This window comes from Microtus pennsylvanicus, chromosome 11 (genome assembly GCF_037038515.1).
Source record: "Microtus pennsylvanicus isolate mMicPen1 chromosome 11, mMicPen1.hap1, whole genome shotgun sequence".
NCBI classification, from domain to species: Eukaryota; Metazoa; Chordata; class Mammalia; order Rodentia; family Cricetidae; genus Microtus; species Microtus pennsylvanicus.
In genome coordinates this window covers 24435846-24715832 of record NC_134589.1, presented here as the reverse complement: position 1 = coordinate 24715832, position 279987 = coordinate 24435846, and the positions used below count along the sequence as shown (strand labels likewise).

At 51.2% G+C, this 279987-nt stretch overlaps 10 protein-coding genes, 3 non-coding genes and 1 pseudogene across 31 annotated transcripts; 4 read left to right on the top strand and 10 right to left on the bottom strand.

Annotated features, from left to right (window-relative positions):
* Window positions 1-1848: 1848 nt before the first annotated feature.
* Srcin1 (SRC kinase signaling inhibitor 1) lies at window positions 1849-66203 on the bottom strand. Of its 15 annotated transcripts, none has more exons than XM_075990901.1 (22): window positions 64798-65060; window positions 57925-57987; window positions 43846-44147; window positions 40962-41060; window positions 34523-34546; window positions 30686-30881; window positions 29952-30150; window positions 29429-29522; window positions 28093-28967; window positions 27428-27520; window positions 27127-27170; window positions 26653-26840; window positions 25433-25608; window positions 18654-18784; window positions 18394-18541; window positions 17889-18135; window positions 17224-17458; window positions 15441-15595; window positions 15038-15190; window positions 14288-14410; window positions 10577-10723; window positions 1849-5214 (listed from the first exon to the last, which is right to left on the bottom strand). In XM_075990901.1, exons 1-22 carry the CDS (start codon window positions 64919-64921, stop codon window positions 5080-5082), a joined length of 3951 nt encoding a protein of 1316 aa, XP_075847016.1. In that variant the 5' UTR covers window positions 64922-65060; the 3' UTR covers window positions 1849-5079. The 15 variants fall into 15 exon arrangements, 14 of the variants coding, with proteins under 14 accessions (XP_075847016.1, XP_075847022.1, XP_075847019.1 ...); XM_075990905.1 differs by having other exon boundaries at window positions 5072-5487; XR_012912295.1 differs by lacking the exons at window positions 1849-5214; window positions 10577-10723 and adding exons at window positions 11956-12088; window positions 13025-13194.
* Window positions 40230-40310, top strand: LOC142832106 (small nucleolar RNA U3; annotated as a pseudogene).
* Window positions 66204-111880: 45677 nt separating the features above from the next.
* On the bottom strand, window positions 111881-114211 carry Epop (elongin BC and polycomb repressive complex 2 associated protein). The gene has a single exon (XM_075990893.1). The coding sequence runs from the start codon at window positions 113764-113766 to the stop codon at window positions 112645-112647; it is 1122 nt and encodes a 373-aa protein (XP_075847008.1). The 5' UTR covers window positions 113767-114211; the 3' UTR covers window positions 111881-112644.
* A 35078-nt stretch (window positions 114212-149289) lies between these two features.
* Window positions 149290-172263, top strand: Mllt6 (MLLT6, PHD finger containing). 3 transcript variants are annotated; one of them, XM_075990888.1, is made up of 20 exons: window positions 149290-149853; window positions 151067-151146; window positions 151562-151616; window positions 151791-151900; window positions 152894-152997; window positions 153375-153468; window positions 155569-155790; window positions 156325-156423; window positions 158349-158568; window positions 159318-159932; window positions 160314-160495; window positions 160627-160735; window positions 161786-161852; window positions 161979-162124; window positions 162731-162928; window positions 163017-163105; window positions 164138-164487; window positions 164820-164910; window positions 167187-167543; window positions 168251-172263. In XM_075990888.1, the coding sequence occupies exons 1-20, from the start codon at window positions 149745-149747 to the stop codon at window positions 168290-168292; spliced, it is 3339 nt and encodes a 1112-aa protein (XP_075847003.1). In that variant the 5' UTR covers window positions 149290-149744; the 3' UTR covers window positions 168293-172263. The 3 variants fall into 3 exon arrangements, with proteins under 3 accessions (XP_075847003.1, XP_075847005.1, XP_075847004.1); XM_075990889.1 differs by having other exon boundaries at window positions 149291-149853; window positions 158349-158484; XM_075990890.1 differs by lacking the exon at window positions 164138-164487.
* A 511-nt stretch (window positions 172264-172774) lies between these two features.
* Window positions 172775-175483, top strand: Cisd3 (CDGSH iron sulfur domain 3). The gene is made up of 3 exons (XM_075990887.1): window positions 172775-173040; window positions 173328-173447; window positions 175104-175483. Exons 1-3 carry the CDS (start codon window positions 172927-172929, stop codon window positions 175281-175283), a joined length of 414 nt encoding a protein of 137 aa, XP_075847002.1. The 5' UTR covers window positions 172775-172926; the 3' UTR covers window positions 175284-175483.
* A 161-nt stretch (window positions 175484-175644) lies between these two features.
* On the bottom strand, window positions 175645-186428 carry Pcgf2 (polycomb group ring finger 2). 2 transcript variants are annotated; one of them, XM_075990885.1, is made up of 10 exons: window positions 186229-186428; window positions 180516-180669; window positions 179947-180043; window positions 179714-179769; window positions 179582-179632; window positions 179242-179350; window positions 179074-179128; window positions 178899-178994; window positions 177803-177883; window positions 175645-177210 (listed from the first exon to the last, which is right to left on the bottom strand). In XM_075990885.1, exons 2-10 carry the CDS (start codon window positions 180625-180627, stop codon window positions 176839-176841), a joined length of 1029 nt encoding a protein of 342 aa, XP_075847000.1. In that variant the 5' UTR covers window positions 180628-180669; window positions 186229-186428; the 3' UTR covers window positions 175645-176838. The 2 variants fall into 2 exon arrangements, with proteins under 2 accessions (XP_075847000.1, XP_075847001.1); XM_075990886.1 differs by lacking the exon at window positions 186229-186428 and adding an exon at window positions 185897-185919 and having other exon boundaries at window positions 176694-177210.
* Window positions 186429-189366: 2938 nt separating this feature from the next.
* Trnan-guu (transfer RNA asparagine (anticodon GUU)) lies at window positions 189367-189440 on the bottom strand. Its single transcript has one exon. It is a non-coding gene; the product is annotated as a tRNA-Asn (tRNA).
* Window positions 189441-190309: 869 nt separating this feature from the next.
* Psmb3 (proteasome 20S subunit beta 3) lies at window positions 190310-198976 on the top strand. The gene is made up of 6 exons (XM_075990883.1): window positions 190310-190418; window positions 190682-190866; window positions 193895-194002; window positions 197231-197408; window positions 197867-197961; window positions 198859-198976. The coding sequence occupies exons 1-6, from the start codon at window positions 190416-190418 to the stop codon at window positions 198905-198907; spliced, it is 618 nt and encodes a 205-aa protein (XP_075846998.1). The 5' UTR covers window positions 190310-190415; the 3' UTR covers window positions 198908-198976.
* A 1274-nt stretch (window positions 198977-200250) lies between these two features.
* Pip4k2b (phosphatidylinositol-5-phosphate 4-kinase type 2 beta) lies at window positions 200251-229928 on the bottom strand. The gene is made up of 10 exons (XM_075990882.1): window positions 229595-229928; window positions 217438-217535; window positions 214996-215092; window positions 212217-212369; window positions 209926-210072; window positions 208559-208597; window positions 207995-208108; window positions 206209-206473; window positions 205704-205807; window positions 200251-203988 (listed from the first exon to the last, which is right to left on the bottom strand). The coding sequence occupies exons 1-10, from the start codon at window positions 229751-229753 to the stop codon at window positions 203908-203910; spliced, it is 1257 nt and encodes a 418-aa protein (XP_075846997.1). The 5' UTR covers window positions 229754-229928; the 3' UTR covers window positions 200251-203907.
* Window positions 229929-230760: 832 nt separating this feature from the next.
* Window positions 230761-253248, bottom strand: Cwc25 (CWC25 spliceosome associated protein). 2 transcript variants are annotated; one of them, XR_012912294.1, is made up of 11 exons: window positions 253091-253248; window positions 249559-249731; window positions 243323-243559; window positions 240902-240971; window positions 239387-239514; window positions 238642-238705; window positions 236970-237172; window positions 235577-235666; window positions 233179-233340; window positions 231561-232714; window positions 230761-231228 (listed from the first exon to the last, which is right to left on the bottom strand). XR_012912294.1 is itself a non-coding variant. In XM_075990891.1 (10 exons), the coding sequence occupies exons 1-10, from the start codon at window positions 253106-253108 to the stop codon at window positions 232600-232602; spliced, it is 1260 nt and encodes a 419-aa protein (XP_075847006.1). In that variant the 5' UTR covers window positions 253109-253248; the 3' UTR covers window positions 230761-232599. The 2 variants fall into 2 exon arrangements, 1 of the variants encoding a protein (XP_075847006.1); XM_075990891.1 differs by having other exon boundaries at window positions 230761-232714.
* Window positions 253249-255193: 1945 nt separating this feature from the next.
* Trnac-gca (transfer RNA cysteine (anticodon GCA)) lies at window positions 255194-255265 on the bottom strand. Its single transcript has one exon. It is a non-coding gene; the product is annotated as a tRNA-Cys (tRNA).
* Window positions 255266-257339: 2074 nt separating this feature from the next.
* Window positions 257340-261863, bottom strand: Spmap1 (sperm microtubule associated protein 1). Its single transcript, XM_075942247.1, has 3 exons — window positions 261657-261863; window positions 258372-258471; window positions 257340-257581 (listed from the first exon to the last, which is right to left on the bottom strand). The coding sequence occupies exons 1-3, from the start codon at window positions 261861-261863 to the stop codon at window positions 257421-257423; spliced, it is 468 nt and encodes a 155-aa protein (XP_075798362.1). The 3' UTR covers window positions 257340-257420.
* A 4028-nt stretch (window positions 261864-265891) lies between these two features.
* Window positions 265892-269500, bottom strand: Rpl23 (ribosomal protein L23). The gene is made up of 5 exons (XM_075990881.1): window positions 269364-269500; window positions 268806-268889; window positions 268351-268479; window positions 266134-266247; window positions 265892-266028 (listed from the first exon to the last, which is right to left on the bottom strand). Exons 1-5 carry the CDS (start codon window positions 269374-269376, stop codon window positions 265946-265948), a joined length of 423 nt encoding a protein of 140 aa, XP_075846996.1. The 5' UTR covers window positions 269377-269500; the 3' UTR covers window positions 265892-265945.
* On the bottom strand, window positions 268639-268773 carry LOC142832054 (small nucleolar RNA SNORA21). Its single transcript, XR_012907145.1, has one exon. It is a non-coding gene; the product is annotated as a small nucleolar RNA SNORA21 (small nucleolar RNA).
* Window positions 269501-279987: the final 10487 nt, after the last annotated feature.

The window sequence follows — 279987 nt, the reverse complement described above, 5'->3', positions numbered from 1 at the left end:
CCCATTCCCAGCCCCACTCCCCTCTTTGTCACTGCTCTTGTTTTGTTTTGGGTTGATTTTTGAAGACCTCACCATATAACCCTGGCAGTCTGGAATTTGCTGTGTGTACCAGGCTGGCCTCGAACTCACGGAGATCCACCTTTATTGAAAGTGATTCACTTTTTAAAGTGTTGTGGGTCTATGCTCATTCACACATATACAGAGGCCAGAAGTAGGTGTCTTTTGTTCTCTAACCTCTTTTTTGAGGCAGGGTCTCTCACTGGATCTAGAATTCACCTCTTGGATAAGGTGGCTGGCCAGTGAGCTCAGAGGATGTCCCCAGCACCCCCTGAGGTCACAGGCCCGAACCACTATGCCTGGCTTTTATGTGGGTGGCGGGAATTCAAACTCAAACCTTCATGTACAGCAGACACTTCACCTATGAGCCGGCTCCCCTCCTCTCCCACTCCTCACACTTAAGGTCTCCGAATCAGGGGACCTCAGGGCCTGGTGGTCCTTGGCAGCTCTACATTGCTCACTGTCACCATAGTTACATGGCTGTGCCTTTGTTCCGTTGCTTGCTGTCAGCCAGTTTGTAGGTGCATGCCTGTGTGCTGGCTGGCTCTCCTGCCAGAGGCTTAGCTTTTAGTCCTGGGAGCACCTAGGCACAGCAGCCAGGGCAATAGGGAAGTCATTTGGGGTGAGGGAGTGCCCGGCACAATCTCTGACAAGCAGGTGATGGCTCTATTTGCTCTCCATTTTAAATTGCCAGTGGAAGGAGAGGGGGATGGGGGAGGTTGTTTGGCCTCTTGTTCTCCAGGAATGTGAAGGGGAATCACAATGAGACCTGCTGACATCCTAAGACAGGGACAGCCTCTACATAGAATGAGGTCTGGCTGCGTTGGCGTCTGAGGTCTTCTGGGGGCACCGGCAAGAGGTGACTCATGAAGCAGTGTTTCCCTAAACAGTGAGCGGTTTCTCAATTCTGGCCTGTTAGTGGGCCTTAGAGGAGAATGACGCTAATGGCTCCCAAAGCGGCTGCAGGTTTGTAGCCTCAGGACCCTGCCACCTCATGGGATGGAGGTAACTGGGCTGATAGAAAAGATCTGGTAACTCTGGGCCTTGGCAAGCAGAATATGGGGACACCTCTAAGACAGGCCATGCAGGAACCGTGGCAAGACCTTCGGATTCTAATACCTGAAAACCCTGAGCAGGGCATTTTGCCCATTCTCTGAGCACTGTGGGTAGCAGGTACATTTCATTGCGTCTCGGGTGTTTCAGGTGTGGGTTCCTGTTAGTGCCAGAGTCTGTCCACCTCCAAGCGCTGCTGTTGGGGCTAGTGGAGCAGAATTCAAATTGTGAGTTTACAGATCGCGAGTTCTGGACTTGGGAAGGATGCCTGGTATTTCTGTGCTGGCTCTGCCACTGACAGGTACTGTCACTTCACTGGTGGCCGTGAGGACTAGATGGAGCCTCTCCTGTGTCAGCAGGTGAGTGGGGTTAGCAGGGTGTGATGTCTCCCAGCACACAGGAGGCAAGAAATAGAGATCTCTGAGTTCAAGGTTATCCTGGTCTGCAGAACCAGTTCCAGGACAGTTAGGACTATGTAGAGAAATCCTACCTTGAAAGTCCAAATAAACAAAGAACTAGTGGGTTTCCTCTTCCGTATCCCAGGGGTATCAGGAATCATGTGTCCTAGGTAGTGTCAGCCCTATGACTCCTGTCCTGTCCGTCCTTTCTCTGCGCCATGGCTGATGCGGGGCATGCTGGTTTCAGCGGTCCCCACCCCTCTGCTAGTCACCCCAATTCTTTCCAGGCCCCTGAAGATGAAGAAGAGAAATAACGAGGCAGAAGCCCAGAGGAAGAAGATCCAGGAGAGAAAAAAAGAAACAAGTTTTATTAAAGCCCCAACACTCGGCTAGAAAAACCAGAAGGGAAGGGAAGAAAGCAGGGAGGCAGGGGAGAAAGAAGGACATTAAAAAAGAGACAGAAAACACAGCAACCCTTTCCATTTAGAAATTGCCAAGTTACACTGACAGGTCACAGAATGTCCACAGAAGCCATCACTGCTACACCGACACAGGCCCTACGGGGTGGATGGGTGGGTGTGGAGCCAGGCAGGCCTTGGGGACCCCACTTGGGGTCCCACTAAAGCCTTGGCCCTGAGGCCCCTGGGGAAACAGTATATTGTGGAAGGGGCCAGAGAGAACCCCCCATGCGGGTAACACAGCACAGTGGGAAGGGGTGAGGGAACCGGGTACAGGGTCCCCCAATGTGGCAGTAATACAGCACAGCGGGCAGGGGTGAGGGGACCGGGTACAGGGTCCCCCAATGTGGCAGTTTCTCTTGTCAAGCACACACTGAAGGACAGAGCGGCGAGGCGCATGCAGCTGAGGGGGGCATTGACGTGCTGTGGGCTTTGAGAAGGTGCGGGGAGGGAGGCCTCAGGAGGGGAGCCGGGCGAGTGGTGCAGGATGATGGAGCACACACGTGCACACGCACACTGACACACACAGAGGCCCTCTCACACGCCTGCCTGCACCGGAACACAGCCACACCCACAGCTCATGTTATCTCTGTCCATCCGTATACAGTCCTCACGTGAATAGCCAGGCATGTCTGTCACACATTACGCCTTCCTCCCAAGGTTCCTGTCACACAGTCATGCTGATGCCCAGGCAGGTTGTGCTCACAAACATGTACACAGCTTCACACATACAATATAAGATTTTGCCTATGTACACACAATCCACGCATGTGCACAGGCAGAAGTTCTGTAGGCTCGTGCCCATGTGCACACACACAGGCCGCACACAATCCCATACAAATGCCTCCCAGCACACACATGCGCGGGAACCAAAGCGAAGAACTATGTAAATCCCGCGGGCCCTGCCTGAGAGCCCGGGCAGCCCTGTATGGATGGTCACGTGTCCCAGCTCCCCCTCCCTCCACAAAGGACACTCAACTCAGGACAATGACGGAGGGGTGCACACTCAGGTCACAGGGCTGAGGGGGTGTGGGGGCAAGCAAAGAGCAGCAAGCAAAGAGAAATGGAGTGGAGGGGCCTCTTCCCCTCCCCTCCCAAGCCAGGGGTCTCTGTACAGCCAAATCAAACCAAACTGCTTCACCGACTACAGAAGCCAGGCCACACGCCTGTCCCCAGGTCCCTCCCCTGCCAGACAGCAGCCAGGGAGAGTGCTCTGTGGTTTTCTTTTTTTTTTCTTTTTTAAATATTTATATATATTTATATTACGTATATTATATATATATAATATGTAAATATATTTTTAAAACAATATAAAATGTTAAGACACTTCACTTAAATGTAAAGAGTTGCTTGCAATTAAAAGTAATTGCATCATTGTGAGGTCCCTTTTTTTCCCCCCTATTTTCTAGGGTTTTTTTGTTTGTTTTCTTTTTTGTGTTTTTTTTGTTTTTTTTTTTTTAATTTTATTTTTGTCTTTTTTTTCTGGGAGGGATTTTTTTTTCTTCTTCTTTTGTTATTTTTCAAAAAGGCTTGCTTGCCTTGGTACAAAAATGATCAAAGCTAGAAAACAAGGTGAACCAACAAAACAAAAGCAGAAATTAAAAAAGAAGAAAAGAAACAGAACCCAGTTTTCCCTCCCTCCCCAAACTCAACAGCTGCCACTGGCCTCCCCTGCCAGGCTCCAGGGTCTTGGGGCTCCATCCCTTCAACAGTTCCTACCTGTGCTTACCAGGTGATGAGTCTCAAGACCACACCTCTGTGCTTACTCTACTTGTGCTCCAAAGGGAGCCCCCTCCAGCCTTCTTTCTTGCTCTGGCCCTTCTGTGCCTGCTGGGGACCAGGCCAGGACCAACCAGCCTCTCCCTTTGCCTCCAGGGCCCACCCAAAAGCCAGTCTGCCCTACAAGGTATCCAAAGACTGGAATACTAGCTGGTGGCTCTGCCTTGGGGACCCTCAAACACCTCACAGTGGTCACCAGATCCCCATAGGCAAATCACATCTCACCCCTTCCCTGAAAACCCTCAAATCATAAAGGCTGGCTGAAGGTCATGTTGCCCCCAGCTAAGGGTCAACTTTACTGCACCCACCCCCCCTTCTCCCTGTTTCCCTCACAACCAGACCCTACCCACCCTCCAAACATGTCTAGGCCCTTCCACCTTGCCCACCCCCCACCCATAAAATAAGTTAATGGCATTTAAAGTGCTAAATTAGGAAACTAAAATTTACCAAGTGCCCTGCTCAGGGTTGCCCTCTCCCAAGGCAGAGCCCCAGGGGCAGACCGAACACAGGAGCAACCAACCAGAACGGGGGGAGGCACCCACCAGAACAGGGGGCTCCCACCAGAACAGGGGGCTCCCACCAGAACGGGGGGGCGCCTCTGTCCTTAACTAGCACCAGCCAGACACTGAGCAACAGTGAGCCAGCTCTTCCCCTTGCACCAAGTGTTCCCCCCTCCCCCGCCTTGGCCTCTTCTCTGGCAATCCCATCCAGCAGGCCTGCCTACAGGCCCACCCTGGTTCAAGAGGAAGCCACAGGCCAGCAGCAGAGGTGTGTTTCTTCGAAGGCTGGACAGGCAGTGGGGCATCTCCCAGGCCAGGGTCTGTCTCCCTGGTCCGTCGTCCAGTCTGATGCTGGGTCTGTCCATGTCCATTAGTTCCTCCAGGAAGGAACCCAGTAACGAACGGGAGGGGGGGTCTCCACTGCAACAAGTCTCCGTGGCTCAGAGTTGGTTCCAAGTGTTCTTGGGAAGTTAGGGGAGGTGGGGACGTTGGATGGACTTGGGAGGAAGAGGGTGAAAGAGCAGAGGGAGAGAAGATGACAGGAAGTAGGCCGAGGGGGTCCCCCTCCCCGTTAGGGAACAGGAAGTCAAGGAAAATCGGTGTGTTTGGTTTTTAGTTTTCTCTTTTGCTCTTTAAAAAGAAAAAAGATCATTAAAAGAGAATCACTTAAAAAACCAAAAACACCGAGAGGGGATGAGAGAGCTGAGGGCCACGGCCCCAAAACCCTTCAGGGGTGAGAGTTGGGAGGGTGGAGTGGGCATGAAAGGAAGTGGGGGACAATGGCAGGAGGGAGGGAGGGAGGGAGGGGCAGGCCAGGTGGTGGTGTGAGGGCTTCTAGAAGGAGATGGAAGAATTCCTTGCCCCAAAGGAAGTCAATACGGGGATGGAGGTTCTGGAACCAGAGGGCTTTTCTGAGACTGGGCTCGAGGTCTCATTCGACCCGCTCATTTCTTTAGATGGTTTAGTGGCCTGGAACAAAAACAGGGGTCAGGGATCAGAGAGAGCGAAGGAGAGCCTCCATGCTGGCTCCTGGCTGAAGTGTTGAAAAATGGAAAAATCCCACAAGTCCAGGAGAAAATGAACTGCGAAAGTGAGAAACGAGAGGGGATATCTGGAGAGTGGTCCTCTGAACTGGGGGACAGGGTGAGGAAGTGTCTGGGGGGCAGAAAGAAGGGTGAGGGAGGCATGGGGTTGGGTCAAAGGCCCGGAAACCAGAGTAGGGGTGGCTTCAGTTCATGGTTACTGAGAGGAAAGACAGAAGACAGAGGAGATGCCAGAGAAACCCAGGCAGAGGGGACGAGGGACGGGAGGGTGGGGAAGGGAGGGAAAAGAAGTAAAAGGTTAGCAGCGACAGGGGTGCATCTGAAGCCAGCAGATGGGGGTCAGTAGCTCAGCCCAGCTCAGGTGCCACCTCCGGCCTGGGTGGGAGGCCCCTGGTGTAAGCAGGAGTGAGCTAGCCCCACCTGGAAACTCCGAGGAGGCATCCTGCCCCTCCCCTGCCAGCCCAGAATCTCCACTGTAGCCCTCCCTGTCCGCGGGCCCCAGCTCTGAGTGGTCCTAACAGTAGCTGGAGACCAGGCTATGCTCCCAGGCTCACTCTCCCAGTTGGAAGGCCCTGCCTGCACGTGCGCACACACACACACACACACCCTCCTTGCTTCTATATTGATCTTGTCCTTTGGAGTCATGGTCTCTCAAGTAGGGTTTAAGAGCCACCTGCATCATCTCCAAAGGACAATCCATGGCATGTGTCGCAAATGCAGATTCCTAGGGCCCTTTCCTTCCAGAATCATATCCACTTTGGGGTGGGAATGTGCATTTTGAGCTGAGTGAGGGTGTCACACACCGGACTGCTGGAACCCTGTGACTGAATCCAATGACTCACCTGGAATTTAGCTACCAGGCCTTGGAAAAAAAAAAAAAAGCCAGGTGCTAGTAGCTGTACACGCCTTTAATCCCAGAACTCAGGAGGCAGAGCAGGCAGATCTCTGTAAATTTGAGCTAGCCTGGGCTACAGAGCTAGTTCCAGGATAGTCAAGGCTACGCAAAGAAACCAAGTCTCGAGGGGAAAAAAAAGCAAAAAACAACAAAACAAGGCTAAGGTGAGAACTTAGCAAATTCCAACCCAGTCTGGGCTACATAGTAAGACCATCACAACAAACCAAACCGGTGACAAAAGCCACTATAAAGAAAGAATGAAGAGGATCGTGTGGCACACTCCAGCGACCTGCCTGAGGCTCCCCTAAAGACCTCTGGAGCCACCCAGCTGCTAGGAAGGCTCTCCCAAGTACCCTGGGATGGAATGCTACCATCTTCAATAAGCCTGCCTATGCAGAGGAAGGCAGGAGGTCTCCACATTGCTGGCAACTGTGTTCTCCTCTGCAGGCGTACAAGTGGCTCACCAGTGACTCATACAGGCTTTACCAAAGTGTCAGCTGGTAGCCAAGGCTTCCCTTCCCTTTTGGGAGAATCAAAGCAAGCTGCGGATTCAGCAGTGGATCCTCTACTGTGGCCCTCACCATCAGGCAGGGTCCTACCCCCACGGCATTCTTTGTCCATTGCTGCAGGCCAGGTGTGATCGGGCCCTCCTGGGCCTTGGAACAAACTCAAAACAGGCACCTAAGGGCTCTCTGCCAATTGCCTTGGGCTGGGTTCTGCTCCGCCCCCGCTTCTGCCTTCCTGTCGCCCACTTAAAGTTATAACTCGGAGCTGGAGAGGCAGCTCAGTGGCTAAGAGTACTTCTGCTCCTGCGGAGGACCTGAGGGCAGGGAACTCAGCGCCCCCTGTAACTCTAGCCTGAGGGGTTCTAACGCCCTTTTCTGGCATCTATGAGTTTCTGCACACCAGTGGCTCCCACGTACGTACCAACTGACTCAGGCTCACACACGTGCACATAATAAAAAATTAAGCCAGGTGGCCGTGGTGCACACCTTTAATCCCAACACTTGGGAAGCAGAGGCTCTCTAGACCAGGCTGGCCTCGAACTTACAGCGATCCACCTGCCTCTGCCTCCCAAGGGCTGGGGTTAAAGGTGTGCGCCACCACTGCCGGGCTGCATTCACACATTTATGGGGATGTCTCTTCAGGACCTCCTCATGGAGACCATCTGGGATTTCACGTTTGGTGGAGTTCTCAAGAGCCAGCTTCCATCTGGGGATACACTGGCTGAACTCCATCCAAGATCCACCAAAGCAAAGGGAACAGGTTGCTTGGCAACTCTATGCTGCTCGGAGTCACCCTGTCTCTGAGGGTTTCCGTCACATCCATGGCACCTGCCAATGGTCTCCTGTGAGCTGGGTTTATTTTTAAGATTTATTATTTCTATTTTACGTGTATGTATGTTTTGCCTGCATGTATGGTTGTGTACCATATCCGTTCCTGGTGCCCATGGAGTTCAGCAGAGGGCACCAGATCCCCTGCAACTGGAGCTACAGATTGTCATAAGCCACTATGTGGGCGCTGGGAATTGAACCTGGGTCCTCAGTGAGAGTAGCGATTGCTCCTAACCACTGAGTCATCTCTCCAGCCCCTCACTACACCCACAGGTCTAGATTTTGTTAAAAGAAGCAGAACCTCTGTGAGGAGACAGAAGCCTAAGAGAGATTCAGCTTTCCTCTGAGAGAAGCGGGACACTTCTGGACCCGGGGTCCATGGCAGCGCCCTCCCCTGCTAGACCACACTGCACCAGATTCTCAGGCTACTCTAGGACACCTGTCCCTTCAGGCTCGGATTCAGAGTCCCCTACGGGGCTGGATCAAGCTGGAGCCACACGTCCTGCTGGCCTCCTTAGCCAGGTCATTCTGGTGCTGCCCAGGGACTAAAGGAACTGCCTCCTCTCTCCCCCTAGGGTGCTCACAGCTCCGGTTAGTACTAGTCCCTGGTCTTTGTTCCCTCAGCTCTCTGGTGGTGTCTTCACGTGAGCCACTAAAAGAGAGAGTAAGTGGCTGGCCTACAGGAAGTGTCCACGGCTTCGCATCTATTCCAAGCCCTGGATTCCTCAGCTCCGGGAATCCAGTTCCCATCCCACCCACTTTAGGTCCTATGCACAGCACGCAAGGGCTTTTCCGGCCACCTCGGTGCCTCTGTCACGCCTGTTGCCATGCATGGCTCTCTCAGAATTTCCCCTCTGCCTCGGTGTCCCTGGTCCCCACCACTTCGATTCTCTTCATCTCATCAACATGGGAGCTCTGAGGTCAGGCTTAGTGCCACAGGCCTGTCATCCCATCTACTCAGGATGCTGAGGCAGAATCCACAGCTCAGGGTCATGCCTGGGATGCTGAGTGAGACCTTGTCTTAGTGATCCAGGCGGCCGGAGCATGTGCGCAGCATGCTGGAGCAGAGCCTATCGGAGGACCAGCTGTGAGGACAGGGCAGCAGTGAAGGGATTCAGCCTGGGTTTGAGGACACCGACTTTAAACAGCATTGTGTGTAAGCTATCATCAAATACGCACTCTAGATAGTCCTCACAGGTCTTAAAGAACCGATGAGAGGAGACAGTCGCAGACGACCTTAGAAGATGATGAATTAGGCAGAGACATGGTCTGGTTTGGTTTTCTAATTTTTCTTTTCCTACAGTACTGGGGGCTCAAACCTGGGGTCTCCCTGCCAGTAGGCGGGCAATCCTCTGCTAAGCCAAACCTCCCATCTCTGCTTCTTTACTGCTGCATTTAAAAATCTTCCTAAGGAACATCTATTGCTTTGCCAGAAAGCAATGTTTTGAAAGAGCAGACCTGAGCACAACACGAGTGGAGTGACAGGAACAGCTGGCAGCAGGGTGGGACAGAGGCCCATGCTTGGGTGGGGAGGGGCAGGAAGGGACCAGTGGCGTCCAGCAGCTGTGGGGTTTGGGAGCTAGGCAGTGGCTCTGAGGGGACAACTGGGGAAGACACGTGTTGGAGAGATGTGTCACTAGACAATGGAGGAGCTGGAGACACAGACGGAGAAGGGGTGGAGGGGAGGCACCCACCGCAGTGGCCCAGGCAGGCAAAGTAAAGCAGGAGCCAGGGATAGGACAATGACCTGGCTGTGACATCTGTCACCTCATTGGCCGTCGGGGCTGATTTAGCTGATCTGTCTGGCTAGGTGGGTGTCCCTCCTTCCTCACAGCTCCATATTTCTCCCTCCCAAGCCTGCGGGGTTGGTCCAAGAGGACAACCTTCTCCAGTAGCTTTTCCTCCATAGAAGAGCATCCTTGGGCCAAGGGCATACAAGCAGATGTACTCTCCAGTTCAAACCTTCCAACAAGCTTTCAAGGTTTACAAAGGAACCAGGGAGGGCTGTCGGGAGAGCTGGGGTGGCAAATACCAACCCAGGTAGAGTCTACAGTGGCACAGATATGGGGGATGTCTAGACAGCCACATAACCTGGGGTAGTGAGAGAGAGAAAGCCTGCGTGGCCCTTGGCGGCCTTGCCCCACCCTATGGAGAGGTCTAGGGAAGCCTGTTTTCCTAGGAGGCAGCAGGTAGATAAGGGTTTGTGTACCAGGGTTATCTGGGGCTATGGTGGGTGGGCTTTAAGGTAGCTAGGTCAGTCTTGGTTCTAACGCTATTTGCTGTGCAGGTCTTTCTTCTGCTATAGGCTGAACCTCGCAGCCAGCCTTGGCCATCTCTAACCTTCTACTTCTGAGCCTAGGGTCTCCATCTGCACAGAATGAGGCCCTCCTGCGGCCTCACACTGGCCTGGCACACAAGAGGCACGCAGGAGAGATTCTAAACTGAGCACGTGCCCCGAAGGGCTCTCTAGAGCTACATCCAGGGCCTCCTCCTCTTTCTGACCAGGCGGACCACACAAGCAGGCTCCAGGGTCACAAGCACCAAGGGCAAAGTCTGTCAACTCCAAACCTACAAAGGGAACCCCAAGGGGTTGTTGCACCTGCAGGATTCCTACCACACCTCATCTGCCCTTCCAAAGGTCAGCTGAGCCCACCAACCTGTGACTCAAACGCGGGTACAAAAGCATCTTCCTTCTGAGCTGAGGGTGGAATGAAAGGTGCTGAGCAGGAGAGAGCCATGCACAGGGGCAAAGACGGGCAGGAGGGTAAGATGGCTGCCATATGGGCTGGCTTTAGAAGTGACCCAGCCACTGAGGAAGGGCAGGCACTGCACAGGCAGGGAGTGAGGCTCCTCTGTCCTTGGGCAGGAAACAGGCTGTGAACTCAGAGACTCACGTCTATACCAGATCCAAAGCACCAGGGCTGCAAGGAGGAACAAGATGGAGGGCATCGACAGGGAGGGACCCACAGTAACTGAAACCATCACTGGAACAGGAGCACATAGCAGAGGCTTGGTGTATGACCCCCCAGGGGCCTGGGTGTCCCGGATCCCATCCTCACCTGCTGCTGGGCCTGGATCCTCATGTACTCCGCCCTTTGCTTGCTGTGCTTGCCTTTGTCGGGGCTGCCTGCTGGGCCCTGGGTTGCCTTCAGCCGAGAGGCTCCTGGAGTCACAACCTTCATGGGTGGCACGGTGCCACCACCACTCTGTGGAAAGAGAGAGAGGGCTGAGGTGGGACCATTCTGCATGGAACCCTAAGCACTGGGTGAAGGCTCTGGGGTTAGGACCTCCTCAGGGAGACCCTTGGATGCCTGGAGACCCCTCGCTAACTCCCCATAAGCACCCAAGACTTAAGTCCCTCTGAGCCCAGGTTCAAGGCCTCCCTGGAGGAGATGATCAGGCTAGTCAGAGCTCATATGTGACTTTCCTGAGTGTCCCAGAGGAAGCCACTTTTACAGGGAGGGCCCCAGTACCACTCAATTCCCAGCCAACACCTTCCTGTTCCCAGGAGACAGTTGGAATTGGGGGTCTCTAATAAGAGAGCATCCCCAGGTCCGCACCACGCCTAGAGCAGAAGGCAAGAGGTGAGATTTCACCCCATAGATGGGCACATCTGGCCCCATGACCCTCCCCCGTATAACAGCCCTTCCCAGAGAGACTCTGGGGACCCAGAGGCGCACGATCAGTGAAGTGACAGCGACAGAAAGAGTCAGAGACAGGAGGGGGAGAAAGGGGTGGAGAAGAGGAGAAAGCTTTATTCCCTGGTTCACAGAGAGCAGGCAGGGCCAGAGCCCTCCTGATTCATGCCCAAACAGCAGAGCTGAGTCCTGGGTGAGCCGGCTTCCCGGCCGCCCCTGGCTCTGCCCATAGGCCCTGGCCTGGAAACAGGGCTCCCAGAGGGAGGTAGGCTGAAACAAAGACAGTGGGGGTGATGGAGGCGGCCGAGCTTCTGTGGCTCCACTCTCTCCACTCTGCAGGCCCAGAGACTGGATGGAGCAGGAAGGCGGCAGGAAAGAAGGGGAGGCAGCCACCTGAGGGGATGAGGGTGGGGACTGGGGGATGCTTGGACACGGCATAGTGGTGTTGGCGCCCATCTCGCTCAGGGTGGCTTCTAGCTCCTGGAGCGTCTCCTCCAGACTGTCCATACGCAGTGGGGTAGCATCCTGTACTGGGTGGCCTGAGCCGACGGCCTGTTGTCCCCTACTACAAGCTTGACTGTCACATTCAGAGTTTTGAGGGGTCTCCTCTGAGTGGGTCTCAGCAGGCTGTGTCTCATCTAGCGATGGTCCCCAAGGACAGAGAACTCCGGCTTCTGCATTGTCTGGGCTCCATAGAATTGTCGGTTCCTTTCTGGACAGTGAGCTGCTCCAGAGTACCTCAGCAGCTAGTCCCAGCAAGGCCTGTGGGCCATGGCAAGCCCTTCTGCTGCTGACCAAGGTCCGGGGTCTTGGTGTGGGGACTGTCCTGGGGCCCAGTTCCTCTAAGCTGCTCTCTGGCAGAGAGGGAGAGCCGGAAGTGCATTCTGTCAAGATGATCTGAGGGATACAGAGAACCCTGGGACCTGAGGCAGCCTGGGGGGGACAGAAGACGAGAAGAATTGTGATCCCTGCAGACTGAATTTTGAGCTGGGGTGCGCTCACTTCCTTCCTCTCCCAGATGGGGAAACTGAGTCGGGGAAAGATCTGATCGTGTCACCCAATAAACTGAGCCTTGAGTGCAGGTGTCTTTCTATCCCGCATAGCCCGTGGACTCCTGCTTCCTGGTGTCAATGCCAGCTGCAGAAGCATGGGGGGGTGTGCCTTTCCCATCACCCCAGTAAACTTGGGAGCAAATCTCAGGCTTCGTCCCACACGCGATGGGATAGTGACATGGGTGTGCAGCAAATTAAATGAGTCCATGAGGACATCCTACTAGTGCCTGGCATCATTTGAGCAAATACAAGCTACTGGCTAAATTGACCCAAACAACCGAGACCTTCCTCAGCATGAGCAGAGAGTGGACGCTGGCCTCCACTTCAAGGTTCGGTCCATCTTCCTTATCTTGAGCTCTGCACTAACACCCATGAGGCCCAACCCCAGGGGAGGAGCTTGGCCATGGCCAGTTCCTTGGTCTCACACACCAGGCAATGCTTCAGTTAGGCACCTGTTTCTGCGTGAGCTCCTTGGCTATGGTTCTGGACTAGACCCAGGGGCCTGAGGGACCCTGTGAACCTGAGTGAATTCTGCCCTAACTCTAAGTACCAGCCCATGTCAGGCACTATGGCCTATGTCTTCATCTTCAATGCTTTCTGTAACCCATGAAATGACTGTCACTCTCCCTGTCCCCGCTTCACAGGTCAGGAGCACTACGACTCACACCTTGTCCAATCCTCGGCAAGTTAATGGTAGAGCCAGGATTTGAACTCAGATAGCCTAGGTTCAAGTCCAGTGTTCTTTTCACTAAACACGCTGTGAGGAGACCCCTCCTACCCCTCCCAAGACAACCCACCCAGCCCTGCCACTGCTTACCTGAAAATAGGGTGCACACAGGGAAGGCAGAGAGGGCCCCCCCTGTTCATCAGGCTCCTCTGCCTGACGGCGCCTCAGGATGCAGACAGACAGGCAGCCAGGGAAGGGGGCTTGCCTGCTGGGTCCCCTCATGACTGAGTCCCAGAACCAGAAAGGGACAGAGCTGGGTGCTGAGGATAAAACCAGTCAGGAAGTGGTCCTCTCACACTGCTCACTCCCTGAGGACTCAAGGGACAGACTCCAGACAGCACTGTCCACCTTCTGATCCCTGTCTGCACCCCTGACAGAAAGTCAAAGGCCACCAGGCCTCAAGTCAAGCCCCAATGCTGGTGGCGGCCATCATGAACCCCACTGTGGGCTGGGAAAAACCACACAAGGAAGGGAAGGGTGTGAGCGCAGGAAGTTGAGGACAGAGGTCCTCTTACCCCAACTTGACTGGACAGAGAAAGACCTCCCCAGACCTTTCTCCACACTCCTACTGGAGCACAGTTCCTGGGGTGCAGACAGCAGCTCCACCCCCACAATCCCAAGAGGAAATAAGGTGCAGTGGGAAAGCAGCGAGGGAGGAAGTTTAGAAGGAGAACTGGAAGAGAAAACCAGCAGCCAAGGAAGGCCATGGGCTTCTCTCATCCTAAGTCCCCTGACCAAGGCGGCAAGAATGGCCATGGGGCAGGGAGAGGCTTAGGGGAGCCATCCCCCTCTCCATTCTGTCCTGACCCTCCCCGCCCCCGCTCCCACCCCAGTGCAAGGCATAGATTTCAGTGGGAGAAGCACGTGCCTTCCCTGGCATGGGCAGCAGAGCAGGGCATAAGGAAGGGACCAGGCGAGGTATCAGGACAAGGTCAGATCGAGTTGGACTCTAAGTCACTTCCTGAACAAGATCCAAATTCCAATCTTGGTCTCAGGACAACTCACAGGCTTTGGACCCAGCCTTAACTCAGGCTGTAAATGGGAACAAGGCATCTGAGAGCCAGAGAGAATCAGGTCTGCAGAGAGTTCAAGGGTCACACCGGACACCCAGGCTGCAGTATCCCAGGGAGACCCCCCCTGGGAAGCCTCGGGGAGGGACAAGTTGTGCGGTTGCGCGCTGCCCTTGGCGTGTGCGGGAGCATGAGTCCACGGGCGTGAAGCTGGGGCAGTGGCAGAGAGGCTGGTGTGCATGGCGTGTTAGCGGGTTAGCGTGAGAGGTGCGGAAAAGGAAGCTGTGGAGGAACAGGCAGAGAGAGCCGTGAGAGGTGCAGGGAGGCCTGAGAGGCCTGTTACCTTCCATGGGGAGCTCAGAGCTGAGCCCCCAGGGGACCCCAGGTCCTGGGGGGACAGCAAGGTGGGGATCGGCTGGCGACGGGGCGTAGGGGGAAGGGAAGATACTGAACTTCTTTCAAAGACCTGGGGAGCAGAAGGCAGGGGCAGGTTTGGAGGATGGAACCCCAGTGAGGACCCAGGCGCTGGCTGAGTACCTAGGCACCTATGGAGGGTGGCCCAGGATGCTAAGGGCTCTGGCACCTCACCATGGCCACTGACCCACTGGGCCTCTACTCTCAGGCCTCCACAGGGCCCTGACAGTCAGGAACTCTGGCATAGGGCAAAGATTTCCTATAGGTCCTATAAGCGGTGACTTGTAGTAATGCTAGGCCCTTTGGCACGAGGGTCTCCAAGATTCTGTGCCCAGAACACTAAGGCACGAAGGGTTTTGGAGCATGAGCTGTCCTCAAGATTGCTTGGGTAGGGTCTCAGTAAGCTCGGAATATCTAGGTCTGGGACAGAGTGTAGTGGGTCTTTGGGTCCTGGGGGGGGGGAAGGGAGAGGAATCTGAGAGAGTATAATGTAAACTCAGACCTACCAGGAGGAACTTTAGACTGTCTCCTTCCATTTCCCAGCGGAGAAGAAACGGAAGCTAAGCAGATTGGGTCCTAGGGCTGGCACTCTCCTGCCTGCCCAGGACCTGCTGCCCAGCCCTGAGGAAGGCTTGGCAAGGAACTGAGCCTGGCTGAGGCCTCGTTCAGTCTGACCCACCTCCAGCTCAGCGATGATGCGCTCCTCATCGTCCTCATCCTTGATGGCAGAGGCCATGATGGGTGGCGTGGAAGCAGGGCGGGCCACCTCAGACACGGCCCGGCGGAGCTTCACCTGGGGCTTCTGGACCTCCAGCTCCTCGGACTCAGCCTTCTGTAAAGCCCCCACATCTTATCAAGCCTAGGTCCTTCCCTCCCTCCAGCAGGGGCTCGCCACACCCACCACCAACCACCAGTTTCCTGGCAGGAAGACCCACCCCGTCCCTGCCAGAGCTTGCTGTGGGATTAGAACAACACACAGCCCTAGAATCCAAGCTAGATGTCAGGTTGGGTTGTTCTGCCTGACTGCCATCCTCTCAAGCTTCCCCTTAAGGTACCCCTGAACCCCACCAATTGGGGTGTACCTTGATGAAGGCTGAGTCTTTCTTGCTGGTGACCACCACCTCTCCGGTGCGTGTGGTGGTCAGGCCGTGGGAGGAAGGGAAACTCCGGCGGGGAGGGGGTGGCGGGGGCGACTTGGAGGGCTTCTCTGTGCGGTATCTGGGCACCGTGAGCTCATCTGCAAGCAGTGGGGACCTGGGGTCAGGGACCCGCCACAACAGTGTGCACAGTCACGTTCCTCCAGGAACGACCGAGAGGGCAGATCAGGGGAGAGGAAGGCAGGACCCCTCTCTTTCCACTTTCCTGTGCCTGTCACCAGCTCACCCAGCCCCACCTCCTCCAATGGCACTCAGCTGCTCAGAGTTGTCAGGGAGCCAGGAACACTGTGGCACCTTGGCACTGAGTTGCTGACCCAGCATGGACATCCCGACACCACCAGAAGCCCAAGGCCACACACTCAAGCCTGGGACTTTTGTGCCACTTTGAGCCGCCTCGTGGCCACAGCTGTCCCTCAGCCCTACCAGACTCAGCTTCATCCTTTCTCTGAGGAGCTTGGTCCCCGCTCACCATCCCCCTTCCTCCAGCCTGGTTTCCATGGCAACCCACTAAAAGGTCACTCAAACCATAACACCCTTGCCTTTCATTCTCCCGGGGCTCTCCACCAACCCAAATAGTCTGAGTTCTTAGCCCAGCACCTTCCACAAGCTCTCAGCCTTGCTCTGCATTAGGGCCCAGCTCTGGACCCTGCTCCAACCCGGCAGCATCCCCCCCTGCACTTGTCATTCTGCCCCCTGAAGGTGCACTCACCGTGGGGGATGTGCCTGCTCATTCCTAGGACTGGACGGTTCCAGGCCGGCTCAGGAGCAGCACTTAGCCCCTTTGTGCTAGGGATGCATTAAATGTGGCCCGGGACAGATTACGTAACCATTTGGAGTCTGTCCTCTTTGTAAGGAGGGGATGACTGTGTCTGCCTTCTTCAACTGCTGCACCCAGAAGGCCTCGGGTAGTCAGTGCCCAACAAATGTCACAATCTGTCACACCATTAAATCCTAAGCACAGTCTGCAGAGATGGCTCAGAGGCTAAAGGCGCCTGCTGTACAAACCTGCTGACCTGAATTTATCCCATAATCCCACAGTGGAAGAAAAACATTAATTCCCACAAGTGGTCCCCTGACATGTATGCACTTCACACACACACACATACACACACAAATAATAAGATAATTAAAAATCTTTTAAATAAAAAAAAATCTGAGGCTGGAGAAATGAGTCAGTGATTAAGAGCACTGGCTGCTCTCCAAGACCAGGCTTGATTCCCAGCACCCACATTCCCAGCACCCACGTGATGGCTCAAAGCCATCTGAAACTCCCATTCTAGGGGATCCAACGCTCTCGGGCCTCCTCAGGCACCAGGCACACACGTGATGCCCAGATATACATACAGGCAAAATACCCATACACATAAAAACAGAAAAATAAATTCTGAGCTCCCTGAAGCACCTTTCCCAGTCAGGGTCTTGGAAGAAATGCATGAACCAACGATGACCATGCCTCTCCTTCAGGTGCCCCCCCACCATCCTGCAGGCATGGGGTGTCAGGGCCCTGGCATACAGGTCAGCACTGCACTGTCCTCAGAGCGGGGAGAAAATTGGATGGACTCCAGCTCACCCTGTCCTTCTGTATCCCGGTCCCCCCAGTGATCGCTAATAGCTAGCACCCCATTCTCTGGCAGCCCAGCTACCATGACTCATTACCAGTGCATCCCCTACATGTCAAGCTCTGAGGATGGGCCTTACATCCCCATACCTGAACCTCTTCTCCCACTGGGCTCTGTCCGGGGGGCTGCCTTCTGACCATGGGGCGCCTTGGGGGGCTTGTGGTCTGGGGTGGGGGTGGGTCCTGGGTGGGCTTTGCTGGCACAGTCCAGGTCCGGGATGGCCTTGAGCAGCTCAGCCTGTGTCTCCTCCAGCAGCCGGTTGATGTCCTTGGCACTGTACTGGGTTAGAGCTGCCCGCTTCTCTTCCCAGTCTCTCTCCGCAGCCTTGAAAAAGGAAGCAGAGCTGGTGTCAGGGCTCCTGCCCATGACCCCCTGAGCTCTGCCCATCAGCCCTTCCCCAGGCCACATGAGCTAAGAACAAGAACTTCACGGAGATTTAGCCCCTCCTACTGGGTGTTAAACATTGTCCCTGTAGCTTAGAGAGATCACTTTTAATAAATACATTATTAGGTCTATTTCTGGACATTCTATTCTGTTTCATTGACTACCCAGTCTGTGTTTATACAAGCAGCATATCGCTTTAATCATTATCACTTTATAGTATACTTTCTGTCGAGATGGGTAAATGTCACCAATATTATGCTTTTCAGACTCCTGGTCCTCCTCCTAAAGGGCCATGTGTCCCTTCAGTGCCTGCCACTCCAGGTGACAGCAAGAATGTGAGCCTAGTTTGTACCCCGCCCTGGTCCATCACCTCAACAGACACTGCTTTGTCCGCGCTTCTCTTGCCGGGAGCATCCAGGCCTTTGGTGGGGTTACTGCTCTTTGGGGTAAGAGGGGCTCCTTCGGCAGGCCCACTCAGCTCATGGAGATTCAGCGGAGGGCTGGGGGGTGGTATTTCAAAGTCCAAGCCTTTGCTGAAGTCTGTTTCAGCTGCCACTTTCTTGGGAGACTGGTTCAGGAGATTGTTGGGGGGTGGCCACACACCCTCATCCACTTGCCTAGGGTTGGGAGAGTTAGAAGCAGCTAGTGAGAGATGGTAGCCCCTGGAGGGGAACCTACAGATGTGAGGGGGGCAAGCCTAGGAAGGCATGTGAGGAAAAGCCAGGCATTTGCACACAGGGGTCACAGGTCGGAGTTGAAGAGATCTAACTGGTACAGAGTAACCTCTGAGGAGTCAGAATAAGGGCCAGGTGTTCCCATGGGTTTGGGCCTCGTGTGTAACCCCACGGGAAGTTAAAGACAAAGGAGAGAATGACCTGCGGATCTGGGCCAGCGTGTCAGTGACCCCCCGGCAGCGCTTGAGAAGTCCATCAAGGCGCTGAGGTTCCTCCTTCAGGAACTTCACTGCTTCCACCTCTACCCGCAGCACGACGCGCATCTTACTCTGCAGGCCTGGGAAATGAGCTGAGAGGGCAGGAGGAGTAAGCTGGCTGGGGAGGAGCACCCAGGCGTTGGCACACTGCGGGGGAGCACAGCAAGGAAGCCCTCGGGGTCACCTTTGCCAAGGCAGGCTCACCCTTGAGCTCTGTTAGCGTCTCCCCAAGCTGCTTCAGCACCAGCGCCTTCTCTTCCAGTTCAGGACCGGGTACCAGCCGGTGGTTATGGGTCACATCCCTCTGGATCTTCTCCACTGACTTCTCTAGGTCACTGCAGGCACAGAGAGACCCTTCTCAGCCCCTCTGGCCCCAGCCTAGCCCCCTGAAATTGAGCAGCTGGAAAGAAATTGTGCCACCAATCAGATCAAAATTAAAAGCTATAGCCAGGTGTAGTGGCTTACCCCTGCCATCCCAGAACGTGGAAGGCTGAGGTGGGAGGACTGTGGAAAGTTTGAGGCCAGCCTGGGCTACATAGTAAGACCTTGATGCAAACAAAACAAAGCATTAAAAAAAATCACAAAACCAAAGCCCCACTAGGCTACATGCCCAAGTGAAGTCGGCAACGCTAGCTCTCAAAGATGAGGCTTTCACACGGTTCTTTACGAGGTACCACGGCCTCCACACAAGCACTGATCTACAGTAACATCACCTCTCTCCCTAACTCTTCCACAGAAGCAGTGGAGAAGACGGTGGCCCCAGCAAACCTTACGTAGCCTCCAGGCAGGAGTACCCATCTGAGGACACAGTCATGAGCATTATCTTTTGCCAAATGACCCTGCCCCAGAGCCTTTCACCTCAAGGTCAAAACTGCCTCAGGTTTTCAGTCCGTTCATCGGAAACATTTACGATCCCACATATTCCTAAAACGCAAACCAGGAGCTGAGCATAGCGGCACAAACGTGCGATCCCGGCATCTGGGAGGCCTCCTAGCTTTGGCGGCTGGGGACAGGATCACAAGTTTAAGGACAGCCTGGGTTCAATACAAACCAGGGAACCAAAATCCCAACCAAAGCAAACCAAGTCTTACAAGTCTTCACCCTGTGTGTAAGTTCTTATGTTCTTTTTTTAAATTTTTATTTATTTATTTATTGGTTTTTCGAGACAGGGTTTCTGTGTGTATAGCCCTGGCTGTCCTGAAATCACCTATGTATAACAAGCTGGCCTCAAGCTCATAAAGATCTGCCTGCCTCTGTCTCCCAAGTGCTGGGATTAAAGGTGTGCGCCACCACTGCCCAGTTGTGTTAAGTTTTTAATATGTGGGTGGGAGGGAGGCCAAGGAGATGGCCCAGTGGGTAAGGTGCTTGCTTACGCAGGCATGAGGACCTGAGTTCAGATCCCCAGCACCCACCTAAAAGATGAGCACAAGAATGAGCACCTTTAACCCCAGCCTTGGGTGAGGAGGGGGCAGAGACAGACCAGTTCTGGGGGCTCACTGGTCGGTTCCAGGGTCCGTGAGAGACCCTGCCTCCAAAGCTAAGGTGGAGAGGTGGAGAGATGCTCCAGCAGTTAGTGAGCAATTGTTGCTATTGCAGGGGACCTGGGTTCAGTTCCCAGCAGCCACATGGTGGTCCAGAAGCCTAACTCCAGTTGCAGGGGATCCAGTGCCCTCTTCTGACCTCCCTGAGCACCAGACATGGACACGGTGCACACATACATACACATATATTTATATATGCAAGCAAACATATGCACAAGATAAAATACATAGATTTTTTAAAGTGGAAAGTGATAAAGACACCTGATATCAACCTCACATCCAGTGTGCACCCACAGACACAAGTGTACCCACAGTTACACATCTATACCACATAATCTATATATAATAGATAAAAATGAAACCCATCATCCTGAGGCTAAACCCCAACCTTAGCTCTACAGTCATCAACATCTGACTCTTGCCCCTTCGCTGCTTTCCCAGCAGAAGGCTCTGGCACAATCACCTAATATCCCTGGGCTCTCTGGGCTTCAATCTTCTCACTCAAAAGAGGAGTATGAGCCAGGAGGTAGTGGTGGCATACGCCTTTAACCCTAGCACTTGGGAGTCAGAAACAGGAGGATTTCTGTGAGTTTGAGGCCAGCCTGGTCTACAGAGTGAGTTCCAGGACAGCCATGACTGTTTCACAGAGAAACCCATTCTTGAAAAAACAAAAAGGAAAAAGACAAAAGACAAAAAAAGAAAAAAGGTAGAGAGGCTGGTGAGTTGGCTCAGCAAGAAAGCACACTTGATGCCAAGGCGGAGGACCTGGCTTCCATCCCCAGGACCCATATGGTAGAGGAATCAAACTATCCAACTGACTGGACACATGCTCTGGGGTCCTCACACATACACATGCAATAAATAAATAAATGTAATTTTTGACAACGTATCAAAAGTTCTAAGTTCCTGGCTGGCCTAGAACTCACCATGTAGACTCATGTGATCCTCCTGGATGGAAAGTACCACTATACCCAGCTTAGAGAAAAAAAAATTAAAGAAGTGGGCACGCTAGGAGTGTCTCCTTGGGACTACTACAAGTACTATAAGAGCCACACCCTTGCTTCTCTCTCTGCATCACTACTTTCCTTGCTTGCTTCTGCTTAGATCATTCGGAATTTTTCCCAGTTCCTTATTGGCACTGCCCTCTCTGGCCCTTAGAATAAATACTCCCAGCCTAGAGTATCCCATTTACCTGTACACACATTTCCATGCTAATTTCATCTCAAGTCTCAAAAAGAAATCCTTTCCCCGTCTCCCCGCTTAGGGTTGGGAGTCTTCTCCCAAACCCCTGAGGCTCCTCTTTGCTGGCTTGTGAACTTTCTGTGCTACCAGCTCAAAGCAGGCACAAAGTGACGTTTCCCAGTTTCATCTGCGTTCCCAGCACCCAGTCGGTGCCTGGTTTGGAGCACATACATGATCAATAACTGTGAAATCGGGGCTGGAGTTTTGAGCACACAGTGCTCTTTTGTTTGGTTTTCGAGACAGGGTTTCTCTATGTAGCTTTGGAGCCTGTCCTGAAACTCTCTCCTTAAACCAGGCTGGTCTTGAACTCAGCCTTCTGAGTGCTGAGATTAAAGGTGAGCACCACCACCGCCTGGCAACACACAGTGCTCTTGCAGAGGACCCGAGTCGGATTCCCGGCATCTATCTCTGGCCTCTGTGAGAACCAGGACACATGTGCAAATACCCACATGCAGGCACAAATATTATACACAATTTTTTTAAAATAACTTTTTTAAAAATTAAATATTTTTTAATTGCAGGATGAAGAAGTGAGAGGAAGAACTGCTACGGGTAGGTGCGCCTTCTCAGCCCTGGATGGGGGTCGGTGGCATCCCTCACCCACATGTAGGACTTTCTAGCTGTTCCTGTCAAGTCCCACCTGTTGGATTTCAACTCAACAATGCAGGTGTAAACGACTTGAATCTGCTCTACCATCTGATGTGTCTGCTCTCGGTCGAAGTTCACTGTCATCAACCAAACTCATCAGCATACCTCAGCTACCCTATCCAAAAGAAGACGAAATGAGACCAGGGCAGAGCCAAGGGCAAAATCCCAAGATTCAGCACCGCTGGTCAGAGAACCACTTTGCATTGAGCACTGTCTTATGGAGGAGGGTCATCTTTCTATCTGTTGCTTTCATTGGCTAATTAATAAAGAAACTGGTTGGCCTTTAATAGGACAGAAAATTAGGTAGGCGGAGTAAACAAAACAGAATGCTGGGAGAAAGAAGCTGAGTCAGGCTGTTGCCATGATTCTCCCACTCCAGACAGACACAGGTTAAGATCTTTCCTGGCAAGCCACCTTGTGGTGTTACACAGATTATTAAAAATGGGTTAGATCAATATGTAAGAGCTAGCCAATAAGAGGCTGGAACTAATGGGCCAAGCAGTGTTTAAAAGAATACAGTTTCCGTGTAATTATTTCAAGTATAAAGCTATCCGTGCGGGTAGCCGGGTGGCGGGACGCAGCCCCGGGCTGCTCATACAACAACTGTCTGTTCAACTGGTGCCACGTCAGCCCTGTATATTCATTTCCTCATTTTAACCTTAAAACAGGTCCCGGAGGGAGGAATATTTCTTCCAGTTAGCACATGGGCAAACAGTGGTTCAAAGACTAAACTACATTTCCCAGCTTCCCTTGCAATTAGAAGTGGACATCCAACTGAGGCCTATCCCTTGAAATAGGGATGGAAAGGCACATGCCGTCTCTAGATCTAGTCCATAAAGACATTCTGTGCAAGCTCCCTCCACATCCTTTCCCCTTCCAGTTGGTTATGAAGACCATGATCTGGGTGATTCTGGAAGGCACGTGCGGAACATGGCAGAAATGCCACCAGCCCGAATCCCTGACAGACTGCATATGGGAGGGCAACTTTCTAACCTACCTAGTGTTTTCTCAAAAAGACCTGTCCATCATTTTCTTTTAGAGAGATGTATTTATTGAGCTTTAGGTGTGTAAGTATTCTGCCTGGCGTATGTGTACTGTGTGAAGGCCTGGTGCCCACATAGGCCAGAAGCACACATCAGAACCTTCAGAACTGGAGTTACAGATGGCTGTGAGCCACCATGTGGGTGCTGGGAACTGAATATGGTCATTATTATTATTATTATTATTATTATTACAAGTGTTCTTAACCCCTGAGTCATCTCTCCAGCCCCCTTAAGCAGGTTTTTGAGATAGGATCCCAACGCATCCCAGGCTGGCTGAAAATAAGTAGCTGAGGATGACCTAGACCTCACAACGCTTTTGCCTCAACCTCCTGAGTACTAGGATTACAGGCTTACACTGCCACACCCAGTTTAGCGTCTTTTACTTTAGAGCCATTGAATAATCTGGGAGCTTGTTGTGGCAGCTGCCTTAAATAAATAAGGAGCCCTAATTGAGGTTTGGCCTCCCAAAAGCAGGGTGGCAGAAGCTCTGAAAGGAACTAGTTCAAGGTCACACAACTGTTCTATGGTGTAGCACTGTCTACTCATGGGGGACTTCAGCCATTGGCTCTGATGAGTCTCTCTTCCAAACTGAATGATGTCACCTACATACCTGCTGTCCCACCCCACCCGCATCTACCACATAGGAAAAACCAGCCCTTTCCCACAACCAGCGATGGGTCAGCAGACAGACTTGGAAGCCAATAGGCTTCAGTCAATGGGGGCGATGTCCAGAGAGAGCCCAAGCCTCTGGCTAGACAGACAGGTGAGTGAGCCCAGCAGGAATGAAACCAAAACCCGGCTTCAGCTGCCCGTGGGACGCCAGAAAAGAGGAAGGAACAAAGGGAAATGAACATGAGAGAAAGACAGAGACAGAGAGAGAGAGAGCGCGCGCACAGGCGAGTACACAGGGGCTGTGGGCTACTGTGGGGCAGCTAGGACAGGAGGCAGGGGACGGTCTTGCAGGACCCAGTCCCTGCCTCACTCAAAAGAGGCAAGTGCCAGGCTGGAGAATTCCGCTGGCAGCTCCCGGGTTCTCTATAGTGAGCACTCTGAGTGATGGGTGTGATCAGACATAGAGGGTGGGGGTTCTCAGTGCTCGCAGAGAACTGAGGCCCCCAGGAAAGCAGGGACCATACACTCATGAGGAGCAGGGCATAAATCGGTCCTTTTATCTCTCTTGCCTCAGTGCTTTGATGGTTCCCTTAATTTCCCTTTAATGTCTCGGTCTAACTCCTTTTGAAAATCCTGGCCCAGCTCCTCTATGCAGAACGGGAAGAGACAAGGATGGGACAGGGAAGTGAGGAAACAGGATCCCTGGACAGCAGCTGGGCTGCTTGAGAACTGGCCAGGGCGTCACTGTCACCTACCTGGACATGATGGAGGGTTAGGGTTGCTGCTGATGGTTTATTTAGATGTGAGATGCCCCTTCCTGCATCTCAGATGCATGATGTCACAGCACTACTGGGCTCCTTGCCTTAAACATTGCTAAAATGCAGACCAGGCTTGCACGGGCCCTCAGGCTGAGCTGTGACCTCCTCAGAGAACCCCTGGTGAGGGGTCCAAATATGACTTAGTAGGGTAGCACTTTCCAACAGCTCTCTTGGCACCCTGGTATCAAGCCCCTTAGTATGAAGCAAGCCCTTAACTGTTTTAGAAAGAACTGGGAGGGGGGGGATACAAAAAAACATAAAAAACCAAAACCTTAGTACTGATGAGGACGCTTAAGCAGAGAGAGGGTAGCAGCTACCTTGCCCCTTGATTCTGGAATTGTCTCTGGATCCCCCTGCTGCCTCGTGTCACTAAAAGGGACCACAAGAAGGGGTGGGGCCTTTGCCTCAGCCCAAATATCTCAGGAGAAAAAGCTGCGGTGGACGGCGGCGCTGCTTCCTGAATGGACACAGGAAAAACAGCAGCATCTCCCATCACAGGTGCCAGACAAAGGAATTGTGGCCAGACAGCCATTTGCTAAATCTGGAGCAGACTGTCTCTGTTAACCCTTCTGTGTCTCAGCGCTCTGAGCGGGTTGTTCTCTGTTGTGCCTCCTTTAAGAGTACCAGAGGCCGGCATCACTATGCTCAGAAGGGGAGCGGCCTTTCCTTGACTCTTGGTCTCAGGGATCAGCGTGGCAAAGGGTCAGCAACACCTCACCTGAGCCGCTGACAACACCCCTGACCTTCTTGCTCAACCCGAGGGTGAAGTTGCATAGGTCACAAGGGGAGCGGGCAGAGGACAGAGGGAAACAGACAACTGGCTGCAGGCCACAGGAAGCAACAACATGGCAGAGGCAGGCACCAAGCCAGAAAAAAAATCAGGAATTATGCCAGATGGCCAAAGGTTTGTGGGTCATGGAGAAATCAGGCCACAGAGGAGGGTGAAATCAGACTTCAGAACAGCCAACGTCATCTATGTATGATTCTGAAGTAAAGGGGATGCGCCTCCCATGCAAATCAGGCTGGGTCACCCCGGCCGCCACCCCCCACCACCTCTGCGCGCAGGGGCCCAGCCTCACTTGAGCTGCTGAGTAATGAGCTCCTCGTCATTGAGGTAGCGCAACCGCTCCTCCTCCACCAGGGTGCGCTGCCGCTGCAGCGGGTCCTCCTGCCGCCGCGCCGCCTCCGACACACGCATGCTCAACTCCGCCTCGGTGCGCTTCAGCAACGCGCGTACTGATTCCTGGTTCTGGAGCTGCAGGAGCAAGGATGTCCGCGTGGGCAAGAATGCACGCTGGACCGGGTCGAGGGAGGATGCATGTTGCTGGGGAAGGGTGGGCAGAGGGCAGCCCCGTGCAAGCAAAACTCCACAGAAGACTGGGTTGCTGGGTGAGCGGCTGCAAAGGCGTGGCAAAACAGACGCAGGGGTCAAGGACTGAGTTGGAGAGAACCTGTCCAGGAGATCCTGACCGAGGGTGATAGGGCTCATAGAGAGGGCAAAGTTATTATGGGTTTCGCCCAAGTTACAGCGGCGTGGCTGTGGCTGTGGCTGTGAGCAGCAGGGAAGGATGGGACAGCTGAGAACCTAGACCAAGATTACATTCTGGAGGGACAGGGGAACAAGATGAGAATTTATGTGGCCAAGGGGTAACACTAGGTAGGGCCTTGACGTCAGTGTGACTGTGCATTTATGTCCTCAAGTAGCCCTGAGTGGACAGGACCTGGGGTGAAGGACCCAAACTCCGTGGTTGATAGGGTCTGCCACTGTGGCTAAGCCTACAAGATAAAGGTCCCAGTTCCGAGCCCAAATGACGTGGGTGGGTGAGATCTTACCCGTGGCCCAGATGGCAGCTCTCTGCCTCCCCCCTTCAGCCTGTCTCTGCTCATTAGCCTCACCTGACAAGCCCTGAGCCCCTCTTGAGGAGCCGGCACAGTGATGCCAGGCTCCTGACAGGTGGGACCATCTGCCAGGCAGGGCAGGACAGCCACTCCAGGTTCAGGAAGAGAGAGCTGAGGGGATTTGGGGAATATGGATGCGGGGCCTGATGGAGCTGGGACAGCCTCAAGGGATGGTGAAGGGAGGAGGGGTGGCTAAGGCTCAGGGAGGGAGGAGACTGGGGGTCAATAAAGGGTCAGGGCTTGGTGAGAGGAGCAAGGTTTAATGACAGAAAGGGAAGAGGAGAAAGGGTCCGAAGAAAGACTACTGAACACGAAGGACTCCACTCCGCCAGAATTGGATGGTGAGGAAAAATGGGGCAGAGCTTGGGGAGAGGTAAGTGGGGGGGGGCGCGCTCGGTACCTGGAGCTTGCGCAACTGCTGAAGCTGGCCACGCAGGTCACTAGCGCTGTTCTGTAGGCCCCGCAAATGCAGCTGCATCTGCAGCCGGCTGACAGCAGTGGGCTGCCCTGCAGGGGTGCTGCTGGCCGAGGGTGGGGGAGGGCCCGACACTGGAGTGGCCCCGCTGCTCCGACTACCCGATCCGCACGCTGCCAAGAGGGACCAGAAGGATGAGTGATACGGAAAGAGGAACAAACGGTGAGGGGAAGAAGCCATCCTCTCCACTCACACCCCACACCCAGCCAGAGAGACACACGGTTATGACCGTCTACCCTGAGGTGGCAAGTCCTAGCAGGAGCCATGTGCCTGGGCAAAGATGATGACTCGTTTATCGGCAGAAAGCCCCATAATGTAGCTACTAGGAGAGCTGGCAGCCCAGCTTCAAGGTTAGGAAACTAATCCTAAAACTCTGAGAGGAAGAGAAGGGTCACTCACGTGCTGAGGGGGTGGCTGCTCCATTGGAGCCTTCAATCTTCTCACTGTGGCGGAAAGAAAAGAAAACGGTTGTGGGAGCTTGGGCTGGCCTCAGACCATCCAAGCTGAATGGGACCTTAAATGTCAGCTCAGCTCCCTGCTCTTAGGATAGAGCCACAGCGAAGGAAAGGGAGTCGCTTGGAGCCACACAGCAGACACAGGCAGAGCTGAGTCCTGAGCTTCTGATTTAGCTCACGGTGGCGGGGCTCATCGCTGCCTCAAGCCCCGGTCCTGATAGTGATATTGAGAGAGGGCCTCTCACCTTGGGGTCTCGGGCTCTGAGCCTCGCAGGAGGGCGCTCTGCACCAGCCCTGTGAGGCTAGCGATCTGCTTCTCCATGGCCTCCATGCGTTCCCTGGGGAGGAAGGTGGATCTGAGCAAGTGCTCCCATGAGTTTGTGGTCCCTCCTGCTCACCCCAGTCTAAGATTAGCAGCCAAAGGACAAACAGCTCATCTTTCCTTAGCTGCCACACAGAACAAGGACCCAAGTCAAGGCTCAAACTCCTAATTCTCCACTGACTCTCTACTACTGCTCCCACAAGGCACTCTGATGCAGGAGGATTGCTGCGAGTTTTAGTAGCCTGGGCTACATAGCAAGACCCTGTCTCAAGAACACAAAACATAAACACAAAATGCCCAACTCCTCCCTATCCCGAGCCTGCTCCAGCAGATTTCAGCGGGGTCCTTGCTGGACAGCTCTCACTGCTGTTGGGGCACTAAAAGGGCTGAATCAGCACCTTCCTTTTACCTCCGGGTAAAATGGGGAATGAATACAAAGTCGGGTCTCTGTTCCAGTCATCACTTGAGGCTTCACCCAACCATCCAGTGTCTTCCCTGCCACACTGAAGATACTCTGGCCCTCCCCTGTGACCTAAACCTGGAGAGAACCGGCCATCCTCTGCAGTGCCTCCTTCTATGTCCCCTCACCTGGTCTCTGTGTCCTTGGCTGGCACCGGCGGCCCGAATCCTACTAGAGAGCGCTCCCCAGGTCCAGGGAAAAGCTCGGAAGGTGGTGCTCCGGCCGTTGAGGCGCTCCCAGTGCTGCGGGCCTTGCCTCCGGGACTCTCGGCAAAGACCGACGAGGAGCCTGAGTCTTTGCGGAAGGACTGGCGCACGGGCGAGCCACGGCTGGGCGGCCCCGAGTAGGGGCTGTGCGGGGGCGGGGGTCCCCCAGAGGGTGCCGACACGTCGGCCAGCTTCTGCGGGGACGAAGGCGGCAGGCGGAAGCCGTAACCATCGCCGTAGAGAGGGCCGCCAGCGCCTGCCTTATACAGCGAGTCCTCCAGGTCGGACTGCAGGGCGGCGGCAGAGTAGGTGCTGAGCGAGCGCACCGAGCCCCTCTTGTACAAGCCACCTGCGCCCGGGTATGCGAACGGGTCCCCCGCCGCAGCGGCCAGGCTCAGGCGGCCCTCGTGCAGAAGCCCGTAGGGATCTGCATAGAGGCCCTCGCCCTTCACCAGCACCATGCCGCCCGCTTTGCCTGCCAGGTCCTCGTCCGGCTTCACGTCGCGCCGCTCCAGGATGGCGCTGGGGCTGGGGCTCACGCCCTGGCTGGTCGGGGCACCTCCCAGTCGCTCAGCCGCGTGGTGCACCGGACTGCCGGCATAAGAGGGCGGGCGGCCCCCAGCATAGGAAAGGCGTGAGCGCGAGGGTGAGCCCGACGGCAGGCCGGACGGCAGGCCTGACGGCAGACCGGATGGGAGCCCTGGAGGTGGCGAGCTAGATGCTAGGTGCGATGCTGGCGACAGGTTGTTGAGGCGGCGCGTGGGCGACGACTCCCGCGACGCGTACACCATCTCTCTCTGCGCAGAAAACAGCCCAAAAAGCCCACGGAGCTGGTCACAAAGAGGCCTTCCTTCCCCTTGTTTGAGGAGCCAGCACCTCACCTCTCCCCCAACCAGGCTTAGAAAACCCCCCCTGTCCTGTCTCCTTCTGCATCCTGGGCCCCTCAGTACTCCCAGCATAGGGGTAAGTAAACAAGCAGATGGAAAGACATCAGAAAAGCAACCCTCAGCCCATCATTGATGGGGACCAGGAAGGAGAAGAGAAAGGGAAGTGGCCGAAAGGGACTTACAGTATCTAAAGGCCCTTTAGAAAAATCTTGAGTGGACTGTGGGGAAGGTAGCAGGTGAGCAGATGGCACTTCCATAACCTCACAACTCACCCTGCCTCAGCCTCTAAGTTCCCATCTCCTAAACCGGCCTAGTTCTGCCTAGATTCCACCTGTGCAATCTCACCAGTGCCCTGTGTCTCCCAGACATACCCGCAGGTCCCCGTTAGTGAGGTGTGAGCCAGGAAAAGCAGCATACAGTGGCTCCTTCCTGTAGATCTTAATAATACTGCGGTCCTGGATATCCCTGTCAGGGAGAGAGGCAGTGGGTCACCGTGTGCTCCCCCTAGCTGTGCACAATGAGGAGACCAGCAGCAGCTACTTCAGGCAGACAAGAGGTTCCTGACATCCAGCCCTTCCCCTTTCCTAAGCCCGGTGCTCAGTGACTCCTTGATATGTCTGCCACCAGCAAGCAGGCATGAGTATGCCACACACACACACACACACACACACACACACACACACACACACACGGGAGGGGAGTCCGCTTCCATAGCTTCCTGCCAGTGGGAATCCACAAATCTGAATGATTTAACAGAGAGGGCGGGGCACTAGGATTTGGTGGGGGAGGCAAAGGATGAAGAGAGGGTGCCTAATGATCTAAGGAACGATCTAAGAGGTCCAGCACTCTTCAGAGAAGTGGGGAAGTCTACCCAACCCCTGGGGCCGCGCCCACCGGACGTCCTCCAGCTCGTAGAAGATGTTCCGAGCTTCGTCTTTGATGAGGATGGCGGTGTTGGGCGACTTAAGCATGCCCATGGTGAGCTTCTGCGGGAACATGTGCGCGATGAGTGCGTGTAGCGTGTCCAGACTGCTGACCTCATGCGTGATGTGTACGCGTCGGGTCTCCTCCCCGAATTGCAGGAACAGGACCCCTGCGAAGGAGAGGCCGCCCTCACGGTCACTGCCTCTGTCAGCCGGCTTCGCGCCAGGGGAGTGCGGTGAGCCCTCGGGAGCGGCGTCAGTCCCACAGCGGCAAGGTCTGAGGCCGGAGGCTGCCCCCGAGTGCAAGTGCACCCATGCGCTCCTCATTCCGCCGGTTTGCGGCCCACCACTCCAAAAACCCACCGGACCCCAGGCAGCTGGAGTCTGGACGTGGAAGGGGGCTGGGGGAAGGAGCTGGTGGAGCAGAAACTGAAAGAAAGTCGGGAAAGTTGGAGAGGCTGGCGAGAACGCCGGGATGAAAAAAAAAAGCCTAGTAGAAATAGAAAAGGGCTGGATAGAGAGGATGCTGACAGAATTTAAGGGCCAGCAGGGTATGCTAAGGTCAAGCAGAGAAGAAAGAGCTAGAACTTCGAGGAGGCGTCTGCTGCTAGAGGAGGGAGTGGCAGGAGATGGAGTAGCGAAGGGCGGGATAAGCCGGAGGGAGGAGCTGTGGCGGGACCTGAAGGCAAGCAGGCTGGGCAGTACCTGGTGAGCGCAGCTTGGTCTGGCTGGCAGAGCGGGAGAGAGGCAAGCTCTGTCGGAAGCGGTTCATCCTGCTGAAGCCCAGGGGCAGCTCGGCCTCGGACATGGTCTCCAGCGACTCAGCCGAGGCGTAGGACAGCTTGGCTGCCTGGTCTGCCAGCCCTGGCTGGGCTCCCTGAGTATGGCGCGAGCTGCGGGTCTGCAGGGGCGGGGCAGGGCGAGAGGCACCAAGCATGAGCCCCCACCCCCATCCCTTGCTCTGCCACAACCTCCATCTGGGCCACAGAGCTCCCCGGCCAGCCAGCAACACACACACATTCAGAGGTGGGTCTCCTGGGTTCTAGACTCGCTGGGCAGCTGCAGAAAGATCCCTCCACTCTCGAAGGTCTTGGCTTCCCTGGGACACCCGTAGGTAGGCAGTGGGCAAGAGACTCAGGCACCCTGGGATGCTATACAAGAAACCATCTGAGTTGGACCCATGGGCACGCCTGCTATTTTAAGCTTCCAATGAGCAACAACACGAATTTGTCACCGAGGTGAGCAGCAGAATTGTTGGGCAAATTGGAGCATTAGTTCCAGACGTTAATTAAACGGCGGGTGCGTGGGCGGTGGATTGTCTTCATGGAGTCCGGGAGGGGCTTGGGGGGGCAGGGAGAAAGCAAAGAGATTGAGGGACCCCAGGCTTTCTGCACTGGGAGGTGTCCATGCCAGGATTCTTGACTTAGAGGATTTTGTCCCTGGGGAGTCTCCCAAAGCCTTGAGTCAACTGAACCACAATTTAAAGTAAACACACAGTATACATGCAAAGCCAGGTGTGACACACAAGTGTACTGTGTGGGCTCCGCCCCTCCCTGGGATACGAACACTGTCACAGGCTGGTTGGCCTCCCCTAGCCATGAGTATTACAGCCCTTTCCCTGTGGCTACAGCTGAGGTGAGGAAGGGTGTCACAGAAAATCCCTAGGTTCAAGTCCCAGTTCCCCTCCCCCGAGATAAAGGCCTAGGAGGTGGAGTTCAGTGGGAAGGATGCCACGAGATGGGCCTGACTCCAATCTCCTGGAAGGTGGTGTCTCTCCTTATTTCAGTTGTCTTTCTAGAAATTACTTTTGGCTGTCACCCAGGGCCACAACCTCTGCCATTCAGCCCTAGTTCCCACACTAAACCCAGCTACTATATAGACGCTGGATGGTTTAAATCATTATTATTTTTCTGAGACAGACTCTCAGTACGTAGCCCTGGCTACCTAGAGCTGGTTAAGTAGACAAGGCCTGCTTGGGAGATCTCAGACTTCAGAGCCTAGGCTTCGATTCTAGGCTGGCCAACAGTGAGAGCCCCTCCCACCTTCGTCCCCAGAGAAACCACTGCAGCGGCAACCTATTCAGAAGTCAGGGAGTCTGAACCAAGCCGGTGGGCATGGGGTTGCCAGGCAACTGAAAGGTCAGTGGTTGCCAGACTGGGGTCGATGAGAAGCTTCAGAATGCAGCAGCTGGCAGAGATGAAGAATAGGAGTGGCCACTGGGTCAGAGTGGGGTCACAAATGAGATGTCTGGAAAAGGATGAAGTGGACAGCGCGGAGAGGACAGGATCCTGGGGATGGCTGGCCACAAACATAGGAACTCTAGGGGAAAAAAGATAGCCACACCCCTTCCTCTGCCTGCTCCTGCCTCCACTCTAGCACCATGGGCACCTTTCCATTCTTTCTACCTTTAAAGAAAACCCTAGGCCGGGCAGTGGTGGCACTCAGGAGGCAGAGGCAAGTGGATCTCTGTGAGTTCGAGGCCAGCCTGGTCTACAGAGTGAGTTCCAGGACAGCCAAGGCTGTTACACAAAGAAACTTGGGGGGAAGGATCTCTAAGAAGAAGAAAAGTCTATTAACACTTCTTTCTGCTCCCTGGACCAAAGCAGAGAAAATGAAACATCTAGAAGCCACTAGCAGGCATGTCCAATTTTTGACATGCTGTCTACCAAATTCACAGTTAGGAACTGAACAAAAGTTACAAAAAAAATCACAAAATAAATCTTATGTTTTAAGTAAGCTCATGAGCTTGTGTTTGATCACACTGACAGTCACATATGAGCTGCTGGTCACAGTTTAGATGTTCTGACTAAGGGAGATGGCAAGAGAAGGAAACAGGAATTCAAAGAGAACTCGAATACAGGATGGGGCTGCCGAGGGAGGCAGTGAACTCAGCGATTGTGCCTGTTCCACCGAAGAAGCTAATGAAGCCTTGCCAGACAGGAGGCAGGGCGAGGACAGTCACACCGAGATCTTGGGGCTCCCAGCAGCTCTCCACAGACTTGGGCAGGAGCACCTGGGAGCTTTCACCAAACTCTTTCCAGGATTCACAGTGGAAACCCAGGGCTCACGACGGCCTATGATAGCCCAAGGCGACTGTAGCATCCAGAGGCTGGAATCCAGTCAGCATCCACCACTCCAATGCTGATGAAGTCAGCTACCAGGGAAAACTTGCTAACTGGACAAACTGCCTCGGACACGCATTCTTCGCATCTCTCCAATCTTTCAGCAATCCCGAGTCAGCCCTGATGGTACATGCCTGTAATCCAGCACTTTAGGAGGCTGAGGCAAGAGAATCACAAATTCAAGGCCTGCCTGAGCTACATAGGTAGCCTGGACAACTTAGTGACACCCTGTCTCAAAATAAAAGGTAAAAAAAGGGTTAGGGTACTGGGTATGGCGGCGCACACCTTTAAATATAGCACTCAGGAGGCAGAGGCAGGTGGTGCTTTGTGAGTTTGAGGCCAGCCTGGCCTACACAGCCTGTTCCAGGCCAGTCAGCGAGACTTGGTCTCAAGAGGAAGCAAGACAAACAAAAACAATACCCCCCAAAGAGTTGCATGCTCAAGGGCCTGGGTTTAATCCCCACTAGTAGAGTGGGGGAACCCCTCTATGATGAAGACAGTGTTCACTCTCCAAAGGAGAAAGCACGGCCCAGAAGACTGTAAGTTCCTGCTGGGTCAGTAAGCTAACTAACAGCAAGCTAGAATCCACCACCAGGCCAGACCCTCAGGCCCATGCATTAACCCTCCCCTTTCTCCTGCCCCTGACAGGCAGATACAGGATCCCATAATACTGATTCAAAGGCTTTTAGAAAAAAAAAAAAGAAGTTTGCACACCGGCCACCTGGTGAATCTGGGTTACAGCTACCCTGATACCCTTTCCTAAGGTCTGAGGCTCCAGGGACTGCAGATCCTACACAATAAACCACAGCAGAACTTCCCTCATCCAGCCCTGGGTATGGGGGTCAAGGAAGAAGGAGGGAGTGCCTGAGGGTGCTCCCCCAGGGGCACCATGGTATCCTGGGAGTGGGGAGAAAGTACTCTAGTTCTCTAAAATAAAATTGTTCAGAGGAGGTGAGAAGGCACCCATCCCCCAGGCCTTGCCCCTAAGATGAACAAAGTTAAGGGTATAGGGCAAGTGTGTTGCCTTGTCCTGATATGATGGGGAGTAAAAACAGGCAGGCATGAGGCCTTCCTTTGAGGAACAAGGTGAGTTTAGGGTCCAGGGCCCACTATGACTCGGGAACCCTTCTCCTCCTAAAACACCCCTAGCGGGCTGGGAGAGCTGAGAACTTGAGCATCTCCCGCCCAAACCTCCAGCAGAGATGGCAAAACTCCCACTCTGGATCCACAAGCCCCCGGCAGACAAACTCAGACTCTTCCCCCAAGCAGCAGCCATAGCCGGCAGCCCCAGGCCCACCGCCCACAGAGGAGGGGGCCCCTGCAGATGCACACCCCAGAGCAAAGCATTGTGCAAGGCAGAGGTGGGGAGGGGAGGACAGGACATGCAGTTGTCACAGAAGCAGAAGCATCGCGCACTGACCTTGAAACTCCAGTAGTTTGGTTGCTGATGGGAATAAGAGAAGAGATGGTTACGAGGGGGCTGTCAGGGAAGTGGAACAGGACAGGACAGAGACTCTCAGTACACAATCCTGGGTCATGGGCCTCCACCCTCTGGGGAGCAGACAGTAGGCAATGCCTGTGCCTCTCAATTATCTCACGAGGCTAGAACATTCTGGTTCACCAAGGAGGGGCAGGTTCCAGGTCTGCTGGCAGGGGAGCAGGATAGAACGTTCCCGATGTTTCAAGTGTCTTTCTAGCCATAGTAATCGACCTCGGAGAGAGCTGCAGGTAAGGGAAAGCGCGGATGGCTATGAGATGGTCAAAGATTTCAGGGACGGCAGTGACCAGTCTGGGCTGTGGGACCAGAGAGAGGCCAGGTCAAATGTCCCAGAAAAGATGGCATTCCAGCGTGGTCGGGAAAGTGAAGAGCTAGAGATGGGAGAAAGGTGTGCTGAGCAGACCTACACAGGCCTAAGTAGGTGCCCTGGAGCAGGCAGGAGGGCTGGGAAGACGCAGATGAGGCTAGACACTGAGCAGTCTTCAATGGCATTACAGCTACAGATCAAAGTACAGGAAACCTAGGAATGAAATCGCGAAAAGGGAATGGGACCCCAGTAGGGCTAAGGGCAGAGAGGAGATGGTGGTGGCTGGGACCAAGGCCAGGGTAGGCAGGCCTGTGTGCCAGGATGTGCAAGGATTGTGGAGAAAAGTGGACCACTGCCAGGGGCTTCTGGCACTAGGCAGTGGATGGAAGCCTGGGCAGCACTTGGAGCTACAGAAACAGTGGAAAAGAATTGTAAGGGGGCCCCAAGGCTCCTCCTCACTCGCAGTAACCCTGGGTTGCCCTGCCCTCCCTAGAGACCAGAAGGTCCTTCCAGATGGTTACCAACAAGGAAAGGACAGCCCTGAGGGCGGGCTGGTTCTTGGCAAAGCTGAGGGTACCCTGCTGACCGGTGCCAGCCTCAGCAGGAGGACAGAGGCAGCAGATGGCCTGGTCCCAGGGTGCTTGGCACACGCAGACAAGATTCCCCAGGCCTCAGAGCCAATGGCAGAGGAGGGTTCCTGCTGGGAAGACACCATGCTGTGGTGCCCTGTGCCCCCTAGATGTGTTGGGGGCATAAGGGCTGAGACGGGGCTAAGGACGGCTACTGCTGGGTACATATTTTATAGTGACAGCTCTTTGGGGGGGTGATGCCAGCCTGGATCTGGAATAAAGTTCATCGGCTGCCACCCTACACAATCCCGATCCACAATCCACAATCCTGCCTGGTCCACAATCCTGATCTCTCTCCCAAATTACTGCCTGCAAAAGATGAAAAGTAGCCACATTTCAGGCAAGGAAAGGGGATCACCAAGGTTGTATGGACACAGGGCACCCCTGAGGTGGCAAGGGATGGGGCATGGTTTAAAGACTTGAGCCACAGCTTCTGCGACCTTGGCTAGAAAGGGAAGCATGGAGAGAGGACTCGTAGACGTCAGAGGTAGGCTGAGGACTTGGAAAGGTTTGTGCTGAAAGTCATGTCTGCAGACCAGCAATGACAGACGGCTCTGCAGAGAAAGCCTCACGCTTGGTACCCACCCCACAGTGGGCACTCAGCATCCACAGCTCCCTGTAACATGCACGTTGTTCCTGCGGTGAGCTGGTAGACTCAGACACATCCTTGGGTAGACAAGGATGTCACAAACACACCCAGAACAACAAACACGCCCACTAAGGTGTACAGCATTAGGGGAAGCCATGAGAAATGGCCCCCAGGAACAAAGAGTAACTCGAAGACATCCACACAGAGACCATCCAATTCAGATCCATATGTTCTCCCAAGGACCCCAGCTAGCACTGTGCTCAGTCAAAGACATGAAGGGTGGTAAGACCAATCACACCCCCCTCAGCACGCCACAGAGCCACAGAGGCAAGGACACCCATTCACACAAATACACAAACACTAGCAACAGAAATATACACAAAATAGTCCACAAGGGTCAGCAAGATGGCTCAGTGAGTGAAGGTGCTTGCTGCCAAGTCTGAAGATCTGAGTTTGATACCCGGAGTCCACGTGGTGGAATGAGAAAACCAACTCCCCCATGCTGTCCTCTGACTTCCAGACACACATACCATAGTAAGTGCATGTCCCCAACACACGCACGCTAAATAAATGTAATTTTTAAAAATCAGAGCAATGTATGAAACACACAGAACTCAGAGAAAATGTTCTTTCTCTGCTCCCCTCTACCTGCTGGGTCAGGACATTTGTGGCACCTTTAGCCAGTTTCCAATAGCTAGGATGGCACTATCATCGATTGTCGGGGAGTTTCCTGAACCAAGAGTGATAAAAGCTGTCCCATCCCTAATTCTGTCACCAATCTCAGCACAAGGAACTCAGGGTACCTGGTGCAGATGACTGAGACCCACTTGATGGATAGGCAAGACCTGGCTATACCCGCACTGGCCAGGCCTCACTGTGGGCTCCAAGCCTGTACAGACCCATCAGGCAGGACCTGAAAGGCTTGGGAGATAACAGGGTGGTGGTATCAGTGTCTGGGAAAGATCATCCTAGCTCTGGGAAGGGCACGGATGGGAGAGAAGCTATGCTTGTGTTTGGGGGCCGTGCAGGGGGACACTGTCATCTGGCCCTCTAACTTGCAGCTCTGAGTGTCATAGCCTTCTAAAGCAAGTCCTGCCTCCTTCCTTGGTCCTCTCTTCAAATGCAGAAAAGGGATCCTTTAAGCTGGCCCAGCAGGACCCAGGTACATGGTCTCCCAGCAACTCTCTGTCCTGGGAGAGGAAAATTGCAGTGGGAAGAAGCCCCTGGGGAGATGGGCCATCATCCACACTTGCTTCCAGGCATTAACCCATGGGACCGTCCCTGATGACAGAGTGCAGAGGCTCCTCTGTTGTGCAAGAGGGACACCCGGGTCCCTTCCCTGACCTCTTCCTAGTTGTAGATTCCTCAGCTGGTGTCCAACACGGTACCTGGTAGGGTAGCAATGCCCTCAACAAATCTGTAATGATGAATAACTGCCAATCAAACAAACCAAGCAAGGCCAGCAGGGAGCAGGTAGTTCTAAAGACTAGGCTTGGTCCCGCTCCCTCCAATCCTGGCCCTGGCTGCTCTGAGCCTTTTTCCTGAGAATGACAGGGGTCTAAAAAAAACCCTGAAAGAGCATGGCGGTGCAGGCCTTTAATCCCAGCACAGAGGCAGGTGGATCTCTGGGAGTTAGAGGCCAGCCTAGTCTACCTGGAGAGCTCCAAGGCAGCCAGAGCTACATATTAATAGAGAGACCCTGCCTCAAAATAAATAAATAAATATTAAAAGGCAGGGACAGCAGGGACCCGGGGTCCCTCTTCTCTTCACTCAATAAAAACCTCACCAAAGCCAACACATCTCTAAGTACAGGGAGAACAGCTTTCCCAGAACTCAGTGAGCTGAGCAGGAGAGCTACTAGCAGGACCTGCTGCTGGTGGTGAGGGCTTGCGGGAGCTGGGGCAAAAACAGAAGTCAACCATCCCTCAGGACCAAGCTTTCAGTCATGGGGAACTTCCCCCAGGGAGCCCAGAAGTGGAGGAAACAGCTTTTTCCCTCTAGAGCTGAGGAGTTAACCCGGCACTCTTCACCTCTCCGGTACTTAGTCTTGGTTTCTTCCCCTAGCGGGCCCTCCTCCTCCTCCCACTCCAGCCAACCCTGGAGGGGCGAGAGATCCCGTTGGGACCTTACCTCAGTTTCTTTCCCTTCCCCTGGGCAGGCGTCCTGGGGTAGGGCAGGTGTCCGCATGACTCCTCCTTGACCTCAGGCCCCAAGGGAGCATCTTCCAGAGGGGAAGGCAACCCACGACTCGCACACCCTTCCTTAATCTCCAGACTGGCGCACACACCCACCTCTCAACTCCTGTGAACCCAAGTCCACGGAGACGCCAGCTCCCAGCCTAGGGCTACGCCACCGGCCACGGTGGCTGCCAGCCTTCAACCGCCAAGCCGCACACGGCCCTCCCCTAGGGGTTTGCAGCGATACTAGCGGCTCAGAGCCCTGCGGAGGCTGAGTGCGCGAGGAGGGGGTGCGTTGCGAGAGCCGCACGGCGCCCTGGGCCGGGGCGCACCCGGGGAAGGTCATGACTTTCCGCGATTGGGGGAGGGGGCGCCTGCCGCATTTGGGGGCGGGGGGCCGACCCACGTGGAAGGCACCTGCTGCGGTGGGGAAAGGGAGGGGGCGTTTCTCCGAGATCGGGAACCCGCTGCAGCCGCACTCCCCGCACCCCTAGACCAGTTCTCCAAATCGTGGATCGGGACTCGATCTCCAGGTCCCCGCCCCCTCTCCCACCGAACCCTACGCGGCTACTGAGTCCCCACCGCCGCTCACCCTTACCTGCGGCTACAGGTGCACGCGCGGAGCCTGGTCCCGCGTCGGGCGGGGGAGGGAGAACCGCCCGCTACTCCCACCCGCGCAGGCTCTCCCCTCCCCCGGCCGCCTCTGCAGCCGCCGCCGGTGCCCTTTGCTGCAGTGGGAGAGCTGCAGCCACCGAACGGGCCCGGGCCCCGGTCGCCCCGGTAACCGAGACTCCACCTGGCGCCGCGCGTTGCGCTGCCGTGCGCATCCCCCCTCGGCCCCCTCCCGCGGCGCGGCCCCGCCGGCGCAGCCACGCCGAAGAGAAGAGGCTGGTGGCTACGTCGCCGCGGTCACCCGATACGCCGGCCCGCCGCCCGGGACTCGGGTTGCAGCAGGAGGGAGGGAGGTTAGACAGCCTAGTGAAAGAGCGGGAGGGGGGAGGGGAGGGGCTGTGGCTTGGTCTAACCTTTGGTCCCTTCCCAGGATCCTCTTCACTGTACCCATCCCCAAAGGTCTTAGTTACCCCCACCTTCCGGGCCCTTAGCCTCCTCTCTGCCGCCGCCCTTTTGCCCCTTTAATCCTTCCATGACTTAATTCCCGACTGAATCGGGGAGGCCTAAGATGCCTACGCTTCCTTTTTGGCCTCTGATCCTGCCTTGCTGTGTGTGATTCTGGTCCTTTGCTGGGTGTCTCTGTGCTTTACAAAAAAATGAAGCTCAGACTTCTCCCTGGTGGGGAGGAATGTGATGAGCTCTATCCAAAGATGACAAGACGCTGTGCGTATTGTGGAGCCCTAGGACGAAGGTCCCCTACAAACTCTCCTTTCTTCCCTCGGAGCAGAATTCCAGACAGGCAGACAGACCTGAACTTCACCACGGGGCACAACTCAGCCCACTCTAATCCAGCCTCGTTCCTGCCGTCCACCTTATCCCTATCCCACACTCGACCTAAGGGACCTGAGGCACCAAGGACCTGCCTGTCCGTCCTGTGCCTGTCTGCAGTCCATCACCGTGATTGTCCCAACCTCTGTCTGTGGTCTCCCCCACACACTGCCACTCGGCACACCTCTCTATCACCTATCATCATCCAACCTTGATAACAGGTACGCCCCCCGCTCCCTTGTTCCCCAAATGCAGACAAAATGAGGCTTAGAGCTGGGAAGGAAGTGGCTCCATACCCTGAGAATGATGTCCAGTGTGCTGAGCTGTTACTAAACACGTTCCTTCAGTCCAGGTGCCCCAGCTCTAGATTCTCATGGCATCCTTGTCTGTCACAATACCCTTTCATTTCATCTTCCTTGGGAAAGCCAAGCTTTGGCCCACTCTGGTGCATGAAGAACCAGACCTCTTCCATCCAACGACCTGGCAGAAGACTATACTTTCAGGGATCATTTCTATAGTTCGTTACTAGAGAAGTTTCTCTGACTGTGTAGAGCACCCAACGACCTGGCAGCTCCTGCCCTCCTCCTACCTACACCATAACCAGCAAGTCCAAAATCCCTGGCTCCAGGTACGGCTTGGACTCCTGATCCCTGCCCCCACGTCTGTTATTTCTCCCCCTGGCAATGCCCAGGCCTGAGCTGGGAGCATATGCTAAAATCTATCCTCCTATCAGGGAAAATGAGGCTCGGTGAGGAATGGGGAAACAGGCTCAGAAGCAATGGCTAGACCCCTAGTTTTTTTAAAAATTATATGAAGGGTGAGAGAAAGACACCACACAGAACTTCCTGGTGGTCAGAAGGGGGGGCAGGCTCTACTCGGAACAGAAGAGTCGGGCACAGAAAGGGCAATAAGATGAGAATAATAAGAGGTTCCTAAAAGCCCAAGAACAAGAGTAGGTCCTCTTGTTTAAAGGAGAGAAACAACTGTTTGTTTGTTTTTAAAGCATAACTATCCCTCAAAAGGGATAGGTTTGAGGAGGCAATGGTAAGAAATCAGTCAGGGGAGATGCGAATACGGGGCATGGAAGTTTCCTGATAATGGAGGGTTCATACATAGAAGGGGTGCGAAATAAAAATTATCAATGTCCCCCCCTACAAAAAAAAGGGTCTCCCCAAAGCCAAGCTCCGCCATGGATTTTGGAGGGAGATGGCTGGCTCACCTGGGCAGGCTGGCCAGCCCCGGAGGGGGTGGAATCGCCGTGGAGGTGGGAACAGAGGGAGCTGAGGAGGCACACAGGGTCCACGGTCCAGCCGCCGACCTGTGTGTGTGAAGCAAGGGGACACCCCATTAGGGGGAGCGGGCAGGAGCCGCTGGGGTGGGACAGTATGGGATGGATGCTCCCAGGGCAAGCCCTGGCACAGGGAAGAGGGCCAGAGTCATGGAGGTGGACTCTTCACAGCAGCTGGTACTCTATCAAGGGCCCCAAGTTTATCTGCATGTCTGTCTGTCTTTCCTCTGACAGAACAGGCTTTCGCCACTTGATAGAATCCTGATTTCCAATTCCCAAAGCCTCCCTGCACAATCCTTGAACATCTGCCTTCTCTCCTTCCCAAGGAGGTCATCTCGGACCTCACAATGATGGGATCAGTGGACAGGAGTGACCTCACTCCTGTTGTCTGTGCCATCTCTGGACCCCAGGCCACCAGACTTGACTCCTCTGAGACTGTTTCCTCCTGCCTCTGGTCCTCTGGCTCCTGACACTTCTCTCCAAAGGTTCGCCCAGCTCCACACCATTGCTGTACCATGCTATGGTACTTTGTTCAATTGAAAGGGCCTTGGGTCCTGCCACTGAGCCTCTAAGGGGGCAGATGAGGGCAGGACAGATGAAAGGCATGAACCTGAACATGACTGAGCTTCCATTCACTCCAGAAGTATTTGCTAATTACTTGCTGAGTGTTCACCAGCCTCCACCTACCAATGCACATGAATGTTCCATGCCAGACTCGGTACCTCTTGAAGCTTTTCCTGCTACACCTCCCAGAAAGGTGTGTAACTAGGGTGCCCAGTTCCTCACCATGCCTGGGCTCCAAACCATTGAAAATGGACGCTATTTCTTCTTACCTCTGCCCAGACCCACCAAGACTTCTGAAGCATTGGCACCGTTTGTCCCACAGCCCATCTCTGACCATCGTATACTGCGTTAATGCCCTTTCATGCCCCACTCCCATTTCTGTCTCCGTCTTGACTGCTCTCAGGTCTCCTGAAGCCGGTGCTTTGGAGTACAGAAATGTATGTAAGGGATCCAGCTGGCATCCTAGGAAGCTCCCTCCCAACTTCCCACCCCACCCCTATGATTCTCACTCATTTCTGTTTCTTTCCCAGAGACCGACATCTATTTCCCTGTCAGTCAAGAGTTCAATTTCAGTTTTTTGAGACAGGGTTTCATGTAGCCCAGGCTGGTAGCTGAGGATGGCCTTGAACTTGATTATCTTGCCTCCCCATCTAGAATGATGGGATTACAGGCACGCAGCAACCAAGACAGACAGTTTGTGCAGTGCTGGGAATCAAACCCACAGCCTCCTGCTACCAGGCTGGCCCTTAGCTGTGTTCTTTTCTGTCATTCCCTTATGGCTCCAGACAACCAACAACCCTTACCTAGTCGCCCCTGCCCCTCTGTCCAAACTCCCCTTTCCTTTACTTCCTCCTTCCCTGCTCAAGCCTCCCGACCCCCAGAGTCAATAACTGTACATAACAAATATAACTCTCCTGTAATCTGCTGGCCCACCCCACTCTGGTACCACATGTCCCCCTGAACCCACCCCTAGTCTTCTGTACCACCCAGAAGGACTTATGCTCCAAATCGACTCAGGTTCATGTGCTTCTCCAGCACCCTGCAGATATAGCATTCTCTACCTCTCTTCAAACCCTTAGCTTTGCTAGGCTTCACACAGGTGCCGCCTCCTCCAGGTTGCCTTCCCATAAGGCCTTGAAACTGACATCCCTCATCCTAAGCCCCCTCCCAACTGACCAGGATCCTCACACAATGTTTTATCTTCTCTTTCCCCCAGCTAAGGGGGTCAGGGCCCTACATGAGTCTAAAACCCCTCCTGATCCTCACCAACCTGAATCCTGCTCCCAGGGGGACTCTGGAGTCTAGAAAATGCAAAAGCCAGACTGAACTAGACAGAATGTATGGGGGACAAGCAAGGTCCCCAAAACATGACAGTGTGCCCTTGATCTCTGTGATAAGGGGGCATGTCCCTCCTCTGATCCCTAGTCACACTGAGTAGCACCTGAAAAAGGAACTGTGGCCCAACACTCCTCAGTGTGACTGAAGGACACTGGTGAGTGGACCCCTGTGCACCTTCTCCCAGAGGGGACAATGCCGGGATTCCCAGAGATGGGACACAGCAGCCATAATGGCCCCCTTGCCAATGCAGGCCTAGACATAGAACGCTAGTCCTGAGAGAAGGAATTCAGAGCGAAGCTAGTGCTTGGGTGGAGAGGGACATGAAGGAGTCCAGGCTGGGGAAGGCTGAGAGGAGAAGCCACCCGTGCAGGTCCTGGGCCAGAGGCAGAGGCCCAGCCTCTCCCTAAGCCTTTGGGGGTGCAGGAGAGAGCCAAGGCACACACAGGCTTCGGGCTCAGTCACACGGCCAGTCTGTGTTCTCAAAGGAAGTAGTATCCCCAGTTCTGAGTTCTGTTCAGGTTAGGACTGGGGAGGGGTTAGAGCCAGCCTTCAGAAGCCCCCAAGCCTGAGAGAGGTGTCATGGCCAAGCATTTCAACTGTCCCATGGGTCCAGGCCCAGTGCCCTCAGCACCAAAAGCGTCCCTTCTCTTCTTCAGAATCATCCCTTTGGCCTCCAAGACACACACCTTCCAGCCCTTCTTCCCACATCCTGCCCAAACCCATTCTCCAATGTGTCAAGCAGATGGCAGGGACCTGGAGACTAAGCCCCACTTCTTTCTCCCCCAGGCTCCAGGAAAGACCAAAGAGGACCACAGCCCAGGGAACAATACTCCCCAACTCCAGGCTGACAGCTCTGCCCAGCCATAAAATACTGGGTGATCACCTAGAGATCCCAGCCCCTGCTCACACTCACCTGCTCCCGCATCCTGTCCTGCTGACCTCGCAGGGCCAGGGCATGCTGGGGGTACTTGCTCTTCAGATGGTCCATGAACGCATCTCGCTTGCGGTCAGCATCCGCCTTCTGGAGCCCGCTGAGCGCCTCCAGGCTCTGGGCAGCAATCACCGTGTGCCTCCGCTCGGAGGTGTGCACCAGCCCCACATTGGAGAAGCGCCGGCCCCCGCTGCCTCCGCTGCCCCCACCCCCCAGGGTCCGGTATTCCCGAGGGTACTCGGCATCGTCGGCAGACAGCATGGGGGGGCTGCTCCGCTCCGGATCTGCGAGAGGGGGAGAGGATCTAAGGTCACCAGAATGTCATGCCGAGGGGGCTGCCCATCTCTACAGGGATCCCTGTAGGGCAGGGCAGGGCCTGACGAGGGCAGAGAGACCTTTGGGAGAGGAAAGGGGGCAGAGAGTATACGAGGTGAACCTAGAATTCCAAGTTAGGGGTGAGGAGCAGGTCCTGGATGCAGGTTGCTCGTTGGTGGGCTTTGGAGCAGGCAGGGGAAGTTGATGGACGTGGGGACAGGGAGAGGGGAGAGGTATTGGAGGGGTCCTGATCACTTCTTTAACTACATACTCGGTCCCCTTCCTAAAGACAGGGAAATGAGCCATACTGTGGTCTAGAACACTCTTTAAGGAGAGGCTGGGGCTATGAGTGCCTTCCTCAGACCTGCACATCAGGGCTGTATCCTCCGGCTGGGGCTATCTAGGACAGGGACCAAGGAATTAGGAGGGTGGGGTGAGGGCAAAGGTCAGTCACAGGGCTCCTTCCCAAGGATGGATAGAGGCCCAGAATCTGGGGCAGAGAGACTCCCTTTCCCTCCCTCCCTACCCAGAGACAGACAGATGGACAGACAGTAAAGGCTGAGCACAGAGAAGACAGAGAGATGGACTAGGACAAACTTAAGAGAAGCAGGCAGACAAAACAGGTCAGCTCCCCGCTCCCCTCTCTGTTCGAGCTCTCCTCCCAACATTTATGCAAGTTCTAGGCCCAGAAATGACGCACAGGGGACAACAGACAAACAGAAGTGGGCGGGGGAGGCCGGGGGTTGAGGTCTCCACACTCTTAACCCCCTCCCAAGTTCCCTCAGCCTCCTTTTCCTGCCTGGCACTGCTTCCCCCCACTCTTACCCCCAAGGAAAGCAGGCCCTGCTGGGTATCCACATCAGTCGTGTTCCAGACAAGGAATACAGAGTTGCCTGCCTGCCGTGTCCCCCAGAAGTTACCCCATTGAGAGCCAGCAGTCTCCATACCTCCCACCTAAGCCTTCCAGTCCATGGAGTGGCAACCCCTAAGCATGACCTCAGCAGGACTGGAGCGTCAGGCCCCACCAGCTAGGCTTGCACTCACGTGAGCAACTGTCCCACTACCGAGAACTTCTGGAAGAACAGACTGGGGAAAAAGAAGATAAGGGGCCGGGCGGTGGCGGCGCACACCTTTAATCCCAGCACTCAGGAGGCAGAGGCAGGCGGATCTCTGTGAGTTCGAGGCCAGCCTGGTCTACAAGAGCTAGTTCCAGGACAGGCACGAAAGCTACAGAGAAACCCTGTCTCGAAAAACTAAAAATTAAAAAAAAAAGATAAGGTTAAGGTTGGGGATCCTGGGGCTCAGCCAGGTTCACGAAAGCCACTTTCCTTCCACACAATGTTAATCAGACCTGCTGCCGGGCCACACCAGGTACCTGACATCCAACCACAGGAGGAAAGGAGAGGCCGAGCCACATTTCAAGACTAGCTAGCTCAGTGCCAACACACATATGCACACGCATGCACACACACATACAGAACCTCCCACCACCACCAACATATGGACACTACACCCACCAACACACACAGAAAGGGGGTTGGGGGGAGCCACCCTAACACATATAACACACTCTTCCAGGCTGAGGCCCTGGCATGTGCAACTGGGGTTCTAGCTCCAGACAACCCAGCCTCTCTCACTAAACCACAAGGACAACAGCTCCCATAGGCACTTAAGTCATCGGCTTAGAAGGACGCCCACCATTGCCATGGCTCTCAAGACTCCTGTCTGGTAGGTATTATTGTGGTCCCCATTTCAGAGAGACCCAGTGACAGGTCTAAAGCTACGGGGAGTAGTAGAGGCCTGGTGTGACCCCAATGTGACTAGGTTTGCACTGTCACACCTCCCGGGACAGATGATACCGTGTACTAAGCAGAGCGAACGCTGATCACACAACACATCTGTCTTGACGGTCTGGTCCCATCCCCCACAAAGCTCAGGGTCTGAGTCACCACCTCCGACCTCCCAGGCACCCTTTAGTCATGACAGTTACTCTCCTTTGTGAGGCTCCCCAAGTGAGGTCCAAACACACAGAGATGACTTTGAAGACATTACACCTATATCTATCTATATACGTGTGTCTGTATGTATATATTAATTTGGGGGGGCAGCCCATATATGGCGGTTCTGTTGAACTTGTCCATATTGAGTTTCATGGTCTAAGTTGATGAGGAGGACTGATCAGGTCTCTTCCTCAAGAGGGCACCAGATCTCATTACAGATGGTTGTGAGCCACCATGTGGTTGCTGGGAATTGAACTCAGGACCTTTGGAAGAGCAGGCAGTACTCTTAACCACTGAGCCATCTCTCCAGCCCCACATAGACACATAGCTGATTTACTTAACTATTTTGTGTCTTGATATATAACTCAGGCTGGTCTCAATCTATGATCATTCTGCCTCAACTGGAGCTGAGTGTTTTATACTTTATTGATTATACTTTTATTTTCATAAGAATTAGAAAAAAATCTGAGAGAGGGGGCCAAATCGCTGGTTTTATAGCTCTTGTTCCTGGGGTGGTAATGAGATAAGCTTCCTCTTAAGTGTATACAGTCAAATTCAAAGTGAAGCTGTGTTCACAGAAGCAATATTAAATTGATACAAGGCAAACAGCTCCCTGATAACAGAAGAAACTGGGAAAGAAGTCTGCTGACTGAGTAAGGCTAAGCATACAGAGGCCGTCTTCCTGACAGCGTCGGACCCTGTGGCGAGCCAGGGTGACCAGTGAGTGAGGCCAGGCAGGATGGCCTGGGGAATATGGGGAAGCAGGCTGAGCACTCTGTAAGTGTAGACCCCCACCTCCCTCCTTCCTTCACTCACCCTTACTGACACCTAGAAGGCCACACCCTACTGAGGACAGGAGGGAAGACCTCCACAGCTAGGGCACTGGGCACTTCGGAGTCCTCCGTCTGTCCATGAGTGTTTTGCCTGGCCTTGTTGCTAGCCCTAACTCTGGACCCAGACCACCTCTTCTCCTGCCCCCTCTGCCCCAGAGGGCTCTGGACACACATGGACTTCACTCTGTCTCCAGAAGCTCTCCCCCCACCCCTGCTCCCCACACCAGCCCTCCTTCCTCACTGCTGGGAAGACATCAGCATTTCTGATATGGGGGAGACAGTGTACTAGCCCAAGGCAGATGATGACCATGGGGAACACTAGGAGCTACCCAATTCTCCCAGGATGGTGATGGCAGGAAGGAGGAAGGGCTGGGATCTGAAAGGCTGTGGGATCTGTTTAAGGACTTCGGAGGCTTTGCTCAGAGAGTGAAGTAACCCAGGACCTGATGTCCGACTGGGTATATAAGGAACGTCTTTTTACAGGGCCTGGTGGAGCAGGGAGGGCCAACCTGGACTGAAGAGGGAGCCAGTTCAGGAATGATCAAAGGAGAATCATTTATATTCATTCATCCTCTTTTTCTATGTCTATTCCCCTCCCCCACCCCAACAGAGTTCCATATAACCGAAGCTGGTCTCAAACTCCCTATGTAGCCAAGGGTAGCCTCGATCCTCTCTTCTTGCTTCTGAGTGCTGGAATTACAGAAATGAGCCACCATGCCTGATTTAAGCAGAGCTGGAGATCAAGACCAGGACTTCATGCATGCTCGGCAAGCACTCTACCAACTAAGCTGCATCCCAGCACCTCGATCTTTTAGAGCCAGGGCACCGGAAGTTAGACTATGGCCAAGCCACCTTCCCTTGGGTTGAATCAGCTTCTCCCCCAATCATTCATACATTTAGCCAAGCAGGCCCTCCCCTGATGAGTCAGGGGTCTAATTTGTAAACCGGGGGTGTTACCCTCAAAACCCTGCCCCACAGGGGAGAAAGTGACAACGTTGGAGAAAGCGTATCATTTCCAGTGGGAGACATTCCTGGAGGGGGATTACTGTTCTCCCCATTCTCTCTGAGCCAATCCCAGCCACCAGCACAGCCTCCAAGCTGCCCTGACTCTCTCTCCGGACTGCACAGTTTAAGAGAAAAAGCCAGGGTTATTGATGAGTCCAGTACGCTGGCATCAGGCTCCAGGCCCAGTGACCAAATCAATGCTACTCAGGGATCTGGCTGCGGTTAGGTGGTTAGGCGGGGAGGAATACGGGGCGGGGGGATGGAGGAGACAGCAGCAGAGGCCGGGAATTCAGTAAGTGGGGGAGGGAGGTTGGGGTGCTGGGGGAGGGGTGTGGCACTAGAAAAGCCAGAGAGCCAAAGAAGGGGTACAGGGTCTCCCTTCTTTCTGAGGCACCTATATGTAAAAAGCCAACTATGATTTTTTTTCCTTCCCCTTTTGGCTTTTTTTGAGACACAGTCTCCACATTTATCCTGAAATTCGCTGTGTAGCCCAGGCCTCAAATTCAAAGTCTTGCCTCTGCCACCTGCACAAGTACTGGATTACAGGCATGCACAGACACGCCGAGCTCTAAGATTCTTTTTTTTTTAATATTTATTTATTTATTATGTTCTAATGGGAAAGTCGAGGCAACTGGGTAGATGCCAGAGAGTTACAAAATGGAGCATCAGGACGGGAGACGTAGAAAAGGGCTCTGTCACTTCACTCAGCTCAGCCTGGGCAAAGGGAAGGGGAAGGTGGTCCCACTGGGGAGATGGAAAGCAGTGGGCGCCCCCCAGTGGCCGGCTGTGATAGAGAGCAGGTGCTTCATAGAAACATTGTTACTTGTTCAGCAGCTTCCAGACCCTTCCCCCAGCTTATTTATGGGCCTGATTTATTTTTACCCTCCACTGCATTCTTTCTCATGAGATCACTGTAGCTCATCAGAAGACTGAAGATCCCAGCATCTCAATGACATCCTCTCCTAAGTCATCACTCTCGGCCCCACCTGGCTTCTTTACCCTGGATGTCACCATCTACTCTGTCCCCTGCCTGTCGCTGGGCAGCGCTGGAACATGACATCATCCTCAGAAGAGATGGGGAGGGAGAAAACGGAGGGGAGATCAGAGCTGCTGTGACAGAAAGTGACAGGAAAGGACTCTCAGACACAGCCAGCTCCTTTGGCACGGACACCAAGAGGCTAGGCAAGATGACTCTCTAGGAAGAGGGGGCTGTCACAGGTGTTCCCAATCCACGGTCTGGACAGAGGCAGGGGCCTGAAGGAAAAGGGGCTGTAGCAGAAGGAGGGGGACTAGACACTGTCAGTGGACAGCAAGTCACACCAGCAGTCGGGGCGATGGGGGAAGGTGACAGATTTCAGGAGAGGAAGAGGGCCTGCTTCAGACGCCACAGGACCCTGCTCAGGAGCACACACGCGAGTGCAGGCAACAGAGCTCCTGGTGTCCCCTCTACAGACAGAGTAAGAGGCACCCAAGTCACCCAGGGGCAGCCTTGAGGCGCTGCCGTGGTTAATACTGCCTGACAGCTCCATCCCACTGACACCGGCTTCAGTCTGAAAGCATGATGCGCTCAAAGGCTAGAGGCCAGAGGACAAAGGTCAGAGGCCAGATCTGCTTCTTAAATGCCAAGACTCTAGGAGCTATGCCTGTCCCTGTTCACCCAGGGGAGGCCAATGCTGTGGCCCCCGGGGTGCCCTGCCCCTCACCCTGCTTATCTATCTGTGGGTCCTTGGAGCAGAAGCCCATCTGCCTCTGTTTTCTAGAACCAGCTTTTCCGCCCCATACCACAGCCACCAAAGTCATTTTCCAGGCAATTGCCTTTCTGTAAACATTCCTGTGTAATATCCCCCTAAATTGCTAATGCCCAGCGCCCTGTTGGGTCTCCTGTCACTCCAACAAGAGCCTCAGAGATGCGGGTGGGGAGGAAGGACGGCTGGAGGGGAGAGGAAGCAAGCCTGAGAGAGGTTGAGACACTTGAGCTCCCAGCCAGCTCCCAGCCAGGGACCTCCGTGCCTGCACCCTGCAACTCTCCAAGCTCTGCAGCCCAACTCCACTCTCTAGAAGTCAGGCCATCCTGGCAGAACCTCATCCGGGCCAGAGGGAGGACAAGGAAGAAGGAGGAGGGCGTCCCGTGAGAGGGAGATCTGGGGGGGGAAGGAGCTGGAAACACGAGGGAGGTGGTTGACAATTTAGACGTCACCACTGGGTTCCCAGGGAAGGCTGGCTTTGATCTGGACCTGGGAAGACAGAGGGAGGGGCCGGGCAGAACTCAAGGTGGACTCAGCTTCTGGGACTCCCTAGCTACGGACATGAGGTGGGCAAGGCAAGAGCGTGTCTGCTGATGATACAGCCAGGGCTCCCCTACCCGACTCAGTGATCTACAGAGCCATAGTGGAGAGCTTCGGACCAGTCTCGCCTCCTGGGAATACAAGGGCCTGGAAGGTGGAGTGACTAAGGATGGTGTATCTCTCCGGGGATAAGAGACAGGAAGGAGACTGTCACCTGTGCCCCTGTGTTCTCTTCCATTCCCAGGAAGCTGGGCATCCAGAATCAAGGGGGACAAGAGCTGAAAGAGCCCTTGGAGAAGCCAGGAGGAGAGAGGATTGGTGCTGGCCCTGCCAGTCACAGCCTCACACAGGCAGAAAAACACAAACCAATTTGCACAGATTTAAAACCCACTGAAGGCCACTTAGTTGGTTAAACGAGTTGGAATCTAATTAAAGGACCTCCTCAGGGCTGGGGAGGGACAGCTTACCTGCCTAGGAGGAGCAGTGGGGCTGGGTCTGCGCTTTCCCCAGCTCCCTGTGGAGTTTCTGTTGCTTTCCACAGGATCATTCAACCACCTCAGCTAGCTAGCTGTCTGGGTCCTCCTCATGAGCCCAGTAGGAACAGCCCTGCCCCCTTAGTCTGAGCACAGCATGATGCTAGCCCACCCTAGCCTCCTCTGGACCCCAGCCTCCAGCGGAGCATTATTCGCTAGGGCCAGGACACAGCCTTCCTCTGACATTATAGTTTTATCTACCCTATAGGGTGGGGCCTCCTCACGGCACTGAGGGCCTCTTCAGGGTGGGGCCTTGTCTCCACCCTTAAATAAGATTTTCTTCCAGCAGGCGTGGTCCTTGCACACACACCAAATGGTCCTGAAGGGTACCCCAGGACTGACTATCACCAGACAGCGCTGAGGACCCGGGAAGAGCCAGTCAGACCTGGCACACACAAGTCTACTGACTCTCCTAGACCAGCACAGGTGGGTCAGTAACCCTGGTAGGCTGTGACCCCTCTCAGCTCCTACCTCCTAGACGGGGAGACCTGAAACCCACGGTAATGATGCCCTCCTGCTGACCCCATCAGTGTCCAAAGAAACCCCATGGTGCTCTTACTTCAGCCAAATGTTTTTCACAGAAAGGAACCGAAAGCCTGGAGACCAAACCTGACCAATCACAAAGAGGCCAGGGGCCAAGACAGAAGCACAACCCAAGTGTGCTGGGCTTCCATGCCTCTTCCCAAAAAGCAGCTCCCAGGAGAGTCCCTCTCCAGAGGCATAAAAGCTTACCACCAATTCAGATCATAACACAGAAGTGCTCAGGCCCAAAGACACAGCCAGGGGTCACGGCCCAGCCTAACCCCAGGTCCCCAGGCCAGCCTGGGAGGGGGTCCACCTACAGAGTTCAAGGTTGTCTCACTACAACCTTACCACACATTCAGACATTTCCAAATGAGCCACAAAATCAAAACCTCAAACACGCAGCCCTCCCTCTGGTCCCTGCTCCTCCCTCCCACACACAGCAGGCAAAGCTGTGGCTTTACCAAAAAATCACTGAGTCTGCAGCTAACACAGCTCCGCTCAAACCCAGTTCTGCCAATAACTAGTTTTACGACCTTGAGGAGGTCAGGCAGCTCTGCAGGCCTCAGTCCTCTCATTTGTTCCAAAAAAAAAAGCTGATCACGGACAGGTGCGGACAGGTGCTCCTCGAGCTGCTGGCGGCCACGACTTAGGTCCCCTGGGTGAGCAGAGGCCAGTTGTTCATCCACCCCTAGCCTCACTGCCTCTCACTAGCTGTCAGCTGGGGCTGTGTGTGTGTGTGTGTGTGTGTGTGTGTGTGTGTGTGTGTGTGTGTGTGTTTCACTTCCAATGCTTCCAATGAAGCCTTGCCTAATTGGCATTCCTGGAAAAGGGGAGGTGGACATGCAGGAAGGAGCAGTCACCCTCCATCTGAAGCGGGGACTGGAAAGGCTGGAACAGCCCTGGCGTGGGCCCACACAGAACAGTGTTAACAAGCTTCTGCCTGCATAGCATCACCGCCGCTCATGCGCCCAAGGAAGATGTCCTGTTGACTTCACAGAGGAAAGCAGCAATGGGGGGAGGGGAGCGAGGCGGGGAGGAAGAGGGAGTCATCAAGCTTCCCCACTTAGAGACTGCCAGAATCCCCTTTCCTCCAGCATACCTACTGGGACCACTGCAGGCATAAACAGAGGCACAGAGACAGCCACTACAAGGCAGAGAGAGACCTCAGACTATTCTACACCAGGTGTCTATCTTGGGCCTCGATGCTGGACAGCAGACCTTGCTTTCTCAGACCCCAGACCCCTCAGTGGCCTCCTCAGGGACACCATTCTTCTGGGGATGTCCCTGTCACAGTCTCGGCACCGAGCCTCAGCCATCACTGTGAGCACACACATCCTGGGTCACCTGGTCCCCCACCCCAGCTTCTGTCCAGCCCCAACAGCTTTGTGTCACAGTCCACGGGCACTGCCAGGCAAAGGGACAAGGAGCCCTAGCCAGGTTGTAGCCATATACAGCACCTGAGCCCGAATCCCCAGAGAGACAGTGCTACCTCTGGGTCGGAGCAGTGCAGCTCAGCTTGAGACGCTAGCTTGATGGCTGGCTACCTGTGTTTGTAATCATTTTACTCAGAGAGGCAGAGACAGGACGATCGGGCATTCCAAGTCATCTCTGGCCACATCAGTGTGCAAGGCCAGCCTGGGGTACATGGCACCCTATCTCAAAACACAAGCCAAGGCAATGGGGGCTGTCATGGAGACACCAACCAGTACCCCCCTCCCTTTGCCTCCCCAAGTGTCTGGTCTGTTTGGAACTAACAAAATAAACCCCCAGTCAACCTCAAGGCTGCTGACTCTGGTGATAACGGATGATCCAGCACCAATGCTGAGGTTGTTACCTGGGGTCCTGCTTCTGTGCTGCAGGGACTTGGCCTCTCCTTGGGGGGTACAGGTGAGGCTCCTATCAGCTGACATGGCCCCAGGCCTCCAGTCCAGAGTAGGTCCCTGCCCCCCATTTCTATCCATAGGACACAAGGTTAGTGTCCTGAGAGGTATGGAGGAAGAGGCCACAGGAGCCAGGGTTGAAAGGGCTCAGGAAAACAAGCCTGATTACATGACGCTAGGGGAAAAGTTCTCTCTGCTGTCTAACCTGAATCCTCCACCAGAACAGGCAGGAAGGAGGAGGCAAGCCCTTGTTTGTGCCCTGGTATCTGCTAAAGGCTGGGGTCTTCCTTCTGCTTCCATCTACCCAGGGTAAAGAGGGCGAAACCCTGGGCTGGGGCGGGACTCATTCCTAGTACATTTGGAAGACACTGGGTTCCACCCCAGCACTAACTACTAAAAGAAAAATGTTGGGCCCGATGGTGAAGGCCTGCAACCCCAGCTACTCAGGAGGCTGACATAGGAGAATCACAAGTCCTGGCCTGCCTGGGCCACAGAGAGAGTTCAAGGCCAGCCTGAGTTAACTTTCAATGCTGTCTCAAACAACAAAGCGAGCAAACAAGGCTGGAGATACAGCTGAGTGGCAGAGCACAAAGCCCTGGGCTCCATCTTGGGTACCAGAAAGGGAGGGAGGGAGAGGGGGGAGGAAGAAGGGAAGAAATGGGAAACAGGGAGGAAGGGAGGGAGGAAAAAGAGAAGGAGGGAAGAAAAGAGAGAGGTTGAAGCGAGCCAGTGGGCTTCCTGGAAAACAGGAATGCAGCCTGGAGCAGGGCCTGTCCCGATGTCGCCTTGGGCACCACACTTCAAAGGGCATTTGCAGCTATGACTCATTTCCCGCTCAAAGGAGCCTTGTGAGGCCGCGCTCAAGCTGAGCACAGGTCAAGAGACTGGAAGCCTGGGAAGAGTGACTTAGCCCAAGACGGGCATGGAGGAGTGGAGGCACCTGTTCCTAGAAGCAGGATTCCCACCCTCCTTAGTCCACATCTGTTCCCACCACCCTCTGACTAGAGGTCTGGTCTCCAGGGCTGGAGCAGGGGATGGGCATAAGAGGACAGACAGGAAGACAGCAGCCTGCAGACGGGCTGAGCAAGCGAGGAGGAGTGTTTCTAAGCCCCCTCTTTTCAACCTGATAGACTCAGAGTCCTCCCCCACCAGGTCCCAGGCTGTGACAGACAGCCTTCCCTGCTCACCAGCCCTGCAGCCAGAGTCTGGATGCCTCCAGGAATGGAGACCTCGCTAGAGCAAAGGTGCCCATCATCACGTGGACTCCTCCTCCTGAAAGTAAGGAGAGAGCCCAGACTCTCACAGGGCCCAGGAAAGGGTTACGACCTCTCCTTTTGGGGGTGAGGGAGGCTGCTACACCAATATCTTCCTTGCTGGTACAGATCCTCCCTGGATGGTCTGGCTTCCAGTGGCCTTGACAGAGCAACGCCCCCGGTGTCACTATCCTTCCTAGCTGCTGTCCTTCAGAAGTGCTCTAGGGTCCAGACAAGGTCTTAGGGATGTACCCAGTGACCTCCTTCTGCCTACACTTCAAAAACGCTTGCCCCCTGAGGCTACCCAGGACAGAAGCAGTCCAGCTAGGTATCCAGTGCCTCACCTCCCTGCCGCCCCCTCTGGGGTATCACACTGCCTCATCTTGAGCTTCAGGAGCCCCTCACTCTCCCTGCATGCTCCTCCCAGCCATCCATCTGCCTCAGGGCTCAGCCTGGTGGTTATGTGCAGGGGCCCCCAGCTCTGAACTCCACTGCTCCTCACAGCCCAGCATGGTGGAGCCAAGGTGCACACGGCATGTACTCCGTCTACATGTGGGTCTCTGGTGAGTGGCCTGGGACCCCAGCAACCCTGTCCAGATGCCCAGTCACCTTGAGGAGTGGGAAACCACAAACTACCGGACATCTGATGGACATGAACCACACAGCACCTCCTCCTTCTGGCCCGTTTCCCTCTCTGGGTGCTGCTCCTGTCCGGCTGCCCAGGACCCCAGGGCTCCCAAGGGCTCCCAGGGCTCGGCTCCCTGCCCCCAGCCACTTCCCGCACCGTGCCCGCATCTGATGCCCGTGCTCGCATCTGATGCCCATGCTCACGCGGTGGCTAATTCTGGAGTCTCATCAGACGGTAATTATGGGGGAATGAGCAGCACTGTCATCTCGGCGCTCGGCACCTGTCACCACTCCGCCATCATGGGCTGCTGGGATGGGACAGAAGCAGAGGGGGAGGGAGGTCTGAAGAGGGGCCCCCGCCTGCCCACAGGTGATCAGTACATGTTCCCGGGGTGGTCACCCTGATGTTCGGGCATCCTGGCCTGGCAAAGGTCACAGAAGGAGTCTGCGCATGCCCTGTTCCATACATCCTGGCACCTCCAAACTGCCTGGCACACAACAGGCCTGTGCTGACTGTGGACATGATCATATATACACCAGATACAGTTCTAGAAGAGGAGCCACAGAAGACCTAGTGTATAGAACAGAAAGCCATGCCTGGCAGAACTGGGAACACCTCAGTCAGGACACAGTGAAGATGCGGCAGAGGATGAGAGAGGGGAACCTCACAGTGGGTTCTCAGGAGCCAGGACTAACAAGGAATGCCTCTTGCATTCCAGTGAGTGGACAGACTCCCCTACTGCCCCAGCAACATGAGGGATGGATGCTAGACTCAAGGCAGGCTTTGGGAGGAAGGCAGGCGGTGAGAAGGGGCAGGGTTGGAACTCGGGTCATCTGTCTGATCCTGGGCATGTTGCATGATTTCCTGTCGTATCTGCTTTGCCCCACACACAAAAATGACAGCATCTTCAGCACCACTCTGGGGACAGCAGAAAAGTAGGTAAACCATGGGACAACCATAGTAAAGACCTTAAGCCTTCTCATCTCTCACAACGTCCCCAAAACCACCACCACCAGAAGCTAATGGCCTCACCACACCAGCCATACCGTGGGAAAATGCACCCTGCATTCCACTGCCTTACCCTCAGAGCCCCTGGAACACACAGATCTACCTGAAAACAGCGACATAGGCACTGAGCCCTCGCTGGGTGCCCGGGCTCCCACCCAACAGCAGTTCAAACAATGCCCCCATCCATTCCAAAATCCATCCACACCTTCCGCTCAGAACAACGCAAGATGGGGGCTGCCACATCTTTCCATGAATGCATAAAGTAGTCTCAGGAAGTAGTGGGCCCCTCCATCGCTGGGGGCATTCCAAAAGCAGATAGGCAAAAAAAAGAAGGCCTTGGCCCCTCTGCCAGAGCAGGCCTCCTCCCACAGGCCCCCTGAGATCTATCTGTCAGGGGTCTAGGGAGGACCCGGACTTCTCAGGAGGGTATGCCAGCTCCTCCCCACCTTCCCGGGTAGGAGCTAAGGCTGGGGAGGGCAGGAGCATGGCTGCTCTTTTAGGAAAACGGTAATTTTAATTAAGAGGCAGACAAACGAGCGCTCCGCAGATTGTCTCAGAGCAAAGTTATTAAAAAGCCATCAAGGCGGTGGAGGCAGCCACAGCGGTGAGGAGTGCCGCCTCCCCCCCCCCCATGCCTGCCTGGACGCGGATGGGGGGTGGAGGACACAGAGTCACTGACAAGATGGGCTCCACAGCCCCTCGGCTCTGGAGTAGGTGGGCAGTACCACACAGCACCTAGGCATAGCCAGCCCAGCCCTGGGCATGAGGCAGGAAGAGAAGCCACCTCCAGAGCACCCTGCTCAGGCAGGAGCCCACGGGTCAGTGCTTGTCCCTCTTCACAGCCTGTCACATGCGCATTCTCACCGTAACTCAGAACAATGAGGCTCAGAGAGGGAAAGGGGTTCGTCCTAGGCCACACAGCTGCAAGGGCTTAAATGGGGATTTAAACACAGGCCGTCCTGACTCAGTGGTCTGAGCCGCTAGCCCTGAGCACAGAAGGAGGGTGGAGGGCTGTCCTAGTCCAGGTTCCAAAAGGCCTTAGCAGTGGCCTGGATGGTACTGCTCCCAGCCTCCAGGGAATTGGAGTCTGAGTCCCTGCTTGATGGGGTGACAGCATGGGTCTCAGGACACTCTACAGAGAGGGACAGGACAGTACAAAGGGGTTTCCAGCATTAGCAGGCCGAGCCAAGAAGATGTCAGTGAATAAGATACCACCTCACTGGGGTGGCGGATGGATGCCACTGTTGGAGGCTAGACCGCTGCTAGGTTACATGGCCCCTGCCCAGAGATGCTGAGGGAGATGTCTCTGTCATAGAGATGCTGTGAGCCCCACCACTCAACACCGCTCCCTAAGGCAGCCATGACCAGGCAGGGTGGCAAGGCGTGGCCCGGCTGGGTCTCCCTCTGGAGCCTGCACTGGCTCAGTGACTCTTCAGAGTGAAGTGGATACCAAGGAACAAGGGACTGAAAAACCATGTCCTGAGGTCACCTGACCCAGTTCCCACCACTACCCCGCCCCCAACAGAGCCTCTGGGGCCTCAGGTCTTGGCAGAGGTGGCCTGCCTCTAGCCCATGCCCAGCCCACACAGACACACACCTACATACATGCCTGCGTGCTCACACAGGCACACTCACATGCACGCGTGCACACAGACACATATTTGCCAGGCAAGACGCCCTCCCCTCACGGGGATCTGCCGTCCCCTCCCCCTGACATGTGCCTGGCCCCCTGGGCGCGGCCCTCCCAGTGGCAGCGGAGGGTGCTGACTAGGTGGGCTCCCTCCTGGCTTACTAACCTGGAGACTTTAAACAGAGGGAACAGAGTCCTGCCGGCTTCCCTCCCGCCGCTCGCTGGAGCCCTGGGTGAGGGACAGGAAAGGAGGAAACCAGTGAATGAGCTGAACGAGCTAGGGGCAGGAGGGTTGGGCCAGGGGCGGGGTGCAGCAAGACAGGGCTGTAGGAGCTGTCCCTTTAGAGGTCACCAGGGTGTGAGGGGCTCCCCTCGGGGTAGAGACCAGGGATTGTAGGAAGGGCAGGCAATAAAAGGACAAAGACATCACTTGGGGACAGACAGGAGGACAGACAGCAACAACACGGAAAACATGGGGTCCCCAGATTTGGCCCCCCCCCGTCAGACAGACAGCCCTGGTCCTCTTTCTGGGACTAGGGAGCAGACGCTTGGCTTGGGTGCCCATTTAAGACCCCAAATGCAGCACCCATGGGGGCCCAACAACTCCCCCTATCCGGGTCTCCCACTTTGGGCAGGAATGGTGTCAAGGTCAGAGGGCTAGATCACTGCTCACTGCCCTTCCCCCAGCTCCAAGGACCCTTTCTCAATCTGGCAACCTCATCCCTGATTCCACTCCCAGCCGTGAATGTCCTGTGGTCTCCAACAGAGGACACGGGCATTACACAGCCTACAGGTGTTCACACACAAATGCAAACCTTGCTTGGCCACGCAGTGAAAAGCTCCGGTCCTATTTCTGCTGGAGGCCCCTTTGCAGGGTCTCCACATCTCCTCTCATACCCTTCTCTTTCTACACAGAACTTCCTAAATCTATCCTACCCCACGCTAACAGATACCACCTCTTTTTTGCCACGGGGTCTGAGGTACAAATCCCCTTCCTGCCTGGAGACGGTGCATCTGGGCACAGCCCTTGCTTGGCTAGCCTGGGTACATCCACACTCACTGCACGCACTCTCTGAGCCCCCTGCCAATCTCCCGGTTCCAATTTTCCCACCGATTACCCGACGCACGGACGCCCCGGGGAGAAACAGCTGCTGTGCCCAGATGTGGGCAGACTACTGAGAAAGAAAGCAAGAATGCACCACTGATCCGGCACCCCAGGGTGCCTTGGATGGTGGGTGTGAGAGGGGCAGGCTGACTGCTTTGGGGGTAAAGCAGGACTCAACAACCCAGTCTCCACACAGTGTGAGTGGTCCAGGATGACCTTGAACTCTGAGCCACCTTCACTGGTGCTGGAATTACAACTCTGCTTGCACCCCATCTCCAGCCCCTTCTCACCACCCTTCCCAGAGTCCTGCCCCCTGCACCGGCTGAAGCACTGGGTCTCAGTGCTACAGGAAAGTGAAGCCATGTCCCCGGTGAGTGTCCCCAGAGCTGCTCCTGGACCACCTCCCATCCAACCTCCCCTTGCACCAGTATTTGGGAAGTTCTCCCTGAAGTCTAACTGTGGTCCATTACATGCTCCAGTAGATTTTTTTTCCCCACATTCTTCCTGCCTCGTCCTAGGGCAGGTGACTGGCCCCAGGCTGTCAGGTGGGTGACAAGGTTTCACCGTGGGTGACTTTAATGCTCCTGGAGCCCCTTTCCTGAATCTCCCCATACAGCTATAGTAAGCAGGGGAGCCCCTCAGAGGTCCCTTTCTGTTTAACACACCAGGAGGCCTAGGCTCCTAAGGACCAGGTCTGGGGTTGGCAGTGAGGGTCTATGTCTGCCAAGGGCTGTTATGAGCCCTGGACACCTTCTTGGGGAGCTTAATTCTCCTCAAGGAGGAAGCGGCTTGTATCTGGGTCGCTGCAGGGACACCCAGCCCTTGGCCATTATCAGGAGACTGAAGTAGGGGAGCATAGGACAAGGATATGTTACCCTCTCTCAGGCCATGTACAAACACCTCTGGCTGGGGCCTCACTGTGGACCAAGTCTAAGGCTTACTGAGTTCTGGGGGTCCCCAGCGATGAGACCCCAAGGAACACAATTTCTCTCCTGGCTTGGGATATTCCACCCTGGGCCTTGCAGGCAGCCGAGCCTGCTGACCACAGATCTCAGAAAACCTGGGAGCAGTGACTGAGGCCGGCCACCTGCTGGACCCACAGCATGAAGGAAAACAAGGGCTGGATTCTGGTTTCTCAATAGAACAGAGTGCAGCACTGGCCGGGCTTCCAGCCCCTCATCCATCCCCGAGGCTGGAGGATAGATGCAGGCAAGGTGTGTGTCAGTCATGGAGTAAGCCACCAGCGTGTGCATATGTGTGGGTCCAAATATCTTGGCCTTGCGCCATTTCCTCTGGCTCAGCTGAAGCTGGGAGGTATTCCTCCCGCCCTTCATGTGACAAAGCATTTCTTATCTCAGGGGACAGGAGGTGGGGAGAACCTTAGACAACTGACAGGGAGCTTAAAAACCTCTATTTCCAACTTCTTTACTGATATCAAGGACACTGAGGATCAGAGAGGGCAATATAGTTGCCAAGGTCTCACAGCAACAGAGGAGACGCCAGTCTAAGTTTGTTCTTTAGGGAACAAAAGGGACTCCTTATTGCTTCCTTTGTTCCACACCTCAGGACCCCTCGGTCACACGCAAGAGTTACCTTCTGGGAGAGGGTGCCATGCTGACCACTGGGGGGAACTTCTGCTCCCACACTGCCGACCCTTCCTCATAGACTGGGAAGTGCTTCTCTCTATCTGACCTCCGTTCTTCCTGCTCCAAGCTGTCCATGCAGGGAGAAGGAGAAGGGAGCAGAGCAGACGTGCAGCCTCCACACCCTGCCAGCACTGAGGACCATACCAGGGCAGGGTGTCCTGGCAGTTGGCCCTACGCCCGGTTTGTACATGGCGGAAGAATGGCTGATGTAGCGACGTGACTACAGAAAAAACTTCTAGGAATTGCCCAACCATGTCCTCCCCAAAGCCCAGCCTCGGGCGGCAGTCTCTGCCCCTCCCCAGAACCCCGGTTTGCTTCTCCCAAGCCGGGCACTGCGCTGGGCCTTTTCGTCTATTCTCTCTATTTCATAGTAGAAACTAACTTTGCCCTCGGTATCTGTGCTTCCCTGAAGCTAAGTCTAACCTTGTTCTCACTTGCTGCATTTCCTCTGTGCCAGTCCCTGGGGACGGAGTTCATGTCTGTCCCTTCCTTCAGAAGCTGCCATCGTGACTCAATGGCCTCGTACTATCTCTTCTAGGCCACCAGCCTTTATCCCAGCCTCGCCCTAGGTAACAGGGGACATGCATTTGGAAGGAGCCACAGCAGGACTAGGGACCAGGGTCCAGGGCGCTGCCCTGTGCCAGGTATGGAAGGCACATGGGTGGCAAGGAGGCCGGGCCTATGGATTTGTTATAAGATCAGGATGGGCGGACCAGGACCTCTGGATTCTACACACACACACACAGTCTAAGGCCAGGCAGGAAATAACCTCTTCTCTCCATATTTAAGGTTTGTTTCAATTCTCATTCCTAGAGCTCAGGGGCCTGGTCTGGAATAGGAGGGAAAGGGCACAGCTGTGTGTGCTGTGGCCTGAGCTGAAGCCGGAAGGGCCTGAGGCGCCAAACCAAGCACCTAGCGTGTGGCAGCTACAAGAAGCTCTAGAGAACTGACACCCTACTGCCCTGTCCTGCTGCATCCTCCCCACCAAGGCCATGCATATACATCCTGCTTTAGAGTAAGGACACAGGAGAGGTGGGGGACCAGACACCCACCTTCGCGGATGCTTAGTTCCCACCCTCTAAGAAGCTGGAGCCTTGGGAGTTGAGCCAATGGGTGAGGGGAGCTGGAAAGATAGGCGGGACTCTGAGCCCCATGTGGGTGGTGTCCTTCCCCCTGTAAGCAGGCGCTATTAATATATGCAAAGCATATGCAAATCACCCAGAAGAGAGACACAACATCGCAGGAATGTCAGAAGAGACCTTGGAGATCATCCAGCCCCGCCTCCTCATTTCAGGTGAGAAAGGAGACCAGGGAAGGGACTTACTCAAGGTCACACAGACAACTAGGCCTGAGACAGGATTAGTGCAGGGCTCCAGGCTCAGTATGGTTTCTGATGCATCTGTCATCTGGAGGGTTAACCAGGGGAGATTGGCCAGGGCGTGGCATGGTGCCCAGAAGCTTCCTGGATCCCTCCCTGGAGCCTGAAGGTAGTCTGATGGGCATGAATTGAGAGACAGCTGTGTGACAGAAGTACCCTTAAGGAACAGGGACCGGGGACCAGAAGGGCTGGGGGAAAAAAATCTGTTGGGGAGGTGGGGAGGTGAGTGCCAGAAGGTTCCTGAAGTGTGCGAGGCAGGGGTATGAGGAGCCCACTGTCAAGGTGAGGTGGTGTGGGAAGAGCCACCACACACATACACACACACACACACACACACACCACAACAAGCAGGCTTGAGTGTGCTCTTAAATGCACAGCAGCCCCTCCAGCCTGCACTCTGACAGTGATGGCACCTGACAGCCCATAATAGTCAGCTGGCCCATCCCCACCGAGGGAGGCTGCGGCTATGGCTGCTCAGGGACTGCTCCCTCAGCAGCAACCTTCCACTCAGTCCTAGAAAGCAGGATCGCTGCTAGGGCAGAGCAGACAGACAGAGGGGAGGGGCCACCAGAGAGAGCAAGGGGACCTCTGAAGGAGAGAGGACACGGGGCGGGCAGCGGGGAGGCTGGAGGAGAGGCAGGGAGATGGGAGGTGGGAGTGAGGCAGGAGACCGGCAGAGGTGCGAAGAGGGGACTTTGGAAACAGGAGGGCGGAGAGGGATGCTGTTGGGTCCCAGGGACCTAGAGGACCACACTAGAGTCGGGGCACGGCGTATGGAGTCCTGCCACTGAGGTGCCACACTGTCAGCAGGGCTTGGGGACCAAGCTTCTGCCCATCGCTGGCTGCCAAGAAGTCGGCCCTCTCTCCCTCCCTCCCTCTCTCGCTCCTGCCTCTCTCTCCCTTGGGGCAGGAGCTGCTTCCCAGCCAAATCCAAAGCCTTCATCTCCTCTTTTCAGAGCTGGGAATGAAAGAAGGGGAAGCGAGCGCAGCCCTCAAACCCGCTGACGGCCAGATTTTTATTATCTTTGCTCAAATGGGCCCTGGGAAGCCAGCTAAGGAGTCTTCAAAGAGCCCCTGAGTGCTTCATTGAAGCTGCACCTGCTCCGGCCCACCCACAGCAGGCGTGGGCTGGGGGCACAACTCATCCCCAGAACCCCCAACTCCAGGGAGCTGAGCCCAGGATTCAGAAGCCTCAACCTTGGCACCTTGTGTCCAGGCAGGGGCCACAAGGTCAGGGAGCCAGGCCAGACCTGGGCCAGCTGGGCATCCAGGCAGGTCCTGTTCCTATCCGGGCCTGAACAACATAAATGAAGGAGGAAAAGGCATCTCCTTGCCAGAGCTTAGAGATAAGTGCTTAGAATTCCTCGAAAGAGATGCCTTTATGGCCAGCCTGGGATTTCCCCTGGACCCTGACCTGCCAGGACACTCACAGGCCACTCCATTCCTCCAGACTCCCGTGATGGTGACAGCACAGACCTTGTCAACCACCACGCTTCTTGCTGTGCTCCCAGCTCAGTGAAAGAGGTCAAATTCATGTGAGCCAACCTTCCCCTCACCTGAGCACAGTGCCCAGCAGTTCCAGCCCTCGGCTGGGCTGCTCATCTTCCCCCAACACTTATCTGGGGTGGAGGTGGGGAGCTTCACAGAGCCCAACCCGATTCCTGCTCAGCACTTCCAGGGCTGGGGTTTTGGCAGAGAATGCCAAGGTTAGCACTCGGCAGACAGCCTGTGCCACCCCTTCCCCCATCCCCTGCTCTGACCACACCATCGAGATCGATGCCCGCAGCCAAAAAGGAATCAATGGTTCTAATTAAACCCTTTTCTTGGGTGGGTCCCTGTACAGGAAGGGGGGGACACTCAGAGGAGCCATGGATGGTCACTACTCACCTTTAAGAGGCTATATAAGTAAGGCCAGGGAGCCCCCAGACCTCCTATGCTAGTAGAAAGTGAACAGAGGAATGGGGGGGGTGGAGAGTCTGAGGGGGAGCATGTCTCTGAGGGCTTGCTTGTTCTAGGAACCCTTCCCCTAATGAGGCTCCTCTCCCCTCTCCCAGCCTCAGACTACATGTGTTTCTTCTAGGCAGGTCTCCAAAGTAGGAGCCAGAAGGGAGACCCACCCCAGCCTCCATCCCAGGGTCATAGCTAGCCTTCCAGGAAGGAAAGATGCAGGACTGGGGGGCAGCATTGGACAAAGACCCTCTTGTCCTCAAGGCAGAGTGGCAGGGAGCCAGGGCAAAGCCTTTGCAGCCAATGGTGCCTGGGTACCAGGCAGCCCAGGGGGAGCCCCTTCCCCTTATGTCCAGAGTCCTCACCCACCGTTGCGCCGACACCAGGCTAAGTCTCTACTCCAGCTCTCGGTCTGTCAAGAGCACTCTGTCTGAGTAGTACTTTGGACACTTACCCTGAGTGACTCCCACACCAGCCAGCATCAACCAGACCCCTGTACCCATACCACAGCTGCCCCTCACTTACAAACACACACCAGCCATGCTAGAAACCAACACACCCAGCTGCCACCAGAGACAACAGCCTCGCCATCCCTAGTAGCTCTCCATCGGGCTCATCAGCAGGGAAGGGGAGAAACTGAGGCACAGAGTTACACAGCCAAACAGTTGGCTCAAGGTCACCCAGACCAAGATGACCAGAGTAGAGAAAGGTATCTTAATACCCCATCCCCAAAGGGCACAAACCCCACCCAAAGGAACAGTTGGATCCCCAGACCTAACGTCTGTTCAGTTTCTCCTCTTCCCACCTTCATCCCAAACACCTTCTAAGGGGCTGCAGCCGAAAAGCTGCCACCAGGGACCCCACTTCCCTCAAAGCTGGAGCCTGCAGAGCCCCAGATATGGCAATATTTGAGAGGGGCTGTAAGGACAGTTCAGCCTTGCTCACACTACTGAACCAGCTCACCTGGCTCCCCGCGGGCCCCAGGGTCCCTTGGTCCAACCTCCTCCCTGGGAGAGCGGGCTCGACCCTCCGCGGTCCTCTCCCACCAGGCCAGGGCAAAGCGCCGGAGGCACTGCCAGGGCTGCATGGGGAGGCGTGGGGCTGGGGGCGCGCACCAGCAGCCACACACGCCCCACCGGGCCCTGCCAGCTGAGCTGCGGAGGCACCCGGTCGGCCCCCTCTACTGCCACCAGCATCCTGCTGCCCCCACCAACAGGACTCGGAGCCGGCCCGGGAGCTTCTGACGTAGCAGGGGGGTGCGTGGGAGAGGAGGGGGAGCCACGACGAGTCCCCTCCCCAGCCCCGCCCCTCTACTTCTCCAACCCCCTGCAGTCCCCACCTCCTCATCACCCCGGACGCCCTCCCCAGCTGGGGGCGCCCTCCTTTGCCCCTTGCCTCTGCAGGGGGAGGGTTTAAGATCCAGAAGCCCCTCCCTCAGTCCCTCCTTCTCTATGGCCCTCGCTACCCGCCCAGCGAGCGGGGAGCAGGTCCCCAGTTTCTGCAACTGCTGCGGAGCCTATGAGGTCTCCAGGGCTAGGGCCTCGAGGTGCAGGGGGTGGGGTGTAGAATACAGCCTTGTATCCTGGCAACACAGCCAAACCCAGAGCGCTCTCAGTCCCTTGCTTCCCTGAGGGACTGGCGCGAAGGGTCCAGCACTACCAGCCCAGCGCCTGCACCCCATTCTGAGAGCTGAGGCGGGGATGATGCTCTTCCCTTTATCCCCTTTCCTTCCCCCCTCAGTATCCCTGGCCTCACCTCGCATGGACCCCCTCCTGTCACCCTACTCTCCTCGCCACCCTCTTCACCCACCCCTCCCCCCCTACATTGTAACCTCGGGTCCCCTCCCCCCGGGCACCGAGAGGCCCTCCTCGCCCCGTTTCCAGCTTCGCCAGCTCCAGACCCTCTCGGTTCCCAGCGCTCTGCCGCCCTGCTCCTCCCCAGCGCGGCGCTCAGCTGTCCCCTGCCCCCCCGCAACACCTGCGCCCGGAGCATCCCTAGCCCGGCCGGCCGCCGCCTCCCGGGCCCGGCCGCCGCCCCCGCCCCCGGCCGAGGGGAAAACACACAAAGAAAACAGAAATACCTTCCACTTAAGCATGGAGGCACATTAGGGAGGAGAGAGACAGGGACATGCCTTGGGACGGAGCGTTCCCCATCGGGCGGGGGCGCGGGGGGCGGGGGCCCCGGGCCGGCCTGCCTGGCGCTCGCCCTCTCGCCGCCTCGCGGGCTCCTCGCTCGGCCCCAGCCCCGGGGCGCGGTGCCAGGCGGGCGGGCCGGGGGCGCGGGCCCCGCCGGGGTGGACCAGCTTGGGAGGGCGCCGGCGGCCGGGCGTGTGGGTGCGCGCGCGCGCGGGCGTGTCACCGAGTGTGCGAGAGCGAGTGTGTGTGTCTCTGTGTGTGTGCGCGCCGCGCCAGTGCGCGCGTGCGGCCGGCGCGGGTGTGTCACTGCGGGCGGGAGCGCGCGCGACGCGGGCACGCGCGTGTGGCCGGATGGTACAAAGGGCCGCCGGGGGTGGCGGGGAGCGGGGGAGGGGAAGGGGCGCAGCGCTTCCTCGCGCCCTCCAGCAGCACACCGGCATCCCGCAGCACACGACCCGGACTGGGATGCGGGGCGCGCTCATGCTCCGCCTCCCACTCCACCTGCTATCCCCCCACCCAAAGCGGTCCTCCAGCCGTTAGAAACAAATGACCCCGGAGTGGCCTCGAAAGAGGCATCTGGGGAGGTGACTCCTAAGGTCTCCAAGCACGCCTTGGGACAGAAAAGCACTCCAGGCGCGGCGAAGCAGGACGAGAGGATGGGGAAAGGACAAGAGAAGGGGGACCACTCTTCAGCCAAGGTGACCTCGGAACGCCACGGTCGCTCCACACCTGGAGGGGCCCCAGGGTGCCTCTCCTGGGTCCCGCCCCCACACCCCTGCCCCCTCCCCCTTTCTCAGCCACCACTCGGCCTGGGACCCAGCTCTCCGGCGCCCCCTGCTGGACAACCTCCTAGCCCCTACTTCGGTTTCCCGCCCCTACCTCAGGCGCGAGCAGATACTGCACGCGACTGAGGACACATTGATCCCCTCTGAAGTGGACCCAAAGTAGGATGCTCCAGACAGTCTTCTCACGCCTCTTCTGGCGACACCTTTGCCACCTCCACGGCAGTCTGCAAATCGCCATCTCGGTACTCCCACCCTGGTTCACCTTACGGGGCCTACCTGGTGATTCCGCAGACTTCTCCATCTCCAACTTGGACCCAGACACGGGTTGACCTTTTGTGCTCAGGCTTCTCCCTCCTTCCTTCCCTCGGGTTCGGCGGCCAGTTCCTCCTCTCAGAATCCTCGCTTCGAGAGGGGCAGGTGGGCTGAGCCCTCTGTCCTTTTTATTTACTCCTGGCATTCCCAAAAGCAGTTCAAATGGTCAAGAAAAGGCCACCTAGTGCCCACATCTCTTCCCTGAAGTCCACCCGGCAGAATGGCTGGCAGACAGAGCCCAGGAGAAGAGACCCCACCCCAAGTGGCCCAGATGTCAAACCGGTTTCCCCACTTCGTGATCTACCCAGTCCCAGCCTTAATCTGGGCTCTCCTGCTTTTCTGCCCGCCCCCAGGCCTGCCTCTGAGCCAGCCACGTGCCCAGCTAGGGGCAAGGTCCCAAATGCCCCTTACAAATCAATTCCACTTCCACTAACTTAGGTGGCAGGACACGGCAGTGGGAGGGGACTCCGCTCCAGCTGGCCATGTCAGAAGGACAGCCAAGAACTGTGTACTGGACACCCCGTCTGGACACACAACCCCAGCAGTTAAGAACATGACTTCTCTCCTGGGCCAGCTGCTTTTCCCTCTGCCAAATGGATGGTGCCCATCTTTTGGCCTCTGGGCACTCACTGGGCACCCTTCCAGCTCCCTGCCTGGCTGCCTTCCCAAGATGGGCACCAGGAGGCACCGGGCCCTGTGCATGGGAGGGGTCATAGCCATTAAGCCTTGAGCCTGGCACACACCTCTCCTCCCTTCAGACCTTCACACTGTTCCATAAGACCCCTCTGCCTCTGGGGTCTTCCCAACCCAGAGCCCCCTCCTGGAGGGTAGACAAAATGCCTTCCTGTCCCTATTCTGTGCCCATCCAAGGGGAAGGACATCAGTGGGTACTTTGCCTATAGTCTCTAACTTAATCCTGCCATATTAGCCACTCCTCAGAAGTGAAGGTGCAAACCTGTCGTCCTAGGTTTGAGAGGTAAAGGCAGGAGGATTAACACACATTCTAGGCCAGTCCAGTCTTCCTAAGTGAGTTCTAGACTAGCCAAGGATACATGATGAGACCTTGCCCAAGAAACAAAACAAAATAGAGAGGAATAAAGGAAGGAAGGCCCCAAGAAGTATAGGCAACTGCACAATCCAAGAGCCTGAGCCTTAGTTGTCCTGACTCTAGGACTCTCGGCCCCTTTGCTGTTTCCACTGTCATCTTGCCTGTGGCTACAGAAGCAGAGCGCAGCCCTGGCTCTCCATGTCTCATATCCCTGCAGCCTTAGCAGACATCAGGGGGAAGGTAAAGGAAGGAGTTAGGACAAGGCTTCTCTCAGTTCCCACGGACCTGGGCCTTCTCTCCAAGGGGACAATTGAAAAGATGTTTCTCCTGTTCTCTCCTGTTTCATGGTTTCTTTCCTGCACTTAACACTTGACTCCACGGATCAAGACTGGATGGGGAAAGGTGGTCAAATCAGCACCTAGGAATTGTAGACAGCTCCAAAGATGGCTCCGGAAGAAGCCTTCCACGGCAAGGCAGAATCACCAGGTTCCAGTGTCTTTCATTTGTGTGGCTATCTTTTGTTATTTGTGTGTGTGTGTGTGTGTGTGTGTGTGTGTGTGTGTGTGTAATTGTCTTCTAAACAACCTTGCTGTATAGTTCAGGCTGGCCTTCAACCTACAAGCCTCTTGCCTCAGTTTCCCTAGTGCTGTGATCACAGATGCTGGACACTAGGTATAGCTTGTGTAGCTTACTTTTGTTGTTGGTTTAATTTTTTATTTTTTCCCATGCTGGGATTGAACCCAGAGCCCACACATTCTGGGCACATGCTCTGTCCCTAGGTCACGTCCTGATGATGAATCCTCCACATCTCTGACCATCTCAGAGCTCAGAGCTCATTTGACACACACACACCCTCTACTCCCCCAAAGACCCTATATATACATACACATACACCAGGGCGGCCATCCCCAGGGCCTCATGGGAGCATGATAATAAACAGAGAGTCTGAACAGAAACAAACGCATAATGGTCCCAAACAATGACCTGACAATCACCCTTCAAGGATGGCCCCTCCCGTGAGGCCTCTGGAAGAGAACTGCAAGGAAGAGAATGATAAGGACCTGAACAGCCTGGGTGTTCCTAACCCAACAGAAGCAAGCAGGACGGCTTCTATATGCTGGCGTGGTGCCCAGCAAGATCCCGTGCCAGCTGCATCCACCTGAGATGCCTCAGGTGCTGCCCCACCTCCTCTCATTCCTCAACATAACTTTCCCTGGTCGTCCTCCCCTGTGGCTCCTGGCAATGCTCCTTCTTAGCCAAGAGCTGGCATGTTTAGGGACTGGGGGAAAAAAACAGAACTTTACCACTCCCCCTGTCCTTCCCAAATACTCCAGGGCCCTGGCCCACTCTGAGAGCCACGGAAAGAAGAGTCAGGAGCATCCCGGAGTGGGAAATTCTCACCCTTTCCCCCTCTTCCCTAAGACACTATAGCAGTAGGCTTGGATTAGCATAGTAAGAGCGGGTGATGAGAAAATCAAGGCTGACTCCCGAACTACTCATTCTGCACCTCGAAGCATCTGCTTGAGGTTCCCTTAGAATGCCCCTCCTCCGTTTGTCTGACCAGGGCATTTCATGAGCCCCATAGAGCTAAGCAGAAAGCCCACAGCAGTGACCGTGAATGGACGTGGAAGATGAGGCAGCAGAGGAGGAGGAAGGCTAGCATCTGGGACCCTAAACCCTGCACACCTCTCTTCTCACGTTCCTCCCTCTTCATCCTCACTCCCACTCCACAGGAGAGCAGTGAGTGGCTGTAAATTTCAAAAGACTCTCCTGAGTCCCTCAGGTCCCCCTCCCTCGCTTGTTATTGTAACGAATGCAAATGGTGCTCAATAATTGATGCCTTCATTAGCACATCAAACTGCCTTCCGAAGAAAGGGGAGAGAAGGCGGAGGGGGCTCTCCGAGGCCGGGCCCCCTTCCCAGACCCTCTCCTCGCCACTCAACCTCCCAGTCCCCACGGTGGAGTGGGCAGCATCCTCAGAGCTCCAGGCTCTAGCTTCCCGGACCCATAGCAAGGAATCTAAGCTCTGGATGCTGCGTCTCCCTCATTAAAGGAGATCCCTGCAAACTGAATGGAGAAACAGAGCCCTTGGGTGCACTTGCTGCAGGAGAGGTGCTGCCCCCCAAGTTTCAGAAGCAATACATTTGAGGGGATGTGCATTTCTAGCAAGTTCCCAAGACGTGGGGCGGCTGCAGGTCCATGAACACACTTGCAGAGCTAAATGGGTGCTGACTGCCTCCTGGCCCTCCCAGCCTAGGGCTTTGCCCACAGAGGCAAGTCCTGGCAAGGCCTGGCCCACGTGAGGAGTGTCCTAGCCCGTTCCTGCCTCCCTAAACTCTCATCCTCCCCACTGAGAGGTGAATCCCCTGAAACCCTGCTGTGTGCCAGGTCCCTGATTCCTGATGCTGGTGTTCATTCCTACAAGCAAAAAGAAAGAGTGTCTCCCAGCACCTCACCCTTCTCAGGAGGGCGCCCCAGGGTCTGGGGAAGGGTGTCTTATGGCTGCAGTCCATACACACACGTAACTCTCTGCCCTCACTCTGTCCCTCAGTTACCTTGAGGTAGACATAAGGTGGTGTAAATTTGTAATCTCAGCTACTCAGGAGGCGGAGGAAGATGGACCAAGAGTTTAAGGCAAGCTTGAACTAAGCAATTAGTTTGAGGGGCAGCCTGGAATACACAATAAGTTCTTGCCAATTAAAAAGAAAAAGGAAAAAAAAAAGAGCCTGGCGGTGGTGGCACAGGCCTTTAATCCCAGGCAGAAGCAGGTGGATCTCTGTGAGTTTGAGGCCAGCCTGGTCTATAGAGTGAGTTCCAGGACATCCAGGACTATACAGAGAAACCCTGTCATGAAGGGGGCGAGAGAGAGAGAGAGAGAGAGAGAGAGAGAGAGAGAGAGAGAGAGAGAGAGAAGAAGAAGAAGAAGAAGAAGAAGAAGAAGAAGAAGAAGAAGAAGAAGAAGAAGAAGAAGAAGAAGAAGAGAGAAATTACCGTGAGGCAGGGGGTGAACAAGCCTTAATGTTTAATGAGGGTGAGCAAGATGAAAATATGTGGGGAGAGGGGGACCCATAAGTGAGGATGCAGAACAGAGGAGGGGTGGAGAGAAGGGGGGAAGGGAAGTAGGAGTGAGGAGGGAAAGGGAAAGAGAGGAAGGACCCAGTAAGAGAAGAGGGCCAGGGAAGGAAGAACAGGAGACTGACCTCTATCTGACCTTAAAAAAACATACTTTGAGCTGATGGGGCCCAGGTGGGGCCCTGCAGGGTCACATGGAGCTTGACTTGGGGTTCTAGACCTGACCATCTGGTCCTTGTGTCTTGATGGGTGAGGGAAAGAAACCCACCCTGCTAGTCCAGCCAACATCTTCTGGGGCCTAGAGGACAGCCTGACAAGCCTATGGTGCGGTGAGGGGATGAGGCAGAAGTCACACTGACCTCGTTCAAGTATTCTAGCACCTAGTGACCTTCCCTTTGACCTCCAAGGGCATAGACATCCCTTGTTTAATAATGAAGGTAGATGAACCTCTTGGGCATTGCTGGTGGGAATGAAAATAGTTCAGCAGTCATGTGATAGTTCCCTCAGCATTAAGTGGTTGCTTAGGCCAACAGCCCAGTGTCTCCCTGTCTTCAGCTGGTAAGTGGATAAACACGTTGTGCTGTCTATGCCGTGGAACCTCTGCCCCACCCTAAAAAGGAGTGAAGCTGGCCGAATCTGGAACTAAGGGGAAGAAGCCAGGCACTGCAGCCGCACGTTGCTCGAGTGCCTTTACGTGAACGATCCACGGTGGGTCTCCCTATAGACCTGCCTATAGGAAGGCAGAAGTGGGGGCAATGGCCCAGTGAGTCCGGCTTCCTCTTGGAGTAAAAGAAATATTTAGAAGCAAGATGGAAGCAGGGTTTGCCCAGCATCTGCAAGTAGGAGGCCTTCTGGAGTCCTTTTTATTTTGTTTTACCTCCCCTGACCCAGGCAGTTGTTCACTTTAGCATGGCTGGTTTTATGTTATGTGAGTTTCATCTCAATAAAAAAATGAAAGGATAATCGGCTGTCATAGAAAATGCCCGCATCCTAGCGTGTAGAAGATAGAAGCAAGAGGATCAGGAATTCAAGGTCACCTTGGCTACGTGGTGAGCTCAAGGCTACTAAGACCTCCTCTCTCTTAAAAAAAATGTTTCTTAATAAAAAAAAAAAAACTAGGAATTGGTCAGGGAGTCTCTGAGTCCTCATCTTCAGCAGCTCTCTTACCTTCGTTGGAAACAAATGCTTGGGTCCAAGGTCACAAATGACCCTAGTGCCCATGGGCACCAAACGGCTGCTCTGAAGTCTCAGATGATGGTTGAAACTCTCCCCCCACACCCCGCCCAGTGCTTTGTGTAGTGAGGCAGACTCTTCCAAAGTCCCTCCTTTACCTGGGAGTGGGAGCCTTCCTTCCAGGACCTCCCTTCCAGGACCTGCCGCCTTCCCGAGCAGGTGGCATGAACCAATCTGCACCGAGAACCTCAGCTTTGCGGTTGAGTTATTAGTGTGCCACCTGCCCCTCCATCAAGCCCACCTCATCCTTGTCATTTGCTCCAAAGACAGCCTTCAAGGTGGCTCAGCAGGTAAAGAGACTTGTCACCAAACCTGACCACCTGAGTTTGATTCCCCAGGACCTGTATGGTAGGAGAGAACCAATTCCCACGAATCGTCTTCAAACTCTCACACCTGCATGGTGGTGCGTGCACACACACACACACACACACACACATTCACAAACATACAATAAATAAAAGGGGACTGGAGAGATGGTTCCGTTGTTAAGAGCACTCTTGCAGAGCTCCCTGGTTTGATTCCCAGCTCCCACGTGGGCACTTGAAATCACATGGAATACCAGTACATGGGGGTCTGATGCATTCTTCTGGTCTCCACAGGCACCGTCATACTCACAGTACACAAGCACACTCAAGCCTTGGCTGGGCAGCAATGGCGCACGTCTTTAACCCCAGCACTTGGGAGGCAGAGGCAGGCGGACCTCTGTAAGTTCGAGGTCAGCCTGGTCTACAAAGCGAGTGCCAGGACAGCCAGGGCTATACAGAGAAACTTTGTCTCAAAAAGCCTAAAAGAAAAAAACCAAAAACAACAACAACAACAAATACTCACTCAAGCCCATAGGCATACACACAAAATGAAAATAACAAACAAAATCTAAAACATTGTAAACGTTTTTAATTTAATTTTTAAAAAAGTCCTCTGGCGGGCTGGAGAGATGGCTCAGAAGTTAAGAGCATTGCCTGCTTCCAGAGGTCCTGAGTTCAATTCCCAGCAACCACATGGTGGCTCACAACCATCTGTAATGGGGTCTGGTGCCTGAAGGCATATACACAGACAGAATATTGTACACATAATAAATAAATAATTTTTTTTAAAAAAAGTCCTCTGGCAAGATCTCTGTGAGTTCGAGGCCAGCATGGTCTGCAGAGTGAGTTCCAGGACAGGCTCCAAAGCCACACAGAGAAACCCTGTCTTGAAAAACCAAAATTAAGCCAGGCAGTGGTGGCGCACGCCTTTAATCCCAGCACTCGGGAGGCAGAGGCAGGCGGATCTCTGTGAGTTCTAGGCCAGCCTGGTCTACAAGAGCTAGTGCCAGGACAGGCTCCAAAGCTACAGAGAAACCCTGTCTTGAAAAAAAAATTAAAACAAATAAACAAGCAAAAGCCCTCTGGAGAGATGGAGAGATGACTCAGTGGCTAAAAGCACTGGCTGCCCTTCCAGAGAGTAAAATTCTTTCTTGAATAAAATTCCCAGCAACCACATGGTGGCTCACAACCATCTATAATGACATCTGGTGCCCTCTGCTGGTGTGCAAGCAGATGGATCTCTGTGAGTTAGAGGCCAGTCTGGTCCACAGAGAAAGTTCCAGGAAGGCTCCAAAGCTACACAGAAACCCAGTCTCAAAAAATAACAACAAAAAAAAAAAGCAGCCAGGCAGTGGTGGCACAAACCTTTAATCCCAGCACTCGGGAGGCAGAGGCAGGTCCTCACGAGTTTTGTAACAACCACCCTTACCAGCTCTACTGACTCCCAGCTCCGGTGATAGCTTTTTCTGTTTGTTTGTTTTTCGAGACAGGGTTTCCCTGTGTAGAACTCATTTTGTAGACCAGGCTGGCCTCAAACTCACAGAGATCCACCTGTCTCTGCCTCCCGAGTGCTGGGATTAAAGGTCTGCGCCACCATCGTCCGACTAGTGATATCTTTTATAGAAGATAGATCAGAGCCAGGCGATGGTGGCGCACGCCTTTAATCCCAGCACTCGGGAGGCAGAGGTAGGCGGATCTCTGTGAGTTCGAGACCAGCCTGGTCTACAGAGCTAGTTCCAGGACAGGCTCCAAAGCCACAGAGAAACCCTGTCTCGAAAAAGCAAAAAAAAAAGAAGATAGATCAGCAAAGAAGATAGATCAGCAGCCAGATATGGAGAAGTTGAGACAGGAAGACTGAAAGTTTGGAGGCAGCCTGGAAACATAACAAGGTCTTGTCAAAAAAAAAAAAAAAGGCAGGCAGTGGTGGCACATGTCTTTAATTCCAGCAGAGGCAAAGGCAGGTGGATTTCTGTGAATTCAAGGACAGTCTGGTCTACAGAGTGAATTCCAGAACAGCCAGGGCAACCCAGAAAAACCCTGCCTCAAAAAAAAAAACAAAAACAAAAACAAAAAAATAAATAAATAAATGATAAACAGAGTCAACCAGTAAATCTAAATAAGTGTTTCAGTGTTTCCCTGTGTTCCGTAAGCACTCTAGAGAATTAACACCGAACCCAAGAAGGTCTGAAGAGTCCTCAGAACCCAGGGAGTGCGAGCGAGTGGCATGGAATGGGGCAATCTCAGGGCCTGAAGCCCCAGCCTACAGGACCTGGCCTAGTTTTGGCAGCCTTATCTCTGATTGCCTCTTGCAACATAGAACATGAGCACACATCCTGTCCCTTCCCTTTATAGTCCAGTCCTTTGCCCAATAGCCGATTGCTGTTCCCAGCGTGGAGTTCTTTCTCCCTCTGCACCTGTGGATACCTGACTCCCATTCTGAGGCCAGCTCAGATTCCATCTCCTCCAGAAAGTTCTTCCGGAGCCCGCCCTCTCCTCAGAAACACACACTAACAAGTTCTAGCTAAAATCGCTTCTTGGGCTCTTGAAAAACTCACTTAGTTTTCTTCTTCTTTCTTTCTTTTTTTTTTCTGTTTTTCAAGATTTATTTATTTTGCCAGGTGTGGTGGCACACGCCTTTGATCTCAGCACTCCAGAGGTAGAGGCACAGAGATCTCTGTGAGTTCGAGGCCAGCCTGGTCTACAAAATGAGTTCCAGGACAGCCAGGACTGTTACAGAGAAACCCTGTCTCTAAAAACCCAAAATAATAATAATAACAAAAAGATTTATTTATTCTATATGTATAAATGTTTCACCTTCATGTGTGTATGAAATGTGTGTCTGGTGCCTCTGGAGGTCAGAAGACATTGGATTCCCTGGAACTGGAGTTACAAGTGTTTGTGGGCAACCATGTTGGTACTGGGAATTGAACCCAGGTCCTCTATAAGAGCAGCAAGAACTCTTAACCACTGACCATTTCTCCAGCCTCCCACCGCCAACTTAGCTTTCTTGTTGCCATCCTTTTGGCTCTAGATGAGCCGGAACTTTGCTCCCCTCTGGCCTCTCCACCCTCTAGAGTATCTAGCAACTGTGCTCGCAGGCAGGGTCTGGCCATGCTCTGAGCCCTCCTGGGCCCTTTCATGCTAAGTCTCCTTCATAGTCTCTGTCCCAGCCATGATATCATCACACTTCCCTTTCTTGGGGTCTGACTCTTTCAACAATAGCTGTTGGTATGTGATTAGGGACAAATATAGTGACATATAAAATATTAAGAACTGCAGATTTGGGAGTCCGGAGTTTTTCATATTTGTTGAGTAGGAAATTGGGGTATGTGATGCAAAATTCAAACAGTGCGATAGGAAAGTGTAAATCTGCAGCCTTAGCATCTGAGATGTGGAGGCAGGAGGTCAAAACTCAAGGTCACTCTCAGTTACATAGTAAGTTCCAATCCAGGCACAGCTACACAGTGAAACCCTGTCTCAAAAAGTAACTATTTATAAACCCAGCATTTGTATCACAAACCTTTAATCCCAGCACTTGGGAGCCAGAGGCAGGCAGTTCTCTGAGTTCAAGGCCAGCCTGGTGTACAGAGCAAGTTCCAGAACAGGCTCTCAAGTTATACAGAGAAACCCTGTCTCAAAAAATCAAAAAAAAAATTTTCTTTTGATATGAATCATTATTTCTGTTTTTGTCTTGATCCGTGGATCCATAGCAACCAACCTCTGTTTGGTCACTCAGTGTTCTGGTTGTGTAGCAGCTGGAGAAACTGAGAGAGGGGAGGGATTCAAGACTGTGAGAGTCCGCTGTCCATCTCTACCACAAAGCTTCTGAACTTATCATGCTATGAAGAGAAAAGGGTTGCGGGCTACAGTCCCTGTTTCGGTGGCTCCACGGCTCTAAGCACAAGGAGAAGCAAGGCATCATGGTCCGAGCATACGTGAAACAAACCTGCTCACAAACATGCGCCAAAGAACAGAGGGAAGAGAAAGAACTAAGGCCCCATGATGCCCTTCAAGGACGTGGCTCCAATGGTCTATCAGCTCCCACTAGGGCCCTGTCCCTAAAGGTTCCACTATCTCCCAATACGAGGACCTAGAAACAAAGGCTTTAGCCTATGAACCTTCCCCACCCCCTTTGTTTTTTTGAGACAGGGTTTCCCTGGGTAGCCATGCCTGTGCTGGAACTCACTCCGTAGACCAGGCTGGCCTCAAACTCACAGAGATCCACCTGCCTCTGCTTCCAGAGTGCTGGGATTAAGGCATATGCCATCACACCTCCTCCTCCTCCTTCTTCTTTGACAGTACTAGGTCTTGAACCCAGAGCCTTGCACTTAGGTAACCCCAAAATAAGTATATCCCCAAGCCTTCTTTGAGGAATACTTAAACCTTAGCAGCGCTTAAGTGAAAGCTGGAAAAAGCCCAGCATTATGAGAGCTAGGGAAGAAAAAAAAATGCCTCCAGGATCCAGCCCACCCCAGAAACAGCAGAGGGCTCATCTATCCTGCAAAGAGAGAAACTAAAATAACAATCGCCTCATGTGGGGAGAAGGCAAGCAGAACACCCAAGGGCTTTCATGTCAGCTAGAGAGACTGAAATTAGCTCTGAGTGTGAACTTCCCGGCAGCGCAGCCGTGATGATGCAGCCCCAGCGTCAGGGGGAAGGACTCTGGAGGACTCTCTGCCAGGAGCTCATTAACTTGAGGATTAAGGGTAGCGGCCCAGCCAGGCCTGCTGGGAGGCAGGGTCTCTAAAGCTGCCCTGTGGCTAAGAAGACCCTAGTAGTCCCCAGGGCAAAAAGTCAAGAGCTGGGCTAGGGAAGCAAGACCCAGAAATGTAGCGTCCCAAAGCCATCTTACCACCACTGCGTGCAGGCGGGAAAGCAAGAATTATGAGTAACTCATCTGCTGGTTAAAAAAAAACAAAAGCCAAAACCGGAAACCTAGAGAAGCTGCTAGGTCTGTCCACGGCCTCACAGGAGAGCCAGGACTTGAGCCCAGGGCTTCTGTCACCATTTCCAATGAGATGACTGCCAGAGCCCTCCTCCTGAACTGGAAGCTTCCAGGCCAGGACCCAGGACTCTCTCTTTTGTCTTTCTACACGCTCCCTCAAGCCCCATTACACCTCCGCTTCACGGTGCCGGTGCCATTCACCTCCCATGAGCCCTGCCAGGGAGCCCCAGAAGAAAGGAGTCTGCAGGGAAGGCCAGGAGTCCACCTTCTGTCTAACACCTGAGCCAGGGAGGGAGGGGGCAAATCCCCAACTCCCACCTCACTTGTCCTCACCCATCTCCATCTCAGACTCTTGCGACAGGAAAGTAGGCCAGTTTGGAATATGTCACAGATATATTTTCGACATCCCCATCTGTACTAAAGCTTCTGGTGCAGCCAAGCAGGGTGGAGCCAGAGGCTTCCTGCCGGATGAGGATACACCTGCTCCTTCTGGGGCTCAGAGCCCAGACTGGGGCTGTGGAGAGTTACCAGAGGCCCCAGGATTCTGTGCAAGAACCCTTAGCCAGGCTGGGAAGGACTTGAGTTCCAAGGGAGCAGAAGTGAAACAGCTGGGCCCCGGGGGATCACAGCAACAGCAGGGCATTGAGGGAAGAGTAAACACATCTCAGGGAAGGCAGACAAGAGTCTCCTGCTCAGAGAAGAAGATGAGCAGGTCCACAGCCAGCAAACACACTGGAAAAGCCAGGGGCCCTGGGGTGTGTGCTGGAGTCAGGAGGGCTGGGGTGGAAACCAGGTGAGGCAGCAGGAGAGGCAGGTGGGGAAGAAGAAGCCTTAGAGAAGCTGTGTGCACAATGACCAGCTAAGGAGCTTTGGGTGTGCCCTGCAGGTGCGCTCATAAAAGGCTCAAAAAAAAACTACATTTTTTATTTATTTTTATTTATTTGGGATGGGGTGAGAGGAGCATGTATGTGAAATCGGAGGACAACTCACGGATGAAATCCTTCCGTCAGATGGGTCCGTGTGGATACCGGAGATGGCGCTCCATCGTCAGCCTGGGAACAAGCACCTTTACCTACCTACCTATTTTAGCTGTGCAGCTTTTTGGTTTGGTTAATTTGGGGGAGGTTGTTTTTTGAGACAGGGTTTCTCTGTGTAGCTCTGGCTGTCATGGAACTCGCTCTGTAGATCAGGCTGGGTTTGGGTTTTTCCCCCCCCCGAACATTGGAATTCATACTATTCATAAGTCACCCTGTAGCCCAGGATGGCCCTAAATATAGTCAGCCTCGCATTACTGAGTGAGGACAGAAGTTTTTTTTCTTTTCGTTTTGACTTTTCAAGTCAAGAACAGGGTTTCTCTGTGTAGCCCCAGCTGCCATGGACCTTGCTCTGTAGACTAGGCTGACCTCAAACTCAGGGATCAAAGGCGTGCACCACCAACCACTGCCCAGCATGGACGACGGGATATTTTCTCTTGGGCTTCTGGTCCTCTTTCCTCTACTTCCTGAGTGCTGAGCTTCAGGCTTGTGCCACCACGCCAGGCTTATGAAGTATGGGGGTTTGAACTCAGAGCTTCAGGTAAACACTCTACCAACTGAACTACACAGCTGGCCCTGCTGTGGTGCTTTACATTTTCAAAAATATACTTATGTAATTTTATGCCTGTGTCTGAGTGAGTGCCTATGCACCCATGAGCTTGCGGGAGCCCTCAGAGGCAGCAGATCCCCTAAACTGGAGTTGCCAGCAATTGTGAACCAAGGGCCAAACCCAGGTCCTGCGCAAAAAACATAAATACTTTTAATCACCGAGCCACCTCTCCAGCTCCCCTTCTCCCAGGCTTGTAACATGATTCAGAAGGAGCATGTGGCTGTGGGCAGGGAGGCAGCAGCCTGGGAGAGGCAGGACCGGGGGAGGGAACTTTGTTCCAGTCACCAGGCACCAAGACCTTATCCTCCTCCAAGTGGCTGGCAGTGGCACCTCTCCCAATGGGGGAGGGGAAGGCCTATGTGAACGGAAAGGTCCCTGTAGAGGGAAAGTTACTGTCTTCAGAGGCTAAGGTCAGGATGCAGACTGCATTTCAAGAGATCTTCCTGGAGAAGCTGGCAGAGGGGGGCCCTGGATGTTAGGACTTCCTACGGCCCTGCTATGGGCGCTCTGATACATGGCTTCATTCAGTCCTTACCTCAGGCCAGTGCCGTGGGTCCTCTTCTTCCTGATGTGGAAACAAGATTAAGAAGTTCAAGTCGGGGGTCAGCAAGATGTTCAGTATAAAAGTGCTCACCAAGCAAACTCGATGACCGAAATTCAATCCCTGGGTCTCCTGGTGGAAGGAGAGAACCAACTGCCATCCTAACGTGAATGTGCCTGCACACACACAAACACACACATACACAAACACTACTCCTAATAATAATAAAATTAAAAAATAAAATAGGTGGCCGGAGAGATGGCTCCGTGGTTAAGAGCACTGGCTGCTCTTCCGGAGGTCCTGAGTTCAATTCCCAGCAACCACATGGTGGCTCACAACCATATGTAATGAGATCTGGTGCCCTCTTCTGGCATAAAATCAATAGAGCACACATATACATAAGGGCATGCTTATACATAAATAAACAAATCTTTAAAACAAACAAACAAACAAATAAATAAATAGGGTTTAGCCTGGCACAGTGACTCACCTCTTTAATCCCAGCAGAGGGTTTTAATCGGGAGGCAGAAGCAGTTGGATCTCTGTGAGTTCAAGGCCAGCCTGGTCTACAGAGGGAGTTCCAGGACAGCCAGAGCTACACAGAGGGGCCCTGTCTCAGGAAAAGATAAATAAATAAACAAACCTCAAGTCCCTGTCCCCAGCTTAAGAATTTAGGTCCAGGTGTCCACTTCACCCTTCACTGCACCCCAAGTAACTAGATCAGTGTCCCAGCTTTCATCACAACACCTAACCCCGGCCTTCAGAGCTGCACAGCAACCCCAGCTGAAGAAGTCAAGACTCTACCCACAGATACAATGCTTATTGTAAAGGGAGCATTCCAATTCAGTTCCCTTCTGCCCTAAAACAGTCTGAGCCTCTTTCTCCCTAAGAACTTGGTCTCTGTGATCGCCAGTCTTTTCATCTATGAAATGGGCCTGGAGGGATGGGGTGAGATTGCACCGAGAGAAGCTGCTTGCCACATCCCTTCCACTGTCTCAGCATTCGACGAGTGTTTACTGAGCACCTACTAGGAGCAGGACCATCTTGCTGGCATTGGGATGCAAGTGGAAAAAGAAGCTGAGCCTCTGCTCTCCTGGAGCAGGTGCTAAGATAACTAGGAGGATGAACCAACCAATGGCAGAGACAGTAACTGTCCTCACTATGGGCCTACGTGTGAGCTGCCTCGCATGGGCCACTCTCTGCCCTGCAGAGCAGCCTCATTTCAACCCAGAAAGACCAGAACAGCCCCTTCTTCACTCTGCTCCCTGTACTAGCTGGTTTTGTGTCAACCTAACACAAGGTAGAGTCATCACAGAGGAGGGAGCCTCAACTGAGAAAATGTCTCCATGAGATCCAGCTGTAAGGCATTTTCTCAATTAGTGATCACTGGGGGATGGCCCAGCCCATGGTGGGTTCTGCCATCCCTGGGAAAGCAGGCAGAGCAAGCAAGCCAGTAAACACATCCCTCCGTGGCCTCTGCATCAGCTCCTGCCTCCAGGTTCCTGCCCCGTTTGAGATCCTACAGTGTGGAAGTATAAGACAAATAAACCCTTTCCTCCCCCACAACTTGCTTTTTGGTTATGGTGTTTCACCACAGCAATAGAAACTCTAACTAAGACACTGCCCCATTGGGCCACATCTATTCAGGCAGTGCCAGCAGCCTCCATGGCTCCTTCATGCCAATGGACAGTTCCCCAAATTCCACACAGAGATGAACTGGGTGCATCTTTGTGAAGGTGGTAGGTCCCTGGTATTCAGAGGACCCTTCTGTTCTTGAGCAATGGGGTCATAGCTCTACTCCAGTGCCCAAGTCTATCCAGAGGAAGAGGAAGGGCTCCCAGAACTGAAGAGAACGCCCTCCTGTGACCCTTGGCTCCCCCTGGCATTGCTGCCACTCCATCCCCTTGAGGGGTAGCTGCCTGGCATGCCTCACCTCCAAACTCAGGGTCAAGAAGTGACATCAGGCCTTCCCTCGAGATGCTACTTCAGGAATCCTGTCCATCATTTTCCTTCCCTCCTCCTCACTTGTTGACTCTGCCCGCTGGCCTCTCGTTTGGTTCCAAGTGCATCCTCGGAAACTCCCAAGTTCCAGCCTCTTGGTTGGTCCATCCCAGGGTCAGATCACTCCTTCCAGCCTTGTTCTAATGGAGATGTCACCACTGGAATAATATCTTTTTTTTAAAGATTTATTTATTTATCATGTATACAGTGTTTAGCCTCCATGTATGCCTGCAGGCCAGAAGAGGGCACCAGATCTCATTACAGATGGTTATGAGCCACCATGTAGTTGCTGGGAATTGAACTCAGGACCTTCGGAAGGGTAGTCAGTGCTCTTAACCTCTGAGCCATCTCTCCAGCCCCTGGAATAATAATAATAACTGTGTCCTCCACGCAGTTTTTACTGAGACGGTCGTCACACAGTCTCCTCCAGCGTCCTAACAACAGACATGGGATGTTCTCCCCAGCTCCCCTCAGTCGCTCTCTTCTGTTATTGGCTCAAAGTCCCTGATTGACATATCATTGCAGTTCCCTGCCCTTTGTCTGTGATGGCTACAACCCCTCTGACAAACCCCAGCATTGGACTTCTGACTCAAGATGGCTGCTGTAGGGCTAGAGAGATGACCCAGCAGTTAAGAGCATATACTGCTCTCCCAGAGGACCCACGTTCAGTTCCCTGTACCCACGTGAGGCCATTCACAATTGTAGCTCCAACTCCAGGGGATCTAGGTTTGCCCTCCGTCTCCCACAGGCACGGCGTTCACATCCACATAGCCACACACAGACACACAACGAAAAGTAAAATTAAGTCTTAGAAGAAGAGGCTGGAGAGATGGCTCATCTGTTAAGAGCACTGCCTGCTCTGCCGGGGAATCGAAGTTTGATTTCCAGCAACCACGTGGAGGTTCACAACTGTCTATAACTCCGTTTCCAGATGACTTCTCCTTCTGGCCTCCACAGGCATTGCATGCATGAAGTGCACAGACATACACACGGACAAAACACCCATACACATAAAAATAACATTTCAAAATAAAATTTAAATCTTTTTTGTTTTTGTTTTTCAAGACAGGGTTTCTCTGTGTAGCCCTCCTGCCCTGGAACTCACTCTCTAGACCAGGCTGGCCTCAAGCTCAGAGATCTGCCTGCTTTTGTCTCCCAAGTGCTGGGATTAAAAGCTGCTGTAGGACACTCTTGCACATGACCCTTGTACTAGGGAAGGCCGCTTGTTTGTTTCCCCAGCTGCCCAAATTCCCAAAATAACCCCACAGAAACTGTATTAATTAAACCACTACTTGGCCCATTAGCTCTAACTTCTTATTGGCTAACTATTACATATTAATTTAACTCATCTCAATTAATCTGTGCATCACCACGAGGTCATGGCCTACCAGCAACATTTCAGCATGTCTATCTCTGGCAGCAACTCCATGGCTTCTCTCTGACTCCGCCCTCTTTCTCCCAGCATTCAGCCTAGCTTTCCCCACCTAGCTAAGATCTACTGCTATATGCCAAGCCAGTTTCTTTATTCATTAACCAATAAAAGCAACACATAGACAAAAGGACCTCCCATACCAGACCCTATCTCAAAAAGCCAAAAAAAAAAAAAATGAATTTGGTTCTGCTCCTAATTTTTCATAGGTTGAACCAATACCAATCACCATCCTAGAAAACCATTCTGCAGATCAAAAATGTAATTCTTAGCTAGACAGTGGTGGCACACACCTTTAATTCCAGTACTCGGGAGGCAGAGGCAGGTGGATCTCTGTGAGTTCGAGGCCAACCTAGTCTACAGAGTGAGTTCCAGAACAGCCAGGGCTACACAGAGAAACACTATCTTGAGGAAAAAACACCACCACCACCAACAAAAAGTATGTTTGCACACCTTCTTGAGTGTTACCATACATATTTATGTATTTATTCATACTGTGTTTGTATATGTGCACAGAGGTCAGAGGACAAGGTGCAAGAGTCAGTTCTCTCCTTCTGTAGTGATCTGAGTGAGCAGGATCCCCATAGGTCCATATATTTGAATGCTTGGTCTGATGTTGAGTCAACCATTTAGGAAGGATTGGGAGGTGTGGCCTTGCTGGAGGAGATGTGTCACCAGAAACCAGTTTTGAAGTTTCAAAAGGCCATGCCATTCCTGGCTAACTTTCTCTGCCTCATGATTGCTGTCTCAACATGTAAGTTCTCAGTTAGAGCCATGCCTGCTTGCTGCCATGTTCCCAACACGATGGTCATGAACTCTAGTGCCCTATGGAATCATGAGGCCCAAATTAAATGATTTCTTTTGTAAGTTGCCTTAGTCATGGTGTTTTGTCTCTACCATAGAAAAGAATCTAAGACATCCTCCTTGTGGGTCTGGGGACCCCAAACTCAGGTTCTCTGGCTTGGTGGCAAGAGCCTTTCTTCACTTGCTGACTTCTCTCATGTTTGTTCTCTCTTGTTTGTTTTTATTTTTTTCTTTGATTTTGCAAGACAAGTTTCTCTGTGTATAGCCTTAGCTATCCTGGAAGCACTCTGTAGACCAGCCTGGACTTGAACTCGCAGAGATCCACCTGCCTCTGCCTCCTGAGTGTTGGTATTAAAGGTGTGCTTCACTGTCACCCAGCTAAATTTGAAGACTTGTTTTAGATTTACTTGTTTTATGTGTGTATTTCAACTGCATAGGCCTGTGGAGGTCAGAAGGGGTCATTAGAGTCCCTGGAACTGGAGTTAAGGATGGTTGTGAGCCACCATGTAGATACTGGGAACTGAACCCAGGGCCTCTACAAGAGCAACAGTGCTCTTAACCACTGAGCTCTCTCTCCAGACCCAAGTAAAACAAGTTTCTATGGAAATGCAAAGTAAGCAGATTAGTCAGTTTCTTGGAATTTTGTAAGTGTACATCTGTAAAGCAATAGTAAGAGATGAATCCAGGGAGCAGCCAGACCCTCGGTGCTGAAGAGAGCTCTCAGACAAAGCCTTCCACACATCGTCGCCTCGGTCACACAAAGACACAGCTGCAGTCCTGAGAGGAATGGTTGTGAATAATTGGATTTCTACAAAGGAGATATTCAGCCCTGGTTCTTATTTCAAATATGTCCCGAAATCGATTTGAAATGGACAATAAGCTTAAGTATAAAAGATTAAAAATAGAAGCTCAAAAAAGAAATCTCATGGAAAGATATTTTCATGGTCCTGGGGTAGTAGTGACTTCGTTATTTAAAGCCATACAGCTATGGTAACTTGTTGAGGAATATTATTTTAACTAGACAAAGATGTGCTACATTAGTTTATGTTGCAGAATATTACTATAACTATGTGGAGGTGTGTTACATTTGTTTCTGCTGCCTTTGTTAACGATGAAAAGATGTGTTACATTTGTTTCTGCTGCATTTGTTTAATTATGTAAAGATGTGTTACTGTGTCACCTTACCTGCCTAAGGCACCTGACTGGTCTAATAAAAAGCTTAACAGCCAATAGCAAGGCAGGAGAGGGATAGGACAGACTGGAAGGCATAAAAAATAAAGAGGAGAAGAAATCTAGGCTTAAGAGAGGAGGAGAGAATCGGGGAGAAAGAAAAGGACACTCCCAGAGCCAAAAAACCAGGCAGCTACCAGCCAACTAGACATGAGAAGCAGTGAAAGTAAAATATACAGAAGGAAAGAAAGGTAAAAAGCCCCAAGGTAAAACATAGGTAAAGAGAAACAGGTTAACAAGGAACAAGCCTAAGCTAAGGCTGAGTGCTATGGAATAATCCTCTGTACACTGCAAAGATTTGTTACTCAAATTGGTTTAATAAAATGCTGATTGGCCAGTAGCCAGGCAGGAAATATAGGTGGGGCAACCAAACTAAGGATGATGGGAAGGAGAAGGGTGGAGTGGGGAGTCACCAGCCAGACACAGAGGGAGCAGAAGATGAATGTGTCATGATAATAAAGGTACCACCACGTGGCACAGTGTAAATAAGGAATGTGGGTTAACTTAAAATGTAAGAGCTAGGGGACTGGAGAGATGGCTCAGAGGTTAAGAGCACTGGACCCGGGTTCAATTCCCAGCACCCACATGACAGCTAACAACTGTCTGTAACTCCAGTTTCTGGGGACTTGATACCTTCACACCAATCCACATAAAATAAAGTTAACTAAATTTAAAAAAAAAATGTAAGAGCTAGTTAGTAATAAGTCAAAGCTATTGGCTGAACATTTGTAATTCACATTCAGTCTCTGAGACGGTTATCTGGGACTGAGTAGTCAGGACAAGAAATTTCCACTTATACATAGTGTCTCACATTGGGTGCCAGATGAAGCATAAATTCAATTAATCTATCAATAAAAACCAGGAGTCAGTTATGGGGTAAAGCCTGAAAGATCAGAGAAGCAGAGGAGCAGCCACCAGTGACCTCCTTCCTCTTCCATCACTCCAGTCCAAAAGGGCTAAGATCCGGCTTCTGCCCCGCCTTATCACTTTCTGTCTCCACCCCATATTGTCACTTCCTGTCTCGTCTCTGTGCAGACCTCCAGACCTCTATGGTTAACTAGTGGCTAGCTCTGCCCTGTAAGCTCCAGCCAAGCTTTATTTGTCGAACAAAATATCGCAACAGCCAAGCACTCATTCATCACTGATAGTAAATCTCTGTGTCATGATTTGGGAACTGGTTGGTGGCCCAAAAGAAAGCCTGCTACAGTAACTTGTGGTCATCTGACCCTGCTCAAACACTATGAAGTGAAGCCTAGCATCAGTATCCCAGTTGAGCTGAGCACAAAGATCCAGGCAGCTGAGACAAGAGAGTCACCAATTTGTGGCTAGCCTGGGCTACATCACAAGACTCCATCTTAAAAAGAATAACCACAACAACCAAAAACAAAGCTAGCCAGGCTTGGTGATCATGCCTATAATCCCAGCTCTTGAGAAGTAGAGATGGGAACATGGGGAAATTCAAGGCCAGCCTGAGCTACTTAACAAGTTTGAGGCCAACCTGAGCTATATGAAACCCTGTCTCAAACCAACAAGAAAACACCAGATGTTTATGTTTATACTTGATTCAAGCAGGAAGGGGAAAAATCCACTTCTTGTTATCTTCTTGGACAGAAGCAATGCCTCCTGTTAATTTTAGAGAGTGAAAGCCTTCCTTCCTGTGGGATTTCCTCACTCGGCTGTGCTCCCCTCTCCGGAGCACCCTGTGTAACACTGGCAAACCATCCGCACCTTGATTGCTCATTCATTCATTTGCTTGTTTTGGATCAGGGTCTCGAGTAGCCCAGGCTGGACTCTGATTCAGTAGCTGAGATTGACCTTATACCTCTGAACCTACTGCCTCCACCTCCCAAGTGCTGGGATGACAGGAGAATGGGAGAAGGCCTGGGTCCTCTCCAGTCCCCTCTTCTGAGAGCTACACTGCAGAGCAGAGCATTGCTGGGTAGCGTTGCTGCCAAGCACTGCTGCATACCCAGTGCAGTGTGCGCTCTGTGAACACTCACAAGACTAGGAATCTCACCAGCCCATCTTCTCAGCTTCTCTCTGGGTGATTCTTACTTTTATCTCCTCCACAACCTTCCTACTTAATTTTGACTTCCCATTCCTTCATTTGGTTTCATTTCCAGGAGACTCTATGCTACTTACTCCTTACACTCTGTTTTGTTTTTTAAGATTTATTTATTATACATACAGTGTTCTGGCATTGAGGGCACCAGATCTCATTACAAATGGTTGTGAGCCACCATGTGGTTGCTGGGAATTGAACTCAGGACCTCTGGAAGAACAGCCTGTGCTCTTAACCTCTGAGCCATCTCTCCAGCCCCTACAACTCTGTTTTTTTTTTTTTTTGTTCTCTGTTTTTTGAGACAGGATTTTTCTGTAGTCCTGACTGTCCTGGCACTTGCTCTGTAGACCACGCTGGCCTTGAACTCACAGAAATCCACCTGCCTCTGCCTCCGGAGTGCTGGGTTTACAGGTGTGTGCCACGACTGCCCGATTTATGACTTCTTTGAACTGCACTCGATCCTCTGGGTCTAGTCCCACTTGGTTTCCCATTGTAGTTTTAGACATATTTACTATTCACTTAGCCATTATTCCTGTGTATGCCATTTTGAAATAAGGTCTGATGTATGCCATGGAACACACCATGTAGCCAAAATGACCTTGAATTTCTTTTTTCCTTTTTGTTTTTAGTTTGTTTGGTATTTTTTATTTTTTTTTTAATTTTTGTTGTTGTTTTTTGGTTCGGTTTGTTTGATTTCTGGGTTGTTTTTTTTCTATTATTGTTTTAGGATTTTTTTTTGGTCTGGTTAGTTTGGTTTGGTTTTTGTTTTTTAGAAACAGGGTCTCTGTACACATGGCCCTGGTTGTGCTGGAACTCACTATGTAGAACAGGCTGATCTCAAACTCACAGAGATCTACCTACCTCTGCACTCCCCGACCCCGGTACTGGGATTATAGGAGTGCTACCACACCCAGTTTTTGATTTATTTTTGCTTGTTTTATTTGTCGCTTTTCCGCCTCTATTGTAGCTTCCCAGGCCTCACTTCTACACAATGTCGCCTGGAGGAAGGTGTGGCCAGCATCTCCAGACGTATTCAGGTCCTCTGAGCATAGAAGCTGAGGTCATGATTTCTTTCAACAACTCCAGCCAATTACTGAGCACACAGGGGACTTGGAATGGACACCTGTGCCCGGTGAGGACTCCTGCCGTGGGCAGTCTCTGTGCTGAGACTCCTGGAGCCCCACCATAGCCTGGGATTCTTCTGGAAGGTGCCCTTTCCTTTCCCTCCTCTTTGGCAGGTGTCTGAAGACTCCTGACTCCTCACGCCTCTCCTTTTTATTCCCTCAGGCATTTTCTTCAACAAGTGCAAGGCATTTCTGGCTCTTCCAACTCTGTGTGGTAGCTATATCCCCTCCCCCACCCCACTCCAAGGCATAATAGTTAGCTTCCTGTCGCTATGACAAACACCTGAGTAAATCCATTGAGGGAAGGAAAGGTCCACTTTGCCTTCAGTCCATGGTCCCAGCCTCTGCTGCCGCAGGCTGGTAGTGGCACAGCGCGGGAGAACATGGCGGGAGAAGAAGCTGTCCACCTCAGTGGAGGTGCCTGGAAAGGAGGGAGAAGGGAAGAAGGCTAAGAGTCCCAGTTCCCACCACCTCCACCCTGATCACGGCCACCTGTCCAGTAAGCTAACTTCCTTTCACCACTGCCCAACTGTATCAGAGACTGAGGACAGAGCCTTCTGGCCCTGGCCCTGGCAGACACATCTTAACCCGAGGACAGGCACTAATGAAGGAGGAGGGTGGTCCTTGGTTGGCTGCTGGGACTGCAGGGAAAGGCGTTGGAGGACTAGAGGTGTGGGCTGTAGGGTGGCACAGGTGTTCCGACAGAGGAGCTGGCTCTTTTGTGACCGGGCGTCGGGCCCGCGGTGGTTTCACAGAGAACCTGCGAGTGTCAGGATTTGCAATTGCTTCTTGGAAGCCTTTCCGTTCCTCCAGATAAGAAAACTTCAGCCTTCAGGCCTTTTTTTTTTTTTTTTTGGCAGGGTTTCTCTGTGTAGCCTTGGCTGTCCTGAAACTAGCCCTGTAGACCAACTCAGAGATCTGCCTGCCTGCCTGCCTGCCTCTGTCTCCGGAATGCTGGGATTAAAGAAGTCTCAGCAAAATAGTTATGCCTTTCTTTCTTTCTTCCTCCTTGGGGACCGAGGCTTGAACCCAGGTCCTTGAACATGCTAGGCAAGCGCTCTCTGTACCGAGCTACCTGTGCCTTCAGTCACCAGCCTTCCTGTCAAGGCAGCAATGGAAAGTGAGGGTCAACCTCTCTCCAGCACCAGCCACACCTCTGCTTCCCTGGGCACCTCCAAATCCCTTCCCTCCTCCTTTTCAGTGTTTTGTTTCCAGGCAGGGTCTTGGCTAGCCCAGGCTGGCCTGGGACTCAGTGCAATAGCCAAGGACGGCTTTGCAATGTTGTTCTTCCTGCTTCCGCCTCCCCGTGCTGGGTGTCCACCACCACGCCTGTTTTCTGTTGTGCGGGGGATCAAACCCAGGGTTTTTTACATGCTCTACCAACTGGTCTACATCCTTAAACCTGCCCCTCCTTTTCGTTTTTGTTGTTATTTTAACATAGGGTTTTGCCAGGCACACACCAGTGAAACTCGAGTTCAAGGCCAGCCTGATCTGCAGAGTGAGTTCCCAGGACAGCAAGAACTACACAGAGAAACCCTGTCTCAAAAATAACAAAATAGGGGCTGGAGAGATGGCTCAGGGGTTAAGAGCACTGGCTACACTTCCAGAGGTCCTGAGTTCAATTCCCAGCATCCACATGGTGGCTTACAACCATCTATAATAGGATTTGATGCCCTCTTCTGGCATGCAGGTGTTCATACACAGCACTCATACATAAAATACAAATAAATAAAAATTAAAAAAAATAACAAAATAAAAAACTGGGTCTCACTATGTAGATCAGGCTAGCCTCCAACTCACAGAGTTGTTTTTGCTTTGCTGGGGGTTTTTGTTTGTTTTGTTTTTGAGAGAGACACCCAGGTTAACTCAAACCCCCAATCCTGTAGCCTTAGCCTTTCAAGTGCCAGAAGTACAAGCACAGGTCACTATGCCTGACCCCTTCCCTCCTCTTTGTCCCCCAACACCATCCTGGTCACTGAATCAATGACGCTTCCTTATCTCTTCCAGCCATGCAGGACAACGCTGGAAATCTTTCTCCCCAGAGTTACCATTTCTCTGCTACCTGGGCTGGTACCTGCCTTCTTGCTGACAGAGCATCCTAGGGAGCTCATAAAAGGAGGCAGGATAAAGGCAGATGCAGTTCATCAGTAAGTAGAACCATTGCCCCGAGCCACAGTAGCATCAAAGGTCATGCCATGCTTTGTAGAGAATGATTGTGTAAAGACAGAAGCGGAAGGACAGAATCCAGAAGAGAGGATGCCCAGAGGTCTGGTCCAGTAGTCAAGAACCCTTGCTTCTCTTCGAGAGGACCAGAATTCCATCACCAGCACCCACAGGTAGCGCAAGAGCATCTGTTGCCCCAGTTTCAGGAGATCTGACCTCTGACCTCCAAGGGCACCTGCACTCGTGCACATACCCAAACGCAGACACACATACCTCCACATGGCTAAAATAACAAAAATTTAAACTTTGTTGTGGTTTCTTGTTTCTTGTTTGTTTTTGAAGGGTTTCTCTGTGTAGCTCTGGCTGACCTGGAACTCACTCTGTAGACCTGGTTGGCCTCTATCTCCCAAGTGCTGGTACCAAAGGCCTGCACCACTATGGCCGGCTAAACTTTTTTTTTTTTTTAAGTAGGACACCACTGCCAGCAGAGGTGAGGGAGAGTAGTAGGTAGTTACGGTGGTAGCAGGCTGGGGCTAAGGAGGTAACTCAAACCAGGCAGTTTGAGGCGGAGACAGAAGGGAGAATTCAAGGAGAAGCCTAGACTACATAGCAAGATTGGGTCTCAAAAAAAACTAAAATATGTCTTTTGACCCAGCCTCATAGTAATTCCATGTGATCAAAAATCATAATCTCCGTTTCACGGATAACTCCCAATACCCCAGTGTGAGGAGTGGCCACACCAAAAGCCAGGCTTTTGACCATGAAGGAAGGATAGGTAGAACTTAACAGGTGCACTAGTCTTTTGAGTCGACCAAGCTGGGAATTCCTAGGTGAGCAGAAGTAGGGGTGGGGTCAGATGGTTGTCCCTGAGGAAGAGAGAAAGGTGAGACAAGCTGGGAGGTCCACGGCTTTTGCCTTAAAAGGAGCAACATGCAAATCTTAGGCAAAGCGATATGCAAATGAGATGCAAATTGAGTTGGGAATGAGCATCTGTTATTTCTGAGTCAACAGCTCAAGCACTTTTGGGTGAGCCCTCCCCAGCTTTCTCCCAGGGTGGCCAGGGTCAGGAACCCCTGAACAGAAATCGGCACGCCTGCCTCAAGGACAGCCTGGCTCTGCATAGGACGGGGAACCCCCGCCCGCTGTATGGAGGCGAGTCATATATCCCTATTCCCCCCCACACACACACCCCACCCCGGCACATTCAAAGGTCTAGGTGCATTCCTTTGCAGTAGGTGGTGGCATAAACAATGAAGACTCTGGCGTCTTCTAGAGTCTCAGCCAGGCTTTCCAAACCTCAGCATTCTGGATATTTCCCATCTTTCTTTAGCATCATCCTGGCCTTGATCCACTAGATAAATGATAATAGCAACCTCTGACCTGTGACAAATAAAAATGTCCCCAGATGTTGTCTAATATGGAATAGACAGAAGAGGTACGCAGGTGGAAAACCACCATTCAAGCCAAACATGACGGTGCGGTGCGGTGCGTGGTGTGAGCCAGGACGTGAAGGCAGGGAGGGCTACATAGAAGGCCTGAAGCCGTCCGGCTACATGAGACCTTGGACTGAAAACCACCAAACAAAAAAACAAAATGCCACTCAGATATCTAAGGCCATGAGCCTTTTGCGTAAGTCAGTTACTCCTTGAACTAGGGGTTTATAAGGACTAAGTTTTCTATATGTTTGTTCTTTAGTATGGTAGAGAGCAGGCTTCCAAATTTCTCTTCTCGATAGACAATGATGGTACACATCTGTAATCCCAAAACTGGGACAGCAGAGGCAGGGGGATTGCTCCACCCCTGAGACCATCTTGACCTATGTAATAAGTTGCAACTTAGCCAGGGTTACACAGAAAGACTGTCTAAATTTAAGAAAGAAATAAACTGGGCGGTGATGGCACGCGCCTTTAATCTCAGCACTCAGAAGGCAGAGGCAGGTGGATCTCTGAGTTCGAGGCCAGCCTAGTCTACAGAGTGAGTCCAGGGCAGTCAGGGCTACACAGAGAAATCCTGTCTCAATAAAAAAAGAAAAAAGAAAAAGAAAGAAAGAAAGGAAGAAAGGAAGAAAGGAAGAAAGAAAGAAAGAAAGAAAGAAAGAAAGAAAGAAAGAAAGAAAAAGAATTAGGTCATCTTTGGCTGGGGATACAGCCCAGTTGGTAGAATACATACACGCACAAAGCTCTGGGTGCAATCCCAGGTTTCACATAAATCAGGTGTGGTAGCACGTGGTCTAAACTCTCAGTACTTTGGAGCTACAGGCAAATTCAAGGCCTTGACTACACGGTAAAATGGAGGTCAGCCTGGGATTCACGAAAACCTGCCTCAAAAAAACCTTTTTTCCCTCTTTCAATTTCTTTCCCCAGAACCAACCCCGCCTTGATTGCTAGCTCACCCTCTGAGCACCTGCTGGGCCTCAGCCCAGCCAGGCAGGTTCTGGAGGAGCAGTCAGGGTCACCCTAAGAAATGCCTCCACAGCCCTTCGGTTTGCACGGCTGTTCGTGAGTGCTTTTCTCTGTCCTCCTGTCTGTCTTCCAGTTGGCATCGGTGGGTCTGTGGGCATCATGCCTTCCTCCATAGGTAGCTCCCAAGACTTCAGAAAGTCAATTTTGCCAACCGGTGTTTTCCCAGTGCTGCCCTGCCAAGCCCTGGGGTCTTGAGGGAACCCTGGATGCCCTCAGGGATAACAGGAGGTACTGGCTGGAGTAGAGCCAGCTCAGCAGCTGGGCGCTTCTTGGTTTTTTCTCAACTTCTGTATTATGTCTTTTGGATAAAAAGTCCCAAGTGGACAAAAGTCCCGAAGGGCAGTTGCCAACCACACAGTCAGATGGGGAGAAAGAAGCAAAAAGCGAAAAAATTCCCTTTCTTTATTTTCTTTCTCCCCCCCCCCGCCCGCCCCTAGACAGGGTTTCTCTGTGTAGCCTTGGCTGTCTTAGAACTCACACCAGGCTGGCCTCGAACTCAGAGATCCACCTATCTCTGCCTCCCGAGCTCTAGGATTAAAGGTGCGCACCACCATACAAGGCAAGATTCCCCTTCTTAACACGTCTGTTCTGGAGTGCATGGTTTGGTGGCTCTGGGGAGGTTGTCTCTCAGCTTCCTGCCCAACTCCTGCCACTGGCAGGAACAGAAAGCGCACAAGAGAAGGAACCCTGTACCTACCTAAAGGCCAAGGGCTTTATGTGTGTGTGAGCGAGACGGACAGGATGGGAAGAGCAAGCCTCCAGGCACGCCTGTCAGAACGTGATGCACAGAGCAGAAGTGAGGGTGCTTACCCTACTGCATCCCATGCAGAGACATCACACTCAGACGACAGCAGGAAGAGAGCTGCCTGGAATAGGAGGGGCGCCCTCCATCATCAGAACTCAGCCCCAGAATTCTGCCCGCAACTCAGCAAGGGGTAGAGCCAGACTAGAGGCTGTGCCCCACCCCACTGCCTGAGAACTCTCTTCTGTCTGAGTGTTGTGAGGAACAGTGGGATGTGTGGAGATCTTGTTCCCCAGGGGCTGGGGGATGGAACGGGCTTCCCCAAACACCGCACCCTCTGGACCCAGGCACAATCAGTTAGTTCATGTCTCCAAAGGGTCGGAATGAAAGGCCAGTGTCTGTCTGCTCCCCACCCCCTTCCATCTCCAGATTGTTCCATGTGCCCCTGGGCCATGGCCTCCCCTTCCTCACTCCTTTCTCCTCCAGACCCTGTGCCGTACACAGATTGCTGGAAACAGAGGGCCTGTCTTTAGTTCTCTGTGTGGCTGGCACTGTCTCTGCTCCCCAAATTGCCAGCGAGGAAGTTAGATGTTGATGGCCCTCCCTGTCACCCACAGAAGCCCAGAGAGTTCAGGGACTCTGATGTTCCCCAGCTGTCACCGGACCCTCAAATCCAGCCCTCTACTTCTCACTGTGTTTGGTGCACTGAGGACCTCAAGCAATGGGTGAATTCCCCACGGAGTGGAAAGGAAGGGCTTCTTCCAATTGGAGACTTCTCCAACCTGGACTTAATTGACCAAGACCTGATTGAGCTACTGAACCCAAGAAGCCACTTTCACCACTGTTTGTGTCCCAAAGAAGTGATGTTCTCTCTGCCACCTGCAAAAACCCATATCCAATATGGTCTCCCCAGTGCCACCTTGCTTTGGAACCACAACGCTGAAGCCACCGACAGCCAACCAGATGCTAACGTCACTATTCTCCAGATCCTCACGTTTGTCCCCACCCCCAACCAGCAGCCATAAGCAAGCATCCTGGGGCCTGACATTCTGTCAGCTTCACACCACTTTCCAGAACACCCAGCCAGAAGTGCTTCCTGGATAAAACATTAAACACGCAAATCTGAGAAGAGCCGTAACCAGCGACAGACTGCAGGACCGCAGCCCGGTGAAGGAGATGCACGCGTCCGGGGGTGGGGAGGTATATATAGACACAGACTTTGGATCTTTCTCCCCAACGTGTGCGAGGCAGAGCGGTGCCTGTGGAAAAATACCGCAGCAGCCTCCAGCTGGGGTGGCCTGAGGTTGGAGGCAGGAGGCTGACAGAAGGGGGGTTAGAAAGAGCCCCAAAGCGGAGCTCAGGGTGGGGTGACAAAAGCCCTTTGTGCTTGTGTTCTATGCTATGCAGTAGGCCCATTCAGCCAGGGAACGGGAGTTTGATTGGAGGCAAGGCCTCATGATAAAGGCCAAAAAGCAATAGAGAAAAGGGGCGATCTGTTGCACGAATCTAATTGGTCTTAATAATGAAAACCCATGGGGGCTGGGGATTTAGCTCAGTGGTAGAGCGCAAGGCCCTGGGTTCAGTCCTGAGCCTTGAAAAAAAAAAATAACAAAAACCTGGAGTCAGGTATTAGGGGGTGAAAGCTGAAAGATCAGAGGAGCAGAGCAGCCAGCCGCTAGTTCTTATCTCTAGGAAATCCTCTGACCGAATGGGGTCTCTACAAGTCCTCAGACTGAATGCAATGAGCTTCTGTCTCCTCCTGCCTTATGTTCCTCTCTCCACCCAGCCATATCCCTTCCTGTCTCCACCTCCCTAGTGTTGGGATTAAAGGCCTGTGACTCCAAATACTGGGATTAAAGGTGTGAGCCACACTGCCTGGCTCTGTTTCTCTTAGAGACTGTATCAATCTAATGTATCCCAGGGTGGCCTTGAACTCACAGAGATCTGTCCCCCTCTGTCTGTGAAGTGCTGGGATTAAAGAGGCCAGGCAGTGGTTAGCTCTGCACTCTGATCGTCAGGCAAGCTTTGTTAGATCACAAACAAACTGTGGCTATTGCCGCAGGGATCTAGGGTTGCAGGGAGCACACCTCAATTTCCCTGTGCCACAGGGCCTCTAACATGGCACTGTGCTGGCTAGGGTGTCATGAAGCGCATAGAGATGAGTCGGTAGGGCTCACGCCTGCGTCTGGGCTAACGTTAACTGATAGTGAACCTTATTGACGTAGTCCTCTCTGACCCGGAGGGACTGGGGCTAAACCATTTTCAGAAACACTATTGGTGTAAAGTCCGACCCACCCAGGGCTGGGCATCCGCCAGGTTCTAGAATCCCAGAGATCCACAGGAATCCAGATTTTTCGGTTTGTCTGTTTGGGGACAGCATCACTCTATGTATCCCTGTCTGGCTTGGGACTCATTCTGTAGCCCAGGCTGACTTGCAATTCACAGAGATCCACCTGCCTCTGCCTCCTAAGTGCTGGGTTCAAAGACGTGTGATACCACTCTGGGCACAAATCCAAGAGTCTTAAAACTCAATTGAGCTAGCCTAAGGAGAGGACCCCAAATATGTGTGACCTTGTGTGTGGCATCTGTCCACAGTACCAGCAGGCCAAGGGCTATAGTGCCTATGTTTTCTCTCAGTGACCTAAAAACCCAGGCCAAAGCTTCAGGGCACTCATGGGGCCAGCACTCAGAAGAAATCACAGGACCTGTAGTGACAAAAGTGTCCATGTGGCTTCACAGTATCACAGAACCTATGCTGGATTTAGAAGCTAGCTCACTTTGTCTCAGAATTAGTTGACCACAAGAACCTGGGCTAATAAGATCCTATAAAAGACACCCATTTACCCATTTAAACTGGGTGGTGGTAGCACAAACCTTTAATCCCAGAACTTGGGAGGCAGAGACAGGCGGATCTCTGTGTGTTCAGAGTTGGCCTGTTCTACAGAGTGAGTTCCAGGACAGGCTCCAAAGCTACAGAGAAATCCTGTCTGGACACACCCCCCCCCAAAGAAAAGACACCCATTTGACCCAGGGTGGCCTAGAACTCACCATAGCTAAGACTAATACTCAAAACCAAGCCCCTAACCCAGGAAGGGTCCCAGTGCAGGTGAGCCTGGGAAGGGGGGCTCTCCTCAGATCCCCAGGATGTGGAAGACAGAAAGGTGGGGCTGGAGGGGGCTGGAGAGAAGAGGATCAGGCACCAGGGAGGCTGCCAGCTCCAGGCTGCTGCAAGCTGCCTGCTGCTGTGGGCTGAGCGCAACTTGGCTGTGCCCAGTTGGAAGGTGCTAAGAAGAGGTGCTGCCGCGACTGTGCCAGCTCAGACTGAGGAGGAAGTGGGAAGCAGAGGCATGGGTGGGCACAGCGCCCTGGCACAGGAAGAGCACACTCCCCCAGGAGGCCTGGCACCTGGACAACCCACTGCCAAGGCAGGGATTCAAACAGGGAGGAACTGAGAGGCAGGACCCCGATCTTCACACTTCCAGCCCCATTATGACCAGGGCACGGTGCCCAGCACTGGGCAAACAGCAGGCATCTCCCCAGCTGGTGAGCTCTTCTCCTAGGGTAGGAGCCTGGTCCATGCTGCAGATCCCTGCACAAGTGCTCTGATTGTGTGACCCCCACCCACGGGGGGTGGGGCAATAGCTGGAGAGGGAGACACAACCTTGTCTTGCCTAACTCTAGACTCCTCAATTGGTCAGGTGTCAGCTGCTGGGTCCTCTTCCTCACCCCAGGTCTACCTACCGCTCTCCCCAGGAGCAAGTGAATGTGGGGGAGACTGGGATGGGCCTTGATGTAGGGCACCAGGCAGGAGGGATACCCATTTTTGCAAGAAATAAGGGATCTTCTTTTTTTGTTTTTTCGAGACAGGGTTTCTCTGTGGTTTTGGAGCCTGTCCTGGAACTAGCTCTTGTAGACCAGGCTGGTCTCGAACTCACAGAGATCTGCCTGCCTCTGCCTCCTGAGTGCTGGGATTAAAGGCGTGTGCCACCACTGCCCGGCATAAGGGATCTTCTTTAAGATATATTTTTTATTTTTATTTTACTTTAGTACATGCATGTTTGCGTGTGTGTGTGTGTGTGTGTGTGTGTGTGCACGTGCACAAGCATATGGGTGCTCTTGGAGACCAGAAGTGTGTTACAGAATATTTGTTTACACTATGAAGATGTGTCACTGTGATTGGTTTAATAAAGAGCTGAATGGACCAGGCGGTGGTAGCTCACTCCTTTAATCCCAGCACTTGAGAGGCAGATCTCTGTGAGTTCGAGGCCAGCCTGGTCTACAGAGTGAGTTTAAGGACTTGCTCCGTAGTTACTGAGAAAACCTGTCTCAAAAAACAAAACAAACAAACAAAGAGCTGAACGGCCAATAACTAGGCAGAGAGAAGCCAGTAAGACTCTGAAGAAGTCAGACATACAGTACAGAGCAGAGGTAACCAATCACATGGCTGAACAGATTTAAAATATGGGTTAATTAAGTCATAGGAGTTAGTTGGGGATAAGCCTAAGCCAAAAGCCAAACTTTCATAATTAATAATAAGACTCCACCTCATTGTTTAGGAGCTGGTGATCCAAAGATAGTCTGACAAGAAAAGTTGCCACAGAAGAAGGCATTGCATCCGCTATGGGCCATCTGAAGTGGGCACTGGGCACTCAACTCCTGGCCTCTGCAACTTTGTAACCAGGGGGCCATCTCTCTAGCAACATTGGTGTTGGGTAGCTTATACATTGTTTAAAGTTTATGTGAAGGGGCTTTCCCTCCAAGACCAGAAGGGGAAGTCAGGTCCCTTGGAACTGGAGTTACAGGTAATTGTGAGGTGGCCCACATGGATGCTGGGAACAGAACCAGGGTCCTCTGGGAAAGCGGTGCATGATTCTAACTGCTGAGCCGTTTCTCCAGTTCGGCATTGGCTTGGTTTGGTTTTGAGACAGGGTCTTGCTATGTAGCCCACATAGCAAGCCTAGGCTAGCCTAGGCTAGCCTCAAACTCACTTTGAGCCTCAACCGGCCCCAGCCTCTCAGGTCCTGGGATTACAGGCATCCACTACACTAGCACATCTGTCTAGAAAGGGGCGTGGTTTTGCAATCAGAGTTCCAAACTCCTACCCACTCTCCCCAGGCCAGAACCAGCATAGTGGTCCACCTTCCCTATACCCACAGTCCTGGTCCCTTCCTTTGGTCACATACCTCCCAAGGCAGGTATCAGAAAGAGGCTGTGGCCCCCAGTCTAAGGGTACCAATTCTTCCCCCCCCGCCAAGAAATCTTCCTCTTCAAAGCCTGTTACTGCTGGCGAGTTCCTCTCTGTGTCTGCACTGGCACATCATAGGCTGACCTCTGTCTGTGCAGAGGAGACGTTTTACACACTCCCGGACACACTGTGCCCAACCAGAGGCACACTTCTGCGCACGGGGGAGAGATGACGTAGAAGCTACCCTGTACACCACTGAGCACTCTCAGCCTCTGACCTGCGTACAAACATGGCTCCTGAACAGGCCCACAGTTCCTCACTGTCACACGCAAGGGTCTAGCTCACAGGACACACACACGCAGGATTTCCCACAGAAGTCTAGGGGAAAAAAGGGGCCCCCACTCTCAGTCTCTGAAGTACAGAGAGGCCTGTCAGGAAATAGATGACAGGCATGTGTCACACTCAGTTTAGATATTACTTTTTAATTTTTAAATCTGTATTTGTTTATCTATTTATTTGTTGGAGACAGGGTCTCACTATGTGGTCCTAACTGTCCTGGAAACCACTGTGGAGCCCTGGCTGTCCTAGAACTAGTCTGTAGACCAGACTGGCCTCAAACTCACAGAGATCCACTTGCCTCTGGCTCCTAAGTGCTGGGATTAAAAGTGTGCTCCATCACACGTCACCTTATTTTTATTTATGTATATACATATGTGCCTATGTATCTGTGTGAGTGCATGTTACATGTGTGGATGCCTATGGAGGCCAGAAGGAGGCAGCAGATTCCCAAGAACTAGAGAAATGGCTTGGTGGTTAAGAGCGCTTGCTTAGCCACATGGTGGTGGTGGCGCCTGCCTTTAATTCCAGCATTTAGGAGGCAAAGGCAGGCAGATCTCTGTGAGTTCAAGGACAGCTTGGTGTACAAAGCAAGTTCTAGGACAGCCAGGGCAACATAGGAAAACCCTATCTCGAAAAGACAGAACAAAAAAGAAAGAAAGAAAGAAAAAGAAAAAAGCCAATTTTAGTAGAGTACACCTATAATCCCAGTTCTCCTGAAGCTAAGGAAAGTCAGAGGCCAACCTGGGCTACATAGAAATATATATTATAAAGACAAAACAAAATAAAAACCCCATAAAACAAGCAAACAAATAAAAGAAAAAATATTTTGAAAATTAAAAATGGCCAGGTATGGTGGCCCATAATTTCAGCACTCAGAAAGCAAAGGAAGGTGGATCCCTGTGAGTTCAAAACGATCCTAGCCTATAAAGTAAGTTCTAGGACAGCCAGGACTACATAGAGAGACCCTATTTCAAAAATCCAAACAAATAAATAAAAATTAAAAATGGCAGCTGGGCATTGGTGGTGCACACCTTAAGTCCCAACACTTGGGAGGCAGAGGCAGGCGGATCTCTGTGAGTTCGAGGCCAGCCTGGTCTACAGAGCGAGTTCCAGGACAGCCAGAGCTACACAGAGAAACCCTATCTCAAAATAAAATAATAAAATAAAATAAACAATAAAACAACAAGAGATATGCCTGGCTTTTCTGGCAGGAGTATGGTCGTCCTTCCTAAGTGGATAAGCTGGGGAATCCAGAGAAGACGTTGGGCAGAAGGAGAGATGAAGTCACACGTGTTCTGCTACCTGTGGGAGCTCCTCCCACCTCTGGACGTCATTTCCACAATGCCTCTCCAACTTGTCTTCCTGGGTATGGTGCAGGAGGGTTGGACAGAGTCCAGGCACTGGGCAGCCTTCTCTGACCCCCTCCCCTGTGCCTACCTCTACACCCTCCACGTCTCTTCTCAGGACTGGATTCATAGTCACACCCACAAGTCCTTGGCTTCAGTGTTCTTCCATGTCCAACCCAAAGCCTCTCCTCCTCTCAAGTTTCTTAATACTCTCTGCCTAAAATAGGAAGAAGTTTCCACCCTGGGTCTGCTGCATTCCTAGTCTGCAAAGGAGCCCCAGGGGAAAGCCCCGGGCCCAGGAAATGAGGTCCCTCTTGAAGGGATTCTGGCCTGTCTGAGCTCGGTAAACCTCACCCTCTCTGCCTTGCTAAAAACAGATCACATTCCTAAAGCTAGCCCCCAAGGGCCATTCCCTTATGACCACTTCCTCCTCGGAGGCTGGCTACCAAGGTACAATTATCAAAGTGTTGAAGCCCAGCAATCAAAAGCCCCCTTTGGCTACCCTAATTAACACGCCCACCCAGAACAGACCACAGAATCCTAGCCCATTCTAACACACCTCCCCTTTTTCCTCTTAAAAATCCCACCGGCAAGGGCCATTGCTGCTGGTTTTTTGCCCGAGGCAGAAAAGCAGCCACTTCTACTTTTCTTCCCATCTTAATCAAGGATCTCTCCAGGGTTTGGGTGTGGACTGGGCCTAAATGGGGGTCTGGGAGGGAACGCATACAACATGAGGGTCCCTTCACCCCTGCTCCCAGTTTCCGGTTCTTTCTGTACTGTTAGTAGTTTCCTTCTCAATACTTTTTCCACGCTCCTCAACCCCTCCCTTCCCTACCTCACCCCTTCTTCAACCTAGATGCCCCCTTCTCCTCCCTTCCCCTGCCTCACCCCTCCTTCAATATAGATGCCTTCTTCTCCTCCCTTCCCCTGTCTCACCCCTCCTTCAACCTAGATGCCCCATCTCCTCCCTTCCCCTGTCTCACCCCTCCTTCAACCTAGATGCCCACATCTCCTCCCTTTCTCTACTTCACCCCTCCTTTAACCTAGATGCCCCATTTCCTCCCTTCCCCTGCTTCACCCCTCCTTCAACCTAGAGCCTTCTTCTCCTCCCTTCTCCTGCTTCATCCCTCCTTCAACCTAGATGCCCCTTCTTAGAGAAAATCATCTCCCCACAGCTGTCAACCTACGTTTTGCCAGGCACATCTGATTCTCAGTCCTGGAGTGTGTGTGTGTGTGTGTGTGTGTGTGTGTGTGTGTGTAAGCAAGGAGGAACCTGTTGAGGACACAAGCCCCTTCCTGTGTGTCCCAGCCTCTCTGTGTCCCCACTCCTCAGCCCCTCACCCACCTCACCTCACTGTGAGGGTGCTGGTTTCTGTGTTCCTTTCTAGACTCGTCCCCATCTCTGTCTTCCATACTCTTCAGTTCCACAGAAAAGATGTCTGCACTGCTTGGTTTGCCTTCTGCCACAAAGCCTGTGGGTCTCTTGCTCGGATCTTCATGTACATTCATCCGACCAGTGGCTTGCTTTCTTCTCCGCTGCTCACCATTCACCCCTCAGCTCGCTCTTCCATGCTAGAGTTGGGGCCTTACACATGCTAGGCAAGCAAGGCACCACTGTGCTAGGACCCCAGCCCTCCCTTGAGTCTGACACTACATAGGGTAAGATGAACTGTATCAGGCTAATTTTCTATTAATTGTGGGCTAGGGACTGAAGAAAGGATTGGTGCCTCAGCACTGAGCCACACTTCCAGTTTCAATCCCCCCACAGCAAGGTTAATGGGGAGCACATGTTCCCAATGGCTTAAACACCCTATCATCAAGCTCATGAATCAAAACGGGACCTATTTGTTTGTTGTTGTTGTTGTTGTTGTTAATTACAAAATAATAATTTTATTGTAAATGTATGTCCATGCGCCATGTGCATACCTGGTGCCCACAGAGGTCAGGAGAGGGTGTCAGATTCCCTAAAACTAGAGTTACAGACAGTCGTGAGCCACCATGTGGGTGCTGGGAATAGAACCCAGGTCCTCCGGGAAAACAGCCTGTGCTCTTAACTGTGGAGCCATTACTCTAGCCTTCCTACTTGTGTTTTTTATATTTAAGATTTATGTGTATGTATATACAAATACACACACACATATTCACAATACACACGCAGCTCTTCTCAGAAGCATCCCTTGGGCCCCTGGAACCAGAGTCACACGCACTTGTGAGCTGCCTGATAAGGGTTCTGGGAACTGAACTCCAGTTCTCTGCAAGAGTGTGTCCTGGTCAGTTTTCTTAGTTAATTTAAAACAAGCTAGGGTCATCCCAGAGAAGGATGTCAGTTGAGAAAATGCCTCCCCCTGATTGCCTACAGGGCGTTTCCGTAATTAATGATTGACTTAGAAGGGCTGAATTCACTGTGGGTGGTCCTGGAGGATGTAAGAAAGCAGAGCAAACCCTGGAGAACAGGTCCCTAAGCAGCTCCCTCCCGCATGGCCTCTGCTGCAGCTCCTGCCTCCAGGCTTCTCTCTGAGCTCCTACCTTGGCTTCCCTCAAGATGGTCAGTGATCGGGACACAGAAACCAAACAAACCCTTTCCTCCGCCAGCTGCTTTTGGCTGTGGAATTCGTCACGCCAACACAGCGCCAACCAGGAGTAAAGCGCACTAACTACTGAGTCACCGTACCAGGCCCCTTCTGTTCCTGCTTCTGCACCTTTTGAGACACATGTCTAACGTGAAGCTCTGGCTGGCTTAGAACTTAAAACGTGGAGCAGATTGGTCTCAGAATTAGGACAATCTTCTGCCTCTGCCTCTCAAATGCTGGAATTATAGGTGTGTGGGTTTGTGCACCACATACCTGGCTAATTAGACAAATTCTGCTAATTAGATGAATTAGTTATAAAGTTGGATTATGCTAAACTGCATTTGCTTAATTAGGCCAAGTGGTATCGGTTAATTAAATTACTGTAACAGAAAACAATGGCTGGGCAGACCTTTTTGGTTTTTGATTTTTTTTTTTTTTTTGAGATAGGGTTTCTCTGTGTATAATCTGGCTGTCTTGAAACTGTTTTGTAGACCAGACTGGTCTTGAACTCACAGAGATCCACCTGCCTCTGCCTCCAGAGTGCTGGGATTAAAGACGTGCACCATGCCCCCAACCCCACCACCCCCACCTCCCAGTCCTTTTCCTAAATGCTTTTCTATTTCCTAATGCTTGAACTTAAATCTCTATAAAAACTGCATCTTAGCCTGGCCTGGTGGCGCACACCTTTGATCCCAGCATTCAGGAGGCAGAAGCAGGTGGATCTCTGTAAGTTCTAGGACAGCCAAAGCTTTTACACAGAGAAACCCTGTCTTGAAAAACCAAAACCAGGGGCTAGAGAGATGGCTCAGTGGTTAAGAGCATTGCCTGCTCTTCCAAAGGTCCTGAGTTCAATTCCCAGCAATGACATGGTGGCTCACAACCATCTGTAATGAGGCCTGGCGCCCTTTTCTGGCCTTCAGGCATACACACAGAATATTGTATACATAATAAATAAATAATTGTTTAAAAAGAAAAAAGAAAAACCAAAACCAACCAAACAAGCAAACAAAAAACTGTATCTTAGACAGGCATGTATAACCTCCTAGGATCAGGAATTCAAAGTCATTTTTGGTTGCATCTAGAGCCTAAGTCAGCCTGGGCTATAGTAGACCCTGTCTCAGAACAAAGGAACAACTATGGCTTGTAAAACAAAGGGGTCGTGGTGACTAATGCCTGAATCTTAGTATGTGAAAGGCACATGGATGACCACTGCAAATTCAAGGCCAGGGTGACGGGCGGTGGTGGCGCACGCCTTTAATCCCAGCACTCGGGAGGCAGAGGCAGGCGGATCTCTGTGAGTTCGAGGCCAGCCTGGTCTACAAGAGCTAGTTCCAGGACAGGAACAAAAAACTACAGAGAAACCCTGTCTCAAAAAAAAAAACAAACAAACAAACAATCAAGGCCAGGGTGGGCTTTATATACAGTTCTAACCAAGCCAGGGTTATATATAGGGAGACACTATTTTTTTTAAATATTTATTTATTTATTATGTGTACAGCATTCCTTCCATATGTGCCCACAAGCCAGAAGGGGACGCCATGTCTCATATGGTTGCTGGGAATTGAACTCAGGACCTCTGGAAGAGCAGTCAGTGCTCTTAACCACTGAGCCATCTCTCCAGCCCCGGGAGACACTATTTTAAATAAATAAATATGCTTAAAGAACTCCAGTTCCAAGTGGACACAGTCAGTTGCAACTGCGTGGTCAGGGCCATTTAGAAACCCCAGCTCTTTCCCTGTGCCCCTGTACTGCCCTCTAGGGCACCCTCCTGGTCTCATGACCAACCTTGGGTGACTGCCATCCTGGTGTACGCAAGCCAGAAGGGGAAAGGGCATAGTCAGGCTGGGATGGCACGCAGCACTGCCCCCTGCAGCCCACTGATGAGAATGCAGCCACACAGTCACATCTGCCTGCAAGAGAGGCTATGAAGGAGTGACCTGGATGGGAATTGGTGGACAATTAGCAGTGAGCTCCAGGGCACCTTGCATCCCTGCCTGCTCCCTGAACCCCTGATGTCGTCAGGGTTCTGTCCTTGGTCCCTCCTCTCTCCCCACACATTCTTGGGCTATTCTTGGCCAGTCCTGTGCTGATGTCTCCCTTCAGCAACATCACTCTTGAGTGGCTGACCTACCTGGATCCCAGGGCCAGATCCTGGGTCATAGCAGGACTTCATCAACTCCCAGTCCGTCCCACATGCCAATACAAGAGCTGAAATGATGAGGCAATTAACTGGCAGTGGGCCCCGGGGGATGCTGTGCATCTAGCTCTGATGTGGACCAGACAGTCAAGCTGGACATAGTCAACTGTGCCTTTTCAGCCTTGGCCCCTCCCCTCTCCCTCCCCATCCCCCATGCCTGCCACCCCTCCTCCCACCTCCACCCCTGGTGCTGAAGACAGAAACCAGGACCTCAAGCTGGCTGAGCAGGTGCTCTACACTAACCAGCAGCCTCGGTTCCTCTTTTGGTTCTGATTTGTGATAACTCATCAGGGAAGATGTTCTAGGTTCCTGTCTGTCACGGTGATAAGCACCAGGACCAAAAGCAGCTTGCGGAGGAAAGGGTTCATTTATTTTATCTCACACGTTCAGGGTACACTCTGTCATTAAAGGAAGTCAAAACAGGAAAGGAAGCAGAAACCATGGAGGAATGCACGCCGGCTCATCCTCAGCCAGCTCTTATACAGCCCAAATCCATCTACCTAGGGATGGTGCTGCCCACAGTGGGCTGGGCCCTCCCCCCCAAGTCAATCATCAACCAAGAAAACCCATTATAGACAAAGCCACCAGCCAATCTGACCTGGGCATTTCCTTAACTGAGGTTCTCTCCTCCCAGGTGACTCTAGATTCTGTCAAGCTGGCAAAAACTAACCAACCCAGGTAACCAACCCACTACACACGCCACAAATTCCACTGGTTAGGAGGGAATGCTGAGGCTCAGAGAGTCAGGATTGACAAGCACATCTTAAAGAAGAGATCACAGGACCTGCTTTTTCTTTTTCAGACAGGATTTTTCTGTGTGGCTTTAGAGCCTGTCCTGGAACCTGCTCTATAGACCAGGCTGGACTCAAACTCACAGAGATCCGCCTGCCTCTGCCTCCTGAGTTCTGGGATTAAAGGCATGCACCACTGCCCATCCAGCATGACCTGCTTTTCCTGTGCTGCCATAGGCACAGACTGACTTCTTCCACATGTCTGTGCACCATGGCATGCATCATGTCCCCCTACACACACACACACACACACACACACACACACACACACACACGCACACACACACACACGAGAGAGAGAGAGAGAGAGAGAGAGAGAGAGAGAGAGAATACTTAAAATAAGCCAGGTGTAGTGGCACACACCTTTAATCCCAACTCTTGAGAGACAGGCAGGCGGATCTGTGAGTTCCAAACCAGCCTTGTCTACATATACTTAGAGAGTTCCTAGTTAGCTAGGGATAAATCTGAGATGCTTTCTCAAAAGAACAAAACCACTTAGAACAAAGCTTGGCTCCTTGCAAGTGCCATCAAAATACCTGCTATCAGGAGAAAAACAGGCCAACTAAGAATACTAAGAATAAACTCTCCTCCACAGGCTGTGTGACCTCAGGCAAGTCAATTAGCATCTCTGAGTCATACTGTTTATTGTTGAGAAAGCAAAATAATGGACATCAGCCTCAAGTCCTTGAGAGCAGAGGCCAGGTAAGTCATCATTATCGCTCAGGCCCTAGCCTAGGGGCCAGCTTGGCAAAACGCTCAATTGCTTGTGAAAACTAATCTCTGCTTTACCCGCTTAAACCACAGCCGGTGTCCTGCTGGTACTAGCAGACAGTGGCATCTTGTGGGGAAACTGTGGAACTGCACCTTGGTAGAGCGCTGCTCCCGACTCTGGTGCGGTCCTTGGGATACCCAGTCAACATCAAACAAGCATTCACTGCCTTCTGTGTTCAGGGTGCTGACTCCAAGTCCTAGCATAAACAAAGCAAGAGAGACGAAATGACTACATGGGAGAGTGAGGACAACCTCACAAGGATTATAACCTTGTTACTAATGCCCAGCTTGAGAGGCAGAAAGAGACTGTGTGCACGCATGCGTACTGGCACACGTGAACATGCCTTTGCACCACTGCCTGTGTGTGGAGATCAGAGAACAGCCTGCAGGCATTGCCCTTTCTTCCACCACCGGTCTCTAGACTGAACTCAGATCCTTCGGTTCTGCAGCACGATTACCCGCCAAGCCATCTCACTTGCCCAGCCCCAACTCTTTATCTTTCTGTTTGTTCAAGATATGGTTTCTCTCTGTAACAGCCTTGGCTGTCCTGGAACTCTCTGCAGACGAGGCTAGCCTCAAACTCACAGAGATTCACCTACCTCTATCTCCCGAGTGCTGGGATTAAAGATTTGTGCTGCCACTGCCGGGCTCCAACCCTTTATCTTAAAGAAAATAAAAGCATTCTGCAGGGAGCTTGTCAAATTGGGCAGCTCAGCTACAGGAGTGATTCTGAGGTGATGTCCTATGTCAGTGACTGTCCGTTCAGCGCAGGTCAACCCCAGGAAATGAAAGGTTCCCTAGGAGTTTTAGGGGGTGACATGGAAGCCCAGGGAGGATAATCCACTCCGGTGACTATCAGGTGGAACGGCACAGCGAGTCTGTCTACGAGAGACCTTAAGGAGGGGATCAAGTTATGTTTCCCATCCTACCACAGGCATTGACTGCACTGTAGAATCCTGACCCAGGTTGTCTACAGGGAGGAGGAGGGACATTTGACCTCAAAGCCCTGTTTTTCTCAGTGCCTCCCAGGAAATGAAGACTGGAGAGTCCAGGAGCTGAGATGGTTCCTCCTGTAAAAGCTCTCGCTATGCAAACCTGGCTATCTGAGTTTGATCCCTGCAACCCATGGAAAGGAAGCTGGAGAGAACCAACCCTACAAAGTTGTCCTCTGACCTCCACAAATACTCTATAACACACATCCACCTCCCATACACACACACACACACACACACACACACACACACACACTAAAGCTAACCTAGGTGTGGCATAGGTCACACTCAACAGGAGAATCAAAGATCCCATGGAAAAATATGTCGTTGTCAAATAGGCCTTGGAGAACGAGTATAAAGGAGTGAGTATATAGGGGAGGAAGGATCTTCAGCGTGGTAGATCCCACAGTGTGTAAATGAAGTACAGGAGTCCAGGCTATACAGGGGAGTCAAGGACAAACAACCCAGGGCTCCAAAGGACAGGCCACAGAGGTTACATTGAATAAAGCCAGGGAGCTAAGAAGAAAACCCTGATTGACCAGTCAGAGAAAATACAGGATCCAGACAGAGCTGCCACAGCAGCAGCGTAGGGTGCAGGGAGCAGGGAGCGGGCACGGGAGCAGACTGGAAGAGAAGTGCGTGCAAGAGCTACAGGAGGCACCAGCAGCGGTGGTACACCCCTGTGATCCCCACGCTTAGGAGACTGAAGCACGAAGATCCTGTCAGAGAAGAGAAGGAAAGAAAGAGAGGGTGCCAGGCGGTGGTGGTGCATGCCTTTTATCCCAGCACTCGGGAGGCAGAGGCAGGCGGATCTCTGTGAGTTCAAGGCCAGCCTGGTCTACAGAGTGAGTTCCAAGACTGTCAGGGCTATACAGTGAAACTCTGTCTCGAATAACCAAAAAAAAAAAAAAAAGGAAGGAGGAAAAAAGGAGAGGGTGACATAGAGCTTGGGCGGTGAGGTACAATCTGGCAACAGTTGGGATGGGAGAATTGTTCTCGTGAAGCTGAGATGTCAGGTCTTCTGGAGGTGATGCAGAGAAACGGAAAACAGTAACCAGGGTAGAGACTTAACCAGGACTGCTGTGGGCAGAGGGACAACAGGAAGAGGAGTTGCCAGTGCCCACCTGGAGATAGGGAAGCCAGGCTCAGGAGAGGGGCTCAAGGGACAGAGAGCATCCTGGTAAATAGTTTAGCTGGTGGAAGGTGCCACTGCCCATCAGAAGACACCCGAGAAAGTACGAGGGAGCTAGAGGAGGGACCTTGAGAGTGCACCAGGACAGTGTCAGGAATGTCCAGCAGGGTCAGAGGCCACAGGAGCCCAGAGGTTGGGAAAGGAAGTGGTTATTGGATATATCAGTATGGCTGTCATGCTCTGACTCTCACAAAAGGAGCCTCAGGGACAGAAGTCAGGCTGCAAATAGGTTAAGGGGCAAGGGAAAAGGCCTTGGAGGCAGCTGAGAGAACCAGGGAAAGGGGGAAGATGAGAGGAAAGGAGGATGGTCTGGGACCCTGCAGAGATGAGGGAGGGATACCCAGAGGCTCAGTGTGGAAACCTTTGGAGACTCAAAAGCGGACTTAAGAGACCCAGCTAAGGAGCAGGAAGTCGCAGTACACACCTACCTCTGTGACCCCAGGAGATGGAGGCAGGAAGATGAGCATCTTGAGGCCCGCTTTGACTATACAGAGTGAGTTCATCAGCCTGGGTTATTTATTGTCTCGATAAATAGTAAATAAATAGTATTTTGGTAAGATGTCAAGACCTAGCCAGGTGGTGGTGGTGAACACTTTTAATCCCAGCACTTGGAGGCAGAGGCAGGCAGATCTCTGAGTTCCAGGCCAGCCTGGTCTACCGAGAAATTCCAAAAGAGCCAGGGCTACACAGAGAAACCTTGTCTTGAAAAACCAAACCAAAAAAGGAAAAGAAGCCAAGACCTGTGATCTTGTCAACCCTGCCAAACTGGAAAGGAGGGAGCAGGGAAGAAATGTCAGGGCTCACTTCCCTGTCCCTTTCTGGGGTTCCGATGCACTTCCTGGGGGAGAGCAGGGCCTTTGTCTGTATGAGGCTGCAGTCCTAGTTGGGGAGGATCTGTGTGTACCCCAAACCCAGCCCATGCTGCAATCATGTTTCCTCAGCCACTTTCCTTTCTCTGGGATGGTTCTTTAGTGGACCGAATGACAGAATCCCCAAAGATCAGTCCTAACCTTCAAGAACCTGTGATGTGGTAAGAAAAGGGGCTCTTGCAGGGTCAATGGTATGCACTTGCAGACCCTGCACTTAAGATGCAGAGGCAGGAGGATCACAGCAAGTTTCAGCTCAGCCTAGTCTAGGGCTACACCGTAAGATCCTGTCTCAAAACAGTGGGAAACAATGAGTTTGAATTAAAGACAAACATCCTTAGGAGAATAGAAGCTTCCAGAACAGGAGGCAGGGAATGCCTAGGGCGGTTAAAATCTGGACTGCAGGGACTCTCCCCTAGCGCCTCGGGGAAAAGCAGAGCCCCTACGCAGTCATTTTGTCCTGTTCAAGCGTGAATGAAAGAAGAAAAAAAAAAACCCTGCTTTAAAACTCCACCCCTGTACCCCTGTGCTCATTTGCTGTGTCGATCGGAAACCAAACCCTGCTCCCTACTCTGTAAAATGTCTAGAAGTTTCCAGGGACGCCTGGAGCTCTTAGAGTCTTCAAGTTAAACCTTGCTCCGAGGGGAATTCTAGGTCTGGCCAAAAGGCGTCAGGTGGAGAACGAGCCCTTCCAGTGGGGGGAGGGGAGCCAAACTCGCTGGTCTTTCCTGCCCCACCCCTCAGAGACGGCGCTCCTAGGGCTGCGCTCTCTCCAGATCTCTCGGCCTCCAGATCCAGGCAGGTTAAAAGGCACAAAGCCCATTACACTGCTCCACAAATAGGTACCTGCCTCACCAGCTTCTCCCCGCAGTCACCCTCTTTTCAGGGTGTTTCTGCAAGCTCCCCGAATTGGCCTTTTCCTTTCCCATTTTCATTCCCGGGGGGAGGGGGGCAGGAGTGGACAGTTATTCTGGAGCCCCAGAGGGATGGAAGGCACTCTCCTACCTCTCCCCAGGCCACAGCTGGAAGGGGGAGGGGAGGTCAGCAGGGTTCATAAAGGCCAGATGTTAAAGAAAAAGAGAGGCAACGTGTCCACCCACCCCATCCCTCCCCTCCCCCTCCCCACCCCCAGGGAAAGGGGGACAGCTTTAAGAACACTTCTGAGGTCCAAAAGAGTTTTTCTTAAGGATTTGCGCTATGCAAACCGTAAACTTTCTACAGGGTGTCTTCACAGAAAAGGAGTGTCCTTCCCAGTGTCACATGGGAACTGTTCTTCCTTGCCCAATTTTGGGGATGAGGGGTGTTACTTGCATAGACACAAGGGCCACTAGGAACCCTCCGTAACCGACAGATCTCAAAGTCCTGCCACCCTGCGTACAGCACCCACCCCTGAACCCGATCTCCCAGGGTAGAGAAAGTCACTCCACTCTTCTTGACTCAAGAAGTCCTAACTGGGGCAGGGTCCAGGCCTAGCTCCTCTCTGCAAAACAGAACCTCTGACCCCAAACCTAATCCCCAGGCCCTGCCCCCTTCTGATCCATCAGATCCCTGACAACTCCCAAAATGCCTGAGGCTAAAAAAAACTCCACCCTTTAAGGTAGCCCGCCCAGCCCAGGTTCCCTCCAAGCCCTCAGGCCAAAGGCCTGCACCCACCTCGTTAAAGGGCAGAGCCAGGATGGTCTGAAGGATGGATTCAGAGTAGCCTTCTAACTCCAACCCACCCCATCCATAAACTGGGGGAGAGTACCTCGAAAGACAACTTGTTTCATCTGATTTTATTGATTTCTTCCACCTTCCATTATCTTCCCAGGGAATTTTTGGCCCGTTCCCGAGGATAAACCAGCCTTGGGCCACACAACTAGGCCCTCTGCCCTCCTCTTTAAGGGAGGAGGGAAGTGGGGCTGGAGGACTCTTCCACTCATCAAACCTTATGGCAAGGGAAACCCCAAAAACTGGACAAAAGGGTAAAGTTGCTCAACCCTGCTGGTTGAGACTGAGGCTCTCATCAACGGGAGAATCACCTGAACTTGGGGAGAAGAAGGACTAGGAATAGAAAAGGGGGTGTAAAGGGTTAAAGGTCTGAACCGTGGGGGGTAGAGGATGCCCCCAGGGAGTTGTCAATCATTTTCCCACCCCACAGCAACCCCACGTCCCTGAAACGCGGAAACAACCGGTTTGTCCATCACCAAGGTCCTTCCCTCCGTCCCTTTCTTTTGGTCTCTGGGCAGTCGCCGCCTTGCTCCCCTGGGGTATAAAGACCCTGGTCGCCCGCTGAGAGGGCAGGGATGGGGCTGGTTATGCAGCCTTCTACAGTTAAGGCTTTTCCGGAAGCCATCCCTTGGTTCATTGGTCGAGATGAGGGACTATCACCCCGACCTCTCAGGTGCTTGAAGATCACTGTCATTTGCGGTTCCTCGGCACACAGTCCATAAAATACAAAAAGACAGACAAATCTGAGAATCAAGGCTCCCTCCTGGAGTCCTCAGACTGCCCGGGGCCCCAACCCGGAGAAGAGGTCTAAAGCTCAGGGTTCTTCCAAGTTGACCCACCAGGATTTGAGGCCCGGGGGCTCGGGGACAGCGGGTCCTCCTATCTGCCACCTCCACAGCGGGTGGGCAGGCGGAGGCTTTTCGTCTCCCTGGAGGCGAAGCGAGGAAGCCGGCCCTAAGTCTCCGTCCTCCTCCACCACCAGGGCTGGTGGACAGGGAAAGCAGTCGAGGAGGCTAAAGGTGCTCGAGGTGGGGAGCGTCGGGACGGGCCGGCGGGGCTGCACTCCGCGCGGAGGCGGCGCTGGCCGCCGGCGTTTCTTGGCTGCTACCCGGGCTTTGGCTGCCGGCCGCTCGGGCCCTCGGCGCAAACTTGGAGTGTCCAGGGCGAAGCCCTTCGCATAGCACCAAAGTTTCGAGCGACGGATCAGGCGATTGAAATGTTCCTGGCGGAGATCACTGGGCGCGTCCGGCGCTGCGTCTGCCGTCGAAGGGCTGAGCGCGGGTGCCTCGGGCGCGGCCGGGGCAGGGTCTCCACCAGATGCAGCCGCCGAGGCCGGCACAGGCTGCTCCGGAGACGCAGGTTCCGGGGAGAGGCCCGCAGGTGGCGGAGGAGGCTGGGAGCTGGGCTCATGAGGCGGACTGCTAGCTGCATCAGGCTGGAACTCCAGACTCGGGGCTGGCCTGGGCGGGGACCAGGCGGAGCTGGTCGGAGAATCCCGAGGACGCCGGGGAGCAGGGCAGCAACCGGGAGGTGCGCAGGAACCAGAACCGAAGTGCGGGAAGCCGCCTCCGCCCTCTTCCTCTTCTTCGCCGCCTGGGCACACCGCGATTCCTGCATCCTCGCGGGCCGCGGAGCTCACGTCGCTCGGTGGCCCGGCCTGTCCCCCGAGGTGCTTCAGACTGTCCACAGCCCTGCCGCCGGTGCATGGCGAGGCCGGGGGGCCCAGCAGTACCGGGGTCCGCGGCGCCAGCTCTCCAGGCCCCAGGCCCAGGGCGGACGGCCGGGGTTTGGCAAGGGCGCAGAAGGCGAGGGCACGCAGGCACAGCGGGGAGAACTCCGGGGTCCCCCGACGCGGTTTCCGGGGCGTGGGCGAGCAGGGAGACCCCCGCGGGGACGCGGGCACTGTCAGGCGGGGAGGAGGACACAGAGTCTCCATGGAGCAGCCTTGGGGGTCGCCCACTGTGGGGGCCCTGGTCCCAACGGCGGGATGCCCCGGCGGCCCGAAGAGCCCGCGGGCCAGGGGAACATCGCCCCCCGTCGACGGGAGGTCTGTGCTCACGGGCGCCCCGGGCCCGCCACCGGGGACCCGCGGCGGTGCTCCGGGTCCCTCCGCGGTCTCGTCACGCGGCCCTTGCGGCGGCCGGACTCCTGGGTCCCCCGCGCGTCCCCGGTGCAATCGGTCGCGCTTCCTGCCGCCGCGTTCCCGGCGCACCCCCCTCAACGCTGAGGCGGGGGCAAACAAAGCGGCCGCACTCACAGCCGGCGGGAAGGACCCCGGCCCGGCGCCCGGTGCCCGGGCCCAGCGGCGGGGAGGGCGCCTTCCGCCCTCTCGGCTTCTTTCTTCCCCGCTGGCTCCGGAGACCGCGTTATAGAGAACTGCCCCCTCGCTGCCCCAATACCAGCGCCGCGGCTGCGAGCCCGCCTCTGATTGGTCGCTGTTGTTGTGACGTCACGCAGACCCCACCCCTCGGGCGGCACGGCCCCCGTCCCCATTCCGCACACAGACACACACACGTGGACCCAGAGCTGCTGGACTGGAAGGCGGGGATCCGGGGCGCGTGGGTCTGGGCGCGCGCGGGTGGAAGTGCGAGGGGCCAGACGCAGAGCTCCTGGTGTCCTGCTGGCATCCTGGAATCATTTTACCTGGTCGCAGATCAGGCCACTCGTTTACCCGGTAGCAGACTCAGGTTTTCCGTATCTGTGAAATGGAAAGTTTGTTTCTGCCCTTTGGCAGCTTGATGGAACTCCGTGAATTCACAGCGACAAGCTCAAAAGCAAGGTGGAAGAAAAAAGATGAAACCAAGCGTCGATGGCTTATGAGCTTGGTGCAACAAGGGATCGCCCTTAAGGGTGTCCTGTCCTGTGGGCTTTGCTCTGGGTTGGGGGGGGGGGGGGGGCTAGAACAGGGCCTGGCACCCAGTGAACTCAAAACAAAAACCACTTGTAGAGTGACTGGTTAGGAATTCACTACATATGTGCAAGATGTGTAAAGGAAAAAAATTAAATTTGGAGGAGGGGAGTCTCATCAGACCCACGGAAGACATTTAGCTGGCTTTCTCGGTGCCTGTTTCCTTATATCCGTGAAGTATAGAAGTACCCCACTTCTTAACGGAATTCCAACGCGTTGGCACAGTCGAGAGCCTCCAAATGGCAGGATTCGACCCTCTGAATCCCGAGCTGCCCCAAATGGGTAGAAAGGGCCAAAGGAGGCGCATAGACTCTTACTTTCCTTCTACAAGAGAAAAGTGAATTCTCACGACATCCCTGACAATGCATACACCTCTCACGTCTCTCCTTCAGCTCCTACACAACCTACTTAGTCTGTAGAAGAGGCTTGTTCCTTCATGCTGATCTCTCCTCAGGGTCTAGAATAAGCTAGTATCCTATCTGCACAGAAGGAGCCCGGCAGCCGGTAGAATTCAGTCTTGATCCCTGCTATATTCCCACTGCCCAAACCGCACAATAACCGCTTGTGAATAAATGGGTGTATGCAGGAGTCCTTGGGCTGTTCATCATCATTGTAACGCCGGGTTGTTAGATACAGTTGCTTCTCATCTGCAAGAGACTGATGTAGGAGTCAGGGAGAAAATGAGATTGAGGGTTACAGTATCGCTTCCTGGCCAGGACAAAGGAATGTTCTCCCTCCCTCCCTCCCTGATAGGGTCTCACCACGTAGCCTATGCTGGCTTAGAACTCCGTCCTCTTGCCTCAGCTTTCTGAGCGCTACACTTACGGGCATGCACAATCGGTTTTCCTGTGATAGAACAGCTTGCATCCTCATCCTCCCAGGGACAATAGGGACACTGTTTTTCTAAATCACATCTAATAACACCTGGGAGGAAAGGACTAAGGATGGATTCCCACACACACATACCCACACCCTGCCCTTGGCGGAGGCCCAAGGTAAAGCCCAAAGTGGGACTTGTGGGAAGAGAGGGTTCGATGTTCTGATCCCCAACTCCCCAATCCCAAGTGTCCTCTATGAGGCGGAGCCCTAGCTCTGGGACAGCTGTCATGAAGTGGGTAGATCCCGGGGTCCTGCCAGGTCACCTGGTTGATCTGGATCTAACCTCCGAGGTTCCTTTGCCCCTAGAGCCCTGGCCCCACCTTAAATACACACAGGCACACAGGCACACGCTGGAGGAAGGGAACGGAAGGCGAGTGATCTGCACTAGAGAGAGAGTGGGAAGCCTCAGCAGGGCTTTTCAGCTCGGTGGGAGAGGCACCTAGTTCCCTGCTCTCCTCTGGTCGCAGCGACAAACACCGGAGAGCGGCCTCGGCCCTCTGCGGGAGCCCGGCCTGGGAGGGTCCTTTCTTTTTCTCTGGAGTCTCTGGAATTTGTAGCCCCGCACCCAGCATGGTGTGAATCTCTGTGTGAATAAATCAGCGACTATTATGTAACAATGCAATTCACAGGCCTCCTTCATCTCCCACTCCAAAAACTGCCAGCTCCCCAAACCCAAGTTTAGGGCTTTAATGAAAGGGGTCAGTGTGGTTAAAGAGTCCTGCCCTGGAGGAGAAATCCCTTCCACCTTCCCTTCCCGGAAGACATGGAAGCAGTTAAAAAAACAAAACAAAAAAACACTGGGGGTAATGCCACAACTGGAAAAAAAAAAAACTGGCGTCAAGGCGCCATCTTTTTTCAGAAGACTCAGCGGGGCAGCTCTGCAGCCCTGAGCAGTATTGCCTAGATACTCTGTTTCACTGTCCCTCTCAGTAAAATGGGTCAACTGTGTTTTTCTCAGAGCATCAACAGCAGAGCTGAACACCAAGTTCAGCTGAACATCACCAATTCCTCACGTCGGCTGGCCCGGCTGCTGCACTTCCAAGAGTGAACAGTAGAGGGCACTCGACTCACCCTCCCCCTTCTACGGGAGGGGTGGCTGCTTCCCCCACAGAGACAAACTGAGTTCTGGGTCCTATTTTATACCTCTCCAGAGGAAGGGACAAAAGAAATAAGAAGAGCCCCTGGGAGCTAACCCAGAAGGTTTTCTTTCTTGGCTGCCCATCTAGTTTTTTTGTTTAATAGCTACTCATTTTTGTTTGGGTGTTTAACCCGCATGTGTGTCTGTGTACCACACATATGTCTGGTGCCTTTGGAGGCTAGAAGAGGGAGTTGGGTCCCCTGAAACTGGAGTCACCATACCAATTCTGGGAACCGAACCCAAGATCTTTGAAAGAGGGACAAGTACTCTTAACCTCTGAGCCATCTCTCCATCCCCCAGCCCATCTAGTTCTTAACAAGGCAGAAGGAGCCCTGTTTAAGGTTTTGGAAGGTAGGGCCTCCCTGGCTAAGCTTATTCCTGAGAAGGGGGACATGGAGTACCCTTTCCAGCCCCATAGAACTTCCCAGAGTTTTGTGTTTCCTAATCTCTAAGAATTCTGCCGTTTATTGCCCATAGCTACCTTCTAGTTTAGATATGATTAGATGGGATTATAGATGTCTATCAATCCCATAGCCCATGCTGATTATGAACTCCAGATCCTCCTGGCCTGAGCCTCCCAAAGAGGTAGATTATAGTTTTCTACCAGCAGGTACGCCCTATTTTTTAAAAACTTGTTTTGCTGGCCGGTGATGGTGCACACCTTTAATCCCAGCACTCAGGAGGCAGAGGCAGGCGGATCCCTGTGAGTTCGAGGCCAGCCTGGTCTACAAGAGCTAGTTCCAGGACAGGCTCCAAAGCCACAGAGAAACCCTGTCTCGAAAAAACCAAAAAAAAAAAAAAAGAAAAAACAATTTTTTTTGTTTCACTTTTTGTTTGTTTTTGTTTTTTTGAGACAAGGCTTCTTTGTGTAGTTTTGGAGTCTGTACTGGAACTCACTCTGTAGCCCAGGCTGGCCTCAACTCATAGAGATCCTCCTACCTCTGCCTCCTGAGTGCTGGGATTAAAGGCATGCACCACCACTACCTGGCTGTTGTTTTTTGAGACAGGGTTTCTTTGTGTAGCCTTGGCTGTCCTAGAACTCACTCTGTAGACCAGGCTGACCTCAAACTCACAGATGTTTGCTTGCCTCTGTCTCCCAAATGCTAGGATTAAAGGCATGCACCACCATCTCCCGACTTAAATTCATTTTTGTGCGTATGAATGGGAGTGCACCTGTTCCTATATACACAAATACACTTGAATGTGTGTGCACATATTAAAGTTGGAGGTCAGCCTTCAGCGTTGTTTCTTAGGCTAGGATAACTGGCCATTGAGGTCCTGAGTCAGCCTGTCTTTACCTCTCTACATAAGGATTATAAACCCAAGATACCACGCTTGCTCTTTACATTTTTATTTTTGGTTTTTTGGTGTTTTTTTTTCTTTTCTAGTTTTCTGAGACTGGGTCCCCTTTATAACAGCCCTGGCTGTCCTGAAACTCGCCTCAGACTCAGAGATCCGCCTGCCTCTGCCTCCCGAGTGCTAGAACTAAAGGCGTGCGCCACCACCACCTGACTAGTCTTTATTTTTATGCATTATTATTGTGTCCATATGGGCATGCATGGCAACAGGCACAAGCGCTGAAGGCAGAGGAGAACTTTGCAGAGCTGCTCTCTGCATTGACCTCTGTGCAGTCCCAGGGGTCACACTGGGCCCTCAGGCTTGTCTGGAAAGCACTTTGCTAGCTCAGCCTTCTCTCCAGGTGGTAGATATGAGGTTTCTAATGTATAAGCCCATACTTAACCCAGCGTCTAATTGAACATTTTTTTAAATTTTGTTTTGTTTGTTTGAAACAGGATCTCATTACATAATCCTGGCTGACTTGGAACTTCCTTTGTAGACCAGGTTGGCCTTGAACTCACGGAGATCTCTGCTTACCTCTGCCTCCTTCCTTGGTGCTGGTTTTAAAGGCGTGTGACGTTGTGCTGAGCTTAATTAAACATTTTAAAGTAAACTTACATCTTCACGATCTAATTCTAGGCTGAAGTGCTTGCTTAGCATGCAAGAGGCCCTGGGTCTGGATTCCTAGGACTTCATCAAACAAGGCACAGGGCCAGTGAGATGTCGCCCCTTAGGCAAAGGCAGCACCATCAAGCCCACGCCTGAGTTCAATCCCCAGGACCCACGTGAAGAAAGGAGAAAACCAGCTACTGCACATCTTCCATCACACTGCAAAATAAATATCATCTTAAAATAAAACAAGCCAATCTGCCACGGTGGGCCACTCCTGTAATCCCAGCACTCAGGAGATGGAGACAGGAGACTCAGAAACTCAGAGTCATCCTCAGCTTTGGGCATAGTGCACGTCAACCTGGGCTACATGGGACCGTCTCTGGAACAAAATCTAATTTTGTTAATAGGACATCACTTCTGAGACTCCTTCTCCCCACTCACAGTAACTCCATTCCCGTCCCCAAGCCTCGGGAACAATCTACTCTCCAGCCGTATAGCGCCCCCATCTCTGGACCCTTAGAAATGGGATGGTGTGATCTTTGGCCTCTGGCTTCTTTCCCAGTGTTTTTGAGGCTTTATCTGTACCCAGGTGTTTGGTGACAGATTAGTAGCTTATGTCTTTTTACTACTGCCTGATATCTTCTCAGTGTGTGGGTGCGTAGACCATGCTTTGTTTATTCAGCTCCATTTAGGCGGTTTTTACTTTTTTTGCTATAAATAATACAATCATGAACACTTGCGTTTAACTTTCTATCTGTATACCTCAATGGCAGAACATTTTATCTTTTTTTTTTTTTGGTTTTTCGAGACAGGTTTCTCTGTGGTTTTGGAGCCTGTCCTGGAACTAGCTCTTGTAGACCAGGCTGGTCTCGAACTCACAGAGATCCGCCTGCCTCTGCCTCCCAAGTGCTGGGATTAAAGGCGTGCGCCACCACCGCCCGGCCCAGAACATTTTATCTTATTTAGCATGTCCGATGGCCTGGGTTTCATCCCACAGTTCTGCTGAGACAGACTCACTATGGAAGAGACTGTCCTTGAATTTTTCATCCTCCTGCCTCTGCCTCCAAAATATATTTTGGATTATATTATATTATATATTATATATATATGAAAATATATTTGTGTATATAGGATTAAAAAATATTTTAGGTGCCAGGAGGTAGTGGCACACAACTTTAATTCTAGCGCTCAGGAAGCAGAGACAGGCGGGTCTATGAGTTCAAGTCCAGCCTGGTCTACAGAACAAGTCCCAGTACAGCCAGAGCTACACAGAGAAACCCTGTCTTGAAAAACATAAACAAAAAGTATATATACCTATATTTGAGGGGGGCTAGGGATGTAGCTCAGAGTGTAGAGAAGCACTGACTGTGAGTGGGGGCTGAGTGTGGATTCCCAACACCCATGCACAGAGCTCGGCAAGGTAGCAAGAGTAGGTAGCCCTAGTGCTGCGAGCAGGGACCAGAGACAGGGTCTTTGGCACCCTCTGGCCAGCTAGTCTAGGCATTCTGTGAGCTCTAGGGTCAATACAGATCATATCTCAAGCAATATGAACTCTCTGCAGAAGAAGATACCAACCTTGACCTCTAGACTCCAGAGGCACGCGTGCGCGCGCACACACACACACCTGTACACACACACAAGTTCTCATGCCCACCGAGTGGGGGAGGAAACACACGTTCACACTCCTGTGAGTCAGTACCCAGCTCGGAGCAGAGGCACATTTCTCTAATTCCAGTGAGCGTGGGGAGAATAGGAGGTCAAGGTTATCATCCTAGACTAGGGTGAAGCCAGCCTGAGACATCAGAGACCCCATCACAAAAGACAAACGCTGGATGTGGTGGCTCAAGACGAATTTCAGTACTCTGGAGATATAGTCAGGAGCACAACTTTGAGGCCAGCCTGGCTTGTAGAAGGAAGTTCTGTCCAGCCTGGGCTATGGAGCCAGAGCCAATCTCAAAAAAACAAAAAAACAAAAAAAAACACACTCAGGCACGCCCTGAACCTGGAAGGCAAAGGCAGGTGGATCTCTGTGAGTTTGAAGACAGCCTGGTCTACAGAGTTAGTTCCAGGACAGCCAGGGCTATTACACAGAGAAACCTTGTCTTGAAAAAACCAAAAAAAAAAAAAAAAAAAAAAACCAAAAAAAATGAAAGAAAAAAGAAAGGAAGAAAGAAAGAGAAACCAGAAAAAGACGTGCAGGCTTTATTTCTCTCACACATCTAGTTCAGAGTGGAATTGCCAGATGATTAAGTGGGATTTCCATTCATATATTTTGGTTTTTCTACACAAGAAACTTGCTCTGTAGACCAGGCTAGCTTCAAACTTAAAGCAATCCACCTGTGTCTGCCTGCAGAGTGCAGGGATTAAAGGTGTGCACCACCACTGCCCACAACCTTAGTTATTCTAATGCTGGGATGCCCCTGAGCCCAGTATGCTAGGAAGTGTTTCACCCCTGAGCTACACACCGCCAGGCCTAGGTTTAACTTTGTACTTATTTATTTGTGAGTGTGTGCGTGCGTGCGTGAGAGAGAGAGAGAGAGAGAGAGAGAGAGAGAGAGAGAGAGAGAGAGCTTGAGTTCCTTGGTGTGCAAAAGGAAGTCAGGGAAAACTCCCATGCATTGCTTCTCTGCCTCTACTATGTTTATCCCTCTTCAGGGACTCAACTCAGCTGGTCAGGCTTGCTGACCAGCAACTTTACCTGCGGAGCCATTTTGCCAGCCCTGCTTTGGTTGAGACAGGGACTTATGCTGTAGCCAAAGGGACCAGGAACTCATGGCAATCCTCTGCCTCTGCTTCACAAATGCTGAGATTAGAAGCATGAGCCACTATATCTGGTCACTAAACTGCTTTTCAAACTGCCTGTCGTTGCACATTCTTTTCTTTTCTTTTCTTTTCTTTTTTTTTTTTTTTTTTTTTTTTTTGGTTTTTGGTTTTTGGTTTTTGGTTTTTTGAGACAGGGTTTCTCTGTAGCTTTGGGGCCTGTCCTGTCCTGGAACTAGCTTTTGTAGACCAGGCTGGCCTTGAGCTCACAGAGATCCACCTGCCTCTGCCTCCCAAGTGCTAGGATTAAATGTGTGCGCCTGGCCTCTCTTTGAGGTTTTTTTTAATTTATTATGTATACAATATTCTGTCTGTGTGTACACCTGCAGGCCAGAAGAGGGCACCAGACCTCATTATAGATGGTTGTGAGCCACCATGTGGTTGCTGGGAATTGAACTCAGGACCTTTGGAAGAGCAGGCAATGCTCTTAACCCCTGAGCCATCTCTCCAGCCCTCTTTGAGATTTTTTTTTTTTGAGGCAGAGTCTCATGTAATTCAGACTCACCTCCAGTTCCCTATATAGCCAAGAATGACCTTGAATTTCTCATCCTCCTGTCTTCATCATCCAAATACTGGGATTACAAAGAAGTGCCAAAGAAGTGCCACCATGCTTAGCAAAACATATTTATATGAGACAAATTGTCAGTGGCTGTTCTGTAATTCAAATTTAACTGTAGGTGAGTGTGGTAGCCACACCTTTAATCCCAGCACACAGGATCTGTAGGCAGAGGCTGTCAGATCTCTGTAGATTTAAGACCAGTGGTCTACCCATCAAATTCCAGGATAGCCAGGACTACATAGTAAGAGCATGTCTCAAAACAAAGAAAAAAACCTTAACTGTCATCAAACCTATGTTTTATGTCACAACTCTACCTGTGAGTACTGTTATAATATCAGAGGCACAAACAGCATACAGACAAGTTCTACTGCAGGGAGTCTCCAGTCTTGGAGACTAGGGGTCACACAGGAGTGACTTTGGTGAGGCGCCCTATTTACTTAGCACCTGGCCTTCAGAAGCTTTTGATAAGAAAAAATAATTTAAATCTCTTGTAGATTTATTTATGTGTACAGATGTTATGCCTACATGTATGTCTGTACACCACATATATACCTAGTGCCTGCAGAGATCAGAAGAGGAAGTCAGAACCCCTGGAACTGGAGTTACAGATGACTGTGAGCGTCTGTGTGGGTGCTGGAAACAGAACCCCAGATTCTCTGCAAGAGCAGCAAGTGCTCTTACCCACTTAACCTTCTCTCCAGCCCGTTACTCTTCAAATATTCATTTATGTATATGTGTGTGTGTGTGTGTGAGAGTGTGCATGTGTACGTTTGTCTGTCTGTCTGTCTGTCTGTCTGTGGGTATGTATTAGTGAGTACAGCTGGCCTTAGAAGTCAGAGGCATTGGCTCCCCCTGGAGCTGGAGTTACATGTGGTTGTGAGAGGCCTCTTGTGGATGCCGAGAACTGAATTTGGGTCCTCTGCAGGAACAGCACATTCTCTTAGCCACTGAGCCATCTCTCCGTTTATTTAGACAAGGTGGCAGGTAACCCAGACTAGGCTTTTTGTTTGGTTGGTTTTGGATTTTTTTGGTTTTGTTTTGCTTTTCGAGACAGGGTTTCACTCTTTAGCACTGGCTGCCCTGAAACTCACTTTGTAGCCCAGGCTGGCCTCGAACTCACAGAGATCCACCTGCTCTGCCTTCCGAGTGCTGGGATTAAAAGCGTGAACCACAACTGCCCGGCCTATTTTGCTTTTTTGAGACAGAATTTCTCTATGCAATCCTGTCTGTTCTGGAACTCCGTGTAGACCAGGCTGGCCTCAAACTCAAATCCTTCTCCGGCTTCTGCCTCCCAAGTGCTTAGACTAAAGGCGCGTATTACCCATCATACTGCAGGCTGGTCTTGAACTCCTCGACTTCCTGCTTTTGCCTCCTGAGTGCTGGGATTACCTCTTTGTGCAAAGCTACCCCCTCCACCAGCATGTCTGTCCTATTCAGAGGCCAAACCTGGAGCTGCAGCTCAGCGTTAGAGCTTGCCTGGAGCTTGCCTGGCATATTCAAGGCTTGGACTAAGCCCCAGCACCAAAAAGGAAAAAAGCCAACCAAATCTCTTGACCCAAAGTCTGTTCTCCCTTCCCTTCTCCTTTCACAGCCAAACTTCCCCAAGCCTGTCTGTGCAGGCTGTCTTCCTTTTTTTCTCACTTCCCACTTACTCCTCAACCCACTTCCATCTGCTTCCTCCCCCACCTGTCCCCAAAATAGCTCTTGTTGCGGTTCTAGTGGCCTCTGTCTCATCTGACCTCCATCTCATCGAAACCAGCAGGCTCTCGCCAGCCCTGCTGCCCTCTCTGCAGCAGCCACAGCCTGGGCTTCTTCCTCTCTCTAGTAACTCCAGGCCCCACCTCCGTTCCAGCTCTCCTCCTGCCTCTGAAGTCTCCAGGCAGGCGCCTCTCCTTTCTTCAGCACCAAATGCTGGTGGCTCCTGGGCCTCCAGCGAGAACTCTGGCCCTCCAGACATGAGTCTGTGCCCATTTTGCGATCACCATCTAGAGCCAGAACTCTCCTCTCGAATCTGACCTGCATATCCAGCTGCCTTGGAGCCTCCTGGAGCATGTCAGAAGCCAATCTGGTCAAACCTGAGCCAAACCCTCAGCTTCCTCCTCTTCCCGCTGCTAAGAGCACCACTATGATTTCTCGATCCAGTTCTACAAGAGGACTTGTTGGTGACCTCCTGACCTCTGCAGTCAGTCCTGCAGCAGGACAAACCACAGACTGGATTGTGTCCACAGGCACCAACTGGATTGCGCTCCACCCTTCTCAGGACAATTTTCTGTCTGAATTTTTTTTTTTTCTAGATAGTGTCTCACATAGCACAGGCTGGTCTCAAACCACCAGGGCAGGTGATGCAGTGCTGGAGACCCTGCCCAAGACTTCCTGCTTGCTGCACAATCGCTCTACCAACTGAGCCATAGCCGTAGTCCTCACTATTGCAGTTGGTTTGCAGACGAAACCCAGGGCCGCTGTCATGCCAGGCAAGCGCTCTACTGCGGCTTCACCACAACCACATGATTTCATTTACATTTATGTGTAGTGTGTTCGCCTGTATGTTTGTATGTATGGGCACAGCATGTTATCTTCTTATCCTCTGGAACTGGAGTTACAGGTGGTTGTGAGGTGCCATGTGGGTGCTGGGAATCAGACCCAGGTCCTCTGGAAGAGCATCCAACATAAATGAAGGTTTCTCTGTCCCACAACCACTTCTAAATAATCACTTAGAGGCTTCATATTAATTACAAACTGTTTGACCTATAGTTAAATTACTAGCTAGTTCTTACATTTAAATTAACCCATTTCTATTAATCTATGTATTGCCGTGTGGCCATGCCGTGATTGGTCTGCTGGCATCTTGCTTCTTGGGGGCTGTTGGCTGGCATCTCCCCCAGACTCTGCCCTTCTCCTCTTTGTATTTTCAGCTTTCTCACTGAGCCTGATTCTGCCCTGCTATAGGCCAAAGCAGCTTCTTTATTAACCAGTGAGAGGAATACATATTCACAGCATACAGAAGGGTTATCCCACAGCAATCCAGTGCTCTTAACTGCTGAGCCATCTCTCCAGCCTCAGTCATATGCTTCTGTGCCCACTGTGTTGTGTGCAGCCAACTAGCGAGTCGTGAGCGTGACATGTACACAGAGGTCCTGCTGGAAAGAGGGGGCGGATTCTCCTTCCTCCTGCCCTGTGTTGTTTGTTCTCTTTCCACTCCCAGCCCTCAGTACCCTTGGGTGTCTAAAGCAACAGTTTCATCCCCCACTCAGCCCCGTTTCTCCTGCTCCCTTCTGGGCAATGCCCATTCCTACAAGTGTTCCAGAATCATCCATTCTCAGGGGGGAACCGCTCCACACCTCTCCAGCATGGGTGACTTTCAACGGTGATGGCCTTTTCCACTGTGCAGCTGGCACATGGCGATGCCTATTACATGAGCACCTGGGAAGCTGAGGCAGAAGGATCAGGAGTTCTAAGCCAGCCTGAGTTACACAGTGCTACATAGTGAGTCTGAGGCCAGGGTGGGCTACGAGAGCCCTGCCTCAAAAAACAAAGAGGTGTGGCCTGGTGATTGGTGCTCTCCTTTATGCCCAGCACTCCATGGAAGCAGATGTCTGAGAATCTCTCTGTGAAGTCAAGGCTGGCCTGGTCTTCATAGCAAATTTTAGGACAGCCTGGATTATACAGTGGGAGCCAGTCTCAAAAACATAAAACAAAACACACAAGCAGACACATAAGGGCTGCAGAGATGGCTCAGCAGTTAAGAGCTCCGGCTGCTCTTCCAGAAGTCCTAAATTCAATTCCCGGCAACTACATATTAGCTCAAAAGCGTCTATAGTGGGATCTAATGCCCTCTTCTGGCATAAAGGTGTATATGCAGAGTATAAAAGGAAACTGGACTTGGTGGCTCTTGCCTGTAATCCCAGCAATCAGAGACGGAGGCAGGGTTGTGCTGAGCTCCAGGCTACATACAGAGGGGCACACCCAGTCTAAACAATAAAGCGTGTCAAACAAAAATGACCCGCGGCACAGGTCTGGGTCTATGTGATCACTCCTGACCCTGCTGAGGCAATGGGGCTAACACTGGTGTTTGCATGTTTTGTTTATCCACAGTGGGTTCGTGGTCCTGCCATCTAAAGCACTAAAACTTTCTATTTTGAGATGGGGGTCTCCTTTGCTGCCCCTACCAATTTAAAATGTGCAGACTCAAGTGATCCTCTCACCTCAGCCTTCCAAGTTCAGGTATACACACACACACACATCACTACAACCGACTTTCGAACCACCTCTTCAAAGTAGTAGCCCAACAGCAACAGAAGATACCACTGGGTTACCACAATAGCATGAGCTCCCCCAAAAGAAATCATTTCTGCTACATGCAAGACTTAGGCAGGGGGCTGGAGAGATGGCTCAGTGGTTAAGAGCATTGCCTGCTCTTCCAAAGGTCATGAGTTCAATTCCCAGCAACCACAAGGTGGCTCACAACCATCTGTAATGAGGTTTGGTGCCCTCTTCTGGTCTGCAGACACACACACAAACAGAATGTTGTATACATAATAAATAAATAAATATAAAAAAAAAAGACTGGGGCTGGAGAGATGGCTCAGTGGTTAAGAGCTTTGCCTGCTCTTCCAAAGGTTCTGAGTTCAATTCCCAGCAACCACATGGTGGCTCACAACCATCTGTAATGGGGTCTGGTGCCCTCTTCTGGCCTGCAGGCATACACACAGACAGAATATTGTATACATAATAAATAAATAAATAAATAATATTTAAAAAAAAAAGACTTAGGCAAATTTGTCATAACTTGAAAATGGTGAAAGCAGTTGCTTTGAACTTTGGGGCAGCGTGAACATTGCTGTGTGACAGATTGCCCCAGTGTGAACCTCAGCGCCTGCTAAAACCCACAGTGGCCATACTTTCCATGTCTCTGGAATTGATACTGAAATAACAAGTTATTATTATTATAATAATAATAACTACTAGATGAGTTTTAGCCTGTGGGTGATGCCTTAGTGTTAATTTAGATAACATATTTGTACTTAGTAAATGTCAATGGATATTCAGGAAGAACAAAATATTCAGAGATGGCTGTTTGCCATGGTCTTCCCCTACCTTTCTGTAAGAAAAAGTGATGCCGTGTATTTTATTATTATTATTATTATTATTATTATTATATGGCTTGTAAATAGTTACAATTTTAATAAAGTTTTGTATGCTGAAAAAAAAGGTGTATGTGCAGGTAGAGCACTCATACATAAAGTAAATAAATAAACAAAACAAACACATAGCCCAGTATGGTGATGCACACCTTCAATCCCAGCGCTTGGAAGGCAGAGGCAGGTTGGTCTCTGAATTTGGGACTAGCCTGTTCCACAGAGTGAGTTTCAAGGCATCCAGGTCTACTGAGTGAAGTCCTGAGATTGGAGGCTCATCAGTTTAGGCCATCCTTGATACAGAATGAAACCTTGCCTCAAAATCAATCAATCAATCAACTTTCCTGTTTTCTAATGTTATCTTGGACTTAATTGTTTGTTTTCAAGAAGTGGTTTCTCTGTAGCTTTAGGAGCCTGTCCTGGAACTCCCTCTGTAGACCAATCTGGCCTTAAACTCACAGAAATCGGTCAATCTCTGCCTCCTGAGTGCTGGAATTAAAGATGTGCACCACCACTGCCTGGTTTGAGATTTACCTTTAATTATATGTTATGTGTGATTGTCTGTCCCTGTAAATTCAGGAGCCTAGAGAGGCCACAAGAGGACAGCAGATCCCTTGCAGGCAGTAGTGCAGAAGGTTGTGAAACACCTTTCGAGTGCTAGGAACTACATTCATGGCCTCTGCAAGGGCAGCAAGTGCCCTTAACCACTAAGCAGGGTCCCCAACCCTTCCTGTGCTTTCTGTGGCAATAATCTGCAGTGAATATAACAAAGGCCTTATCTAATCAAAATGATTGTATCTAGGAGCTGGCTGCCTTGTAACGGGAGGACTGTTAAGCATTTGAAGTTCTTCCATCCTCCGTCTCCCATGCAATCAAAACTGAAGTGTGCCCATGAGGTAAGCACAAAGAACAATCAGTCACCTCAAACCAGAGAAGTCGGTGTCAGTGGTCACCTGCCAATATCATGCCACATGCAGAGGAAGTTTATATGCATATATGGGAACGTGCAAAAAGGAACAGCCAGGATGCCAGCAAATCAACAGGAAATGAAAAACAAACAAGCAAACAAGAAACGTCGAGCAGAAACCTTGGGGCCCCAGGAGGTTCCTGCTAGACATTACACACCTTAGTCCTCTCAGTTATGAGTGGGAATCAACTAAACATGCTGGACGGTGAGCAGGTCAACCGATCAAGGGACTGTGGCTGCCTGGAGAGGTCTGCGTTCTGGAGGGTGGGATAATTCCTGTAGAAATCACGGTTAACATGTTCAGAAATGATCATTTTAAACAAAAAACGTTCCTGCAGTCCACATTGATGAGCTGCTTAGGTGGGAAGGGACGGCCTCAGATGTTAAGTTAGTAATGAAGGCACTTTTAAGACCCCTTTTAAAGGGTTATTTATTATTTTATGTGTGCTTGCCTGAATGTATCTACATGTACCAATGAAAGACCCTACAGGCCCCCTCCTCAAAACCCGCAGCTAGCATGCTCCCAGGGGAACGTCCTGTTTGCTTTTAAAAAAATTCTCCGGATCAGCAGCCAGCCTGCTCCCGTAAGAACATCCCATGTGCCTGAGAGAGCAGGAGATAGAGATAGGAAGACTGCAAGGCAAGATGTCAATAAGATAGGACATCAACAAAGCAGGTTAGCTATAAGATAGGAACAGGATGACTGTTGCCAGGCATCCATGCTGACAGAGGAAACCATTCATGCCCCTGCCTCATTCCGATAACCACGCTTTTGCTTCTGTAAACTTGCTTTTGCTCTCCCCTATAAGAAGCCCACCCTTCAGTTGGCAGGTGCACAAGTCTTCAGAGAGATCTTGCCGCCCGCAGGTACCTGTGTCTACTCAATGCATCCGTGTGGTCTCGGCCTGTTCCTTGGCGTTGAGGAGGTCTTTCCCGAAAAAGGTCCTCGTTGAGGGTCTTTCACCATGTGTGCGCAGACGCACATGGAGGCCAGAAAAGGGCACTAGCTGCCTGCAACTGGAATTGCAGAGGGTTGTGAGTCACTGTGTGGGTGCTGGGAACCAAATCCAGGTCCTTTGGAAAAGCAGCAAATGCTCTTAACCGTTGATTCATCTCTCCACCCCCACCCCCAGATTGAGACAAGGTCCTGATTTGTCTTTAATCTTGGCTAGCCTAAAACTCACTATATAGCCCAGGCTGGCCTTGTCCTCATGGAGTTCCACCTAAGGAGTTCTGCCTCCTAAGGGCTGGGATTCAAGGAATGGGCCACCACACCAGGCATGAAAAAATTTAAAACTAAAGTTTTATAATATAAAAACTAAAAACCCAACCAATTAACTAATTAATAAAAACTGTGTCCCTGCCGGGTGGTGGTGGCACACACCTTTAATCCCAGCACTCGGGAGGCAGAGGCAGGCAGATCTCTGTGAGTTCCAGGCCAGCCTGGCCTACAAAGGGAGTTCCAGGACAGGCTCCAAAGCTACAGAGAAACCCTGTCTCGAAAAAACAACAAAAACAAACAAACAAAAAAACAAAACCAAAAAACAAAAAACCTGTGTCCCTAAATACACTCAAAATATCCTATCTCAGGGCTGGAGACATGGCTTAGTGGTTAAGAGCATTGGCTGTTCTTCCTGAGGTTCTGAGTTCAATTCCCAGCACCCACATGATGGCTCACAATGATCTGTGAGATCTGGCTCCCTCTTCTGGCCTGCAGGTACACATGCAGGCAGAACACTGTATACATAATAAATAAAATCTTTTTTTTTTTTTTTTTTGGTTTTTTCGAGACAGGGTTTCTCTGTGGTTTTGGAGCCTGTCCTGGAACTAGCTCTTGTAGACCAGGCTGGTCTCAAACTCCCAGAGATCCGCCTGCCTCTGCCTCCCGAGTGCTGGGATTAAAGGCGTGTGCCACCACCACCCAGCAATAAATAAAATCTTTAAAAAAAAAGTGCCAGGCATAAGACACCTCAGCACTTGAAACCGGAAGGGCGAACAATCCAGGATTAGCCTAGAATATGGGGGGGGAGCTTGAGTACCAACCTTAGCACCTCCCCCCAGGGCTCAGAATTAGATGTCTGTGGCAGGCAAGGATCCGAGGGTAAAAGAATTAACACAAGTACGTTACCTCTGCATGTTCTTTATTTTTTGTGCATGGGGAGAAAGTGAAGTGAAGGGGGCGCAGAGAAGAAGAACAAGGGGAAGAATAAGGAGAAGAAAGAAGGGGGGAAGGGAAGAAATAGAAGAAGTAGCCAGGAGAAGAGTAAGGGCTGATCTCCACGAGGCTTTTAGTTTTTACAGACGTAGTTGGAAAATTCCACAGACAAGGACAATAATAATGTGTCTATCAAAATCACAAAAGGGGGCAGGTAGAAGCTGACAAAGCAGAGTACAGGTGACCCGGCCCAGGTAAGAGCCAGCATTCAAGGGGAAGTACCTGGCATTCCAAACCTTTAGATAAAGTTACTAAACACCCGGGAATCCTGGACTCACCCTTTCTCCCTCTAATCTCTTTGGTGATAACCAGCTTTGGGGGCGCCCAGATTTGTTTGTTAACAAAGGTGGGGCACGCTGCCTTCCTGCTCAGTGCCTGTCCTCTATAGAAATTTCTCTGTGGTCTGTCAGCACATAATTTTGTGGGATTGACTATGTAAATTTGACTGTTAGAACAATGAGTGAATGTTGTCGCTCTAAGGCCTCCTGGTGTGGGGAACTAACAGTGCAAGGTCACTCTGTTGCCCCTGCAGAAGTCACACTGCTGAGGTGTTTAGGGAATGAATCCCATTTTGAAGGGAAGAATCGTGACTTCCCAAAGTTCCCACAGATATGACAGTGACTTTTCCAAAAGACAAGTGTCCCCGCAGCTCTGCAAAACGGAGTGCCCCATAAGTGTCCACTTGTGGGCCTGCCTTTATGAATCTGTCAGCTGTACGTTTACTGTATAATCCTGTGGGCTCCAACATTGCTATTTACCAAGTTTGAGTCCAGCCTAGGCTACATGAGAATCTATCTCAAAAAATAAATACCTGGGCAGTGGTGGTGCACATCTTTAATCCCAGCACTCAAGAGGCAGAGACAGGCAGATCTCTGTGAATTTGAGGCCAGCCTGGTTTACAAAGCAAGTTCCAAGACAGGTTCCAAAGCCACACAGAGAATTCCTGTATTGAAAATACACACACACACGTACACACATACATACACACACCCATACACATATACATGCATACACAAACATTCATACATACATACCATCAAGGGGCTGGAGGATTAACAATGGCTCAGGGATTAAGAGCTTTTCCAGAGGACCTGAGTTTGGTTTCAGTTCTTGTCCTAAAACGACACCAACTCCAGGGGCAGGCAACAACTCTGGCCTCCTTGGGCATCTGCACTCACAGGCATAGAAACACACACTTAAGAATAATTTATTTATTTATTTGTTTTTTCCAGACAGGGTTTCTCTCTGTAGTCCTGGCCGTCCTGGCACTCACTCTGTAGACCAGGCTGGCCTCGAACTCATAGAGATCTGCTTGCCTCTGCCTCCCAAATTTTAAATATCTTTAAGGGTTTTGGAGATGACTCAGAAACTAAGGATACTGGCTGCTTTTCCAGAGGACCCTGGTACAATTCCCAGCATCTTCACAACAGTTAGCAGCCATCCGTAATGCCAACAATCCCTTTTTCAGGTCATACCTACACATGGAATAGAGGCATACACACAGGCAAAACACTCAGAGAGATAAAAACAAAAAATAAATCTTCGTTTTTTTTTTTCCCCCAGATTTTTCCTGAGTAGCCCTGGCTGTCCTCCTAAAACTTGCTTGGCTATCATGCCTAGCTTAAAAATTCGTTTTATTTGTTTGTTTGTTTATTTATTTATTTATTTATTTATTTATTTATTTATTTATTTATTATTTTTGGAGACAGGGTTTCTCTGGGTAACAGTCCTGGCTGTCCTGAAACTTGCTCTGTAGACCAGGCTGGCCTCAAACTCAGAGATCCACATGACACTGCCTCCTGACTGCTGGGCTTAAAGGTGTGCGCCATAATTACCCGTTTTTATTTATTTATTTAATTTGCATTGGCTTTTTGTCTCTATTTACGCCTATGTAAAAGTGTTGGGTCCACAAACTGGAGTTACAGATAGTTGTGAGCTGCCATGTGGGTGCTGGGAATTGAACCTGGGTCCTCTAGAAGAACAGCCAACCTGTGCTCTTGACTGAGCTATCTTTCCAGCCAACTCCCCAAATTCTTTTTTTTAAATATTTATTTATTTATTATGTATACAATATTCTGTCCGTGTGTGTGTCTGCAGGCCAGAAGAGGGCACCAGACCTCATTCCAGATGGTTGTGAGCCACCATGTGGTTGCCGGGAATTGAACTCAGGACCTTCAGAAGAGCAGGCAATGCTCTTAACCACTGAGCCATCTCTCCAGCCCCCCCACAACTCCCCAAATTCTTATGTTTATTTTTGGAGCCAGAAAGTGGCAGATAAAATGGACCTACTTATATTTATCTGCTAGGTTAACTGTAATGGTTTAAGTAAAATGCTGCGGATCTCCGAGTGGCTGCAGCGGGCAGCAGGTCCCCAGAGCAGCCAGTCCCAGGCAGGGATGGTGCAGTTCCCTGAGTGGCTGCAGCGGACAGCAGGTCCCCAGCCAGCCAGTCCCAGGTAGGGATGGTGCAGTTCCCTGAGTGGCTGCAGCAGGCCATAAATCCCAGGCAGGGAGCCGTGTGGTGGGTGAGAGACCTCGATGGGGCAGCCAGTCCCATGAGGAAAGACAGACAAATGGGCAGGCCATGAGACCATGCGGCAGGTCTCCAAAGGCAGTGGGCAAGAGGCACGCGAGAGACTGAGACATGGATAGGCACGCCATTCAGAGTGAGGTTGGATATTTATTTAGTGGGTTATGGAGGGAAAAGGGGAGAAGAGTAGAGAAAGGCAGAGAGAGAGAGAGGAGAGAGAGAGAGAAACTGAAGGGGGAAAGGGAGAAGTGGGAAGAAGGGAGAGACAGAAGCTGCCTATTCGAGAGGGAGATGGAAAAGAAAGGACTCAGGCTGGAAGCTGAAGATCAGCTTGCCTCAGTGGAGGGGAGGGGAGAGTGGGCGTGGCTTGTTTCTTAAAGGGACAAAGCATACCATTACATTTACTAATTAATATTATAACTTTTTCTTCTTGAGAGGCAGGTGGATCTCTGTGAGTTCGAGACCAGCCTGGTCTACAAGAGCTAGTTCCAGGACAGGCTCCAAAACCATAGAGAAACCCTGTCTCGAAAAACAAACAAACAAAAAAAAAACCCTTTTTCTTCTTGAGAGAGGGTCTCACTATGTAGCCTCCAATGTATGTAGATTAGGCTGGTTTCAAACTCAGTGACCACCTTGCCTCTCCTGGAGACTACTGAGATATATGCTCCCATGTCTAACGTATTTATTATTTTTGATGAAATATTTCAAGTGATTTATAATTTGTGTGGCAATTCAAAAAATTACATTTGAGGAAGTTTTCCTACTATAACACTAGGATCACACCTCACTATCCTAACAATAATTCCTCAGTATCATCTCATGTCCTGCCTGTCTTCAAATTCATCTACTTTTCTCTACTATAATGGTCTGCTCTGTCCCTTTAAAAGACAAGCTATGCCCACCGCCTCCCCCTTCTGCTGAGGCAAGCTGATCTTCAGCTTCTGGATTGAATCCTTTCCTTTTTCTATCTCCCTCTTGAAGAGGCAGCTTGTCTCTCCCTTCTCCCCACTTCTCCCCCTTGACCCTTTCTGTTTCTCTCTTTCTCTCTGTTCTTCTCCCCTTCTCCCCTTTCCCTCCATAGCCCACTAAATAAATATCTAACCTCACTCTGCATGGCATGCCTATCCATGTCTCTGTCTCTCGCCTGCTGCATGACTCTCTGCCCTGGACCGGCCACCTTTGGAGACTTGCCGCATGCCCATCTGTCTGTCTCTCCTCGTGGCTGCCTTGTTGAGGTCTCTCACCAACCACATGGCTCCCTGCCTGGGACTTGTGGCCCGCTGCAGCCACTTGGGGAACTGCACCATCCCTGCCTGGGAGTGGCTGCTCTCGGGACCCGCTGCCTGCGCCACTTTGGGGATCTGAGGCATGGTCTCATGGCCCGCTGTAGTAATAAGGGCGGCGGGGCTGCGTTCCCAGCACTCCGGCCGCCTGCTCGGCTAGCTTATGCCCCGAAATAACAACACACAAACTGTATTCATTTAATCACTGCTTGGCCCTTTAGCTCTAGCCCTTACTGGCTAATTCTGATATCCCAATCAACCCATTTCTAATAAACTGTAGCACCGGTCTTACCGGGAAGATTCTAGCCTAAGTCCATCCTGGGTCGGAGCTTCATGCATGCATCTTCCCTGGAGCGGGGAGCATGGCGTCTCTCTGAGGTGTCTGCTCCGGAGAGGAGAGCTGTCGAGTCTGAGCTCACTTCCTCTTCCTCCCAGCGTTCTGTTCTTTTTATTCCTCCTACCTATGTTCTAACCAATAAAATGGGCCAAGGCAGTTCTTTTATTAGCCAATGACCTTCCTCCATCAGCCCGCTGCCCACTGCCTGCTACAGCCACTTGGGAATCTGCAATGCTCTTAACCACTGAGCCATCGGGCTGAAGAGATGGCTCAGAGGTTGGGAGCATTACCTGCTCTTCCAGAGGTCCTGAGTTCAATTCCCAGCAACCACATGGTGGCTCACAACCATCTGTAATGAGGTCTGGTGCCCTCTTCTGGCCAGCAGGCATACACACAGACAGGGTATTGTATACATAATAAATATTTAAAAAAACAAACAAACACTGAGCCATCTCTCCAGCCCCTTTTTCTTTTTTTTGAGACAAGGTTGTTTCTCTGTGTATCCCTGGCTATCCTGGAACCCACTGTGTAGACCAGGCTGGCCTCAGACTCACAGAGATCCACCTGTCTCTGCCTCTGCCAAATGCTGGGATTAAAAGTGTGCGCTGCCACCACCCAGCAGAGAATTTTTTAAAGTGTAGAGGCTGTAGGTCAGACTTGGAAGAGGTGGGGTGCAGGGACTTGTGCCACACAGGATGGCTTTAAAGGGGAGCACGATTTGCCTGTTGACCAGTTGAATGCTGTCCCAGGTGGTGGTCTGGCAGGAGCTATCCAAGTTACTTCTCCATCAGTTTTATTTTATAGAGGAGGAAATTGGAGGCTCTGACTTGCTCAGTCACTCTGCTAAGTCCTGAGGGTGAGCATCAGAGGGGACTCTGTTTGACGGGAGATCCAGTAGCTAGGCATTGACTAGGAAGGAGAAGCCTGGCTGAGGCAGAGCCCAGTCCCCCACGTCTTGGGTGGGAGGAAGAGACAAAGCTGGTTGGAAGAGAAAATAATGAGTTTGTTCCCTTGCCGCTGCCCAGATGTCCCCAGGCTGCTCTCTTGAGAGATGGTGTTTATGACAGGACAATGTCTGTAATTTGGCTCCCGGCATGTTTGGACAATTAGTTTGAGTCTTCCTTCCCTGGTGTCTCATTCAGAGCAAGGACATTCTCCCATTCATTCTAAGGAGTCCTCCGTGAGAGGCACAAAAAGGGACCCTGTGAACCTGGCGCTGTTGCTGTCTCCCTCTCAGTGGTGGAAGTTGGTGGGAGAAAGAGGTTAGGACAAGGTGAGTGATCTGTCTGCCTGGTAGCTTAAGTCAGCTGGGGAGGGGAGGATGTTGGGGTATGATCTCCCCTCAGAAGGATGCTGCCTTGAAGAGGCTCAACACACACAGTCAATACAGGGGCTTGAATAAGAATGGCCCCCCACTGGGCAGCGAACCCCTGTGAGTTTGAAGGCAGCCTGGTCTACAGAGCTAGTTCCAGGACAGCCAAGGCTATGCAGAGGAAACCTATAGTGGTGCACACTTTCATCCCAGCACTTGGGAAGCAGAGGCGGCAGGCGGCTCTCAGTGAGTTCAAGGCCAGCCTGGTCTACGAAGTGAGTTCTAGGCTGTGACACACAGAGAAACCCTGACCAGAAAACAAAACAAAAACAACAAAAAGCAAACAAACAAACAAACAGAATGGCCCATTTTCTTACGTGTTCGAATGCTTAGGTGAACGGTTTGCAATGATTATAAGGATTACTAGGTGTGGCCTTGCTGGAGGGAGTGTGTCATTGGGGATGGGTTTTGAGGTTTCAGAAGCCCATGCCAGGTCCAGTCTGTGTCTGTGTGTCTGTGTGTCTGTCTGTCTACCTATGGACCAGGTTGTAGTTCCCCAGTGTCCACCTACACGCTGCCGTGTTCTCTACCATGCTGATAACAGACTGAAAGCTCCGAAACTGTAAGCAAACTCCCAGCTGATGCTTTCTTTTATAAGTTGTTTTGGTGATGGTTGTCTCTTCACAGCCATGAACAGTGACTTAGATAGTCAGGGTTCAGAAGAACTGTGACCCAGAGGGTCTGTCTCAAAAAATACAGGAGACAGAGACCTAGGGAAGGAAGCAGTAGAAACAAGAACTCTCAAGCTGAGTGAGGGTGGGACATAGGAGAAAAAGGGACCCTTCTGCGTCCAGACAGCACCTACAGGGAAGATTCTGTGGGGGCTGGTGGGCTGGTCCGGAGAGAGGAAGGTGGGGAGCTGGGGATGACTCCCAGAGCTCTGTCTAGGGAGGCTGGGAACCGAGGTAGGACTTGTGGTAGGTGTCTGTGTGTAGCTCTGCTTGCTGCTGGGAGGGGGAAGTCTGAAGAGGAGGCTAAGAACAGGGGGAAGTGTCATTCACTGACAACTGGCATAAGGGACACCTCCATGGAGGAGTGATCCTGACCAGTGATGCTTAGAAGGCTTTGAAAGAAGTATTTCAGTGGGAGAGAGGAGAATGGGAGAGGAGAATGATTCATAATTTACATGTGTAAAATTGTCAGAGAATAACACAACAAACTAAACAAAGGGGCTGGAGAGATGGCTCACAGTCAAGAGCACTATCTGCTTTCGCAGAGGACAGGGGTTCGGTTCCCAGCACCCATGTGACAGCTCACAACCTTTCTGTAACTGGAATTCCTGGGGATTTGATGCCTTCTGGCCTCTGCAGGCACCAGGCAAACACATAGAGCATTTAGATATATGTGTGCAAAATACTCATCTACATAAAATAAAGTCTTTAAAGAGGAAAGGGAGAGTTAAAAGTTATTGAAGACAGGTTTCTAAGTACAGGGAACTGAGAAGAGTCTCTTGGAACCAGAGTTTGGGGACCAGGAAGCCTAAGGCACACTGGGGTCTCAGCAGGAATAGGCCCAGGGATATCAGCGGCTGAATGGAGCTACCAGAAAAGCCACAGAGAAACAGCCAGCTGAATATAAGATAAAGCCATGAAAACCTGGACAGCTTGGGCCACATGTTCACCTCCAGGCTGCTCAGGGCATGAAGACAGAGGCTGAGAATTCCATCTTCCAGTCCTCTCTAAAACATTTACTGAGGGAGGGCTGGAGAGATGGCTCAGTGGTTAAGAGCATTGTCTGCTCTTCCAAAGGTCCTGAGTTCACAGACAGAATATTGTATATATAATAAATAAATCTTTTTAAAAAAATTTAAAAAAAACAAAACAAAACCAGGGAGCTGGAGAGATGGCTCAGTGGTTAAGAGCACTGGCTGGCACACAAACATCATGTAATGAGATCTGGCGCCCTCTTCTGGCATGCGGGCATACATGGAGGCAGAATGTTGTATACATAATAAATATATCTTAAAAAAAACCAAAACCAGCCTTGGTGACAAGAGATCGCATCTCAAACAAAAACACTATAGCCCAGGCTGGTCTGAAGCTATCAATTCTCCTGTCTCAGCACTCCCAGGATTACAGGAGTCACCATACTAGACTCTAGAGTCCAGAAAGGTCTCTAGAGGCAGGGGCATGTTGAGAAACAAGGAGACCAGCCTGGCTGTAGTCCAGGGACCACGAAGCAGAGGGACCAAAGTCTTCTGACTGTGACAGGGATTTCGTGTTCCTATCACATATGGCACACATTCAACAAGCATACAGAAAAATAAATATTGGGGATTGGACCCCCAGAACTAGCATTACACGTGGTCGTGAGCCACGATGTGGATGCTGGGAACCGAACACAGGGCCTATGCAATAGCAGTACGCACTCTTAACCACTGAACCATCTCTCCAGCCCATTTCATTTTTATTACACGTACTGATTTATGTGCGTGTGCGTGCATACACTTGATGGTCAGAAGATAACTTGTGGTAGTTGGTTCTATCGTTTTATCATGTGGGTCCTGGGGATGAAACTCCGGTCCTCAGGTTTGTAGCAAGAGCCTTTACCCACCGAGTCATCTAACAGCTCCTTTTGTGGCCACTTTTCTTTGGGGGCAGAATCTTTTTTTTTTTTTTTTTTTGATTTTTCGAGATGGGGTTTCTCTGTAGCTTTTGGATGCTGTCCTGGAACTAGTTCTTGTAGACCAGGCTGGCCTCAAACTCACAGAGATCCTCCTGCTTCTGCCTCCCGAGTGCTGGGATTAAAGGTGTGCGCCACCAGTACCCAGGGGATTTGTTGTTTGTTGTTGTTGTTGTTTTAGCATCATCTTGCTGAGTAACTTTGGCTGGCCATGAATATTTATGCATCCCTTTGTTTCTGCATCCTGGATTCTGTAACTACAAGCCTACATCACCATGTCCAATACCCGCACTGCTCAAAGTGTATTGTTTATCCATTTCTGGGACATGGGAAGTGTGCTCAGTGGTAGAGCTCCTGACTAGTGTGTTAGGACCTCGGGTTCAGTCTTCAGGACACAAATAAATAGATAAAATTTAAATCAGTGAATTTCAGGGGAGTGAAGATGTGGCTCAGTGGCAGAGAGCCAATCTATTTAATGCGAGGCCCTGGCTTTGGTCCCTACCACTGCAAAATAAATAAAGTATGTTCTAGTATATGTAAATTATACCATACTAAATTTGATTTTTTTTTTTGTTTTTTTGAGACAGGGTTACTCTGGTTTTGGAGCCTGTCCTGGAACTAGCACTTGTAGACCAGGCTGGTCTCGACCTCCCAGAGATCCGCCTGCCTCTGCCTCCCGAGTGCTGGGATTAAAGGCGTGCGCCACCACCGCCCGGCTAAATTTGATTTTTTTAACTTAGGAAAATTGTAATTTTTATTTATTTTTTTGAGACAGGATTTCTCTGTATTTTTTTAAGATTTATTTATTTATTATGTATATAACATTCTGCCTCCATGTCTGCCTCCACATGCCAAAAGAGAGCACCAGATCTCATTATAGACAGTTGTGAGCCACCATGTGGTTGCTGGGAATTGAACTCAGGACCTCTGGAAGAACAGCCAGTGCTTTTAACTACTGAGCCTCTCTCCAACCCCCTTCTTTGTAATTTTGGAGCTTGTCCTGGAACTACCTCTTGTAGACCAGGCTGGTCTCAAACTCACAGAGATCTGCCTGCCTCTGCCTCCCAAATGCTGGGATTAAAGGCGTGTACCACCACTGCCCTGCATAATTTTTATTTATTTTTTTAAATATTTATTTATTATGTATACAATATTCTTTCTACATGCAGAAGAGGGCACCAGACCTCATTACAGATGGTTGTGAGCCACCATGTGGTTGCCGGGAATTGAACTCAGGACCTTTGGAAGAGCAGGCAATGCTCTTAACCGCTGAGCCATCTCTCCAGCCCCATAATTTTTATTTTTATACTTATACCTAAATTTGATTTTAACAAGTGGAGAGCTTGAAGGATGGTGGTAGCAAATGCCTTTAATCCCAGCACTCAGGAGGCAGAGGCAGGTGGATTTCTGTGAGTTTGAGGCCAGCCTGTTCTACAGAGTTCCAGGAGAGCCAGGGCTACACAGAGAAACCCTGCCTCGAAACAAACAAACAAACAAACAAACAAACAAACAAACAAACAAACTAAGAAGTGGAGAGTTAGGCACAGCAATGGCCACCTACAAGTCCAGACAGAATTCAGGAGGAGGCAGGAAGATGATAGCAAGTTCCAGGCAGCATGATCTACATTAGGAGCCACAAGCTAGGCAGGTCTACATAGCAAGACCCTGTCTCAAAAAAGCAGACAAATTTCTAAGAGAATGTTCGTGCTGAGGAGAGTTGATGAAGCGCATGCCAGCCAGAGTTTGGTATGATCCCCAGAACCCATAGTTAAAAAAAAAAAACAAACCAACAAAAACAACAAACCAGGAAGGGGCTGGAGAGATGGTTCGGCACACTGGGTGCTCTTCCAGAGGACCTGTTTAATTTCTGGTACCCACATCAGGTGGCTCACCACTCCTTAGGCACTCAAACACGCATGCACACATGCCCCCATAGTTAGTTAAAAAAAATAAATTTTTAAACAACAAAGCTGGATCTGGAGGCAGGCACTTGCACCTCCAGTGCTGGGGAGACTAAGACAGGTGATCCCTGGGGCTCTCTGGCTGGCCCGCCTAGCCTAGGTGGTGAGTGCCAGCATGCCAGCCCGACTACCAGAGTCTGAGTCCTAGAACCTACATGGTAGGAGAACTCTGAATCCCTTCCGCTGTTCTTTGCCCCCTACATGCTTGCCCTGTGGCATTCTTGTACCCACACACATACTAAATTAAGTCACACACATACTTACACACATGCCCTTGTCTGTTGGATTGTTCTTGAGGAAAGACTCTTGAGGTTGACTTTTGGCCTCTACATTTACATATATGCACACAGGTACACATGCACAGGTACACACACACATACACACAGGTACACATGCACAGGTACACACACAGGTACACATGCACAGATATACACACACAGGTACACATGCACAGGTACACACACAGGTACACATGCACAGGTACACACACACAGGCACACATGCACAGGTACACACAGGTACACATGCACAGATATACACACACAGGTACACATGCACAGGTACACACACAGGTACACATGCACAGGTATACACACACAGGTACACATGCACACGTACACACAGGTACACATGCACAGATATACACACACAGGTACACATGCACAGGTACACACACAGGTACACATGCACAGGTACACACACACACAGGTACACATGCACAGGTACACATGCACAGGTACACACACACAGGTACACATGCACAGGTACACACACACAGGCACACATGCACAGGTACACACACACAGGTACACATGCACAGGTACACACACACAGGTACACATGCACAGGTACACACACACAGGTACACATGCACAGGTACACACACACACAGGTACACACGCACAGGTACACACACACAGGTACACATGCACAGGTACACACACACAGGTACACATGCACAGGTACACACACACAGGTATACATGCACAGGTACACACACAGGCACACATGCACAGGTACATACACACACAGGCACACATGCACAGGTACACATGCACAGGTATACACACACAGGTACACATGCACAGGTACACATGCACAGGTACACACACACAGGCACACATGCACAGGTACACACACACAGGCACACATGCACAGGTACACACGCACAGGTACACATGCACAGGTACACACACAGGTACACATGCACAGGTACACACACACACACACACACACACAATATGCTAAGTCAAAAATTCTTTCATTCCCCTATTTGTCTTCCCTTTTGAGAAGCTGAGCTCTCTGTCTTGCCTGGACTGTTGCATAAACTGGACACAAAGAACCCACAGAGAGAGGACTGCTGAACTTGCCTAAAGGTGAGCCGGTCTTTCGGGGTTCCTGATTCATGAAAGAGTCTGCGAGACATTCTGCAGGACACGGCAGATAATGACTGATTGTCTTTAAAATTTCCTGCTTCATGAAAAAGTCTGCTGGATACTATGGGCCTGAAGGCTGAAGATGGATGCCCCAACGGTACAAAAGAACTTTGAGTGACTGTCCAGACAGCGAGATGTCTCTGTCATTTCTAGAGTTTTGGACTTCATGTTTGCTTAGGTAATATTATATCCTTCTGGAGTCTTTGATGGAGTTGAAGAATGGTTAGTTATAGTTTTCCTTAGTTATGATAAAAGATAAAGTAGATATAAATATTGCAACTGTAATTCTTACTTGATAACTGTTTTGTTATATGTAATTTTACTATGTTAAAGTTAAAGCTTTTCTTTTTTGTTTAAACAGAAAAAGGGGAAAATGAGGTGGGTCTTCTTTCTATGTGTTGCTTTCATTGGCTAATTAATAAAGAAACTGCTTGGCCTTTAATAGGACAGAAAATTAGGTAGGCGGAGTAGACAGACAGAATGCTGAGAGAAAGAAGCCGAGTCAGGGAGTCGCCATGATTCTCCCACTCCAGACAGGTTAAGATCTTCCCTAGTAAGCCACCTCGTGGGCTACACAGATTATTAGAAATGGGTTAGATCAATATGTAAGAGCTAGCCAATAAGAGGCTGGAACTAATGGGCCAAGCAGTGTTTAAATGAATATAGTTTCCGTATAATTATTTCAGGTAAAGCTAGCCGGGTGGCAGGAAGCGGCCGCTGCTCCTAACATAACAGAGACACCTCGAACCTTTCAACAATTTCAGTGAAACATGCCAGAAGACCCTCTTCTGGACAGTGCACTAGGTCTCATCAACCCTGCCAATTCCGTCCCTCTGTTACTCCTTCCTCAGGTGGAAACCTGGGAGTCACCCCTGACTCTAGGTCCACCAACTGTTAATCATCTCTCTTTTTTTTTTCCTTTTTGGTTTTTCAAGACAGGGTTTTGTTGTGTGTGTAGAGCAGACTGGCCTTGAACTCACACAGAACCACCAGCCTAATTATCTCCTTTCAATTCTACTTTCAAGTAGCCAGGTTCTAGGCCTGTGGGTCTGACACAGCTCCTAGCACCCGCCTCTATGGGTGTGTGTCCCTGGTTTTAAGATCTTTGCTTTCCAATTTCCCATCCTCTTTAGAGATTCAGTCTGTCAGGCTCCAGCATCAGGGCCTGGAATTTTCCAGCCTGAGGTCATTAGACCTGCTCCTTTTCGAATCCTTTCTCCTCTTTCCTGCTAGCCTGTGACTACCACCACCTCTGTCCTAAGTGCCTTTGTCTTCCAGGACACAAACTCTTTTTGCCTTTGGTGATGGCCTGCTGAGCTGCCCAACCTGGGGTCTTTCCAGCACAGGTCCTCCCTAGAGTCAGACTGGAACAGCTGAGTGGCTCCTGAAAGTTGTCGCCTCCCATGCAGACACAGAGTGGGCATGCCCAGGGCTCTCTCCCTGCTGCTCCACTCCTGGATGACTGTTGAGTGCATGCTGCAGCCATGCTAAATCTTAGGCTGGGTGTGGTGGTACAGGCCTATAATCTTAGCGCTTAGAAAACTGTGGCAAGGGGATTGCTGCGAGTTTGAGGTCAGCCTGGGCTATTGAAACCCTGTCTCAGAAAACTAAAAAAATAATTTTGGGGGGGGGTTATTCAAGACAGGGTTTCTCTGTGTAGTTTTGGAGCCTGTCCTGGAACTTACTCTGCAGTCCAGGCTAGCCTCAAACTCACAAAAATCCCCCTGCCTCCCAAGTGCTGGGATTAAAGGCGTGCGCCACCACTGCCCACCTAAAAGAAAAAAAAAAACCTAAAGATTTATTTTTCATGTGCATTGTTGTTTTGCTTGTATGTCTGTCTGTATGAGGGTGTCGGATCCCCTGCAACTGGAGTTACAGACAGTTGTGAACTTCCATGTGGATACTGGGAATTGAACCTGGGTCCTTGAGAAGAGGATATGGTGCTCTTACCCGCTGAGCCATCTCTCTAGCCCTAAAATAAAATTTAAAAAAAAATTAAAAACCTGCATTTGAGCCGGGCGGTGGTGGCGCACACCTTTAATCCCAACACTAGGGAGGCAGAGGCAGGCAGATCTCTGTGAGTTCGAGACCAGCCTGGTCTACAGAGCAGGTTCCAGGACAGGCACCAAAAACTACAGAGAAACCCTGTCTCGAAAATCAAAAAACAAAAACAAAAACAAAAAAAAACCCCAAAAACCCTGCATTTGAGGGATGGCTCAGTGGTTAAGAATACTGGCTAGTCTTCCAGAGATCTCGAGTTCAATTCCCAGCACCCACATGGTGGCTCACAATCATCTGTAATGAGATCTGGTGCCCTCTTCTGTCACTCACTCAGGCATACATAAAATAAACAAACAAATATTTACAAAAATTTACATTTGAGGCTGGACAGTGGTGGCACATGCCTTTAACCCCAGCACTTGGGAGGCAGAGGCAGGAGGATCTGTGAGTTCGAGGCCAGCCTGGTTTACAGAGTGAGTTCCAGGGCAGCCAAGGCTACAGAGAAACCCTGTGTCTTTGGTTTTCAAAAAAAAAAAAAACAAAAACAAAAAAAACCTGCATTTAAATAAAAAAAAAACCAGGAGTTCACACAGAGTCTAAGATTGAGAATACTGTCACAGCGACCTCCCGACTTCTAGCCTCCACCCAACCCTAAGCAGTATCTGAGGGAAACAGTGAGCACACAGTGGCCAACCACATCTTATCTAAAAGGGCCAGCTCTGGGTTGGATTCCTGGATTGCACCATTAGAAGGGTGACCTAATTACCTGTATTTACCGTTTTGCAAACCAAAACTATTTGCATGTATTTCCTTACGAACCCCAAGTGCTGTCCTTAAGCCCTAGGCTTAAACCCAGACATTCTGAGTAGACACTCAAGGCCCTATCATCCATCTGTTGCCAACTCCTCCGTCCTCTCTCCAGCTAGACTGGCAGAGATGAGGTTACCACAAAACACAACTTCAGCACACTGGTGTGGGGGCTCCTGTCTCTGTAACTCTGAGCGTGCTGGGTTCTTGCCTGGAATCTCTTCAGCCCCTATCTGCCTATGAACCCTTGCTCATCCTCTGGGCCCCAGCTCAGGCCTTCTCCCACTGCCGACCATCCGGAAGGCCGGGATTTCTCTCTATTGCTGTCAGGTGTTATCTATGTAGTTCCCTCTGCCAGCCCAGGATTCACTGAAATTATCTGCTCAACTTTCTCAGCTCTGTCCTGACGGTAACTATAAGATGATGAACAGAGAGTTCAGAAAAGTCTGGGGTAGCACAGAGGAGCCTGGTAGGCTTCTCATGAGTCACCCCCAGGCTGGAAAGTCACCAACCCACAGTGTTAACTCCAAGGGGACTTCCAACATGAAACCACCCAACCAACTGTCAATGGTAACTGCTGTGCACAAGGCTATACTAGGGGCTAAGAAGGGAGGCTGGGACTAGCTTCCAAGAAACTCTTTAGCTGATGACTCTTAACGCCCCCCCCCAGAACTTCCCCCCTTCCTACCCACCTACCCATCTTAACTCCCTAGAGGAAGTCGCTGCTGCCCTGATGTGGCCACGGTGGTCCTACTGAGGCTCACTGGGTTCTTAAAGCACCTGCTAGGGATCGCAGGCTGGAGAAGGGGGTCTAATTCTCTCCACCTCACAGTTTGGCCAACTAAAGCTATTTGCATCTAATTGCTTATGAACTGTGTCTTCCTGCGAAAATGTGTGAAAAGCACAAGTTCAGGGCCACTGCAACAGCGAAGACTCTGGACAGCCCAAGGCATGGGAAAGCCCCCCCCCCCCACTCCCACGGTTCCTCTTGAGATGGGCCTCCGAGCATCTAGTACAACACTTGCGTTTTAGGAAGGAACTTGCTGGCTCATCTCCCTACCCCCACTAGCTAGGTCGCGGACAGTCATATAACCTTTGATGGGAAATCACCGTTCCTCGCACCCTTATAAGCAATAGGCAACTTGCTTCTTTCAACCCTTGGGAGGGTACAGTATTTTGGAGAAGCTGAAGGTTCCAGTTTTGGTGTTCTAACCAGTCACAGCCAGTAAATGGCTGGGCTGGAGGAGGCAACTGACACCAACTGGAAGGCACCCTTCTCCTCGCCCGCCTTCTCTCTACCTCATGCCAGCTTGGTCTACCCGATCACTGGCAAGCTCTTCCTCACTGGCTGGGTTACCTCCAGAAAGGTATTTAACCTCTCCAAACGCGCCCCAAGGTCAGCAGCTTTGCTTTGAGGGCTGAAAACAGTTCGCTAAGGAGGCGTAAAGGAAAAGCAAGCCCGCCCGTGGGCACCCGCGCAGTCCGTTCTTCCATCCCATGTCTGTCTACTAGCCCAGAGGAAAGGTCGCAACCCCGGCCCCGGGGACCGACGAAAGCAACCGTAGGGCAAAAACCGAAACCGCCACCCTCTTCTGCCTCTCCCGCTCTGTTCCGGGAACCAGCGAGCCAGACTTCGCGGAAGCGCGCTCCGCGGCAGGCGCCTGGGCCCAGGACCTCCCCGACCGCAGCCCGCAGCCTGAGCCGGGAGGTGCGGGGGCCGGCGCGGTCGGGCCCGAGCAGCAGCACGGCGCGCGCTTCCGCCCCGCTCGGCTCCGGCGGCGGCCAAGGCGGCCCCACAATCCCCTTCTGGCTCCGGGGACGGGCGGGGCGGGGCGGGGCGGGGCGGGCCGAGAGGGCGGAAATAATTTTCTGTTTCGCCCTCTCTGCCCCAGTCCCTTTGCGGCGGGATGTGCAAGGCGGGCGGAGATGCTGGAGGCGGGAGTGGGACGCGCCGCCTGCACTAGCGCGCTTCGCCGGCGGGTGTAGAGAGAGGAAGGGCAGGGATTGAGCGCCTACTGTGTGTATCTGGTCTTCACGAAGGTATTCTCGGTCCACGCCTCAGGGTAACGCCCCACTTATGGAGGGACCCGCTGAGCCCAAGAGTTGAAAGCTGTGCGCCCAGAATATGCGTGACACTTCAAATCAGTGATAAGTCATACTACGGAGAGCACTATGAACTTGAACCACTTGTTGGTCGAGACCTGCTCCTGCTTGCTTTTTGTGGATATGCACAAAGTGGACGCTCAGTAAAAGGTTGGAAGTTGGAGAACAAGTCTGACAGCTCCGCGAACCCAGCCCAGCCTGCAGAGGGTTCCCCAGGACCCTTACAATAGAGCGTGTGGGGGCGAGGCGGGCAGCTCAGCTCCCCACAGGCTGGAGTCACGGTAGCCGAGCCCTAGTCTAACGAGAAGACAAGACTGTTCAAACCTTGGCTCTTGCTTTCGAGGCTATGCGCCTCTGAGCAAATTATTTAGCCTGTCGCAGTCACTCCATCCGTAAAACGGAGGGCGTTTCCACCCACTTTACATTAAATAAGTTGGGGAGAATTAAACCAAACTATACCTAAAACGCTAAATGTGCGTCAAACGTTCATCCTGAAAGCTTTGGGGACATGTTGGACACGAGCCTAACTCAAGACAGGCATTCTGTTCCCTGTCCTCGAGTCACCAATTCCTGGGTAAAGGAACCAAGGGGTAAAGTGACTCTTGTGCGGCGAAACCCATAACCGTGAGCATTTGACAGTAAGGGTTCCAGAGATAAATACTCCGATGTTTGGGAACTGTTGCAAAGGTAGGGCAGACATTTTCGCGGTTTTCCTGCAGTTCTATTCTTAGTAGACGTAGCTGGCTAGAAACTTCAAGTAAGGTTTCTCCTCTGAGTCTTAACTTTTCGCATGAGCGAAGTTCACAATCTGAGTAAAAACAGGCGAGATCTCGGCCCTCGACGTGTGCAGATTCAGAAGCCACAAAATGGACTACCTCAGACTCACTTCTCTAGACAGTCTCCTCGTCCAGGCAGCATTCGGGGTTCCCAGGGTCCAAAGAGCGGCTTTGGGGGTTGCAGCCCAGAACTCAGCTACACAGACCTCCCCAAACTCCCGCCTCGCCAGGATTAAGGGAGTAAATCCCTGACGCCACAGACCAGGTCAAGGACAAGTTCTCCCCCGCCCTGCTCCCCCCTCCTGGGCGGGGATTCACCCCCCCCTTCCGGGATGAAAGGTACTAAAGAGACGCGGAGGGGGGAGCTGCGGGCCCCGGCCCCTTGATGTTCCGGTTGAACAGGTGCTAGTGAAAAGGAGGCGGACCCGGCGGAAGAGTCGGCCAGGGGGGCAGTGCGGTGAAGGGGGAGCGGCCCCCTCCAACCTCAATCCCCCAGCCCGCCTCCTCCTCCTCTCCGATCTTTCTGCCCCTCCCCCCCAGGAAGCGTCCCCGGCCTAGAGGTCTTTGAAGTGTGGATGAAGCCCCCAGGGCTGCCGTCTCCCCTCGGCCACCCAATCTCCCGCTGAGGGGGTATTTGACCTTTGGTCCCAGTGAGAGTGCCGTCTCCTCCTTGTCAAGAAAAAAAGGGGGATCAGATCTTGTCTTTGGGCCTATATTGGTATGGGGGGGGGAGTGAGTCTTGGGTTGCCCTCCTCCAAACCCCAGACCCAATTTCGGGGACTTTAATCCTCCGTCTAGTGGTTGTGAGCGCTATTGTGTTTGTGTGAGTGCCCAGAAGTCAGGCGTAATTCTGTTTGCTGGGGCCTCCAAGGTAGCGATTTCTTCACTCGCGTTAGATCTTTGCGCACGCCTTGAGGCTGGAGGTGGAGTTAGTCTTTGAGAAATTAGGTGGTGGGGCTAGGAAGAAGCGGTGGTACTTCGGTGTACCCCCAAAGTGTCTAGAGACCTAGAAAGTAATGACTTCAAAGAGAAGCTCCCGGAGGGCAGGAATATCTCCTCTGGCGGCCAGGAGACGCCAGAGTTCAACAAATATCTCTGCTGGCGTGGTGGTTCACGCCTTTAAACTAGAGCCCCGCTAGTTGAGGCTACCGAGTTCAAGGTCATCCTTGCCTACGCGGCGAGTTCGTGAGTTCGAGGCGAGCCAGAGCTACTGGAGACCGTCTCAAGAAAACAAAACCATTATTTGGAGAGCAAGTAAAAGTTTACAGGTGACATTTTTTTACCCTCCAGAGTGGCTTCCAGGGACAGCGCCCATGAATGCCATCCAAAGAAACTCCTCCGCGCCTCCAAGAACGAGCACCAAGCACAGGCAAATGGTCCACATCGCCCAATTCCTTTTAGAGTCCTTTTTTTTTTTTAAATCTCCCCTTAATTTTCCTAGGGTTGAAGAACACACTCAAAGAAGCGGGGCTGGGGGCGGGTGATCGGAGACCCAAAATGTGACACCGAGAGCCTGCAGAGGGGAGGGCTCGGGAACTACCCACCTAGAGTAATAAGAGGGAAAAGAAAAAACGGAAAAGCTGCACGGAGCGCACGAGCGAAAAGCTCCCTACCAAGCCAGGCTTTGTTCCCTGAACCTAAGACTTTACCCGGCGGCGGGCGGGCCGGGAGCGAGCGAGCGAGCGGAGGCGCGCGGCCATGGCTGCCGCGGCCGGGCAGGGGGGCCGGGGGGGCGGCGCGTGAGCGGGCGGCGCGGGGCGGGCGAGCGCCCGCGATGTGCCACTCCGCGCCTCCCCCGCCGGGCCCGGGTTGCACGGTGGCCGGGCGGCCCTGGTAGCCGGCGAACGGCGCGGAAGAGGAGCGCGGCGCGCGAGTCTCATTGTTGAGGGGGGGCCCGTCGGGGCATGAGGGCGAGAGCACGGCGGGGGGGGCGGCCAGACAGAGCGAGCGAGGAGGAGGACGCCGAGGAGGAGGAAGGAGGAGGCAAAGAAAAGAAGCGGCGGCGGCGGAGGAGGGGGCGAGGAGGCGCGCGGCCCCCGCTCCCTCCCTCCCCCCCTGACCCCCGACCCCCGCCGGCCGGCCCCCAGCCCCAGCCCCGGAGGGAGCTCATGGGAGTATGAAGGAGATGGTAGGAGGCTGCTGCGTATGTTCGGACGAGAGGGGCTGGGCCGAAAACCCGCTGGTCTACTGCGATGGGCACGCGTGCAGCGTGGCCGTCCACCAAGGTAAGGCGGAGGGGGGGGGCGGCCGGCGGGGGGCTGCGGGACCCCGGGGGCGGCGCGCGCACCGGGCGCCCTCGGCCGCGCCCTCCGGAGCCCTCCTGGGGCGCGTGCCCCTCCCCCACCCACCTGAAGCGAAGGGCGGCGTGGGCTCCCCCCCCCCCCAGACTGGTCCTCCAGGACCGGGTCAGGCATTGTTTTCTTGCCTATTGTTCCAGTCCCGCGCCCCCCACCCCAAGTTGAAGGAGTTTTGGGGAGAGTCCAGGGAGCAAGGAGTGAACTCCCTGATACCCGCACCGCCGGTGTCGGGGCTGTCCCGAGAATGTTTACCTGCGAGGTATCCCCCCCCCCCTCCCGCCCGGTTTATTTTGGTTCCCGCTCCGGGAGGAAGAGGTCAAGGGGGGGTCATCCTCCTTTGCTTCCGGATGCTGGGAGGAGCGGAATTGGGTAGGGAGGAGAAGGGTCCCAAGGGAGAAGGGACTCCTGAAATCCTCCGGGGAAGAGCTGAGGCTGGGAGAGCGGTGGTACAGGGGGCCCGGAATGGAGGAGAGGGAGGTTTGGAGTTTCCCCCAGCAGCACATGGATCGGGAGTTAACTCCTTAAGGAATCTTGCCGAGGGCGCAGGCTGGCATCTCTGCCTGTCTGGCACAGGCAACCAGCCCCCCCCTTCCTGAGACAGCCCTTAATGCGGTGACTGAGGGCTCTTCCCGCCAGTCTCCCTTGGTTACCTTCACCGCACCTGCTCAGCCTTGACTTTTGACCTGTACCTGTGATAGAGACAGAAAATGAGGTTCTTGGACCCCCGACTTCCTTGCCTCATCCCTTACTGGCCCTTTAAGAAGTGCCCCCCCCATAACAACAAAACGTGTTACAATCATGACTATTTCTTGTTCGGATGTCTGGTCAGGGCAGAGGATGGAAAACAGGTCCAGGGGAAAAAAGGGGGTAGGGGGGTGAGGATGGAGGAGGATCCTCGGAAGTTTAAGGTCAAGGCCTGTCAAACTTGCCCCTGTTCGGAATGCGTGGTCCTGTGATTGAAGGCTGGCTCTATGCTGTTGGACATTACTTGTCCTGTTTCAGAGTGACCCGGAGTCTGGGGAGCAGCCCCACCTACTGGGCTGGTTTTAGTCCCCTGAGTCTCTCCACGCCCCCAGTTATTCAGGGGGGAAAAACCAGTGGCTGTGGGCTTTGCTCAGTGACTCTCCTCCCCCACTCTTAGCTTGCTATGGCATCGTCCAGGTGCCAACGGGACCCTGGTTCTGCAGGAAATGTGAATCTCAGGAGCGAGCAGCCAGGGTGGTGAGTTCAGATTCTGTTCTTTTTTTTTCTTTCCCCATATCATAGCATCTTCTACAGGTTGAGCTAGGGCACCCTGAGGCTGGGGCAGGACTAAGCTTTGCCACTCAGGATATCCTGTTTCCTGACCGCCCCCCCCAGGCCCAGCCCTCCTCTGCTCATCACTTTGCTCTGCCCCACCTCCAGCAGGGGGGCTTTGATTTGTGTTTGTGGGTTTTTTGTTTTTTGGTTTTTTTTTTTTTGTAAATGAACCTCAGGTCCGCCTTACCCAGTCTTCAGCAGTTATGAGCTCTTGGCCAAGCCTCTTTCCTGCACACCCTTCCCCAGATCTATGTCATCTTGGGTCCTTTTGGATGAGTTCAGGGAGGGTCCGGATCAGCAGATTCCCCCCAAACACCTGTGCTTCTTGCATTGGCAGAGGTGTGAGCTGTGCCCACACAAAGATGGGGCGTTGAAGAGGACTGACAATGGAGGTGAGGGGACCCTGAGCCCCCGCTGAGGTCAGCCAGGCCCCCTGAGTAGGTGGGGGGTGGGCTGGCTTTCCCTGCTCTGGTTGTGGAAGCAGGGGACAGTCTACAGCTTGGTGCTGGGAGGGGTGGGGTCTCGTGCTTGCTGGTTTGCTGAGGCTGATCCCCACACTGTCCCAGGCTGGGCCCACGTGGTGTGTGCCCTCTACATCCCAGAGGTGCAGTTTGCCAACGTGCTCACCATGGAGCCCATTGTGCTGCAGTACGTCCCTCATGACCGCTTCAACAAGGTCAGTGGCCCCTCGCTAGTCCCCTTCCTGGCCTGTTGTCCTGGGGTGCCACCATTATGCTTTCCAGCTCTCCTGGGGAACTCAGGAGATGGATGCGTACTGCTGGACTATCTTCTGTGCACAGACAGGTGTATGCCTCTGCTCTGTGACTCTGGCAAATAGTAAGCTCCCCCAAAGTAGCACAGCCGGAGAACAGCCTTTAGTTAGGAGTGCATTCTTGAGTTTCTAGTACGTGAACGAGATGGTGCAGCAGGTACCCAGTGCTTGCTATTAATCAAGACAGATGGAAGAACAGGCATTGAGATAAAGGACACCCAGTGAGGCTTGTTTGGGTACAAGGTGGTTAAGGAAGGAGAAGTTAAGGCTGCATCCTAGGGCGTGACAAAGAACTGACTTTGAGAATGCCGGTCCCAGGTTCCATGAAAAGATACAGCATATGCAGAGGTCCAGCAAGTATAGCAGTGGGCATGTCAGGGAGCTAGGCTAACATAGATGCCAGCCTCTCGAGCCTTACCAAGGACTGTGCCTTGAAAATTGAATACTCGGGCTGGAGAGAGGGCTTGGTAGATGAAGCACTTGCAGCTTTTGCACAGAACCAGGTTCAGCACCTGGTACTCACATGACAGCCTGCAGCCATGTGTACCTCCAATTCCAGGGAATCCATCCAGTGCGCTTGTCTGGCTTCTGAGGGCACCAGGCACACAGTGTGGTATACATACAGACACACTCATACATGTAGAAATAAATAAACTCTTAAAATTTTCAGAATTCATTTCCCCAGGCATACCAGCTGCATTGATGACCTTGTGACTCGCTTTTGTTGACTTGCATTGTATAGGTTCCAGACCATTTCTGTTCCTGTGGGAAATTCTATTGGCTAGCACTGATCTGGGGTGGTGGAGGGCAGGATGGGATTGAGGGGAGGCCAGAGACGCCCCCAGCAGGCAAGGTGGGGTTCCCTGGAGGAGGGGTCCATTGTGCTGTGCCCTGCAGACCTGTTACATCTGTGAGGAACAGGGCCGGGAGAGCAAAGCCGCGTCAGGAGCCTGCATGACCTGTAACCGTCACGGATGTCGACAGGCTTTTCATGTCACCTGGTGAGATTCCCATTCCCAGCTGCTCTGGGCTTTGTGGTGGCTGTTGAGTGTTATTATCTTTTTGTTTGCTTGTTTGTTTTTTGTTTTTCTGAGACAGGGTTTCTCTGTAACCTTGAAACCTGTCCTGGAACTGGTTCTGTAAACCAGGCTGGCCTCGAACTCACAGAGATCCACTTGTCTCTGCCTCCTGAGTGCTGGGATTAAAGGCATGTGCCACCACTGCCCAGCTTTTTATAAATTTTTGGGGGGAGGGGAGGGGAGTGGGACTCTCTTGTGAGAGCTGGTGGCAATGCCATGCTTAGAACTTGGGTCCAGGAGGAAGGAGGTGGAGGCAGCTGTGGTCTGTGGCTACACCCTGCTGACCTGCCTCTCCTCAGTGCCCAGATGGCAGGTTTGCTGTGTGAGGAAGAAGTGCTGGAGGTGGACAATGTCAAGTACTGTGGCTACTGCAAATACCACTTCAGCAAGATGGTGAGTCCTGCCTGCTAGAGGGCACATGCGCTCTGGGACACCTGTGCCTGGTGCTGGAAGGCAGAAAGACACCCCCCCCCCGTGCCCCCTAGTCCCTGCTTTCTGGGAGCTCTGTGGGGTGCAAATCAGAACTAGCCCAAGTGAGTAGTCAAGGCTAGGAGACAGAACCCTCCCCCTCGCACCTGTCAATCTGGGAAACTTTAAGCTAGTTAGAGCTAGGAGGACAAGTAGAATAACACTGTGCTGGGACAGGGTCTTTTTTGCGTTCATGAGGCTCTTGTTGACCGTGTGTGATCCTCCCATGGCCCAAATGTGCTGCCTGTGTCCCATTTCACAGATAGGTAAATTAAGCGTCCCTGATGGTATAGCTTGTCTCCCAGCTGGTGGGTGGGAGGCAGAACAAACAATTCCATCAGAAAGGCCCTCAGGAACTGGCCATGCCAGGGGTAGATAAGATAAGGTGAGGGGGAGCCTGTGCTGGGGCCGGAGGGAAGGCTGTTGGACGGGACCAGGCGGGTAGTGAGCTTGAGGGAGGAGATGAGGCTGTCATGGCTGAACAGATGAGGAGCTTCCCCAGGCTGGGATGTATCTGCAGAAGTAGGCTGCAGCCAGGACTCTGTGCCCCAGGCCACAGCTTGGAGAGCTCCTGAGAAGCCAGAGAGTAATATGATCAGATTTGTGTTATAGGCAGATTATCCTGGCAGCAACCACGAAGCTGGATCGAGAGACAGCTGCAAACAGGGGCGGGTGACAGGGACGAGAGGCTGGATGCTGGAGTCCCTGGAGGTGTGCTTGTCTAAACATGAGAGTGGTCAAGAAGTGGAGGTGAATGTGAAGTAAGATCCAGGCTGTAGCCAACCACTGGGTGGGGAGAGGCGAGTTCCTGGGGGTGTTAGGAAGGGGGCCGCTGGCCTCTCAGGGAGTCCACACCTCGGTCCACCCAGACCATCTTGTTTTGTGCCTGTTTCTCCCGTTTGATGACTAATAGATCCCCTTCTCTTTTCAGCGGTGTCCTGGTTTGCTTCTAATTACACAGTCACTGTGCTTTTAGAGTTTGATGGCCACTTAGGGCAAGGTCAGGAGTTCTGATGCATTTGTAGGTGGCACTAGGTAGACTCTCGGATTTGGTGGGGGTCCCCAGGCAGGGTGGCAAGGGCAGGCAGAGGTTACAAGCCTGAAGCTGCCTCTGTGGGTGTCCAGAATAGACAGGGTCCAGATGTGAAAGAGACTTGGGAGAAAAGATCTGGAACTTGATGAAGTAGGAGCAGAGCCCAAGCTGGCGAGGCCTGAAATTAATCCTAGGCTTTGGCAACTGGGGACTCACTGGTGGTCATAGGAGCAGCTGCGAGCCTAGGATGGGTAAAGCTGTCAGACCAGGCACAAGGAGGGCAATCCCAGAGAGGTGGTTTGGTGTTCGTTGACAGCAGCCCCCGGCTCAGGGCAGCAGATCTTCTGTATGGACCTAGACTGCTGGGCAGAGAGGATATCATATCCTCCAAGGAGGAGGATATGAGGGCTCGAGAGAAATGAGTTCTCAGGGAGCCAGGGCTCCTCCCGGACTGTCCTCTGCGTACCTTTTTTCTAAGGGAAGTAGGTGGCCGTGGGCTGTGGTTCAGGCTGCCTGAGATGCTAGGAGAGCACTGGAATATGGGAAGGCAGCAAGAGGCCCGAGTCCTGGGTCCAGGTCCATGCCCAACCTCACTGTACCTCTTTGGAGGCTAAGGCTGGTCCGTGCCTCTTTATGATTCTGACCTCTGTGGTTGAATCTGTACATTGTAAGACAGTGGCACACGCTTTTAATCCCAGCTCTTCGGAGGCAGAGACTGCTGAATCTCTGTGAGTTTGAGGCCAGCCTGGTCTACAGAGCGAGTTCCAGGACAGCCAGGGCTACACAGAGAAACCTGTCTCATAAAACAAAACAAAACAAAACAAAAGACAGCTGGGGAAGCCCTAGGATTTCTAGGTTGACCAGCGAATCACAGAAGGCAGGGGTAACCTGCAGGGGCAGAGGGACCGGCTCTGGGATCCTATGACCTTCAGAAACCTTCCTTAAGCTAATGAAAGAAAGGTTCGGCAATTCCTCTCAATCTCTACCTTCAGAAGACATCGCGGCACTCCAGCGGGGGAGGAGGAGGAACAGGAGGTGGAGGCGGTGGAGGAGGTGGCAGCAGTGGTACCAGCGGTGGTGGAGGTGGTTCAGGGGGAGGCAGCGGCGGCGGCAGCAGCAGCAACAGCTTCCTTACTGGCAGGAGAAGCCGGTCGGCCTCACCGTCCACACAGCAGGAGAAGCACCCTACCCACCATGAGAAGGGCCAGAAGAAGGTGAAGGCCTGCTCTGTCTGACATAACTCTTTTCAGAGACTCCCACCAGGTGCCTAGGTCTTCCCCGGAGGCCATTGAGTTTGAAGAGGTAGCTAAGGAGGTACACCCTGAGGCTCAGAGGTTGGGACCTGGCTTCTACGTCTGCCTAATTCTCTGTTTTCCTCACGACGTGACAGTGTCCCCAACCTATGATTTTGTGATCCTGCATGTTTGCACACATCTCTAGCCTATCCCCTTGTGCCCCATGCCAAGAAGTGTATGTGTGTTCCAGGGGTACACCCTTGTGAGTGCCTGCTCATGTGGTGGTGCTCTGTCACTGGCGCGATAATGGGACAGGCTATTTTTAGCAGGAGGGAAGATGGGGGAGGGGCTCTTGGCTCTCAGAGGATCTTGCCTGAGCCACTCCTGTCCAGCTGGAGTCTTCCATTGCTCTGTGGAGGGAGAAAACTCACTGAGCCCCCCACACTCACGTGTCATGGTTAACCTCCTTCAAACTCCCCTTCCATTAATATCTGGTCCCCTTTTCCTCCCCAGAGTCGAAAAGATAAGGAACGCCTTAAACAGAAGCACAAGAAGCGGCCTGAGTCCCCCCCCAGCATCCTCACCCCGCCTGTGGTCCCCACTGCTGATAAGGTATTACTGCTTGTTCTCAGGATGCTGAGTGTGCTAGTCCGGGGGTGACTGTGTATGTAGTGTGAAGGGTCAGGGTGAGCAGGGGCCTGCTTGGGCATCCTCTCACAGCAAGCCCCGACATATGCTATGGGTGAGGTGGGGGTGCCTCCCTGCCTGTTAACTGCCACCATGCGGGCACCTTTGAGGCTCAGCGTTGGGCTCTTGTCTTTGGAGAGCAGAGGTGTGGCCCCGGGCTTGTTTTCCCTGCAGGATAGGCTGAGAACTCCTGCCACTGGGAGGACGGCTAGATCCCACTTCCTGCTGGGTGGGAGCGGCTTCTGGCAATACCCTGAAATCCCCAGTCACCCCACCCTCTCAGCTGGCTTGGCTGTAGAAATGGGTAGCATCTGAAGGAGCAACAGGCAGGCCCTACCCTAGGCCAGTGAGTGCTAATCCAAGCCAGAGCAGACTGTGTGAGTCTCCTGGGGGCCTGGAGAAAGCACTCCCTCTCGTCCAATTACTGCTAGTCACCTCTGCTCCCTCACACGGTTGGCAGGGCACTGGGCATCTTAGCAGGAGGCTCAGGTATCAGGTTTCCAGGGTGATGTTGCTGTGGCAACTGTCCCAGTAACTCCCCTCCTGCTTTGCTTCCCTGGGCTCACCTGGGAAAGCTGGTCTGACCTTCCCTGGAACCTTCAGGCAGATAGAAAGACCTGTCGGGGGTCCCCTACCAATGGGGGTAACCCTTGGACATGCTGTAGAGTTTTGCCTATCCCCTTACAACCCATCCCAATACTTAGGCCCCCTTCCCCCAGCTCCTCTCTTCCTGGTGGCTTTCCGAACCACATCTGGCTCCCTTCAGAACTCCAGCTGCTGAAAAGAACAAAGGAAGACAGAGACAAGGGCTCCGCCCAGGGAGGGTAGCTCTCACTTCCCTCTCATTCGCTCCTTGGGCTCAATTTGAATACTTGGTGTCCACCCTAAAGAGAGCTCACCTTCTCAGGTACTCAGGCACAGCTACATAGAGGCCAGACTGTCTTTGGAACCAGGGGAGAGCAGGGACACATGGGGAGGACTTAGTTTAGTCAGAATAACCCAGTGTGGTAGGTGCCTTGCCAGGTCACTTCCACTTCCTCAGTGACGCTGAGAACACAGAGAAGTTACATAATTTGTCTAAAAGCACACAGCTAGCGGGAAAGCTTTCAACCACAGTGGTCTGGCTTGAAGGGCTGTGCTCGCACAGAACCATCTTTGCCAGGCACTAGTAACAACTACTGCCATCAGACGCCTTATTTACTGAACCCCCGCTGTGTCTCTGGCACGGAGCTGCTCCTGACCCCCAAGAATGTGCTCCTAAGGATGGTAATTGCTGAGCCAGGTCCAGAGGCTACACAACAGAGATACCATGGTGAGGAGGGCAGAGCCTCCCAGCACCCTGTCCTCCCAGAGTATCGCACCTCAGCTTGAGAGTAAGACCGGGTTATTCGCCTAGGTGTGTAGCGAGGCTTCCTAGAGTTGGGGCTTCTTAGCTGGGTGTTGGAGGAGCAAAGACAGGCTGCCCTGTGGTGGGTTGGTGTGCAGGCTTGGGGATTCCAGCAAGAATTTGCAGTCGTCAGAGATGGGCCAAAGCCAGGTGGTTGTGAGTGGTAACAGCTGGAGGGCCCAAGACCAGCACCAATCTTTAGGCCAGAGGTATTTCCTAGTGAGCCTTCGCTGAGTAGGTCAGTGCGGAATGTGGACTGGTCTCTCTTGGGTCCTGGGGCAAAGACAGGGTCAGGACATTCCCTAGAATTCTGCAGCTGCCTCCTGTCTCACTGTTCTAGAGCCTCCCACGGCTCCTTGCCTGGAGACAATTGAGCCCAGGTCCTGTGCCTTCACCCTCATCCCCAAATCAGGCTGAGCTGGATTGTGCAGCTGGCAATGAGCCTCTGTTGTCTCTCCCTTAGGTCTCCTCAGCTCCGACTTCCTCCCACCATGAGGCCAGCACTCAGGAGACCTCTGAGGGCAGCAGGGACTCAAAGGGGAAAAAGTCTTCCAGCCATAGCCTGAGTCATAAGGGGAAGAAACTGAGCAGTGGGAAAGGTGTGAGCAGTTTTACCTCCGCCTCCTCCTCTTCCTCCTCCTCTTCCTCTTCTTCCTCCTCTGGGGGGTCTTTTCAGCCTGCAGGTGAGTATGGGTGTCATGGAGGAGGCTGGGAGGGGGAGCCTTTTGTCATATGCTGTTGTGGCTGGCAAGGGACTGGTGCTTCACAGGGAATTTCTCCCTCCCCCAGAGGCTCAGTTCCCAGTTGGGTTCTCCACCCTTCCCTTTTTTTTTTTTTTAAGATTTATTTATTTTTGCATGTGGGTGCTTTGTCTGCACACCAGAAGAGGGCATAGGATTGTTAAAGATGGGTTGTGTCAGGTCCTGTTATAGGTAGTTGTGTTGTTAGATACCTTTATAGCTAGATGGTTATAGACTGCCGTGGGAGTGCTGGGGCTTGAACTCGGGTCCTCTAGAAGAGCAGTCAGTGCTCCAGCCCTCACCTTTCCCTTCTTAAGTGAGAGCTCATCTGTTCCTTTCAGGGCCAACCCCTCCAGCCACACAGTAATGTCCCCTACTCTTGTGCCAAAGGGGCCATTCAGAAGCACGAATATTAATTCCAGGCATGGCGGCCTGTAATCCCAGCATTTGGGAGCTGCAGGATTGCTTGAGTTTGAGGCCGGCCTGTGCTGAAGAGTGAGAACCTGTCCCTGCCAGTGCTAATGTGACAGTAATTCACTCAAGGGTGGAAGTGGCTTCCCTCCTGTTGTTTCCAGCAGGGGCTGTTAACCTAGGACACACAAGGCTTCATTTCCCGGCTAGTGTTCTCCCTCATGCTGGTAGGGAACGAGGGAGGTAGGTGGTCCGGCAGCAATCCCCTTCCTTTGTTGCAGGCTCGTCCTTGCAAAGCTCTCCTGACTTCGTGGCATTCCCCAAGCTGGAGCAGCCTGAGGAAGACAAGTACTCCAAGCCCACGGCCCCCACTCCGCCAGCCCCTCCCTCGCCCACAGCCCCTGAGCCCCCTAAGGCTGACCTCTTCGAGCAGAAGGTGGTTTTCTCTGGCTTTGGGCCCGTCATGCGCTTCTCTGCCACCTCCTCCAGCTCCAGCCGGGCCCGAGCCCCCTCACCTGGGGACTACAAGTCTCCCCATGTTTCCGGAGCTGGGGCCTCAGCAGGCGGCACCCATAAGCGGATGCCTGCACTGAGTGCCACCCTTGGACCTGCCGAGGAGGCTCCTGAGACAGGCCTGAAGGAGAAGAAGCACAAAGCCAGCAAGAGGAGCCGCCACGGGCCAGGCCGTCCTAAGGGTAGCCGAGGCAAGGAGGGTGCCACAGGCCCCACTGCTTCCCTCCCTGGGGCTCAGCTGGCTGGTTTTACTGCTACTGCTGCCTCGCCTTTCTCTGGAGGCTCCCTGGTCAGCTCCGGCCTTGGGGGTCTGGCCTCCCGGACCTTTGGACCTTCAGGAAGCTTGCCCAGCCTGAGCCTGGAATCCCCTCTGCTGGGGGCAGGTTAGTGACCCCTGTAGTTAAAGAACATCTCAAGGACTAACCAGTCCTGTGAGAAGGCAGGAACTTAAATGGAAGAGTTAGAGGAAATGTAGCTGGGTAGAAACTGCTCCAAAAGACAGAATGGAGGTGGCCATTAGCTCTAAGATGTTCTCTTAGATGTCGTCTGCATGAGGAGACTGGTAGACACCAGCAGGATCAGGAGTGTTCTAATAGAAAAATAAGAAAAGCTTAGAAATGCCCAGACCAAGGCGGGGTAGTAGAAGTGAAAGGCCAGAGTCCCAGGCATGCAGTATTCCCTGAAGAGGGGCTGCTTTCCCATCTGAAGAGGAGTCTGGGGGATAAGGGGACCTTAGGGTTTCCTGTATGTCTTTGTATTTTTAGGAATCTACACCAGTAATAAAGACCCCATCTCTCATGGTGGAGGGATGCTGCGGGCTGTCTGTAGCACCCCACTCTCTTCCAGCCTGCTGGGGCCTCCAGGGACCTCAGCTTTGCCCCGTCTCAGCCGTTCCCCATTCACCAGCACCCTCCCATCCTCTTCTGCTTCCATCTCCACCACTCAGGTGAGACACTATCTGGGCAGGTGGGGACAGCACCTACAGTGTGCCCTCTCTTCTCCAGGTGTGCCCTACCACACTGTCCAGCTGTGGTAGAGGACGAGCACACTGAGGCTGGAGTCTGGTCCTCCCAACAGGTCTTTTCTCTGGCTGGCTCTACCTTCAGTCTCCCTTCTTCCCACATCTTTGGAACCCCCGTGGGCACTGTAAACCCCCTCCTCACCCAAGCCGAGAATAGCCACACAGGTATGCTGGCCCCTGCTCCTGTTCCCTTTTTTTCTGAAGAACATGGCTGTAGAAAGCATGAGGGTCCCCTCCCTCCGGCCATTGCCTCCTCTGCCTAAACATTTATCTTACATACTTCCAGCCAGGGGACACCTTAGGGAAAGCAGTGCTGGGCACGGCAGGGCAGTCCTGCCCTATCCACAGAAGAGAAGTGACCTGCTCAAAGCCCTAGGCAAAGCCAGCTAAGACAAGCCAGTGCCAGCCCAGTACGCTTGCCCTCTCCCCTCCTGTGCAGTGGTAGTCGGGGTCACAGAGGTCCCGCCAGCTGGGTTTTCTGCTCTCCACGTGTTTAGGAGTTAAGGGGGTGGGAGGCAAGCTCCCCCATCTTCTCCCCAGAGTCTACTCAACCCCTGAGAGCTGAACAGAGACTTGGGGGCCTGTCAGCCTTGGGGCGGGGCTTGGCTGTAAGCTGCCAGTTGAGTTAAAACCAAATCTGACTTCTGTTTCAGGACTTGGTTGGGTAAAATTGGTGTGTTTTCTATAACCCAGAGCACGTGTGTGTATGTGTGTGTATGTGTGTGTGTGTGTCTCCTGTTGACAACAGTTTTCTCATCTGAGTTTATGAATATAAGAAGTCAAAGCTAATTATGATAATACAATGATTAAGGGCTTGCTTTTTGCTTGCTGAGCCCGCCAGCTAAGCCCAGCACTCTTACGACCTTATTTTAATCCTGAGAACGGTTGCTACACAGAGGCTGGTTACCGTTTCAAGGTTTCAAGGTCACACAGCCAGTGTCTGGTTCAGTTGCTCCAGGTTTGTCTTGACCTCAGTTTCTGTAACTGGACGATCTAGAAACAGACAGCAGGAGCTCTGTAGGAAGGGGAAGAGCTTTTCTGAGATGGGGTTGCCAAGCTCAGCTCCTTGCCAGTATGAGCTACCAGCCTAGGTTTGGGGGGTACTGAAAAAGGGGGCTGTGTTGAGGTCCTAGGAGCAGCACCCACTTTCCAGGTAGGGCCCTGAGGCAGGTAGCTCCCCTCCCCCTGATCCTTGCCATCCCTTCTCCTTCCAAGAGCCAGACCTAGAAGACTGCAGCTTCCGGTGTCACGGGACCTCCCCCCAGGAGAGTCTCTCTTCCATGTGAGGGAGGGTGCACCTTGGTGGAGGGAGGAGTGGGTGGGGGCAGGATTGAGGACCTCCTGGTTGGTGGGGGTGGGCTGGAATCTATGCTAGGTGAGCCTGAGTTCACGTCTCCTCTGGCCTCAGGTCTCCCATCAGCAGCCTCCCTGCGCTCTTCGACCAGACAACAGCGGCGCCTTGTGGGGGTGGCCAGTTAGACACCACGGCCCCGGGCACAACTAACATGGAGCAGCTGCTGGAGAAGCAGGGCGATGGAGAGGCTGGTGTCAACAGTGAGCGGGGAGCACAGGGACGGGAGGCCTGTCCCAGCCACTGCTTCCCCTTTCCCTAGGGACTCAAGCCAGTGGCCCCAGGGCTGATTTATTTCTTTTAAACATTTATATTTTAATTCATTTTACATTCCAACCAAGGTTCTCCTGCCACCCCCTTCCCACTCCTCCCAACAGGTAAGGGCTCCCATGAAGAGTTGACACAGTTTGGCACATTAATTTGGGGCAGGATCAAGCCCCTCCCCTCCACATTAAGTCTGAATATGGCACATACACACACATACACACACACACACACCCCTCACCCCTGCCCCAGGACTCATCTTTAACCTTGCATAGATGGTGCTCTCCGTCCACCTATGCTAATTCTGCCTTTGTTCCTCATGACCTCCTGGCACAAGTTGTAACCAAACCCCAGGTTGTACCCACTCCCCTCAATCTCAGTAGCATCAGGAGCCTCCTGCAGTCCTCAAACCTCTGTATCCTAGATCTCCCTCCCCAAAGGCATCTATCTGGGTAGCCTTTGCCCTCTAGACCCAGTCCCTCCCACTGGCCCTGCCTCTGTGATGCATGCTGCACTAACCTCAGGCTCCTCCTCTCTCTCTGAAGTTGTGGAGATGCTGAAGGCCCTGCATGCACTGCAGAAGGAAAACCAGCGGCTCCAGGAGCAGATCCTCAGCCTGACAGCCAAGAAGGAGCGACTGCAGATCCTCAATGTGCAGCTCTCTGTGCCCTTCCCTGCCCTGCCTGCTGCCCTGCCTGCCGCGAACGGCCCTGTCCCAGGGCCCTATGGGCTGCATCCTCAAGGTGAGGGCATCCAGTCCAGTCTGCGGTAGGAATTCCTGCCCGGTGGCTTGAACTGGTCCCATTGCATCTCCCATATTCCCTCTTTTAGTGGGCAGCAACGACTCCCTGAGCACCAGCAAGAGCCCTCCAGGGAAGAACAGCCTTGGCCTGGACAATTCCCTGTCCACGTCTTCCGAGGTGGGCACTGCAAGGAGGGGACAGGGAGGAGGAACTGGAGAGAGGTCCTTTCAGTCTAGTTCTACCCAGCAGCTGTTGGAAGCTGGCCACTGAAAGGATTGGTTGTTATTTTAAATAAGTAGTATGGGTGGGTGCCTCCTTAATACAGGGCCCTGACTAAGTAAGCAGTGAATGAAGTAGACCCAGGCCTCCCGAAGATGGGCTGAACCCAAGAGAACAGCAAATTGCAAAGGAGAAATAATAGAAAGATGAGCTCAATTAAGGGCTAAAGGAGCCTGAGAGAAGGCGGCCGTCTTGGGGAGGGAGTGTTGAGAAGCCTTTGTGAAGGGTTTCTCATAGTGCCTCACACATGCTAATCCCTGTGTAATTGGTGGCGGTTGCAATAGCAGTTGCTATTGTTATGTTGTGGTTATTATTGGAATCCAACAAACCGGGCGCTTGGTTCTTCTCTGCCACTTACTTACTCTGACTTGGGGCAGGCATAATCATAAAAGCAACACCAGTTGCAAACTTGTCCTGCAGAGTTTCTTAGTCTTCACAGCGACCTTGTGGAAGGATATTGCTGTCACATACAGTGTATGAATACATAAACTGAGGCAGAGGTTGAACCCAGGGCTACCTACCCAAGGCCCTGAGTTGTGGGATTTGAACCTGAGCCTCTCGCTCCCGTGAGAGTTCCGTTGCTCTTGGCTGCAGAGTTCCTTAACTGGTAACGTCAGTGACTTTAGCCGTGACCTGAAATGAGTACAGGTCCGTACTCACCCCTGGACCTGGTTCCCTTGGAAAATCAGTACCATTACCATTGTTCGACATGAAGCCAGACTAGCAAAGGGTGCTGGGCCTCTGGAGGTAGCCAGTAAACATGATCTACAGCCTTTTAGCTCTCCTCACCGGGCCCTGCTGTTTCTCCAGCGTGCCTGGAGCCTTAAGAGGGCTTTGCTTCAAGAGAATGCTGGTGGATACTGGGCTGGGGGCCAGAAAGGTCATGCTGGCCCCCTGCCCTCTGACTTGTCCCTTCCCCCTCCTCCCCAGGACCCACACTCAGGCTGCCCGAGCCGCAGCAGCTCATCGCTGTCCTTCCACAGCACGCCCCCACCGCTGCCCCTGCTCCAGCAGAGCCCGGCCGCTCTGCCCTTGGCCCTGCCTGGGGCCCCTGCCCCGCTCCCACCGCAGCCACAGAATGGGCTGGGCCGGGCACCCGGAGCAGCGGGGCTGGGGGCCATGCCCATGGCTGAGGGGCTATTGGGTGGGCTGGCTGGCAGCGGGAGCCTGCCCCTCAATGGGCTTCTGGGGGGGTTGAATGGGGCTGCTGCTCCCAACCCTGCGGGCTTGAGCCAGGCTGGCGGGGCCCCCACGCTTCAACTGCCAGGTTGTCTCAACAGGTGAGGGAGAGCTCAGCCCTAGGGAAGGGAATGGGAGGCTGGATGTGGGAGGGATGCCCCCCAGTACCCCCTTGTCCCACCCAAAGGAAAAAAATACCCTTTGGCCCTATTGCATTTATAGTTCTGGCAGTCTGTTGACTTTAGGGACTCCTCAGACTTTAGCTCTGGGTGTATCTGGACAGGAGTAGTTCAGGGGACAAGATCTGAATCATGTCCCTACTGCTAGTCTTCTGGACAGGTTGTCCATCTGCCTGGGCTTGAGGGCTTCTGGGAACTCGTGGGTGTGGGGTCTTTCTCTTGGTACCTTCTTATCTATGTTATACCGGCCTCAGCCTGACAGAGCAGCAGAGACACCTCCTTCAGCAGCAAGAGCAGCAGCTCCAGCAGCTCCAGCAGCTCCTGGCCTCTCCACAGCTGACTCCAGTGAGTACCCCCTCCCTTGCTTTCCCCTGCCAGCCCTACCCAAAGAGCCTACCTCCAAGAATGCAACCATGGAGAGGGTCTCCAGGCTGGTGGGCTTGAACCTGGGGGGTTTGTGAGCAGTTGGAAGACAGACTGTTTTCAGGGCCTCTTGGGCACTGGGCTGGGGCTGCTGGGTCACATTGCACTGACAGAGTTTGGAGAGTTGGCAGGTCCAGTAGGAACTGAGTTTTGCAGTCCCTGCCCCAAGAGTCTTTGGGGGATTTCCAGGATCTCGGGGAGGTTTCTATGCAGGTGACATTCTCTCGACCACCTTTTAAAAATGAGGGATTGAAGCTGAGTCTGGCTTAGTGGCGCCCCACGCATTAGGTGCTTGTCTGCATCCCCTTCAAGGCAGACAAACAAAATGAACAGGTGATGGTTACTGGGTGTGGTGTGTGGTATATGACAGTACTCCAAGCAGTTTGGAGCCTGAGGCTGGGGAATGGCCATGAGTTCAAGGTGGGCCTGGACCACATGATGAGTTGGAGTCTGCCCAGGACTTTAGAGTAAGACATGAGTCTTTTTTTTTTTTTTTTTTTTTTGGTTTTTCGAGACAGGGTTTCTCCGCAGCTTTTGGTTCCTGTCCTGGAACTAGCTCTTGTAGACCAGGCAGGTCTCGAACTTACAGAGATCCGCCTGCCTCTGCCTCCCGAGTGCTGGGATTAAAGGCGTGCGCCACCACCACCCGGCTTTAAGACATGAGTCTTAAAGAAATAAAATAACCAAGAAAAAAAAAATAAAACAAAAACCCCAAACAGTAAGAAGTCTGTTAAGATGACTCCACAGAGCTGGGTGGTGGTGCCACACGCCTTTAATCCTACCACTTGGGCAGTAGAGGCAGGCAGATTTCTGTGTTCGAGACCAGCCTGGTCTACAGAGAGACTTCCAGGGCATCCTCCGAAGCTACAGAGAAACCCTGTTTCAGAACCCCACCCCCTAAGATGGACCTTGCTGTCTGCTTAGTGACCTGAGTTCCGTCCGTGGAACCCACACGGTGAGAGGGGAGAATAGAGTCCCTGACCACCAGTTACACCCCCTAACACAGAAAGTAAATAAGTGTAATTTACAAATAATTATTCAAGAAGAGAAGCAGTTGAACCAATTACTTTATGGGAACAGAAATAACATGATTTCTTTGACAGAATGTTATTCTCTGTTTGTTTTTGAGACAGCTGTGTGTGTTGTTGTTGTTCTCACACACACTGGATTTCTCTGTGTAGCCTTGGCTGTCCCATAACTTGTTCTGTAGACCAGGCTGGCCTTGAACTCACAAAGATCCATCTGCTCCCGCCTCCCAAATGCTGGGATTGAGGGCAGGCATGTGCCACCATGCCCGGCTTTATTTTGGTTTTTGAGACACTGAAAAATAAATGCCTTTTAAAGTTAGATAAAAATAAATAGTTGGGGATGGCGTTTTATGCCTATAATCTCAGTGTGCACACGGGAAGTAGAGGCAGAAGAACTGAAAGTTCAAGGTCATTGTCAGCTCCATATCAAGTTTGAGGCCAACCCTGAATGGGACCCTGCCTCAAAAACAAAGCAACTTTTTGTACCCCCTTTTCCATTTATTTTTATTTTATGTATCTGCCTGTGTACTACGTGTGTGCAGTGCCCACAGAGGCCTGAAGAGGGCATTGGGTACCCTGGAGCTAGGCTGTTTGCAGATTGTTGAAAGCTACCTGGTAGCTGCTGGGACTTAAATCCAGGTCCCTTGGAAGAATAGCCATTGAGGCATCTTTCTTGGCCACAGACAAATTTTTTTTCTTTGTTTTTGTTTTTTGAGGCAGTGTCTCACTAACCTCTGATTGGCCTGGAACTCCATTTACAGACCAGGCTGATCTTGAACTCAGAGATTCTTCTGCTTCTGCATGAGTGCCACCAAGTCTTTCAAACTAGTTTTTAGAAAGAAAAAAAAAAAAGAAGGGAAGTGCTTGGTGATTGTTGTCCCACTTCCGTGCCTTCTGTTTGAGTGTGGTTGTCATAGGGACTGAGGACCTGACACGGTGGGCAGGGCCAGAGCTGTGTACAGCTGCACTTGCCCAGGGGCTCAGTTGGCAGCTGCTTACCTGGCCACAGGTAGTCCTTTACTTGTCCAGAGGGGGAGACAGAGGCCCAGAGACTCTTGGTCTTCCTGTCGTGGGCCTTGGGGTTCCAGTATGAGGGGCCCTGGTCTGGCAAGGCAGGTAGCCTTGGGGAAGACAGCAGGGCCACTACCACTGAGCAGTCTGTCCTTGCAGGAGCACCAGACTGTGGTCTACCAGATGATCCAGCAGATTCAGCAGAAACGGGAGCTGCAACGGCTGCAGATGGCTGGGGGCTCCCAGCTGCCCATGGCCAGTCTGCTGGCTGGAAGCTCCACCCCACTGCTGTCTGCGGGCACCCCTGGCCTGCTGCCTACAGCATCAGCCCCACCCCTGCTGCCTGCTGGAGCCCTGGTGGCCCCTTCCCTCGGCAGCAATACAAGTCTCATGGCTGCAGCAGCTGCGGCTGCAGCAGTAGCAGCAGCAGGCGGACCGCCAGTCCTCACTGCCCAGACCAACCCCTTTCTCAGCCTGCCCGGGGCAGATGCCAGTGGGAGTGGCCCCAAAGGAGGGGTGAGTAAGGGGCCTGGGTCTTCCTTTGTCCCTTCTAAGGGACAAGCAGAGAGGGATAGTTACAGTGACATCAGATAGATCTGTAGTGGGAGGCGGCAACCCCTAGGTCAACCAGATAGCCAGCTGCAGACAGCAGGACCTCGTGTCCATTGGGGTTCCCTTCTTCAGAGGCAAGAAAGGCCGCTCTGAGCCATTTAGAGAAAACAGCCTTCCAGCTTGGTGAAATGGCTCCAAGTGTAAAATGCTGCTTGCCACCAAACCTGATGACCTGAATTTGATCAGGGACTCATGTGCTGGAGGAGAGAGCGGATTCGGGGAATCTGTCCTCTGTTGTGCGCACATGCGTGTGTACACATGCATATACACATTGACTGTGATTTTTTGTTTTCTTTTAAAGTCTATTTTCAAAACCAGCTTTCCAGTGGGAGGAGTAGTTAGAAAATGCTGTTTCCCTCCCGTGTGCAGCAGTTAGAAAGAGATGCCCTTCTGGGCAGGCCTGTTTCTTCTTGGAGAACTCACTCACCTGAGCCCAGGAAGCCAGCTCTGGGCACAAGTCAGGCACTCTCACTCCACACACTGCGGACAGGCAGAGGCCTGGCTGCTCCATACTCTGCTCCAGTAGCCTCTGCCGTCCTTGGGAGCTGTTCTACCTGGGCAATAGGGCCAGATGCCTCCAATACTCAAAATATCCCTTCCTGTCTTTCCAGACCACTGACAAAGGAGCCTCAGCCAGCCAGGAAAAAGGCTAACTCGACCCTGTCTCTCCTGACCCCTACATGGCTTGAGGGTCCTTGCCTGGAATGGGTACCTGGGCCCGGACTCTTGGAGGGCCAGGCCCAGAGCTTGTGCTGATGCCCAGGGAGTGTGTGCCTGGAGTTCCAGGTGCTGTGGAGAGAGACTGGAGGGAAGCCCTTCCACCTGGCCTGTTCCCGTACTGCACTGGCTGCTCCAGGAGCAAGGATCGGGGAGGACAGGCTCCAAGCCTGCCTAGGAGCCCCCATCCTCTGTAGATGCCTAGGGGCCCCCCCAAAGAGCAAAGCAGGTCATGGCATAGGAAGTGGAGAGTTGGTTGGACCTACCATGTAAACCAGTCAGCACTTGAATGGGGAAAGAGCAGGGTAGGCCCTTGGGCCTCCCCTGTGTGGTATTCCTTACGGAAAAAGGGCTGGTCCCAGTTGACCTTCAGAGTCTTCCCAGCAGAAGGGGTCCCTTTGACTGCTTCCCATCATCCCTCCCCACTGAGGGTCACAAGCTGAGCTTGGAAAAGCCTACAGATGTGGGGGGCTGAGGAAGGGCAGGATAGCACCTCTTGGGGCCCCATGATGGGGCTGGGCAGGGGGTGGGGGTCATCCCTCACTGTCCTTGGTGTCCTGCCCCTTTTTGCACTATTGGCTTGAGGAGTGCCGAGGGTGGGGAGAGGGAGCTGCCTGACTCCACAGCGCGTGAGAGAGTGTGTGTGTGAGTGTGAGTGTGTGTTTATGGTCAGTCTGCTTAACCTGTCTGTCTGTCACCCCTTTCTCTGGACCTGGGGCAGCCAAGGGCAAGGACAGGAGCATTGGCCAGAACCAGAGCAGGACTTCCTAGCTCTTGTAGCCTGTACCCCCTTCTCAGCTCTAGTCCTTTTCCAGGGCATGAATTGTAAACTTAAAAAAATTTTAAAAAAAAGAACAGTACTCCAATATTGGAGAATTCCTGGGGGCTGAAGGCTCTGAATCAGGGTAATATCCTACCTTTCCTCATCTGGACCCCACTCTGTCTCAGGGCCCCTCAGGGCCTCTTCCCCCCACTGGTATCTGGTCTTTGCTGGCACAAGAGATTAGGGAGGGGTAAAGCACCACTTCTAGCAGAAGTCTCCCTCCCTGAAGTAGCTAGCCTGCCTCTTCAGCCCCACCTTCACCAGCTAGTAGAGCCACTTAAGCTAACCACTGTCCCTTTCACCCACCAGCTGTTTTCCAGGGTGTGGTCGTAGGCAGCAGAGTCAGTCTGCCCAGGGCCATTGTGAGGAACATTGAGTGGGTCATGGAAGCGCAGCCATGGAGGCCTGTGTCCCTTTTGGTTGCACTGGCTGGGACTGAGGGCCAGTTTTCCCTGATGTTCATGTCTGTGGGTCCCTTTGCATGTGTGCATTTTGGTGTGTTTCTGTTTGGGTTTTGTTTTTGGGGTTGTTTTTTTTTTTTGTAATAAAAAAAGATGTGTATATTTTTGGCAATGACAGAAACGTAGTGCAGATATATTTTTGCCTGTGCTGCTCAACTGTTTTTTTTTCTGGTATGGAAAATAATATTCCTGTTGATAAGACTTTGTAAGATACTAGGGTGGGTTGGGGACCTTCAGGAGCAAGTTCTTTGGCACTAGGAAGGATTTGTTTGAGGGGTCAGTTGTGTTGACCTCAGAAATACTTTTCTAACTGCTTAGTATCAGAAAGGCATGGTCCTCATCTTTTCAGCTCTTAACTCCTAGTCTAAAAGCCAGCGATTCTCCAGATTCTTAGACGGCTTGCTCATCCAGGCCCACACCATTACCCAGCCACCATTCAGAACCAAGTAGTCTCTGCTGTGATGTCTGTAAGGCTGTCACGTGTGGAGTAAGTAGGAGCCCTAGGTGCCCCGCCCCAGATGCTCCTTGGCCCCAGTCACCCTGATCTCTGGAACTCTGCTCTCAACTTTGCAGAGCTCTTCTTCCTGTTTTGGGCCAGGATGCTGAGAGCTCTGGGCCTCACATAGATTGGTGCTGCTCTTTTTTTTGTTTGTTTGTTTGTTTGGTTTTGGTTTTGGTTTTTCAAGACAGGGTTTTTCTGTGTAGTGGAACCTCTCTTGGAACTCACTCTGTAGATCAATCTGGCCTCGAACTCATAGAGATCTGCCTGCCTCTGCCTCCCAAGTGCTGGGAGTAAAGGCGTGCACTACCAACTACCACCATTTTAGCTTTCAAAACAAGGTTTCTCTTTGTAGTCCTGGCTGTCCTGGAAGTTGCTCTGTAGACCAGGCTGAACTCAAACTCAGAAATCTGCCTGCCTTTGCCTCCTGAGTTCTGGGATTCAAGGTGTGTACTGCCACCACTACTAGGTGGTGTTGCCCCTGTACTGAGACAAGAGGGAAATTGTGACATTCTTGGTGAAATGACATAGGGAAAATTAGGAACAGAGTACATGGCAGGATGGCAAGAATGACCTCACATCTTACAGTCTTAGTGGTTTTTGTTTTTGTTTTCCTGGGACAAGGTCTACTCTATTATGTAGCTCTGGCTGTCCTGGAGCGTGCTATGTAGACCAGGCTGGCCTCAAACTCAGAGAACCACCTGCCTCTGCCTCCTGTGTGCTGGGATTAAAGGTGTGCACCACCATGTCTGACTTTGGTCCATTTTTTGATAAAGAGCTTTGGTGGGGTAAGGGGAAAGATGCAGAATTGGAGCCATCTCTGGGGGAAGGGGAGGATGTGGTTTGCAGAGCGGAAGTGGAGTCTGAGAACGCATGAGTGGATCTTGATGTCACCACCCTCAGTGAGAAGAGATGAATGAGCAATGCGTGCCGAGTCTGTGCCCACCCGGGCAGTCATGGCTGGTGGATCTCAGTGCTGAACGGGATTCCACTGTAGTTAGGAGGTCATTGGAGCTGACTTTACAGGTGATTGCTCTAAGCCTAGGGGGGACAGCAGTGATGAGCCTCAGTACCTAGCCTGGTCATTCCTGTTCCATTGTCCAGCCTTCTAGCTGCATCTAGTTGGCTGGCTGTCCCTGTGTGTGTGTGTGGTGTGTGTGATGGTGCGGTTGCGAGTCTAGGATGGTACCCATGGTGGGAAGATATCTATGTAGCACTGACTGTCTTAGCTCCGAGCTGACGAATCCTCTCCATAGACAATGACACTTTAAGGGTTGCCTTTAAAAAGAATAAATTGTTATCTCCCCATCCCCTCTCCCTCATTCCAGCTTGTTGTTTCTCCCTCAGGCTCTTGGGTCTACCGCTGCCCCTAGGTGCCCTGATCTTGAGGCTGGTAACCCGTTCCCTTTACTGTGTTGAGACCCAGGGAGTGCCCACTCTAGACTCCTAGGAAGGGGCTAGACAAATGAGGGGAGCCCAAAGGGCAACATTTACATTTCCCTCTCCCAAATGGGGATGCTGACAGGTTTTCAAAGACACAGGCTCCCCTGCTGCTTTCCAACAACATCTTTTAAGAGTGCAGTGGGCCAAAGGGAAAAAACAGGCAGCTGGTTCCTGGGGAGGGGTGCCTAGTGGACGGGACTTCACCCACTTGGAGGAAGGTGGGGCCGGGGATCCCTTCTGATCCCTCTACTCCCTCCTTGATTGCGGGTGTGTTTCAAATATCCACCAGACCACCTTGTCTTGACCTACTGAAGAGGTGGAGACTGAGGGCCGCCCCCATTCTCCTGTGTTCACTTTCTCCAGCCCTACTTGGGGCTGCAGACCGAACTCAGGCTCTCTTCCTTCCATCCCAGCCTGTTTCCATGTAGCAGACCCTTCCTAGGGGAGCAAGGAAGGGAAGCCACAGATTGCAAACCCAGGGGCTCATTTTTCATTTTTTCTGAAACCTTTATATCCTCAGCCCAAGAGGCAGTGTTCCCTTGCGACCTCCAAGCCTGGAATTGTGCATAGCCTGGGTCTTGTATCTTTGTATAACGGATGTTATTTGTACGAAGGGCAGTTCGTAAACAGCACTTGTTCTTTTAATAAAAGAATGTTTTACTAAAAAAAAAAGAAAAACAATCCAAAGAGACCTTGCTTTGTCTGGCTTCACTGAAGGGAGGGAGATGGGTGCCAACTCCGAGGGCCCGTGGGAGGAGGAAGATGGGTGTATATGGTCAGTGACCAGTTTTTTAAGTACTTGGAGGAATAGTTTAAACCGGAAGGCACATCATACACGGTGCAGGTGAAGATGCAGGCACCCGAGACCTGCTGGGTGATAGATCACACTGCCTGTGTTTCTAAACGCACTGCCTCCGACTCCGCAGGGCCAGGGCGGCACCTGCGGGCTCCAGGGCTGCACTGCCTGCCCCTCCTGCGCGGGGCCGGGCGGCGTCTTCCGGGAGGGGAGAGAGAGGGATGGGGGAGGAGGAGCGGAGAGGGTGGCGACCCGGACAGGCCGCGGCGTTGCGCAGAACGCCCATGCGCGGCGGCGTGGGGACGAACCTGCACGCTGTGGTCATGCGCGGGGCCTCGGTGAGCGTCCCCTCTTTGGTGACCCCGGCCGTTCAGCCCCGCCTCCCCGGCCAGGGCCAGGCTCCGCCTCCCGGCCGCGCGATCCCTCGGGGCAGTCTTTTCTCCAGAGGACTCTCCTAGTGGATGCCAAGACCTGCCTCTACTGCGACCCTTTTCCCAATCTTTTTGTCGCTCCCACGCCCCCTTAGCCCGTGATCTTTTCCTCCCCAGATGGGCTTCCGGCGTCCACCCTTCTCCACTGATTTTATTTTTCTGTTTCCAAATCACATCTGTCTGCCGGCCTTGTCGAAGCTGTGCCAGAAGCGGGAAATCTCCTCTTGGCTGGTGAGTACAAGAACGCCTTCTCTCAGGACACAAGTCCCATGAATTTCCGGGATCTCAGGGCTACATCGAAGACAGCGACCGGGACACCCCTGCTTCCAGCCGGCTCTAGGGAAGGTTTGGTGGACCAGAGGGCAGAAGACAAGGAGTCAAGTCTTCTGGGCTGAGGGGAGGTCAGCCACATGATAACCCAAGCCCCAGGGTTAGAAGAAGGTAGCTGGGATCATGCAAACTTACACTACTTCCAAGGTTTGGGATGACCCTGAGCCTCTTATCTTCCCTGGCCATAGGCCCGATGGTTCCCCAAAGAACCAGCCAAGCCCGTGGTGGCACAGAAAACACCCATCAAGTTGGAGCTTATTGCAGGAAAAACCTACAGGTGGTGTGTATGTGGCCGAAGCAAGAAACAAGTGAGTTATTCCAGTTGCCTTTCACTTGGTTGTGACCCAGTTCTATACCACCCTGAACAAGCCTGACCTCAGAAGCTAAGCAGGGGTGGGCCTGATTAGTGCTTGGATGGGAGACGCGACACACACACACACACACACACACACACACACACACACACACACACACACAGAGTCTCCACAGCTCTCTCTCTCTTGCTTGGGGTCAGCATGGGAACTTTCAGCCCCTCTATTTCCCTTCTTTCTGTATATACCCCATACAAGGCGGGGGTTGATAGCAAAAGACCAGCTCATAGTGTATCCCTTGTGTCTGAGAAGCATTCGAAGCAGAGACAGGAAGATGCCTGTGCTGTGACTGGCTCAGTCTCCTCTCCTTCCAGCCCCTCCTCCCTGTGTGTGCACTTTGGGGCCAGCTCCGGGGCACCAAGGACTTGAATGTTTTTCCCTCTCCCTCCCCGTGGGCAGCATCTCTGCCCACACACCAGGCATTGGACCTCACTGCTGGGAAGGTTCTGCCGTCTTCCTCAGGTCTCTCTGCCTGCCCTCTTTTTACCTCAGATAGGACTTCTTTTGCTGCTGGAGCGGGAGCCTCCCTCTTTCTGGAGAACTCTGCCCTGTGATTGGCGTGAGAAGCCCAGATCCCAAGACTTACTTTGCCACACATTTGTTGTGGCCTTTGAACAGATATTCCAGAGGGTGGGGCACTTTCAAGGGCATGCCAGCCAGAGGGCTGTGGGTGGGGTGGCTGCACACACCTACTCTGTGCCCTTTAGGAGGGTGTGGGTCTGCCTCTCCCCTTTGGGCCTGTCTTCATTATCCTCTTTGGAGGGACACGGTGCACGCATTACTGATGCTACTCCAGGCAGGCAGGCAGGCAGACACAGACACCCCTTGCTGTTTTCTGAACTCTGGAAAGGCCCTGGGCCTGCTGGGCTCTCTCATCCTGGGGGACATTGAGAAGAATGTCACTTTCATGAGTCACTCAGCCACTAAAAAAATAAATAAAACAAAACTCTGGGTGGGATGTAGTCCCGCAGTTAGATGTTTGTCCCTGGAGTCTGTCCCCACGTGGAATGAACAGGGTGTGACACCCGTCTGAAGTCATAGCACCTGGAAGGTGAAGGCAGGAGGATAAGGGTTAAGGGTCAGCCTCAGGCAGCAGAGCCTGTTCAAGGTAGGCCTGGACTGCAGGAGAACTTATCTGGAAATAAAAGAGGGGAACTGGTAAGGTGCTCGGTGGTTCCGGTTCGAGGCACTTGTCAGAGCGCCTGGCTGACTTGTGGGATCCCCAGCGCCCGCAGGGTGAAAGGATAAAACCAACTCCCACATTCGCCCCATGACTTCTGTGTGTGGGCACGAACATGTGCTCGCATGCGCACACACACCAAATTTGAAACACGTAAAAGCCAAACGACAAAAAACTCCAGCCTTGTTTGTGTTAACGTTGCCTCTACCTGAGGCCCAGTTCCCCTTCCGAACTGAATTGTTTTGGATTTTTGGCTTTCCCAAAGACGAACAATGAGAAATACTTATACTACCGTACGGTGGCCATTATTTCCTCGTGTCAGCCTTCCTGTGACCCCGACATTGCAGGGCTGGGAACAATAATTGTGGTCAGCTCTCCTCCTGCCCCACTCTGACTTCTTTTTCTCCCACCAGCCCTTCTGCGATGGCTCCCACTTCTTCCAGCACACCGGCCTTTCTCCGCTCAAGTTCAAAGTCCAAGAGACTCGCACAGTGGCCCTGTGTACCTGCAAGGCCACCCAGCGTCCTCCTTACTGTGATGGTACCCATAAGAGTGAGCAGGTACAGAAAGCAGAAGTGGGCTCCCCACTCTGAGGGGTCCGTGCCTCCTGGCCCGCTGCAAGCTTCCCCTCTGTGACGGCCACAGTGCTGAGGCATGGAGAAAGGGCTCCAAGGACTGTGGCTGCTGTTAGCAACTGTCCCCTGAAAACCCTGTCTCTCCTGTTACACAGTTGAGAGCAGGCCTCCTGGGTCCCCTGGCAAAGCTGTCATTAAACAGTGAGACCACCCTCTGAGCGTCCCTGTGGTCACTAAGAGGCCTCCCACAGCCTCTTGCAAGGGCATGATCTGTGGAGACAGAGCTGGCCAAAGGGGGACCATTCAGATCTACTCAGTCAGCACGGTAGGGCTAGGGAGCACCTCCTCCCTCCTCCCTCTGCCCCAAAGAACCACAGGCTCAAGAGTATGCAGCATTTATTACAAAACCAAGAGATACAAATGACCCAGGACAGGTGGGTACAGTCACAGAACCTCAGACTCAGGACATGGTGCAAAGAGACCCCACGGGCTCAGGACCTCACATACCCGAGCCAATACCCTGGTCTCCACCCCCCATCTTCCCCCCATCTATGTACACTTGAGGAAAACCAGGTAGGCAAGGTCGGCCCCTAGTAGGTGGTCCGCTAGGTAGAGTGGGGTCAACTTCCACTTGATTTCCTTGTGCTTCTAATGCCTCTGTCCTGTCCCCGCTTGGCCTCAGCTAGGGGAGGGGAAGTGGACTAGAAAGCTGTTGGCCTTTGGCAGAACTCAAGCCTGTGCTTGTCCGGGGTTCCACACCCCAACCCTTCACTCTAGGCCCCCAGTGAAGTGTTACCTCCAGTCTTGCTAGTAGGGGTTCCTGGGTCAAGGTAGGGCAGAAGGAAAGTCACACGTAGACTTTGCAGGGCTGGGGTCTCCCCACAGCCTGAATCTTCTCCTCCATAAAGATAAAAATGATGGACACAAAGGCCACACACAGGAAAAAAGAAAAAATAAAGAAGGGGGGCGGGGGATAAAAAAGATAGAACCATCTATTCTTTGCACAAGGGTCCCACTGTCCAAGGAGGTGAGGGAGATGCCTTCTCCATGGCCACTTGATCCTCACAGCCAGAGGACAAACCGCACTTTTTAAAGGCACTGTCTTAGCAATTCTCTGGACATTCAACAATGGGGGGGCTTAGAGGTGGACCCCATTATCTCGTCAGCTAGGAGACCCAAAATGCCCTCTGCCCTGGGAAGTGGAACGAATACAGGGGAGGGCTCTAATACTTCCAGTGGCCTCTAAGACCACCAGGTACCCCCCCCCAGAAGAGCAGAGCAAACTACAGAAGACACCCTAGACACAAACACTCACACACATACACACACATACAGTTTGTTTCCTGTGGCATTTAAATTAATCTGGTTGGTCCATAGAAAATAAGTATGTATATTTGGTTTTTCCTATGTACATATATATATTTATATATATAGATAGATTTATTTATAAAACCCACCTCCCACTCTGAAGATGGGAGGAACCAGGAAAGTCAAAGGTGGAAAAAGGGGACCAGAAAAAGTAGAAGGGAAGGGGAGAGGTGGCTGCTGCGGGAAGAGGGTCCCTTTCCTCAAGTTAAGGGGGGCAAGGAGCTCCGTTAACAGTCATCTTGCGCCCCCTGCTGGTGGAGGATGGCGTTTGCAGGCAGTTCGAAGTGCCCCCGTTGGTAGCAGCTGTGGTCCCACAGGCGGTCGAAGGTGGAGTGGGGGAGGTAGGGTGGGTGGCTGGGGGGCCGTGGGAGCTGGGAGAGCCATGGGATGGGGTCGCAGGGCTGGGCAAGGAGGAGGAGGTGGCCGGAAGGGTGGCAGGGCTGGGAGCCTTGTCGCTGACAGACTCACACTCTGATGCCCCGCTGGTGTTGGTGCCCTCTGAGGGAGTGGGCACTGTGGGCAGGGTGAGCCGCTTGCAGGCTGGCTGGACACGGTACTTGAGGGGGAGAGGCCCATTCTGTGGTGAAAAGGAAGAGGCCAGCAATAAGAAAAGAAAATGTCAGCAGAAAGAACAACCAGGGGCCACCCATCCCTGCATCCAAATCAGGACCCAACCAGGAGCAGAGGGGAAGGTCTGAACTTTGAAGAGGAGAGGGGCCTGCAGAGTGGAGAGTCAGATGAGAGCAGACCCAGTGAAGAAGGAGTGTAAGAGATGGAGGCAGGGGTGTAAGGCCATCATATGCCACAGTGGCCACCTTTACTGCTGACCCCAAGTCTGGGTGGTAAGAGCCAGCGGAGGGCATCAGCAACAGGTGTGGTACTCAGCACCCGGGGTGGGGTGTGGGGTGGGGGATGAAGCAAGAGGACTGGACCTCATACCAAGTTTGAGGCTAGCCAAGGAGAGAACCTATCTCAAGCAAAAAAGGAAATGGCCCAGCGCTGACCTGGTATGATGAGCCCCCAGGGCCAGGCCTGGCTCCAGAGACAAGGGATGAACTGCCTGACATAAGAGGGTGTCTCATGTCACTGTGGCCACTGACCAGTGCCAGGCCCAGTAGGACCTCCTCCCTGGTACTGCCCCCAACTGTACCACCTGGTCACAGGCTCACCCTCCGCCAGGGGTAGATATAAGCAATGTCCATGAGGGTGTAATATTCCTTCAGGGGCTCATCTTCATAGAGGATCTCCACCTGGAGGGGAAAAAATGCCACCATGAGGCCTGGCAGCTGCACCCCTGGCAGCCAGGGTGGGAGTCCCAGGGGGTTGGACGTGAGCAAACCAAAAGGTGGCTTGCAGGAGGCCCCTCCTTACTGTGCATGTGACTTCCCTTCCAGACTGTCCCTCAACCTGCTGGTGGGGAGGGGGAAGCTTCGCTCTAGGTCTCCTAGAGAGCCAGCAAAGCCAAAGGGACCCCCTTGACTGAGGTCCTTGCCTGTGATGCTCCCCCCCCCCTGCATCTGCCCTAACGGGTGAAAGCAACAGCGTCTACTGACTCCCTGCTGCAGGGGTGGGCTAAGTGAAGCCTTCGCAGGAGCAGCATCTCAGCGTGTCAAAGAAGCAGGGTCAGCTGACTCAGACCTACAAGGGAGCCTGTGTTACTGTATCCAAGAGCTCCCTGATCCTCGTGTTTTTTTTTTTAAGACTTATTTATTTATTATGTACACAGTGTTCTGTCTGCATGTATGATTCCAGGCCAGAAGAGAGCACCAGATCTCATTACAGATGGTTGTGAGCCACCATGTTGTTGCTGGGAATTGAACTCGGGACCTCTGGAAGCCTCTGAGCCATCTCTCTAGCGCCCCCCACTTTTTTTTTTAGTTTATTTAACTTATTTCTTTTATGTGCACTGGTGTGAAGGTGTCAGATCCCCTGCAACTAGAGTTACAGACAGTTGTGAGCTGCCACGTCAGTGCTGGGAATTGTACCCAGGTCCTCTGGAAGAGCAGCCAGTGCTCTTAACCACTGAGCCATTTCTCCGGTCTCCCTGACCCTCTTGAAGGCCCGACATTTTTTTTGGATGCACACTTCCCTGGTCTTGGGCTTTTTGCACACCAGCTACAACAATTACAGACGATCTTATCCTTAAACAATTGGGCTAGCCTACCCGTTCCTGCAGGTCCAGCTATATAACCATGTGATGGATGGATGCCCACCAACCAGACACACTGATGGACCCCCGATGTCTGAGACGGTGCAGGCATTCACCTTGTACTTGCTGGGTACGTCCATTTTGTTGCGGAGAAACTTTGCGAGGTGCATGACAGTCATGGCTGCTGGGCATCGCAGGAAGCGCACCCCTGTCTGTGGGGAAGAGGTCCCTGTGAGAAGGTCTATCCCCATGGCACTCGCAGCTCACGCCTGAGAAGGCCCCAACACTCACCTTCTCCTTGTCCCCATCCCCGTTCTCCACAAGGCTCTTCTTCTCTTCTCGGTCCCTGGAGGAGACAGAAGGGAGCAAAAGATCGTGCACTTGCTGGGTCAAATGCACAGGTCTGACGGGGTCTTGGAGGACGGGCCAGGGTGAAAAAAGGGCTTAGGTTGAACTTGCCTGACTCCTTCGTAGAACTCAATGGAAAGACTGACAATCTCATCATCGCCCAGAGCCCCCTTCTCCTGCTCTAGGACCTCGCCGCGGTCCTCGTTGGAGCCATTAGGGACTGTAGAGGGAGACAGCTCAGAGGGGTTGGTCAAAGATAGAGCAAGGGACTGAGGACCTAGGGAATGGGAGTGGGTGGCTCAGAGCTGAGCCCTTCCCGCTCTGGACAACGTTCTCTAGCAGGGAGGTCTGGTGGAGATGGACGGGCCACAGCTGGTACCCTCAACCCTCACAGCTGGGGCAGCTCTAGGCTCTCAGGAACCAGAACCTGCTTGAGAGTGGGCACACTCACCCTCCGTCAGGGGGTATGCCGCATAAAAGTCCCGACGCCGTTTCATCTCATCTAGAGGAAGGAGGCGGGCATGAGCAGGCAACAACTGGGAAATGGGGGAGGTGAGCAGGACAGCACAGGGGCTCGGGGTACCTTTAAAAAGCCCAGGCACCAACTTGTAGACAATGTCCTGGAGGGTTTTGTCCGACCTGGGAAGGAACGTACATGAACGTTGGCAGCTGCGGGACCTTCATCCCTCCAGCCTGGGCTCAGCATTGTACCCCTTTAAACCCAGCACCCAGGCATGCGGGTTCTTAGTCGGGCATTTCTTAGCCTAGGTCAAGCTGGAAATCACTGGGAGGCAGGGTAAGGGGACACAAGCCCACCTGATGCTCAGGAGTGGTCGGGTTTTATGAACCTGGACGTCACACATGGGGCAATATTTGTTGGTCTCCAAGTAGCGCACGATGCAGGTTTTGCAGACTTGGGGTGTGGACAGAGAGAGGACAATCAGAACCCCTTTCTGCCCAGGCCTTCCCACCAGGACCAGGAGCTCAGGACGGCTCCCAGACCCAACATGGCAGTGTGCTCACACATCTGGCTTTTTGCGCCTTGTCTACCCTTAGGCCCAATGTCTCTGTGTGAAACAGGAGGGTGTCCTTGTCCTGCCTAACATACACAGTGTACCAAGCCTTCGGCTCCTCTTAGCCAACCCTGCTAAGACATCCCACGGGTCCTGGATCTCTTGTGACCAATCTGACAGTACAAGTGAGTGACCCCCGAGCCTTCAGGGGTCAAACTTCAGGCAGAGCTATCAGAGAAAGGGGAGGTTCCTAACACTGTCCCTGGGTCCAGGACTACCCCCACGTTGTCCCTTCTTGGCAGTTTCTCGGTGACCCAGGGTCTGCTCTCCCAGGCAGCGTCCCCACGCTGAGCACCCCAGCACTGAACTCACAGGAATGCAAGCACTCCACAATGGTGGTGGCGTCGATGAAATAGCCCCCACAGAGGGCACACATGAGGTGAGGGTTCAGCTCCGTGATTTTAATCCGTGTGGTTCGATGCATGATGCCAGGGGTCAGGACTGAGGAGACTTGGGAAGTGTCACCCTGGGAAACAGAAATGAGATCAGAAACCCAGCCACTTCCCCGCACTGCTTCCGTCAATATAGCTTTCCTGAGCCCACGCCCCTCTGCCCCCCATTTTCTCTGTCTCAGATGTGGAACCAGGCACGTGTTTGAGGCTGGCTGTTTCTGGGCCTCCCTCTGAGTGTTCACTGGGTGTTGGGGGCTCGGGAAGTGTCTATAACTTTGAGAAACAGGTTGTGGACCATCTCAGAAGCAGTAGGAAAGACTGAAGCCAGACCGTAAGAAACACTAACCAACTCTTGACGATAGATGTGGGAGGGCGGGAAAATGAAAGATCTCCCTGGGAACCGGCGGGCGGTGGCGGTGCACACCTTTAATCCCAGCACTTGGGAGGCAGACAGGTGGAGCGAGTTCGAGGGCAGGTTCCCAAAGCTATACAGAGAAACCCTGTCTCAACCACCAGCCCTGCAAATAAGCCATGGGCCTGTGAGAGGGCTCACTAGGTAAAGGTGATTGCAGCCAAGCCTAGTGACCCACACGGTGGAAGGAGAGAAAAAAACAAGGGCTGCAAGTTATCCTTTGGCTACTTGCAAATATATACACATACGCACGCACACGTGCGCATACGTGCGTGCACACACACATGCACTAAATGTAATAAAAAAAATTTAACAATATTCTGATTCCAACCATATCTGTTCAGGTGGTCAAATATTTACCAAGTACTAACAGCTATGAGAAATTGTCCAGACAACTCCGTTCACAGACCAAAATGAATCGCTGCCCCAGCAATGAGAGATTTGTCATGGGGAAGCCTTGAGGGACATTAGGACACAGGCCCATCACACTCCCTCCTCTAATGTCCCTGGACACATACAGCTTCTTGCAAGGCTACCATGTGCTGGCCTGGCCTTCTGGCTGGAAACCCTGAAGCTGGTTTTCATTATGTCTCAAGTTCTGAAGGAGCTGCAGGCCCAGCCTGGCACTGGACTCTACAGGTAGTCCAAGAGCCTGGTAAGAAGACCTTTACTGCCCTGTGTGAGAACCTCCCCCCCCATAGTATCCGTCTCCCAGTAGCACACTGAGTGCTCTCCAGTGTGTGCGTGGTCCAGGAACCTACTTTCACGAACACACAGAATTGCTTCTTGTGCTGCTGGGATCCCACCACATCCTAACTTCTCCCACCCGTTCACAACCTATCCACCAACAAACCACAGGCTCTCCTAGACACCTGCCAAAACTGGGCAGCGAGCATTCTCTGTCCCCAGCTCTCCAGTGCACCTGGCCAGGCCCTAACAGGCCAAGGTCATTTCAAAGCTGGCTCTTTCCTTCTCTCCCACAGCAAAAGTCTAGGAGCCGGGCTTGAGAGGCTGGCTAAGCCCCAGCGACTCCTTTACAACATACATCCTTCTCTCTTTTCCAGAAAGATTTCTAAAGCCACCACACTGGCTTTTCTAGGACAAGAAATTCACAGCCAGGACCAGCAGTTTCTATAGAGACCCCAGGATGAGCCTGGCCTGGACCCAAACAGCCAGTAAGGCCCCAGGGCACCTGGCCAGAGACTGGGATAGATGGGTAGACACAAAGGCCACACTTGGGACAGACACCAAGCTGCAGAAAAGAAAGAGGGGAACAAGCCAGCCAGAGGCGCTGAGGCAGCCACCCCTGGCCTGCAAAGTTTTTGCCCCTATAGGTGGCCCTAGCTGGTCCTCCCTGCATGGGTCCCCCTTCACAATTTCAAAGAGGCTGTTGGCTACTCTACTGTTTAGTTGTTTCCATGGTAACATAGTCCCTGGCAAGAAGCCCAAATATTATTACAACCATCCAGAGGATAGAAGAAACTCCAAGTGGCTGTCTCTTTGAGCATGGGTAATAGCCACCGTGTGTACGTGCTGTCTGGGCTTCCAAAGGTACTTCATGTGACTGCTTGCCTTGTGTATGTGTGTCTGCGTCCAGAGGCACACAGAGATGTAAACTATCAGAGTAGGATCCAGCCAGGGAATCTCGGTTGCTACGGTAAGGTCTCCCCGACACGTGCACCACACACACACACACACACACACACACACACACACGCTCTTCACAATGCCTCAGCCACTTCAGGCACACGCTCACTTTGTTTGCAGATAGAGAAGCCACACAAACCCCACTCAGTTCATCTTTTTGAGGTTTCACACAAGAGCAGCCCCCGGGTCCCATTTTGGGCTCAGGGTAGTAAGGGAAGGAGAAAAGCTCCTTGTGTCCCCTGGGAGCAGAGAGCCTCCCTGTTCCCCATCCCCATCCCTAGGGGCCTCAGAAAGCCACAAGAGGCACTGATTGGCTCCTCACCTGATTGCCATGGTTACCTGCAGGGCCCTGTCAGCAGGTGCCAAGAGTGTCTGTAAACAGGAGGTCTGAGTTCCCAGAGCACCCCCTCCCCATTTCCCTGCCCATTATCAGGACCTGTATTCCTTCCTCCCCAGGCTATGGAAGGGACAGCCTGGAGGGGACAGAGGAAAAGGACAAAGGGCTCGTGGAAGGAAAAGGGAAAGGCAGAGGTCCCAAGAAGCAGAAACGGGACGGAGGTCATTTGCAACTGGTCTCCATGAAGCTGAAGAGGCCAGCCCCAACTACATCTGTTTAAACCCCCCCCCCCCACACACACACACCGTGCATGCGTGGCTTTATCTGAAATCTTGGTCTCCAGTTCTCTTTGGCCCTAGCTCTTGGCTCCTAGGGGCCCCAGGCAGAAAAGGGGCTTGGTCAGCACCTAGCTCACAGTTCATTGCCATTAGAGCTCAAGTGTGTCTCTCCCCCACGCTCCCAGCCCCTGCTGACAGACACCTCCCATCTCTCCAGGGAACCAGACTTCCTTCTCCCCTGTAGTTAGGTGTTGGCCTCTGTCAAGGCAGATAGAGGTCCCAGGGACACCAGCCCCAGCCCCAGCCTCACCGGTGGAGCAAAACAAGCCCCAGGCTGTGAGAGGTCATTCAAGGTCACATCCTAGCACCAGACTAGCAGAGGTGGTAGTGATCTTTGAAAGCCTGTTACGCAGTCTTCTCATTTTACAGACGTGACTTGTCCAAGGTCACACATCTAAAGAGGGGGGGGGGAACAAAGCCTCCTGTTGTGATGCTCTACGTTGGTACCCAGAGGGTGCTGCTTACTCTGCTGACAAGCTGAGCCAGTGGTAGAAGGGTGGAGGGTAGTTACTTAGTTACTTAGTGGGCAGGAAGCCCCATACACTGGGTCTGCTGAAAGGGAGGCAAAAGTTAATGCCTACACCACTCCCACAGTATGGGGGAAACTGAGGCACCATGGGGGGGGGGACAGAGTAAGCCAGAGTATAGTGTGTAGACATGAATTCCTAGTGTTGGTTCCTCTTCCAGCTTCATAGTCCCAACTAAGCAGAAGTCCTGTGTTCATGTACGGACCAGCACACCCTCTCGTCTTTTCCTGCCCTTTGACACTGGAAAAAGGCTGGAAGCCTCCTTTCCCCACCACTCAGCTCCTGAAGACAATTTAAAAGAAAAAATAAAGGAAAATAATAATAGTAAAAAAAAACACACAAAAACCCCCCAAACCCCAAAGAATATACGCAGGACAACTGCAAGACGCGTAGGTATCCAGAGCCAGACACACCCCCTTTGTCTTCCGTCCACAGCACCCAGAACCAGATAAGGGCAGTCACACACAAGGCACACAGACACTTGGCCAGACACACACCACCACATGCGCAGATAGACAGGAGTCAGACTCCCACTCCACAGATGTAGAAACCATTCCCATCTACCCCATCGCATGCCGCCTGAAACCGGAGCCACCAACATTAACCTTCTATGAACCCCTGGTCTTCTCGGGGTAAATTATAATTTAAGCCTTCCAGCAACAAAGACAGTTCGACCCCCAACTCTGCTCTGAGGCCAGAGGCTGGAGGCCTACGGTTGACATCTGACCTATACAATATGTAACCTCTTCCACTTCAGGCTCTCTCTGTTCCCATGGCAACAGCTCCATCAACCAAGATCTCAGGGAGTCATTTCCCTCCTCTCTGCTCACCTCCCAATAGTTTAACTTGAACAGAAACAGGCGACAGCCAGACTGGATCGTGGAGTCTGTTTCCTACCGCATTCCAAACACAGGTTCTAAGTGCACAAGCCCCAACCTTAAACCAGGGGAGCCCCTGGGAAAACCTTTCCACCAAAACGCTGCAACAGAGCTGGCTTTATGCGCCTCCGATTACAGTAATAACATCTTGGAGCAGGGATAGGGGTGTGTGTGTGTGGGGGGGGGTCATGAGTTTCAGGAACGCTACAACTGCAAGAAGTCCAGAGTGGGAGGCCCAGGACCGTGTGAGCTGGCTAAGAGAAACCCCTCCCTCAGTGAGAGGGAGCCAAGAGAGACTGAGGCAGCATGGGGGGGATGGCGGGCGCAAGGCTGGGGACCAGGATAGACAAAGACGCAGGGAAAACTCGAGGTAACACCTGTATATACTTAAACATTTAATATTCACACATACATACCCTCCTCACTCAAGCCAAGCACAGCAATTTTAGGTAGACCTTGGGAGTGGGGCGGGGGATTGACTAGAAGCCCCTAGGAGACAAGAAGGGTGCAGGGTGTCTGCAGGCCCAGGGTTCCCCAGCTTTCAGAGCTATTTACGCCAGGGCTCAGGGAAGAAAGAGTAGCCGCTTCCATTTGCTCCCGCCACTCCATGGAAAAAGGAGCAGCTCATGAGACCCCTTGGCCACTACTGGTCAAAGGGAGAGAGCGTGCTAAATCTCTCCTCGTTCCCATTCTACCCGCTCCACCCGTTTCCCCCGGAGCTCAGGTCAAAGGATCAGGCACCCCAGTGACCGAGTGGCCACTCCCTCCTTTCCCTAGAGCCAAACTTTGGTGGGGCCCCAGGAGGGATGTAGGGGAAAAGCTCTGGCGAGGTGGTTCAGGGAGGGGGCGGGGCGCCTCGCACCAGGACTGGGGAAAGGGACCTCTGGGGGAGGTGCCCAAGATCCAGACCCCAGCAGTTAGGGCGCCCTCCCCCGGCCTCGCAGCCACCAGAAGGCCAAGTGCCCTTTCTCCGGGCCTCAAATCCTCGCGCGTCTACCACGCTCACTGCCCACGCTAGAGGCGACCCTTGCCCGACTCGGAGGGGGCTGATCTGCCAGAGCCACTCTGTTCCGGCTGGTGGAGACACTGGGGTGGGGGTGAGACCCACCCTAGCGAGTGTCCCCAAAGCCCTCGTGGCCGCCCGGACCCTCCCCCTCGATACCTCGCGAGCAGGGTCTTAGCAGGGGGCTGCTGCACAAAGAGGAGGTGGTCGAGGGAGACGCCAAATCGTTAAGAGGGGGAATCCACTTCGGCCATCTTGGAAGGGAGGAAAGGGAAAAAAAGAGAGAGCGAGACCGGGAACGGGAGAAAGAAAGGCGGACGGGGCGAGCTTGGACAGCGGCTGACGGGGCGGGAAGGGGACGCGATCGGCAGGCCAGGCCGGGGCTCCCGGCTCCCACTGGGGTCTGCGGGGAAAGGTGGACCGGCCCGAGTCGCCAGCCCCAAACGCTGACGAGGTAGCAAGGAGGCAGGCGCGAGTCGGCGTCCGCTTACCTGGCTTCGGGGTCCAGTGGGTCTCGGGGAGGGGGGGATGGGAGGGAGGGAGGGAAGGGAGGGGAGGGGGGCCACAGCCCTGTCTCTCGCTTGGTCGGCGGGAGGGGAGAAACCTATGGTAAGAAAGGAGTTTGTAAGAGCAGCTTGGGGTGGGAGGGAGAGTGGGGAGGGGAGGGGAGGGGACGAGAGAGGAGGGGAGGGGCCGTGGAGGGGGGGCGACAAAATGGCTTTTTTCCTCCAGACAAGAGTAGGTCCCGCCCACTACTCACCCACGTGACCTCATTCCTTCAGGATGTTTGCAGAGAGGGAAAGAGGAGGGGAGAGGCTAGCTTAGCTGTTCTTCACCGTGTTCTCGGTGCTCTGGGCTTCCCCCAAACCCGAGACCCCCTTTTATTCAAACAGATCCCTTGAACCCGGAGGGAAGATCCTGTTGTTACCTCCTCCTCCTAAAATAAGTGTGTCACCCCCTCTCCCACCGACCCTGCGATCCCTACTCTAGCTGGGGAGCTTGGAAAATGGTGAGATGCAGACTGGGCGGAAATGTGTTTTGCAGTACCCGTTGCCTTGCCGCCACCGAAGGGCGTTTGGGCGGAGGACAGGGCCCCGGCGGCCACGCGTCCGAGCGAGGTTTACTCACTCCAGCTGACAATCCCTTGAGATTCCTAAGTGTGTATGTGTGTGTGAGAGAGAGACCCGGAGCGTGTCCATTCCCCCCTCCCCCGAAACGGCGGAGACTCCGCACCTCGCAGGGAGCGCACGGTGGCCGGGGGGCTTGGCTGTGGCCGAGGCTGGCGCGCTCGGCGTGCTCGGGCGGAGAAGAATGGAACGCAATCCGGGGCGGGGAGAGCAGCCCGAGACACGAACTCGGGCGCTGGGCCAGAGACACAATAACTAGCCGAATTCGAGAGGCCCGGGCGCAGTAGGAAGCGAGGAGTCGAGAGAGGATGCGCGCCTTTTCGTCGCCGGTGCGCCTCCCTCGCCGCCGTGGGGGAGCCAGCGAGCGCGAAGGCGGCCGGTGCCAACCGACTCCGACGGTCACTCTCGGCTCCACCCAGCGCTTGCTCTCGGGTCCCCAGCGGCCCTGGCCCCAGGCAGGAGAGGAAGGAGAGCTGGAAGAGACGGCGCCGAGGAAGCGAATCGATTTTGCGTTACCACGAGAACCTTGGGCCTCATTAGGTCGCTCGATTTCGCTTATTCGTTCCTTCTGATTTATTGGGAGTAGCCACTTGACTTTCCCTCCAAAGGGCTCTATTATCCGGCCTCAAATGCCTTTAAGCGCCAGCACCGTGGATTGGCTCGAGTAGGGAACGAATCTTCGTTGAGCTTCGGAGCGCCCGCCTCCTCTCCTTGTCCCAAGCCTGAAGCAGCCCCGAAGTTTGGGGGGGGGGGCTCCGGACTGCATGCTTTTGCACGCTGGCTTACCAGGAGCCTTGTGACCCCACCAGTTTCAGCCCTCAGTCCGCGCTAGCTGAATGAGGGTTCAGAGGAAGGGTGGTAGGAATTTCCATCTAGACCGGGTGATCCCAGGGCTAGTGGGAGAGGCCCCGGGAGAATGGGTCACCTGCTACCTTCTCGGTTCCTTTATCGGGTACTAGGAGCGCACAGGCTCGAGTGGAAAGGGGGCTCGAATTAGACACGCCCACTGTCATCAGGACCAGTAGGTCTCCGCATCTTGGACTCTGCTATAACAAACACAAGTGCTCAGCACGAAGGGTACCACAACAGGGACCCCGTCTCTGCCATTCTTTCACTAGAAGTTCCCGAACAAGAGAAACCTGAAGGGGCGTTGGAAATCTCGGTTCCATCAAACACCGGCACCCGGGAAGGTCTGGCTGCCCCTGGCTGCCTTGCTTATTAAATGGGTATCCACTTACTCCTCAAACAGCTGTTAGATTCCAGTTCCGTGTAAACCGCTGGAGAGGGGGAGCATGCTGAAGACCCACTGCCCACTAAAACGCCAGTAAATCATCGATGCTGGGACATTGTTCAGCTTCTCTGGTTTATCAGGAGAACAACCCTTCCCACATCCGAAGTTCTCTAGTTTTTCAGTCTTAATTCTAGTAGGCATCTAGAAAGCACCTGGCACGTGCCACTGTCAAGTATTGCTTTAGGCAGAGTAGGTAGGCTGGGTTTTGACATAGATCAGGACCACTGAGGTCTTGCCTGAAAAGACCCTTCTCCTTTCGCCTTTTGAAGCGCCAGGTGTCCTCTAGGCTTGTGCATATGGGTATGCAAACACGAGTGAGTGCAGAAGAGACTTCCTTTGAGCCAAGTGTCCAGACAACCGATTGAGAGTCCCCTGCACGTTCTCCTCAAGGAAAGCAGCGGCTTCCTGCCCACCTCCGCCAGCGCACCTCTGCAAGCATGAAGAACCCTTACTTCCCTCCATGCTGTCTGTATCCTATTGGTCCTCTAGCCGATAGCTACTCATGGGGAGGGTCACTATCAGACATATGTCCCAATGAGCAGGAACCTGGGACGTCAAGACAAGGACTGTTTCCAGTGTGTACAGGAGATCTGCAAGGAGGAGATCCCTTGTAAAATGGTGACAATGGCCACCGCTTTGCTGTGTGGCATTACCTCTGTATCCTTCACACCTCCCCCTCCTGCAAACAATACCCTTTGTCCATCTCTGCATCTGTTTCCTCGTCCTTCTCGCTCGGTGTCTCTTTTCCTCTTTAGGTGGAATCTTATCTACTCCCCGACTACTTATGTCCCCTTAGGTCCCCTCCTCATATTCCTTTCTTTGTAGATCACCGCTAGATTCTTTCTTTCCCCTTTATCCCTCACTTTGTCCCCGAGGTTTCTTTCCCGATTCTTTCTTTCGGAACAGATGTCCTATTTCAAGTTTATATCGCCACTAACACAGACAATGGAAAGCTGTCCAACCTCCACAGCAAATTCATTCTGAATCCTAGGAAAAATGCTTTGTGAAACATGGCAGCGAGACAGAAACCTGTGTTTTGCTTTCCGGTAGTCAAGATTGGGTGAAAGAGTGTGAGTGGCAGTGGCGAGACGCTAGTAGGGAATCCTGTCATTGACCACAACGGATTTCGACATACAATGACTCTCGCAACAGAATTTGGCGTTTGAGCATTTGCGATTTAAAAGATAAAAGTTACACTCAAAAAACTCAGCCGTCCCTGGGTGGGCTCGAACCACCAACCTTTCGGTTAACAGCCGAACGCGCTAACCGATTGCGCCACAGAGACGGTGACAGTTGTTGGTGAGGCAGAGAGCCGAGTCAATAGGAGCGACCGCGATATGGCGCAAGAGCAGCAATAGCGCAAGCAGTCACTGTAGCTTTTCTAGCGAAAGAACTGAGATCCCGAAGAACAGGGAGTCGTGGCCTGAGAACCAGGGGTGTTGGGCTCGGGAGGAGAAGGCGAAGGACACGCACGTCCCACCTGGGTTACCCCGGTGCGGTCGGCCCAGGCTATTATCATCGGTTAGTGACTTAGATGTGGAAGGACACGGAACGTTCCTTTGTAAAGTGAAGAGATCTGTAGGGATGGGGGTGAGGGACTCCAGAAGCTGAAAAACATGTAGCGCCCCCACCCCCCAAAAAAGATCCACCAACGACGAAACAACCCCTCCTCTGCTGTTGAACCCTCGCAGCACGAAACCTCGGTCCTCTTCCCATTCTGCAATGAATGAGCGCCCTCAGTAAACTCGGCGCCAGTGGGTATTCGCAGCTCCGCGAAGTGCCCGGGTACACAAGAGCTGTAGGGATTTGTGAATGAATACACGAAGTCAGCTAGCAAGAGCAAAATGCCCATCTCCTACAGCGCCACAGCAAACCCAGGGATACCCTCTTGAGTACACAACCCAAGCTCTACAAGGCCGCGTACCCATCCCACGTGCTGCCAGCTCCGCCCCCCTCCGGGATGGCGGGGGTGGGAGCGGGAGTCCAGGTCCGCCAAGATCCCGACATGCCCCGGACCGCAGGCTCTTCCGCACTCACAGTGACTTTTCACTTTCCGCTTTCCATACCTCCGTTTTGGTGTCTCAACCAAACTATGCGTATTTGTGACTGACGGGATGCTTATCCAATAGAAAACCGGAGTTGTCAGGCAGAGTCGGCCCACCAGCCAATGGGGAGGCTCGGCGAGAGCGTTGGCCCAGAGAAAGCCAGAGCCGGTTTACAAGAATCGCAGTGGCAATCGGAGTCTTACTAAAGCGCAATCATGGTGAGATTGGGGAGTGAAGGGAAGGAGACTGGGAAGGGAATGGAAAGCGTGGTCGGGAAAGGCTTGCATCCGGGACGGAGAGGGCCTGGTCGTCGGTAGAATGAGCATAGCAGGACCGTGCGAATGAGTGCGGTTCCTGGGTGCCCCACCGGGCCCATCTTAGTGCCGGAGCTCCAGGCGTCCAGGGACCTCCGGAGACTGGGCTTAAGGTTATGGCAACACTTAGCTCCATGAACTGAGCCTCTTGATTTGTCTGTCTCCAGTCTATTATGTCCTATAACGGAGGGGCCGTCATGGCCATGAAGGGGAAGAACTGTGTGGCCATCGCCGCGGACAGGCGTTTCGGGATCCAGGCCCAGATGGTGACCACAGACTTCCAGAAGATCTTTCCCATGGGTGACAGGCTGTACATAGGCTTGGCCGGGCTGGCCACCGACGTCCAGACAGTGTAAGTGTTCCAGGGCCCCGCCTTCACCCTTCGTTGAGCATTCTGATGTGAGCCATCTGCCAAATACCACCGCAGCTGGACACTCTAGCGATACGGAGGTGCGTCCCAACCTACGTTTTCCAGCCTTACTCTGTGCTGGACACTGGGCAGCACCTTTTCAGGGAGTCCTCTAATCATGGTCTTAATACTACTCGCTAGCTGTTTCATTCTGCAGATGAAGAACTTGAGAGTCTCAGAGAGCCTTTTGTTCAAGATGTACATTAATGAATGCCAGCCAGGACCCCAGTGCTAGTCTCTCTGAAGCGAAAGGCTTTGCGCACTCCCTAAAGCACTAGGTGGCAGAGCAGTAACTAATCCTGATAAGCTGGTAGGTGTTAACTGCCCTCTTACCTAGCTGACAGTGGTTAAGTGGAAGAGTCTAAAAGGGGAAGCCAAAAGGTCGTGGTTTGTGGTGGCCCGAGCGTGCAGATTTTGATTGCTGTGGTTGGCGATGGAGGAAAGCAAGGATGGGACTTTGAAAAATAAAATATATTTATTATTATTTTTATTTCATGTGTATGGGTGTTTTGCCTATATATGTCTGTGCACCACATGTATGCAGTACCTGTAGAGGCCAAAAGAGGGCATTGGACAGCTGCCCTCCCCGCCAGTGGTTGTGTGAGCTGCTATGTGGATGCTGGGAATAGAAGTCAGTTCTTCTGGAAGAGTAGTCAGTGCTCTTAACTACTGAGCCGTATCTCCAGCTCAGGTGCCATGTGTGTTTGGAGGTCAGGGTACCAAGTGGGTTTTAGGAACTGGACTAGGCAGGCTTGGTATTAGGTGGTTTTGCCTGTTGACCAACTCACTGTCTTCAGGGATGGTACCCTGCAGACTGTCACTGATTGGCCTCAGTGACTGTTGTGAGGCCAAAGAAGCTGAGACCAGGATTTAAATGCTTAAACATGTGATGTGGTGTGGAGCTACATCCTCATGCCTAAGCCCCCGTGTCATTATTATTATTATTATTATTATTATTATTATTAGACTTATTTTATGTGTATGGGTGTTTTGCCACATGTACGCCTGTGCACCATCTGCATGTCGGCCCCCAGAGGCCAGAAGAGGTTGTTGGATTCCCCAGAACTGGACTTGCAGAAGGCTGTTAGCTCCTGTGTAGATGCTGGGAATTGAACCTGGGTTCTCTGGAAGAACAGCCAGTGCTCTTACCCACTGAGCCAGGCAGCCCCTTCTCCCCGCCCCCTCCAGGGCCTTTTAAATGTAATGCAGCCCACCTTCTGTGTCTAAAGGTTCTGCATCATATCGGTCTAATTTGAATGAAAATATTCTGCTGGAATGGGGCTATAATTTGATGGGAGAATGTATGTTTAGCAAGCATAAGGCCCCGGGTTTAATCTCTAGCATTTGCTAAAGGAAAAAAGATGATCTTGGTGGTTCCTGTGTATAATCCCGCATTAGCGAGCCTGAGGAGGGAGAATGACACCTACCTCAAGGTTAGCTGGAATACCTAGTGAGTTCCAGGTTAGCCTGGGCTACAGAGCCAGAGGAAAAGATTGCATCTGTACTAAATATGCTCAGGGTTTTTCTTGTCGGTGTTCCCAGACGCTGGGCTAGAAGGACCATTCTCATGGCATTTACACTGTCTCAGCACATCGGAGCCCAGGGTGTTTGAAAACCCCCGGTACTGTTCCATATTAAAAAGTGATCGGAAACAAGGCCATTTCATATAAGGAATCCAGTCTAGTGCGCAGCAGGTCTGTTGTCAAGTGACACTTCCAAGACAGTTCCTCTTGTGAGCAGGTGGAGACTGAGATCCAGTAGTTAGGCTGTCACATGTTATAGGGAAAGGTGTTCAGCCTCCATGTATGCCTGCAAGCCAGAAGAGGGCACCAGATCTCAGTACAGAAGGTTGTGAGCCACCATGTGGTTGCTGGGAATTGAACTCAGGACCTCCGGAAGAGCAGTCCGTGCTCTTAACCTCTGAGCCGTCTCTCCAGCCCCTATTTTTTTTTTAATAATTATTCTTATTTTATGTGCATTGGTGTTTTGCTTGCATGTATGCTTGTGTGTGGGTGTCGGTGCCATGTGGGTGCTAGGAATCGAACCCTATCCCCCCAGAAGAGCAGTCACTGCTCTTAGTGCTGAACCATCACTCCAGCCCCAACTTTTTTTTTTTTGAGACAAGGTTTCTTTGTGTAGCCTTGGCTGTCCTGGAACTCAATCTGTAGACCAGGCTGGCCTCGAACTCACAGAGATCCACCTGCCTTTGCCTCCCAAGTGCTGGGATTAAAGGCGTGCGCTATCACTGCCAAGCCCCAACTTTTTTATTTTATTTTATTTTTTTTTAATTTTTTTGATTTTTCGAGACAGGGTTTCTCTCTAGCTTTTTGGTTCCTGTCCTGGAACTAGCTCTTCTAGACCAGGCTGGCCTTGAACTCACAGAGATCCGCCTGCCTCTGCCTCCCGAGTGCTGGGATTAAAGGCTTGCGCCACCACCGCCCGGCAACTTTTTTAATTTTTAAAAATTTTATTCATGAGTGTTTTGCCTGCATGTGTGTCTGTGCACCACATGCTTGCTTGGTGCCTGAGGGTGTGGTGAGCCTCCATGTGGGTGCTGGGAATCGAACCTAGGTCCTTCACAAAAACAAGTGGTTTTTTTGTTTGTTTTTTGGGTTTTTTGTTTGTTTGTTTGTTTGTTTGTTTGTTTGCTTTTTGAGACAGGGTTTCTCTGTAGCTTTGGAGCCTGTCCTGGAACTAGCTCTCGTAGACCAGGCTGGCCTCAAAAACAAGTGCTCTTAACCACTAAAAACCTTCTCTCCAGCCCTGATTTGTCTTTCTATTTTAATTCCACCTTTGGTGTGTTCTATGTGGGGACCATGCTGGAACTCTGAGGAGGCCTGGGGGTCGTCCTTTGTATGCACCGGCTCCATTCTTCCTTGGTCGGGACAGAAATGGGATGTCTCCTGTGCTACTCATGGCCCTGCAAGCTGAAGGCCTTTTAGCAATGACTCACTCCCTACTTTTACCCCAGTGCTCAGCGCCTCAAGTTCCGGCTGAACCTGTATGAGCTGAAGGAAGGTCGGCAGATCAAGCCCTACACCCTCATGAGCATGGTGGCCAACCTCTTGTATGAGAAACGGTGAGTGGGGGCAAGGCCGGCAGTGGGGGAGTGTGGAGATGCAGAGACTTAGTGAGGCGGAGTAATGGGCGGGGCTGTGAGGACAGTTTCTCCCTGGCCTCCCTCTTTCCTGCATTTCTCACCTTTCTCTCCTTCTCCCTCTCCCCCATCCTTCCTGTCTGAGACAGACTCACTCTAGCCATGGCTGGCCTGGATCTCACATACACCAGGCTGGCCCCGAGGCTTTCTGGCTCATATGACCTGTCTTCCCATTCCGAAGGGCAGCAGTCTCTGATACTTCTGAGTTCTCTGGGTCTGTCTGACAATCAAATAGGAACAGAAGGAGTGACCTCAAAAGCAGGGAATGAGGTAGCTTATGAACTTGCTTGGATCTTGCAGCAGGGAATCCAGATAACCCATGAACTTGCTGGGAGTTTTGCAACATTATTTGACCTAGGTTTGCTTTTTGTTTTTATGTGCATGGATGTGCACCCTGTTGTCCTGTAACTGGTGTCATGTGGTTGCTGGGAAGCAGATCCAGGTCCTCTGCAAGAGCAACAAGTGCGCTCTCTCTCTCTCTCTCTCTCTCTCTCTCTCTCTCTCTCTCTCTCTCTCTCTCTCTTAATGATTTGTTTATTTTTATTTTATGTGCATTGGTGTTTTGCCTCCATCTATGTCTGGGTGAGAGTGTCATGGTCCCCTGGAACTGGAGTTACAGACAGTTGTGAGCTGCCATGTAGGTGCTGGAAATGGAACCCGTGTCCTCTGGAAGATCAGTCCATGCCCTTAACTGCTGAGCCATCTTTCCAGCCCCCAGCAGCAAGTACTCTTAACCCCTGAGCTGTCTCTCCAGCCCCAGTGTGTTAGTTTTATTAGTAAAATTACACACAGAAACTAGGGTGGAGCTCAAGGGAGACCCCATGGGTATCTTTTCCTCCCATCTAGGATACAAATCGAAGTGTTTTTTTTTTTAATTTGGATTTCCCACATTTTTAAACATTTATTTATTTAGTGTACAATATTCTGTCTGTGTGTATGTCTGCAGACCAGAAGAGGGCACCAGACCTCATTACAGATGGTTGTGAGCCACCATGTGGTTGTTGGGAATTGAACTCAGGACCTTTGGAAGAGCAGGCAATGCTCTTAACCACTGAGCCATCTCTCCAGCCCTGAAGTGTGGTTTGTTGTTCTCATTTTCTTTTCTCCTCAGCCTTTTGTTTTGAAGTGCTTTAAGGTTTATAGAAAGGTTCTTCACAAAACCGAAAATGAGGGCAGGGCTGGAGAGGCCGCATATCGGTTAAGAGCATCAAATTATCCTGTTTGACCTGGTGACATACACCTGCCATCACAGCGTGGGTAGTTGGAAGAAGGAGGATCAAGAGTTCAAATCAGATACATATAAAGTTGGAGGCTGCCTGGCTTCGGCTCCACAAGCCCGTCTGGGGCAGGGAAGCATCCTTTTTTTTTTTTTTAAGGTTTATTCATTTATTTTACATATTGAGTGCTCTATCTGCATGAAGAGGACATCAGATCCCAGTATAGACGGTTGTGAGCCATCATGTGGGTGCTGGGAATTGAACTCAGGTCCTCTAGAAGAGCAGCCAGCGCTCTTAACCACTGAGCCATCTGTCCAGCCCCTCAAACTTGTGTTGTTGCTTTTTTCCTAGTCAGTGCATGGATAGAACCTAGGCCTTGCACAGACTAACAGACTAGGCAGGTGTTCTACTCTGTATAGCTGTTCTTGGCTGTCTTGGAATTTGCTATTACTGATTCCCATGTCCTCAGAAATACTGCTAGCCGAGTTTAATCCCCAGGACCACATGGGTGGAAGGAAAACTAACTTATGCAAGTTGCCCCGACCTCCACTTATATATACATACACTCACCCTCACATACACACACTCAATTTTATTAAGAGCTACAAGCCAGGCAGTGGTGGTACACGCCTTTATTTGTTTGTTTTGTTTTGTTTTTTCGAGACAGGGTTTCTCTGTGGCTTTGGAGCCTGTCCTGGAACTAGCTCTGTAGACCAGGCTGGTCTTGAACTCACAGAGATCCGCCTGCCTCTGCCTCCCGAGTGCTGGGATTAAAGCCGTGCGCCACCACCGCCCTGCTTGTTTTGTTTTTTTTGAGACAGGGTTTCTCTGTGTAACAGCCCTGGTTGTTCTGGAACTAGCTCTTGTAGACCAGGCTGGCCTTGAACTCACAGAGATTCGCCTGCCTCCATCTTCCGGATGTGCTGGGATTAAAGGTGTGTGCCAAGCCGGCTAAGGCTATACAGAGAAACTGTTGTCTTGAAAGAAAAAAAAAGTGCCACAAACCATCAGGCAGCACTTGGGAGGAGGCAGAGGTGTAGACAGAAGTTTCTGTCCTGCCCACTCCAGCAGCCGTTAAGTCCCAAAGAAAGACACAGAGGCTTACTAATTATAAACTGTTTGGCCTGTTAGCTTAGGCTTATGATTATCTAGCTCTTACAATTTAAATTAACCCATAATTTTTGTCTATGTTTAGCCACGTGGCTTGGCACCTTTTCTCATTAAGGCATTCTTATCTTGCATCTGGCTAGTGACCCCCCCCCCTTCCAAGAATTATTCCTATAGTCTGGTTGCCCCACCTATACTTCCTGCCTGGCTTCTGACCAATCAGCATTTTATTAAACTAATACGAGTGACAAATCTTTACAGTGTACAAGAGCATTATCCTACAGCACAGAGGCAGGTGGATATCTGTGTGTTTGAGGCCAGCCTGGTCTACAGAGTGAGTTCTAGAACACACAGAAGTACTATCTCAAACAACAAAAACAAACAAACCAAAAAAAAAAAGTGCTACAAACCAAGGAGATACACAGGTAGTTTGTACTGGGACTGGCCATTCAGTATTCAACCTTTTTTTTTTTTTTGTCTTTTGTCTGTTTACTTTTTGAGACGGTGTTTCTGTATAGCCCTGGCTGAACTCTAAATCACTATGTAGACCAGGCTGACCTCAAAATCAGAGATGCACTTGCCTCCAAATGTTGGTATCAAAGGTGTGTGTCACCATGCTTAGCTTGAACTTGCCATTCAGATCCCAGAGGGTTTTGTCTGTAGTGTGGGTTGTCCAGCTCAGTCCTCCTGCCTCTTGGATACCAGGATGAGATGCGTGCCACCACATCCAGCCACTTTCAGTTTCTCGATAGCCTCCCTGGTCTGAACAGACGAGTGTGAAAGCCAGTAACCCTGACCTTTGGACTCTCTCTCACCCTGGCCACAGGTTTGGTCCCTACTACACAGAGCCTGTCATTGCCGGGTTGGACCCGAAGACCTTTAAGCCCTTCATTTGCTCTCTAGACCTCATTGGCTGCCCCATGGTAACTGACGACTTTGTGGTCAGTGGTACCTGCTCTGAACAGATGTATGGGATGTGCGAGTCTCTCTGGGAGCCCAACATGGTGAGTTAGCACCCCCTGGCAGGGCTGGCCCCTGAACCCATGGCCTCATAGACAGATGTGTTTGTGCAGCAGGAAGTGGAGATGAGGGTGTGGCAAACGAGCAAGCTGCTGCCCCGTTTGAGGGTCTCCAGAAGTTCCACCTAGGCTGGCTGGCCGGGAGGAGCGTTGCCTCTGTTGACCCACCCTGAACCAAGCAGAGCTATTCTTCATTTTACAGTGGAGGAACTGAGGCTCTGTCAGAGGATGTAATTATGACACTTGCCCAAGATCATGCTTTCAGGCTTGAAGTGTTCCTTCATCCTGTTTCGTCCCGAGGAAGGAGCTGAGAAGTTCCCATATCCAAGGACCCAGCCCTCACACCACGCACGGCAGGGACTAGAGCAGGGCAGCTGGGGTTTCAAAACTAAGAGGGCTGGGAAGGGACATGCCCCAGTCTGAAAGCCCTGCTCTGTTGGCAGGATCCAGAACACCTGTTTGAGACCATTTCCCAAGCCATGCTGAACGCCGTGGACCGGGATGCTGTCTCAGGCATGGGCGTCATTGTCCACATCATGTGAGTATGAGCTGGGAGGAGTCTAGAACCTTCTCACGCTTGAGCTCCTCCTTCCCCACCAGCACACCACTTCCCTGTGAGCCCTCAGCAGTGTCAGGCTAGCGGGGTGCCTCTGGAGGCAGAGCGTGGTGAGAGGGGCAAGGTGGGGGACATACCTATTCTCGGCACTGGGGAGGCTGAGGCAGGAGGATTTTGAATTCAAGATTAGCCTGAGCTAAAAAGTTAATCCATTTCTCAAAATAAGAAGGGGACAGAGAAGGAAGGAATGAGCCAACAGTCGGCCCAGAGCAGCAGCGGCGAGCGCTCTGCTAGAGTAGGCAGCTAGGTGCTGCTTAGACCCTCCAGGCCCCTGTCGGATGGCACTCTGGGACCCTGAGTCTCCTCACAGTGGGCATTTCTTTCCTTCCCTAATAGTGTCCCCACAATATCAGGGATGACCACGGGCAGTGCCTTCCTGCCACTTGGGTGCCTGCAGCTCTGCTTCCTCCACACGCCCTCCTGTCTGCAGCCCAGAGCTGTGCGCATGGTTCCCGTCCCACATCCCAGTCCCTAGCCAGACCCGAGAAGCTCTCTCCATTTGTCTGAGGCTCTCACCAGGAACCTGACAGAATGGAATAGTGTCTTTACCATGAAAAGTAGAATTGAGTTCCTGTGCCCACTGCAGTGAGGCACGGGTGTTCTGTAGGCCCAGGGGCGCTGCTCCTTTAGAGGGTGTCTCGGTGCAGCCCAAACCATGTCTGGAGAAAAACTCACCTGCCCTGCCCATGCTGCCTTCGTAACGGCCTGAGGGCAGCAGGTGCCAGGCAGCCTTGCCCGTGTTACAGCTGAGGACTGAGGGGAGGCGGGTGGGGAGAACAGTAGATCTCATTTGCATGTGTGATTTCTCTCCCTTGGCAGCGAAAAGGACAAGATCACCACCAGGACACTGAAGGCCCGGATGGACTAACCCTGCGCCCTGGTCCTGGTTTCCTTTTGTTATTTTTCTTTTTAATAAAATTGCATTTCTTTCACTCCTGCTTGTCTTTGTTTGGTGCCAGAAATTGAACCCAGGCCCTTGGCCATGCTGGGCACACGTTCTGCTAGCAAGCTACACCCCAGCCGTTTTCTCTGAACTTGCCTTGGTTCGTTGGCACACATGGGTCTCCTTCCTAGTCACCAGCTGACGCCTGCGCTGTGCTGGCCTGGTCACTCACACAAGTGTCCAAATCCACTTGCTAAGTGGTGTTGCAAGATTATGAACTGGTGTTCTGTTTGACCCCCAAACCTAGACCTCCTTCATGAAGCTCTGTTGGCAGTCTTCCATTACTCAGTGCAACAGTGGAATCTGGCCAAGGACCCATGAACAATCGAGGTCAACTTTTATCTTCGTCTTCAGTTCATCACCTGGGATGGTGGGGCGTGGTCTCCTCCTTCACGATTTCATTGACCGAATACTTGGAGCACCATCTGGCTCACAGTAGCTTATCTTGAAGCCTGCAGCAGATTCAGTGCCCCAGTAAGTGGATGTTTGCATGGCTCCCGGGCAGCTTCTGTATTGTCTGGAGGCCCATTCAAACTCACTCCTGTTTAAAATAATTGTTTGCAGTGCTTGGGCGGGGGAATCGAGCCCAAGGCCTTCAATATTGGGAAGTAGTCTACCACTAACCACAGCCTTGTGTCTGCCTTCCCTACACACAACCATGGTGGGATCTGGCTGCCCTTTTTTTTTTTTTAACTTTTTTGAATCAGAAGATCTGGGATGAGCTAAGAGTTTTGTTTCTGAATCTCAGGTGCCACTGATAATGGCTGGTCCAGATCCACATTGAGAGCTACTAAACTGTGTGTGTGTGTGTGTGTGTGTGTGTGTGTGCATGCACGTGCACACATGCACGCACTGGGAATGGAACCAAGAACCTTGCACATGCTAGGCAAGCACTGTATCACTGAGAAACACCCCCAGCCCAAGAACTATAAGGTACACACATGCAGATGGAAAGTTGGAGGCACACAGGGATGCTGCAGTCAAGGCCACAGCCAGTTGGGAGATACGGCTCCTAGCCACTGTCCATAGCTGAAGTGAGGGAAGGGGTGGTACATGGTGCTTATCTGTCGGCATCCCACCCAGGGCTGTGACCTGACCATTGCATCTCAGAGTGTCCCACCCAGAGCTGGGACCAGACCATTGCATGTTAGAGTGGGCTGTTGTATTGCTTCTCCAAACCATACACTGACTTTGCCCGTGCCTCTAAAACGGGGACAGGATTCTAATTTTAGAGGGGTGGCTGCATCAAAGGACTCACATACCAGATGTACACAAAGCTTTTTGAGTTTTATTTTGTCCTCCAGTTGGAGATTCATTTTAACACGCATGCATTTTAAAACAGTAACAGGGGCTCGAACTGTTCAGAGCAGACATTAGACAAGCACAGGGGTGAAAATTCCTATTTAAAAAAAATGGAACTTGCAGCCGGAAATGGAGAAGTCACAGGTGGTGGGTGGTACTTTAATCCTGCGGTCCCAAAGGCAAATCCAGACTTCATTCACATTTTGTGTGTTCAATGTTCTGACCTGCTGCCAAGATGTGCTGAGCAGATGCCCCTCCCCAAATGTAAGGACTCCCCCTTAACAGAATTGGCTGCAGGCAGGGAAGTGACAAGCTCTTCTAGTATTCCCTTCCCCGGCCTCCTTCCTGGTGTCAACCTGCTGATGGACAGTTGAGTCTTATTCTCCTTGACTCACTCTTCCTAAGTGGCATACTTCAGAGGACTAGGCTGGCAGATTTTGAGCAGCTGTCTAAATGTGTTTCCCTTTGGACCCCAGCCCCCATTACTGCCACAAAGAGGTGGTCTCTAAACTCAGGAAACCACAGCCGCTGTCACACTTTGGAGAAGGTCAAGTGCTAGAAACAGCTAATGTTCTTCCCTCTCAACCTGAATCGATAAAGACAACTGGGGGATTGAAGTGGCTACTGAGGAAGTCCTGGGTCTTTGGTCCACCTCCCCAGGCAGGCCTGGCACACTGAAGAGGGCAGGGCTCGGCAGGACTCCAGCGGCTTCTGCCCTGAGCACTACCAGGGGACCCGACCTGTTCATGCCTAAAGCCCAGGATGAAGAAAAATGATTTGGGGAGGGAAGAGGAAGAGCTGCCTGTGGGGGGAACTACAGTGCCACTGAGAACAGCCTGGGGGCCACTCATGGCGCCAGCTACAGACCAGTAACCCCTGAGCTAGATGAGGAGAGATTGAGCGTTGCTGCAGAGCCTCGCTCCTAGCCCTGCCCTGCACGCCCGACAGGCAAGGGCTTCCACTGGGAACACAGCCTGAGGCCATTTAGTCAGTTAGAGTCTTCACAGTACCCTCACGTCAGCTGGATGTGACACGTACTTTCTCCGCTTCACTCTCCACTAGAGGGGCGGGGACAAGAGAAGTTGTAACTGGACACTACACGGTAAGTGGCCTGATGAGATAGGATTCCGTCCCCTTTCTGCACTCAGGCCTCACCCAACTGTCTGGGTCTTTACTCTTAAAGTTCTACTCCTGGAAGACCCAAAATGATTCTGGATGCCATAAGATGGTTGGGATCTCAGAAGAGGGCGCAGGTGTGTGTGTGTGTGTGTGTGTGTGTGTGTGTGTGTGTGTGTGTGTGTGTGTGTGACAGAGAGAGATCACTTTGAGATTGAAGTCAAATAGCACATCTTTGTCACAAAGAGGAAGAAAACTTGTATGAACCAAGATAAATAGCTTTTAAACATATGAATGCCAAAGCAATCAGAGGGCCAAACCAGAGGTTTTGGAGACAGCACAGAGAATGACCTTTTAAAAAAAAAATGTAAATAAAGTCCACCAAACCACAGCTCAAATATTTTGACCCACTCAACAATACTGTCAGGAAAACAAAGAGCATTTGAAACAGAATGCTACCTCTCAAAATTGTAAACAATATACAAAAAAAAAAACCCACAAAAAACAAATCCCCACAAACTCAATGTTAAACAAGTTAGATCTGATAGTTGCATGATAAGATTGTTACACTTTTCATACGCATGACAACAGGATCAGCCAGGAACCTCACCTTCCAAGCTTGGGGCTACTGGAGCGGATCCGGATTTTTCACCCTTGATTGTTAGGTAGGAAATCACGTCCAGACATTATTCCTATATAACCCTCTCCTAAATTAAAACATTTCTCCTTGAACCATTGGTTCTGAGTACTTCCCTAAGACCCTTGTGGCTCTGCTCCCCAGAACCTTATCTATACTCTTCTTGGGAAGAAGTGTGGCTCCCACCTGCCTCACCAGAAGGCCTTCGACCCAATGAGGCAGCCCTAGAGAAAGAAGCCCAAGACTGCTTCCTTTAGCGCTGGGTAGGGAGGACACCGCACAATGGCTCCTGCTCTCCAAAGCTGAGCTCGGCTAGTTTGGGGGGCAGTCACAGGAAGGCAACTATTCACCCGAGATAGTTCCACAAACCCGCTTCACATCTTTGGGGTTATCTACACATTTTCCATCTCATCCTAAATTCCTGATTCCTTCTGAGGGTTGGGAGGAGGCAGGAATGTACCTCTCCCAGTGCAGCCCAACAGGGCCATTTTCCTTCCTGGCCACCAGTTGCTCTGGTGGCATCAGAATGACTTGTGTAGCTCCCTTCTGAGGCCCTGGGCCGGAATCCCGAAGGAGGCTGCAGGGTGCGTCGCTCTTTCCTAAGGAGGCCTTTAGGCAGACCCCAAGTTCAGAAAGGGTGAGGGGCAACAAGGAAAATCAGCCCTGAGGCTGGGGATGGGTCAAACCCCACATCTGGCCTCCAAATAGGCTTTCCTGGGTCACATCCTCAAATGACTCAGGCAAGCTCAGGTGGAGCACCTTGCTGGCTGAAGCTGTCCAGGTTGAGAAATCACAGGCACGGGGGTGGGGTGGGGGGTGCCAGACACCTACACGGTAGGCCGGGGCTCGGAGTGGTGTCTCTGCAGGGAGCACCCAGGTACTTAGGGCTCTGCCCCTGACCAAGGCCAGTTACAGGTGACTGCACGCAGAGGTCAGGAGTTAGGATGTGGATGATGCACACAACCTGTATTAGTTTCTGGGATTTTTATCCAAAAAGAAACAGCCATTGAAACACAGGGGTCCTGATAATGTGAAGATGCTCTCTAGTTCCCCTTGAGCCGGTGGGAAGCAGGCTTGACAGACATCAAAGTTCCAGGTCGGAGGCGCAGATGGCTGGGTTGGTGAACACCGGGTTCTTTGAGAACCAGCTGTCTGAGGGCCCAGCTGCTTTCCGGGCACTCACCATCTCATGAAGATGAACCTGTTCCCCTCTGAGGCCTCTGTGACTCTGGTCCAAGATGCTGGGGTCAGCCTACAATGTTCTTCCGCGAGGGCAGCATGGAGAAGTGGATGCAACAGTTCACTTGAACCCAAGGTGGAAACACGGAGGGAAACTATGCACAATACTCCAGGAAATTCAAAAGTCCATCTAGGAGAGACCAAAACATGGCTGCCAGAGGCGTCTGGCCTCCTCTCGCAGGGTCAGCGCACTTGCTGCTCATGGCCCCTGTGCCAGCCTTAACTGAAGGGAACCGAGAGCCGGACAGGACAGGGAGGGCGGCTAGGGTGATGACGTGGAGCAGTATAAATAGCAAACCAGGAGCGATGATTTTCAGAGACAAACCCAAAAAACCCACCAAGTCATCTCTAGCCCCAAGGTATCACAAAGGTTACAAGATACCAAAGAGGGAACCCCGGAGGGGCCTATCAAGGGCGGGCAGGAAGGAAGGCTACATCCTATGGGCACATGCGCAAACAGCATGTCTCCCTGTAGCGCTGCTCTGTGTCCTGATTCACAGGCTGAGCCCCTCTACTAAAGCCCTCCTGAACCCCCTCTGCTCCCTACCCTCTCTAGCCCAAACACACCCTTTCCCTCTCCCGACCCTGACCCCTTGTCCAGCAGTCTGGCCCTGGCAGAAGGTAGAGACGACTACGTCAGGATGTTGGACATGAACTCATTGAAGCGTTTCGAGTACTGCTCCGGGTTCACAGTGGAGATTTCAGCCCCTGCCTGGAACACACAAGATGCAGACTTGGGTCAGACGGGGAGGGGACAGCTGAGGGGACCGAGTCTGATGGAGCCTTTCTACTTGTTTCCTTTCCTTTTCTTTTTTTAAACAAAAAGCAAGCAAACAAATGAAAAAAACCACTTAATCTTAGATCAGTGGTTCTCAACCTTCCTAATGTGTGACCCTTTACTACAGTTCCTCGTGTTGTGCTAACCCCCAAGCATAACATTATTTCATTGCTACGACTAAAATTTTGCTGCTGTTATGAACTGTAATGTAAGCATCTGATATGCGACCCCTGTGAAAGAGTCATGTGACCCCCAAAGGGGTTGCAAACCCCAGGCTGAGAACCACTGTCTTAGACAAAAAAAACAATTATTCTAAAGATAGTTTTGGATGTGTGTTTCATGCTAATCTTGACTGACACAGTCTTCCTGCCTCAGCATCCTGAGCACCGATGTGTCATGAGGCCGTGAGCCTGACCACAGGCCACCTCAGGAAGTGGCGCATGTATCACGTCAGAACTGTCTGACTGATGGACCACGGAAGCAGTAGAAACAAAGGCTCTGGTCTCTGTGAGGGCCAGGTGTGGAGAGTAGCAGCTAGCAGCCCGAGGAGAACTGGCCTGTGGGGAGCAGTGTGAGCATGGAAACAGGGCTATTCTTGGTATCTAACAAGATGCACAGCATGCCCGGCCACCCGGGGGAAAAGGAACTGGCAGCTCGGGCCCAAAGGCCAGACAACTCTAGGGAAAAACAAGTTGTTTATTACCTGGTTAGGCAGGGAATGGAGCACAAGGCAGGTGGTAGGGAGCACAGGGGAAGGCAGGAGAGATCACAGGGGAGGCAGGAGGGAGCACTGGGAAGGCAGGAGGGAGCACAGGGAAGGCAGCAGGGAGCACAGGGAAGGCAGTAGGGAGCACAGGGGAGGCAGGAGAGAGCACAGGGAAGGCAAGAGAGAGCACAGGGGAGATGGTAGGGAGCACTGAGAGGGCAATAGGGAGCACAGGGGAAGCAGTAAGTAGGGAGCACAAGAAGAGGCAATAGGGAGCACGGAGAAGGCAGAAGGGAGCACACAGGAAGGCAGTAGGGAGCACAAGGAGAGGCAGTAGGGAGCACAGGGAAGGCAGTAAGTAGGAAACATTTGAAGGCAGTAGGGAGCATGCAGGAAGGCAGGAGGGAGCACAGGGGAGGTGGTAGGGAGCATGCAGGAAGGCAGGGGGAGCACAGGGGAGGTGGTAGGGAGCATGCAGGAAGGCAGGGGGAGCACAGGGGAGGTGGTAGGGAGCATGCAGGAAGGCAGGGGGAGCACAGGGGAGGTGGTAGGGAGCATGTAGGAAGGCAGGAGGGAGCACAGGGGAGGTGGTAGGGAGCATGCAGGAAGGCAGGGGGAGCACAGGGGAGGTGGTAGGGAGCATGCAGGAAGGCAGGGGGAGCACAGGGGAGGTGGTAGGGAGCATGCAGGAAGGCAGGGGGAGCACAGGGGAGGTGGTAGGGAGCATGCAGGAAGGCAGGAGGAAGCATGCAGGAAGGCAGGAGGGAGAACAGGGGAGGCAGGGGGGAGCACATGGAAGGCAGGAGGGAGAACAGGAGGGGGGAAGCAGTCAGGCTGCTCTTCCTCTCTATTGGGAAGAAGGTCAAGACTGCCCTCCCAGGCACTCTGAGGAGGGTGCAGATGCTCTCCACTGGGCTGGGCCCTGGCAGGAGACTGAACTCACCCCGTGCTTCACTGTTTTGGCAGCATGTGCAGCTTTCTTCTTAGCATCATACGGTGTGAGGATATCGATGATGGCCATGAAATAGACCTCCTTCTTCGGGGCGCCTGGACAAAGGAGACAACAGATAAAGGCTGAAGCACCCATAACCCCTGGACCCAAGGTTCAGAACTTCTCGGTCATCTGGAGTCAGGAAAGCAAAGGATCCCTTATAGTCCCATCTCCTTCGACCGTCAGCTCCTCCGTGGGACCAAAGCTGCCATACAAAAAGGCTTGTCCTTCCTAGGACCTAGGTCTTATTACCCAAGACAGCCAGAGAGATGACAAGGACCTGAGAGAAAAAAACACAACCCAGGTTCCAGTTCTCAGGGTGACCTTAACCAGAAGCCTGTAGGCAGGAGGTGGCAAGTCAGCAAGGAATGAGGCAGGGATGCAGACACCCCAAACCCCAACAGGGAGCAGAAGCACTCAGGGCTGGCTGGGCAGAGTGGCACAAGCTCCTACTTACTTTCATGGCTTTTCATGGCATAGACGTCGACAGAGGGGTCGAACTCGCCTGGTCCAAAGAAGCGGGGGAAGCTGAGGAGGTTGCCGGGGCTATCTGGAGGCGTGCCATAGGAGCAGAGAAGGCTACCGCCCATGCCCACCCCGTCGTTCTCGCATTCCTCGTCCTCAGCTCGCTCTTCCACCTCCATCTCCTCCTGCTCTGCCCGGTCTACATCGTGGATGCCCACCAGTAGACTGTAGTCCATGATCTTTAGCTGGGCAAGGAACTATGGAGGGGAGAACAGGAAGATGGAAGGAAGCGGTTACACGGGATGCCGCGGTGGCATCCAGAAGGAAAGAAAGCAACCCTTTCCATTCACTTCTATACAGGCTTCAAAAATGGAGCGGGAACAGGACACTGTTGTCTCTACCATGAGAGTGGTGTTTACGGGCAGGCAATCGCTCAGCAGGACAAGGAGATATAAGGCGGGCAGTGGGGCGAGAGGACTCCCTGAGGACAGACACAAGGATGCAGGATGAAGAAGAGCTCCTCAGGCACAGGCTGGAGGGTAAAGGTCAAAGTGCTCACTGCTGGAAGAGCTGCCAGAAGCAGCTTGAAGGACAGACATAGAGGATGCCGCACTGTGGAGAGACTGGGCCAGCCAGTAGTCTATCTCAGACCACAAATCTCAAGCCAATGGAGCAGGCTGGGATTCAGAATTGTTTTTATCAACTGGGTGTGATCATGCACAATTTCTTTCCCCCAGCATTCTGGAGACAGAAGCAGAGGCAGGGAGATCTACGTGAATTCGAGGACAGCCAGGGCTGCATAGAGGGACCCCATCTCAAACTTCCCCTGTCCCCGCCACCAAAAAAAAAAAAAGAGACTGTCTCAAAACAAAAAAGAATTTTTAAAAATGTATTTAACACATGGGACCAAGCTAAAGAACTGGCTCAGCAGTTAAGAACACGGGCTGTGCTGAGTGGTGGTGGCGCAGGCCTTTAATCCCAGCACTTGGGAGGCAGAGGCAGGCAGATCTTTGTGAGTTCAAGGCCAGCCTGATCTACAGAGCCAGTTCCAGGACAGCCAAGGCTACTACACAGAGAAACCCTGTCTCGGAAAAAAAAAAAATCAAAAAAATATAACAACTGAAGCAAAAGGTAGCTCCAGTCCAGCCCATCATCCTCCACCTAAAGTCAAAAGAAGCCATGTGGAGCAGGGAAGAATTCTGGACCCTCCCCTGGGGACTCCGGGAGTCTGCTTGGCTTCCCAGCGCTCCATGTGTGAGATGACTCGTAAAGACAGGAAGGAAGCATGCCACGCCGGCTCACAAATGCCCCACTGGTAAAACGGTATGTGTGGAGCTTAGCATGAGAACGCCCCCATGGGCCCGTGTGTTTGAATGCTTGGTCCCCAGTTGCTGGAACTGTTTGGGAAGGATTGGGAGGTGTGGCCTCATGAGGAGGTGTGTCACTGAGGTGGGCTTTGGGGTTTCCGAAGACCTGGGCCATTGCCACCATGTTCTCTGCCTCCTGCTTGTGGTTAGATGTGAGCTGTTCTAGCCCATAATGGACTCCCGCCCTCTGAAACTGTAAGCCAATTAAACACGTTCTTCTAAAAGTTGCTTCTAAAAGTCACGGGCTTTTGTCACAGAAAAGGAACTGATAAAGTCACACCCCTATGGAATGCTGACGCTGCTCACCCCACCACCCGTCCAGTGGACTCCTGGGAACAATGAGTTCCATTCGCTGAAGGTTAAAGCAGGCCCTGATCTGGGAAGAAGAGGCAGGCAACGGTGAGGCAGTACCTCAACATCTCGCTTCAGTTTTTCCAGGAAGTTCTTCTTACTCTCTTCTCCCACGTGCAGCTTCTGCCCTTCATTGAGGAAGTCATTATCTTTGAATGTTGGCAAATCCTTGGCCTGGGAGAGCAACAGCACAGTCAGGCAGGCAGGATGGGAGCAGCGTGCAGAGAGGGGAAGGGTCTTTAGCAGGAGATGCTCAGCCCAGGAGCCGACAGACTCAGGCATGAGACAGACAATGGCGCAAATGATTGGACAGTGAGGACTGAGCAAGAAGGATCCGCTCCTGCTGAGCTGCAGGGAGCTATTAACCGACTCAGGCTGGACGATGGCCTAGAAGCCTTCTTCATCCCAGCAGAACCACAAAGAACCCAGCAAAGGCAGAAGAAGTAAAATGCTGCTTATGCCAAGGACAGGCAGGTGCCGAAGGACACACAACATTTCATGGTGACGGACTGCATGCTTGGGAGCTGGGCTGGGGGGGGGGTCACAGAGGGCAGGTGACAGACGGCCAACAGAAGGTGTTACTGATTGCAAGCGACCCTTCACCCCTGCTCAGCGCCAACATACCTTTTCCTTGTCGCTGGCTTCTCGGGCAACAGTAGAACCCTGGAAGGACAAAAGCCATTAGAAGTCCCGCTGAGGTAAACGCCTTCTGCAGATACACATGTATGCAAACGGAAGTGCAACACACATGCACATGTGTTAGGGGCCAGAGCGTTCTCTGCTGTTTTTGTTTCTTTGCTTGTTTTGGCTTTTTGAGACAGGGTTTCTCTATGTACCCTGGCTGCCCTGGAACTCACTGTGTAGACCACGCTAGCCTGCTCTGCCTCCCCAGTGTTGGGATCTCTGCCTTTTTTTTTTGTTTGTTTTGGTTTGTTTTTTCTTTTGGACAGTGTCTCTTACTGAACTTGGAGTTCATAGAGTTAGCTGGGCTGGCCAGCAAGCAAGCCCCAGTGACCTTCCTGTTTCTGTTCCCTGGGATCAGAAGTGAACAACCCCACACTTGGCTTTCACTTGGGAAGTGGGGATTGAACTTCGGTCCTCATGCTTGACCCACTTAGCCCTCACCCTAGTACCTGAGGCAAACTCTTTCGAACAAGCCAATGTACGTGAGACACCAGACACAGTGAGCAAGCAAGTGGAAGTAGAAGGGCTGGTGTCTCAGAGGAGCCGGAAGGCAGCCCCGGCCCACTCGGGCACAGGCATTTCTTGAGCTATGACTAAAAGACATGGCAGATACTCAGTAAACGAGATTGCCCTGGAGACCTCAGTTCCTTATAGCAGTGGCCAAATCATTTCTCACAGGGTGCTAAGTGGTAGAGGGAGGAGACACTCCCAGCATGAACCACAGGGCTGGGCCAGGACTGAGGGCAGCAGTGGCTGGGCCTACTTCCGGGTGGGAAGCAGGAAGTGTTTAGTTAGGGGAAAGAGGAGGTTTGGGGGTACAGGGCTGCTGGGAGGGAACCTGAAATCCCAGCTAGGGGGAGGGCAGGGCTGTAGGGACAGGAAGGGAATGAGTTAGGTTGCAGCAGAGGGAAGGGACAGCAATGTGAGGTGACAGAAGTCAGGAAGCCTGGTTCAAGGGCAGAGTATGCCGGTTCACAGCCTTAAGTGCATCCTTCTCGGTGCCTAGATATGCACTTGTGTGTCACTTCGTGGCTCTTGGACAAAAGCCAGAGTGTATGCATCAGCACAGCCTGTCCCCACTCCGCTGCCCACAGACAGGAACTGAGGAGCACCAACTGCCAGACACATATGGCCTACCTAGGGCTTAAATAGTCTCTTCATTACTATCACCTTGACTTCAAACAGCCTTTGGTCTACACATCAACTCTAGCATTGTATATCTCGCTGACATGCACGCACCAGCCTTCCCAATACGTGAAGCTGGGAGAGCAGCTTCTCCTGGACACAAGGGAACCGGAGCCCTTTACCTTGAGGTCGTATTTGCGATGTACAGTGAGCCGATGACTGAACACATTCCTGGTGACCACCATGTAGGTCTCCACGCCGTCCACAGTCAAGCGGTACATGCCCAGGAACTGCGGCAGGAGGGTATTGCCATGACACTCCACTATGAACTAGAATGGAGGGCAGGAAGAGAGGGAAGGCTAAGGGGCAGGAAAGCACCTAGGACGAGGACTGTCCCAGACCAAGATGCTCCGAGATTCTACTTTCAGACTAGTGGTTTTGACAAGAGCTCTGGAGGGGCTGGAGAGAGAACTGAGTGTAAGAGCCCTGGCTGTCCTTCTAGAGGACATGAGGACAGCTAAACGGCCATATGACCAAATGACCCACAACGCTGACTATATCACGGTTTAAAATCCAGGGCTTCTGCTGTCACGTCAGAGACTGTAAGTTCCCGTCACCATTTCCCATTGCCTGGTTACCAGGCGTAGTGGTTAACTTTGATTGTAACTGAACAGGATTAAGAAGCAGCAACTAAGAAGCCAGGCAATAGTGGTGCATGCCTGTAATCCCAGCACTCAGGAGACAGAAGCAGAGGCAGGCAGATCTCTGTGAGTTTGAGGCCATCCTGGTCTACAGAATGAGTTCCGGGACAGCCAGGGCTACACAAAGAAACCCTATCTCAGAAAATAAAACAAAACAAAACTCCAAACCCAAAAACCAAACCACTGTAAGAAGCACCTAAGAGGGAACTAGAGAGATGGTTAAGAGAGCTGGCTGCTCTTCAGAGAACCTGATTAGTTTCCCAGAACACACATGGCAGCTCACAGCTGTCTGTAACTCTAGCTCCAGGGGTTCTGACACCTTTCTGGCCTCTCTGAGCACCAGGCGCTGATATGGTGCACACACACACACACACACGCACAAAATACCCATACACTTAAACTTACATTAATTTTTAAAAAGAAAACCTAAGAGCCGGGTGGTGGTGGCGCACGCCTTTAACCCCAGCACTTGGGAGGCAGAGGCAGGCGGATCTCTGTGAGTTTGAGGCCAGCCTGGTCTACAGAGCCAGATCCAGGACAGCTAGAACTGTCACACAGAGAAAGCCTATCTTGAAAAACCAAAACAACAACAACAACAAAAGTACCTAAGAGATTAGTACAACATACCTCTGGGGCTATAGGTGATATTCCAGAGCCAATGAGACCATGGGGGGGGGGCAGGTGATCTAAGGAATGATTTAATCTATTGATGACATTATTGGCAAGTGGGAAAGGTAAGAGATGGGAACAGCTGGAGAAAGTACGTAACTAGGGGCTGTCCTCAGGAGCTGAGTCCTGCCCTGCCCACTTCCTGCATGTCCTTTTCCTCCCTCCAGCCAGCCCGAAGTAAGAAGCAATCAGCTGTCCCCGCTACACATTTCCAGCGCTCTGCTGCTCTGCCCAAGTGCAGCCAAGGGACCGAGCTCCCCGAAACCACAAGCCAAAATACATCCTCCTCCTTTCTATTTCTGTTTTGTTTCTTCGAAACAGGGTTTCTCTGTAAAACAGCCCTGGCTGGCCTCGAACTCACAGAGATCCACCCGCCTATGTCTCCTGAGTGCTGGGATTAAAGGTGTACGCTACTATGCCCATCTTGTGGTTTTTTATTACATCTTATTGACTTATTCTTGTGGCACTGCACACTTGTGGAAGGCAGGGGACAGCCTGTGGGAACCGGCTCTTTCCTCCACTGTGGAAACTGAACTCCTGCCATCAGGCGTGGTGGTCTGGGCGAGACTGTCCCTCACAGGTTCAGAGATCTGCGTACATGGTCCTCAGCTGGTCACACATTTGGGTAGGTTTACAGGGTGTGGCCTTGCTGAAGGAAGTATGTCACTGTAGGTGGGCTATGAAGTTTCAAAGCTACACACCATTCCCAGTCTGTTCTCTCGGCTTCCTGCTGCTCCAGCTGCCAAGCCTGCCACCTCGACTCTGCCATCATGAATGCTAACCGTCTGGAACTGTAAGCCCAGATAAAATCTTCTCTAAGGAGCCTTGGTCCTGGTGATTACCACAGCAATAGGAAAGTAAATGATCCATCAGGCTCGATGGTAAACTCTCTTACCACTGAGCACCTCACAGGCCCCGGATCTTCTATCCTTGAGACTGTTTCTGTCAGTTATTCTGCCACCGCGATGAGAAAAGGAACTAAGGCATGAGGAAGCAGCTGCCATCTCCAGGGCGGAGCGGGCCCTCCCAACCAAGCCCTGCTGGAGTGCTCTCTTTCTCTCTCCCGACCCATCCTCCGCAGCCCAGGCTGGGACTCACCATACCTGGTGGTATTTCTTTAAGATGTTGTGCATCTCGGCCACGTCCTCACTCGACACCGTCTTGATGACAAAACGCCGGTCATAGGTGGTGAGGAAACGGGTGCCACACCTGCCTTGGCTGTCACTGTTGATGGGGGCACTGCGTGTCACTGAGTTCTGAGGAGGCAAAACGAAAGCCATTGATTTTGATGAGGAACGCAGTATTTTTTTTTCCTTTTCTTTCCCACAGGGCTAAGAGGTGAACCCGGGGCCTGCACATGCTGGGCGAGCACCCTACCTCTCCATCCCTAAGCTTCTGACTACACCCTACCTCTCCATCCCTAAGCTTCTGACCACACCCTACCTCTCCATCCCTAAGATTCTGACCACAACTCTTGAATCTTTTCCTATGGACTGAATCGCTTAAAGACCGACAAGTGCCCTGGCAGAGGTCCCCAGGGTGGACCTCCCCTAACCCCCTTTCACTTGGAGTACTTACAGACCTCTCGAAAACTTTCCTCCCGATGATAAGAGTTGCTCCTACCCTTGACCTCAGAGTAGGCCGTGTGTATGACATCTGTTCTGACCCAGAGAGCTGCTCTAAAAGCCAGAACTGCCTCATTGGGAGGGCACCGAGTTCCAGTCTTGACCCTCACAAGCAGTGTGGCCTCAAGTGAGCCATTTAAGTTTCCCTGCTTGAAACACAGGGAGACGGACCAAGAGGACCGACTGCCTGAGTGTCGCAGATAACAAAGCGTAGGAACGAACCAGAAGGCCCATCGTGGAAGCAATGGGTACTTTCCTATGTAACCATGCACTTTTCTGTGTGTTGATCCCATCGCTTGAAAACACCTCCTAAGGAGAGAAGTTGGTCTTCTCTCTCTCCCCATGCCTCCCGGGTATAGGACTTGCTCATCTGTGTAGGCTGGAAGGCCGTCCTAGGAGCCCCTGTGGCTCTGTCTCTGGTCCTCCTCAAGACCCGGGCCCCATTATGGTCAGACAGAGAAGCCCAAAGAGGGTGGGGCAGGTGACTTTGGGAGGTAAGGGCAAGGGGAGATCCCTGCTGCCCAGGTTCCTGGAAACACACCCACTGGGACCTGCTGGCGGGAATGCTCTTTGCCAATCTCATGAAGCCCTACTTGCTCACTTAATAGAACCTCACAGAACCCTCTGGAGGGGCCGGAGAGGTGGCTTGGCAGTCTGAAGTGCATGCCAGCCTCGCAGGAAACTGGAGTTTGACCCCCAGCACTCAACTGTAACTCCTACTTTAGGAGAATCCAATGCCTTTGACCTCCATGGGCATCCACACTCTCACATAGACACACAGACAGACACACATACACAGTGACAGACACACATAAAAAAAAAAAAGAGGTCAGGCATGGTGGCCTTAATCTTAATCTCAGCACTTGGGAGACAGAGGCAGGTGGATCTCTGTGAGTTCAAGACTAGCCTGGTCTACATAGCAAGTTCCAGGGTATCTCCACAATGAGTTAAAAAGACAAACAAACAAAAGAACCCATGGAGGACCAGCACTGCCTTCATAGGGGCAACATGGAGAGGTAAGGCATGCTGGACATTCTGCAGTAAGGGTGCTAGGTTAAAGAACACCCTATGAGTCTCCAATCCCCCAAAAAGTGGGCAGGCTTTATAAATGAGTCTCCTTTCTCCCTGCCTAGCCCTGCAGCAGCGAGCCAAGTGGAGATCCACAGGTCTGTTGCCTTGTGTCTAGCAGCACCCCAAGACTCTCCATCCCAGAACAGCAGGCTTGAGCAGAGTCATGTGCCCGCGGGGCTGTCAGAGGCATGACACGGACAGAGAGAGGACGTGGTGAGACGGCCCAGGGACAGCCAACAACCAACCCGTGTAGTAGGAACAGAGCCACACAACACTGGGTGGCAAAAATGGCAAGACCGGTTCAGAAAAGTGGACTACATTCAGGTTAAGACTTGGTTCAGGGTTTGGCCCCAGCAGAGGGGCTGGAGAAACCTCGGGACATCTCGGTCATGGACATTCCTGGGAGCTTAAGGCTGGCATCCACTCTTCCTTTCCTCATCAGAGCACTCCTGAGCTGAGGAGGGGTGGGGAAGGAGGAGAGGAAGGGGGGCCTGAGGGGAAGGGGGCACTTGTCTCCAGACTCACCCCACACTCCTTGGAACTCTCCAAGGTTTACAAAATGCTTCGGGGCTTTAGCATTTTTTTTTGATCTCACTGTGGTATCAGCATGGACAAGGAAAGAGTCAGCTATGGTCCTACTGCTGAAGGGCAAAGACGATCTCTTCCACCTTCTCTAGCTGGCCGTGTGCCAGGAAAGAAGGGGCTCGGAGTGCAAGGCAGAGAAGGTGCGGAGCCATGGCCGCTCAGTCTGAAGGACATTCCCTCCAGGCCGATGGCTTCTGTGACAGGATCATGCTCTGGAGAGCGCAGTCACTCTGGCATGCCTACCTCCTCCCACCATGAGGACAGCAGACATATTCAGGGGACACTCGCTCATACTTGGCAGTAGGATGCACGACCCTACGTGTCTTTTTCCTAATCTGTTTTATCTGCTATAACAAGGCTCACTGCTTGCTCCCTATACAACCCCCTCCCTCCTGCTGCTCTCCCTCTTCCTCCCCCAACAAGAGCTTTGGAGGCCGCCCCCAGAAGCTCCCAATACCCCACTGGCCCTGTCTGCTAGCACTGGAGTGAGCTTGGACAGGGAGATGCTCGGGGACCACCGACACTCTGCCCCCTGCCTGTCTTGTGACTTCCTAACCCCCTCATCCCTGAACTCTCCAGCTGTGCCCAGACAGCCCCATACCTGGTAATCCTGGTCATCAATCCCAAACCTCTCCCTGAGGTTTCGGAACACCATAGGGCAGTACTCCTTGAACTTGAAGCGGCTGGGGAGGTTTTCCCTGGGGAAAGTAGATACACACTTTGTGAGCTGCCCTTACTCAGCCTGAGTGACACCAGAGCCCTTCAAAGTGTGGCCTGTATAAACTCTGGAGCCTCAAACTGCATTTTCAGCAAACACTGTAAGTGATTCTGGCTGGGTAGAATTCATCAAACTATACACTTAGAATCTGTATGACTTGGTTTTGTTTTTAACGCTGTCCTTAAAATTGAAAAGCAAAGCGTATCCACTGGGCAGCGAGACCCAGAGTGTGCACCTTCTCACAGCATGCTGGGACGATTGCTCTCATCGAAAGGCCACTCTTCTCTGGGAGACTGCCATGGAAACATCCTGGAGATGCTCATGTCCAAGACGCCCTGCCTGCTGCATGTCCACAGGTGAAGGTGAAGCTGGCGTGAGCCATGGGCTCACCTGCAGGGCCAGCATTCAGAAGACTGAGGCAGAGGGACACTGAGAGCATCAGGCCAATATGGGCTACCTAGGTAAGTTTCAGAACAGTTTGGGCATCATGTGAGACACCTCAGCTAAACAAGCTTGGTTTGTACTGAAGAGGTCTTTAGTCAGCTGACGAGGAACCGTTTTTTTGGTTTGTTTGTGAGTTTTGTGGTACTAGGAACCAAGCCCAGCGCCCCACACATGCAAGGCAAGTGTTCTACCATTGAGTTACAGACCCAGCCCTGGGACCACACCTTTACAAAGCCATGCCATTCCTTAGTCAGTCCAGACTCCTAAAAAGAGAAAATGGTCTAGAAATGAGGGCTCTTCCTTTATGGTAACTCTGTCAAGAGGCCCCCTTCTAGACTGAGGCCCTCTGGCTATTCCAGGACGCAGACTTCCTGAAAATCAAAATAAGTGGCTCCTCCTGAAGCCTCCGACACATCTTCTAGAATAGCACTGTTGCCTAATAGACATTACGTCTCGGATTGTTTAAATGAGCCAAAGTGAAGATGAAAGGAAAGTCTAAGAGCTCAGTGTTCTGTTCTGGACCAAGGCATGAGGGAGACCAGAGACCTGGAACGGGATGTGTGTGATGTCTGCCCCTAGAGTGCTAACCTCTCAAACTGTACCAGCTTGAGCTGACGGCTACCAACCATTCCTTAGGAGGCCACTTGGGAGGTGGCCATCCTGAAGACCGATGGCTTCCAGAACGAGATGCTCCTGCCTACTGTGGCAGAGAAAGACCACTAGAAGCTGTTCTGAAAACCAAGCTTGTCCTCAGAGCTGACAGTCTGGAAATGGGGGTGGTGGTTGTACAGCTGGTGAGGTGGTGGAGACTAAGGACAATGGACAGCAGGACCCAGGGGGAGCATGCAGAATAGAGCACAGTGGAGTGCCTCAAGGTTTCTGGTGTGGCCCATGGTGAAACGTAAAATTAAGGCTACAAAAAAGGCCAGGAGCGGGGGTGAACACCGAAACTCCAGCCCTGGGGTGAAAACCGAAACTCCAGCCCTGGGAGGTGGAGGCGAGTGGACTGTCAAAAGCTCGAGGCATGGACTGAGATCAGATTACACACTGAGATCCAGCCTACGCTACATGAGATGCTGTCTCAAAGCAGCAGCAGCAGCAGCAGCAGCAGCAGCAAGAACAAGCAAAGCTTGGGAGGCAGGTGCGTCACATCTGTACCTCAGGAGGTTGAGGCAGGAGGACTGCCAGAAGTTTGAGGTCAACCTTGTCTACACTGTAAGATTCACGCCAGTCTGGGCTAAGCCAGCATATCGGTATATGTATATATTTATAATCTCAGCACCAAGGGGGCAGAGGCAGGAGTTCACTGATGTTCAAGGTTAGCTTGGTCTACATTGTAAGCCCCATGCCAGCCAAGACTACCCAGACAAATCTTGTTTCAAAACAAACAAACAAATGGCTTAGAACAGGTCCTCGGCAGTGCTGGATAAGAGCTGACCACTTGAAGTTCTCCAAAAGTGACCTGAGACGACTTCTAGACATTGGTATGGAGGCCGAGAGGCCACAAAATCAAAAGAGAAGAGTCTATTTTGGGAAGTGACCTTGAGCACCAAGCTCAGCCTGTGGCTTACACACAGGTGGGGCAGGGGCATGCCTGGCAGCGGAGATGAAGATGGGTACACTAGCTACCTCAGCTCTCAGAGCTCCCTTCTCCAGAGCTGGCCCTGGGCGAATCACCTGGGGCCCAGCTACAGCCCCAAGGGACCCTGGCGGTAGCTGATACAGGAAGATGACATGCATGGGGGAAATCACATTTTAATTGCATCCTCCAGGCCTGTCTGTCAACTCTGCCAACAAGTGTACTTGTGACACATGTCAAGCACTTCAAGGAAGTAAAAGGCTGTCCACAAAACCCAGCCCTCCCCACAGGAGCCTACTTACTTATTGAAGAGATGATTGTCCACCTTGATCTTGCTGTAAGCTTTGAAGTCGTCTGGCATTAGCATGACAGGGACAGGGACATTGCTCAGCTCATTGATCTGCAAAGCAAGGCCAAAGCGAGGGACTTAACCAGGAGGTCACAGCCTTAGAGACAGGAAGGTGCAACTCGGACTGTATTCCCCCTCCAGGCTCTCTCCCCTGCTTCCGCTCTTCTTTGGAGTAATTCATTCCCAGCCACACCTCCACCTGTTGAGTCTCCTCTGCCTAACAAGGTGGAGTTCGATGTGGGATCCCCCCCCCAGTCTGCTGTAAATGTTTTATTACCACTGGTTAATAAAGACGCTGCTTTGGCCTATGGCAAAGGCAGAATATAGCAAGGTGAGAAATCCAAGCGAAGATCGAGGAGGAAAAAAGGTAAAGTTAGGCAGAAGCCATGTAGCTCCCAAAGAAGAAGGACACCAGACTCTGGCCAGTAAGCCACAGCCTTGTGGCAATGCACAGATTAGTAGAAATGGGTTAATTTAAGATGTAAGAGCTAGCTAGGAATTTGCCTGAGCCATTGGCCAAACAGTGTTGGAATTAATATAGATCTTGTGTGGTTATTCGGGTCCGGGCAGCCAGAAAACGAAAGAAGAGTCTCTATTTACACAATGGTGCCCTACTGGGGCTAGAACCCACGACCCCGAGGTAAGAGTCTCGTACTCTACTGACTGAGTTAGCTGGGCACATGTTCCACGAAGCTTTCCTTGCTCCCCAGGCCTCCCAAATATTGTGGTTAATGCTGATAAACCTCATGGCTTGCTGGACTTCAGCTAGGCAAGGCCATGACTGATCTTTCTTTTCTTTCTAGTGCTAGAGGTCAACTCCAGAACTTTCCACGTGCCAGGCCACTGATTGTGCTAGCAGAGATCACCTAGTGACCTCTGGGGACTCCATGATGGCACCCTTACTTAACCTGAGAGTTATTCGATAAATATTAGTCAACCGTAATAAATACATTTATAAATGAATGCCCTGCAACCTCAGTGCATACTAACTGAAGCCTTTGGTTATCTTAGTACAAACCGAGGACCACTCAAGACATTAGCTCATGGCTAGGAAAAAAATGGGTGGATCTTTGTGGGTATACCGTCTATCTCCAGAGAATAATGGTTAAAATTAAAGGGATCGAGGTGCGTGTTACACGCCTTTAATCTCAGTACTCAAGAGGCAGCCTGAATTCAAGGCCAGCCTGATCTACATAGAGTTCCAGGCTAGCCAAGGCTACATAGTAAGAACCTGTCTCAGGAAAAAAAGAAAAAAAAAAAGATTAGTAAGCTGAGGAGTTAGACACCTGGCCCTGGCTCACTTTGATCCTCCTAACGAAAGCAAGACCAGTTCACCATGCAACAACCTGCCTATGCTGAACTGTTGGGGAGATACCTTGCCCCTACTACAAACAAGCCTTCTCAGTGTCAAACATGCACACACACACATACACTGCACCCCCAGGTAGTAGAGGCCTGGACGGGGAGCCAGGGAGACACAACACATACATACACACATATACACACACACCACATCCAGATAATAGAGGTTTGAACGGGGAGCCAGAAGACACCCACATACCCACACACCCACATCCCACCCCAGGTAATAGAGGCCTGGATGGGGAGCCAGGGAGACACAACTTACACACACACACACCCCACCCCCAGGTAATAGAGGCCTGGACAGGGAGCCAGGGAGACACAACACATATATGCACACATACACACACCACATTCAAATAGAGGCTTGAATGGGGAGCCAGGGAGACACCACATACACACACACACACACACACACACACACACACACACACACACGCGCGCGCGCGCGCGCCCCTAGAGGCCTGGACAGAGGCCGGCTCCTCATTGGTGCAGAGCTGAGGGCAGATCCTGCACTTCCTCATCCTGCTTAGCCAATTAGTGGTCTAATCAGCCACAGATGTCCTCCGCTATCACAGCAGAGCATTTGACATTTGACCCTCAACCCAGTGGCCACTAATGCATCTAATGCATTCAGGATTTACTGCGGAAACCTTAGTTGTGACTTAATGGACTGGGGGTGAGGGGCACAGCCTGGGTCTCCCAGACACGGTCTTTGCAGAACCTCTATTATCTACAGGAGGCCCCATGTGGCAGGAAGGGGATAACCTATAGTCATTAGGACTCCATCAGGAGTACAAATGGGGGAACCGGTATTTAATTTGCTTCTCCTTTTATAGTCTAAATCTTCTTTTACTTCGAAATGTCAGGTGATGGAGTAAGTTTCAAGTTAATTGGGTTAGCAAACCATTTCCCCAGAGTTGGTGAAGAGCCCGTTGCACTTACAGGTAAACTGAGGAATACGGAGTGTGTGCGGGGGTATTTAACCTACGGCTGGCAAAGCCTTGACTGGAACCGACACAGAAGCACATGCCAAGTAATTCCATCTACATGAGAAATCACACTACAGCCTGGGTAGGCTGGGAATTGCCAAGAGGAAGCGGACATAAGAAACATGTTCCTTCTCAGGCATGGTAGCACACACCTTTAGGAGCACCCCAGCACTCTGGAGGCAGAGGGAGGTGGAAACTATGAGTTCAAGGCCAGCCTGATCTACATAGCAAGTTTCAGGACAGTCAGGGCTACAAAGAAAGACCCTGTCTCCAAATAACCAACTAAACAACCCAAAAAGCAGCAACAGAATGTTCCAGGGCAATGAAAATCATCGAGGACCAGGAGTGGTGGCACATGTCAGTAATCCCAGCATTTGGGAAGAGAAAAATCAAGAGTGCAAAGCCAACTGAGCTACATGAGACCCTTTCTAAAACAAAACAAGGCAAAAGGCTAGCCATGTAACTCATTGGCAGAGCACCCGACTAGCATACACAAGGTCCTGGGTTCGATCCCTAGCACTGCAGAATAAATAAAAAGTAAATATAAAAAAAAAAAAACCAAAAAACTGGATCTCTGTGAGTTCCAGGCCAGTCTGGTCTATGAAGCAAGTTCCAGGACAGCCAGAGTTGTTAACACAGAGAAACCCTGTCACAAATCCCTCATCCCCTCCCCTCCTAAGAAGCCTGTTGTTTGGTCACATGAGCATATCCTTCTTTGTCAGAAGTCAGTAAACTGCACATTAAAAATTTGTGCTTTATTGTAGGCCCAGTTTTCCTTGATAAATAAAGTTTTACAATTTCCATTCACCATCTCCTGCGATGACCTTTCTTGGCTACGCCTTCCAGCAATCAAAAGCACAGTTGCCCTGCAAGGGTGCTCACAAGAGAACACGACCGTCTAATCTGTGCCTACAGCGGAAACCAGCCCGTTTCCTGGTTTTCCTGCCATCAGAGACAATTAATTCATGGTGGCTATCCCACATCCTTTTCCTGGCGTTTCAAGTCTTACCCTCAAAGTTAAAAGAGAACTAGACACTCGGGAGGCTGAAGCAGGAGGACCTCGAGTTTAAGGCCAGCCTGGGATACACAGAAGGATTCTGTCTGAAAAGAGTGGGTGTGGTGGGCATGCCTGGATCCTGGCAGCGAGAAGGCAGAGGCAGGAGGGTGAATCCGACAGGGACCATGAACACTAACAACAAAGAAGCAAGCAGGCCTGCCTTTGATTCCCACACTTGGGAAGCAGAAGCAGGCAGATCTGTTTGAGTTGGAGGCCAGCCTGGTCTACAAAGCTGGTTCTGGGCCATTCAGGCCTGCAGGGTGGTTAGGCTTGATCTCAAAACAAAAGGAAACCAAAAACATAAAAACAAAGGGCACTACAGAAAACGGAGTGCAGGGCTCTTATGCAACTCTGACTTTTCTTTACTGAGACTCTGCCTTCCTATGCAGACCAGGCTGGCCTGGCATCTGATGTGTAGAGCAGGCTGGCCTCAAACACGTGACCCTACTGCCTCTGTTTTCCCGTGCTCAGATCACCGTCATGCACATACCAAACTTCACTTCTGGCTTTCCGGTTCATCCCTCCATTAGGAAGAACATTTCCTTGGCTCAGAGAATATGTTTACTCCCAAACATTATATACGCTGCTACAAGCTGATTCTAGATTAGTCTAAGTCACAAACTTAGTGCTAAGGCCAGGGCTTGACACTTCTGGAACTAGAAAAGACTGTCTATTAACCATGGCTGATTATTCTAATAGGACCAGGCTGAATTATTCTAACAGGACCTACAAGGGAATGTGTTACTCATTAATTCTCTGAATCTTTTTTTTTTAAAGCTTTATTTTATGCATATATGTGTATGTCTGTGTATAGATATGTACATGAGTGTAGGTAGCTGAGGGGGCTAGAAGAGGGTGTCAGATCCTCTGGGGATGGAGCTACTCATCTCCAGGGTTGGAAATAGAAAGCAGAACTGGGGGGGTCCCCTGCAAGAGCAGCCCACACTTCTTTAGCTGGAGTTACAGAAGCTAGGAACCAAACTCTAGTACTCTGAAACAGCAGCAAGCAAGCGCTTAACTCCTGAGCCATCTCTCCAGCCCTTCATGGAACTCTTACTGTAAGAAAGTTTAAATGGCTGTACACTGGCGAGCTTTTCAATTTCATCCTCGTTATTGAGTATACAACCTCGTAACGGAACTTTTAAATGCAGCTAAAACAATGGCAAACAATCTAGATCTCACCTTTGTTTCCACGGAGCCGCATACACAGGTGGTAATTCACTCTAGGGATCAGAAGTAAGAACCCCCACTTAGTTGTGCTAAATTTTATATCCCTAGAGAGCTTTATTCAATTTCAATTGAACAGTACTTATCAAAACAGCCACTATATGATTTTCCATCTTAGATATATACGTGGCAGGAGGAGGGTGGATAGGGGGATATTGTATACACAAAAGAAACAAGACATGCTCTTGGGGGCATGAAACTAACCCGACACAGGGACTCTCCGAGAGTACACGATTCTCGAAGAGAATGAGCAAAGGTTCTAAGGGCAGCTCTGGCCCTGACACATCAGGCTAGAGACAGGGCACCTAAGCCGCTCCAGGCACTGCCAAGAATACTCCACACTGGGAGAGCCTACAATAAGATTACATTACATCTCTGTTTAAAAATTTTTTATGATGGGTGACAGTTACGTGGCTTGATCTGTTTGGGGAGGGGAGCCTGGCAGTGGCACCAGGACCTATCCCAGGTGCATGAACTGGCTTTTTGGAGCCCGTTCCCTATAGTGGGATACCTTGCTCAGCCTTGATATAGGGGTGGGGGGGAACTTGGTCCTGCCTCAAGATGGTACACCAAACTTTGTTGACTCCCCAAAAAAGGCCTTAAGCACTCTGAGGAGTGGAGGGGGATGGGAAGGGAGAGTAGGTAGGGGGCAGAAGGGGAAGGAGGGAGAACTGGAGTTGGTATGTAAAATGAAACATAAATTTTCTAACAAAAAAAGAAAAGAAGGAACAAGATGTAAGATGGAGTTAATCTGTTTTGTTTTGTTTTTTAAAAATCTTTCATGGCTGCCAGGAGGTGGTGAAAAACACCTTTAATCTCAGCACTCAGGAAGCAGAGGCAGGCAGATCTCTGTGAGTTCAAAGCTAGTCTGGTCTACAGAGCAAGTTTCAGGACAGCCAGAGCTACACAGAGAAACGCTATCTCAAAAGCAAAAAACAAACAAACAACAAAAAACAAAACAAAACAAAGAAACCTTCTAAGGCTCCTCATCAAGTCAGGGCAAAGCTGTAATTCCTTAGCCTAGCATTCAATACCTTTCCTGGTCTGGCTCAGTCTCTGCCAAACTTCTACTCCATTGACTTGAGGCCAGAGCTCGGGATATACAAACAAAAAGACATCTTTCCATTTGGCTGGGAGGACAGACAAGTAACAGAAGCGATGTGATGAGCGCTGGAACTGCGCGGAATATAAAGGGAGATGAAAAAGAAAAAACAGACTACGGGGCGGCTGGCTCTGCCGGCAAGTGGGAAAGCTCTGCTTGCTGGAGCCAGGGACAGAGAAGTGCATCTGGGTAAGGTCTAGAGTCATTCTCCAAAACAAGCCAGAGGAAGGGAATTCCAAGTGGTGGTGGGGATAGTGAGCACCAAGCCTCAGGTTCAAAATAACGCGCGTGTTTCTGGAGCAGTAAGTGTGCAAACACACGTGGGGGGGGGCAGCACTACAGGTCAGGGGCAAAGGGTGGGGGTGGGGTGACAGAGCCAAGACAAGTAAATGCTCCATCACGTTAGGAATATCAGTAACAGCTAACTGGACCTTGTGGTGTAGCAGGCTAACCTGGAGAGATCATGAATTCGAGACCAGCCTGCACTAGGTTTCGGAGCAAGTTGAAGGGCAGTTTTGAAAAACATGTCTCAAAGAGTTTAAAAAGAGGGCAGGAGAGTGGGTGGGCTGTGGGGCCAGGGTGACGGCTTGGCAGGTAAAGACACCTGTTACGAAGCCTGGTGGCCTGAGTTCCATCCCTGGAATTCTCCTGTTGGGAGGAAAAATTGACTCCTAAAACCTGCCCTCTGGCCTCCACACACACAGGATCACAAACAAACAAACAAAATACATAAATAAATGTTTTAAAATCAAATGAAAAAGAGTCAGGGTGGCAAGGTAGCCAGGTTAAAAAATAAAAATAATAAAATGAAGGTTTTGGGATGTAGTTTAGTATTAGAGCACTTGCCTACCTAGCACGTGCAAGGCTCTGAGTTCAACATCCAGAGCCATGAAAGATTAATTAATAACGAAAATAGCAGGTGCTTTTTTTACTGACTAAATCCCAGGTTGATGCTTTCTAAGACTGTAACATCAATATATTTAATAATTTTCTTTTCTATGTGTTTTTGTCCCTCAATTACTTATTTTGTGTGCATGTGTGCCCCAATGTGCAGGAAAGTCACTGATGGGCCCACTGCAACAGTTCAAACAGTAGGTAAGGGCGATAAGAATGAAAAGGTGCTGGGCACGGTGGCGCACGCTTTTAATCCCAGTGCTTGGGAGGCTGGGGCAGTGGGGTCTCTGTGAGTTCAAGGCCAGCCTGGTCTACACAGCTAGTTCCAGACAGCCAGGGATACACAGAGAAACTCTGTTTTTGTAAAACAAAACAAAAGGATAAGTAAAAAGAATGGAAAGGAGAAAGACCATGAAAATAATCCAAGATCTGGCTAAAAGTCAGCCATGTCCGAAAGGCTCCTCCCTGCTTCCCCCAGGTTTAATTAATTACCCATTCCTCTGCGCATCTTCACGAGCTAAGTGTCACATTTAGGGTAATTTGTAAAGCTGCATCTACTTATTTATTTATTGTTTATCATGAGTGCCAAGACGCATGTGTGTAGGTTAGAGGACAATGAATAGGGGCCGTTTTCCCCTGTCCTCCACCATGTGAGTCCCAGGAATTGAACACATATGGTCAGACACTACCTGCTAGGCCATCTCACAGGCCAGGGTAAGTAACTGTTTTACTTTCTTTCTTTTTTTTTTTTTGAGGGGGGTTTCATGACAGGGTTTCCCAGTAACTATGGAGCCAGTCCCGGAACAGCTCTGTAGTCCAGGCTGGCCTTGAACTCACAGAGATCCACCTGCCTCTGCCTCCAGAATGCTGGGATTAAAGGCTTGCGCCACCACCACCTGGCAGTAATTATTTCTTTACACGTCGATTTCTCTGCTTGGCTGAGAACCCTTAGTGTGTGACTGGAACTAAAAAGTTGCTTGATAAATGTTGAGCTGAGGGATGGATGAGCAGAAAAAACAAGGGAGTTGGGGTCTGAGGATAAGGGAGAGACAAGCAAGACTGCTGTTAGTGCCAGTATTTGCTCATCTGGAGGAAGGGAGGGTTAGCTGCCGAGGCTATGGCCGGAGTGTGAAGCCTCAAGTAGCAGAAAGATAAAAAGAAGCTTTACTTGGTAGACAAAGGGAACTTAAAGTTTTATAGCAGGCACGGTCTAGAAGAGGTACACTTGCTTTCCCGTCTGCACGGTCCAGAGCCTGTCTCTTCTGCAGCATCAAGAGCATCACAGAACACAGACCCATCTGAATGCCAGGCTCAGCACACCGCATTGGGGGGCAAGTCTGTCGCATCTCCTCACAGAAATGGCTTTTGGATTATCCACATGATTAATTCCACGAGCCATGAGCATAAATAATGCAGAGGCTAAACAGGCTGAGTAAGAAGCAAGGCTGGGCACAGTGGTTCACGCTTCCGCAACGGGGAGGAAGAAGCAGGCAGGTTACACGCCACACAGTGAGATCCTGGCTCAAAAGAAAATAACCCCAGCTACTTAGGAAGACTGCAAATCCAAGGCCTGCCTGGAACACAGAGGAAGTTTAGGCCACCCAGTGCAACTAAGTGAGATCCCATTTAAAATAATAATAAGAAAAATGGAAAGAGGCTAAGGGTATAACTCAGTTGGCAGAGTACTTGCCTAGCTTGTACATGGTCCTGGGTTTGGTAGCCAGCACTGCATAAAACTGAGAGTAATGATACATGCATGTAAATCTAGCACTCAGAAGGTGCAGGCAGGAGGTTCAGAAGTTCAAGGTCATCCTAGACTACAAAGAGAGTTTGGGGCCAGCTTGAGCCAGGAGGATGAGGGCTGCATTGCTCCTGATGGATTGCCAGCCCTTCTTGAAGGTTCTCTTTCTTCAGAAGCCTGATGTGAGGTTATTAAAGTTAAAGAAAAAAAAAAGTGCTTCCCTGTCTAACATGTACAAGTCTCTGGATTTATAACCATATTCTAGGACTGCCAAATAGATAGATAGATAAATAAATAAGCACAATGTTTTTAGATGCACAAAGGATTTAATAGACAGTCTCCAGTGAAAGTATACAATGGCCAGCGCATATGGAAGGATGCTTAACATCATTAGTTACCAGAGAAATGCAAATCAAAATCACAATGAAATACTGTTTCACACCCACTAGGATGCCTGTGCTAAAAAAGACAGTAACAAGTGTTGACAAGGATCTGGAGCAATCACATCACATGCTGCTGGTGGAAAAGTACAATGGGCTAGCCACTCTGGGGAAGAGCTGGCGCTTTCTCAGATGAGTAAATACAGAGTTCCCATCACTGCTACTACTCCTCCTGGTGAGCTCTGCATATGTGTGGTTTCTTAGGGGCACACAAACACAGGCAGGGCAGCCCTCCTGTTCCGTGTTCCTTCAGAGAGTACCTATTCCCTCATCCCAGACCCTTGGAACAAGGTTATCATCCGCTAAAACCCCAGTTTTCTCTTTCCTCGCTAGTTCCGCCCTGTCCGGCCCAACGGCTTCTACCCTCTTTCCTTCCAGAGATCAGTGACTGCCTGTCTTATCCAGGGACTCCAGTGACAACACTGAGTTCAAACGCCTCTCTTAACAAGCAAAACAAACCAGCTCCTTTATAAGGGCTTCTTCTTTCCACCCAGAAGTAAAGCAGCCGACTCATGAGAGGGGTAAGGGGTTTTTGCAGAGACCCGGCATTCACAGGTAATGTACTGTTTTAGCTCCAGACCTACACGACTAAAGGTTTCTTTCTTTTCTTTCTTTTTTTTTTGGTTTTTCGAGACAGGGTTTCTCTGTGGTTTTGGAGCCTGTCCTGGAACTAGCTCTGTAGACCAGGCTGGTCTCGAACTCACAGAGATCCGCCTGTCTCTGCCTCCCGAGTGCTGGGATTAAAGGCGTGCGCCACCACCGCCCGGCAAGACTAAAGGTTTCAATGGCCAATGAAGACCTGAAGAAAAGGTGATGTCTGAAGTCTGAAGGGATGAAGAGGAGTAACAGGAAGCTTCTGGAGACAGGGAATCTTCAGGAAAGGCCAGGAACCCAGCAGGAGCAGTGCAACCCTGATCCCCTGGAGAAATGGCCTTCTGGGTACCTAACTCACACGCAGCCTGTGCACCATGCTGTATGCCAGGATGCAGTAAGACAGGTAACTGGCCTTCAAAGCTCGCCTGTCCAGGTGATGCTCCACACCCCCTCCCATCTCCCGGGAGCATCGTGTTCAGAAGTGTGCGGATCTTGCCTAAAGTCAATGCTTTTCCAGCTAGCCCATCACACTTTCTCAAAGTTAGCCAAGGGAAATGGTGATCGCCCAGTCTACTTGCCGCTCTGAGTCTTTCATCACATACCCACATCTCTGTCGACTTCTAACTGCCCGTGAGAAAACCAAATACTATATACACTCACAGGAACTGGTATGCACAACAGGAGCACCCAAGTGCATGGACACACACATACACACATCCATACAAGCATGTGTGCATACAGACACACACACCACAGCAGGCGCACCCAAGTGCACAGACACACACATACACACATCCATACAAGCATGTGTGCATACACACACACACACACACACACACACTTTCTCCGAGGATCATCTAACCTCAGTCATGGCTGAGAGAGTAAAAGGAATAAGAGACCTGTCACTCAAGAATAGCCAGGTGATGGTGGTGCGCGCTTTTAACCCCAGCACTTGAGAGGAAGAGGCAGATCTTTGTGAGTTCCAGGTCAACCTGGTCTACAGAGTGAGTTTCAGGACAGTCAGGACTACACAGAGAAACCCTGTCTTTATAAAAAAAAAAAAAAAAACTGTCACTAACCAACAAAGCTTCTTGGAGCTGGACAAGGAACGGGTCTTACGGTGACCACAACCATACTACCCTCTGCCAAAGGCTTCAGTCTCACATGGGAAATAAGGGACCCGAAGTTAACCACCTTCAGGCTTCTACCAGCTCTCTGCCCAGACAGGACGCTTTCTAGTAAAAAGGAGTATGTCAAACAAAATCAAGGACTGACCTCCAGAAAGGGATTTAGGGTTCACATTTTGCTGACCCAGTTTCCCTGGAAATGTCAGATGACCCCAGCAGCAACAGGAAGCAAGAGGAACAAACTCTGTTCAGTGTTGACCTCCAGCAGCTTTAGAGGTCCAAGCATCACACTGCCCTGCCAGGATACTCATTAACCCCAGGGCGGGCAGGGAAGGCGTAACCTGCCCAAGACCAAGAGGCTGGCAAGGACCCTCGTTTGTACGTTGCTCTGCTGTATGGGACACAGAGGTCTGACACACTGGCTGAGGCTGCAGCTCCTCAATCTCCAGCCAAAGACCTCTCCAGGTCTTCTACCAACGCAACAGAAGATGAAGTCTTGCTGATCCTGGGCCCCTGGGTCACTGTTTGGTCTTACAGACAATTTCAAGCGTCCAGAAGAGCCAGGGAGTCTCAAGAATGAGATCCACAGGAGATCCAACACTTCATATTGCCCTCATTTTGAACTTAGGGTCCTCTCACTTGCCTGTTCCCAGTGGAAGGACTCACAAAGGAACGGCCAGAAGGCAAGGAGCAAGCCCTCAGAGAGGAAGAGGACAGACCCTAAATGAACCGCACATAAACAGTCAACCAGCTCAAACTGTCCACATCCAACTTCTTGGCAGAGGCTACTGCACAGTCTCAGAGTACCCAGTACCCGGGGGACCACGCATCTCGGACAACAATCGCCTTTATCACATCCTGGAAAACCGTGGGATAGACAAGAAGGCAACGTCTTTGAAATGAACACCACAGAAGATCGGAGTAGACATTATTATTTCTACAGCCAGGTCTACACTCTCTCAGGCCTTCTGTTCACTCTTCTCCTTCATCCAAAGGGACCCAAGTCAAGAGCCTGTGGTTCAGAGAAGCCTCTGCTTCTCCAGTTGGTGTACATCTTCATGAAGAAGAAGAAGAAGAAAAAGGAAACCCAGAGAGGATTTCCACAGCCAGAGAGAGGTAAGAAGGCCTAGAGGATGGGAAACTTTGAGCAGCCACACCAACCAAACAACCACAAACAGGAATAGTCAGGCAAGCCAGTGCCACTTGCCCTGTCAACTGGGCAATGATCTGGCAGCCAGCTCTAAGGGACAAGGGGGATAGCCATGCAACAAGCAGGCGGAGGTTAGAAGCGGCGGCGTCGCAGCACCCAGGCCTTCCCTCGGAGATCCGGGGGCTGCACAGAGCAAGCATTCGGACGCAGGAAGCCAGAGGAGCTGGAGCGAAGGGGAGACGGCGACGGTATAGCACGGGGACACCAGGCCTCGCGTGTAGAACGCGGAATGCACGCCCGGCCGGACAGCGTGCACGGGTGGGCGGGCATGCAAGTGGCTCGGCGGAGGGGTTGCAGGCGTCACCCGCGGGGCAAGCGTGGCGAGGCCCTGGGGAGTAGGGGCGCGCATGGGGAAGCTGGTTACCGTGTGGTTCACCCCCCACATCAGAACGCTGAGGATCGGCTCGCTGGCCCGGAATAGCTTCACTTTCTGGCACACGAAATGCTTCTTCTTGGTCTTGGTTTTGCTGGCGCTGAGAGGCGCCACCGCCACCGCCGTGGTGCTGGTGCAGTTGGACGACATGCCCGGGGCGGCGGCGGCGGCGGCGGCGGCGAAAGGGGGGGTGGCAGAGACAGCGCACCAGCGAGCGGCCCCAGGCCTCCCCCGAACCGATCCCCACCCCCGCTGCCTCACGGAGCCATGGTCGCGCCCGTCCCGTTACCTCCCCACCCCGCCCCGGTGGTTCCGTCCGCCCCACGCCCCGCCCTCGCCGCCCCGCCCCGCCCCGCCCCGGGGACCGGGCCAGCCCGTTCCTCACCCCGCCTCCGGGCGGCACCGCCCACCTACTCCCGGCCCCCCCTCCCCGTCGGAATGGTACCGCCCGCCCCGGGGCGCCTGCGGCTGCTCCGCCCACCCCTCCTCCCGGCTCTGCCAGGAGCCCAGCCGTGTTCACGCGCGGGAGTGAAGAAGGGGTAATGCACAGCCTTGAGGCACTCCCGAAGGAAAGCTCCTTGCTCGGGCCCTCCCAGAGCCGGGCTTCGGCTTTGCCTCAACCGGAGACATCAAGATGGCGGCAGCGCCGCAGCTCCGGGATGGGCGGAGGGGCCGGCCTGCGAGGAGGCTGGGACATACCATGCCCACCCCGGGGGAGAGAGGAATAACGCGGCCTGGGAAAAGGAAGTCCTGCCTGGAAAACCAGGGACCGCCCCCTCGCTCCACCCAAGCGTGGCCCTTCCCACTCCCCTGGGCCGACGGCGCGCTCCACCCGCGGGCACGCCCCCTTCTCCCGAGGCCAATCAGAGGAGCCGGCCGGGAATCGTAGGTTTTATGAATGGGCCGCGCGCCCACCCACCTGCCACCTAGCCTTCTCTAAAGTGAGGGTCAAGTTTAGAGACCGCTAGCACATGCGGACGCGTAGGATAATAATCTTCTCATTCTTGCGCTAGAAAATCTGCGTAAACCTCCCAGGACTTATTACGTAATCCTTCTTGGACGAAGAATCTCTGTATTCAACACAAATCACAGGTCAACATTTGTGTGAGGATATGAAAACTCGGTACCGCGCACGTGGTCGTTCGCTCTTTACACAGTTACAAAAATAAATGTAGCCTTTATTACCAAGTAATAAAATAAAAGCCATAATTACCCAGAGCACAGGCAGCAGGATGAAGTGATTAAATGAATAGTGTTACATTCTCTGGGAGGGAAACGGTTTTAAGAATTACAGTGCCTGGCATTTTAGTGCTTGAAAATAAAAATCCAAATACGTTTTAGGAGAAGTAGGAATTGGTAGAAGAGAGAATGGCTTGAATAATGTGTGGGTTAAGAGGGCCTTGAGGTCTGTAATGGCAGCTCCAGAGGCTAACACAGGAGGATCTATAGTTCAAGGTCAGCCTGGACTAGGATAAATCTGTTTATTTGTTTGTTTGTTTATTTATTTATTTTGGTTTTTCGAGACAGGGTTTCTCTGTGGTTTTGGAGCCTGTCCTGGAACTAGCTCTTGTAGACCAGAGCTGGTCTCGAACTCACAGAGATCCGCCTGCCTCTGCCTCCGAGTGCTGGGATTAAAGGCGTGCGCCACCACCACCCGGCTGATTTATTTTTTAAAATGAGGGAACCTAGAAGTTCCCTAGCCAAAGGAGAGCTTCTGGTGAAATAACAGAAAAAGGAATGGCAGTATAAACACAGGAGTGGCCCCTAGGGTCTTGTCTTAGATTTTTAGTTAAATTATTACAGGATAAAAAAAGAAGCTAGGAAGGTAGGTATGTGGTTCATGCCAGGAATCCCAGCACTCAGGAGGCAAAAGCAGGACAGTCACCACCAGGCCACTTGAGCCTGAAGGGCCCCATCTCAAAAGACAGACACTGAGCCCGACAGCTGTGTGTGGTGCTGTAATCACCGGCACTTAGGAGGTGAGGGCCGGAGGGTCTCAAGTTCAAAGCTAGCCAGAGCAAGAGACCCTGCCTCAAAACAAACAAACAAAACCAACAACAACAAAAAGTATCAAGGAAATACATAGACAGCTTCCGAGTTACTTTTAGGCACAAGCACACTGGCAATATGGTCCTGTTCCCTGCACCACTGGGCGGCCCAATATAAAACCCTAAGGAACAAAAGGGAACACATACTTGGCAGGTGTGTACTTCCTGAAGCCAGCATCTAGCTATGAATGCAACCTAACACTTGTAGAGGGCAAAGTTATGTCCAAATGTCAAAGGTTAGCTACCCCAGTGAGATTCTGACACTAACCCCAAAGTTCCACCCAAACCAGAAGCAGAGAAGCAAGCCACGCCCCTTACCATGTTACTTCCTGACAGGGTTCAGGGTGGCTTCCACATAGTAAAATCAAACAAAACGTTCTCACCAAGCTACCTTTTAAAAAAGCATGTATAAAATTATACATTTGTACATATACACATTATACTATTACATCTTAAAGAGCAAATATAGGACTTTTTTGGGGTACTGTTTTATCTTCCAGTTTTTTGACACTCTCTTGGCTCTCCCTAACACTTGGCTATTCTGTCATAAAATCTACTAACTAAGGTCAACGCTCATTTATCCCAGTATGCAGAGTCTATCTACTACTTGGGTGGCTGTGGAGAGGGGTCTCTGGAAGGTCTGATCCACTGGTTCCGGTGGGAAGGAAGAGGTGTGACAAGCAGCCAAGCTTTCCAGGACAGCCCAGTGCCCATCCATTAAAACACAGTCAAAGCCCACAGTCAGCCAGCCAATGTTCCCTTGACAGCCAAATCAAGTCACATTGGTTTTTAAAGAATGTACCATGTTTCAGGAGTCAATGGACAAGGGACACTTTGAACAGTGGTGGTTTTCATCTGTAGAAGAAGCTATTGAACTCTTATAAAGAGAATTTTAGGAGTCAGCAGCCTCCCTGGAGAATTCAGGAAAACCAGTAAGAGAACTAGTCTTCATCTTCTCATGAAGTTCTTCTCCAGAGCTACTGACGTTCGCTGCAGAGAGTGGATGTTGCGCTTCACCCGGTCCTCCAGGGAGGAAGTAGATGCACTTTCCAGCTTCATGCGCCTAGGGAAGAGAAGACAGGTGAACGGGGGGAAAAGAACGTTTTTTCAAGTGGTCACCTCTGGCAGAATTGCAAGAAACAGGGTTGTCGTCAGAAGCAGCTTTAGACACAAGTTCTTCTCAGCCCACATAGACAATTTTCAAATGACTCCATCTGGAACCAGGGTTTTTAAATGTCCATAAGGGAAAACTCATCTGTTTTTAGAAAACAAGTCAAGTCTCACTGGAAAAAGGTTTTCTGAGCCATAAATTTTTACTTAAAAGGAAAGTCAAAGAATTTCAGTGATTTGGGGGGGGGGAGAATCACTTCTTCTATTTCAAATAAAAACTCTCCCCACTGTCTGGCTAGAAACTGGGAGCAGCACCAAAATTGGCCCCACGCTGAGTTCCAAGGTCTCTGGACAAAGATGAGAACACCACCAAGCCCAGGCAGTGGGCCCGGCTGCTACACGGCCTCAAGCACTTACTGGATGAACTTGCCAGAGCGAGAGTCTAACTCCTCCAGTCTGCGCTCCCGCTCATCTTCCTTGGCGTGTTTCTTGAGGGTGTTAAGCCTCTCCTCCTCCCTCCACTTTGCATTTTCCATCATCTCCTGCCGTTTCCGCTCTAGTTCCTCTGCTGAGAGTTTTCTGTGGAACACAGAAACCATCCAATTGCCTCTACCCTTCCCTAGCAAAACAAACAAGCAGCACAGCACGCAGGCAGGTCCGCAGGCTCGTGGCTCTCCAAAGAGAAAAAAGGCCCAGTGCCATGCCAGGGTGAGTTTCCTGCCTTCTGATGTCTCAGTCAGGTGATTCCCAGCAAATCATGAAAACTTTTGGTGAAGGATTTCATAATCACTCTCATTAATCTCTAGGATAATCTCTAGGATAAGACTGAGAGCTAACGAGGAACCTAACCTTAAGAAAGTGTGTCTTCACTACTAACAACTTACAAAACAAAGGACTGGACCATCCATGGGATTGTTGCTACCTCCTACTACATAAAGGATGCTTAAGAACCTATGGATGAAGAAGAAGAAAGAAGAAAGAAGAAGAAGAAGAAGAAGAAGAAGAAGAAGAAGAAGAAGAAGAAGAAGAAGAAGAAGAAGAAGAAGAAGAAGAAGAAGAAGAAGAGGGGGACTGGAGAGATGGCTCAGAGGTTAAGAGCATTGCCTGTTCTTCCAAGGGTCCTGAGTTCAATTCCCGGCAACCACATGGTGGCTCACAACCATCTGTAAGAGGTCTGGTGCCCTCTTCTGGCCTGCAGGCATACACACAGACAAAATATTGTATACATAATAAATAAATATTTGAAAAAAGAAGAAGAAGAGGAAGAGGAAGAGGAAGAGGAAGAAGAAGAAGAAGAAGAAGAAGAAGAAGAAGGAAGAAGAAGAAGAGGAGGAGGAGGAGGAGGAAGAGGAGGAGGAGGAAGAATAAGAAGAAAGAAGGAAGGAACTAGAGAGATGGCTCTTCCAGAGTACCAAGGTTCAAGTCCCAACACCCACATGGCAGCTCACAACTGTCTGTAACTGCAGTTCCAAGGTACTTGACACCCTCACACAGACAAATGCCTCACACAGGCAAACAACAATAACAAAGTCAAAACCAAAAATCCATGGGTACAGGGATTGAGATGTTGAGATGTCTCAGTGGGTTAGAGCACTTGCTGTGCAAGAATGAGTTCCTGAGTTCAAATCCATAGCAACACTGTAAAATCTGGGCATAACCACATATGCCTGTAACCCTGGCATTAATTGGAAAAAACAGGCAAATCCCAGGAACTGGTTGGCCATTTAGCCTAGCCAAATCATTGAGCTCCAGGCTCAATGAGAGACCTGGCTCTGGGAATAAGAGTGTTGTGGAATATTTGTTTAACTTTGTAAAGATGTGTTGTATTTATGTTGCAGAATATTTGTTTCAGTAAAGATGTGTTGCAGTTGTTTAATTATGTTGCTATTTTACCTTGCCTACCTAACATACCTGGTTGGTCTAATAAAAAGTTAAATGGCCAATAGAGAGGGAGAAGGTATAGGCAGGACTTCTGGGCAAGGAGAGTAAGTAGGAGGAGGAATTTAGGCTGGGAAAATAGAAAGAGACACCAGAGAAACACCAGGGGCCAGGCAGACAGTCACAGAGGAAGCAGGAAAGTAGAACACACAGAATGAAAAAAAGGTAAAAATCTCCGAGGCAAAACATAGATGAATAGAAACAGGTTAAATTAAGTTAAAAGAGCTGGGGGGAGGGAGGCTAGAGAGATAGCTCAGTGGTTAAGAGCATTGCCTACTGTTCTGGAGGATCCGGGTTCAAATTCCCAGCACCCACATGGCAGCTCACAACTGTCTGTCATTCCAGTTCCAAGGGATCTAACACCCATGGGAAAACACCAGTGCACATAAAATAAAAATAAATCAAATTAAAAGAAAAGCTAATGGGACAAGCCTAAACTAAGGCCAAGCATTCATAATTAATAATAAGTCTCTCTGTCTTTATTTGGGAGCTGGTTGTCGGCCCAGGACCTCCCTGTGTGTGAGTAGGGGTATACACAACACACATATTCATGGATACAACCCAAGAGTATACCACTTTGGGATGAAGCTAGAAGTCAGCAACCTAACTTAACGACTGGCCTCAGAATATATAATGAAGTCTTCTTCATGGTATTCATCCTAAATGAAGTCAGAACAGACAGAGGAAGTGCCAAACCAGATTAGTCGTCACTTCACAAGGTCAGACATCTAAAGCTGCTGCTCCTAAAAGGGCTATGTTATAGTTTGTACATGGTTTGTGATACAAGATTTTAAAGAGTTCAATTTTTTAAAAAGTGCCCATCTGGAGAAACAAACTAAAATATGAAAACCTGACATTTAGTACGCTCCTGACTTACCTGGTGTATCCGGAAGCATGCCGCCTCTGGTAGACCTCCTTTTTAGGTGATGGGCTATCTCTCTCTTTCCTGTTTACCTTAGAGGCATGCCTGTAATGGACACAGAGGGGACATGCCTTTTAATTTGGGGGATTATTAGTACATCCCTCAACCAATGGAGCTCCCTTAAAAGTATAATCCAGGGGCTGGAGAGATGGCTCAGAGGTTAAGAGCATTGCCTGCTCTTCCAAAGGTCCTGAGTTCAATTCCCAGCAACCACATGGTGGTTCACAACCATCTGTAATGAGGTCTGGTGCCCTCTTCTGGCCTGCAGGCACACACAGACAGAATATTGTATACATAATAAATAAATAAATATTAAAAAAAAAAGTATAATCCAGGCTGGGGCCAAAAAGATGGCTCAATAGCACTTGCTGCAAGCCTGATAACCTGAGTTCAAATCTCTGGGAATCCATAAAATTGTTCTCTGACCTCCAGAAGCACACAGTGACACAAATGTGTGTACATTCACGCACAATTTTTTTTTTAAGACTTATTTATTTTGCTGGGCTGTGATAGAGCATGCCTTCAATCACAACACTCAGGAGGCAGAGGCAGGCCTGGTCTACAAGAGCTAGTTCCAGGACAGGCTCCAAAGCTAAAGAGAAAACCTTGTCTCGAAACCACCCCCACTAAAAAAAAGTTTATTTATTTTATGTATGAGTGCTCTCTCTGCATATATGCCTTTATGCCAGAAGAGGGCATCAGATCCCACTAGAGAGGGTTGTGAGCCATCATATAGTTGCTGAGAATTGAACTCAGGACCTCTGGTAGAAGACCAGTGCTCTTAACCACTGAGTCATCTCTCCAGCCCCTACACACACAATTTATTTCAAGTGTAATCTGGGGTCTCGGAGGCTCAGTAGTTAAAATTTCTTGCTAGATAAGTACGAGGACCATAATTGAGATCCCAGCACCCACATAACAAGCTAGACACAGTTCTCCCAGCACTAGGGGAGGAGACAGGGTTTTTGGGAATTGTGATCTTTCAGCCTTGCCAAAAAAAGAAAAAGAAAAAAGAAAAGAAAAGAAAAAAGTGAGCTCTGGGTTTAGAGAGACTGCCTCAACGGAATAAGGTAGAGAATGGCATATGTGCACCACACACGTGTGCACACACCACACACATACAGCAAAAGTACAACCCAAAGAGGGGAAATTCTGCCAGCGATAAAGTCCTACAAATGTGATTTGTTATGATCGCATGTAATTTCAGTGAGGTGCTGGAAAGAGTGAGGAGAGGAGATAAAGCTGAGACTTAGGAACCTGGAAATGATGAACGTCACCCAAAACAAACACCAGCCAGGACCAGGCCCTTAAGGTCACAGATTGTTTCCCAGTGAATTCCCACACTCACGGTTTGCTGGGCCTTGGGGACCGTGACCTTCTGCCCAGGGATTGAGACCTCCTGTCCCGGGACCTCTCTTCCTTGGAGCTCTTCCTGCTGACATGTCTGGGGGGGGAGTGGGAGGAGCTTCTTGAGCGGGAATGGTTCTTCATCCCCCTTTGCTTGGCCATCACAGAGCCCTGCAGCCCCTGGTCACGGTCAGAGTCCCTCACCTATGTCATTAAGGAAGAGACGAGAACATCCATAGGAAAAGCTAGCTGTTCCAACAGAAACGCAGTACAGCAAGGCAAAGAATGACCAACCAGAGTCTCTAAACCACCAAGAGTAGGCACGATGGCTATGCAGATGCATGAGGTGTAGGGAGGCGGGGCATACCTGAATCGTAGTACTCAGAATGCTAAGGGGAGAGGACTGTAAATTCAAAGCCAGCTTGTGCTACATTCTGAGACTGTCTTAAAAAAAAAAAAAAAGCTTAGCCAGTAAGGGCTGGAGCTAAGGGCCAAGCAGTGTTTAAATGAAAAAAAAAAAAAAAAAAAAAAAAAAGCAAGCTGGGGCATAATGGTATACACATATAGCCCTACCAACTCAGGAGGAAAAGGCATGGAGATCAAGTTTGAGAACAATTTGAACTATATATGGAAATTCTATTCAGAAAGGCCAAGAGTTACCTTCCATGTCTGTAATCCCAGCATTCAGGATACAGAAGAATTCAGAATTTAAAAAAAAAAAAAAATTTCTAATGTGCATAGGTGTTGTGCCATGGGAGTCCTCCCCTAGAACTGGAGTTACAGACAGCTGTGAGCTGCCATGTGGCTGCTGGGAATTAAACCCGGATCCTCTGGAAGAGTAGTCAGTACTCTTATCCACTAAGCCATCTCTTCAGCCCCGAATTCAGAATTTTTGAGATTCTGTCTCAAAAAAACAATCAAACAAGCAAACAGGAGCCCAGAGCTTTATGAGTGAACTACGACCTCAGCTCTTGGTTCACTCACTCATTCATTCATTCGCTTGTTTGTTTCCTTTGAGACTATGTAGCCCTGGCTCACATCTTTAATCCCAGCACTTGGGAAGCAGAGGCAGGTAAGTTCCAGGCCAGCCAGGGATTGAGTGAATGAATGAATGAGTGAGTGAATGAATGAGTGAACCAAGAGCTGAGGCTGTAGTTCACTCATAAAATACTGGCTTAGCATAAGCAAGGCCCAGGGTCCATCCCAAGCACCTCACAAAAATTAAAACAGTGAGGGATGTCTTTTGGTCAAAAGTCACTAAAATGTATACATTTCATGTCAATTATTTGCAGTTGTTGGCAGGAAGGTAAGTGCTCCACTAGTGATTTCTCTACTTAGAGGACTCTCAGAAAAAGGCTCAAGGATAAGGTTAGGCTTGGTCTCCAGCAGGCCCAGCCTCCACTATCCAAATTGCCCTGCTGTGTGCAGGGGTCAAGAGTGACAAACTGGCCGCGCGGTGGTGGCGCACACCTTTAATCCCAGCATTCGGGAGGCAGAGGCAGGCGGATCTCTGGGAGTTCGAGGCCAGCCTGGTCTACAAGAGCTAGTTCCGGGACAGGAACCAAAGCTACAGAGAAACCCTGCCTCGAAAAACAAACAACAAAAAAAAACCAAAAAGAGTGACAAACTGCACGGTCCCATAGTCAGTCCCTTTGAAAAGCCAACATCTCTACCTGCAAGCCATATCCGGGGACTTTGGACAATACAGGAAAGGAATTTGCCATCTTCTTTTGCGATCTAAGAGATTAAAACACATACGCATTCACTGAAACAGAAAAGGCACGAATCCAGCCTGACCCCGCCGCTGAGAAGCGCAGCACCGCGCCGCCCCGCCCCGGCTACTACAGTCACTGCTTGGCAGCACCCTTCTCTATTTGGATTGTCTTCGCTGGAAGACATCAGCGCAGTCAAGTTTTTCCTGTGAAAAGCTGTGGGCAGAACTCTCAGCCTCAGCGCCTGCACATTCTCCTCTCACCTCATGCTGCTATTCCGGGGACTAATCGTGAGTCAGCAGCAACAGAGCCGACTGTCCCTGCGGCAAGACGCAGAATGGGCCCACACAGTCCCATTAATCCATATTTTAAGAAAGAGGGAGAGAGACTACAGAGAACTCCCTTCAATTCCGAAGAGTCAAACTGATACGAAACTGTCTTGTCAGGAGCTCTGACCTAAGATCTGGGAGGGGCAGGCCAGCCTATCCCAGAGTGCACCAGGAGACACAGACTTAGCATCCGCCGAAGAACTCTTAATGCCAGAGGCCAGCTAGGCAGTACTGAGCGCACATCTGCACGTTCCTCATCGAAACCCCTGTGCCTGGCGCTCAGCGCCTCCCTGGGATGGATAAGTGAATGGGCAAGAAGTCCTGCTGCGGGAGGCTGGCACCCATCTGCCCACCTGGCCCTGGCACCATCTGCTCACCTGTCCTGGCTGTGCTCATCCTCGCTGCTGGAGCGATCACTACTGGAGCTTCTGTGTTTGTGTTTCTTGTGCTTCTTTTTCTTCTCCTTCTTTTTCTTCTTCTCCTTTTTTTCCAGACTCATTTGCAACTGAAATGTCCAGAACACAACCACATGAGATCTCTGAGACCCGTATGTACCTGGTGCAGGGAAGGGCTCACACACACACTGGTCAAGGGCATTGTCAGGGCACCCATGTTGGGAACAGATGCCCCAGACACCCTAAAAATAATTATCTGGTAAGTGAGCAAGGATCCACATTTTAAAATTATTATTATTCTGAGACAAAGTCTCACTGTGTACCTCTGGCAAGCCTGTGACTCACTGATTAGCTGCACTTGCCACCAAGCCTGACAAATTGAGTTCAATTCTCAGGACCAGTCATATGCCACGGCACAAACACCCATACACAAGTAAATGCAATAAAAGAAAAAAAAAGGAACTGAAGACATGTAGCTTTTTCCCAACCAAAAGGAAATTAAGCTATTAAGTTAAGGAAGCATAAAATCATCTGGAGATAGTATGTAAAAAAACAAAAACTGGCCAGGCGATGGTGGTGCATGCCTTTAATCCCAGCACTCAGGAGGCAGAGGCAGGCAGATCTCTGGGAGTTTGAGACCAGCCTGGTCTACAGAACTAGTTCCAGGATAGGCTCCAAAGCCACAGAGAAACCCTGTCTCGAAAAACCAAACCAAACCAAAACAAAAACTGATAGCCGGGCGGTGGTGGCGCATGTCTTTAATCCCAGCACTTGGGAGGCAGAAGTAGGTGATCACTGTGAGTTCGAGGCCAGCCTGATCTACAAGAGCTAGTTCCAGGACAGCTAGAGGTGTTACACAGAGAAACCCTGTCGTGAAATAAATAAATAAATAAATAAATAAATAAATAAATAAATAAATTTGAGCCAGGTGGTGGTGGTGCACGCCTTTAATCCCAGCAGAGGCAGAGGCAAGCATATTTCTGAGTTGGAGGCTAGCCTGGTCTACAGAGTAAATTCCAGGCTGTTAAATAGAGAAACCTTGTCTTGAAAAAAAAAAAAAATTAAGCCTTGTAATCCTACAACTCAGGTTGAGAAAAGAGGATTATAGTTCCAGACTGGTCTGGCTACAATAAGTCCTGTCTCAAGAACATGGAAAAGTAGTTAGCGAAGCCAAGCTACTTCCTTGCCTGAGAGGAAATGGAAAGGGGGCCTGATGCTAAGAAATTAAAGGAGGGGCTAGAGAGAAAGCTCAGCACTTAAGAGCAGGTACTGCTCTTCTAGAGGACCAGCGTTCAATTCCTATCATCCACAGAGCAACTCTCAACCATTCGTAACTCCAGTTCCAGGAGATCTGACGCCCATTGCCAGCTTCTTCAGGTACCACAACCTCACACAGTGCAGACGCCCGTGCGGGCACACATACATTCACACAGTGCAGACGCCCATGCGGGCACACATACCCCATCCTATCTAGGCGCATATTGATGGATGACTTACCAACTCTTTGATTTTCTTCATTTTCACAGGATTGTTCAGTACCTCTCTTTTTTTCTCCTCCTCTTTCTTCCTAAATAGAAGAAAAAATTTAAGTGCCTCTTTTGCAAAGGGAATTATGTTTCCTCCTCACCAAATGCTATTTAATAACACCTTTCAAAACTCGTGCACAGGCAAGCCAGGGCTACAGAGCGAGAACCTGTCTCAAATCAAACGAAACAAAAACTGCACAGAGTTTACACCGACAGTGAATTTACAGAGAACGGTGGAGAAGCCACAAAGCTCCAGCAAGTACTGAAGAACATGATGTGGGCGGGGCCAGCGCAGTGCATGACAGTGAGGTCAATCTGCTTCTCATTTGGCTTCAGCGTCAAGGCTTCCCTCATGGTGAAGGAATCGGGTGTGGACCTAGACTTCACTAAGTGCAACATTTCAAAACAACCTTCACCACTGAGCATAAAAACAGCCTCATCATCCGCGAAATAAAGACAACAGGATGGTTCTTCTTTTGAGGAGTGTGTGTGTGTGTGCACATGCACATGTGCGCACACACATATAGACACATAATGGTTCTTTTGGGGGGGAGAGTGGAGGTTTGAGACAGGGTTTCTTTGTGCAACAGACAGTCCTTACTGTCCTAGAATTTGATTTATAGACCAGCCTGGCCTCAAACTCAGAGCTCCACCTGCCTCTGCTGGGATTGAAGGCATGTGCCATCACTGCCTGGCTACAGTGGTTCTTCTTTTGAGAAGTGAGTGTGTGACACTGTGTGTATGTGTACACACATTTGTGCTGGGAACTGGAGAAATAGCTCAGCAGTTAAGAACACTGGCTCCTTTTCAAGAGGACCTGGGTTCAATTCCCAGCACCCACATAGCAGCTCACAACCGGCTGTAACTCCACTCTTCTGGCTTCTGTAGGCACCAGACATGGACACGGTACACAGATACACATGCCCATAAAACACTCACACACAAGAGATACCAAGCAAGCGTTCATGAAGAGCTGGGCATGACAGCGCAGAACTCAACACTCGGAGGCTGAGGGGAGAAGATGCTGAGCCAAGGCTACTGTCTCAATAAATCGCAAAGCCAGGCGTGGTGACACGTATTAGAGAGTTCAGTCATCCTTAGCTACAGGGTGGAGGCTAGCCCGAACTACATGAGACCCTGTCTCAAACAAACAGACAAGCAAAAATGGGTAGCAAGATGGCTGTCAGCAAAGTGTTTGCCACACAAGCATAAGAACCTAAACTTCCACCTCCCAGACCCACGTGAAAAAGTTGAGCGAGTCAGGTGTGGCAGCACTGGGGCCAATCAAGGCTGCATAGTTAAGACCCTGTCTCCAAGCCGGTAGCAACGGTGCAGAAAGCTGAGCAGAGCGGCACATGGCCATAATCCTAGTGCTCTGGTGGCAGCAACAGGACGATCCTGGGGCTTGCTGGCCAGTGCAGATGAATCAGCAAGCTCCGTGTTTGGCAAAAGACCTTGTCTTGTCTCAAAAAGTAATGCAGAGAGGGCTTGGTAGAGAATTGTTAAATGAACTCCCTGCCAAGCCCAGCTGCTGAGTTCAAATTCCTAAGGCCCACAGGTGGGAGAAGAGACCCAATCCCCAACATTATCCCTCCACACATATACCATGGCATGTATACACACGTGTGCACACACATGCACACTCGTACACATACAAATAAGGTGAGTGATTGAGAAGGGCATCAATGCTGACTTCTAGCCTCCACAGACGGGTAAGCATATACATGCACATATATATACTAACCACACTTCACACACACACATCCAGGAATAAACAAATAAAAATAAAAAAGCAAGGAAGGAGGCTAAAGGAGTAAGGAATGAAGAGTCATTTACTGGCTATACATTTGCAGTGGGAATAGTAAGGGAGTAGTAGTAGTATTAAGAGGAAATATTTACCTCATAGTTAACTCTATACCAATTTCCCAAATTTCCAAGGAACAAGCAAATGTTTGTCATCTTGCTTCTACTTCCTTTTTAACTTTAATAATATTCTTATTATCTTTAATTTGTGTGTGTGTGTGTGTGTGTGTGTGTGTGTGTGTACGAACCTGCAAGTTCAAGGCACAAATCTACTGGTGTCCATGGGTGCCAGAGGCTTTGGATCGTCCTGGAGCTGGAGTTACAAACATCTCTAAGTCGCCTGACATGGGTACTGGGATCCAAACTCAGGTCCTCTGCAGGAGCAATACATGCTCTTAACAGCAGAGGTATCCCCAGCTTTCTCTCTTTTTTATTAAAGGTTAAAGAGGGACGGATAAATCTTGTCTGTATTTTTCCATATGGCCTACATCAGGAATCTTTGCTCCAGCCAGAGCACAAATGAAGACAGAGATGTGGAAAATAGAGCCCCTAGGCATCTCTGTAAGAACCTCCTCAGCCCCAGTGGTACCTGATGATGAAGAGAGGATCTTCCCGGATTTTGCTGGCCATGTCAAGAAGGGAATTGGCACCCGAAGGGGCAAAGATAGAGCCTGGGAGGAGTCCCGTCTCAGAAGAACAGCCTGCTTCCTTCTCCTCCATCTTCTCAAAAACATACTTGTCAATGGGGCGACCCAGCAGGTACTCATCACGGTTCACCATCCCACCAGGACCCTGGTACATCCAATCCAACTTTTCTTCTTTCTTCCTGGCTCAGGAAAAAAAGATATAAATATAGATAACATAGATACAGACAGACAGACAGACAGACAGACAGACAGACACACACACACACACACACACACACACACACACACACACACGGGGAATGGAGACTCCTGTCAAACTCCACACAGAACCTGAGCTGGTGAGCACTGGACTCCCTCTGCAGATACCTACTGGAACCCAAACACCACTCCCGACTTGGCAGACATGAAGAAATGACGCTTATAAATGAAGAGAGATATTTTCAAAAGACCAATTAATGAGGAAACACCAGAATCCTCCAGCTAAGGCATAGATCTCCACTTAGTTACCCAGCCTCCACTCCCTGGCTTATACGCTATCCCTTCATGTCAAAGATAACCTAAAACAATCAGCATATCCACCTCAGCATGAACGTCAGCAACCCTACACGCAGCTGTCTTCAATGCCTAGCTCTGTGCTGCACACAGTGGCCCCAGTGGCGCTACATGTTTGAGAAGAAAGGAGAAATGACCAGAGATACCTACAAAGTAAATGATGAATGCACTGGGGGAAAAAAGCCGGGCGGTGATGGCACACACCTTTAATCCTAGCACTCAGGAGGCAGAGACAGATGGATCTCTGTGAGTTTGAGTCTAGCCTGATCTAGAGCAAATTACAGGACAGGCTCCAAAGCTACACAGAGAAACCCTGTCTCAAAAAAACAAAAAACAACAACAAAAGAAAAGTAAGTGATGCTTTAACACAAAGAGGGGACCTCAATGATGTCATAGCATCACACTTCCATGCTTAACATCATTTCTTTCCTTGTGAGAAGGCAAAAGGTGTGAAAAATGGAACCTTATGTGATAGACAGTAACAGAATGCTGAACTTTTTTAATTAAATTAATTTAACTTTATGTGCATGAGTGTGTTGCTTGCATATATGTCTGTGCACTGAGTGTCTGGCACCCTCAGAGGCCAGAAGAGGGCAATGGATTCCCTGGATATTTTTAATGAAAATAATTTAAACCAATACAAACATGACAGATCCTTTTAATAGGCAAAAAAAAGATATAAATGATCTGTTTGGAAAAAGTATTAGTCTGTAATTAAGAATTGATTGTGGTTGGACGATGTTGGCGCACGCCTTTAATCCCAGCACTCAGAAGGCAGAGACAAGTGGATCTCTGTGAGTTCGAGGCCAGCCTGGTCTACAGAGAGAATTCTAGGACAGGCTCTAAAGCTACAGAGAAACCTGTTTTGAAAAACAAAAACAAACAAATAAACAAGAGAAAAGAATTTATTGTGGCTGCCCACACTGCTGGAGTCAAACGGAAGGTTACACTGAACGCTGGGACCCCGCAGACTGTGGGAGACTGGGAAGGAGGGTGTTTTACAACGGGTACCACAGACAGTGGCTTCTGGGTAACCAAGGCTTTGCTAATTCTCCTGTGCAAGTCAATCGTGGACTAGGAGGGAGTCTGACAGCTGTGAAGACCAGGGCTCCCAGGCAGGAGCTCCAGGCTGGCTGGGGATAGTCTTAACTTCTTATCCCCCTGAATGCTAGGATTCATGCTGCATTAGGGCAAACCCAGGGCTTTGGGCATGCTAGGTAAGCACTCTACTGTGGCAGAGAGTCGCTTGTTTGGTCCCAGCTAGCTTAGACTTTAAATAATCACACAGAAACTCTATTAATTAAATCACTGCTTGGCCCATTAGCTCTAGCTTCCTATTGGCTAACTCTTACATTTTAATTTAACCCATTTCTATTAATCTGTATATCACCACATGGCAGTTACCAAATAAGCTCCTGGGTTTTAATATGCTTTAAATGTTTATTTACCATTAATGTATGTGTATAATGGAGAGGGTCATACATGTCACAGTGTGCATGTGAAAGTCAAAAAGGACAACTTGACTCCTGTGTATATGTGCACCACATGCATACCTGGTTCCTGTGGAGGTCAGAACTGGAACAGGCAGTGTGCGCTGTTTAACATGGGTGCTGGGAAGGGAACTCAGGTCCTCTGCAAAGGCACTACAAGTTCTTAACCGCTGAGCCATCTCTCCAGTCCAATTTTTTTTTAAAGAATTATTTATTATTTGGGGGCTGGAGAGATGGCTCAGTGGTTAAGAGTATCGCCTACTCTTCCAAAGGTCCTGAGTTCAATTCCCAGCAACCACATGGTGGCTCACAACCATCTGTAATGAGGTCTGGTGCCCTCTTCTGGCCTGGAGACATACACGCAAACAGAATATTGTATACATAATAAATAAATAAATATTAAAAAAAAGAATTATTTATTTATTATGTATACAGAGGCCAGAAGAGAGCACCAAATCTCGTTAGGGAGGTTGTGAGCCACCATGTGGTTGCTGGGAATTGAACTCAGGACCTCTGGAAGACCAGCCAGTGCTCTTAACCTCTGAGCCATCTCTCCAGCCCCAGTCCTTAACTTTTTAAAAATTTTATTTATATGTATGTGCGTGAGGTGGAGGGCATGTGAATCCTTTGAACTGGAGGTGTAGGTGATTGTGAGCAAGCACACCGGTGCTGGGAACTGAACCTGGGTCTCTGCAGGTGCTTTTAACCTTGAGCCATCTCAGCAGAAGTTGTTTTGTTGAGCTGTTTGCTTTTTTTTTTTTTTTTGCCAGGTTTCATTGTTATCTAGGCTGGCCTCAAAGCAGAGGTGCTCTTGCCTAGGCCTCCAGTTTGCTTTTGTTTGGTTGGCTGTTGTTTTTGGTTTTGAGACAAGGGCTCAAAACACAGATTCCCCTTGCCACTTAAAGTCCCTTCTACTCTACAGAAGCTGGCTGAGGAAGGAATTGGCCCATCTTTGATGGAGGAAGGTCATTGGTTAAAAAAATAAAGAAACTGCTTGGCTGGCCCTCATAGGTTAGAACACAGGTGGGTGGAGAAAACAACAGAATGCTGGGAGGAAGAGGAAGTGAGCTCAGACTCGACCCTCTGGGGGGGGGGGCAGACACCTCAGAGAGACGCCATGCCCCGCTCCCGTCGTAAGACCGGTGCTCACAGATTATTAGAGATGGGTTGATCGGGATATCAGAATTAGCCAGTAAGGGCTAGAGCAGAATGGGCCAAGCAGTGTTTAAAAGAATACAGTGTCCGTGTAATTATTTCAGGTAAAGCTAGCCGTGCGGGCGGCCGGGTGCCGGAACGTAGCCAGCTGCTCTTATTACAACACATCTTTATCTATTTAATGCAAGGATCCAATGCCACAGTCTAGGAACTGCAGCCATGTAGCAGTATCAGCAAATACTAAAGAGATCCTCTATTGCTCTGTGGTAGACGACTACTTGCCTAGCATGTTTGAGGACTTGGGTTTGATCCCCAGTTCCAGAAGGATTTGGAGATGAACAACATTACATGTATGAGACGTTCTCTTTGCTCTAAGAGCAGCGCAGAGAAGATCACTTGACCAATAATGGTGTTCAACTGGAGAAAGTCAAAGCATATTATTATACAAAGCATTCAAAGCAGCCAAATGGCCAAGTAAATCAACTACAAAAGCAGGGTGGGAGTGGGGAGTCCCTAGCGGCTGGCATGAGGTACTGCAGGGTCGGCAGCCTGCCTTTCTGAGTCCTGAGTCCCGTGTTCTCTTTTGTCTTTTCCTCTGGTCTCTTTTGTCTTTTCCTCTGGATGCTGCAGACCTAAATTTCCCTTCTCCAGCTCTCAGGGCTGCCTGACCAGTTTTTCAAAGATCCCCTCCCCACCTTACAGCTGTGTACAGCCATAAAGCTGACCTCCATGCTGGCTTATCCCAAACAGCATGGCCTTTCCCCCCTTCTTTTCTTCATTCTCCATCTCCAAGCAACTGGGAGATTTATAGTTTGTCTGCCTTGGTTTTAAACTTGTAATAAACTGTCTGTTCTCAAACTTAAAAAAAAATGAGCATGGTGACAGATGACCTGCAACACCAACACAGAGGAGCCTGAGCAGGGACTGCGAGTCTGGGCTACAGTGAGACTCATCTGCACTTTTTTGTTGTTGTTTTTGTGTTTTTGAGACAGGGTTTCTCTGCATTGCCCCGCTGTCCTGGAACTAGTTCTGTAGACCAGGCTGACCTCAAATTCACAGAGATCTACCTGCCTCTGCCTCCTAAGTGCTGGGATTAAAGGTGTGTGCCACCACTGCGCGGCCCTGCCTGTACTTTTTTAAAAATTAAACGTTATGTATTTTGCCTGTATGTATGTGCACCACATGTGTGTAGTACCCTCAGAGGCCAGAAGGTGTCAGATGTTCTGGAACTGGAATTACAAGTAATTATAGATGGTTGTGAGCCAGTGTGTGTACTAAAAATCAAACCCAGTCCTCTGCAAGATCTCTTAACCAATGAATTGTCTCAACAGTCCCAAAATAAAAAAATTTTTTAAAGGTAGCCAGGTCACTAGGTGGTGGCTTGGTCTATAAGAGCTAGTTCCATGACAGACTCCAAAGCTACAGAGAATCCCTGTCTTGAAAAAACCAAAACAAAACAATTTCCTTTTCTTTCTTTCTTTTTTTTTTTTTCTTATTGGTTTTTCAAGACAGGGTTTCTTTGTAGTTTTGGGAGCCTGTCCTGAAAAACTCCCTCTGTAGACTAGGCTGGTCTTGAACTCAGAGATCTGCCTGTCTCTACCTCAGGAGTGCTGGGATTAAAGGCATGCGCCACCACAACATGGCTGATTTTGTTTTTTTCAAGACAAGGTTTCTTTGCATAGCCTTGGCTATCCTGAAACTTATTCTGTAGACCAGGCTGGCCTTAAACTCAAAGATCTGTCTGCCTCTGCCTTCCAAGTGCTGGGATTAAGGGCATGCACCATCACCACCCTGCTAAATCATTTTCTTGTTCTATTTTTGTATTAATGCGTGTCTTGTTTTATTTTTGTGTTCTTATGCTAAACATTCTCATCATGGCAGGGAAATCAGGACTGCAGGGCTAACTCAGGTAGGCACACCGCATCCACAGCCAAGCACTCAGCTTGCTGAATCGGATCAGCAGCGCAGGAATAATTCTGCCCACAATCAAGGTAATTCTTCCCATCTTAACTAACAAAATCAAGATAACCCCCACAGGTGTGCCCAGAGGCCCATCTTAGGGGATTCTGTATTCTATCAAATTTCACAATTAACAGTTACCATCACCATTCCCTAAATACATTGTATTTAATTTAAAAGCTCCATAAAACCTCATTCACTGTAAAACATCAGAACCTCCCTATGCATTTCCTGAAAAAATAGGACTTTCCCCTACTTAAGGGGCCAAGATGTCCATGTACTGAAACTAAGTCTCACTCACAACTATGGATGTAACAAATCCTTCTGCCATGAAAGGAAGGCAACCCCTATGATATCCCATGGGGAGAGTAAGCCACATTTCACCCTGAAGGCTTGCCCATAAAACACCAACAAGGGGAGCAGTAGAGGTGACTTGACTTCAATCTCTACTGTTTCTGTATCATTCTGACTTAGGATTGCACTACAGAGTGCATTTTATGCTTTTTATTTCTCGACATACACTCTCCCCCTTTATTTCATGAGATGAGTAGGGTAATTATCTGCTATTACCCCGAACTGTATAAGGAAGTGACCAAAGGTAAAATTCGGCAAGACTGTCCATAGCCACAGCAAGGCTTTAATTGACAGATACCCTATCTACTTATTCCCACTAACCTCACTGCCCCCAAGAACATGTGCTTGCAATACACTCACAGAGGCTTCGGGCGGCATGAAGACAGCGAGTCTCAGTCATAACTTTCATTATTTGTCAACCATCTAGTGGGAGCACGGCCTGCACTAAGTTGGTTACCTCTTTCCGCATCTGGTCCTCGACAACCCTTACAGACTCGAGTACCGAGATACACAAGGCTCCCAAACCTTCTCTCAGGCACACAACTTAAGCCACGCAAAGCCAATCTTAGAATCAAGTTGGTCAGGCTCCAAAACCCATATGCAGAATCACCTAACCACTCTGCAGCCCCTGCATCAGGCATACATCGAACACCCAGTTCCGCACTTACTTGACAGCCCCAACATCCTCAGCGTAGCGCTGCATCTCTTCCCGAGCTCTCTCCTCTCTGAGCTCCCGCTGCAGCTCCTCGATCTTCTTCCGCTCGGCCTCATGTTTCTGCTCTGCCTTCCACACTTTCTCCACATTTCGAAGGGTCTGTGGGTGCCAGCTCTTCTTCAGGTTCTGTGTGAGTGGATGGAGGGAGGAAAGGATTCAGGGGGCGGTAGGCAGAGGGGATAAGGATCTTCCCACAATGATTAAGACAATCCCCAAAAGACATATCCGCAGGCCAACCCAATGAAGACAACGCTCACTGAGATCCTCTTTCCAGGTGATTTTGGATTATGTCGAGAAGACAGTTAAAATTAACCATATTAACCAACCCACCGTGCCTCACCCACCTTCTCAGGAAGGAAGGGGAAGACGGCAGGTGGAGATGCAGCTCGATGCTAGAGTACTTGGCTAGCATGCATGAGGTTGTCGGAAATGTCTTTAACTCCACTTGCTATGCTTCAAATGGGAGACGACAATAGCAAGACAGGAGGGGAGCAGAACGTTCATTCTCTTTTTTAACGTGCATTGGGGTTTTGCCTACACGTATGTCTGTGTGAGGGCATCAGATCTCCCTGGAACTGGAGTTACAGACCGTTCTTAGCTGCCATGTGGTGCTGGGAATCGAACCTGGGTCCTCTTGAAGAGCAGCCAGTGCTCTCAACCCTGAGCCATCTCTCCAGCCCCCCAGAACATTCATTCTTATACAAGCATCTTTCCTTCTTTTCTTTTGGCTTTTCGAGACAGGATGTGTGGAGCCCTGGAAGGCCTGCAACTAGTTCTGTAGACCAGGCTGGCCTTGAACTCAGAGAGATCTGCCTGCCTCTGCCCCCCCCCCAAATGCTGCACCACCACTGCCGGCCAGTTCAAACATCTTTCTTTTTATTGAGTACACTTGACTCCTGTGTCTACACTAGCATGCTTAAAATGTACCTGGACCTTGTTCAACTTTCCTTCTCGGGAATTCCCCTTGTTTCTTCCCTGCCCCTTCAGTGAATGCTTCTCCCCTCTCCTCTCACTCCTTTGCTTCAAGCTGTGATGATAGGAAGTTTCCCTGAGGAAGCAGCAGCTAAGGATGGTTATAAACAGCTGGTGACTGGGAAGCACTGTACGAGGAAATGGCTTCACATCTACAGTCCCGGTGATGAGAAAGAACATAGCATGAATAATTCACTGTGGCCAGAGGTGGCGGTGGCATAAGAGCTAATGGAGGAGGGTATGAGATAAAGCCAGCTAAGAAGGGAGCTTTTTTGTTGTTGTTGTTTTTTCTAAAAAAGAGTTTCTCTGTGTAGCTTTGGAGCCTGTCCAGGAACTCACAGAGATTCGCCCGTCTCTGCCTCCCAAGGGTTGAGATTAAAGGCATGCGTCACCCGGTCAGACCAAATCCTTTATAGGTATGTGAAGGAACTGGACTTCACCATCTATGGCAGGAAGCAAGAACCGAAAAGATGCAGGCAAGAGCACGTCCAGCTATCATGTGAAGGATGGATGGGAGAGGCACAAAACTGGAGACCGGTTAAGACCAAATGAGACCAAATACACAAGGTACCTTGCAGGCGCAAAGCACAAAGTCAGCGAGAACACAGGTGTGTGTGGGCATGCACACATGCATGCAAGCCATGACCTTGCTGTCTAGCTCAGGCTACCCTCCAGCTCGAGCTCTTACTGACTGTACCTCCCAAGCACTGGAACTAAAGGCATGTACCATCTGCTTGCCTTCTTTGCCCTTAACTGCCTTTCCCCCTTTCCCACGTTGTTCCTTCCTTCTTCCTTTCTACATTCTATCCTTTGAGCAGGACTTTCTTCACCACCACCACCACACACACATACCCTTACTTTGTCCTACAAAAGTCCTCCTTTCCATCCCAGGGCACAGATGACAAGCATTTCTGGAGAAAGTTGTAGATGTCACAACTGAGGGAGATTCGAGTGCTAATGGCAGCTTGGGGCTGAATATACAATGTGCAGGACAGCCCCACACCGCACAGTTATCGAGCCCAAACTGCCAATACCTCTGAGGTTAAGGATTTCGAGATTAGGGCTAGAGGGATGGCTCGGTGGTTAAGAGCACTGACTGGTCTTTCAGAGGACCGGGGTTCAATTCCCAGCATCCACGTGGCAGCTCATAAGTGTGTATAAATCTAGTCCCTGGGCAATTTGACACCTTCACACCATTGCACACAGAAACCCTGTTTCAAAAAGCCAAAAAAAAAAAAAAAGGAAAAAAAGAAAGAAAAGAAAAAGAATTTCTAGATTAGCACCATCCTGTCAGGGATGACTAGTTTTAGTTGTCAACTTCAATAGTGGAACCGCCTCCACCAGACTGTGGGAATGTTCGTGGGTGCATTTTCTGGATGGCTAATTGATGCAGGAGGGCCCCGCCCACTGTGGGCGGTGCCATCCCTGCGTGGGTGGGCCTGAGCTGTTTAAGGAAGGTAGCTGAGTAAGCCAAGGGAAGCAAGCCAGTAAGCAGCACTCCTCCATGGTTTCTGCTTCAGTTCCCGCCTCCAGATTACTACTTGCGCTCCTCCCTGGCTTCCCTTAACGATGGGCTCTAACCTGTAAGATGCAATAAGCCCTCTCCTCCGAATGCTGCTTTTGGTTTTATCAAGGCATCAGAGAAACAAACCAATACATTGTCCATCAACACAGTTACATGAAGAATACACTAAACTAAACCAACTTTGATGGAGTCCTGGAATCTGATCAAATTAAGGATACCTAGCAAACTCAGCCTAATGGATGAATATCTAAACTAATACATTTATTGATTCAATTAGCTTCACTTTGAGAAGATCGATAGTTTTCTAATCTAGCTCTGTGCTTCGTGGATACTTCCACTTTATTTAAGGTATTAGTTCCCCACAAATGAACTACACGACTTAAAAAGCAATTGCCACTTAGCCTTTAAATAAAATACATAAATACAGAAGACAGCTGCCTTGTCACTACAGATCAAAGCAAAGCACTGATGGAGGGGATGAAACAATGATGGACAAGATTTAAAACGGACTCCTCCGAACAGCACAGCTCAGAATCCGGGAGGACCGGAGCCCATCCTTCGACAGTCCAGGTCCACGATACAAGTGTAAACTTCTAGCTAAGAAAAGGGGCTGTGTTCCAAGATAACATACACAAAATAAAGTCTGTGTACCCAGATCTGCCTCCTTCCGTACCATGAGTCCAACTGTCCCCCTCCCTAACTCAGACTTCCCCGCCTGGAAGCCCCCTGTCCCCCGCCAATCATCAAACACAGACACCAGCAGACATCACTTGGCGCACATCTTCCCCAGTCTCATCCCAGTCCTTCCGTGGTCTTAACCAATGCGTTCTGTCTCCAGGTTTACCACCCCTTTGTGTTGAAAACAAGACCTCATTACCAGGGTTACCCACTGCTACCCCCGACTTCCACCGCACCCCTGCCAGTTTCCGTCCCCGACGCCAGTGGGTCTCGGGCCTAAATCCTAACCGCCTAGGCCTCCGGCACTTACCAGGTCTCCGCCTCCCATGACGGTGGAGACGTTTCCTCAGTCCGTGGACCTGAAAGATTCAGCGAAGATGGAGAGGAACGGTCTCGCTTCTGAGACCGCCTCTCAGGACCTAATCCCTAAAGGAACCAGCTGCCCTTTCCCCGCCCGCTCTAGCCCGCACTTCCGGGAGTGGCGTCACGTACATGCGTCAGCGTCTCGGGGCGATGACGTTCGGGTGCTAGCCCTAAATCGACGTGACTAGCTAAAGCTGTGGGTAGTTTCTACCTACTCTCAGGGCTTAGGTGGTCTCACTTTGGTCGCTTCACGTAACCACCTCGTCTAAGGTCCCCCAACTGCTGAAAAGCCGTAGGAAAGGTTCTGTTGCCTTGGTAACGCATCAGGGCCCTGCTGTAGAAACGCGACTCTGTCAGCCGTCGGTATCCGCCAACTTAGGCCTCCTTCCTAGAGCGCCGCAACACCAGGATTTCCAAACCAACTTCTAAAACTGGGCTTTCGGCCAACTCCCTCAATCCCGGCTTGTTTTATAGACATAGGTACCGTCAAACAAAATTCCAAAAGTCAGACGTGGTGGCACGCTCCCACCGTTTTCGCGCTTGGGAGGTGGAGACTGGAAGATCAGGAGTTCAAGGCCAGGTTTGAGGTTATCCTGGTCTAAAACAACCGGTTTCAAGAAGAGAAAAGGCTGCTTGGGCGTGGTGGCATGTACCTTTAATCCCAGTTCTAGGGAAGCAGAGGCCAACAGATCTTTGTAAATTTAAGGTCAGCCTGGTCTACAGAGTGAGTTCCAGGGTTACATAGAAAAACCCTGTCTTGGGGGGGGAGAGAAAAAAAAGGCCAAAATTGGCCACACACACGGTGGTGGCGCGCATGCCTCTTATCCCAACATTTGGGAGGCAGGGACAGGAGGATCTCTGAGTTTGAGACCAGCCTGATCTACAGAACAAGTTCCAGGACAGGCTCCAAAGCTACACAGAGAAACCGTGTCACCAAAAACAAAAGAGAGAGAGAAATCACGATTACATCCTCGGCCAAGTTTAGAATCTGCCTATTTGCTGCTGCTTTTTATTTGTTTGTTTGGTTGGTTGGTTGGTTGGTTTGTTTTGTTTTTCGAGACAGGGTTTGTAGCTCTTATAGACCAGGCTACAAGGCGTGCGCCACCACGGCCTGGCTACTTGCTTCTTATAGTCTTCATTTTGTTTTTTGTTATTGAGACAGGTTCTCTCAATATAAAACCCTGGCTGTTTTCTGGGAACAATGCAGATCAGGCTTGCCTCGAACTCAGAGATCAGCCTGCCTCTGCGTCCACCCCAGTGCGCCACCACGGCCAGACCTACATACACACTTTTTTTTTTCTTTTGGTTTTTCGAGACAGGGTTTCTCTGTAGCTTTGGAGCCTGTCCTGGAAATAGCTCTTCTAGACCAGGCTGGCCTCAAACTCAAAGAGATCCACCTGCATCTGCCTCCCGAGTGCTAGGATTAAAGCATGTGCCACCACAGCCTGGCACACACACACTCTTTTTTAAGAAAATGGTGGTGGTGTTGCGTGTTGTTGCATGCTTTTAATCTCAACTTTTTTGTTTTTTGAGACAGGGTTTTGCCGTAGTTTTAGAGCCTATCCTGTAATCTCAACTCTCTTAGGAGGCAGTTGGATTTCTCTAAATTTGAGACCAGCCTGGTCTATGTAGCAAATTTCAAGTAGCCAGGGCTGCAAAAATAAATAACAGAAAAAATGAAATAAGGAAAGAAAGAAAAGGAGAGGAGGAGAAGAGATGTCTATAGATAGTCTTCCTTTCTTTTCAGGATCCAGTCTTACACCAGGCCTCCCAAATATTAAGCTAGTGCCCTACCACTGAGCTAGAGCCCCAGTACAGGGACCTTGTGTTAACTGAAACTCAAGTGGAGGGGTATAGTGACTGTCTTTTATTGGTCCTTTGGAAAATGAGAGGAACATGTATTTCAGGGCAAGAATGGCTTGAAAGTTCTTGTCCATGTCACAGGCAGACTCGTATCTTCATTCCTTATCCAGAAGACCAAATATACAAGTTCCTTGTTCTTTTTAATGATGCTGGGTCTTACTCATACTTGTGGGAATAAAAGGAGGGAAGGGGGCACCCGGATTTGAACCAGGGACCTCTTGATCTGCAGTCAAATGCTCTACCCCTGAGCTATACCCCCTCACCTTGTCATAGTCCTCTCCCTTGTCCACTTATGGTGACTCACTATGAGCTGGTTCCACCCACACTGATGCCCTGGAGAGCTCTGTGTTCTCAAGCCTCTCAAGCCTGTGTTTATCTTCTGCTTTGGCTTTGCTTGGCCACCGAGAATGATGGTGGGAACAAAAAAGAATGACAACTGGTTGAAAAGGAAATGGACATCGTGAACAGAAAATCCCGTGATTTGGGCGAGTAAGCATCGCCGATGTCATCGCGCTCCCTGCTACTCTAATGAGCTGTGTGTAGGAAGGAGATGTGTGTATGATGTTGGGGGTTTTTGTTTATGTTTTAGAACTAAGAATTGAACTTAAGGTTTCAAAAATGCTAACTAAATTCTTTATGCTCTTACCATCTAGCTATATTCCTATGTCCCTGGACTTTTTTTCTTTAAAGTGTCCCTATGTGGCCAGTTTAGACTTAACCCTGTGTCCATCTGTCTCAGCCTCTTGGCTAGCTGGGATTAGAGACAAAACACCGAGGCCCACTTAAAATGTTAGGATTTTGTTGCCAGGCAGTGATGGTACACGCCTTTAATTCCAGCCCTTGGAAGCAGAGGCAGGTGGATCTCTGTGAGTTAGAGGCCAGCCTAGTAGTCTACAGGAGCTAGTTCCAGGATAGGCCCTGTCTTCAAAACAAAACAAAACAAAAGCTATGGATGTGTTTTGTTTGTTTTTTTTAGAGGGGATAAAAATAAATCAGGGAAATCATTTATTATTTTGACACTTGATACAGGGTCTGTCTATAGTCCTTGTTGGTCTGGAACCCACTCCCACTATGTAACCTAGTCTGGCTTCCTAGTTGTGTGGGTCTTCCCATTTCCAGCTCCTAAGTATTGGGATTACAATTGTGCGTCACCACATCCAGCTAGGGGTCCACAACCGATTCCTTGTGTATTTTTGCCTTTGTTTATTTGGGTTTGTTTTCTCTATGTCTCTTGTGTTTGAGCATATGTATGCATATGGGCATACACCTGCCACGGAGCACAGGGAGTACCCAGAGAACAATTTGTGGCAGTCAGTATGGGGTATATTATTTGTGTTTTAATAAATAAAGCTTGCCTTAAGATCAGAGGGCATAGCAGCCACACTAGTCAGCCATATAGGCCAGGAAGTGGTAGCACACACCTTTAATCCCAGGACACTGGAGACCGAGGCCTCTCTGTGAGTTCAAGGCCACCCTGGGCTATGCAAGACTGAATTTGTCTAAAAGAGAAACAGAGAGGGGGCTGGAGAAATGGCTCAGTGGTTAAGAGCACTAACTGCTCTTCCAGAGGTCCTGAGTCAATTCCCAGCAACCACATAGTGGCTCACAGCCATCTATAATGAGACCAGGTGCCCCCTTCTGGCCTGCGGGCACACGTGGAAGGAATGCTGTACACATAATAAATAAATAAATAAATAAATAAATCTTAAAAAAGAGAGAGAGAGAAACAGAGATCACACAAAGGTGATCCCAGTACTTGGGCTCACACAACTTTAATCCTAGCCCTAGGGAGGTAGAGAGTAATTTGGCTGAGCAGAGAGAGGAATATAAAGGGGAAGAGACAGGGACTCAGTAGAGTGTGGAGTCTGAGGATTACTGATGTTCTCTGATCTTCAGCTGGAACCCCTATATCTATCTCTGGATTTTTATTATTTGTGCAACAAGTCAGTACCCTCTTTCTGTCCTGTAGGTGCTGGGAATCTAACTCAGGTTTTCAAGCACAGCTCCCTTCCCAGCTTCTGATCTAGGAGCCTACTGGTACCTGGAGCAGTGTTTTGTTGAGGATTGAGCTCGTAGTACCTAGTGCTAGCTAGAGAGGCTGGTCAGTGGCAGAATGCTGGTGTTTCCATGCACTAGACCACAGGATTAATCCCTGTCCCTGCCAAGGGAGGATGGACAAATATGGGCCGCGTCTCATCACCCCAGCCTAGAAGGAAACAGAGGCTCCCTTGATCCTCTCCCCTCCAAAGGTGAAGCTGAGTGTACAGAAACCAACTTGTTCCCTCCTCCTACCCCAGAGAAGAAAGAACACACCTAGAGACACAAATGCATGTTTAAAAAATATAGAATAGCATTGACAGCTCATCTAAACATCTGTCTTGGAGATTCATGTCAAATACTGTAAAGCAACATCTTCAGAAGATGGGGAATGGAGTGACTTCTCCAAACACTGATGTGCGCTGACGGAGGGCTGGAGTGTTCCTGCGGTAGCCGAATCGGCCGTTTAAGCCCATTATTATGGGCTTCAGATTGGCATTGTAGTAGTCGTGTCCACTCACCTGCTGGAGGGAATGCCCTTGGGAAAGAGAAGAGTGATTGAGCATGCAGACAGTACCCTCTCGCCTTCCCCACTTAAACCCAGTGAGTCACTGATTCCCACCCCCACAGCTGGAGGCCTCCTTCCCAGAGGCTCTGAGCCCCTTGGGTCTCCTAGAAATCAAACCCTGCCCCAAGTGAGTTTACATGAGAACTGAGAATGAATGAATGGTATGTGCTGGGCCTGGACTTGGCTCCCAGGAGCTGTAAAGATTTTAACCTCGCCTCTGTCCCATCTGGAGAAAATAAATGGATCCATTTGATCACATGACACAGGGGACTTTATGGTAATCTCGAGCCCAAAGATGACGGAGTTGAATGGAAAGACGACTGCCCCTGCCAGAAAAAGTTAATCTTCCCCATCCCGCAGCTGCTAAACTGAGCATGCTCAGAGAGCCTAAGTGCCTGTAGGGGCGATCACTGCACACATGCACATATGTACCGCGCACACACACACACATGCACACGCACACAGGATGTAGAGTGGATGGAGGGAAACTGAACTGCCATCTCAGCCCTTCTTAGCAAGTCGGTTTAAAATCATACACTGTGTCTGAATTGTGCCATGGGATAAAATGAGGGTGAGGGGTACCTAACACACAGTAACTGCTCCAGGAATGAATAGCAGGTACACTGAACACTATTTGCTCATGTGTGGAGAGGAAAGTCAGGAGGATACAGTCCTTGACCCTCTTGGCCTCTCTGTACCTGCTTCTCTAACCTCTCGGGAACACGTTTTCCATGGTGGGATCACATGAGATGACACTTGCCTGCCCCTCCCCAGTTTCTCCTGTTCAGATATCTCTGTCCTTGACCGAAAACGTGGAAATAATCCACTATCCAGCCATCCCTTCCTGTACCGCCACGATCCTGGAAACGAAGAGGAAAGAGAAGATTGTCAGTTGGGGTTTCTGTTGGATGAGGTGCAAACTTCCTGGGGCTTCACTGGGGAAGGGCAAGGAGGGCCAGAAGGAACTGGGGGACACATTAAATGTAAACGCACTAACAATCTGCAGAGTCAGCAGTGTGACCAACAGGTAAGGGCTCCAACGTTAGACTGTAGGTCCTAAGTCCAGCTCTGCTACCAGCAGGCTGTGTGCTCACGGGCCAATTGCTGAGCTCCTGCCCTCAGTATTTATCATTAGTGAACAACTGGAAAGTGGCCATGAGATTTCCATGACTTGCTTTAGATAAAACACCTACTATAATAAAGGCTAAATACACATTTTGTTACTGTTTTGTTACACGTTGTTGGTGGTAGGTTTTTTCCTCAATGCTAGGGACTCCCGTAGGATGACCTTGACATCCTGACCCTCACCTGAACATCTCCCAAGTACGCGTACCACCTCATCCAATTCAAATATCTTGGTTTTTTGTTTGTTTGTTTGTTTTTTCTCAAGACAGGGTTTTTCTGTGTAGCTTTGGAACCTGTCCTGGGGCTGGTTCAGTACACCAGGCTGGCCTCGAACTCAGAGAGATCCGTCTGCTTCTGCCTCCTGAGTGCCGGGACTAAAGGTGTGTGCCACCACCACCTGACTTTCTTACATCTTTATTCAAATAAAAATACCCAGCACAGGGGGCTGCAGAGATGGCTCAGTGGCTAAGAGCATTGCCTGCTCTTCCAAAGGTCCTGAGTTCAATTCCCAGCAACCACATGGTGGCTCACAACCATCTGTAATGAGCTTTGGTGCCCTCTTCTAACCTACAAGGATAACATGCAGGCAGAACACTGAATACATAATAAATCTTTAAAAAACAACAACAAAAAAAATACCCAGCACAGATATAACTTTAGTGATAAACAACAACAAAACAAAAACACGGGCGGGCATGGGCATGTGGTAACTTGGCAGCTCTTGGGAGGCTTCGAGTTTGAAGCCAGGCTTGGCTACATAGTGAATTCTAGGCAGCCTGGCCTACTAAGTATGAGACCATCTCAAAAAACAAGCGAATAAACAAACATACAATAAAAATTAAACAAAAGCTTGAGTATGGTAGTGCGTGAACTCTGACACTTAGGAGGTAGAAACAAGAGGATCAGAAGTTCAACAGCAACTGAGCTGCAGAATGAGTTAGATACCAGTCTAATTACATGAAACTCTGCCTCAAAAGAAAGTTGAAGGCAGAACTGGAGAGATGACTCAGTGGTTAAGAGCACTAGAGGCTCCTCCTGAAGACCCAGTTCAATTCCCAGCCCCCACACGAAGGCTCACAACTGTCTGTAACTCTAGTACAGGACATCCAACACCCGATTCTTTCCTATAAGGGCACCAGGCACACTAGTGGTGCACAGACATATGTGCAGGCAAAAAAGCATATGTCTGTGTGTGTATGTGTGTGTGTGTAAGCATGTGTGTGTTTGAAGCTGAATGTAGTAGCACTTGGGAGGCAGAGACCACTGGATCTGTGAGTTCCAAGCCAGCCTGGTCTATATCGCCAGTTTCAGGCCAGCCAGAGACCCATAGTGAGACCCTATCTCAAAAACAAGTAAATAAATAAAAATAAGAGTAAAAAATAAACTGGTTGTTGTTGGTGTACGCCTTTAATCCCAGCACTTAAGAAGGCAGAGCCAGGTGGATCTTTGAGTTTGAGGTCAGCCTGGTCTACAGAACAAGTTCCAGGACACAGAGAAATGCTCTCTTGAACTCCCACAAATAATAATAAATAAATAAAAATAAAAAATTAAATAAAAGCCGGGCGATGGTGGCGCACGCCTTTAATCCCAGCACTCGGGAGGCAGAGGCAGGCAGATTTCTGTGAGTTCGAGACCAGCCTGGTCTACAGAGCTAGTTCCAGGACAGGCTCCAAAGCCACAGAGAAACCCTGTCTCGAAAAACAAAAACAAAAAAAAATTAAATAAAGAAAATTCAAGTCAGGTGGTATGGGCCTGTAGTCCCAGCACTCAGGACACAGAGGAAAAAGGATTTCAAGTTGGAGACCAGCCTGGGCTACACAGCCAGATTGTGACTCCAAAACAACAAACAAACAAACAAACAAATAAATAAATAAAAATACTGACGTTGTTAGACATACACACCTCCGGCTCCTGCTATACAAGGGACAGAGAGACAGATTGTGTGTCTGTGTACTGGCACTGTACACATACGGACACACACAACGCTAAGGACTACAAAAATCCCCACGATCTCTTCCAAGTGCAGCCTGGTAGGTCCTTTTTGCCTTCACACCACTGAAATCAACACCGACACTAAGGCAACGGTGTCGGAAGGCCTGCCAGGCTATGTGGCTGCAGTCCGGCACTCCCAGCCACTGGTTTTACCTTCTATGGGGGTGGTGAAAGGGATGCAGTAATGATGTCAATCCAGGACCTCATACAAGTGAGGCAAGTACTGTACCCCTAAACTACATTCTCAGCCCCACTCCCAGTTCAAGGACAGCCTGGGAAACGGGGCGACTACATAAAATAAATAAAAACAAAGAAAGAAAATTAAGCATTGGGAGGAAATGGGACTGTCAATCAACAGCCTAAGGGTCTACAATCCTGGGCAAGAAACTGCTGGAGAGGGGTGTCTGCAGAAATGGGGCTCCCTTTACTTGGGCTCACAGGTGTTGTGAGCCAGCCTTAACCCCGCAACTGTGACAGTATGGGACTGAGGTGCCAGGTTAAGACAATCCCCTTTGTTTGGTTCACAGAGCTCTATGGAAGTTTCTTCCGGTTTTAAGGACCTACGGTGATCACTCTAAGGCGCCCGCTGTGACATCACGAAGACAAAGACACCTGTTTGTTGGGAGAGACAGACAGGCTTTGTGCCCTCGTCTCTCTTGCAGAAACAAGAAATGAGACTGTGGATGGGGTTCTGGATGGAAAGGACTTCGTGCCCACACCTCTATTCCTCCGTCACAGTACCCCTTCACTCCCCAATTCACCAGCACAGCCGCCGCAGGGTGCCGACCTCAAAGGTGCCCAGCGCCCTGAAGGGCGAGGCCCAGAGTCAGGGAAGGGCGAAACCTCAAAGTCCTGGGTCACGAAGGTCAAACCCCAAAAAAACTTGCTGCCAGAAGTCTGGGGTCCTCCGGGATACTCTCAAACCCACCTGATCAGTTTTCCGCAAAATGGGCGGAACCACGTGGCTCCGGAAGTACCGGCGAGTGTGGTAGTCCTGCTGGGGGTTGTAGGGTGGAATCGCGGACCACACCTTGGGCCTCGAGATGCTGTAGGCTTGGGCCACTGTGCTCACAGCCACCCCATCCAAAACAAAGCCCTTTTCGAGTCGCTTAGGACACTCAGAAAAACAAGACATCCCAACCACCACAGCCTCAGAATGCTTTCTGGAGAAAAGAGCACTGGATGGGTATTTCACTGCGCATTGTTACGTATGTCAAGGACCTCCCTGAGACAAACCGTATAGTTCTACATTTCAGGTTCCCCACCACGCCCATCGTACTGTGGTGCTGGGACTCAACCCAAGATTTCATGCCTAATATGTGCTAGACAAGCACTCTATCAGACTGTACTGCGTGTCCAGTCCTCTGCGCGCACACTTCACATCCATAAATTTTTAAACATTTTATTTATTATGTATACAATATTCTTTCTGCGTGTATGCCTGAAGGCCAGAAGAGGGCACCAGACCTCATTTCAGATGGTTGTGAGCCACCATGTGGTTGCTGGGAATTGAACTCAGGACCTTTGGAAGAGCAGGCAATGCTCTTAACCGCTGAGCCATCTCTCCAGCCCCGTTTAAACATTTTATATGCATCAGTGTATGTGCGCCAGACCAGGCGGTGGTGATGCACGCCTTTGATCTCCGCTCCAGGGAGGTAGGTGGAAGCAGGCAGATTTCTGATTTTGAGGCCAGGCTGGTCTACAGGGCGTTCCAGGACAGCCAAGACTACAAAGAGGAACCCTGTCTCAAAACACCAAAGCAAAAAAAAAAAAACAAAAAAAGTGATGATGGAACTTAGTCCCCCTCCAAAGCAGTGCGGCTTTAACATCTCCAGCCATTGCCTCCAGGCTTTTATTTACTTTATTTTTCGAGACAGGGTTTCTCTGTAGCTTTGGAGCCTGTCCCGGAACTCGCTCAGTAGACCAGGCTGGCCTTGAATTCACAGAGATCCGCAAGCCTCTGCCTCCTGAGTACTGGAATTGAGAGCCCAGTGGGGCTCACTTGTACATTTGCAACGTGCTCAAGGCCAACCTCAACTAGACTGGGCTACTTCAGGTAGTCCCGTTCCCAACCCCCAGTTCCCAAGGCAGTTGCAGAGCCAAAAACAACTCACTTTTTCTAACCCTCTGTGCAGGACCCTCAGAGCCATTGTTTCTCTCATCCCACTTTTTAAATCATCTTAGATACCCCAGGCTAGCCTTATTTGATAGCTCCCAAATGTTGGGATTACAGGTATGTGTCACACTTGGAACCAATTCTTGTCTTCCAGACAGAAAAAGACATGCAATTCTTTGCCAGACATTAAGTAGTGACACATGCCTGACAATGCTGAAGCATGCATGGGCAACCTGTCTATATTGGGTTTCGTGGTTTGAATGGAACAGGTTGCGAGTTCGATCTGATTTCAGAGTCCAGAGCGCTAACCATTACACACAGGGGCTGCTCATTTCCCCAGTTCACCACCCACCCCAAAAAATGAAGCCCTACTACAATGGCGGCACTGCCCTGCACACATGCCTCTGCTCACCACTCCAACCCTGCCTACCGCAGATTCATTCTGGCTGAAGCAGGTTGGAAGGTTTTTGGGTATTCCTGGGGATTGAAACCATGGTGTCAGACAGGGAAGCGCTCTATGGCACACTCCAGCCCTTTCACTGCACTTTTACCTCTTCTAGATTCCAGGGGCAAAACACAGCTAAGGCCGGGCAGTGGTGGTGGCACACACCTTTAATTCTAGCACTTGGGAGGCAGAGGCAGGCCGTGAGTTCAAGGCCAGCCTGGCCTACAAAGTTTCAGGACAGGCACCAAAAGCTAGAGAAACCCTGCTTGAAAAAAAAAAAAGCTAAGGGCTTTTCTGTTCAATGTTGTATAGAAATGATCTTCCAGCATTAGAGGAAAAGGTTTGCCAGGTGTAGGCGTGTTCTCTAATCCCAGCACTAGTGAGGTAGTGGATGGAGCAAATAGCTGAATTGGGGTTGGGGTTGGCTCAGCATTCAAGAACATTGCTGGTGCCAGGCGGTGGTGGCACACGCCTTTAATTCCAGCACTGGGGAGGCAGAGGCAGGAGGATCTCTGTGAGTTCGAGACCAGCCTACAAGAGCTAGTTCCAGGACAGGCTCCAAAACCACAGAGAAAGGGGCTGGAGAGATGGCTCAGTGGCTAAGAGCAGTGTCTGCTCTCCAGAGGTCCTGAGTTCAATTCCCGGCAACCACATGGTGGCTCACAACCATCTGTAATGAGGTCTGGTGCCCTCTTCTGGCCTGCAGACGTTCACACAGACAGAATATTGTATACATAACAAATAAAATAAATAAATAGGTGTGCACCACCACCATCCCATACATTAAAAAAAAAAACAAAACCACAGAGAAACCCTGTCTCGAAAAACCAAAAAAAAAAAAAAAAAGAACATTGCTGGGTAGTGGTGGCACTTGCCTTTAATCCCAGCACTCTGGAGGGCTAGGCAAGTAGGAGTATTGCCTGCTCTTCCAGAGGTCCTGGCTTCAGTTCCCAGCGACCATAGTTAACTACAGTTCTGAAGACCTGACTAACCTTCAGGCCTAAGGGCAGGGCACTGTACAAATATGGTAGATAGTCTAGCACCCACAGACCTAAAATTAGCTTGAAAAATTTTAGGCTGGGCATGGTATTTAACCCCAGCAAAAACATGCTACATATACCAAGACTTTGCTGCCCCCCGAAGTCTCACCAGGCAGTTGTGGTGCATGCCTTTAATCCTAGCACTTGGGAAGCTAAACAGGTAGATGAGGCTAGCCTGGTATTTAATAGCTAGTTCCAGGACAGGCTCAAAAAATACAGAAAAATACCCTGCATCATTGTATGGATACTGCTTTCTCATTTTTTTTCCTTTTCAAGACAGGGTCTCGCTGGGCGATGGTGCCGCACGCCTTTAATCCCAGCACTCGGGAGGCAGAGGCAGGCGGATCTCTGTGAGTTCGAGACCAGCCTGGTCTACAGAGCTAGTTCCAGGACAGGCTCCAAAGCCACAGAGAAACCCTGTCTCAAAAAACAAAAAAAAAAAAAAGACAGGGTCTCATTGTAGCTTTGGAGCCTGTCCTGGTACTAGCTCTGGACACCAGGCTGGCCTCTAATGCCTAGTTGTTTACTATAACCTTTATTGTTTACTATGTATCTCCTTCCCCAGCATGGGGATTAAGGGCATAAGCCACCATTACCTAGGCTACTTCCCTGCTCTAAAAAAAATAAATAAGCCGGGCGATGGTGGCGCACGCCTTTAATCCCAGCACTCGGGAGGCAGAGGCAGGTGGATCTCTGTGAGTTCGAGACCAGCCTGGTCTACAGAGTTAGTTCCAGGACAGGCTCCAAAGCCACAGAGAAACCCTGTCTCAAAAAAAACAAAAAAATAAATAAATAAAAGAGGACTGCGAGGTGTAGAGAAGACTCAGTAGCACCAGGTCTTCCAGGACTCAGGATTCAATTGCAAGCACACACATGGTAGCACACAACTCTAACTCCAGTTCAAAGGATCCAGACACCCATGGCGAGACACCAATGCATAGCCTCCTACAGGGTGCTAGAGCACTAAGCACTAACCAGAAGTGTACTCACAGAGGTCATCTGTTAGAAGACAGAACGCACCATTCTGTTTTAGGGACTCAAGAGACAAAGAATTTATTTCACACAAACACGTTTCTGCTTGCATGTTCACCTGCACACCATGTGTGTGTCTAGGACCAGAAGGGGCCTGAAAAAGTTAATGGCTTTTTTCTTAATTGGAGTTACAGCTACCATGTGGGTGCTGAGACTCGAACCCGTGTCCTCTGGAAGGGCCAGTGCTCTTTACAGCTGATTCATCTCCAGCCTCTAAAGACAATCCTCACAAAAGTTAGATAGAAAGTGAAGGTCCCGTCATGCGCTAGTGGCACAAGCCTTTAATCCCAGCACTCAGAAGGCAGAGGCAGGCGGATCTCTGTGAGTTCGAGGCCAGCCTGGGCTACAATACAAGAGCTAGTTCCAGAACAGGCCCCAAAGCTACAGAGAAACCCTTCCTTGAAAAACAAAACAAATAAATAAAAAAAATAATAAAGTACAGAGAAACCCTGTCTCGAAAAACCAAAAAAAAGTGAAGGTCACACACAGAGTTGGCATTCAGCAGTTTCCATCTACAAAGCTGGCATTGGTGAAGGTGTCAAGAAAGCCTTTTAATGAATCTATTTTACAAATGCACCGGAGAGTCACGCAATGCTGCCTGCATTCGATGCAATCCTGGGCCACAAGTCTGCACACTCCTTTGCAACTGGACCCGTGATAGCAGAACCTGCACAGAACAGAAGACAGGTTAGACAAAGGGCTCCCTGTTGATGCTCCTAGAACAGAGTGCATCACCCAGCCCAAGACACAGGAGATGCTGGGAACTGCCTACCTTTCATCTCGCCTTTATTGTTTACTATGACCCCTGCGTTGTCTTCAAAATAGAGAAACACCCCATCTTTTCTTCGATATGACTTTCGTTGTCGAATTACAACGGCTGGATGGACTAAGGAGGAAGAACAGGGCAGCAGTTATTACCCGGTGAAGTCCTAGCATGCAGCCCTCTCCACTAGGTTCCATCACCTACGGCAAGGCGAAGATTCAATGCAACCCACCACCCTTTAACAGCCATCATATTTGTGCAGAAATAGGTATTCCTTCCCAAGGATAATTCCAAAATACAAACTTAAGCACCGTCTACTACACCTCTCCCTCTTATCTAGCAAGCCAGGACCACAGAAGCCAGTGCTCAGTTGATAGCATTTGCCTTGTGTGCCAGGGTGATGTGGAGCGACACCACTGACAGCACAGCACATCATCAGATGTGGTGGACGTGCCCACATGCCTGTAGCCTTCCCAGCAGCCTCAAACATCAAGTACAGGCAGTAAAAATGTATTTGTCTACACAGCTAACATACCCAGAGAACCCGTTACTATGTCTGATGTGTTACCCCTAACTTCCCAACTGATGCCCAGCATGCAGTGACAGCACACTACTTCTTACTAAGGGCAGGATGTTTTCTTAGACTTTTATGTGTACAGAAATGACATGCCATCCATTCTGTTACTTTCCCTAGTGATGAAGTCCTTAGAAAGTTTAATCTTTGACTTATCCCAGACTGCCCATTAACCACCTCTGAAAACAATGGCATTAAACACCTGTTAATTACTTATTTATATAGAGCAGTCACCATGTGGTAATGTCCATTAACACAAGGAAAAACAAACCCAGATCAAGTTGGGACCTTACTGACATCAGACAGGACACATAATATGAACCACCATCTCTCCAAAGCCTAAAAGCTGGGTTTCTTGTACCCCCAACTGCTTTGTGTTAGAGAATGGATCAAGGCCTTGCACGCCAGGCCAAATGCTCTTAGCATTGAGTTGCCCATGCAAGTCTGAAACTAAGAACCATTCTGCCTAAGTCTCCAGAACAGATGGAATGAAGTCCTCTGCCACCTAGCCTGGCTCCCATTTTTACTGTATAATTAGAACTAAGCTCGAGGTTATCTCTTTAAAAGCCCCCTCTCTTTCCTGCATTTTCAAATCTAAGCACTATCTTTGTGTGCAGAATAGGACTAAATTCCCAAAGACAGAGATTCTGACTACCTTTCTCCCACCTACAAAGGCACTGGAGATTCTTAACTCTGACAGAAACTAAAGGTGTCTCCACCAGTGGTGCCGACAACAGTACATCTGGCTGTCATCCGACCCACAAGTAAGGGGCATGTGCTCTGCTCTTCCCCGACAGCTTCCAGAGCCACCAACCAGACCCTGGACGTGTTCTGAGAAGAGGACCAGCCCTTGGAGATACACCCACCATTCCCTTAAGAAGTATGAAGGGGAACAAAGTGTCCTTTCATTTTTTTTTCTGGCTGTTTTTTGTGAGACAGGGTTTCTGTGTAGTCCTAGCCGTCCTGGAACTTGCTCTATACACCAGGCTGTCCTCAAACTCATAGACCCGCTGTCTCTGCCTTCGAGCAACTGTATAAGGCACGTGACACCACCGCCGCCGGCAGTACAGTGTTGCTATAATACAATAATCACAACCCCACATGGCATATCTGTACTATCCTGCAGAACTTCCCTGGGAAGAAAAAGAACAGTAATTTGGTGGCACGTGTTTTTAATCCAGCAGCTGGAAAACCGAGTTGAATGAAAGCCAGCCAGGTCTACAGTGAAATTCTAGAGCTCTAATGTCAGACCACTCAAGGGGGGGGGGAGAGTTCGGAGTCTTGTGCTTTTTAAGTCATACCTATGGGAACACTTTTCAGGGATGCCCATCACTCCCTGTTTATTGCTGTGACAGGAGCCTTTAAAGCTGTGCTTGTCTCGTGTGCACACCAACACACCCATCAGTATGACCATGTGCACGGATGAACCTTGTCAGTGAGCCTACACTAGAACCTGCCTAGGAAAACAACAGGATGTTCCATAAACCAAAGCAGTTGGTCCCGTGCCTGTAAACCCAATCCTGAGGCCCAGCTCAACATTTAAAACATCGTCTCAAAAGGTCCCCAAACAGCAGGGAGAGGCACTGATCAGCGACCAAAAATTTATCCCCCTTTCCGCCACACGGAGAATGCCAACTGCTTTGAGCACTCACCCTTTTTTCTCAGCTCTGGTTTGCCTTTCTTAACCGTGGCCATCACCATGTCGCCCACACCAGCAGCAGGAAGTCTGTTCAGCCGTCCCTTGATTCCCTTCACAGAGATGATATACAAATTTTTGGCTCCTACGGGAAATAAAACAAATGTAAACAAAGACGGCAGCATTGCCAGTTTGGGCCACAATGAGGTAAGTCAGCCTCAAAAAGCCAAAAGAAACAAAAGCGAGTCCTAAATGCTTCCCAAGTCCCTCACTCGCTAGACAGGCGAGCAGTCTTTCACAAGCATCGTGTCACAACACCGATTGAAGTAAGCAACACATCATGTTGTCACTTCACCCAAAAGTGGTGTTTTCACTCTGCCCCTTCTTGACGGCTCAGTGGGTCACTAGCAAAAGCCCCACTGAGTGCTTTTAAAAGGGGGGTATCGCGCCGGGCACAGCACCAGGCCTCACCTGTATTGTCAGCACAGTTGATCACAGCTCCTACCGGAAGACCCAGGGATATCCGGAATTTCGCTCCGGAGGACCCACCACGTCCTGTGTGGAGGGAAAGACACAAGATTTAATGGCCACTGTTTCCAGGGCTCCTAGTCCCCATCACAACCCCAAACTATGCAAGACTAGCCTATCCTCGGCTGCCTCCCATATTACCATCCTCTTGTCGAGGGTAAGGGGATGGAACGATTCCAATCCCGCCTCAACTTTTACATTCGGGAAAGGCGCGGGATCGCATTAGCCGCCCCAACCAGGTGGACGGCTACGTCACTGCTGCAGCCGTGCGCGGGGCGACCTCATGGGCTCCGTGCAGCCCCACGCTCCGCTCCTGCCAGCTCAGGCCCCAACTCGGCCGCCCTCTTCCCGGGGCTTTCTAAAGCCTCCGCGGCGCCCATCCTCTCCCTCTCCGGCCCAAGGACGGCAAAGCACCGCCGCCGCCCGGAGCTGTCGCCACAGCAGAGACCGGGCGCCCCGAGCGGCGGATGCCAGCGGATCTCCCGAAACCCGAATGCTCACCTCGCTTCGACATCTTGAATGCCCGGAAAGAGTCAAAAAGGAAGTAATTACAAGGGACACTGGGATATGAACTGGAAGCCCCGCCCAGTCATCCACGTGACCGGACCTGCTCACACCCGCCTCTTACCGCCGTGTCGCAGCTAAATGACGCACAACCCTGGGGCCTCTTCGCGGCATCCGGGAGCTGCAAGCTGTGGTTTCATTTTTTAGGCACAAATGTGTTTCGTTCCCTTTCCAGCGGCCTCGGAAGTAACCGGAGGCGTGGAGACATTGTTTCTTGTCTTTATTAATTGGCCCAACCGCTTCTTTCGAGCTTCGTTGCTAAGCAGGTCTCCGGATACCGGGAATTCAAAAATAATTCGTGCATCGAGCGTGGTGGTACAATCTGGTAATCCCAGGGTTGGGAAACAGGCAGGATAATTTCCGCGATTTCGACGTTAGCCTGAGTTACCAATGTGGTCGTTTTTCAGAACAAATAGCTACATAAATAAAAATGAATTGCTCTGTCTGGGTTCCCAAAGAACAGACAAAGCTGAGGAAAGAGCGAGCTCAGAATGGTTTCATTAGGTTGTGGAACAAAGGCTGCGGAGCGCTTACAAATCGCTCCGTGTGTTTGGTACCATTACAGTCTATTTGTTTTGTTTTTCAAAGTGAAGAAAGAATACTCCCTCCCCCCCCCCCCCCAATTCTCGAAACAGGGTTTCTTTGTGTAGCCTTAGCTGTCTTTGCTGTCCAGAAACTCGCTCTGTAGACCAGGCTGGCCTCGAACTCACAGATCAGAGATCCACCTGTCTCTACCTCCCGAATGCTGGGATCAAAGGCGTGCGCCACCACCGCCCGGCACAATACTTTTTCTTAATGACAGTATACACAGCTATCAGTGAACGGCTGGCTTTGAAGCATCTTACAGATGTGACAAAGTTCTAAATAAAGCTTAAATATAGTATAATTCATAGTATAATAAAAAAGAACATGTTTTAATTTATTAATATTAATCACCCCATTTTCATTGCCTCAACCTCTCCCCATTTTCCTGGCCTCTTTCTTTCTGTTGGTACAATCATTCAAATGTGTCCAATACTTAGGCCAGCAGATTAGCAGATTACATGAGGGGTTTACAAGATTAGAAGAACCTTGTTCTTGCCTTTATAGATTTTACCTTCTGCTAGGGTAGAGGTTGGTGGCAGGTATTAGATACTAAATAACCTTAGCCGGGCGATGGTGGCACACGCCTTTAATCCCAGTACTCGGAAGGCAGAGGCAGGCGGATCTCTGTGAGTTCGAGACCAGCCTGGTCTACAGAGCTAGCTCCAGGACAGGCTCCAAAGCCACAGAGAAACCCTGTCTCGAAAAACCAAAAAAAAAAAGAAAAGAAAGAAAGAAAGTTGCAGTAGTTTAAGTGGAACAAAGAATTGTGAAGAAGAAAGAACAGTAATGGGGTGCTGAAGAGATGGCTCAGCGGTTAAGAGCACTGAGCACTCTACCAGAGGACCCAGGTTCAATTCCTAGCACCTACATAGCAGCTCATAACTATCTGTAACTCCAGTTCCAGGAGATCTGGCACCCTCACACAGACATACAGCAACGTATATAAAAGAAAAAAGAAAAAAAAGAATAGTAAGGGGTTCGGAAGGTGGACAGGCGGGTTGTAATGGAAACATTAAAGCCTGATGGTCCAGGTTTGTAATTCCACATATTCCGAAGCTGTGCAAGAGGATCCCAAGTTCAAGGGCACTCTAGGAAGTGTGGAAAGACCTTGTCTGAAAATATAAAGTAAGAAAAAGGGCTGGAAGTATATCTCAGTGGTGGAACAAATGCCAAGCAAGATTCTAGGGCCAGTCCCAAATATTGAAAAAAAAAAGGGGGGGGGAGGATTCCTTTTTGCTTTTTATTTCTGTGTCGTCTGTATGTGTGTTTTTGTTATGTAAAATCATAGTCAGAAAGACCTCTCCATGAATAAAGGTGCTTGCCACATCAGCCAGACCACTGCGTTTGACCACTAAAACCCATGTAAAAGTGGAAGGAGTGAACCAATTCCATAAAGTTTTCCTCTGACCCCCCTGTCATAGTTACTGTCTATTGCTATGAAGAGACAGCATGACCAAGGCGAATTATAAAAGAAAGCATTTAAGCGGGGGCTGGCTTCCTGATCAGAGGGTAAATCCATGACTGTTATGGTAGGGAGCACGGCAGCACGAGAACCTGAGGCAGCTGAGGTTTGACATCTCACCACAAGTTGGAGGTAGGCAACAAGAGACTAACTAGGCCTGGTAGGAGCTTTCAGAACGTCCAAGCACACCCCCTAGGGACACAACTCCTCCAACAAGGCCACACCCTGTAATCCTTCCCCAAACAGTTCCCCACCAACTAGGAACCAAGCATTCATATATAAAAACCTATGGGGGAAGCTGGATGGTGGTGGCACGTGCCTTTAATCCCAGCATTTAGGAGGCAAGTGGGTCTCTGTGAGGCCAGCTAGTTCAAAAAAGACAGGGTCTTTCATAATTTGCTCCACAAGTGTTCCATATAGCCTTGAGGTCACTCTATGACCCAGGCAGGACTTGAATATGTAATCCTCCTGGTTCAGAGAGTTGGAATTATTGAACTGTGCCACAATGCTCAGCTTTTTTTTTTTCAAGACAGGATTTCTCCATGTAATAGCCATAGCTGTCCTGGAACTAGCTCTTGTAGACAAAGTTGGCCTTGAACTCACAGAGATCCACCTGACTCTGCCTCCTGAGTGCTGGGATTAAAGGTATGTGCAACCATCACCTGGTCTCTTAATTTTTTTGTGACAGAATCTCATTGTGTATCCGTGGCTGTCCTGGAACAAGGTATTTTCTCCACAATCAGTTGAGAACCATTATGTTGGGGCTGGAAAGATGGCTCAGTGGTTAAGAGCATTGCCTACTCTTCCAGGGGTCCTGAGTTCAATTTCCAGCAACCACATGGTGGCTCACAACCATCTGTAGTGAGGTCTGGTGCCCTCTTCTGGTCTTCAGGAATACACACGGACAGAGCATTGTATACATAATAAATAGATAAATATTTTTTTTAAAAAAAGAGAACCTGGGGGCTGGAGAGATGGCTCAGTGGTTAAGAACACTGCTTGTTCTTCCAAAGGTCCTGAGTTCAATTCCCAGCAACCACATGATGGCTCACAGCTATCTGTAGTGATATCTAGTGCCCTCTTCTGGCCTGCAGGTATACATGCAGACAGAATACTGAGCATACTGTATATATAATAAATAAATAAATCTGTTTAAAAAATAAATAAATAAAAAATAAAAAAAGAGAACCATTATGTTGGGAAGAGAGATCTTAGGAACCAAGCACAGGGGTGATAAACGAAAAATGAGTGTGACTTGCTCCCTGCGACTAGAGAAAATTTAAACAGAAAAATAAAAACCTAAAATGGAGCCTGGAATCCACCAGTATTCGTCTGTAGTAGCCATCTTCTCTTTCCTCCAGTTCTCCTTCTTCCTCCCCTTCATCACCCCCTTCTTCATCAATGTCCTCCAATTCTTCTCCACGATCATCATCTTCGCTTCTCCTTCTTCATCATCTGTATCAGCAAACAAATAGTTTTGCAAGGCATTTGAACGAATGTCACATTTTTTGAGACAGGATCTCTTTGTGTATCTCTGACTATATAGACGAGGATGGCTGTCCTGGAACTTACTCTAGACCAGGCTGTCCTGGAACTCACAGAGATCCACCTACCTCTACCTTCTGAGTGCTGGGATTAAATGTGTTAGCCACTGTCTTAGGGTTATTATTGATGTGATGAAACAACATGACCAAAAGCAAGTTGGGGAGGACAGGGTTCCACATCATTGGAGAAAGTCAAAATAGGGACTCAAGCAGGGCAGGGACTGGAGTCAGGAGCTGATGCAGAAGCCATGAGGGGTACTGTTTACTGGCTTGCTCTTTATGTCCGGCTCAGGCTGCTTTCTCATAGAATTAGGCCTGCCAGCACCCACTATGGGCTGGGCCATCCCCAATCAGTCACTAATTAAGAAGAGGCCTGACAGACTTGCCTACAGCTTGATCTTATAAAGACATTTTCCTGGAAGTCACTCTGTACACCAGGCTGGCCTTGAACTTCCATAGATCTGCCTGATGTGATGAAGCCTTTTTCTTAATTGAGGTCCCCTCCTTTCTGGTGATTTAGCTTATGTTAAGTTGACATAAAACTATACAACACAAAACCTGTCAGTGGTGGCACATGCCTTTAATCCCAGCACTCGGGAGGCAGAGGTAGGTGGATCTCTGTGAATCCAAGGTCAACCTGGTCTACAAAATGAGTTCTAGGACAACCAAAGCTAAACAGTGAAATCTTGTCTACACCCCCCAAAACAACAACAACAACAAACCTATCCAGCCGGGCGGTGGTGGCGCACACCTTTAATCCCAGCACTTGGGAGGCAAAGGCAGGCAGATCTCTGTGAGTTTGAGACCAGCCTGGTCTACAAGAGCTAGTTCCAGGACAGGCTCCAAAACCACAGAGAAACCCTGTCTCGAAAAACCAAAAAAACAAACAAACAAACAAAAACCTATCCAGCCAAGTTGTTTGACTGCCAAACATCACCTTTGATGACCTCTTCTAACTCACCTGCCCCTTCACAGAATGGCTGGTGAACCAGGTAAAGAAGTTGTCTGATGCTTCATGCTACCTACCTCTTCCTGCTGGCTTTATTCTGTGTCTGACTTGAACGTTTTGTCAAATCCTTTCCAGACTTTTATTTCCGTGCATTTTGAAGATGGACCACCACTCTCATCTGGATGAAGTTCTTTGGAGATACTTTCTTTTTTTAACTTTCTTTTCTGGTTTTTCCAGGTAAGGTTTCAAGGCCAGCCTGGTCTACTGGTCTACAAAGTGAGTTCCAAGACAGAGCTGTTACAGAAAAAAGCCATGTCTCAAAAAAAAAAAAAAAACCCAAAAAACAAGCAAACAAACAGACAAACAAACAAACAAAAAAAAAACCAAAACCAAAAAACCCACAAAAAACAAAAGCAACAACAAAAACCCAAACAAAGAAAAACTGTAAGTAAACTGAAAGGTCAGACAGACACCCAGGATGTTTTCAAACAGAATGAATATCTCCATCTGAAAGCAAAACAAAAGGTATGTCACACATCCACCCTAAACCACCATCTCAGAACCAACTTAGGGCTCCTCAGTCAAACCACAGGATGCTGGAGCCATGGAAAGACCATTTCCCTGAGGCAGTGCCAGGCACTTGGGTACTGGGAGATCATGTTCGCACTGGATGCCGATCTGGGGGACTCCTCTGGTGAAAAGTGGACTTTCCCAGGCTGTAGTGGTACATGCTTTTAATCCCAGTCCTTGGGAGGCAGAGGCAGGTGGATCTTTGTGAGTTTGAGGCCAGCCTGGTCTACAAGAGCTAGTTTCAAGACAGGCTCCAAAGCTATAGGGAAACCTTGTCTCGAAAAAAACAAAACAAACAAAAAAACACAAAGAAAACATGAATCAAAGCTTTTTTTGTATGTTTGTTTTGTCCTGGGATTACAGGCATGTGCCTTCATGCCTGCTCTTAATACGCTTTTAAAAGGAATTGGTGAAAACACCAGGGAGGCGAGTGATGTCAAAGTGGGAAACCCCTTGGATAGTGCTGGAATGTTTTCTGATGACATTCTTAGCCTTTGATTGGTGTTCCTACATTCCAGAAGGATTTGCCTAATAGTCACAAGGATGTTAGGTCATTCATAGACATCTGCAATTAAAGGGTAATCCTCTATTTAGGGGATGAGATAGGCCCAAGATAATCTGACTCGGGACCTGCAACATTCCTGTCCACAGTCGTTGACGTCCACCCTGCCCCCAGACTGTGTTTCTCTGTAGCTTTGGCTGTCCTGAAACTGGCTCTGTAGACCAGGCTGACCTTGAATTTACAGAGATCCGCCTCCCTCTGCCTCCTGAGATTGCGGAGATTAAAGGTGTACTAACCTCTTTTTTTTCCAGACAGAGTCTCCTGTATCCCAGGTTGGCTTTAAACTCACTGGACTTGAACTCCTGGTCCTCCTGCCTCTGATTTCCAAGTGCTGGGATTGCAGATGTGTACCACAAAGCCCAGCCTTTCAGCGATATGTGTTTGTTTAAGACTGGAACTTACATTTCTTGCTTCCTTTCCTTCCCTCCAACCCTCCCATATACTGCTCCCTTTGAAAATCATTGCCTCTTTTTTCCATTGTTATTGCATACATATGTGTATTTCTATATACATTTATTTTTCTAAATATAACCTGTCTCACCCATATGATGTTATTTGTACACATGTTTTCAGACTTACCATTTGGAACTGGACAACCAATTGTTGTACTTGTCCCTGGGAAGAACCAGCTCTCCTGCTTCTAGCTTTACTCAATTTCCTGACATTCTTTTTCTTTTTTTCTTTTTTTTTTCAAGACAGGGTTTTGCTGTAGCTATCAATCAAGCCTATCCTGGAATTAGCTCTTGTAGACCAGGTTGGCCTCGAACTCACAAGGATCCACTTGCCTCTGCCTCCTGAGGGCTGGGATTAAAGGTGTGTGTCACCACCGCCTGGCTCTGACATTCTTTACATAGGATTGAGGCCTTGTGGGGTTTTCCCTGTCCAGTTTGGCATATTCACTGATATTGTCCTTGTCCAGCTCACTTTTGGGTGGTCATGTTGGTGAGACTTTAGGGATGTAGCTTCTGATGTTGCTAGGTGACACAATCTCACAGCGAATTCCCTGGTCCTCTGACTCTTAACAATCAATCTCTCATCCCCTCTTCTGCAGTGTTCCCTGAGACCTAGGTGCAGGAGTTGTTTCATAGCAAGGAAATGCATCCTAAGGTTCACAGTGAGCCAGGCAGGGCGCCAAGCAAGGACTTTGGAGAACACAAAGGATGCAAAGTGATCCGGTACTCAATAAACACACATAGATGGATTGAATCCATTAGGCCTGGGCTCCACAACTCTGCATTTTGATTGCTGGTGTTTTCTGTAATGGTCTCTATTGCAAATAGAAGTTTCCTTGATTGGGGTGAAGATTACATTTATGTGAGTAAAAATCTGTTAGAGCACTAACCCTCAGTGCAAAGTCTTAGATTTCATCATCAAAGACCTGTCTTAGATGTTCTCTATGCGTTTTGATTTTAGAGAACTTGTTTTGTTTTGTTTGTTTGTTTTTCGAGACAGGGTTTATTTATGTAGCTTTGGAGCTTGTTCTAGGGTTTGTTCTGTAGATCAGCCTGGCCTCGAACTTACAGAGAACCTCCTGCTTCTGCCTCCTGAGTGCTGGGATTATGAAGGATACCCACCGCCGCCCAGCTTGGAGTACTTCTTACGTGTCCAATATTTTAAATTGCATTTAAAACACGTGCACAAGCATGCGCGCGCACGTGTGTGTGTGTGTGTGTGTGTGTAAACCTGAAGACAGCTGTGGGAACTGACTCTCTCCTCACGCTACGTGGGCCCCAGGGACTGAACTCGGGTCGTCAGGTCTGGTGGTAAACACTTTGACCAGTTGAGCTGTCTCACCCACCCCAAGTCCAGGCGGACTGTGTGTTTATTGAGTACCGGATCACTTTGCATCCTTTGTGTTCTCCAAAGTCCTTGCTTGGCACCCTGCCTGGTTCATTGTGAACCTTAGGATGTATTTCCTTGCCAATCTACAAGCTATGTAACTTCAGTTACAGGATTGCTCCGAGACTGCACCCAGTGGCTGAGTGTTGTTGAGAAAAAGCACGTTTGTGTCACTCCGCCCACCTCTCAAAGATTTGTCTAGAGTTCCTAGACCTCTGCCTAAGTATGTCCAATTTGTTCCTTTCCAAAATGACCACCACATGGCTTCTCCTGTTTTGAACCTCCCAGCTGAAGAGCGCGCCCGTTCCTTTCTGCAGAAAGCAGTTGCAGGGTGTGATGGTAGACAGTAACTATAGGGGATCTAAACTAGTAGGGTTGCCAACTGCCGTGCTGGTAATACACACAGCGGGGCTGGAGAGATGGCTCAGTGGCTAAGAACATTGGCTGCTCTTCTAGAGTTCAGTTCTCAGCACCCACATGGCAGGTCACGGCTATCTGTAACTTCTGTTCTAAGGGATCCGACATCTTCATACAGGCAAACACCAATACATGTGAACTGAAAAATAAAAGTAATTAAAAATCTTTTTAAAAAGAATATCCTGAAGCAGTAGTGGCCCTTGCCTTCAACATCTGCCTTAAATGTCCATCCAATGTCTCTATTCTGTATATTGCTTAGTGGCAGAAAACTTACGTGACATGCTGAACTCCTGAGCTCAGTCCCTGGTGTCATCAAGAGTAAAAACATTGAGTCCCTCTCACTTTCTCTCTCTCTTCCCTCCCCTTCCCCCTTCTCTCAATAAATTCTCCACTTAACAACAACAACAAAAAAAGACTAAAAACATTGAATACACACACACACAGCAGGGGGGTTCTCTGTGTCGCTTTGGTTGTAGACTGAGTCTTGACTGTGGCACCAGCATGTGACCTCAAGGGGTCACGCATTTATCGCTTTCTCTTTTTTTTTTTTTTTTTTTTTTTTTTTTTTTGGTTTTTCGAGATAGGGTTTCTCTGTGGCTTTGGAGCCTGTCCTGGAACTAGCTCTGTAGACCAGGCTGGTCTCGAACTCACAGAGATCCGCCTACCTCTGCCTCCCGAGTGCTGGGATTAAAGGCGTGCGCCACCATCGCCCGGCTTATCGCTTTCTCTTGAAGGAGACTTTCATTATTGCTGTTGTTGAGATAGGGTCATACAACTGGACCTAGAATTGGATCTGGCCATCTTTTTCCTCAGCCTTCAAAGTGCTGAGGTGTGACCCACCACCTCTGTAGTTGAGGCTGGCTTTTCTGATGCTCACAGTGCTGGCATTACAGGTCTGTGCCGTCACACCTAGACACCTTGAATTCAAACCTCACAAGACTGATCTTGGATTTTTCTTGTTGCCAACCCAGCACAGGGCCTGGTGTCATCTGTCAGGCAAGCCCCACCCCCCACTACTGAGCCACACCCCAGGGCTCAGGGCACCACAGAGCTTTATAACAGCTGTCTAGAACTCACTAACCTTTGTGTAAATGAAACAGTTTCTTCTTTCTCTCTGTCCCAGACCCTACTAACCACCATTCCCTTTCTACTTCTGTGGTTCTCTGCATAGCTTGTAACTGGAATCATGCAGCATCTGGATCTCTCTCTCTCTCTCTCTCTCTCTCTCTCTCTCCACACACACACACACACACACACACACACACACACACACACACGGTCTCCCTATATATTCTGCCTAAGGTCCTTAAAATCCATCATGTTGCATGTTGCAGAATGTCTTTGCCGAGACTAATAACACTGTATAGGATGTTTCTCCAGGTCCACTCACCTCCCCATAAATCTCTGTATTAGTCTCAATGATGATTTAATCTCTCTTCATTTAAACAGCCTCACACATTTCCATTCATTTTATATAAAACCCATGATTCTTGCTGTGGTCTCAAGGCTGTCACTCTCCACCATCCTGGCTACTTTACCCCCCACCCCCACCAGGTCTCACTGTGTGACCCTGGTTGACCTCAAGCTATCTACGTAGACCAGGCTGGCCTGGAATTCAGAGATCCTCCCGTCTCTGCCTTCTGGATTCTGAGATTAAAGACATGTGCCACCTGATACTTTAGCTCTTGAATTGTTCTTCCCTGGCCTGACCTTCCCCAGCTTTAAGGACTGCCCGGCGGTCCTTTCTCTGCCTAGAATATCCACCCTGCAAGCAGATCACCCTTCTAATGTCATTCTGATTTTAACTATTCTGGTCTTAACTGCCAAAATGTAGCCCAGCTTTCTACACAGCTGGGAAAGTGGCATTTTAATGGTGAAGTGCTTGCCACATCATGTGACACCTGGATTTGATTCCCATCACTCTAAGTAAAGGAAAGAAGAAGAAAGTCCTTCCATAGCTATCTAGCTCGAAATAACCCTCTGGTACTCTCCTGAGTATCTTGCTTTTAGTATTATTTACTTATTGGTGGAGTTTTGCTATTCAGTCATGGCTGAACTCAGTGCTAAACACACCCCGTGGCACCACCACTAGCTGGGCACACCTTTTTAATTTTTTTTTTTTTAGCTGTTTCTCCTTATCACTACTGAGGACTTTTTCTTGGGGGGATGGGTTTCAAGACAGGGTTTCTCTGTGTAGTCCAGGCTGTCTGGGAACTCGCTCTGTAGATCAGGCTGGCCTCGAACTCAGAGATCCATCTGCCTCTGCCTCTGGAGCATGGGGAGTAAACGCACACGCTGATGCCACCACTACCCTGGCAAGTATTTATGTTAATTCATCTGTGCATTTATTTCTAGTCTGTCTCTGGTACATTGTGAACTCAGAGAGAGCTAGGATCATTCTATATCCTAGTTCAAAGTTTGCTCTGGGGCTGGAGAGATGGCTCAGAGGTTAAGAGCATTGCCTGCTCTTCAAAGGTCCTGAGTTCAATTCCCAGCAACCACATGGTGGCTCACAACCATTTGTAATGGGGTCTGGTGCCCTCTTCTGGCCAGCAGGCATACACACAGACAGAATATTGTATACATAATAAATGAATATCTAAAAAAAAGTTTGCTCTGCTTCTGACCAACAC

What these genes read in the sequence shown, in the direction of transcription:
- Rpl23 (XM_075990881.1), bottom strand. An exon ending in ACCAGAGCTGAGAAAAAAGG is followed by an intron (nt 266,248 to 268,350) that starts GTGAGTGCTCAA and finishes CTTCCTCCTTAG; the next exon opens with TCCATCCAGCCGTTGTAATT. An exon ending in CAATAAAGGCGAGATGAAAG is followed by an intron (nt 266,029 to 266,133) that starts GTAGGCAGTTCC and finishes TGTTCTGTGCAG; the next exon opens with GTTCTGCTATCACGGGTCCA.
- Mllt6 (XM_075990888.1), top strand. Translation starts at nt 149,745, where the DNA reads ATGAAGGAGATGGTAGGAGGCTGCTGCGTATGTTCGGACGAGAGGGGC. An exon ending in GAAGAGGACTGACAATGGAG is followed by an intron (nt 151,617 to 151,790) that starts GTGAGGGGACCC and finishes ACACTGTCCCAG; the next exon opens with GCTGGGCCCACGTGGTGTGT. An exon ending in CCTCTCCACAGCTGACTCCA is followed by an intron (nt 164,911 to 167,186) that starts GTGAGTACCCCC and finishes CTGTCCTTGCAG; the next exon opens with GAGCACCAGACTGTGGTCTA.
- Pcgf2 (XM_075990885.1), bottom strand. Translation starts at nt 180,627, where the DNA reads ATGCATCGAACCACACGGATTAAAATCACGGAGCTGAACCCTCACCTC. An exon ending in CGACCACTCCTGAGCATCAG is followed by an intron (nt 179,770 to 179,946) that starts GTGGGCTTGTGT and finishes GTTCCTTCCCAG; the next exon opens with GTCGGACAAAACCCTCCAGG. An exon ending in ATATCTACCCCTGGCGGAGG is followed by an intron (nt 177,211 to 177,802) that starts GTGAGCCTGTGA and finishes TTTTCACCACAG; the next exon opens with AATGGGCCTCTCCCCCTCAA.
- Psmb3 (XM_075990883.1), top strand. An exon ending in GCCACCGACGTCCAGACAGT is followed by an intron (nt 190,867 to 193,894) that starts GTAAGTGTTCCA and finishes CTTTTACCCCAG; the next exon opens with TGCTCAGCGCCTCAAGTTCC. An exon ending in AACCTCTTGTATGAGAAACG is followed by an intron (nt 194,003 to 197,230) that starts GTGAGTGGGGGC and finishes CCCTGGCCACAG; the next exon opens with GTTTGGTCCCTACTACACAG.
- Cisd3 (XM_075990887.1), top strand. Translation starts at nt 172,927, where the DNA reads ATGGGCTTCCGGCGTCCACCCTTCTCCACTGATTTTATTTTTCTGTTT. An exon ending in GGGAAATCTCCTCTTGGCTG is followed by an intron (nt 173,041 to 173,327) that starts GTGAGTACAAGA and finishes CCCTGGCCATAG; the next exon opens with GCCCGATGGTTCCCCAAAGA. An exon ending in GTGGCCGAAGCAAGAAACAA is followed by an intron (nt 173,448 to 175,103) that starts GTGAGTTATTCC and finishes TTCTCCCACCAG; the next exon opens with CCCTTCTGCGATGGCTCCCA.
- Cwc25 (XM_075990891.1), bottom strand. An exon ending in TGAAGAAAATCAAAGAGTTG is followed by an intron (nt 239,515 to 240,901) that starts GTAAGTCATCCA and finishes TGGACATTTCAG; the next exon opens with TTGCAAATGAGTCTGGAAAA. An exon ending in GATGAGCACAGCCAGGACAG is followed by an intron (nt 238,706 to 239,386) that starts GTGAGCAGATGG and finishes TTAATCTCTTAG; the next exon opens with ATCGCAAAAGAAGATGGCAA.
- Spmap1 (XM_075942247.1), bottom strand. Translation starts at nt 261,863, where the DNA reads ATGTCTTGTTTTTCTGAGTGTCCTAAGCGACTCGAAAAGGGCTTTGTT. An exon ending in TTTTGCGGAAAACTGATCAG is followed by an intron (nt 258,472 to 261,656) that starts GTGGGTTTGAGA and finishes CTTCGTTTCCAG; the next exon opens with GATCGTGGCGGTACAGGAAG. An exon ending in GAGAAACTGGGGAGGGGCAG is followed by an intron (nt 257,582 to 258,371) that starts GCAAGTGTCATC and finishes CTCTTTCCCAAG; the next exon opens with GGCATTCCCTCCAGCAGGTG.
- Srcin1 (XM_075990894.1), bottom strand. Translation starts at nt 64,921, where the DNA reads ATGCAGCCCTGGCAGTGCCTCCGGCGCTTTGCCCTGGCCTGGTGGGAG. An exon ending in GGGCTGGCCAGCCTGCCCAG is followed by an intron (nt 34,547 to 40,961) that starts GTGAGCCAGCCA and finishes TATTCCCATCAG; the next exon opens with CAACCAAACTACTGGAGTTT. An exon ending in GCCAAGGACACAGAGACCAG is followed by an intron (nt 27,521 to 28,092) that starts GTGAGGGGACAT and finishes CTTCCTCCCCAG; the next exon opens with GGAACGCATGGAGGCCATGG.
- Pip4k2b (XM_075990882.1), bottom strand. Translation starts at nt 229,753, where the DNA reads ATGTCGTCCAACTGCACCAGCACCACGGCGGTGGCGGTGGCGCCTCTC. An exon ending in GACAATCATCTCTTCAATAA is followed by an intron (nt 215,093 to 217,437) that starts GTAAGTAGGCTC and finishes TACTTTCCCCAG; the next exon opens with GGAAAACCTCCCCAGCCGCT. An exon ending in TTGATGACCAGGATTACCAG is followed by an intron (nt 212,370 to 214,995) that starts GTATGGGGCTGT and finishes TTGCCTCCTCAG; the next exon opens with AACTCAGTGACACGCAGTGC.
- Epop (XM_075990893.1), bottom strand. Translation starts at nt 113,766, where the DNA reads ATGGAGACTCTGTGTCCTCCTCCCCGCCTGACAGTGCCCGCGTCCCCG.